Source organism: Sebastes umbrosus, chromosome 3, assembly GCF_015220745.1.
Source record: "Sebastes umbrosus isolate fSebUmb1 chromosome 3, fSebUmb1.pri, whole genome shotgun sequence".
NCBI classification, from domain to species: Eukaryota; Metazoa; Chordata; class Actinopteri; order Perciformes; family Sebastidae; genus Sebastes; species Sebastes umbrosus.
Genome location: NC_051271.1, coordinates 32,134,217 through 32,422,574, shown reverse-complemented (window position 1 = coordinate 32,422,574; position 288,358 = coordinate 32,134,217). Strand labels below are relative to the sequence as shown.

Here is a 288,358-nt window from a genome sequence, read left to right as displayed (position 1 = left end):
CTTCTTAAAACATTTTTTACATCTTAAAAAAATTCTTCAAAATTAACAGGAATTACAATTCAGGTACCTGTTTAAAGTAGCAACAAATTGTTCAAAACTTAAACAGGAATTAAAATGTCAGTATACGTATAATATGTATAGTATATAAACATAGAATTGAATTCAATAGATCGGTCCCATTGTCACCGATACCCGATCCAGCTATTTGAGTCAGTATCGCCAGGATGGACTTCCGAGCCGATCGGGGCACGTAAAAAACACTCTTAACATACCTCACGCTACAGGAATATCTGAAACGATAATCTGTAGAACTATCCAAAAATCAGGGCTTTGCTGACGATCGTCGGGAGGGGGGAATTGGGCCTAAAAGTGGATTGATCCTCTTGTAGTGTGTACCCGGCATTACAGAACTAAGGGAGGGGGCGGGGTTCAGAGAGAGGGCAACACAGATGAGAAAAATAGTGGTTAAAAGGAAGTGAGGGTAATAGCAAGTTGACAGGTCAGGAGAGAAAGTATAGAGGGGGGGGTGAAGGAGACCGGCAGTCATTGCAGTATACCACCACGACCTGTCTTGAAAAATGGGAGATGGACAAAAAAAGGTCTGTGTTCAAGAGCAGGGAAACATGTAATCTGATGCTACAGTATTCATTCAGCCTCTGTTGTTGGTTGATGCTTTCACAGACATAGAGAAACGCAGTTGTATTGGAGGAATGGTTCGGGGACAGAATACAACAGGCAAAATGTGAAGGATACAGTATACAGAAAACGACTTGACTCCAGTTGGAGGAACTCATTGCATTCAAGGAGAATGGAAATAGGGAGTCGGTATACCTGTAAATGCAACAACTGAAAATCAAGGTGACAGTGTGTATGCGTGTGTGTATGTGTGTGTGTGTGTGTGTGTGTGTGTGTGTGTGTGTGTGTGCGTGTGCGTGTGTGTGCGTGTGTGTGCGTGTGTGTGTGCGCGTGCGTGTGCGCGTGCGTGTGGGTGTGTGTGCGTGTGGGTGTGTGTGTGTGCATGCAGGAACACATGAGTGAAAAGACAGACATAGGTGAGAGGAAGAGCTGTGAAATTGTGAAATATGATTTTCACACATCGCACATTTATTCAGCGTCTTTTTGTCATTTTTATTGCCACTGACGCTTCGCGTGCACTCTTGCTCTGCTATGTATAGATTCAGTGATTGTGACAAGGGAGACAAAAGCTCCATCTCGATTCAGGGGGCCGCATCCGCCGAAGGATACAGTGTTACCCTTCGGAGGACCTGAAGGCCAGGCCGTGCTTCCTCCTCTTCCTCCCTGTGCTTGTTTACTAATTAACTAACTAAGCCCACACATGGGGAGAGATGCAAATTATAACAGGGAGTAGTCCCTATTAAACACCCAGTTATACACAGGGTGAGAAAATAATGGAAGCACCATGGGAAAGGATTTTAAAAGATAGACAGATCCATGAGGTTTGGATTATGTCGAGTCTGTCTTAATACAATATTCAGAAATGCACATTGAGTGTGTTATCGGTCGCCAAAATCATCCCTCCTGTCTTTACTGACCAGGATGTGACTCCTTAGTACAGAATCCACAGTCCTTGTTCTGTGCCAAAAAAAATCATCAGTAGCTTAATTAGTTAGTTTCTGGCCATCTGACAAGTCCAATATTCACACTTTTTTTTAGCTCTCTTCTGCTGTACACCTACTCTTCGGGGAAATATCTGGCTGCTAAATGCTGAACTGTGATCACGAGACAGTCGCTATCTTCATCTGTTTGCCGTTTGCTACTGGACAGGTAGAATATGGTGATTTTTTTAGGGCTGTCAATCAATTAAAATATTTAATTGCAATTAATCAGGATTGTTCATAGTTAATCAAGATTAATTGCAAATTAATCACACATTTTTTCTCCGTTCAAAATGTACCTTAAAGGGAGATTTGTCAAGTATTTAATACTCTTATCAACATGGGAGTGAGCAAATATGCTGCTTTATGCCAATGTATGTATATATTTATTATTGGAAATCAATTAACAACACAAAACAATCACAAATATTGTCCAGAAACCCTCACAGGTACTGCACTTAGCATAAAAAATATGCTCAAATCATAACATGGCAAACTGCAGCCCAACAGCCAACAACAGCTGTCAGTGTGTCAGTGTGCTGACTTGACTATGACTTCCCAAACTGCATGTGATTATCATAAAGTGGGCATGTCTGTAAAGGGGAGACTCGTGGGTACCCGTAGAACCCATTTTCATTCACATATCTTGAGGTCAGAGGTCAAGGGACCCCTTTGAAAATGGCCATGACAGTTTTTCCTCACCAAAATTAGCGCAAGTTTTGGAGCATTATTTATCTTCCTTCACGACAGCTGGTTCGGACCAATGGATTCTTTAGGTTTTCTTGTTTTATATGATGCCAGTATCTTCTCTCTAGCTTTACAACTGAGCCCGCTACAACTTAGAAATCACAAGTTGCACTCGTGCTTTAAAGATGTTAGTGGCGTTAAAACAAATTTGCGTTAACACACTATTATCGCGTTAACTTTGACAGCCCTAGTTCTTGGCCATCTAACAAGTCCAATTTTCACTCTTCTTTTAGCTCTCTTCTGCTCTACACCTACTCTTTCAGTAAATATCTGTCTCTTTAGCTGCTGAATGCTGAACAGTGTTCACAAGACAGTCACTATTTCTATTACTAGAGAGAGCTGTGAGAATGAACCAAAACAGTTAAATTGTGGCCCGTAAAACCAAAACATGAGAAGACGCCAAAAAGCTCAATCAAGCTGAGAGGAACTGTGAAGTCCTGTGTAAATTGTTTGTCTGTCATTACGAGCGACACCATTCATATTACATGAAAAAATATAAGAGCAGCTTTAATTTGAGTGAAAGCTAATATGAGGCCAAAGAGTACAGAAGCAAAGGTACAAATCTATGGTGCTTTTTTTGGCTAGATGGTGCATTTTGGACTGAAAACACCAATGATTCTGTGGCCATGGATGTATAAAGAGACGTCTGTAAATCACAGGATGTTTTTTTTTCAGGTAAATTATCTTCCCAGTATGACTACTTAAAAAGCCCTCATTTAAATCATTATGTCCTAAAAGTTGTAAAATGAAGTAATAGCTGAATCCGGTTATTTTCCTTGATATATTGGCTATATTTCATCACTTTTATTATCTTATAATACACCCATGGGCTGTATGCTGTAACCTGTACCGTGGTGGATGTATGAACGTCTCTGTTCCCAAACAACCGGCTATCGGCCAGTAGCTAGTAGTGCTAGTAGCATGACATGAACAGAATTTAATGTAGTTGTAGGCTATTTACTAACACGCAGGGCAAAAGCACAGGACACATCCTCTTATACATCCATGGTCTGTGGTCTAATGAACATCTATTTTGGAGTTCCTTGAGTCCTCAGTAGCTCTGCTGCTGGGCGCTGCAATGGAACGACCAATTGGCTTTCACTTCTTGTCAATATACATTCTTTGATGAGGCTTTAGCAGTCAGAGTTAGCCAAATCAAGCCGGTGTATTCGTCCTCGTAGTCGCTAGTGTTTTGTCCTGGTAACGTGACTACCAGGAGGTATCCGTCCGCAGTGGCAGAGCAAGGAAACACTGTAACTTCACTGTAAGATTCTGAAGCCTATATTAGTAGTCAATAACTCTCTCAACAGACATTTTGCATGTTAGTATTGTATTATGACAGACTTAAATTAGTAAAGGAATCTTTGAAGTTCCTCAATCACAAACACTAATAATAATAATAATAATAATAAACACAAATAAATGGAGATGGCAGGGTAATAATTGGAAAAAGGGATCTACTGTACATATTTATGTGCACATGTACATGCATGACCGGTTTGATCCTGATCTATCACTGTGGTTGTGTAGCATGGTTTCAGGCTGTCGATGACCCGTGTTGTGGCCCTGAGTCCATCTCCCGTTTCACGTTTGCTCCTTTGTGAATTTTTAATGAGAAATCAAGGTTTTGAAAGATGAGCCCTGTGATGGCACTTTGACCCACACTGCTGCCTCTGCATCTTGAAGGAAACTTGCAGTAAATACAGCTGCCCGTAATTGCATGGCAAATACTCACTTTGGTTGAATGCCAATTAGTAGCATCTGTCAGCTTTAAAAAGAGGTCTGGCAATCAGCGCTTTCATCACAACACAAGAGACACAACTGGGCAAATTTTCTTAAAGCTGCCACTTAAAGCTACAGGAAAGTCAAAATTGTGACTTTTTAACAAAATAGTTTTTTTTTTGTTGTGCCTAACGTTTGTAATCTTTAGCTATTGTATTCTATTCGTCACCATGAACTATATTTTTCATTATAATTTTCTTTGTTAAAATGTACACACAGGACTCAGCCTCAAAGCCACGGAGCACTTGTGGGATGCAGCCAGGGGAGATGTGGCTGTGGCAGTGGGGTGTGGTGCATCTGTCTGGGCTGGCATGCAGCTGGAGCTGGCATGCTGCTGCAGTCGCAGCTGCAGGTAATTGGGTCGTCAGTACTAATGTCTATTTATCTCACCCGCAGTGAAGCTGGTGCGGCTCCCTGCTGGTGTCTTCACGCACTGGCAGAACATTCTCTGGACTAGACAGCGTCATGGCCCACCATTCGCTGTTAGCCTCGGTATATATTATATACAGGACAGCAACACACTCCAGGTTGATATTCTGGACTGCACACATGTGCCTTCTGATGACCATCTGTCTGTCTTTTGACTAGCCTGCCTACTTGCCGTACCCCGCAGATTTGCTTGCCTTGTCTGCCAGCCATTGCTGACCATGTAAAGAGTCAGCTTTTAGGTGCCAAATCTGTGTGATCGAGTGTTACGGAAGAGAGAGTGTGATTTAAGATTATATAGAGAGAGAGCGTAGTTATATTTTGTTCAAAAGGTTTAGTCCAACTGAAATTAAACTACATGTTTTTCTGCTACAGCATGCAGATCTGCTTTATAATTCATCCTTTGCTAAGCCCCTCCACCCCCTTGGTTACTGTTGCTAGGCCTGTCAAGCTTTCACACCCGGCATGTCAATATCGCATTTTTAAAGTTATCTGTGAGAGAGAGATATTCCTAAGGAAATAATTGCAGATTTCTAGAATAATTGGGGGGTGTCATGATTCTCCAAATCCACGATTCAATTTGACTTTTTGATTTTAAGGTCATGATTCGATTTGATTATCGATTTAAAGTTCGATGAACGCTGTTTTCTTTGGTTGCTGCAGTCTCTAAATCTTCTGCAGCCTACAAAGCTGTAGTTTTTCTGTCAACGACACGTTCGTTGTTTACATAACTCACGAGGAAGGCAAAATGTCTCCACACCTGACTTAAGGGAAGCGGGAGGATTTTCCAGTTATGTTGTTTCTCCGTCATCTCTGACTCCAGCAGTTGCCATGGCGTCTCAAAGTGCAGCAGCAGGCTATCGGTAAGATACGCTGTGTCGTCTTTGAAGTGTTGTTGTTTTTTCCTTCGGATGCACACAAGTAAGCAGGGGCGAAGAGAAAAACATTTTTCTGGGAGAATCGCCGATCCTGCTTTTGATTTCAATGGTCGAAATTGGAATCTAATTTTGATAGTTTTTTGATCAAGAATGGAAATCGTGACACCCCTCGGAATAATCCTTCTAAAATATCAGAGACTAGTAAACAGAAAGGACTATATTATGCATTTGAGAGCTACGTACATTCACAGTATAGGCTAATTTGTTGGCAGAGTATTGTGAATGAAGAGGTTAATAAAGTTAAGGGAATAGCTCAACGGTGGTCCCAATGCAAGCATCAGACAACAGGAACAACAATGTTGCTGCACAGGATATGCAGTTAAGTTAATGTTAAGTTATGACTCCCAATGGGCTTGATCCATACCCTGGATCCCACAATTTAATAATAATTTAATTTTTCAACCATCTTTGTTTGTTGTCTATGGATTCAGCCGTCAGTGAGGTCTTCGACACTGTTTAATCCATATCCAACATCTCTACTCTTGTATTTTTGGCTTTGGAAAAGCGAAAAACATATGACGTCCCCTCTAAACTTAGAGGATATCTGCAGGTTCCATACACTCCCCTGAAAGCTTGACAGGCTTCCTGCGCCTAATTACGGCTGCTAACGTAGGATTGGACAGTGGCCGTTTTAGGGAGGGGCTTAGCGAAGGGTCAATTAACCTGCCCTGTCCTTTTGTTTGTTTTGTTTTTTTTTCGTGGTGGTGCTCCTTATGTGCATTTAGCAGTCAGCTGCAGTTGCATAAAGCATTGTATCATCTTTTTTATTACAGTATTGGTTGCCAGTGTCACTGACAACATAACATATAAAGAGCAGAGTTTAAACCACAATGCTCTCTAGCTAATGTCTCCCTTCGCATCTACAAGCATGGACTTGTCTTGTAGCACCTCAAGTTGCTTGATTAGCTGCTAACCGAGGATCCACCAGGGATGACATCAGTTTGCAGGCTCGTTAAATGAGCCAGCTAATTGAGACCAGTCTTGGTCTTGAGTCCGGTCTATTGAGAACTGGTCAAGTTGTTCGTGGCAGCTCAGCAGGCAGAGAGAGAGACAGCGGGGGAAAACAATATGTAGAACAAGCACACACACACACACTCACCTGTGCAAATATATACCGGCAATCACCGGTTGTTGGGCTGACGGTGGCCGGTCAGACATTTTTTTACACATCGCCCAACCCTCTGGCTTTTTCTTGATTTTGCCTCAACCCCTGGATCCAAGCTCCTACTCAGTTCACTATACTTTTTTTCACATCTTGCTGATGGCTGGTTAATACCAGAGGTGGGTCGTAATGCGTAACGCAAATGAGTATGTTTTATGTTACGGTTCATAATCTACCTTTATCTTTCTTATTTTTATTTTTGTATTTGCTATTTGTACCTTTGATACAACTAGTATGTTATCTACAACAAGAGAGGGAACACGGGAGTGAGCAAATATGCTTGCTTTATGCAAATTTATGTATATATTTATTATTGGAAATCACAAAACAATCACAAATATGTCCAGAAACCCTCACGAGTACTGCGTTTAGCATAACAAATATGCTCAAATCATAACATGGCAAACTGCAGCTCAACAGGCAACAACAGCTGTCAGTGTGTCAGTGTGCTGACTTGACTATGACTTGCCCCAAACTGCATGGGATTATCATAAAATGGTCATGTCTGTAAAGGGGAGACTCGTGGGTACCCATAGAACACATATCGTTCACATATCTTGAGGTCAGAGGTCAAGGAACCCCTTTGAAAATAGCGATGTCAGTTTCTCCTTGACAAAATGTAACATAAATTTGGAGCGTTATTTACCCTCCTTCGCGACAAGCTAGTATGACATGGTTAGTACCGCATGGTTATGGACTCCTTCGGTTTTCTAGTTTCTAGATACCTCTTCACTCTAGATTTAAAACTGAGCCTGCTACAATTTAAAAATCACAATTTGCGATAATGCTAAATAAATTAATGGCGTTAAAATTTATTTGCATTAACGTGATATTATTGTGTTACCTTTGACAGCCCTACTTTGCATGCATTTACCAAAATGAGCTGTTATGCAAGCTGTGTGTGCACTGTTACCCAGGAGAGCAGAGCATTAGCATTTGAAAGACACTATTAACTATTATGGTCTTGAACAGGACTCAATTTACTCTAGACTCGGCTCTGACTTGATCTCAACTGCCTTTGGACTTGGTCTTGACTTAGACTCGACTGGACCTGGTCTTGGTCTTGACTCGGACTCCACTGGACCTGGTCTTGGACTTGACTTGGACTCGATTAAATTGGTGTTGACGACAGCCCTGATTTAGAAGCTTAATGGTGTAGCCATTACTCCTCAGTGCCACTAATGGATGTATTATAAGAACTGGATACTGGACTCAAAGACTGTGCACGTCCACTTGAATGAAAATGGATTGCTGAGAGCATAAGCCCAAAATGTTTTATAAATTCTGGGATTACCTCTTCGTTGTGTGCCCCACTGCTCATGCGCATTAGTCTTTCTCACATAGGCCCTGCCTGCAAATTCCCACTCGGCCCATACACTTAGATTAGGATTACGTTAGGCACTTTAAAATCACCACTCTAGATTAAAAAGAAGAAACAATAATACAAAGAGTGAAAGGGGCCACTGGGACATATTGGCAAAAGTGGCAGCTCTCTTAATACACACATGGTGCCACTACTAACAAAATACTGTCTTTGATTGGCTTAAAGGATACAGCTACCAGCGCAACTTGTCGTGTCAACTGTCAGTCACACACGTACAATGGCCTGCCCACTATATATAAATATACAGTATACATACTCATTGATCACAGAGATATTGTGCGAGTTTGCTTGCAAACATAGTTCCTAGTTGATTAATCGGATGTGTATATTAAAGATTTTATTGGTTGAACCTTTCCTTTCACATAGACAAAGAATTGGTAGATCACTGTGTCCACATGTCCCTGAAGTGGACAGCTCGAAACATGTCCCTGAAGTGGACAGCTAGAAACATGTCTTATAGCTTTTCTCATTAGCTCCAACATTTCCTCCTCACTGAAAAGTGTATGTGTGTGTGTGTGTGAGAGGGAGAGAGAGAGAGAGAGAGAGCTTCCTTCTCCCTCACTGGCAGCTATTGATTGAGTCTGTGGGGCTGAGAAACAAGATATCACACAGCAACCAATCTCAGTTTGGATTATGTCATATCTCTCTCTCTCTAGCTTTTCCCTCCACTACTCTGGATTCCCTTCACTCAAGTGGACAGATCCTCAAGGTGGAAAGAAGCTCACCACACATCCCTAGATATCGAACTCCCCAGTGAATCTGTACAAATCATTTTTAGAGTCTGCCAATTATACAGGGGGGCTCTAAACTTTGAAGACTTCAAGGACTTTTTTAAAGTCTAAGGTAAATTTAACTTCAGGTCCAGCGAACATACCTCAGTAACATGTCATAAAATAACCGTCAGAACTGACCATTCGTTAAGTGCCTCCCTAGAACGGCCGCTGTCAAATCCTATGTTAACAACCGTAACCAGGCCATGGATGTATAAAGAGAACTGGATACAGCATTGTAGGCGGGATCCAGTTCATTCCTATGAAAGTTGCTCAGTGGTGCATGAAGCCAAAATGGCTCGATTGTCAAATGATAAAGTACCCGGATCTTCCTGCAATCTCACGCATCCATTGGGCTCATAGAGCAGGCGCAGTAGCGTTTTCTTTATTCCCACCTCCAAGCCTTAGGACCAGCTTACTGTATCTCTAAAATGAGTATTGTAGTCCTTTCTGTCTACTTCTCTCTGATATTTCAGAACGATTATTCCAGAAATCTGCCATTATTTCCTTTGGAATATCTCTCACTCATATCGTTGAAAATGCCATATTGACATGCCAGTTGCGAAAGCTTGGCTTGGCGAATGGGCTGATCTATGTACTCTATGCTTTTGTCAGCACAACTTGCTAGAAAATTGAAAGCAGGTAGTGTCTTTCACTCTGTGCACGTGCCCCGACAGTAAATAAACTATGTTTTCGTTGCTTTAGCGCAAATATAGGCCTGCAGTGATTATGGCTGTGCAGCTTTGGTTTTACCAGCCACCGTCACCCCGGCGACCAGAGCCACATCGCTTTGTTTATTTGTGACATCCTTTGCATTATATGTGTGGCCCCCTTTATTTCATTTGCATGTAAAGGAATGGCTACCATACTAGTCTGACTGAACTTCATTTGAACTTGCGGGCAACCTCATTATGGACGAGGCGCTCCCACCACTGAGCAATTTGTATGTACAGATGCGACTGGACAAGCACCAACTGTAATTTGGTATAAGCGTTCCTTTGGACAAGCACCAACCGTCCAGCAGGCTTTCATGAATGAGTGAGTAAAAGCAATTTACGACAACCTGACAGCCCACAATGCCAGTCTGCAGTGCCATGCACCGACTAAACAATATAAATCCTTTCCTATTTTCCTACATGCATTTTCCAGCATGTTTCCAGTACCACACAAATACATCTGCATGATAAACAAGACTAAAAGTATATATAGTAGTAAAGCTAGCAGCTCTGTGAGGCTGTACTTAGGCACAGTGGTGCTTTGAGTCAAATGCTAACGCAAGCATGGCAACATGCTCACAATGACAATGCTAAAGTGCTGACGTTTAGCAGGTACAATATGCCCGATGTTCACTATCTTAGTTTAGTGTGTTAGCATGCTAACAGTTGCTAATTAGTGCTAAACACAAAGTTCAGCTAAGGCTGATGTGAATGTCAATAGTTTTGCAGGTATTTAATCATAAAGCAAAGTATTACACAAATTGAAATTTTGACCAGACAATGGTGAAAAGTTAAAGAATCAGAAATTGTTAGAATCCATCCTGAGGGGGACATGAATATCTGTCACAGGTCTTACACATGACCTCTTATGACACTGCTTTAAAAATCGATTCCTCCTTCTCAGATTGTTTCATTAAAAAGATTTTTAGAGCCCCATAAGTTTTGAAAGTCAGCATTATTTTGTGTTTTTTCTTTCTTATCTCTTTAACTCTTTAAAAACTGAACTCCTGCGGGTGGCTGCGGGAAATCTTTGTTTGCATGATCCTGTTTTCACACTCATAGCGAGCGAGGTGGTGCTCCTCATCTCTGTCAAAATGTATTGAGAAAACATGTTTTTATCTCACGAAATATTCTGCTTCAACCCATATTTGTTGGCGTTTAGTCTTTCAAAAAAAACACTTTCACTGTGGTAGAAAAAAGTCATAAAATATGACAAAAACCTCAATAGAAGCTTTGATTATAGAAAAAAAGGACATTTGGTACCTAATGGCTTGGTCTGAGCCAGGACATATTAGCTGAATTTTAATTAAGTATTCGCAGCATTGGCATGTAAACTTTTTGTATAATATAAGTTTATATTTAAGTTGTCTTGCTATTAATTAATGAATTTATGTATTAGGCATATATCCCAACGGACATTTTGGCCGTTGATAATTTTATCTGCCGCGGGGTGATCTAGCTCGCTAATTCTTGTCTCATTTGTGGTCTAATAGACAGTAATTAATCAAATTCAATGCCTCATATCGCTATTTTCCAAGCTACTGTAGCTGTCATATTTCACGGAGACGGACCTTCTTTTCTGCCACTTTGGATTCAGGATTTAATCAATCAATCAACATTAATACACAAACTATCAAAACGTAGGCTTCGTGGACCGGAAGTTCTGTAAATCTCGATTGCTCTTCCTCGACAACCGGATGTGTGTCTCTATAAACTGAAATTGAACTGTGAGAACTGAATGTGTGAAGTATAGAGAGTTGAATTTTCAGTGAGGATCAAATACAGTTTCAGAGCAAATTAATTCAATTTCATAATATTACATTCAGTTTCAGGTTTGTTGGAATTCAGTTCCAGGCTAATAAATTCAATTCCAAATTATGCTATTTTTCAACTCAATAAATTCAGGATAAACAATACAAATTCAAATTGTGTGATTCAAATTCAGTTATTTAATGCAATATTAAACTTGAGCAATTCAAATGAAAATATAAATGATTCAAATAAATTTCCTATTGACACACATTTCTGCCTATATGTATGGTGGTATCTACTGCTGTAACTGTACATATTTAATCAACCTACAACTGCGATTGGGTGTGGTTTCAGCGCCTTCAGCGGACACGCCCCCAGCCTTTCAGAGCACAGAATACTGCTTATTTTTTCATGATTTTGATACCTAATTGCATATACTTTGTGATTTTTTTAATCATTAAAATTTGGCTGGGTGGTTAATAACAAATTTTTTTCTGTGGTGTGTTATTTTGGATTTATTTTGGCTTGTAAATGAGGTGCCTTGACAGCGGTGTGTGTCATCGGAATGTTTTCTAGATGCTTGTGGCTTTTTTACAGATTGATAGAGTTGACGGAGTGACTGAAGAGTCGATGAGCTGCATTGGCATTATTAGTTTTTATGTGGGTTATGTCACGCATCAGTGTACCACACATCACATGCTATTTGTAACTCTTTATACAGTAGAGATGTATTGACCTCCTGTATCTCCTGTAAAAAAACTTTGTCAGAGAAATCTCCTCAGGTACAACCTCAGTATGTGCACAATAGATACTATTCTACTGTATTTTTCATGTTGCACCAACATTAAAAAACATCTGTAAGAATTAGTGGTGAGACTACAAAGGCTCACTGTCATTTAGTATGCTATTTGATGTAAATAACGCGCCTTACATGACAAGAGATGTCATTTCATGAACAATTCACGCATAAGTAATGCATGACACACTGTTTCCTGCAGGGTTTTGTGCTCGAGACGGTGTTGCCGTTTCATGTTGCTTAGAAGTGAGATGTTGAATGAAATGCCGCGAATAAAAAACGTGCAGAATATGAAATCACAAGATTCAGATGTGTATCAAGATAGATGTGATTTCATTACGTATTCAGCTGTGTACATAAGAAAAAGCATCTTTTTGTTGTGAGGCCTGTCAATGTGGTTCAGTCGTGAGGCAGAGGAAGTTTTAAAGGACTTCTTCAGATCTCTGGCTGCATTCGTTGTGAGAACGCTTTATATCAATGTCCAGGACCCTGAATTAAAAGCAGGAATAAAAAAAAGGGTAAAAGTTGTGATCGAAGACTAGGAGGTCAAGGTGGAGGCGAGTCTTGTTAATATTGATAAATCTCTTTTCTTCAAAGGCTAAACCTGCCGGCCTCATCATTACAACGCGCCTGTCTCACTCTTTCACTCTGACAGGCAAGGAGCAGAGATATTTTTATTTAATCAAGATCTCCTCTCTGTTTTCAGCAAAGGAGTTTTTTTTTTTTTTCTTTAATAAGATTTTCTTGAATATTAAAAGGAAAATGAAACTATGTTAATAATATAAGGGAGCTTCCTTCTGCTTATATGTGGCAATAATTAAGTCCCTGGAGTGGTGCTGGGTGAATGTGTGTCTTCTGGTGTGCGCGTGTGTGCATACTGTAAGCACATGTTTAATAAAGTAATGTCAGTTGTTAACTATTTTTAATGAGTTTTGCACAGAGCTCTTCATCTTCTTACAATCCTAATTCAGCCTTCGCTGTCTATCACGCAGAGATATGTTTCCTGATGAGGACACTCTGTGTGCTTTTGTGCTAATTTTATGCACAACTCAGTTGCGGCAGCACCTGCAATTAATGGAAATCAATTATGTGCCCGCCCTGAGACTGCAATAGGTGGAAAGTTTTAAGTTAATTGCCGTCTCAGTAACAGAAAGTTTCCACTGGTCATATATTGAGCATCGGATTTTTAACCCTAATATGCAGAATGCACTAGCAAATGCCAGGTCCGATGGCAAAAGCAAATACAGGTGCATGTTAGATTCAAGCCCAAATTAACTGTGAGCTGCTTATGGATATGGACCCCACTTCCAAAATGAGGATAAAACTGGCCATGCATAGGTAATCCTACCTTAATTGGGGTTTGGCAGAAATGTAATATGGCACACATGGTAATGATCTGTGGGCTTGATTATGCAAACGGGGCCCAGTCACAGAGAGAACAGGATTTTACAAACAATGTGCTTTTGTGGTGTGACTGACCGATTGTTGTGGATGCCATAAGCTCTGAATTTGGCTAAACATGGGACATTCTGACAAAAAAGAGCAGAGGAAATATTACCATTTTGGATTCTTCCCAGTAGAGCCCTTGAATTTCAAATACCCTAACTGTGGTAATAGACTGATATACAACAAGATTCAGTGAATACCAAGTAAACTGGGAAAAAAAAGTTCGGAAACTTGTGTTTGGTCGGTTATTTCTCTATTTCTGTTTACCATTGGCAGAGCATTTTGGCAAATTTTTCTTGGGCGCTACCCACATAATCAGCTGTGCTGCTCATCCCACAAATGCATGATCCTTACAAGTTGGACATCATTGTGAAGGTAAATAAACAGGCTTTCCAACGATGTAAAATACAATACCAATTAGCATTGTAACAACAGAGAAATAATCCACCAAACACAAGTTTCCGAACTTTTCTTTATATGGTTAGACCGTGTACTGTCGGTGAATTTTGGCTAAATTGTTACACAAATAATGGTCGTCTATAATGTTAAATCCAGCGGTACATGTCCACCAGGTCCGGCGAGGACACTAGGGGATGCATTGCTCCCCTCAACTGGCCGTTCAAGCGGTGACGTAACCTATCGTGCAATGCCTGTTTCAAACAGGAAATAACATGGCAGCCTGCTCATAAACTTTCTGTTATTCCGTCTAAAGAGCAACGGCCAATGAGGAAACTCCAACACTCGACCAACCAATCGTGTAACTTCATCACTCAGTCACTCACTCAGTGACAGACTTTTGCGTTTGCAGGGTGTGGCCCTCTGCAGTCCAGCCACAGACATAATGTTGATTTTTGTTGGGGCAGGGTCATTTAAATTATAATCTTTAAGATTTTGATGAAATCAAACCCTGTTTTGACACTATTATGGTGAGTATTTTTTTTTTTCAGCTATAGCCATTCTAAGTATTTACAGTTCCTCTCTATATCATAGTTTTCATTGTTAGTGGCGGAGTCCGCCATTCCCATACTGGATTCAAATTGGGAGATTTCTGATTGTGTTTCACCCACTGTATATAAAACGTGGACATAGTCAACGTGACGTCATCCATTGGTTTGTGGACTGCCGTTTTCAAGCCTCGAGTTCGGCATTTTGGCTGCAGCCATCTTGGTTTTTGGCAGTCTGCATCTTGTTTTTTTGCCACCAGAAGTGACATGAGAGGGTGGAGCTATGTACAACCGAATGCTGAGTCAGACAGTTTTAGGCGACCAAATGTTACAATTAACTTTCATGAACTGAAAATAGACTTCTATACAATCAGACTTGCAACCAGAGGAGTCGCCCCCTGCTGGCTATTAGAAAGAATGCAAGTTTAAGGCACTTATGCATTGGCTTGACTTCTCAGACCCGGAGGTTACCCACTGGTTTGTCGTGGCGTTTCTCACTGGTTTGAAGTGCGCAGGTCTCAGCTGGAAAAAGTGATGTCACATACTTCCATGCACCAATCAACATGTGATGACAGTTGGTGGGTTGTTTGCACTGTCAATCAATAACTTATTTTTTTTCCTTATGAAAACAAGTTTTGCGTGGCTTTGAATCCTTAGAAGGTTCAGAAAGACATGATTTTTCTTTTGAGTTTGTCTTTTGAACACACAACATGACTGTATTATGCCAGTGTGTTAAATGTATGCGTAGAAGTGTGGTTTTCAGCTTTAAAGCAATATTCGTAAAAGTTAAAAATAGTAACTGTTAAAGAACTGTTTCTCCAAGACTATAATTAGATCTGAGTGAGGAAAAATGACAAATTGGGTCTTCTGTGTGCGTATGTGCTGATGGTATGTCAATGATCATTTCACGAGTGCAAAGGTAAAAGATCTTCCCAGCTTTTTTTTAACACAGAAATGTACTGTAATAACACTCGGTTCTAAGAGGATGTTGTGTGCAGAGAAGAACAATACTGGGATATTAATCAAGAAATAAAATGAGACAAGAAACAACAGCCAATGAGAAGTGTTTAAGAAGTAGTAATGAATGAGGTGATGTTAGTGAATGTGTTGTTGAAATAAATTGGCTTTGCATACCTGTTGAATGAGGACGTTTGGGCCTTTCCAAATGTGCTTAAACACCAGCCACAGCCAGAACATAAGAAAATGTTCAACACCTCTCCCACACAGTCCAATTAAACCATCACATTTTGCTACAATAGCATCATTAGGGTTTCATAATGATAGACCAAAGTCTACTTTGATGTGAGATGCAGCATTAAAGACCCAGGAAAGGCAGACTTGGGCTTTTTACTAGATCACAGACATAATCTTGAAGTAATAGAATATTGGTGGGATGCAGTGGTGCAGCTTCCTGGGCAGTATACATGAGTCTATAGTCATGGTTTGAATTTTTAAAATGACATGCACCAAAATTGTTTTACCTACACCATTCTTTTTTTTCTGCACCGTTTGTTGTATTTCTCCTTCTTTGCGGACGCAGTCGGAGTACCAACCTTTCAATTTAGTTTGGAGTGAGATGGTAAAATGACTTCAAATTTAACGTGGTCATAGTCGGGGTCATTCTGAAGAAGACTGACTCCTTTGAAAATTTCAGTAAACCTATTAAGGAATTTCAACAGTTCAAATATGAGGAAATTATTAATGTTATAATGTAAAAATGAACTAACTTCCTTTTAATTTTCCCCAAAACTGTACAGTAAAATAACTTCAAATTTTACATGGTCATAGTCCAACTCATTCTCACATCCAATTCGTCAAATACCGCCGCTTGGTCAGTGCCTTTCGGCATCGGAGACCGATGCACGGGGTAACCCTCTTGCATTACTTTTTGACGGAGCAGGGACGCCGTGTCAATATACGCTTCATTTAGGTTCAGGCAACACAACCACTTAGGTAGGGTTAGGAAACAGTCGTGGTTGATGTTAACTTCACTGAGTAGTGACTGACGATACTGACGAGTCACATGACTAAAGACTGATGTGACAAAATCGTTACTTTTAGTTTCACATGGGACACGAGCACCGGTCTCCTGGTTAAAAGTCTTGTGTTTGTTTGACCCATCCATCACCCCTACCGCCCTCCCTCAATGGACTCTCACGCTTTTAATTATCCATTCCATTCTATTCATGGTAACAAAAAAAAATAATCCAATGAATGGAAATGATCTAACTGGTCCAGTCTCCAAAACCCAATATTACTTAGTTTTTCCCCTGGTGATCATACTATTAATTAGTTAAATGCTAGGTGTATAGCCCGTATCTCTCGTAATATTGGAATTGTTTAGAGTGTTAAAGCTAAATTTACACTGCAGCGAGGAATAATAATGTAAAAAGGAAAATAAAACAAAATTATAAAATTTTCATTTCTCACAAAATCAGCATCAGAGCAACATAATTTACACACGTCTTAATCAGATGCCTTAGAATAGCAACGTGAGGGTTGGAGCATAAATCAACTGGTAAATCAAAGTGCTTCTCCTTCACTCTCAGCCTCCTCTTCACCACAAGTGCTCCTAGTTCTATTTAAAAATGAGTCTGAGTGAATGAATGAAATGATTTCTCTCACTCTCTTTCTCTCCCTTTTACTTTCTCCAACATGTCCTATGTTATTTGATATATTATCAATTACCTGATACAATAGAAACGCAACAGTAGTCAGTCTCCCTTGAGCCAGGGATTTAAATATATTTATGTAAGGTAAACAATATTTATTATATCTTAACATATACCGTAATATATTAAATCAATAGTGTTTTGACAGGCAGTGTCTAGGGCTGTGATTTTAAAATTTTAACAAAATAATTTATCCTTGTTAAAGCTGCACTAATCAATATTTTGATGTTGATATTGGACTATTTGAATGTGAAAGATGTTGCTTGTGACAAATCCAAAGATAATTCTCACCAGCTCTGCAGCAGTCAGCTGTTTTCAACAGAAAAACACTCTGGTAAACCCACTTTGCACCACCAGCTTAGCACCAGTTGACTGACAGATAAAGTTAGTAACTAGCTTATATATACTGTATACACACATATTTCTCTTAGGAGATGGTGGAGACCAAAACAGAGCTTTATAAGGTGATAATACGACAATAGAGTGCTACAGGAATGATTCCTAAAACCCGAAAATGAGTTAGCATTTTAGGAAGTCAATGGGTTTTTTGAATGGGTCTTTCGTTTAATGCCTGAAACAAGGTCTGTGGTTCTACGACATAAAATACATCCATAAATACCCCACTTGTGAATTTTTTAAGCCTTTATGTGTCTTAAAAAAGGCGGCTGCTAACAAGTCATCACAGTGACTCGTCTGCCTTACAGCCTCGTTGTGTATACTCACGCTCATGCGACTGTGGTGTAGTTTACAGCCTAATGTTAGCTTTTTACTGCATTTATGCTTCAAAAATCATAGAAGTGGTGTTCGTTTGTGAAGATTATATTGCTGAACCAAACATGTAAGTAAACATTTGTTTGCCACAAAGCTTATTTTCTGCCATAGTCCAAAACCCAAGGAAAAATTCCATTGGCTTTTTGTCGAGGGAACTCAGGTCGATGCTAACTTCCTGGTTGGCCTACAAAAATACGCATCTCATGCCCCCAATTGGCAAAAAATCCATTAATGCAGCTTTAAGCTAATGAGGTGTTCACATTTTAATGTCATTAGTTGTGCCTGTATGTGTCATGCAGTGTGGTTTTCCTTTCACAGATACTGGTCTGCAGTACACAGACAGTCTTGGATATGATCTGTTACAAATACTGGTATAACACAAGTACCCAGCCCTCCCCAAAAGAACAGTAAATATCACTGCCCAGTGCTGTGAATCAAAGCAGGCTGAATCTTGACCCCAAGTGGGACTGGAATGATTTACAGCCCTTTTGAAGGTGGCTCTACTCTTTTCACAGCCAAGTGCACAAAGATTCGCTTTGCAATACACACTGAAATCATAAATGTAACCAAGCTTTGTGTGGCTCAAAATGTAGAAAATTAGATTTTCCAAACATATGAATAGAGGCGAAGCCTTGGCAGTAAGACATCCAACAGTGTACTAACCTTCAACTCTGTTTTCTACAAGTTTTAACATATTCGGCCGGTTTGCTGGAAACTGAAATAGTTGTTTGTGTTTTAAACAGGGATTTCAATCGATTAAAATAGTTAATCACGATTAATTGCACATTTTTTATCTGTTCAAAATGTACCTTAAAGAGGGATTTGTCAAGTTTTTAATACTCTTATCAACATGGGAGTGGACAAATATGCTGCTTTATGAAAATGTATGTATATATTTATTATTGGAAATCAATTAACAACACAAAACAATGACAATTATTGTCCAGAAACCCTCACAGGCACTGCATTTAGCATAAAAAATATGCTCAAATCATAACATGGCAAACAGCAGCCCAACAGGCAACAACAGCTGTCAGTGTGTCAGTGTGCTGACTTGACTATGACTTGCCCCAAACTGCATGTGATTATCATAAAGTGGGCATGTCTGTAAAGGGGAGACTCGTGGGTACCCATAGGACCCATTTACATTCACATATCTTGAGGTCAGAAGTCAAGGGACCCTCTTGAAAATGGCCATGCCAGTTTTTCCTCACCAAAAATTAGCATATGTTTGGAGTGTTATTTAGCCTCCTTTGCGACAAGTTAGTATGACATGGTTGATACCAACAGATTCCAACCTATTTTCATATGATGCCTTTATCTTCACTCTAGCTTTAAAACTGAGCCCGCTACTAACTAAAAATTGCAAGTTGCTTAAATGTGTGAAATTAGTGAATGAATATGCGTTAACATGTTATTATCTTGTTCACTTTAACACTCTAATTTTAGAGTATTATGTCACATGTAGTGTTTCTAGGATACAATTATCCTCAAATTTACAGACTTCTCTTTATACATCCATGTCCACGGACTGATTGTCGTTGTCAATCCAAAATGGCAGTAGCAGAGTTTCGTCTCTTTGCTTCTCTAATCTTTGATGAGGGGTCTGGTCTCTCTCCTCATAACGTTACACACACACACACACCCCGCTCTCTCTCTTGCCGCTCTTACCACATCCATGTCATGCGCACACATAACAAAAGCAGCTCAAGTGGAGCTATTTGCATTGGTTTATGATGGTTGTATACATTTTTTGACCGATGTGACTCATAATCTGAGTTGGATTCATAGTTTTATATCGATGTAGCCGTATCCAAGACTCTTGTAATCGATTTTCCGACATGTATCGGGTTAATCGTTACACCCCTACTGTCATCATATACTGTTTATATTTTTGAGATACATTTCTGGAGCTCATATTTGCAGGCGTGATTAACTCTTTTTAGTCTCTCAAAGCTTACAGCTGCTCTTTATTTTGTACGTGAGTCTTATAAACCCAGAGGGAGAGGGGCTGTTTAATGCTAAGTGCCAATTACTAGCACTCCAAGGTTAGCAGGCCAAGCTACCCCACACTCCGTCTGCACTCTCTGTACAGCAGGACACAAGCCCCCAGCCCTCTGACCACACACACTCTCTCAGTATGTCACTCTGTCTTCCCTTTCTCACACTGCCGTCCTGTCTTTCTCCCTCGACCCTGCTCATGCTTTCAGCTGGTAGCTATCATATCGTTCTCTTCTTCCGGTTGATCTCTCTGTCTCTCTCTTTCTCTCTGCCTAAATGATGAGGATGGAGAGTGTTCATTTAAACGCACTGGAGCATTGCCGTAATAGAATAGATCCGGGAACTGTGCCGAGTTCCTGCACATGTGCGCATATGTGTCTGTGTCTTTGTGTCTGCCTTGGCTCTTTGTTGGTCTTTATGCATGCCGCCGTGCATTCAAGGGGATCTGACATATTGCAGGAATAGCAACTTTCTCTTCCCTCTGCGTGTGTGTGATACAGTGATACAGGCCGTATGCTCCCCCTCAGCGTTCAAATCAAATAGGCCCTCATCTCCCGGTGAAGCTCATTCAAAAACGACAGGGGTGATTGACAGGTGCCGTGGGCGACGCATGCACACACAGACGCACAAAACCACAACTCGGATTTATCTGTCACAGCGAGACAAAACAGCATGGCTGCGAGTTAGATCTCGACTTGGCTCGCATTATGCATTCAAGCGTGTGTACACTCATGAGCGCTAAAGAGAGGAAGGGGACCAGCTCTACTTAGAAGGCATGACATCCGTGATTTGCAGCAGTGGGATCCAGGTCTCCTCCTGACGAGCATAGCCTTTGTTTCCTGTTTCTCGCTAGACAGGATATGACCTTGTTCAAGGGAAATTAGGCACCTCGCCCTCCTGGTAATAAAACAATATTGTCACGATGTAGGCATGAATACACACAGGCACACACACACACACACGTCTACACATGGCATTACCAGAAAAAGAAAAAAATACAACTGAGCCAGTGTGAAAGTGTGTGGGTGTCAAGTAAAACTGAGATTGATAAATGCTCCGTGTTCTGCTGAAAGAACAGTGAGATAATACCTCAGGACCTGCATAACCATCTGTGTGTGTGTGCGTGTGTGGCTGTGTGTGTGGCTGTGTGTGTGTTGGAGGTTGGAGGTCTTTTACCTTTAACAGTGGACATTGATAACAATTTAGTTCCCCAGGATAAATGTGTGTACACCATGTAAACACGCAAGTACAAGGGAGAGGCGTACCAAAAAGGGGGCTTAAGCTTGGTTTATGGTCGCCGCACCTCGCGCCAGAAAACAACGTCAGCACGGCTTTCGCGTGGTTACGCGAAGGCTCCGTAAGTTGTCGCGGTGGTTTGTCGTGCACCTATGAATTTTTGTAACTACATGTGCCGACTGCACGCGATGCGCTTTTCGTTTCAACATGGTTCGCCTGTACAGACATCTCTACAACTGTTCATTAAGAGACCACCATGACAGTCCAATGTCATTAAATACTTGGAAAGAAATAGGCAACCCACTGGGGAAAGAAGAGGCTTTTTGCTGCAGGCTGTGAAAGAATATGTGTTTCTGAATATTTTCACTTTAACGTTGGCTTCAAACACTTGATTTTAATGTGTTTTTTTTATGATATTATGCTATGTGTTTATTTTGCATTTGTTTTATGTTGTGGCGTCTGGAACTTTAATATATGTTTAAATGCTTCTGTCTTGGCCAGGTCTCTCTTGCAAAAGAGATTTTTAATCTCAATGAGTACTATCTGGTTAAATAAAGGTTAAATAAAAAATAAAAATAAATAAAATAATATAAGAGATTGTTTTGTAAAAGCTAAAAAAAAAAAGGTCTCATGGAAAGAGTGGCGACCTTAAGGGAAGCACCGAGAGACAAGAAGTCATTTTCTACTTGGATGTAAGCGTCAGTAATAATTACAGTACACAAATGCAATGTTTGGCGGTACGTACATCGGTGTTTAGTGTTTACAACTGTTACCTACTTTCCTTTCCGGTACCACTCGTCGACTTCTTGCTTATCCATAGAATATTTAGTTTGTACGCCTCCTGGCGTTTCGGAGCATATTGCAATGAACAACTCGCTGAGCATAAACGCCTCTGTGCATGCTTGTAGTGCGCGCGCCATCTACAGAGGCCCGTGCCATGGTGTCTCACGCGAGTCTAAACAAAGCTTAAGAAAGCAGGGCTTATTGTGAAAAGCCTGGCTTTGGGTAATTCAAAACGACGATTTAGTTTTAACCATAGACTGTATATAAAGATGGACTGCATGACAGCTCCCCAAAAGTGAATCCAAAACACCTCGATAGCCCCCTGGTGGCTGGCTGCAGTATAGGTCATAAATCCCGCCTCCTCCATGTTAGCGGATGGGACATGGTCCAAACTAAAAAGTCAAAGTACACGTCAAATTTAATTTTCCTAAGGATGGTTTTCTGTCATTTTAGGTAGTTCTCATCACGCTGAAGTATGTTGAAGTGTTTCTTATTCTGATAAGTTTGGTTTTAATTAGTTATTTGATGCTATAAAAAGAGGGTGTGATGCCATGATTGACAGCTGTGATTGACAGCTGTTCTGAGTGAAGTAGTCACACAGCTGGAGGCTCGGGAATTGTACGAGAGAGGAGATGTACCTTTAACTTTCCCTAACTGCAACAAGTCTGTGAAATAGAATATGTGTCAATTTCATCATAGATATAGTTACAGAGACTTTTAGTTGTTGTGTCTTTCTAGCCAAACAGCTACCACTGTGCTAACGTAGCAGCTAGGTGTGTCATGCCAGCAAATTGCAGCCATGCCTGGCTCGTGATTGGCTCGGGCTGGCATGTGAGCAGGACTTAAATACTGTAGCTTTAGCCCCCCAATCACTACTGCACAGACTCTAGCTCCAAATGAGGTCAACATCTCAAGATGGCAGCTTCTGTAACCAGAATAATTTGGCTTCACTACTGTACAGTGTTTGTCGTTTTGGCCGATGCCATCTTGATTTTTTGCAACCAGAAGTGACACGAGTGTGGAGCTAAGAACAACCGAACGCTGAATAAGACATTTTTAGCTGACCAAAATTTCAGAATTAGCTTTCATGAACTGAAAACACACTGTGAAAGGGTTAAAGTTTTAAGGCGAAAACGCGGACAACACCCAGACCGGTTAACGCCATGGTAGCAACCTGTCAATCACAAGGTAGCCACGCCCGAAAGCATACCCTGCTTTATGGTCTATTTGACTCTAAATGGAACCATAATTTACTAAACAAGTTGTAAACACAAAATTAACATTATCACCTTTTAAGTTGATATGGCAAAAGTTACTAATTTACACATCCAGCAGACAAAAATCCAAATGTAAATCTATTCACCCTAATTTTTGCTCTGTTTTTGGTCTCTACCAACTCCTCAGGGCTCTGCTACATGCTGCATTGCGTTCGCCAGCTTGTCGCTAACTGGTCAGGTACTAGTGTGCAGTGGGATTTTAGAGCTTTGTCACTGCTTTCACTGCTTTAGCTGGAATTTGCATTGATGAGGGCAGTGAGAGTGAACCAAAACAGTAAAGTTGCGGGCAGTCATACTAAAACATTGAGCTGAAAGTTGCCAAACGCTCCATAGAGCTGATGGGGAACGGCAGAGTTGGGTCGTAATTCTCAATGTTCATCACTATAACCGAAGTTTGTGGGAAGGCTGAAACAGTCAACATAACTGCACATGTACAACTTCAAAACGTACCCAAGATATCAAAATAGATCACATTGATTCACAATGAAGGAGATGAGAGAGGCTGAAAACTAGCCTAATCACTTGCTAAGATCAAGTTAATGTGGCATTTCATGGTCTTTCTTGCAGTGGTAACAGTCACAGACTTGAGGTAATCTAAAGTTGTGAATCGGGAGCTCTTCTGAGAGCCCCATTTTTGGAACAGAAAATCCAGGATTTTCCTGAATTTTAGTTAAATACATCAGGTTAACTCGCTAATCCTTCTTTCTGGAGTATTGCCCTCACCCCAATCCCCTGATTTGTCTTGCTTATCTCCTTCCATTTCCTCTATCTATCTGCTAATAATGACACATTTGTGCAGTTATGCCCAAGCAAACAAGCACAAATGCAAACACTGGTGGTGGTTTGTTGTTATCCAGCTTCTAATGCTGTGCTATATCTCTAATGACATAGCTGTGCTCTACCATACAGTTAACTCAGCATGTGGTCAAGTAAAGGGTGGCATTTGGTGCACCATGGGATTTATTACACCAGCTGTGCCCAGTTTGTCAATGCAAAAAACATGTAAATCAGTAATAAATCAACAACCATGTACAGTTTTGAAGCCGATATTCAGTATTCATTGTCAGAAAATTTGCATTTAAGTCAGTCACAATGGCTAGTTCCAAGGCGAACTGATCATCATCATTTTACAGCCCCCTCTTCTCTAAATCTTTGTGCTATTTTCATTTCCAAAGCACTGCACTGAATCCTCAGATCTTTGCAGGATAAGAGATATCTTCTAGTCTGACTCCCATTTAGTGATTTTCAAATACAGAAAACATGCAAAGAGCATTGAGATACACATAGAATTTGACTCAGTATGCCACTGGTCTGCCTTTGAACTCTCCCACACTGTGTGGCAGAATAGCTGAGACTCGGCCTACCTGGGGGAGGCATTGATCTCACAACTAGAGGTTGAGAGAGAGAAAGAACAAATCGCTGTGTGTGTGTGTCTGTGTGCATGTGTGTGAAAAAGGTAGAAAGAGAGACTGAAAAAGGTGAGGAAGAAAGGTAATTCTCTTTGCTGTAGGAACAGAGAAAAGGGGAATATAAAAAAAGACACGAATGGACAGAGGCTGAATAAACCAGTGGACTACAGACAAGTGAGGAAGGAAAAGATGCAGACACAAAGGCAGTAAAGAAAACATTAAAACAGTATAGTAAACACATTCAGACCTCCATCCCACCATACATTTCAGATCAATGATAGAACAAGATATTTTGAGCCCTGTCAGCTCTGCAAATATTTGCATATTTAGTCGGGTTGGGTAAAAAATGGATTCACCTATGTATCGGGATCATTTTTTTTTACAATTTCGAAATGGCTTTTTAATGCCAGAATCAATATATTTGCTTCATTTGAGTCTCTGCGGAGGTAGAAGGAAGTTACCACTTTTATTGTTGTTGTCTGAGTAACGGGATGTCATATCCATTCCATATCCGTCAAAAACCAAAAGATAAACCGCAACGAGCCAAATCAAGAAGGTAGAAAACGGAGGTATACACGTGTGACTACGTCCGTTTTTCAAAATAAGGCGTTAACAAAGGGAACTGTATACAATACTGTATATGGAAATAAGATTGATTGGATTGTATTCACCAGAAGTATAAAACATTACATGTCCCTTATGAATTAAAAAGAAAATACCACTATTGTGAGGGAAATGTCTTTGATTTTTGGTTTGCTGGAAAAAATGTAATAAATAATACCTGACAAAGACTGATATATTTGACTTCAGGACATCTCTGACTACATACATGCTGAAAATCAAATATTTTTACTGTATCAATTTACATATTTTCCAAAGTAAAAGTAAGTAGAGGTTTACAATTCAACTTTTTCCCATGGTCTAGTGTTTAAAAAGTTAACAAAAATCTTAATATCAAATCGCAATACTTGTAGAATCACAATACATATCGAATCGGCACCCAAGTATAGTGATAGTATTGAATCGGGAGATAGATTTATCATCCCAGCCCTACAAGAGGGTACTAGTTCTTCCTGTGATCACGTCATGTAATATGTAACTATTGAAACTGAAAATTACTGAAAATTACTGGAAGGTGGTTACACATACTGTAGCACAATGTTTCGAATCTGCATGGCTACATACATGACATGGCCCAATAGTGGCGTTGATATCTTACAGGACAGTAACTCATTAGCTGACAAGAAGTCTGTATGTGTCTGTGCGGTTAATAGGGACACACCCAGCAAGGCCATGTTGTTGAGTGTCACTGTCAAATGGGCCACCAGCTAAATATGAATTTGGGGAATGCCCCCACTAGTGAGCACGAGCCTTGCCCCCTAATTTAGTGAAATCTGCAGTTTCAATAAACTGATTTAGAGTGAATAAACTACAGCGTAGTTTTGCCCAAAGTTGGCGCTATAGGCTACGCATGGCTGTAATCCGCCAGTAAACAGAGTAGACGAAGAAGTACGTGAACAAAACAAGTTGCCTTGGCTATCTAACCATCTACGAGAGAAAAATCGAGAGAGGTCTTCAGGAATTTGTTTCAATTATTCTTTCATGTCAGTTAGTATTGGTCATGTTTCATGCTGTCCGGAGAAGAAGACAAGCATTTGCAACTGCAGTACTTGCCATGCAGCCTGGCATCCTAAAAATTGACCAACAAATCTCCAACACCACAAAAACTATAGGCCGACGGACGCTCACTGACGGCCCGAAACGGTCCTTCGGTTTGTTGTGTCAGGGCTTTAACCTGAGCAAGTGTTTTTGTTCAATTCACTTTCACTTTTTGTTCAACTTTAAGCATGTGTTTACTGCGACTAAAAAGTGACGCCAAGGGGTCTGACAAAGCGTCAGTATGTGACAAGTTGGGATGAGAACATGTCGTGCCTTCATGCACTCAGAGTTAATCTCAACGGAAAGAAGACTTTGTAAGCAGCTGGTCCACAGGCGACCAAGGTCAGGAGGCAAAACCTCAAAACTGATGCACTCAACCTCAAACTTCCCTACACACGAAAAGTCCTTCTTCACCACCAAGGGGGGTGAGTGGGAGACTTTTTGCAAAGTTATACAATGATGCCGGAGACAGGAAAGCCAAGAAAACGTTCTTTTCCGTATTGCCAACCTGCTCGGAGCCCTCTTTATTCTCCAACAGAGTGTGAAGGGAAAGGTCTGGGACAGGTGGAGAGAGGCCAGGTATAAAGGCCTCGGTGTTCTACAAACAACAACAGTGTGTGAAACCCCTTCTCCGTTGGCGGAATTAGGGGAACTGTGTCCGACAATGTCTGTAACTTTCTGAAAAAATCCGACAATCATGCAGACTGACAGAGCGCAGCTTTTCCTCACAACGAGAAAATGTCTGATACAACAAATGTTCAGTAGTGGAAATCGCCTTATTTCGACATATAGAGAGAACTTTGTGTTAGTTTCAGGAGGGCTTTGGATAGAATTATTTGAAATACAAGGACGCATCACTCTGTGATCTCTCCTATCATTCATCCACTCCACTGAAGTCTTTGTCACGCACATACAGTACATACTTGTAAAAAGCTGGCAGAGAAATTGGTGTTCTCCAGGAGAACTGTACAGTACCTGGGGAAATCAGGTTTCTCTAATCCCTTACAGAAAACCAGGTTTCTCATTTACATGAAATTTGAGAAATCGGCTTACTGTAGAAAGCCGACTGTAACCTGGTTAAGTGCATGTAAACACACTGATGGACACTTCATGCAGCAACTGGCCAGGTGTGCGGAGGAGGGAAAGTCGACATGGTTTGAACTTCTCTCTCAAGTGCTTCTTTTTCATATTTCACACAACTACTTCCATCACTGTTTGTGTGTACTAAGCCAAATACCATCAATTCCTTCGAGAAGAGATTTTCGCAAGGCTTTTGCCGTTGTCCCCATTTGTACAGTATGTATCATTGCAAAGAAGACACCCATAAGACACAAGAATGAATGTAGAGAGAGGGTGCAATGCATCCTTAAGGAGGCTATGATGGCCTTTCACTAGGGATGCACCGATTTATCGGCCGAACATCGGTATCGGACAATATTCGCTTTGCTGACTGCCATTGGCTTATCGGCAAATAAGTTGACATTCGCTGATGGCAGTGGCCGATGTTTATCCGTTGTGTTGCATCAGTTTTGCGCCGGCTAAATGTTGTGTTGTTTATTTGCGGTCGGTCTCAGACAACAATAACCAGCTGCTGATTTGAAGAAGAAGCCTCTGGCTGGAAACGACTCTGGCATGACGGTGTGTGCCGTGTGGTTTGTTTACAAATAAAAGCGAAAGAAAAAGTTGGCCGTGTGGGAGATGGATGATAATGAACCTCATGTGTGCATAATGTGTCTCTAGAAGCCTGTCAGTCTAAAGAGGGGTGATGCAGCACCCTGTAGGTTACAGTGGGAACATCCTCTCCATGTCGTGCAGGTCGTACAGCACTCTGTCCCCCATGCCAGAGCAGTATAGTAGTGGTAGCATGTCATAGTCAATCAGCTTTAAGCAGCTGTAATCAACATTTTATCTAAAAGACTTAAATATTGGACATTTGCCAGGTGGATAGAAACATGACTCTAAATGAATGCTGCTCCATAACTGTGGCTGTAAAGCTTCATGCGGCTGTGATTATCCTAGAGGTCACAACAGGTCATTTTATACAGAGATGTAAAATTTCAAAAAATGGTACAATTGGTCTCAATGGATCCATACAGTTTCAGCTTTACAGTGATACCCAATTTATGCAATTCCAAGACTGTTTAGGGACCCCAGTAAGAAGAAATATTCAAAATACACCATTTTACAATAGGTGAAAATAACACATTTATACTGCATGCAAAAACTGCATGGTGTTTGCCCCAAACTTCATTGTTGGTACCCATAGAACCCATTTTCTTTCACATATCTTGAGGTCAAAGGTCAAGGTACCCCTTTACCTTAGGAGCTTTATGTAGCCTCCTTCCCGACAAGGTAGCATGACGTGGTTGGTACTAATGGGTTTCTTGGTTTTATAGTTTTATATATCTGTACCTTTACTCTACCTTTAACACTGAACATGCTACAGCCTCTGAAATATAGTAAAGTCGGTCGGGATCGCGAGGGTTAAGGTGTACACCATATCCAGTAATTAGTATTTAATCATTATAAGCCGCTCTACCAGATGTAATACTGGAAGAAAGCGACAGACTCTTAAAGGTCATTTGCTCACAAAAGTACATATACCACAGGTTAAAAATACAAATATATATATATTTGAAAGTTTTTTTTGTTCTTCCCACAGATTCTCCTAGATCACCTCATGAAGCCCTGAAGAAACCTGAGACTGCTCTACTAACCCTGGTAAGTAAACCCTTTACCCACTACTGAATAGTCTGTAGAGACAGTACAAGATAGACTTTTGACTTTGACAATCCCATTACTTGATCATTGTCAGAGTATGACAAAGCAAAGCAAATATACACAGAAGGGCCGGAGGAGAGGGTTGGTGAGCTGGAGATGGGATGGTGGTGGGGGGGGGCAGACGGAGAAAGAGAGTCATACAGGGGGAATGGAGGGAAGCAGAGGCTTCCCTTGTCACCATCTGTAGTCTTGTGGAGAGGATAAATCCTGCTATCTGTGTCATGCATACTGTACCGCTGCTGCCACTGCATCAGAGATCATCAGCTAACACACACAGAGAGATCATCAGCACACAGACACACTCACACAGACGGACACGACACACTTAATGTCTTCCACCCCTCTTAGCCCCATCTGTCTACGTTTGTTCCACTGCTCGTCCCTCTCATGCGCACATAAACACTGTTGTCGCCGTGACAGACACAGACAAACAGAAATACACACCAGCGACTGAGCATATCGATGCACGCACACACACACACAGACAGACACGTACTTTGCCAGCCTTTAGGGCATTCAGGGAGAATGTCTTTTTCATTTTGGTGTCAGATTTTTTGTTTTCCATTTTCCCCATCTTTCGTCGTTTTCTTTTCCATTGTTTGATATATTCTCACCCTGTCATCATCGGCATCGTAATTAACACTTTTAACTTGCTCTCTATGTTATTTCCATCCATTTGCTCCTTCAGCGTCCACCATTCTGCCACATTCAACTAATAGAAACCTTGCTCCATGCCCACAGGGTGAACTTGGTTCCTGCTTAACCTATCTCCTGCTTACTGAAGTGGAAAGCATGGCATAATCCCTCTCTTTTTTTCACTTTACATCTCTCCCTCCTATTCTCTTCTCTCCGTTGTCTGATTTATTGCTCTTTTTTCCATTCAGAGCTTGTCGTATACCTCTGCAATTTCTGTCCAATCCGGCGTTCATTTATGCATTTTCTCTTTCACTTTCTTTGCATCGTGATCACCCTTTTGATTTTTCGAACCCTTTCCCCCCTCTCTTTCTCTTCATGTTTTTCTTTCATCCTCACCATTAACTTCTCCCTCTCCGGCATCCCTTTCCCCTTCCTGTCCTGTCCTTAAATCCTACCCTCCTTTTTCATCTTTTCCTCTCATCCTTTTCTTCTTGTTTACATTCCCTCAATCCCATCAAATCTATCCTCTCGTCTCCCTTTGCAACAGCAGATCAGGCCGATTTACATTCAGCACCACGGACAGCTCCTCACACGGCGAAAACAAAGAGTTGCAGTGCCACCTGTTGGCCAGCTTCTGCACTACAAACACATGATGATGGGGGAGGCAAATGATTGTTTGAGTCATAACACTGGACAGATCACTTCCACATGCTAATACATTTGTGAATAAGGCTGGAATATAAGAGCAGGCGAGGCGGTCATACGCCTCGCACCAGCAAAAGTCAACTTGGAGAGAACAAGCTTTAACTCTGAAAACTACATAGAGGAGATTCCGCCGGGAGATCTATGAGAGAGGTTAAGCTGGCAGGCCTCGGTGTAATGGCAACCATATATTACCCCGTAGTTTCATTCCACTACATGTCGGGGCTCATAGATGCAGTGCAACTGCGAGGCGGTTGAGCCAGAATGGGGATCTCAAGTCTCATTCCGTTCATGGCAGCCAAAGGGAGGAAACAATAGCATCTGCTCTCCTCGGAGACAAGGAATTTAATCACAAGCACAGCCAAGGTAAGATTTGAATGTAAAGTAGCAGAGTGAATGTGTGTCTGTGCGTGTGTGTTCGAGAGAGTCTATAAAAAGGAATAAAGATGTTTATGTTGGCATTTAAACTAATAACAAATGTCAACAAGGGAAGGTGGATGATACTTAATGTAAGTGTGGGAGAAGTGGATGTGCTCACAGTTATTGAAACCTGAAAGTTCAGCCAACACACACACACAAAAACACACAGAGGGCCACTGATCCACTGTAGGGATTACCAGTGATCCATGACCGGGTTCACACTGGGCTGTACTGGTTTGTCTCAGGGTCCCATCCTACTGGGATGTCAGTCTGTGCTCTATGTGCTACCGTGAAGTTGTTTGTGTTTGTGTGTGTTATCTGTGGCGGTTTTGAGAGTAGGAAAAAGTGGAAGAATACAGGGGGAGAGGAAAGAGAGGGGGATATCAAAGCAGAGCGGTGGCAAAGAGGAAGCCGGGAACGACACAGACAAGAGAATGTGCTCCCTTTCTCTTTGTCTCCATCCCTCCCTCGCTCGCCCACACACAGTAGTAAGTACAATGATCACAGAAAGGTGATCTCAAAGCTTAGCCAGTCAGAAGACAGTGAGCCGACAGAGAGCCACGAGAAAAAAACACACAGAGAGAGCTTTGGGTAGCCATTCTCTAGTTTTGTATGTTTACAGAAATGACCGTTTTTTAATGAGAGCGTGGTAATGTATACATGAATACAACACGTCACCAATCACATAGACTTTCCAGTACTGCCATCCGTTTTCTAAACTTATTTGTTCACATTTTTGATTGTATTTCCCTTGTCCTCCAAGCAGCTATTGGTTTCTCATTGATTTCAGCAGCTGACTCTAGATATCTGAGCTTGACACCCCGACCCAGACAAAATAAATCAATCCATGCTTTTAACTGCATTCCTATTTAAGGAAAAATATAACTTTGACAACAAAGTGCAGGAAGTCTAAACCATTGTGGACTGACCATTTTGTTCAAGTTTTAAGCGTCTGTTGAATTTTGTGCATGTAAAAGGTCTGCAAAGTTACAAAAGCCCAAAGTAGGCAGTTCAGAAACACCGCTCCTGAACTGCCTGAAACGCCTCGCTTGAAGTCACGCCTTTTCTTCCGTAACGTGGTGATATCACCAAGTAACACATTTGCATAACGGCTAGTTTGGCACGCCCTCAAACAAAGCTAGTTAGAGCGGAGCTGAAACAGAGTCCAAAAAGTTAGGTTCGGCTGACCAATCACAAATGTAGGCCAGCAGACCAATCAGAGCAGATTGGGCTTTTCCAGAGGGCGAGGCAGGAGCTCAAACAGAGCGTTTCAGACAGAGGGTGAAAAGAAGTGCTGCAGCACAGCAGGTATGAGAAAAATAAAGCGTTGTTTGAACATTAAAGCTTGTAAACATGTTCTAGTAGAAGCCCAAAATACAAGTATGCACCTGAAAATATGCATCATAGGTCCTCTTTAAGAAAAATAAAAAGACATAACTCTCTGATTCCAGCTTCTCAAATGTAAATATTTTCTGGTTTCTTTACTCATCTAAAGTAAACTGAATATCTTTGAGTTGTGGACAAAAGAAGACATGACATTATATAGACCAAACAACGAATAGATTAATTGAGGAAATGATTAACAGATTATATAAATATATATGCATTAAAACATGGTCTAAAACATGCAAAATGGCTGATTTGAAGCTTTAAATTAAATGTATTGCTGATCACTGCAAAGCCTTCCTCAAGGGATTTGAACAAACACTTAAGTGAGAGCAGCTTCAGTAAATACATGCACACCCTCCCACACATACCCTAGTATGCATAGACAAACATGGATGAATTCAGAATCCAGGGACCCACACATTGTATCACCCAGAAATACTCCGTAAGCAGTTTAGCGAGCACGACAGATACACGGATCTGCTGAGCTACAAGAATCAAAAGAGAGGAAAGAAAAGAAAAGTTCCCTTGTTGAGACACCCTATGGGGAGATAAATTACATATTATTTAAAGGGTAATATGGCAAGAATATAACAAGGCAAAAAATTGCACCAAATGTCTTTAAAGGTGCTAAATTCAAAATATATATATATATATATAAAATCTTATGTGTGCAACAATACAAAAAACATATAATAATAAATAATAAGAATAATAAATGATAGCAATACTCATAACTAGTAAACTTTATTAATTACCATTTAATTGTTTGTTAACAGTAAAATAACTATTAACTCATTTTAATCATCTATCAATTTACCATTTGTAAATGAAGGTTATTATTTAGTGTTACGGATGTGTTTGAGGTTAGGTTTGAAGCAGACATCTGCACACTGGTAGGTACAGGAACTCCTTTGGTAGAGGCACCCAGCAAGAAGAAAAAGTGTTTGAAAATCCATTCAGCCACCTTAAAATACGACTTACACACACAGCTGTGCACAGTGAAACCGACACACTCTGAGGGCAGAGGAACTCGGTGTCGGCCTGTCACAGAGCTCTGACCACAGTGGGGCTCACACGCACTCACATATACGCACACCTTGACCACCCATCGCTGCCCTCTGATTACCAGCAGCTTCCACAGCCACCCTCACTCCTTCCCTCCATCCCTCCTGCACACTCCAATGATTCTCCCTTCTTCCTCTCTGCTCCCCCACGTTCATCCACTGCCCCCTCTCTCTCTCTCTCTACATCCCCCTACCCCTCACGCAAGCACCTTTTGTTACCGCTGCTCATTTCTTTTCACACCACATTCTTTCCTAACTTTCCTATCGCAGGCATTAACATATAAAATGCATCAACTGCTTTCTAGGCTTAAGTGCTTAGAAAGCAGGAGTGCTCGGTGACTTAATCAGTCAGATGCATAGTCACTTACCTGCTCATTCACTCACTTGATTAGTCCGCCGCTCGCTCACTCACTCATTTACCTGATTGCTTTCTCAGTCGCATTCGTTTATTGGCTCGCGCGCTCACTCTCTCACTTACTCACCTGCTGGTTCAGTTTTTTTTTATTCAAGATTTGTTTGCATCAGCAAAGACTGTTAGCTAAACCCCTCCCCCCCGAACTGTGATTGTCCCAATCATAGCTTAGCATCGTAACTATAGGCCCGACTGCCTTGTATATTTTGGAGGGTGTTATTATGTTTAGCCTTTGCAAAACCCAAAACACAAGAGCAGGAGTGTAAGGGATGGATTAAACCGTGTGTTTGTGTGCTCTAACATGAGCTGCAAATGTTAGTATGTCTGGCTAACTAGCTTACTACCTACAGTATAAGGAATGGGAATGGGACGTCGAAAGCAAGTGGGCCATTTTTCGAGGATAAAGGTTTAGAGTGCCATCCGCCGGCCGTTTACTGCAAGTGTCAAAAACTCAACACAAAACACTGCACATTGAATAAGATTCAAAAGCTGAGTTGTAGTATATATAGTATACAGTCAGACACAAAGGTAGGCTAACGTTATGGGTTTCATTTAGCAAGATACTGGTAGATTAATTATAAAGTATTAGCCGACATTTTGTTAGTATTCCGTTAGCATAGCATTAGCTATCTTATCTTTGTCCGGATGATTGTGTAGTTGGCATTTGGTGTGAGTCGAGTCATGAGTTTATGGTCTCAATCACCATAAACTTTCCTCACCAAAATTTAACCATAACGTTGGAGCGTTATTTAGCCTCCTTCGCGACGAGCTAGTATGACATGTTTGGTAGCAATGGATTCCGTAGTTTTTCTAACAGTGTGTTCCAATCCACATACTTCCAGAAGTACACTTCAGTGTAGTGCACTGTGTGCACTCTGTACTTACTTGAGTAGTGCATGAATTTCAACGGGGTAGGGTCGTTTCAAATGGAATACTCTGCGGCGCACTTACCGGAAATGACGATCGCAACATTTCACCGCGGCTCGCTACCCGCCAAAATATGTGCCTGCTTTGTTGATCAAGAATAGACAGAAAATGAAAGCAAAGTGGAAATTACGTTTCCTACGTCGTCGCCTACGCCTACGATGTGTCCACCTGTTGGCTGAAAATGCACCGGTATGTTTGCGTATTGTATTGAATTATTCTGTTATCTACGTAGCCCATAGACATCCATAAGGTACGTTGTTCAGCACCACAAAAGCTCCCGCATCATCTGCCACCATTTTCACATGTTTGAATAGTGGTCGTGGTCCCGCCCCTTCCACTACGTAGCCAAGGTGGCGACAATTGAGTGTGAAAAGTGTCCAGCGTTCCACACTCAACGATTTGACCGTTTTGAGTACAACATCCGGGTACTTCGAGTGCACTGCATTTTGACATACTTCACAGTGTGAACGCACTTATGCACTCAAAATAGAACGAGTAAGTACAGAAGTACGCGGATTGGAACACACTGTAAGTTTCCAGTACCTCCACTCCATCTTTAAAACTGAGCCCGCTACAACCCAAAAAATCGCAAGTTGTGTTAATGCGTTCAAGAAATTAGTGGCAATAAAACAAATTTGTGTTAAAGCACTGTTATCACTATAACTTTGACAGCCCTAATAGTTATAATTAAAATCTGTCAGCAACAGTTGTAATTGAAATGAGAAGCCTGCTTGGGTCGACCACAGTCTGAATTTTAAAACCTTATTGTTACTTATCCCAATTTCCACGATGCAAATCCACCACCATTATTATTGCAAACTGCATAAGTGTTGGAAAGACTGGACAAACATAGCAACAGTATAAGGGTTGTGTGGTTTAGCAAACAGTCAATTGTTGCCATAAGTTTACTTATGTGACACACACACGCACAGACACCTATTTCATGCAGTTATAATGGTGCGGTTAGAGTCAAGGTTTTGTGAGTACATGTGTGTGTTTCCATGTGGGTTGCGAGACAAGCACCGCGGCGTGCGCGTGGCCTGGTGTGTTCATCGATACATAAACAGAGACACACACACAGTCACGCTGAGGTGTGAAAGGTTTTGCATCCCTGGTGTTCTCCTCAGGGTGCGTCTATGTGTGTTTATACTGTGGATACTGTGTACACAAGCCTTAATTGCCTCGGAGGGTTCTCACCCAAATTAAAATTCACTTTTAAAATCTCCCAGTCACTCAGTACATGCACACGTACGCCCAATATTGAAGTAAGACACCCAGGTACACTTCCTCTCTCAGTAATACGAAAATGACTGAAGAAATATGGGCACGTATACACACATCTTGACCTTTAGAGCATTTATCTTTCTCAGTGTGTAATTAATCACCCAGCAGTTCTACCACCACCATCTCCACTCTTCTGCTGCACTGCTCTGCTTGTCAGCTTGTCCATCAGTGTAGCATAAACTCTCCGGTGTTCAGGCAGCTGTTCAACAATTTGGGATCTTGCATTTGTCCTCACTGTGGAGAGAGAGAGAGAGAGAGAAGCAAAAACAAGAGAAGCTGAGAGAGGGAGATGGAGAGTGAAGGAGAGGCAAGTTGGACGCTGAGTGACTGACTGACATACCGAGTGAATGAATGATCAATAAATGAATCAGTTTGGGGCCAAGAGTAAGCATGTGATTGACAGAGAAACCGGCTGAGAAAATAAAGTAGTAAGCGCACCACATCACAGTGAATGTGGGAGAGCGCAGGCATACCGTACGCGAGTGAATAAAAATGTGTATCAGTAAGTCAAGGCAAAACATTTATGGAGCTCATATGTGTGAGCTCGTATAAATATAGAAACAGTTAAATAGAACGTATAGGTGAAGATATAAGACCGTTCAGCTGTCCGTCCATTCTAATTCAATACTCACTTGTTCTTTCATGGGTTGTTACTCGCAGAGGAGCTGGAGCCTATCCCAGGATGCATTGTGTGAGTGCATAAAAACTATAAATATGAATGGAATTTGAAGTTAAATTGTGGTTTGAAAAACCTGAATTAAATTTGCATGCTATGATTTAAAAAAAAGTGCCATTATGTGCCATCTATGGTGACATTATAATTCTCAATACCAGTTTATTTCTGCTCAGTGGGGAGAGGTTGAGCTTAATCAAGCATCAATTTGTGCGTTTATTATACACATATTTATTTTGTTTGTTTTGCTTAAACACACTTGATAGATAAATAGAGTAGAAATAGGTGCTTGTTTTTAGACTGTGAGGAAACCCACACAAGAGCGGGTAAGCTTCAATGACTCCAAGGAGTTATTTACTGCAACACCAAACTAAAAAAACAGTGTTTCACTGCTCTCTCCAGCGGAAAGTGTCAAGTCTGTTTCACCTCCCTCACACCTTTCCAACATTGGAATTACTGGGTTAAACAATTATATTAATTAATAACAAGCAACACGATCAGAATACACAACACGTTCTCATCCCAACTCACCACATACTGCCGCTTTGTCACGCCCCTCGTCGTCACTTTATTGTTGGCATCAAAGCCACTATAGTTACCCTTGGCACCACTTTAGGATTAGGCAACAAAAGCACTTAGTTAGATTTAGGAAAGAACTACAGGTACATGGTTGGGCTTAAAACTACTACGTTTGAAAAGTGAAAATGACAGTGAACGTTGGGAATACGGGACACGAACAAACAGCTGATTGTAACGTGTAATGCTCAGTTCACACTAATTCACAGATTTTCCGCTCGCTGACAGTTTTTGGAGATCCCCGACAAAAGCCCCCGATCAAAGGCAAATCGGCGTCGGCTCGCCACTTAGCATTCGGGCATCATGTATGAACTGCTCAAAGACACGAGCCGAAAGACTCGTCGATGCTCCCCGATGCCTCGCAGACACATTCCAGATATCTAGCATGCTAAATATGTGGACCTGTCGGGGACTCTGGTCACAAGCTACAGACAATGAGAGCACAAGACACGGGTTGAGGGGAAACCTGAGTTAGGAGGGGTCGCTTGTAACAGTAGGAACTTACTGCCTGTGTTGCATTTGCAACACAGAGCAAAGTTTTTGTTGCACCTCGAGGAATAAATAGTAAACACAAGTGGAAACAGGGTATTTTGTGAACCCATGTGCCAACGACAACAACTGCAATATGTCTCACGCATGGTATCACGTCATTTACCTTGTAATTCTCACGTGTGTTTTCATGACAAAAGACCTCATCTGGGATTCCTCCTGGTGAAAAATCCCGGAGTGTGTGACCCCCTGTCGCCAGTCAGTCATGTAGTCTGAAAACACAATGACTTCAAGACTTCCGCTTACAAGACAGCAAGTTGTGTAGTGTGAACAGTACAGCGAACTGATGACTTTAAAAGTCCTGAAGTGTGAACTTAGCTTTAGTGAAACTTAGCGCACGGGACACAAACAGCGGCCTCCTGGATGAAAGCCTTGTCCAAACCAAGTCTCTTGCCGTTCCTCCTTCCGACAGACAGGTCTTTCCTGTTAAACATTTTCATTGGTGTCTTCATTTTAATAACCTCTCTTCTTCACCCTTGGATATTTGTATTATTCCGGTTTTGTGCCAGTTGCATGGAAATGTCATCAACACGCCCACTCACTAGCCGTGAATTCTTCGGACAATGGCCTGCTCTATTCACACATGGGTCAATCGGACATTACAGTGTACCAGGGAGCTGACAGGGTAAAGTCCTTAGAGTTGATTGGGATTTGGTTTTAATATGACGGTTATCCTTGACCTTGACATTGTGAGAAATGCAGCTGAATAAATTTTGAATTTTGGTTAGTTGCAAACAGAGCTGCTCTCCACAAGTACTCAAACACATACTTGTATCTCTCCATCAGCCTAAGCATTAAAGCACTGCTCTCCAACAATATCTATGTAGGTGGAAAAGCAGAATGAAGCAGACCTTTTGAAATGAAGTGCCGAATTGAAGTCGAGGTTTAGAATGACCTTGATTTCTTTTTACTTTGTGGTTAAATATGGACAAGGAGGCTTTGTGATTTTTACCTGTGTGGTTTCAGTTCAGGGATCATCAATTCTGCTTAGCATCTATTGAGCTGTAAACTTTTTTTGCTATCCACAAATTAATGTCTCCAGTGCAGTTAATGAAGATGTTCATTGGATCCAACTTTTGAGGTGAAAAAGGCAAAATAAACGATTACACCTCATTGCTTTTGTGCAGTGAAGCAGTGGGATGGTATGGATGATATGGTATCTGCTTGTCCAGGCTTCTATGAAAAATAAGGGTGAGTTTTATCTGCTGAACAGGGCCAAGGACTTACTGTTTTTCTGTTTTCTGTCTTCCTATTTATAGTTTATTGCAAGTATGTTCTGTATATGCGTCATGCTCTAAATGCTAAGTGTTGAGCATTTGTGACAATACAACCCAGTTGGCCTTATTCTGGGCCCATGATAAATTAGTTTTAACGTCACTAATTTCTTTAACGCATTGACGCAATTGATCTTTCGGAGGTTGTAGTGGGTTCAGTTTTAAAATTAGAAGAAGATGCTGAAGATCCTGGTGTCATGTGAAACTGGAACCAAATTAATCCATCGGTACCAACCATGTCATAGCTTGTAGCAACGGAGGCTAAATAACGCTCCAAACTTGACCTCTGACCTCCAGATATGTGAATGAAAATGGGTTCTATGGGTACCCACGAGTCTCCCCTTTACAGACATGCCCACTTTATGATAATCAAGTGCAGTTTGGGGCAAGTCATAGTCAAGTCAGCACACTGACACACTGACAGCTGTTGTTGCCTGTTGGGCTGCAGTTTGCCATGTTATGATTTGAGCATATTTTTTTATGCTAAATGCAGTACCTGTGAGGGTTTCTGGACAATATCTGTCATTATTTTGTATTGTTAATTGATTTCCAAGAATACATACATTCATACATTTGCATAAAGCAAGCATCTTTGCCCACTCCCATGTTGATAAGAGTATTGAATACTTGACAAATCTCCCTTTAAGGTATATTTTGTACAGATGAAAAAATGCGATTGATTTGCGATTAATCACGATTAACTATGGACAATCATGCAATTAATCGGGATTAGATTTTATAATCGAATAAGCCATAGGTCATAGTAATAATAGTAATAATAATAAGTCATAGTCAAGTCAGCACACTGACACACTGACAGCTGTTGGGCTTGAGTTTGCCATGTTAAGATTTGAGCATATTTTTTATTCTAAGACAATATGTGTCCTTGTTTTGTGTTGGTCATTGATTTCCAGTGATAGATACGTATATATACATACATTTGCATAAAGCAAACATATTTGCCCACTCCACTGCCCCTTTAAGGGACATTTTGAACAGATACAAAATGTGTGATTAATTTGCGATTAATCGCAATTACTCATGGATAATCGTGCGATTAATCGTGATTAAATACTTTAATCGATTGACAGCCCTTTAATTAGTACAATGGCAAGTTATTACAGTTTATTGAATCCTCAGTTGGCGCTCTGGCAGTTGAAAATCAGTATGTAGAAACTTTTTTTAGCTGACAGGGCAGACCTCGTTGATGGAGCTGTGTGGGTGTGACATTTACACAACTAGGATGTTGGCGATGTCAACAAACAGCACACTAAAAGAATGTCGGATCCTGCCTCACACTCCGAGAGGTGAGAGAAAGCGGCAGATACAAGGAGTATGGGTGGGGGTGTATGAAAGGAACACAAAGACTGACAGGGTGTGGGGGACAGCGTAAAAGAGACTGGGACAGCGAGACAAGAAAAGTGATGACAGCTGGTATTCAGACTGGTGTGTCAAACCTGACAGTCTCAAGTCTGCGTGTGTCAGTGTGTGTGTGTGTGTGTGTGTGTGTGTGTGTTTCTGCGTGAGTGCATGTGTGTGTGTGCGCGCAACTGGGCGTACATGCATGTCGGGAGTGGACGTCAAATCAGAAACTACTGTAGTATATCATTCCATACAATAAATATGACTGCTGAAGCTCATAATGTTCCGTTTCTTGAGATACTCAACTCATTTTAGAGATGTTATTGCTGTTTACGTAGTGTGTAGGGCAATGGTTCCCAACATGGAGGGTCCTGAAAAAATCTAGATAAGATAACACCAAAGAAAACAGCAATAAGAAAATAAAACGGTATAGTAAAAAATACGGCTACAAATGTCTGATCAAAAAATGACATTTTCAAAAGAGAGTATAAACACAATAACTGTGTCTAGCAGCCTTATCTCGTTGGGCAGGGCAATCCAGGCTCAACTGGCCCTACCAGCAAAAATCTGGTCACACTATGTCCTCAATGTGGATTGTGGAAAAGCCAAGAGGGCTCTGCACAGGGTTCTCAGGCTGTGCACCGGCTCATAGAGGGTCAAGAGCACAGACACATTGCTACTGTTTTTGCCAGCAGTATTTGTGAAGTCATAAAATATTAAGCTGGACAGGTAGGAACAAAAACAGACAAGCAGCTGTTGTAGAGTTTGTGGTGGCTCTATATAGTTGCATATCCTCACCGAGTAGCAAAGCTACTTTACAGATTAAGGAATAAATAAATAAATGCATAAATTATCCTTATCATTTCTTTTTTTCTATAATTTAGCAACAATTGTTTTCAGTTTTTTGTTAATTAAAATCAAAAATCACACTAATGTTATTACTTTTTTTAACCGCGATTATTCGGATGATTGTCCATAGTTAATCGCGCTTAATCACAAATCAAATGCATGTTTTGTATTCGTTAAATGTACCTTAAAGGGAGATTTGTTTCGTAGTTAATACTCTTATAAACATGGGAGTGGGCAAATATGCTTGCTATATGCAAATATATGTATACATTTATTATTAGAAATCATTTAACAACAAAAAACAATGACAAATATTGTCAAGAAACCCTCAGAGGTACTGCATTTAGCATAAAAAATATGCTCAAATCATAGCATGGCAAACTGAAGCCCAACGGGCAACAACAGCGGTCAGTGTGTCAGTGTGCTGACTTGACTATGACTTGCCCCACACTGCATGTGATTATCATAAAGTGGGCATGTATGTAAAGGGGAGACTCGTGGGTACCCATAGAACCCAATTTCATTCACATATCTTGAGGTCAGAGGTCAAGGGAGCCCTTTGAAAATGGCCATGCCAGCTTTCCCTCGCAAAAATGTAGTGTAAGTTTGGACCATTACTTAGCCTCCTTTGCAACAAGCTAATGTGACATGGTTGGTACCAATTAATTTCTCTAATTTCTATGATGCCAGTATCTTCACTCTAGCTTTAAAACTGAGCCAGCTACAACCTAAAAATCAAACATTGTGTTAATGCGTTAATTAGTGGCGTTAAAACAAATTTGTGTTAACGCATTATTATCACGCTAACTTTGACAGCCCTGTATGTGTCACAGAACAGGCTCGAACTCAGAAGCACGACACACTACCGTCAGAAGTGAGAAAAAGTTCTTGTCAGCTTTAATCCAGAAACAGGCAAGCTTAACCAGGCAGGGAGCAGGAGAAGAATCATCAAACCGGGAAACCAGCATGGACTCATGGGAAGGCGTATAACTAGCGCGTCACTTCTAAGGATATTATGTGAAAGCGCAAAAAATGCACATGAAAAAAGGAGTCATTTAACACCCCGTTCTCATTGCCAGCTCGTCATATAACATTGTGAATTCAAACAAAACTACTTGGTTATGTTTAGGAAAAGATCATGGTTTGGGTTAAAATAAGTATGTTTAATTTACGTACATAAGTTAAAGCTTCAGTAGGCAGAACGTTTTTTTGCATCGTTGGGAAGAAATTCCATATAACCTAATAAATGTTCTGAGAGAAAACTAGACTTCTGCACCTCCTCTTGGCTCTGTTTTCAGGCTTTAAAAAATCTAGCCTGTGACGGAAGACTTTGGCCAATCACAGGTCATTTCAGAGAGAGAAAGCGCTCCTATTGGCTGTGCTCTGGCTGGTGGGCGGTGCTTGGTATTTCCTCAACTGATGTCAACATGGCTGTCATAAACTATATTCATTTTACAGCTAAACAGTACACTACAAGATGATTCTGAAAACATTTGAGGGGATAAATAGTCATTACAGTAACAGAATATTAATTCATATTCGATCAGCGCTGCCTAGTTTGACCGTTTGATCTGAGTTTGCGAGTGATTGACAGCCGGCTCATAGACGGCAGACCCCAGGTCAGCTCTGATTGTTTGTTTTCCTACAGTCTGATCGGTTGATTTCCTCTGGACACCGAAAGGCCACAGAGGCACATCATTCCTTTCAGATTACCTGTCTCGTGTACTACTGTCAAGATATAGTGACCTTTTTATGAAAAATAACTTTTTTTAATCATATTTGCTCCAATTCTACCCACTGCTGCTTTAAGTAGTGAACTTAAACCGTGACATGCGGACGCACGGTCGTAGTTTTAAAAATGTGGTTAACGTTGTGAATTCAAACAAAACTACTTCATTAGGTTTAGGAAAAGTACGGTTAAAATAAGTACATTTGTTACGTAAATTAAGTCATGTATGTAAGTTAAGTAGTCAACAGGTGAAAGTTGTGTTTTTTTTACCTATCCATCCACCCCGTCCTACTCCCTGTGCAGACTTTCTCGCTCGTTATACACGTCACCTGATCTGGCTGGAGTTTTGACAACGATTCTTGGCAGCAGAATTTCCAGCCTTTCACTCCAGCTACACAGTCAAGTATGGTGGCCAACTTGATAAGGTCATTGAGCTTTACTGACACTGAAAAAATATCTCCACTAAATACCAATCTAAAGCCGTACCACAAACGCCGACCCGATGGATTAGAATGTCAACAAGGAAGCCATGGTCAGTAGCTTGAATGCAGCTTTTCATTCAAGTAGCACCAATGCAGTGCACTCACCAGCACTGAGGTCATCAGTGACCCTGAGAAGCATACGTATGTGCTGCTAACAAAAGAAAACTGATTTTAAGCTGTCGATTGTCCACATTAGTGACTGGGGAACTAAAAAGAAAGCTATTTATTCAGGGACCCTCACAGAACATTAGCAAGATGGTCTGCGATGTCCTGACACAGACTGTGCTCTTTCAGAAGTGTTATTATAAGCAATTATCTTACATTAGGGAAACAAGAAAATGACAAGAAATACCATTACGTTTGGCAGAGGGGTTCGGGAGAAAAATGGGCCGGTAGAGAGATATGTAAGCTGATAAACTGAATCCTTTTAGAAACATACATTTAAGATACACTATACTCTCATGAATGCAAGATAATTTACACAACATTGCTATCAGAGCAGAGATACTGTATACCGGGGTGGCACACACAAAGATACACTCAAACTACTGTCACCTGAGTTTTTTACTACAGACGGTTGCGTTGTTAATGCAAAAATGATTGATGCACGTAATGCAGAACCAAAATTAAAAATCACCATTGCAAGTTCCACTCGGAAACTTTTAGTCGTACACCACTAGCAACAGGTGCTGGGTTTAGAATAACAAGAGGATTGGCGTGTGAGTCAGTCACACTATAGCGAGTGCGAAATGAAAAGCTGGAGCTTCCGGTTCAGCTACAACATTAAATTAAGAGTTGTGTATAAGACAAGGATAATGTGACGGTGTCACCGTTGTAGGGGGTGTGAATGGGAAATTAACACATCAAACATGCTTACGCACATTCAACGGCATCACACAGATTATATGTGCCAATCACCGGGACGAGGAAAAAACAAACCGGAGCCCAACTCCTTATCCCTGCTGCTTTCAAGCAGCCTTTGGACTGAAAACAAGAACGGGATAAAACGGTTAGCATTAGAGATGCTTTTCATTTTTATAACCTATTGTGAGTGACTTGTTGCCCTTTTGGGAAAGTGTTTGTTCAGTGTTCCTACAGTGAAATAAAGAAGTGTTGGAAATGCTCCTTATTTTTATAATGAAAATAGTTTACCAAAGTTACCAGAGGGCAAAATGTTACCTCAGTCCCCAGCTGGTGGATTGGGACTGTCTTTGACACTTGCACTACCGGGGTTATTAGTAAAGGTTGTCAGTGTGCAGTCGAAATAAAGAGACAGTGTACCAATGAAAGTGGCAAGAATCTAAACTGTTTTCTCTTGACTGATGTAAATTCTGGTTGCCTTTAGGGTTGATAAAGATAATAATTACATATAATTGTGTTATTTTGATTTGAAAAGTTAGTTTGATGCTTTAATTGCAAATTTCCCCACTGCAGGACTAATAAAGGAATATCTTATCTTATCTTATCTTAAATATATACAAGTTTTTGTTCAGTAAGGAGAGAAATAGGATTCCTTCATCTCTAGTAGCATACTTTTTGAAAGTAAAAAAAGTTGTATTATATACTTCTAATGCACAAAGTGATGCCTTTGCCAGGTATAAAAATCATGGCCAGAATGCCCCTAATTGCCTTTTGTAAGCCTTCCGATTAGTTCAAGGATCAAGCGTAACAATTAGTTCCTACTGTTAGCAATGGTAACATTTAATAGCTATGGTGTAGTGCTACGCTACCTAAAAATAAGTAAATAGCCACCAACATGACGTATATACTGGAGTGGCTGCTTTTTGGGTGGATAAGAGCAGAGCAGGAGAAAGCAATGTTAAAAGTGAAAAACATAAAGGTAATTGCAGTAAAAAGAAGTCAAAGTGACAATTTCAGGGTTGGAGCCCTTTCAAAATTTCTACCACTTTTACTTTTCATCCATGTAGTTCAATCACACCTTTTTTAATTGACGAAACTAGTGGCTATTTCAGCCTTTTTTCTAAACCTTTCATTTGATTCCAGGGCCGAGCTCGTTAATTAGGTTGCTGCTGGTAGCCTTGGTAACATTGTTCCAGCTATATGTATAGTGCTACAGTACCTGAATGCAAGTCAACGTTTGTTTTAAATAATAAAGTAGGGGAGCTATCAAATATTTACATGACCAGAAATGTACAAGCTAGATGAGAGCAACATTGCTGTCAGAGCAGAGATATGCTGCTTCTAGGGTGCACGAGATGGGAGGAAATAGCTGTTCAAAAGTGAATTCCATAAAAGGTGAGGGGAGGTAAGATGAACTCAAAGCAAAGTGAAGTTAAAAGAAAACTCAAATAGATGAGAAAAAGCTCAAAAGGTAGTGTAGTTTGTTCAAGAACTATTCTTACGATAGGGAATAAGAGAGAAAAAGAAACATAAGCTATTCCACTAGCTACTTAGCGCTGTGTGATAGACACAAGATTAGAGAGGAGCAAGGAGTTGAAATGTCAGGTTTGCTAAGAACGTGCTCAGATTGAGATTCGCCGCCATCCCGTTAATCACTGAGTCATGCAATGCCGCGTGGAACACTGCCAAGGTGTGCACGTACCAGTGCGAGTGTGTATATATCATGAAAAGAGAGAGGTACCTTTTAATGGAACCCCACATCCATCGCATCGCCGCTCCACATTTAAATGAGACATTTTCCCTTCTTGCCTTTTAGCGATGAGGCATATTAATAAGCTGAGAAAAGATGCTGAAAGGTTAGACAAGTTTTTTTTTCCGTACCGGGGGAAAAAAATTGCGTGTCTAAAGCGCCTGGAGGCTTTAGATGTGGTGTGTGTGTGTGTGCGTGCGGAGGTGAAGCGGGAGGGCATCAGAGATTATACCAAGTTGTGTGGATCAAGGAGAGAAAAGGTTAATCAAACACTAGTTAGAAGTCCATTCCAGTGGTGACAGTTTCCGCAGACGGCTTCTCTTCGGAGTATTTTTACGTGCTTGAAAACAGCTTGGAGTCCAATCCAGCTCTCTTTGCTTCCTCCCTCCCTCACATTCTTTCCTCACATCTACCTCCTCTCTTTTCATTACATTCCTTCTCTCCCTTCCCTCCTCTCTTTGTCTCTGTCCCTCTGCTTCGCTCAGTCCTTATCAGAAGGTGACAGAACGGTTTCGCTGCACAGCTCAGGATCACTCCGCAAAAGGCCACGAGCGACTCATTCCCTTTTCAGAGAGCGCTTGTCATTCCTTAATCTCTTTTAATTCTCTTATTCCCTCATTTGCAGGTGGAAGCAGTGGTTGTTGGAAGGCGGCAGTGTTCTCTGATGTTGTTGTCACTTTTACAGCGGATCTCGTTATCACCTTGGCTCAGTGTAAGGGCGCCTTACTTGGCAACTTCTAACAGACATGATTAAAGCCCCTGTGTGAAGTGTGCCGCTCTTTGGGGAGTTTTACAGTGACAATGAGATGGACTCATGTATGTGAGCAGGTGTGTGTTTGCATGTCCATGTATGTGTGGGCATAATAGTCTAAAAAGGGGTTTTTAGGGGTGCTCAAACAACCCTCTGAGACCTGCGGGATTTTCTGACAATCCCGGTCAACCTTAGTGTCTTTAAGAGGCTGTAGCAGACTTAAAGCTAGAGTGAAGATATTAGTAGCCTATGAAACTAAAAAAAAACAAGGATCCATTGGTATATACTAGCTTGTCACGAAGGAGGCTAAATGTCGCTCCAAAAAATTACGCAAAACTTTGGCAAGGGAAAGCTGGCATAGCCATTTTCATAGGGGTCCCTTGACCTCTGACCTCAAGATATATGAATAAAAATGGGTTCTATGGGTACTCATGAGTCTCCACTTTACAGACATGCCCACTTTATGATAATCACATGCAGTTTGGGGCAAAAGCCATGCAGTTTTATTCAAAAAATGGTGTATTTGAATATTTCTGCATACTGTGGTCCCTAAACAGTCTTAGAATTACATAAATTGGGTATGAATTGAATTGTCACCTGGTGCCTGAATTTACATTTCCACCATAACTTGGAAACAGAAATTGGTGTATAAACCGCAGGAAATTAAGTAGGGACGCACCGATACCGGATCGGATATCGGGCCAATACTGACTCAAATGGCTGGACCGGGTATCGGTGATAATGGGGGCCGATCTATTCAATTCAATTCTATGTTTACATACTATATACATTATATACTGTAATTTTAATTCCTGTTTAAGTTCTAGATTTGGTGCTGCTTTAAAAAGGTTTACACTTGAGTTGTAATCCCTATCAATGAAGATTTTTTACCAAGTTGCTGGTGTACAACCACACAGTGAGGCATACAGCTTATTAATTAAACACTGGTATCAGATCGGTACTCGGTATCGGCTGATACCTAAAGCCGGGTATCGGGAATGAAAAAGTCTAAAATTAAGTGTTTGACACTCAAAATTAGTAGGACCCACAGACCCCCCATTAATATGTGGTCTGAGCCCCCCAAAAGGTCTGATCCTAGAATCACCCCTGGTCATTTATATACACGTATACTGTGTATGTATATGTGTGTCTGTTTATTTATACCCATCAAAGGCTAGATGGTCAATCAAGAGATCATGTCAAGCAGCTCTACTCCAATCAGGCTATTCAGGGCCAAAAGCCACAGTTTCCCTCATGTCTAAATGTTACCTGTTATTTTCAAAGTGTGAATCAGTACTGCCAAATATATATTTCTCTATACAGCTTACTTGATTTGATCTTCTTCCATTGCATTCATCAACTGTGTCTTCACCTTCAAAATGCTGGAGAGGTCTCCTCCCCTTCATGATTGTGAATGATCACAGACCAGGCGAATAGATCCTTTTTCAGAGACTTTGTGCAACTGCCAGTCAGGAGATCAAATCACAGGTGCTGTTGTCATGAATCCACCTGGCATTCATTCCAACAGTAAGAGCCCAGAATTTGTTCCATCACCGGTCTCACTGCGGTCTGGTGGTTTGTCATAAAATTGAATAAAAATGTGTGGTAAAACGAAGTGGCTCGAATCGGATTCTGACACTCATAAGAAAAACTATGATACCGTAAAAAAAAATTTAAAAAAATTTACATACATTTAAAACAAACATTTAGAAGCACTTGCTTGCTAGGATCTAGCATAGACTGCACATAAAGGTGGACGACATGACAGCTCCCCAAACGTGAAGCCAAAACATTTCGCAGGTACTGCATTTATGAAAAACAAATATGTTCAAATCATAACATGGCAAACTCAAGGCCAACAGGCAACAACAGCTGTCAGTGTGTCAGTGTGCTGACTTGACTATGACTTGCCCCAAACTGCATGTGATTATCATAAAGTGGGCATGTCCGTAAAGGGGAGACTCGTGGGTACCCATAGAACCCATTTACATTCACATATCTTGAGGTCAGAGGTCAAGGGACCCCTTTGAAAATGGCCATGACAGTTTTCCCTCGCCAAAATTTAGTGTAAGTTTGGAGCGTTATTCAGCCACCTTGGCGACAAGCTATATGACATGGTTGGTACCAATGGATTCCTTAGGTTTTCTAGTTTCATATGATACCAGTATCTTCACTCTAGCTTTAAAGCTGAGCCCGCTACAACCTGAAAATTGCAAGTTGCGTTAATCTGGTTTATTTAATCTCTTTGTGAAGCACTTTGGTCAACATTTGTTTTAAAATGTGCTCTATAAATAAACTAGACATGACTAAATATCTTCAGTTTAGATAATCCTCATGTGTTTTCCTTTTCTTCCATTTTTCAGACAGTAACGTAAGACATAATTAGTCCACACACTAAGCTGACTGATGTTCCCATAGTTCAAACAAATAAACGCTCCTCCAATTAGCATCGTATTTTTAGCCATTACTCGCAAGCCGGTAGAGCGCGAACTCTCAACATGTCAGCACATTGCCAAGCAACATGGTGTGTGTTTGCATGTGGCTAACATGCACACGTATATGTATCTTACACATGCGTATCATCCGCTGAAAGGGTGTGAAAGCAAAAGCAATGGGAAGATAATTATGCGTCTTCTCCTTTGGAGAGCAAGGTAGTATTAGGGAACAAATGACAAGCTGTGAAGAAATAGGGAAGTAGAGGGAAGAGGAGAAAGGCAACCGAGAGAGAAAAAGGAGCCGGTATAGACACAAGTGAAACTCCCATGCAAGAGACTTCTGTGAAGTCTGTGAAGGATGCGCCTCCGCTTCCTTCGCTTTTCCATTTATTTAAAAAACTGACACATTTGAGAGAGATTTTTAAATCATTTATTCCGCATGGCATTATGAATAATTTTCTCTTTCTACACGATTTGACAGAATATTGAATCTAAACACAGCTCTGTGCTTTGCCGTTGAAGAGACTCTAACGATGATCATCACTAATATTGATTTTCTCGGCTTGAGAAGTCTTTTTTTTTTTTTAAATCACAGACAGTCTTTATATAGGGCCTTAGCGCATCGTTTTTATTCAGTAAAGACATAACTGTCTAATCTGTACTGCGGTATTTAGATCTATATTCTCTGACATGTATGCACACACAGTAGGTAGCTGTAGTTGACAGACTTGGCAGTGGCATGGGGTGTGGAAGGGGCTCTGCGAGAAAGCTTTATTGTGATCCTCGGGAGATGATGTGACTGAGATTCAGCTGTAAAGCCGATGAAAACAAAGACAGAGAGAGTGAAGAAGCGAAGGCAGAGAGAGAGGTTAAATGTATGTTGGGACTGATGAGTGAACTTGAGATAGACGGAGAAGGATATGTGTTTATGTGCAGAGACTGACCCACAGTAACTGTCAGAGTGTTGACAACGAAAGGGAAACTGACAAAGAGAGCCCTATCTCAATGAGGACGATTTAATCACGTTCCCAGCAGTTAACCAATAGCATCATCATCCTTTTTCTCACCCTCTGTCTCGTACTCTCCATCCAGCTCTGCGGTTTCCCCCCTGTGACACAGACCGTTGATTCCAGGCAGCATCCCCCTCCCTCACAGCTTCCCCCCTTAATGGAAAACTAAAGGTGTTCCGGCTCATTCCACGTTCATCTGAGTCTAACGCAATAACTCTCCAAACGGAGCTTGTTATTCCATTATCACCGGCGTGTGTGTGTGTGTCTCTGTCTGTGTCTGTCTGCGTAAGCGTACGTGATTCCCTAAGAAGTCCCAGTTTGAAGTGTTGTTTTTAACCGTCTGAGTCACAAAGGATGAGTCAATCACGGCAGGAGAGCTGATTGGAAAGACACATGTCAGACATCAGCTCTCCTGACTGAGTCAGCCTTACATACACAGACCCTGAGGCAACCCCCTAAGTGAACTGAAATAAACTTGAAAGATCACCATCCACTTTAAAGGAATTTCTCATTCCTGCAGTGGAGGAATTGGTTAAAAACACAGTGTTTTCACATAATAGTCGTTTTTGTTAAACGAACCAAATTCAGTCCTCTTACAGTGGACCAAGAAGTGGATCAACAGAAAAAGGACTCAGCTTTGTCGATTTTGAATATTGGCATTTTACGATATTAGATGGCGAATCGAACATTTTCTCCAACGTTTTCGGATTTTATAAGCTCCACAAACTGTCGCCACAGATAGCTAGCGCCTGCCGGGGTCACTACCAGCCAGCTGGGCGGTCACGCTCACAGACCCCGCTATGAGCTGGCTGGAGCTCTCTCTAGAGACGCGCCTCGTAGACAAGAGGCTTTTATTACCCTGTTTAGATATCACAACACAAATTATCACAATTATTTGCCTTTTTGGAGTTGAAAAGCTCCACAGTCGCCTGCGGGCGTAGCTCGCTCTAGAGCCAGCCAGTCACGCTCTCTGACCGGCTACTGAGCAGCAGAGTGGCGAGAGAAGAGGCGGTGGAAAGAGCAGCCTCTGACGGGGCAGAGAGATACCTGCTGAGACAACTTGACCCGTTTTAACATTATTCTAATACTTTTAGGGAAATCAGTCCACTGTTTTGTTGCTGTAACTGAAAAAGCAGTTTGAGTAAATTTTGTTGAGCAATGTTTTATATTTACCGTCTCCCCTCGTTGATGATCCAGCTCGTCTTACTTCACCATGAGCTGTTAGAGTAAATTGTTTCAGAGGTAGTGAAGCTAAACCATGCAGTATCTTAGAAAGTCAACAAACATTGGTCGCTAAGAAAAAAAAAATCAAAGTTGTATTTTTCGATAATATTGCAATAGTGGTACAAGTTGTTTTTTTTACAAGTGCTTTAAGAGCTTGTTTAAAGGCTAAAGCCTGGCCTACTGTAGCATACTGGAAAATTAGTCGCTTTAACTGTTTCATACTGTATACTACTGAGGAACGCAATATGCAGTATGTACTGTGTACTGCATACCTGGCAGCCATGTTGAGAAAAGTTGAGGAAATACCACGCTCTCTCTCTGTCGAGAATGCTCTCTCTCTGAAATGACCTGTGATTGGCCAAAATCTTCCGTCGATTTTTTAAAGCCTGAAAACGTAGTCATGAGGAGGTGCAGAAGTTTTCTCTCAGAACACTTGAATTACAATATGCTGAAAGGTTATCATGGAATCTTTGCCCAATGATGGCAAAAATATACTGCTTACCCCCCCTTTACCTTGCAGGCTGGCAGCTGTATCAGGAAAATAGCAGGCGATTCTTGCAAATTCTTCCTCATTTGCATTTTAAAAAATGGGAAATAATCCCACCTCATTGTAAGATTAATTTGTCTAACTTGTTAACATTTTAAGACTGAGTAATAAGCTAGGTGGTTTGTCCCAGTGGAGATGCTTTGCAGTGTATCGGCGAAGAGTAAACAACCATAATTGGAAGGAGTTAAGGAGGGTGAAGGCATCTCATTTGCGATTGAAGTTCACAAACATTTACGGGGCTGATTATTAAAAAATAAATAAATAATTATGTAAACAAAAGCCCCCCATATATATATATATGTATATATATATATACAGTATATGAGGGGCTTTTGTTTCCTATTAGTTGATTTGTTCAAACAAATAAATCCCTGACACTCCAGGAGAAATATTTCCAATGTTAATGTGTTTCTGTCAATAGGACTGTCTCACTTCCTGTCTAATGTTCTCAATTACTTACCTGTTAACGTTACATATGCAATGCTAGATATGTCACCAGTAATCAGTAACATTCAGCATGCATGACATTTTATGGCTTCCTGTGGTACCTACACAGACAAGGATAGTATCATGGGGATAGTATCATGTAAAATCCATGCTGTTACATTGTACATTGGATTTTAACAATTCATTATAGGGGAAATTAACATACTGAAGTGGGACAATGCAAATATTACCCAGCAAAAAGTGTGTAATTAGCCAATATTGCAAAGGGCCGTTTACATATTAAGTTGGCCACCATTATGCATTATGTGCCATGAATTAGTCACAGTATAGTTAAAATTCGCTAAACCCTCTTACACAAAGTAATTATGGGCTTAATACACAATTTACTGTTTGTGGGCTGTCAACGAAATGATGCCTGTTTCCTTCTTGCTCCCTGTAGTTCTGGAGTAAGCAAAAGCTATCCAAACAGTGCCACGTTCCTCTTGCTCACAGCAAGAACTTACAGTGTGAGAATCAGGTTTACCCATCTGACAGTTCAAACATATGTTAAAGGAGATACATCATAACATTACTTCTATTTAATGTATGTGATATAATCCAGACGGCATTGTTTTCCATAAACCCGTATGCTTATTGCTTTTACACTAGACTTAGCCTGCACATTGTGCAATTCAGTCTCACATTAAATAATACTCCTGGAAGCACACACCAGCAACACAGCTGGAAACTGTTGTGTCAGCATCTTCTCCAGTTAGTTATTGGTAAGAGACAGGCCTTAGTGTATCAGTTTGGGGTATAAAGGGTTTGGATTTAGCTGGGCGTCAGCACTCTGCTATTTTATGTGTTGCCTTCTTCAGGTCTGAGCCTGTCCATTTACCAGCTCATTTCCCACATTTCAGGAGTTGACAATTTTCACTTGTAACAATCCATTTCATTTCCTTCTGTTGTAATGATGCTAGAAACAAAGAGTCCATAAATAATGAATATATTGGGTGCCCCCAGGGCGTCAGACAGATTCCTGAAGCTTTTTCACCAACCAACATGACTGCCTCCCACCCAGAACCCAACATTCTGAGAGAGAAGCAAAACCAAGTCATCATCAGTTGTACTCGACTTCACCAAGAACCAGCCAATAGGAGAAGGACAGCTGAAGTTAGGCTTCACATATATTTAAGTTTGGAGTTGTGTTATTAGTAAGTTATTAGTAACATGCACAATCTCTACTTACTTTACTGAAGTTATTATCACTAAATTGTTTAGAATGTCTTACACGCTGTGCCAAGTGTTAATTTACATGCTCTTTCTATATCACTTTTTAAAAAATTTAATTGGCTTTATTATGACTTGGCTTATTGATTTTTCAACATATGCCCTACATAAGACTTACCTTGCAGTCACCTGCCTGTTAGGTACTGATTAGCTTATTCGATTATAAAATCTAATCCCGATTAATCGCATGATTGTCCATAGTTAATCGTGATTAATCGCAAATCAATCGCATTTTTTCATCTGTACAAAATATACCTTAAAGGGAGATTTGTCAAGTATTCAATACTCTTATCAACATGGGAGTGGGCAAATATGGTTGCTTTATGCAAATGTATGAATGTATTTATTCTTGGAAATCAATTAACATCACAAAACAATGACAGATATTGTCCAGAAACCCTCACAGGTACTGCATTTAGCATAAAAAAATATGCTCAAATCATAACATGGCAAACTGCAGCCCAACAGGCAACAACAGCTGTCAGTGTGTCAGTGTGCTGACTTGACTGAGTTGCCCCAATGGGTAACCATAGAACCCATTTTCATTCACATATCTTGAGGTCAGAGGTCAAGGGACCCCTTTGAAAATGTCGCAAGTTTGGAGTGTTAATGCGTTATTATCACGTTAACTTTGACAGCCTTAGGCCATTTACATATTAAGTTGGACACCATTATGCATTACGTGCTTTGAATTGGTCACAGTATAGTTAAAGTTGCTAAGCCCTCCTAGACATAGTAATTGTGATCTTAATACACAGTTCACTGTTTGTGGGCTGTCAACAAAATGATGCCTGTTTCCCTCTTGTCAGAATGTATTTCAATAAGTCCTTTAGGCTACCCTTCACATATAAGGTTTATGTGCAGTTGTGCAATTTCGTATTAAAAAAAGTGGGTCAGCACTTGATGTTGATATTGATTCACAGCTCTGTATGCAGTAGGAATGACAACAGGGAATAAGAGGGTTACGCACCCGGCCGTTACTATGAGCTTTTCTGCTCGGTTCAGTTCAGTTCACATATTTATGAGGCATTTTGCATTCATTGTGGCATAGCAAAAACAGACACATAAGACAATGGACAGAGTTAAAAACACTCCTTTACACTATGTGTTATCCAATCTAATGAGACTGTAGCATTACATATTTGTTTTTTTCTCACAGTAAATAAGTTACTGTAACTCAAAAGTGAGATATAGCAACCTTACTGTCAAAAGGTTATTCCCTAAAACTACATTTTTGTGCATCCATAGGTATCCCCTAATGAAAAAAATAGTCCCACCATTTGTTACCTTTTTATTCCCAAACTTCCTGTTTTTCTTGCTCGGTTAATACGTCCCATAATTACTTTATAAGTGCCTCATAATTGCAGAATAATCACACTGTAATTTGCAGACTGTGATCCTAAAACATTCAAAGGCACAAACGTGAAACAATCCTAATAACCAGTGTTTTCAAAACATCATATTGCTTTTAGTGTTTCTTGTTGTTTCACTTCGTAAAGACAGATTTTGCACACAAAATATGTTTGTATGTTTTGTGAATTTAAGGCCAAAGTATGAGCCTGAGGTGAGTTTAACGCTGTAAAAGGTTTTTTTTTTTATATATTCCATTGTGTAAATGCTGGAATAAAGTCTTGATTTCTCCAATTCAGTATTAATATGCGTTTGGAGTGTTTGGGGTGAAACAATCCATTTACCAGCCAGCCAAAACACATTGAATTATCTCCTCTTACAAGGGAGAGTTTATATAATATTCCCACTGCTTGGTACAGTACGGTTGAATTTATGGACTAAGAGAAACTGTGTTCCTCTGTGTTCCGCTTCTCTTTTCTTCTGTCCTCTTCCACAAGCCGAGTCTGTTCATCTGGAGGAAGATGAAAGGATGACTTTTGCTCATTGATATAAATAAATGGAGAGAGAGAGAGGGATGAGGCGAGGCCGTGTAGGAGGGAAGATATCCTTGGGGCAAAAGAAGGAGTAGGAGAGAGGGATGAGCCGACCACAGGGAGGAGAGGAGGTGGAGGGTGAGGGTGAGATAGGAGGTGGAGAATGAAGAGTGGAGATATGCATAGAGAGAGGAGAGAAGAAAGAGAGGAGCGGAGGGAGACAACAGGGAGGAGGGTAAAAAAGAAAAAAGAGGAGCGAGTAGAGACGGAAGAGAAAAGAGTGATGGTGAGAATGCACGATGAGAAAAAAAATCATGAAAATGAGATTTTCCACCACGTATGATTACAACTATCATCAAAGGGTGCAAGTATTTGAGTGTGCATATGTGCAGACGCATGCATGTGTGTTCAAAGATGTGCACTTTTTAGTTACTGCCTACGCGCTTGCACATACATTTGCATGCATAGCTGTGAGTGTGCTTGAATTGTCCGTTAGCGTTTCTTGCTTTTTACGAGCTCATCTGTCTACTTTACCTACAAGCCTGCATGCGTTTATGCGTGTGTTATATTATACGTATGTGTGTGCGTGTGTGCAGTCTTTATCTCCTCCACCTGTGCTTGCTGAAGTACATTTATATGAAGCGCCAGTTAACCTTTCTTTCCTGTCTAAAGCCACGGAATGGTGACATTTTATTAACTGTGGCAGGTGATATATTACCACACTTCCCACAGTAAGATTACATTACCTCTCTGCTTTCTCCCTTTTATTCCTCTTTCCCACCACATTTCTCCTCCGTTCTACCGCCTCGTCCCTCCTTCTCCTGCCCCCTTTTGTTCCTTTCCTCCTCTTCAATATATCCCTCGTCCTTCCTATACCTGACTGTATCTACCACAGTAATTACACTAAAGAGGACAGAGGACAGCGAGGGAGAAAGAAAGGAACAAAAGGGCAGCGAAAGAGAGAGATCTCAATGTTCTTGAGAGAGACACAAGGAGAAAGAGAAGAGACGTCCAAAGAGAAATCGAGAATTGAGAGTGACAGAGGAAAAGAGCAGGGTTGAGAGGTAGGGAGACAGCGAATGGGTGTGGTAGGGTTGGGGGAGGATTTTTTTAATGCTCTTTAGTTTGCCCATGGACTGGAGCGCTCCTCGTCCAAGTAGGCAATCCCATCCGGCTGCGTCGCCGTGGTCTCCGAGATACATGGAGGACTTTAATGATAGCAGCTTCCAACACAGGAGGGGGAGCACTTATAGGGGAGGGGCTGGTGAGAGAGATGTGAGGGGGACGTAATAATAGAGGAAAGGGAAAGAGTGAAATGGAACGATGCACAAGAACAGAGAGATGCATACCGTTGCTATTATACAGATTAGATATAGTGCTCACTGCTCAGTGTAAAGCACCTCAACAAGGGTAGTGTGAGTGATGGAAATCGAGGTGATGATGTCTAATGCTGGGTACACACTATACAAGAGTGAAGCCGATTTTGGGCCTGATTTCTCCATCTCGACGATTGTCAGCAAAGCCCCCATTTTTTGATGGTTCTGAAGATTATCTTTCCAGATATTCCTGTGGTGTGAAGTATGTTAAGAGTGTTTTTTACATTCTCCAATTGGCTAGGAAGTCCATCCTGACCGCACCGATTTCAAATCGCAAATATTAGGGCAGTCAAAGTTAACGCGATAATAAAGCATTAACGCAAATTCATTTTGACACCACTAATTTCTTTAATGCATTAACACAATTGATCTTTCAGAGGTTGTAGCAGGCTCAGTTTTAAAGCTAGAGTGAAGATACTGGTACTTTAGTGTCATACTATCATATGAAACTAGAAAACCTACAAAATCCATTAGTACCGACCATGTCATACTAGCTTGTTGCGAAGAAGGCTAAATAACGCTCCAAACTTGCACTAGATTTTGGCGAGAAAAAACTGGCATGGCCATTTTCAAAGGGGTCCCTTGACCTCTGACCTCAAGATATGTGAATGAAAATGTGTTCTATGGGTACCCACAAGTCTTTACAGACATGCCCACTTTATGATAATCACATGCAGTTTGGGGCAAGTCATAGTCACGTCAGAACACTGACACACTGACAGCTGTTGTTGCCTGTTGGGCTGCAGTTTGACATGTTGAACATATTATTTATGCTAAAGGTTTCTGAACAATATTTGTCATTGCTTTATGTTGTTAATTGATATTTGCATGAAGCAAGCATGTTGATAAGAGTATTAAATACTTGACAAATCTGCCTTTAAAGTAGTTTTTGTACAGATAAAAAATGTGTGATTAATTTGCGATTAATCGCGATTAAATATTTCAATCGAATGACAGCCCTAGTAAATATTAAACATGTTCAATATTTACGATCGGATATCCTGTTGTGTGTGGGGAACACCGAGGACAGCCGATGACGCAGTTATGTGTGAAAGAACGATAGCCAACTGGGAGCTAAGCTGACTGAAGCGGAAGGACAACCACCGCCGTCACGGCAGCCGCGGCTAATGCACAAGTTAATGCAAAACGTGAAGCATGTTGTTCATGAGTGGAATCTGTTAGTGTGTGTTGTGCTGTTTTGGCCAAATCGTTGCTTTCCACACACTATAGGAACAAAACTATTTAACATAACATGTTGTTATGTGTGGGGTCTCTCACATTTAAAAAATCTGATAAGAATGGAATAATGTTTAGTGTGAGCCAGCCTCTAGACGCCTACTGATGTATGAAGATGTATGAAGGGATAGATGATGGCTTAGTGGAAAGGACGGACAGATGGATGAAAAAAGAAATGATGATGATTGAGACATTTTTTGTGTCGTAATTAATTTTTTGTTGTACCTGAAGAAAAAAGTGTGTTCTTATCAGAATGTCTCTTTGGTGGGTGGTATTGGTATAAAACATAATAACATATAGCACGACTAATCTATCGACTGTTTAAGTAGCTCATGAACATTAGGGCATGTGTGCGATGGCGGTTATGACACCCACTCAAATCACAAAGAGAGCTGCGGCCCAAAAACGTGGCTTATAGGCCTATAAGGAAAGGTACTCTCTCAAGGACAGAAAGGGAATATTTACTCAAAAAACAAACGCATTAATCACCTCAGTCGTCCGGTAAATAATGAAGGCCGCAAGATCGAACGTCATGCCTTAGTTTCTTAGGATTTCTTTTTTTAATGGCCTTGAGAAAGTGTTTTAAAAGTCTTTTTTTTATCGCAGCTTTCTCAAAAAACAATATATCATGAGGCAGCATTGCATTATAGACTTCTGGCTATACTGTCAGTTGAGAAATTGGTTCTTTTTCTAGAAAAAAGCCTTCCTTTTGATTAAAGGTACTGGCAACAAAATATGTATAGGTCATATAGGCATCTTCACAAATTGTCATGTCATTTATAGACTGGTCAGATTGCCATTTCAAGAGGTGGATTGTGTTATTTCTTATTTCAGAAGTCACATAGTCTCACTTTAAAGGGGACATATTATGAAAAACTCACTTTTCAGTGCTTGTGCACATACATTTGTGTATCTGGAGTTCCTACCAATCCACAAACTGTAAAATAAGACAACCCAGTCAATTTTTTGTCAATCTCGGAACCAAGCCCCTAAGTAAAGCGTCGGGCTGTGAAGCAAATTTTCGTAGTACTACAACTATACTACAACTTCCGTGTCTGTGACGTGATGCCATTGGGTCCAAAAATACTTTTTCCGATAGACTTACTTTGGGAAAGAGATGTCCGCAAATCAGCGGATAATTTTTTGGGGTAAATCAACTTCCCAGTACAAACACTTGAATAGCCTAAACATTTTAAAATGCACTAATAGCCGAATCCAGAGTTATTTTCCTTCCTCCATTCATGTGAATGAACCCAAGACCGACGGCTGGGAGGCGGCGTTAAAGGAAACACTACTGCGCCTGCTCTATGGGCTCAATGGATGCGGAAGATCGCCGGATGATCCGGATACTCGGCAGTCGAGCCATTTTGGCTTCATGTGCTACCGAGCAACTCTCATAGGAATGAACGGGAGCCCACCTCCGACGCTGTATCCAATTCTCTTTATACACCCATGCTCGGAACCCATCGACCCATCGTTTCGGTTGACAGATGACGTGTACAATGGGATTGCTTCACAATGACCCAGTCTACAAGCAAATTTTAAACCAATAAAAAGCTAAATCATCATCAGACGATAGCCGGTGGGTTCTGAGATTGCATTTCAGCCAATTCCTTCCGCCTCTTTTGCTCTCCACAAAAGGGGGCACGGCCTTGATTTTTTGTGAAGTACCCGTATGTGCCAGTCTGATGTACAGTATAGCATCATATTGCAAACTTCCTGAAGCATTAACGCTTGTGAGATTTTGTCAAACTTGTCTGTAATTGTTCAGACACAAGAATCATGAATCCTTGAACCTAAATGTGCTTACCACTTGTCATATGGGCCTCTCCTCTTCATAGGGTCAGTAAAATGGATGACTCTTCAAAAATGTGTGGTCATATGACCGATTTTGTCTATGGTTGCCTAGGAACAAGGGGTGGCTCTACCTCCCCACAGGCTCAAGTCACCCCACTCTCCCCCTATGCACCGGAAAATTAGCATAATATGTCCCCTTTAAAACTAGAGTGGATGTTAACTTTTAGGACAAATGTAAAGTCATGCAGATGAACAGATGATTTGCAACCATATTAAGTGAAGAAAGGGGCATGTAAGGCCATTCAAACTATAGTATAATTAATAGCTGGCACGTCGCTTGCCCAGCCTAACTGTTGGGAGGGGCCTACCTATCACACTAATTTGACAGGCAGGTTTTGGATGGGATTTGGTCCACTGAGAGTCGGCCGCTCACCAGTCCAGTCAGTCACCTTCATAGAGTCTGACACCAGACTGCTTTCCTCTAATTCAAACTTCACATCCAATCACTTTTCATTTTCTCATAAATGCTGTTAGATCCCGCCTCTCTCCCTGTACTCCTATTAGGTGATTGTGTTTTAATTTGGAGCAGCGAATGAGCTATTAGCAGTCGCTGACACGTTACCCATGTAATACTGGAAAGGAGCAGAGCAGCTGTGACAGTTTATCCTCATTCACTCACTCACTCAGCGAACCACGTGCGCGCACACTCGCTAACGAAATTAAACGCACTTACTTTTGGAATTGATATTAGCCATGCTGCCCGAGTCTGACTCGTCACAGAAACACTGAGAGACACGACGCAGAGCGGATGAGTGAAGCTATCTGCTCCTGTTTCTGTGACGGCGAGGTTTAAAAGTTCGACGTGCTCCAACACTCTGATCACATATTCACAAGGTGGCTCAGAGAAGAAAAAGGACAGGAGGGAAGATGCAGACAAAAATTATTTTTTTTTTTTTTTCCCTTCTGAGGGGAGACACAGAGCTTTAGTTAATTGCGGTTCCAGGAGAAATCAGAGCATTATCAGTGTCTGCTTGGCATCGGAGTTGACTGGCAGCTAGATAGAAACCTTATCAGCGAGATAAGAAGAGGATGCAGTAATGGGAAGAACAGAGAGCTGAAGAGATGAAAGAGAAGAAAAAGAGGGGGAAGGAAAGAGGGAGAGGAGATGGGAAACAAGAGTTGGAGAAGGAGAGAAGGACCATGAAGAGGGTAAAATAAAAGATATTCTAATTTCGTCTTATCTGTGAAAGAGGAGATGTTTTATCTCCTTCACTCATCACCGAGCTGCTTCTGATCACCAGAGCGGTTTGACTGGTTGCCAGCCGGCAAGCATCAGCAGTGATGAAAAATAAAAATAAAACCTCTCTATTGGCCTCTTTTCTGTCCGTTTATTTCCCTTTTGCAAGCCTCCCCTCTTCTGCACAGTCCCAGTAGAATCCCAGTTTTGACTCTTAGCATTTATATTCTCCGTCTTCCACTCTTTCTCTTTAATCTCGCCCTCTATTTCTCTCTCCCGCACAATTTCTTTGTCTTAGACGAGTTTTGTGTTGCTTTCATCTGTTTCCCATTTTTTCCTCTTCCTGTGCTATTTGTGCCTTTTCCTCTTTCCCATTTCAACTCTCTTACTTTATATTATTCTCTACCACCTCTTTGTATATCCCCTCTCCCTTTGCTGCACTTTGCTTGCACTACTCCAATCAAATTCTGATCACATCTTTATATCAAAGATGCCAACCCTCCAGGAGGCACTACTTTCATGTGATGAAACTTGCTTATAATCCTTTCAAAGCTGTAAAGCCAAGGCTGAATATTAACACTCCACACCATGACCTTCTACTTACACAACACTTCTTTGTCAGTTTTCTTACTCGGAAAGTACTTACTGTTCTTGGTTTACCAACTACAACCCGCAGAGCGAAAAGCACAAAAATTAACGTTTCCACATGAGGTCAACAGTGGAAGTTGTTAGAGAGGAAATGATACAATGTCGACGTGATGAAAGGGCTGCGTGTTCAGAGTTCAGTATATTTAATACTATGCAGTGTATGCTATCTAGTGCAGTCGTTCCCAACCTTTTACCTTAAGGGACCCCTTTTCTATCAATGAGTAAACTGACGACCCCTCACCAATTTTATGGATTTATTTCATTTTATATCATATTACTATCCAAAGTTTAAAAATAATTTAATTTAATTTTCTTCACAGAAATCTATGAAATGCTGAGATATAGGCTAATTGTTTTTTTGTTTTTTTTTAAGTTGTCTTACACCCCTTAAAAAGGCCTCCGTGAAGCTTAGATCAGGTCGGGAACCACTGATCTAATACTAATATCTAGCTCAATGACCCAGTTTAAAATATACGGATGCACCGATACCGGATCGGATAACAGGGTGATACTGACTCAAATAGCTGGATCTGGTATCTGTTATAATGGGGCCATTCTGTTAAATTAAATTATATGTTTATATACTATATAATATATAATATATATATATATATATTATATATTATATATTATATACTGAAATTTGAATTCCTGTTTATGTTATGACCAATTTGTTTTTTAATTAAAGCAGTTTACAGTTTCACACCTGAATTGTTATACCTCTTGCCAAGTTGTTGATGTACAATTTATTATTTTGATATTAAATAACAATTCACTAAATTTATATCTACGTATTTATCGGCCACATTTTGTTTTACAAAATTAGGAAAGCAATGTTAAGTCAAACTTGATGTTGCCTTACACATAAACAAATGATCCCAGTCACTTCCACACAGTGAGGCACACAGCTTATTAATTAAACACTGCTATCGGATCGGTATGCGGTATCGGCCTATACCCAAAGCCCAGGTATCAGTGACAGTATCGGGACTGAAAAAGTTGGATTGGTGCTTCCCTAGTTTAAACTCAAGTTTAAATTATTTCTAAAGAAATGACCAGGTTATATAGAGGTGAGCAAGCCTCTCTGAGTTGTTTTCATTCATCAGCTTTCAATTCATAATTTTTTTTTTGATACTGCATTCAATAGCTGTTCTTGTTGTCAAGGTTGCAGTCTCAGGTGCTGTCCGGTCCTTGAGCTGTCAGCGAGGTGGGAACTGTCCGTGTTTCTTGCTGTCATTTACAGTGACTCCGCTTCCCATGATGCTGGAGAGCCTCCATTGTGAAGACATCTTCTTTGACAGTTCCCTTTTTCTCTTTTTTTCCCCCTAGAAAATTCCATTTTGGTCCTTTGTCCTGATTGCGGATGTGGGCTTGATGGAAGAGAAAGGTCTGTTACGTTAGCTGTGCTTCTTTAAGTCCGCCGGAGACTGCAAGCCTGTCAACACGTCCAACAAGCCACCACCATGCAAAGATCTGTGTATATATATATAATAAGAAGTAGGCGATCCCTTTCCTTCCACATCACCCATATGCATAACAGAACTCCTTGCTGGTGTAGGCTACATCATTTCTGGGGCCATCCCTATACTGTCACTTTGTGCCCCAGATACAGTAAAGAGAGATACAGAGGCTCTTGCCATGAGGTTCATCATCTCTCTCTTGCATTCATACAATTCTGTGTCCTTTACCTTGCACAGCAGCTGGGATATCACAAGATCGCACGAGAATCGCACAAGAATCGTACGAGAATCGCACAAGAATCGTACGAGAATCGCACGAGAATCGCAGGATCACATATCACATGAATATTGTCAGACTTCAAGTAAAACGTTGGTGTCTGGCTCGCCAGTGCACGGACCAATCAGCGTCCTGTGAGCATGGATGAACAGCATGTGACGAGCTACTGGCCGCTACGAGCGTGGCTTAGGTGTGTGTGTGACAACACGGAGAGACGACTGTTGGTTCTTGATACGACTCCACTTAAGGCTAGGGGATGGGGGAGTAACAATGAAAAGTAAAACCAGGTGGAAAAGAGGAAACGAGGAAACGGAGGTTGATGCAACAGCAAAGAATGTTTATTTATCTAAATAGAACCAAAACCGACAGCTACAAACTCATATCCACAACTTAAAGTACTTAACTAAAGACAAGCTTACTGACAAAGTAAGACAGCTAGATGACTAAGAAAAAACACCTCCTCTTGCGAGGAGCGAGGAACGGCTCCAGTCGGTTCACAAACACAATCCTGGACTGCCGAACTGGCACACTGGTTCCGCTGGCTCCTCCTCCGCAGCCTTTTAAGCTTCAGCCTAATTGCCAAGTTGAAACATCGGTGCAGGAGAGGGGGTAAGGGCATCTGCAGGGGAAGAGAGGCAGAGGGCAGGATCGCCTCGAATACACACAAACGGCTCCACGGCGTAGATGCTGCAATAGCAGAATTGCACTTAAGGCTTTTCTCAATGGAAAAAAAAAGTTTTCGCTCTTCTCCCGACTGGCTGCGGCAAAAGTTTGATTGACAGATGGTTCATCCAATCCAAATCCAGTACACTAAAATATGTTTTTGAAAACATTTGAGGTGAGAAATAGGCATTACGGTAATAGATTCTTGATTCATATTCGATCAGCGCTGCCTGGTTTGACAGTTTCATTGGAGTTTGAACTTTGCAAGCAGTGATTGAAGGCTGTATTCGAGACTCTCTCGGCTCTGATTGGTTGTTTTCCTTCTGGCACTGTGAAATCTTGCAAATACCATTAGGAACACTGGAGGACACAGAGGAACATGTTTCTTTCCCCCAGTATATCTGTCCCATGCACTACTGTCAGAATATAGTGGCAGTTCTATAAAAAAATAACATCATATTCGCTCAAAGTTACTTACTAGGTAATATGCATACATTTGGCGCAAAATCGTCCCTTTCTATGCAAATGAGCCTCATTGTAAAAACAGTCCATTTCTCAAAGAATAGAGCTAATAGTCAAACGCAGTTGCAGTGAAATTATCAGCGTCCTCAGAGAGTTGGTGGTAACTAAAGGGCATTTACTGTATAAGGGGTGTCCGCTCAAACGCATTTATTTTTGGCATGTCACTGCATTACAGTGACATGATGCAAGTTGTGTCATGTAAATTAATGAATAAAGCTCCCCAAAATGAGATTCAACAGCAAAAATGAGATTTAAATAATCAATGGAGTAACGCTGCTGTGCCTTGTGCGTAAATGCGCACGGCGTCTCTCTAAATGGGGAGACTCACTTATCGTTTCTGCTGCGGTGGGATCGCTGCTGGTGTTTAATAAACTCAAAAAATGTCTTATATGTCTCAAAAACACTTAAAATAAAATAATGTAATTAATATTTCCTCATTATTGATGGATTATTTCACCCACATATGTGTGGGTGTATATGGGCACAATGAAAGGAGAGAAGTTAAACGATCCCGTGTCCAACCCGAGCCCTGTGTATAAAAAAAAAAAAAAAAATGGCCCAAGGCCGGTCCAAATCGATCATCGGGTCCAAACGGACTTTTGGCTCAGGCTGACTCTCACTCCTAACCACTGACGCATTGGCCTCGAGCCCATTTATACTTTGCCACATGGATAATTGCAATCAGATGAACAAAGAGGGCCAAACGTTATGGCCATGTTTGTGCTGTAATATCATTCACTCAATATCTTTTGTGGATTGGACATTGAGACGGGGCAGATAGCGGTTACAAGTGATGCGCAATTCATGGTGCTATCAGCAGCCGCAATCCATTTTTTTGTGAATTTGCCTCTCTGTCTTCTAGGGCCCTTTCACACATACCACGTTTGGTCTGGACTTTTGGATTTTTCAGTTTGCGCCAACCAAAATTACAGGTGTGTAACTGTCCTCGGACCACGGTCTGGACAACACAGCTGAATCTTGGTCTGATGAAAAGAAGTGATATAGGTCTGGATCAAATTGAACCATGGTTCGGTTCATTTCTGATTTGAAAACTTTTGGGGATGGTTTGGACTTTTGGACCAATAACAGGAACTAGAGCTAGTCAGGCAGCACTGATCAAATATGAATCAATATTCTGTTACAGTAATGCCTATTTCTCCCTTAAAATGTTTTCAGAAACATCTTGTAGTGTACTGGTTAGCTTTAAAATGAGAAAGTTTGTGACCCGGCCGCCATGTTGTAATCAGTTGAGGAAATATCAAGCACCGCCCACCAGACGGAGCAAACTTTCTCATTTTACAGCTAAACAGAACACTACAAGATGTTTCTGAAAACATATTACGTGAGAAATAGGCATCAGAGTAACAGAATATGGATTCATATTTGATCAGCGCTGCCTAGTCTGACTGTTGGATGGGAGTTTGCAAGTGATTGACAGCTGCCTCCATTGAATGAACAGCCAAAAGTCTCCCGTCACGAGGCTAGATTTTCTAAAGCCTGAAAACAGAGCCATGAGGAGGTGCAGAAATCTAGTTATCTCTCAGAACACTTGAATTACCATATGCTGAAAGGTTATTATGGAATTTTTGCCCAATGATGCCAAAAACATTCTGCCTACCCTCGCTGTAAGCCCTGTAATGTGAACGATTAGTGTCTTACTACCCTGGTAGGTTGCTGTGGAAGAGAGTTTTTTCTATTCACAACTAACTGTTTATGGGCATCAGAGTAACATATGGTCATTCTTAAAATGAATGGTATTTTCCAGTAATAAGGGGCAATTAGGGCATCTTAGTAAAGTTGTCACTTCGAAATGCACTTTGTTGCGCTGATTGATCTGCTTAGTGATAGCGGTAGAATTAATTGAGTCAGTGGAGACAAATGGCTGTGCACTGATCATCCAGTGACTTTCAAACCATTGATTTGTCCCTTATCTTGGCTAATAAGATGCTGTTAGTAGAGGACAGGGTGGCAGTGGTTATTCAGCCCAAAGCCACTTAGTGTTGCCTGTTTCTTTGGCTGCAGCTGATTAAACCAATGACAGTTTAATTATCAAACATAATTAACATTGGGGTAGTTTGTTGGTAGTAGCATTAGCAGCAGCAATAGCACTGATAGTAGTAGCAGTATGCTTGTTTGTTTTTTTACTTGATGATTTCACCAGAGGTTATGAATAATTCTGCTTAGTGGCAATGTGAGTGATTAAGAAATAAATCTTAAGAATATGCCTTTTACTAATTTGAGGAAAGTTATGATCCTGGAACTGCAATACTAGTGACAAATAAAGACTGGATATTGAATATTACTCTACAACTTTTGACAATATAAATAAACAGTTGTTCCCTCAACTTAATGTTTTAAGCTTGTCTACTTTAAAATGTTTAAGTTATCTAAACAAAAAAGAGTGGGTCGACAAAACTAGTAAGTTTAATAAACCTAGAGGTTTGATTAAACTAACCGTATAACCTCTTAAATTGAGTTTAAGTCTACAGCCCTAATGTTGAGTAAACTCAAAAGAAGCTAGTTGCCTTATTTCTTTGAGTTTTATCAACTTCTATTCATGATAAATCCATTTTATATGAACTGAATGGCTTCAACTCTTTCTTGTTTTGTTGGTATCAGGACAGACCTGGTATCTTTTATCAACTGATCATGATGCGTCTTCTGTGTTAGAAAGTGTGTGTCCTCTGTGCTAATTAACTGCTGGTGCCTCTGGAGCCCTCCTACATAATTTGGGAGCTGAGAACAACTATTAAAGGTGCTCTATTTGATATCCAGAGCATTAATATAGCAGCAAAACAACTATTTGCTATGTAAAGATATAGAGGAGTAATGTCTACCTGAGCAGAGAAGGAAGTCACTCTCCCTCTGTGTGTTGTAATCAGTTTTTCCATGCTTTGTTGACATTGTCAGGCCAGCCGCATGTGCCTTTTAGTGCATGTGAGTGTGCCCCACTGGCTAGCTCACAGACGCCGCTCTGCACTGTTCTCATATGGTGGTTACAGCTGATAATGCCGTCCCGACCGATGGCGCCTTTGCGGAAGCAGTTCACCTGTCTGGGAGAATTAGCATATTTTTTTTATATTGAAACAGTTAATTATTAACATCCCTACTGCAAACTATGCTCTGTTTGCATCATGAAAAAACAAAGTTGAATGTTAAAATGTCAGCGGCGGCATCATGTTATATATTTAATTTGTTACAGTCAGAAAGTGAGGAACATCTGATGAAAATGAAACATGTTTTCAAAGTCATTGTCAGAACTGTAATGGCATTATTAAGTACTCATATCGGTAAATGTAGGTACTTGTACCCGTACTTGGTCTGAAAAAACGGGGTATCGGTGCATCCCTAGCTGAAACATTTGAAATAGTTGACATATTGAAAGACGTTGAAGTGGAACTCTGAATACAATGAGTGAAAAAAGTTGAAAAAGAAGTTTATATTATTTTTGCTTTATACTTAACAGCTCTGCTCTTTTTTTCAAGGCAGAATAAATTAGTTTTTCATCTGGGTTGATTGCCTGTTAATTTACACTATTCTCCACATAGATCTATATTCTAGTGAAATGGAATCCTATAATCACCATTAGGCCGCAACAGTTTACCTTCTGCATTCCAAGATACTCACTTAAATTATATACTTCATCTCTTTCCTGCATACTCTGCTCATTTCTAAAAGTGAGTTGCAGGTGTTGAATTGATGGAATGCATTGAAAGTCATTTCAGCCTTTTATCTGTTCATAATGCAACACAGGCAGCCATGACACCTAACCTAACCCAGATAAATACTATAATTATCACTCCTGCCTCTCACAGCTCACCCGTCTGCCGATCGTCTGTCGTATCCATCATGCCTATACTCAAACACAGGAATGCACACATACCAACACACACACACGTTTTTGATGTGTCAAATCTGTATCCATCATAGCAAGTCAAAGTGAGATTTAGTGCAGCGCCCTGGCGGGGTAACCGCACTGTGGGCGAGTCCATATTAAATTGTCTACTGAAGTGGGCCAGATTGTGTTTTGGCAGTCTACCCATTCATCTACGCTAATGCCCTTTCTGCCTCCATCCATTTCATGAGCTGAAGGGTACTGGAGAGAAGAGGACAGGGGCCAGGAGAAGAACATAGGGGAAGAGGAGATGTGAATGGAAGTGGAAAAGATTTTAAAAGTAGAAAGAGAAAGAGGGTATATAACATGGACTGTATAAGAAGTGGACGTAGTCACTGTGACGTTACCCATTGGTTTGTGCATTTTGGCCGTCGCCATGTTGGTTTTTTGCAACCAGAAGTGACAGAAGAGGGTGGAGCTAAGTACAACCAAATGCTGAATAAGATATGTTTAAGCTATAAAAGTGTTACAATTATAATCCATGAACTGAAAACACACTGCGAAAGATTAAGGCTCTAAAGCCCCTGACACACCGAGCCGACAGCCGGCCGTCGGCCAGTTTGGGGCCGTCAGTGAGCGTCTGACGGCCTAGTTTTTGCAGTATGTCCCGCAACGTTGGCTCTAGTCTGCCTGTGTCGAAGGTTTCTGTGCCGAATCAGCATGTTGAATTGGTGGCAGAGCTCGTCAGTGGGAGGAATCACTCGGATTGGCTGTTCAGCTTAAGCAAATCACTGCACAAGAAGAAAAACGGAAGTGAGGAAAGCAAGCTAACGAGTTAAGTCAAGAGGTCACACAGAGAAGACTCTTCTTATTTTCCATCTTCATCTCATCTGATCATTCCAATACCCAGATATTCTCACAACCACATGGCCATCTGTAATGAGGTGAATGATAGTGGTTTGAAAATGGTCGGCAAACGCCGCTTTGTTTCATGTATGTTTCATAACAACGGCTTGTATATCCGCCATCCTCGGTCTTCCGGTTTCCCGTTTTGAATGATGAATACAGACTACCGCCACCTGCTGATATGTAGAGTTATTTCATCTCATGCAGGGCACAGTATGTAAGTGCTAACTGGCCGTCAGCTGTAGTCTTTGCGGTGTGTTCAAGCGCAACTTTTTGGACAAGACAAAGGAGACGTGAGGCGTTGCAACCTTCGGCCTCCATCGCCGTTAGTTCTCTGATTTAGAGTTGGTGTGTCTGGGCCTTAAAACGGAAACACGGACAGCTCCCAGACCGGACAACGTCTGTTAGCGACCTGTCAATCACAAGGTAGCCACACCCTAAAGCATACCCTGCTTTATGGTCTATTTGACTCTAAACGGGAACATTATTTACTAAATGAACATCATGTTGTATTGAAGAAGACTTGAAACTAGCGATCAAGACCATAAACTCATGTTTACAATGTCTACTGAGGTAATTAATCAAGTGAGATGCAGGGTCATTTTCTCATAGACTTAGATATACTGGCTATTAGAAAGAATGCAATCAATTAATTTAAGGCACTTCTGCTTTGGCTTCACTTTTTAGAACCGGAGGTTGCCCACTGTTAAATGATAATAATAGATTAAGTAGAAGAAATGATTTGTAGACTGTGACACCTAATGATGTGATTATTGTTTTGGTCCACTATATGTGATTAAGTACATAGGTATTTCAACATTTGTCAGTGTTTTAAATGAGCGAGCCTGCAGCTCCTTCTGCAACATGGACAAAACAAGACCTAATGGAATGAAACGGCATGCCATGTACAGTACATAGCAGCAGCTATACTAACAAGGTTCTGTGGTAATGAGCTAGAGGGGGTGAAAAACACATGCATGAGTGGACACACTCGCACACACACACACCACCTCAACGTGCTGAGACGCTATCAGCATGCTCTCATTTTGCCATTACCACTTTTAAGTGTTTGTTACCATGGCAACAGTGTGATTTATTTCCCAATTAAGAGTTAGTGAACTTGCTCACTTACGGCCAGTAATATCAAGCTGCACATAAATTACCTTCAAGCGTAATGCGGTCTATTTGCCATTAAAAACAAAGCAATGGCACCATCTCGTATCTCCCAAACAAGCAAACTTCTGCATCAAGAGTTTGCTTTTCTGTTAGTTTATTGTACAAGAACAAATATTCCCTCTTAATAATTGTGTGTCACATCTAATTGGCAATTAATGTGCTCGCAAAAAAAAGGTGAAATTCAGCGGGCTTCACATCCAATAACAACCTCTTTCATCCATCTCGCTTAAAATGAAGATAAACAATGCACGGATGGATGAGAGAGTCGGCAGGCAGGTGGGAATGTAATGGAATCAATTAGGCAAACACTCATGATTTATACTCTGCATTGATAACAAAGAAAGCTTAATTTACTTTCTTTTCCCCTCTTACTGATATCATTTGTTTGTAATGTTCCTGCGATGATAACATATGAGTCCCATTCCAAAGTTGTGACAAATAAATTGAGCAGCAGTGCCCGTCTTTATACATCTCTTTGTGTGTACGCACATGGGAGCGTGTATGTGCGTATATAAAGCAGAAGTAATGGTTAATTATTAACTCTGACTATAAAATGTTAATGCATATATTAGCAATGATTCATAAACATGAAGGCAATTTCTGTATCTGGTTGGAGTAGATTATACGTTCTGTCTGTATGTGTGCTTCTGTGTGTAATTTGTCTTCACATTGACCTGGAAAATGTTTGCATATCTACGATGTGTGTGGATGTGGGGGGGAAAAAAAAACAGCCCCTCGCTCGCCTAAGTTTGCAAACGGTTGTCCAACATTCTTTTGTAATGAAACCCCTCTGTTCTTCTTTCTTTTTGTTCTATTCCCCTCATTCTCTCCCTCTCTCTTCTCTTACTCACTGTAGTGTTTTTGAGAAGTAGAACTCGTCTGGCCCTCATTAATGTCCCTGGCATTCGCTTGGCTCTGCGTCTCTCTTTTCAACTCCCCAGCCTCTTACAGCTTCATCCCACATTCTACCCATGCCATCATCGTGCGTGCAACACTAGCAGGCTTCAACTGCAATTAGTACCTTTGTCATCACGCATTCACACACACACACACACACACACTGCAGACGCATTTGGGCCCAGATCTTTTTTGTGCCCAGCACCACTCGTCCCATCCTTCACCTCTGCAGCCCTCTCAATAATGATGGACTTGTTGGACAATAATTAGACAGACTTAATAAGCATTCAGCGGGTCCAGGGAAACACTGAAATACCCATAGAAATAAGAGTAGAATAGACATTATCATTCAAATTAACCTAGCAGGATGGTCAGAGCGGCGGTCATTTTTATGTGCACTGTTGCTATTGCGACCGTTGTAGCAGACTAACTTCCGCATAAACTAAACCGACTTACGGCAAGTGGCGGACTCACTGAGGTGAGGTTTGGCACCGACTGAAAACGAGCACTGAAGTAGTAATTCAGACTGAACGGTGTTCTGTACACTTTTCGCTCTTCAGCGCACACCCGGGAGCACTCCTCTTGTTGTTAAGAGCCAGACAAGCATGTTTGTGTGCTCATTCTTCGGAGGGAATATCCATTAGACAGTCTACAATTTGACTGATGTCTTTTGGACCAATAGTTTTTGAGAAAAGTTCGGAAAAGTAACGCCTCCGCCTGTGTACGGACCATACTGGTGACCAATGGTGTAACGTACAGAGCGCATAACATGATTTCAATGGTGATTAATGAAAATTTAAAATGTCAAAATATTCAATTGATGTAATAACCGTTAACTTTATTGACCTTTTTTTTTTTAAATAGCACTACTGTAACATCAATATTGGGCGCAGGATTACGTGCAAAGAGCGTTTGTGTTTATCATAGTTGCTGCTGCAGTGCCAAGCAGTCAGTGAGCGCAACTGACGTTAAAAATGCCCAATTCAAAGCATTCAGTCAACAAAGGGCTATTTAACTACTTGTGATAGCCTTATAATCATTTCATACAGACTACAGGACTGTGAGAAGCATTAATGAAGTTGAAATGCACATTTTCGCTGCTCTAGTCATCTCCCCTCTCAAGCTCCAGTTGGGACTGGAGCTTCCCAACCGGGCGCTGTGGGTGCACAGGTCTCACAAACTGACTGAAATCTCACAGGAACAAATGGCGTGGAGGTCTCTTGCCTGGTTGGGAATGAAAGAGTTCTGTTGCAATTCTGTCAAAATGCGCTAAAACGGAGTGTTTCAGACAGAGGATAAATACAGGCATATTCAGGCTGACAGTATGAGGAAAATAACGTTTTTTTTTAACATACAGCATGTAAACATGTTCTAGTAGAAACACAAAATACAAGTATGAACCTGGAATTGAGCATAATATGGGACCTTTAATGCTTCATTCACACTCTTGTCACAGCGCAGGAAAGCACATTGCTATCGCCAGATGAGTGACAACTTTGTTCGTCTCATTTTCCGTTACCAGTGTGGCATTAAAGCATAGTGGATAGCAGACACCTGGCTAGTTAACTGGCTTGCAAATTCCACCATGCTTTAATGCTACACTGGTTACAGAAAATGAGCCAAACAGCGGGCTGGTGGCCAGCGGCAGCTCTGGGTCCTCACTCCCCACCGCTCCAGAGAAGGACAAGCTTACCATCCATTTCCAGAGCTAGGTCTGTTATCTTCCCAGCGAGCTACGACCACATTTTACGGTCCCACTGACGTGTGTTCTGTTGTCACCATAACGACTAACAACAATCACCATTTTCTTTTGTACTAGTCAAATGACCATGAAACACAGGTCATTGTCCGTTCTAGGCTACTCCCATTCTATTTCTATGTGAATACCATGTTCCCTTCCATTAGGGCTTTCTTATATGGCGATTAATTTTAACCCTAATGGAAGACTGACACACACACACAGCTCTGTTGGTGTATTATCATATTTAATGACTGGTTTAGCCTTGGTCGTTGTGGAAAACAGATTGGGGAATGGCACTTTGGTGCGATAAAGTCCCACATGATCACTGATCAAAGTTTGCTTCTATTTGTGTGATGTGGTATATTTGGAAGCCAGCCATACCAGAATTGTGTACTGCACAGTGTTGATAAGTTCTATCTCTTTGCACAATCGGATAAGGTTTTTGGCCTGCAAAGGCTACGAATTGTCCCAGTATCTTATTGGCTCCAATATGAATCTTTCATTTGGGTCTCTATCCCAGAATCCCTAAGACAAAGTCATTACCGTTTTCACTTTTTCAATCTCTCGCTCTTTTCATGTTCCGAGATCACTCCTTTATCCCTCGCGTTCTATTTTTCATCACAACTTTATCCTCAGTCATACCCTCAAACACTCTTCAAACTTGAAGAAATGAGACCCACGTCTCTTGGAGGGGAAAATAAATAAATAAAGTAACTAGGTCTGGGGTGATCACCAGAAAGTTTCTGACACGCAGAATCACCCTTAAGCTGGTGTTGAATGTTTTAGAGCAGGCTGGTCTCTTTTTCTGAGGGGGGATAAGACGGCTCTTGTGTCTGCCTGTCTGCTGGGGCTTTGGCGGCAGAGGAGAGGCAGCTACCTGTTCTGCTCTCCCCTCTCATCTCTTCACACTAATTAGAGGGAGCTGGGTTTAAACCTTAGTGGGGACACACATCCTCTGACTGTGCAGCGTGCACAGGTGGGTGTGTGTAGTCATGTATATTCATCAAAGAGTTTTCCCAAGATCCTGTTTTCCTCTTACTGTGTCCAGAAACATATTTTTAGGTCAAGTAAAAAAGACTTGCTGGCTGGAAGACAATGTGCCAACGCCATGTGCGTGTGTGTGCATGTGAATGGTGTGCATTGCGGTGGCAAGGCACCGCAGGCGATGATAAGGAGGGGGCTTAAGCAATGGGCTCTCTAGGCCTAATCACTGCACGCATTTCAAAGGCGAGAACGCCAATTAAAACTGATAGGGCTCAATACGGGCTTTTGGGCTGCCACTGCGAGGAGCAACACATCCAACATGAAAATCAATCAGTCCCCGTCTCCTGGTCAGGAGAAGAGCTTTGCCAGCCAGTGATCCAAGGGGAGCTTCTGATAAATACACAGGCTCTACAAGGGGCTGTAGCAGGGGCAAGGGGGGAAAGACTCGCAGGGTCATGGAGAGAAGACAGAGATTTGTGAGTCCCCAATCATCATGTGTGTGTGTGTGTGTGTGTGTCGGTGTGCGTTGAGGATCAGAGGGCCTGTGATCTCAACTCTACTCTAAAAGTAGGTGGAAAAAGTAAGTGAGGGGGACTTTGATATATACTATATGAGGGGGGATGAACTGCAGAGGTTCGAGGTGAGTCAATTTAATATCCCAAGCAGCTTTCAACCTACTTTATTTAATTTGATTTTTTATTAAGAATCCATATCATACCATCTTTTCATATAATGAGAGGACATATATTCCCCTTTAGTCAAGTTAAAGGAATAGTTTGATAGTTTAGGAAATAAGTTTGTTCGCTTTCTTGCCAGGAGTTAGACAAGATTGATACCACCAATTCTGATGTCTGTACGCTACCTATGGAGCTAGAGCCAGAAGTCAGTACTTCACATTGCTTACATATTGTTGCATCAGTGCTAACCATCTGACAATGTCTTATTATTATAATATATCAGTCACAGGGGCAATTTTTCATATACTACTTGCGTACTTTGACTTGAAAATGACCTATGATGCTCATTTTAAATTTCAAAAATGCTTTAATTTTCTCACTCCGGCTGTGCTACAGCACCTCTTTTCCCCCTCTGTCACAAACAGACCCTCCCCTCCCATAAAGCCCAGTCTTCTCCGATTGGTCAGCTGACACTCTGTTTTGATTGGTTCAACTGAACCAAACTCTTCGGACTGCGCTCAAGCTCTGCTCTAACTAGCTTTGTTTGAGGGCGTGCCAAACCAGCCGCTAGGCAGGTATAATGCAAATGTGTTACTTGGTGACATCATCGCATTACGGAAGAAAAGGCGAGACTTTAAGCAAGGCGTTTCAGGCAGTTCAGGAGCAGTTTTTCTGAGAATAACTCCCTTTGCTGTGGACTTTGGGCTTTGTAACTTTGCAGACCTTTTACGTACACAAAAAACTATATAACACACTAAAGGAAAGGGGAAAAGCACAATGGGTCCTCTATTAGTAGGACTTTGAATGAAGGACTTTTACATGTAATGGAGTATTTTTACATTGTTATAGTGGTACTTTTACTTAAAGGGGAGCACCACCTAAATTAAGAATTCCAATATATAATTTCCGTGGCCTAAGTTCAATAAATATGTGTGAACATGAGCTACTCTATCTCAAAGCCAGTAACCAGAGAAATAAGTCTCAAACATGTGATGTCATAGGGTATAAAGTCTGGAGCTGCTCTATAGACAATGAATGGGAGACTGATTTTGTGGACCCACAGAATGTTTCTTTTTTATACCCAAATGAGGTTTATTCTATTGTAGTGTTGTCAGTTGTGAAACAGAAAATGTCCCCATATACTCAGAACATTGCCCTTGGTGCTCTCAACATCTTTCCCTATTCATTGTCTATGGAGCAGCTCCAGACTTTATACCTAATGACATCACAAGTTTGAGTATTAGCACTCTCAGTTTTGGATTTTGGAGAGTTGTTCATGTTTACTAGTATTTTGGTCTTAGACCATAGGAATAACATTTTGAAAATGGACGTAGTTCCCCTTTAAATAATTTCATCTAACTTTCAGCAAGAAAGCCAAAAATTATATTTCTCAAAATGAAGAACCATTACTTTAATAGATAGACATTGCACTGAATCATGATCATACATCCAAAATACAATTAAAGTGACACTATGTCACACAAAATCACAGAAAAAAAAGAACTGACAATACACTTCAGCAATATGTGATGAAAACATATTTAATTGTAAAAGGAAATCAATACAGGTTGTGGAATGGTTAAAAAATTATTTATAGAAAGACACTAATTGAAAAGCTTTAACATGTATCTCTGAAGAACAGATGTTTCACCTCAGTGGTGTGTGTTTATGTTTATGTCTCATAAAAAGGTAAAGAATCACAAAAAACTGCAGTGGTTTATCTCACTGAAACGCGAAGCAGGAGCTCAATGTCAAAGCAAGGCGAGCATTCCTCGCCACCATCCACAGTATAACCGCTGTAGGTCACACACTGCCGAAACAAATTAACGTGACGTCCAATACCTTGTGATGTGTGTGTGTGTGTGTGTGCGTGTGTGTGTGTGTGTGTGTGTGTGTGACACTGTGTGCTTGTACAGATGTGTGTGAAGGCTAATACGCTCCGACAAGCTGATAACATATTTCTTGTCATATCGTTTGGCATCATTAACTAATAAAGATTGATTGCCCTTTGTTCCCTGTCAATGAGTGTTTGTACAATTGCCCTGCCGCCGTGGTGTGTGCGTGCGTCTGGGTGTGCAAGAGAAAGGAAAGAGAGGGGGAAAAGGGAGTGAAATGCTCAGGGCTTTCCAAACCACAGACCAGACTCTGGCTGGACCCAATCTTCTCCCATGATGCTCTGCAGGCGGAAGTCTTTGAAATACTCCAGGCGGTGGCTAAGAGACAGAGAGAGAATTTAATATAGGACAATAAAGATTTATTGTATCTTATGCATCAAACTCTTACATACACATTTGCACATTCAGTGTAATTACCCAGCCAGGTGTTGGCTAATAGTTGGCGAATCTAAAAAGTGCAAGTCGGCCTCTTAATACTTTGTCATCAAAACTCGTTTTTCAAAATCTAAGTCTGGCTGCAATATATATATATATATATATATATATATATACATATACATACATACTGTATATAAAAAAAATTGAACAGTTGAAAAATGTCCTTTCTGGTTTTGCATGAAGGGCATTAAAATCTGCCTGGAACTGATCCATCAGAACTCCATTCCATTTTTGTTTCTAAGTTGTTTGCTTGTCGTCTTGCGGACAGACCTGACAAAGCGTGAATTCAGACTTTTTACGAATCGGCATCATTATGTTGTTATTTCAGCATCTTTTTGATCTGTTTATTGTAAATAAATCACAGCACAATCTGTTTATTTTGGGTTCATACCACAGTAGCGACGTGTGGCTTGCTAGATACAGTCAGTGCAATGGCTCTGTATGTGAATACAGCTCGCCGCCGGGTGATGTTATGAACCCAGACACGGCAGCGTTTGGTTTTCCGACATATCTGGGACTTCCACAACATAGACAAAGCAGCAACAGTGATTATTTCTTCCAAGGTTGATGGCAGAAATGGCAGAAAGAAAAGTTGTTGGTATCTATGTAGACAAACCCCTTCTTTTCTCTGGCGTGTCTAGTGTGAATGAACACAAATGATGCCGGTGGTCCAACTTGCACGAGTGAAGTTGAGTTGTGAATGCGACATTAAAAAGACGTGAGCATGTACCAGAAAGGAGTAGTTTAACGAAAGACATTTTAGAGTTGCATTATGGGAAATGTAGGTCGTCCCGCTTAACCTATACTAGGGACTGATATTCAGGAGGCTGCTCTGATTTTGACCACTCTTTTGTAAATCTTTTTTTCGTAATTTCCCCAACTTCATTAAAGTGCAATACTAAACTGTTGGAGTATCCCTTAAAAAAACAACAACAATGTTTTACTATAAGTAATGTCTGTGTACATGACCTCAAACAACTGTACTCATGAATTATTATACTCACAAGTTGGGTTTTTGGCCTTCCACTAGATCCGCCTTGGGGATGGGGTAGAGAGCCTCATACGTACGCTTCTCTCCTGAGCCGTGGATGGCGTAGGAGTTCATCTTGTTGACATTGGGAGGGAAGTACGACCAGGGGAGGAGAGCCTCACCCATCCACCTGTCCCCTTTGATCGTGGCATTAAACACCATGGGCAGTTGTTGCTGGAGTAAGAATTACAAGACAAAAATAAGAAATACTTAAACACCTTACTCAAAGTACCACTGCCCCCTTCAGTAACTCCCTCGATGTCTGCCCACCTGGAATGCGTGGCCAACTCCTGACAGCAATAATATCAGGTGCTGTCCATGTCTGAAATGAAAACACAGTGTGTTTTAAGACTGTCTATAAACATATGGTCACATGGATGTTACAACAGTTAAGCTCTGTACTTACGGACAAAACTCCACTTCTAGGTAATTTACTGTAGTGCTGTCGAGGAAGAAGCACTCCACAACTGAGGAGATGAAGAAGAAGAAAGATCAGTGGATCAAGAATAATAAGAATAATTCAATGATTTGAGTCATTTATTTTGAGTGACAGCTTAACAATCTCACGTAAAAATAACAGATACATAAACTTTCAAATAAGATCTGAAGACCAGCACGCCCGCTCACCTAGCAGCAGTCTCATTATCTCCCGAGATTATAATGGGGTTGGTTTCCAATCTAATAAGTAACATTAATGAGGTCAAATATGTGGCGCTCATTAACCGGAAATCGAACTTACTTCAGGTCAATTAGATAGGATTGTTATTACTCAACCTCATTACAGGGTTTAATTGCTGTGTCACCATAATAATGATAATGCAATTACTATTATGGCCTCATAAACAGAGCTAGTCCCAATCTCTCTGTTCTCATTGGACTATATTCATAATTTTATCTCAGCTTTTAGAGTGGCCTAAAATTGCATTATACTGACTAAATCCCACCATGACTGCAATAACAATGTTATGATATAACTATTGGGGGGTGGGAACCATAAAGCAATCTTATGCAATCTATTACAATATGCCATAAATGCAACCTTTGTGAAGTTTATAAAATTCAGTTTACCAACACTATAGTCTGGAGAGTGACACTTTAATTGTTTAATGAAATCAGTGTAAGGACATGTTGTGGAATATGCTCACTCGCTTTTTTGACGAGACGGGCTGTCAATCAATTAAATATTTAATCACGATTAATCACATGATTGTCTACAGTTAATCACAAATTAATTTTTTATCCGTTCAAAATGTACCTTAAAGGGAGTATTTAACACTCTGATCAACATTGGAGTGGGCAATTATGCTTGCTTTACGCAAATGTATGTATATATTTATTATTGGAAATCAATTAACAACACAAAACAATGACAAATATTGCCCAGAAACCCTCACAGGTACTCAATTTGGAATAAAAAATATGCTCAAATCATAACATGGCAAACTCAAGCCCAACAGGCAACGACAGCTGTCAGTGTGTCAGTGTGCTGACTTGACTATGACTTGCCCCAAACTGCATGTGATTATCATAAAGTAGGCATGTCTGTAAAGGGGAGACTTATGGGTACCCATAGAACCCATTTTCATTCACATATCTTGAGGTCAGAGGTCAAGGGATCCCTTTGAAAATGGCGATGCGAACTTTCCCTTGCCAAAATTTAGCATAAGTTTGGAGCAGTTTTTTCTAGTTTCATATGATGCTAGTATCTTCATTCCAGCTTTAAAACTGAGCCCGCCACAACCTAAAAACTGCAAGTTGCGTTAATGTGTTAAAGAAATTAGTGGCGTTAAAACGAATTTGTATTAATGCATTAATATCGCGTTAACTTTGACAGCCCCAATAAATTGTGAACAAAAAAATAAAAAGCAATATTAAACATGAGTAAACTAGTGAGATTTTGAGGTGCTGGTTGGTGGAGTTTCTTCTATGTTAAGCTAAACTAAGCTAACCATCTACTGACCGTAGCTTCATGTTGCCAGATATGAGAGTACTATAGATCTTCTCATCTAACTCTCGACAAGAAAGCAAATAAATAGTTACCAAAATGTTGAACAATCCCTTTAATAAGAAATGCATTCAAAGAACAAGTTATAAAATGATTAATTACATTTTCATAGTAATACTATTACAAACTTTTGGTAAAGAACTTATAAAATGAACTCTATTTGTGCCAATTGGTCTTCAAATATAAGTAAATCACTGAATTTGGTATGGAGATTCGTAGAATACTTTTTAAAAGATTTTGCAGTCACTTTATTTATAGACATTCATCGTGGATTTGTCAATAAATCCCCCTGTAGCCTCTTGCTACAGATATATTTGCCTGTCTATGAAGCTGTGTAATGCAGTACCATACATACAGCATCACCTTCTTACCCACCTTCATAATTCCAGAGTCCAGGGAAGGCCTCACTGGGGGGCCCATCAGGACCTGGTGGGTCATTGAAGAAGGGACCAAACATCTCTATCTTCAGCCCTCCTAGCCCATCAGAGAAAACGATCCTTATCGGGTCATGATTCACAGGATTGCTATCCCAGGTGTGCGTGATCGAGAACTCCATTCGCTTAAAAGGACTGAAAGGAAGATTCAGACAGAATGAGAACCTGTTAAGTGACATGGTGACACAGTGCAGAAAACAAACTGCAAACTTACAGAGATTGACAGCATAGCAGAATGTGGATGAGTGTCACAAACTGGAGTCCCCGAGCTAACCCCATGTTGTCAACGAGACTCACTGGTTACAGTAACTCTCGACTGTGCTCCAGCTGGGCTTCTCGTGTCTTTATATACAGGTACACCCTGGTACAGGTACACCCTCTGCAAATAGGAGTTGGTTATCACATTAGGGTATTGAGAAATTCAGTTTTGTTACTCAATAATTTATCAAGATAGTAAAACTGACTCCCTGATATGGAAAACTTGGAACCATCAAGTACTGTTGTTCTGCTTTCATTTCATTGGCAAGGTGCTTGTGTGTGCCTGGACCATTTGGCCACAACAATTACGCAATACAGGACCAATTGTTGATACTGCTGTGCTTATTTGATGTTGTCCAAGATAACAGTTACAAATCCAAGGAGTCTCTCATGAATTATGACATTTATCTGATTAAATGCTTTTACGCCATAGCCTAAAAGTAGGACTAAGTGTTCAATTTTGGGTATGTTAGGACTGATTCCCTACTCTGAAAGGCTGAGTGAATAAATGCCTAGGTCTCTATCCATCTATCATCTTTGCAGCCTTCTCACATAGCCTACATGTTATTGTCACTCATTCATGTCTTCTATCTAATTCCCTCTCTTTTTTTTAAGTTTTGAATTACTCTAGCGATGCACCAATCCAACTTTTCATTCCTGAATACTGATAGTGATACCTGGGCTTTGGGTATCAGCCAATACTGAGTACTGATCCAACACCAGTGTTTAATTAATAAGCTGTTTGCTTCACTGTGTGGAAGTGACTGGGATCATTCTTTTTTTTGTCTAAAGCAACATCAGGCATGACTTAAACATTGCTTTCATAACTTCAAAATTAACAGGAATTGCAATTCAAGTGAACTTACTTGATGTCCTTGTCGTTTCAGATTAGACCTGTTCTTAACCTATCAAGAGGACGTTGTTTACTCACAGAAACTCAGTAAGGTTGCATAATAACCAAACTCTTTTATTGTGTCAGCAAATCACATGACCAGCTGACCAAGAGCTGTCCAGCTGTATTTATATCAATACGTGTGTTAACTACTTCCTGACGAAGCGTCGGGGTTGAAGACAGACGTAATCTCTTTCCACTTGAAAAACGACAAAACATTATTCAATCTGAAACCAAACATCGAATTGTTTATAGTATTGACATATGGACTGTAGCTTCCTGCTTGACACATAGCGGAACCTTCTCCACTTCCTTGTTGTACAGACGGAACAAGTTCCGCGGTGCACACCTTCATTGCCATTGGTTGTTATTTGTTTGCTTCAAACCTGACGGCGGAATAGTCATGTAAAAACATGTAGGTTTTGTACTACTACCGTGTCAAATAAGACATTCACATTACCCGTAAGTGTCACATTTATCTATAAATGTTCTGTGTTGTAAGTCAGACGTTTTGTTTACCAGACTAAAATGTTTAGTTAGCTCGCTAAGCTTAGCTGAGATTGATTAGCTAGCTGTCCCAGCTAAGGCTAGCTGCATCGGGTAACCACGGTAACCACAGGTAACGTCACCGCAAGCTGCCGTATTGTTTAACAGCGTTGTAAAGACGTTAGTAGCGGAGGACATGTGTTTCTGAGAGACTGTTAAACTCCCACACTGAAATAGCGCTTGAAAACAACAGTTTAACACGATTAATGGACAGACTGTACGTGCTACTATTTCTGCTCCACTGTTCAGGAAACTGAACTTTCTTTCAGTTTATGACGTAAATATTCATCAGATATGTGTGTTTATATGTTATTGCCTTCTTCTTTACCATCATCGTTTAGCAACTTCTTTCAATCTAATTCTCAAATTCATTCACATAATACCAGACAGGTTAATCATCTTCACCTGGACATGGCCAGTACTCCCTCAGATATCGTGGTGTTCAAATATGGAACACCAAAACACACTTTATCAAGAGCTCGTTATCCTTAGAACAATTATCATCACATTTAATTCATGATGTCTAATTATCTTTTGATATGTTTAGATATATATTTGTGTTCTTCTGTACTGTTTTTTGTATGTATTTTATTGTTTTTGTTGGATTGTTTTCCACTGTTTGGTTAGGTTTTTCTGCACATTTTGTGTACTTCTTGTTGTTGTATAACTTTTGTTGTATTTTTAAAATTATGTTAGTTTAGATCTTTCTTCCTTTTTTGTTATTGTTTTTTTCTCTCCTGGGGTTGGGGGGAGGTCCTTTGTATAAGCCTGTGGCTTCTTGACCTCTCCTGACACATTTCTTGTTTTTTTTTCATATACTGGATTTTGTGCAGTTTTATATATGTGCAAATAAATAAATAAATAAAAATAAATAAATAACGTTAATGTTACAAGGTAAAGCGGTGCTCATTTTTAAACTTGCTAACGCAAACTGTTTTGTTTGCATCTATAGACTGCGCCTTCGTCATGGCAACAGAAGTTGAGTTTCTACGGGATCAAGGTAAGGACAAACCAGGGAGGACACACACACTAGCAGCAGGTAGTCATGTCCATCAGAATTGTCCAGCCCAGAGCTGTCTTTAAAATCCGTTCATGGGAAGTTTAGGCCAAGATTGAGAATAATAACAGGGCTGTAAATTCATCATCATTACTATTTGATGTCTACTTTCACGCACACTAAATTGTAAATCATGTTTTAAGTGAATGACAATATAATATATAAATAAATAGACCCACATCAGTGTCAGTATGGCTGTTCATCAAGAATCTGGGACAGTCTTTTTAATTATGCTGAGACTAGTATGAGACTGTCCTACAGTCCTAAATGAATACTGAAAATGTCATGATTTTGGGGTGCATGACAAACTGATGAAGGGTAATAGTATATCTTATCTTAAACTGATACAAGTTTGGCACAGTGGATGCCACGAACCAGCACACTCAGACAGCACAATATGTGCTTTATCAGGACTGTTGTTCTGCTTTCATTTCATTGTCAAGGTGCTTGTGTGTGCCTGGACCATTTGGCCACGACAATTACGCAATCCAGGACCAATTGTTGATACTGCGGTGCTTATTTGATGTTTTCCAAGATAACAGTTACAAATTCAAGGAATCTCTCATGAATTATGACATTTTTCTGATTAAATGCTTTTACTCCATTGCCTAAAAGTCACTCATTCATGTCTTCTATCTAATTCCCTCTTTTTTTTTAAGTTTTGAATTACTCTAGCAATGCACCAATCCAACTTTTCAGTCCCTATAGTGATAATGATACCTGGGCTTTTGGGTATGAGCTGATACTGAGTACTGATCCAATACCAGTGTTTAATTAATAAGCTGTTTGCCTCACTGTGTGGAAGTGACTGGGATCATTCTTTTTTTGTCTAAAGCAACATCAGGCATGACTTAAACATTGCTTTCATAACTTTGTGAAACAAAAATAAATAAATATATATATAAATGATGTTATTTATTATTAAAATAATAAATCGAACACCAGCAACTTGGTAAAAAAATCTTCAAAATTAACAGGAATTGCAATTCAAGTGTAAGCCTTCTTATTGCAGCAACAAATTGGTCAAAACTTAAACAGGAATTAAAATTTCAGTTTATTTTGTATATAGTATATATGTATAAAACTGAATTGAATAGATCGGCCCCATTGTTTACCGATAGCCGATCCAGCTATTTCAGTCAGTATGGGCCCGATATCCGATCCGGTATCGCTGCATCCCCTAAATTACTCTGAACTGTAACTAACCTCGAACCTAAACTGTGACTGCTCTCAGTAAAACTGCTGTAATGTGACTTATGGCTGAACTGGCAGTGTACTTGCCAGCAAACACAGACAACCATTGCTGGATCTGCCCTTGAATTGCTTTGATACTCAACTCCAGATTCAACATGCATTTCTAAGATGTTTGTAATGCTCTTTTTCTGCGTTTTGCTATTGTGCTATGAATAATTGGTGATTGATACTGTTTAAAACTAGGACCCAATTTGTGAAAATTTGCATTTTCAAAATAGCCCAGTTTTGTGGGGAAACTTGCAACGCTGAATAGTAGAGCAACATGAGTGTGTGTGCTTGACTGTGTGTGTTTGTTTTCAGTCCAGAGACTAAATTCTGCCCTCAGCCAGTATCAGTATGGGCACCGCACTCAATCCACATCATCTCAGGTACAAAGACATCTGTAAATCCGTCTATAAACTGACAAAGATTTGACTCATTATTTGGTATCTTCAGTAAACAACTTGTATTTATGTATTTGTCTTTATTAGGAAATTATTCAACAAGATATACCATATATATATATATATATATTGGGATTTTGATTAATGAAAAGTATTTAGTAGAATTAACTACAATGGAACACCTCATGATGCTAACCTTCAACTCCTGCATCTCTGCTCATCAGGTTGATGAGGCAAGACGGTCCGAGTCTCCTGCACCCTGGATCTCAGACAGAAGGTCAGGCACAGTAAAAGTCTTTCTTGTATGACGCATTCTTGTTCCAAGTCTGAGTTATGAGGACAGCAACTTTCTGTTGATATGAGTGCAATGGAGCAAATACCTTTTGTTTTTTACACAGGTGACATGATTATTCATCTGTGTTACAGTATAATGGCCCCTCTGGTAGCGGAGTACGATCGGCACATGAATGAAATGACTGAACAGCTGCAAAGATACGAGGTGAAAAAAACCCTGAAACGATGAGAAACAAATGTATAAATAAAAGCTCTTGAAATATGCTTAATTGAGTAGCAGAAAGCCCAAAACTTGAGCTGAGTGATCTCTTGATCCGACCCTTCCAAGCATGCTCCTAGATCTGACTTTGTTTTAATGAGTAACATATTTTTGTTGGCTTTGTGTTACTTTTGAAATGTGCAAATGCAGAATTAAATTTGATTACAGGTGTTCTAAAACAGTGATTCTCAAAGTGAGGTCCGTGGCACTCTGTCAGGGGGTCCGCAAAATAATTTGCTATAAATTATAAAATTGTAGTGTATCACTGTAAAGTACAAATCTACAGATGGGGACCATTTGCACCAGTAAAACAAGCATATTGTGTCCATTAGTTGCACCCACGTTAGCTGTGGGTAATGGTGGCATAAAGGTTAGAGAAGCGAGCTTAAGACCAGAAGCGAGCTTAAGACCAGAAGGTCGCCGGTTCATTCCCCCTGTATGATGAATCTACCACCACTGAGGGGCTCTTGAGCAAGGCACTTAACCCCAACCGCTCCAGTGGAGTTGGTCAGTGACCAGCAGATCAGACTGTGATCTGATTGTACTGGGCAGCTTCCAGGTGTGATTGTGTAACTGTGAATGTAATCAGGGTGCTCCTGAAAAAGAGAGCAGTGCTCTCAGTGAACCTCCCCCTGAATAAATAAAGGTAAAACAAAAAATAGAAACTCTGATATGATTGTGACATATATCATATCTGTCACTTCACTCTGGGAGCAACGAACTGTTCCTGCTGCTGATTAGCTTGGCTTATTATTGGTGAGCTAACAGTCCACATCGTCAAGATACCAAAATGCGTCATTTGCCTTCATGTGCTCGTGAAAGTCATGAAGCCGGCCAAGCTAAAGCGACATCTGATTACAAAGCATCCGGAATATCAGGGCAAAACAAAGTGGTGTTAACATGATTCAAATTGAAATGTGTTTCTGTTTATCAGGTCTGAAGTATTTAGGTTGAAAAGTTTTAGAATACAAATAGTTCCAATGGCATCTAAGAGTACAAATGGTAGTAAGCATTATGCTTAATCAGTGTTACGATTATGAGGGGGTCCTTGGAAAATGTTCTCCCCTACACAGGGTCCCTGGCCCCAAAAGGTTTGAGAACCCATGCTCTAAAATGTATATGGATGTCTTAACTAATTGATAACACTCAGTGTTGATCTACTTGTTTACATCAACAGGGGCAGATGACAGATGTCAAAGTGAAGTTGGAGAGGGTTGTCAAGGAGAACGAAAGGTAGAAAAATTCCACTGGTGTCAACATATTGAGAGTAGATACACATGAGATCATTAATCACATCAGTCAACATCCACCAAGCTTTTATGTCATGGGACATGTTCTTAGAGAATATCAGATATTAATTGTTTTTCTAACTTTAATTATTATGCATTGAGTTACTATGATTGTATTTGTGTGTCCTACTAAAACTAAGGTAACAGTGAGATAGTAGACGTAGTGGAGTAGTGAGTTACAGTAGATCTTTGTTGATCATCAAGCCATTGTGACCATCTACATTACAGCCATATAAAGTGTGTTTGGTTGACTGTAATTAAAGTTGTGTTCTTTTTTTTTAATTCAAGAACTATCTGCAAAATCATTATTTTTATAAATCACGTTTTTAATATCTACCCCCACCTTTGCCAGGCTGCATGCAGACCTGAGGGAGTCTGTTGAGAAGCAACTTCATGCCCTGCCGGTGGCTTCAGGATTGGAGGGCAGCACGCTGGAGGAGGAAGCAGTCATCAGAAACCTCCAAGAGCAGGTCCAGCTGTGTGAACAGGTCTGCATATGTCCATATGTGATGTCTAAACGTATGTAGATTAAGGCCAATTTTTTGTTGCCATTCTACTGGGAGTGAGATGAAAAAAATATGTCTTTAATGTTTTTTATCTCTGTGCATTCACTTGGCGAGATTTGTTCTTTCAAGGTGTGTTAAAAGCGTGGTTATGTAACTAAATTAATATAAATAACTGTCATATTTGCTCAAACTTTCATTATACCTTGAAAGTAGTGCATGAGACAGATAATCTGTAAAAAAAAAAAAGGTTATTCTGCCTCGTTTTAGTGCTCATCATGACATTTGTAAGATTCCACCATGCCCAAAGAAAAACAACCAATCAGAGCCGAGGAGTCTCTAATGCAGCTGTCAGTCACTGCTCGTGAACTCCGATCAAACGGTCAAACTAGGCAGCGCTGATCAAATATGAATCAATATTCTGTTACTGTAATGCCTATTTCTCACCTCAAATGTTTTCGGAAACATCTTGTAGTGTACTGTTTAGCTGTAAAATTAGAAAGTTTGTGACCCGGCCGCCATGTTGCAAACAGTCAAGCCAAAACCAAGCCCCGCCCGTCGGCCAGAGCAAACTTTACTCTTAGTTTTGACCACAAACAACACATTTTGTAGAAAATCAAAATTGTTTGTGTAGTTGTAATATCTAACGCTACATTATAGGCTTTTAATCTCAATATGTGCGATGAAAGGTTAATATGTCTGCGATCAGGAGCACATACTGTACGCAATTTCTTCAGCCATAGCCATCCAAACATGGTGTGCAAACTACAGGTAGCCTACAGATGGGTCTAACAGGATGTAAACATTTCTGTGACCTCTTTCAAATTCTTTGAAGGCTGATGGAAACTGCCCAAGTCGACCGCAGCTTATTGTCACCGCCCCCCTGCTGCTGCTGCCGCCTGATCTCGTCTACTTTCTAGGCGAGGCGTAGTTCATCTCAAAGGAGCCTAGTATCTCCAGCTCAGACAAGTATGCTGGGGGTTTAGTCCAATCAGATCGCGGCTCATTTGTAAACAACCACCCAGAGCCTGGGTGGGCCCCACCTACATTAGTTAACCCTTTACTGGTTGTATTTGAGACCTTTTTGATGAGGATTGGTCATTGTTATTGGGTGAAAACAAATATATACCTCCTGCGATTAATGGACTACTCCACTACTTTTTGGGAGTAGTCGATGACTACTAAAATGCAGCAGTCGTGAATGCCCTCTTGGAACTAACTTTTGATTCTGTGTAGTATTAATATAGTTCTATCACATCTAGAAGTTCTTTGAAGTGCCACAGATCTTGCTAAATATAGCTTCAGAGCTAAAAAGCCCACTGTCTAAGATATTATTACTGTATATTTTTCCCAAGAAGGATTATTTAAATTTCTTTGAAACTTTTTTTTAGGAGAAAGTGTTAATATTCATTACATATATGTATAACATTTTTAAAAAGGTGTTCTACATTACTTCCTTCATCATTTAATCATTTTTTGAAAAAGCTATTTTTCATACTTTTCACTGGTTGTAATATTACATTCTCTGGTTTTATTTCATTGGTAGATATTTGTAATATGTTGACTCAGGTAAATCCATGACATGTATTGGGAGGTCTTGGTGAGTTGGTATGGAATTACCCTTAGTACAAAGGTCAAACCTGCTTTACGGTAACTGTCATATTTACATGTTGTGTCTTGTGTATTTTACATGCGTAGCACCAGAAAACAAGACATAGTGGTTTATTGAGTAGTGGAGTCACACATCGGAGCTATTAACTGACAACAGCAAGCAACAGCAACAGCTGGTCCCAGTGGCCCTAGACAGCACGGCCCTTTAATTTAGTGGTGACTCAGTTGTTTGCTGGCAAGATACAACATGAAAATAAGACAATTTTGAAACAGTTCTCTTTTAGTCTGGCTGTTTTCCACGCTGCTAGTGCCTGTTCTGCACTAGTGATATGTCCTGATTCAGTCACTGAATGCACGGAGATGGATGCATCTCGTAGTAAGTGATTTCTTTCTAACATGCATAAATGCGTGCATATTTTTGTGTGTATTTGTTTAGGAGCGGGCGCAGTCCATGGAGCTGTGGCAGACAGCAGCCCAGGAGCTGGACCGCCTCCAGCAGACCTACCAGAAGACCATCTCTGACGGACAGATCCACGACACTCAGAGGCAGCAGCTCAAGGTTCAGTATTTTCCACATTGAACATGCAGAGCCAGGACATTATTAGCACAGCAGCCTTTCACCACTAGATGGAGCCATCATTATAGAAATGAGGTTAATTAGAGCAGTTTGGCCTCAGTTAATGCTTCATATAAGCATGAGGTAATTACAACTTTTATTGAGTGCCTCTTTTTTTCTGTCACAGGATCAGCTTGTTCAGTTCCAGCAGCACACACACAAACTTCAAGTGGCCAATCAGAAACTGGAATCGGTAAGTGATGGTTAATTAAAAGCGTGTTAAGTTATTTGCCTCCTAATTAGCCAGGGGATCGAAATGCTGCGCACTTCTTCGAAATTAACCCTGCTCAAATAATCAATCTTGTAACTAAGTGAATTAGTTTCTAAATCATGCTGATAGTTAGCCGGAACTGTCTTGGTTGTATAATGGACTGTCAGCTCGCTTGGTAATCCTCTAACTTCCAGCACATACTGTTAGGCACTAGTCTCTCTCTCTCACACACCTAAAGTCACACATAAATACACTTAAGGTCAAACTGTTTAGGCTCCATTTAGACACTTATCTGACAGGCTCGATGTTGCGTGAGATTAAAGAGTACAGCATATTGTGCATATATTTATTTTGCAATTAATTGCATGATTGTCCATAGTTAATCACACATTTTTTTTATCTGTTCAAAATGTGCCTCAAAGGGAGATTTGTCAAGTATTTAATAATCTTATCAACATGGGAGTCAAATGTATGTGTATATTTATTATTGGAAATCAATTAACAACACAAAACAATGACAAATATTGTTCAGAAACCCTCACAGGTACTGCATTTAGCATAAAAGATATGCTGAAATCATAACATGGCAAACTGCAGCCCAACAGGCAACAATAGCTGTCAGTGTGTCAGTGTGTTGACTTGACTATAACTTGCCCCAAACTGCATGTGATTATCATAAAGAGGGCATGTCTGTAAAGATAAGATAAGATATGATATTCCTTTAGTAGTCCTGCAGTGGAGAAATTTGCAGTGTACAGCAGCAAAGGGGATAGTGCAAAAAACAAGAAGCATCAGCCAACAGAGTAAAAAAAAAAGAGCTAAACAAAGTGTAACAAAATATGAACCATTTAAATAGAAGGAAGTATAAAAAAGGAAGAGTATATACAGTATTGACAATAAGCAGTCTATTAAAAAATTGCACAAGTGGAAAATGATATTGCACAGTGAGAATGAAATGAAATTCTACCTGAAAATATTGCACATTATGAATTACACCTGAGTAGTAATAATGATATTGTACAGTCAGTATAAGGTATAGTGCAGTTATTGTCAGTATTTTGTGTTTAAGTGTATGTGGTCTACTGGGAGCAGTGCTGGTTGTGGAGTCTGACAGCTGCAGGAAGGAAGGACTTACGATAGCAAAAGGGAGACTCTTGGGTACCTACAGAACCCATTTTCATTCACATATCATGAGGTCAGAGGTCAAGGGACCCCTTGAAAATGGCCATGCCACTTTTTTCTCGCCAGAATTTAGTATAAGTCTGGAGCGTTATTTAACCTCCTTCGCGACAAGCTAGTATTACATGGTTGGTACCAATGGATTCCTTAGGTTTATTCTAGTTTTATATGATAACAGTATCTTCGCTCTAGCTTTAAAAGCTTGCTACAAACTAATAATCGCAGGTTGCGTTAATGCGTTATTATAGCTTTAATTTTGACAGCCCTAATTTATTTACATACAAAGCCATGCTCACACACATGGACATGCGTGCCTGGTGCTTATAGGACACAATGCAGTGTGTGAGGAGAGGGTAATACTATATCCCTCTGATGCATTTTTAATGAGAGGGCAAGCCTTGGGCTTTCCCTTCTCCGACTTCTCACACAAGCAGCCTTTTTTAGTCGCTGTATGTGAGAGAGCGATTGACTTTGTAGCCATGAATGACAGACAGAGTCTCCTCAGGGTTTGGTTGAAAAGGACATAGAAAGTTTTGAGAGATAAGTTTGAGGGGAAAGTTGGTTTTGGGATAAAGGTCAAGGTGTGTACTTGGAGTCATGCCACAGAAATGGCAGTCTTGTCTCTCTTGCCACACACAGACTAACCAGCAGTTCCTGAAGACAGTGACGGAGCAGAGCACGGAGATGGAGGAGCTACACTCCCAGCTCAGGTAACGAAATACATCAGATATTCAAAGTGGCTGCTGCCAGAGGTCTTGCTCTGTGAATGTGCTCTGTGGGGTTACTTTTACCGCTTTGACAACAATTTCCCACATCAGTTGTGGATTTATAAATACCACCAGTAAAAATAATTACTGTAGGAAAACGGGTAGATACAGGATACCCAATTGGTTTGGTGTGAAAGTGTCTCAAGTGTTTCGCTTGGAACTATTGTTCTCTCTCTCTGTCGACCTGGTGTAGGCAAGCAAAGGCTGAGCTGAGGACGGCCACAGCCAAAGTGAATGAGATGACCAAATTGCTGCAGAGTATCCAAGACCAGATGCAGAGACGGGTGAGAGAAGATTAAAAATCCACAGAATAAAAATATATTCCATCCATCCATTATCTGTAACCGTTTAGCCTATTCAGGGTTGGGGGGTACGACACCCCGGATAAGTCGTCAGACTATCGCAGCGCTGACACATAGAGACAGACAACCATTCACGCTAATCTTCAAAAACATTTTTTTGTTGTATTTGTTGAAATTCTCATTACATCCCGACAGCAATCAGTAAATAAAATAAAACTATTTTTACGATTTTGAAAGTTATTTTTTAATGCCAGAATCAATATATTTACTTAATTCAAGTCTATGCGGACGTATGAGGAAGTTGCCGCTTTTATTGTTGTAATCAGAGTAATGTGACGTCATATCCGTTCAGTGTCCGCCACCTAAAACAAACCACAGGCGGCCGCAGCGAGCTGAAAATGGCAGAGGGACTGCATGGATACGACCTGCGCCCTCACATTTAAAATCCAAAGTGGTAAACACAACACATACAGTAAAGTATGGAAACACTTTGGATTTCACACATTGCCTGGAAAAGCACAGCTAGACATGATGGCTAAAGCTGCATGCTAACTCTGACTTTCACTGGAAAAGAGTAAGTGTCACTGGGCTGGGTTTTTCAGTTGGATAATTTTTTTAATCTAGCGGTACTCTTGCTAGTTTCCCAACATTACCAACCCTAGCTTTAAAGGGGAACACCACTTGAATCAAGAATTCCAATATGTTATTTCCATGGCCTAGTAAAGTTCAATCAATATTTGTGAACATGAGCTACTCTCTCAAAACCAGAAACCAGAGAAGTGAGTCTCAAACTTGTGATGTCATAGGCTATAAAGTCTGGAGCTGCTCCATAGACAATGAATGGGAGAGTGATTTTGTGGACCCACAGAATGTAATTTGTTGTTTTTATACCCAAATGAGCTTTATTCTATTGTAGTTCTCAGTTGTGCAACAGAAAATGTCCCCATATACTCAGAACGTTCCCCTGGATGCTCAGTGTCATCTATAACATCTCTCCCTATATATTGTCTATGGAGCAGCTCCACACTTTATACCCTATGACATCACAAACTTGAGTTTTAGCCCTCTAGTTTTTGAATTTGGGAGAGAGTTGTTCATGTTTACTAATATTTTTGGACTGTCTTAGACCATAGGAATAACATTTATGATTTTTGAAAATGGGCTAGTTCCCCTTTAAGACTGAATATACATTGAAGTCGTTCGGAAACAAGTGAAACAGCAGTTGATTTTGTTTCTTAATCAGTATAACAGTTTGTGATATTTTTCACTTGGCTGTAGTGACCACCGCTTGTCATTATTTTGGATATTTTATAAACAAAATGATTCATCTAGTTAAGAAAAAAACAGTAGATGTGTGTGTATTTAGGAGGAAGATGTGGCAGAGGCTCAGGGTCGAGAGGACGCAGCAGACAGACGGCTCCAACAGCTTCAGGCGGCCTTGAGCCAGCTAGAGGCCAGGTGAGCACAAGTAAAACTGATCCTTCATCTGCAATCCCATTTTCAGTTTCTGCACAAGAGTTCCAATCATTTGTGTAATGTATGCACCATTGTGAAACACTGAGATGTAAATTCCGATGAGGTGAGGGAAATTGTATAAAATCATACTAAAATGGTAAGAATTTCAGCATGTTTTACAAATGGGTCACTCGACCCATCACACCACATTCTGTTATTCAAATTGACTTTAATGATATAACAGTAGCCCAACAACTATAACCGATTTCAGAGATAAGAGTTTCTGAGACCCTGGAAGCGGTGCAATGTTTGAATCTTTTGGGAAGCCATGGAGTTTTACATCAAAATGACAGTACCGCAGAGCCAAGCAGCAGTTTCGTGTCTTTTCCCCTGTTGCTGGCACTCACTTCTTTTTCTCCAATGCCAGACTAAAAGCTGCATCTCAGGAGGCTGAGGCAGTTCGCAGAGATCAACCTGTGTGGGAGAGAAAGGTGGGGGAACTCCAGGCACGTTGTACCACCCTAGAAGAGGAGAAGTATGAGGCCCTGGCTAAAGTCCGAGAGAGTGTTCAGGTGGCCGAGGAGGCTGCATTGCAGAAGGACCAGGTGACTGCAGTCTTTTTCTCTTTTCCTTTTTGTCCAGTGTCCGAAATTAACTTTTTGACTCACCAGCCAAGGGCACTGTTTGATGAAAAAATCCATCAGCCAAGCATGCTTTTTACCAGCCAAAATAATGAATTGCCTTTTTGTGTCGCATATACATTTGTTTTAGTACATTTCATTGAGATAATGTAAGGGATAATGTACAGCAAGCCGGTCATTGTTGTAAAAGAAACCCCGACAGGGCGATGCCGCACCCCGACACGCAGCGAAGGAGTCCCTCATTACCCTGAAGGGGTTTCTTTCACAACAATGATCCCGCTATCTGTACATTATCCAGCTTACACGGCTACTTACTAAAGAAATCAATAATTTGACACAAAAATGGTCTGCCAGAATCTAAGATCAGAACTGCGCCCATAGCAACGGTCTGTTATACATAGCAACGATCTGCTATAAAGAAATAACAGACCTTAGAACGAGTATTCAACAAAGCCGTGTAATAAATACTTAGAGAAGAGGCCAGAGCAAAATAATCTAGATATATTAATGGTTAATCTATTCAAACCTGAATACTAGGCTTGGGCAGTATCTATTTGGTCATACCTTCCTGACATTTCACCAGGTATAGGCTATTAAAACAATAAATCCCATGTACTTCAACATCCACTCCTTTATTACTGTTTGCATACTGCTTTTTGTTAGGAAGTTAAACAGATCATAATTCCCTCTCTATCATCTATTACATATTGCTGTGAAAACGTCTCCTTCAAACAACTTTATTCATTAAAGTTTCTCGCCAAAATTACATTTTACAAGATAACATTTGAACACATGATAACATCAGAATTTACCTTCGCCCAATCAATTTTTTTTTGAACACGCCATAATGTAAATCAGTGGTACCTCCTGTGTTGAAATCGGTAGAAACGAGATTAACGGTTAACGGTAGCTGTTAAACCTGCCGATTTCAACACAGATTTGTTGTTCGCAATGTAACGTTAGCGTTATCAGGGAAAGTCTCGGGCCTCTCTGCCTCAGTTGTCCTGGCTGGACCCACGGCGTTGGGATGACGGGATGACAGACCGCTGTTAGTCTCGAGCCCTGACGGGAGAAAAATGAGTACCGTCAGGTTTTCAGAATTTTGGCATTGACTTGGTAACGAAGTAACGTTATCAGTTCTTGTAACATCCTTAGTGTGTGTGTGTCGGACAGAGAGCAAAGGAGTGCTTCCATGAATGACAGCAAAAGTGGTAGAGACTCTCAGTGCAACCAAGTATAGTTTTTTATTACATGACTGTGTGGCGGATAGCCATCCGAGATTTACTCGCCAAACGGAAAATCTACCCCCATTTGGCGCTTGGCGGGTGTTAATTTCGGACCATTCTTCTGCCTCTATTTTTTGTCTTTTTCACTGGCCGAGCCTTTCCCTCAATCTTTTGAGCTGCAAGATCCTCTGACAATCGATCCTTTGTGTCCACATCCCTTCAGCACTTTCAGAACTTTGCCCACTGAGATGTGCAGCTGTGTCTGTCTTCACCCTCTCCCTTCAGGCCCTGTTAAGAGAGAAACAGAAGACAGAGGAGCTGGAGAAGACAAAGGAGGCCATCAAACAGTTAATCCAGGATGCTGCAGTCCGCACAAGAAAAGAGGTTTGGAGTAACTGAATGGCTCTCTGAACAAGAACTGCCGGTTTCTTCTAGACGTTGATATAGTACTGAAACTCCATGAAATAATGTTAGCTGTCTGGAATTGGCTTATTCTACTAAATACATTCCATGTAATTTGCTCTGTGTGTGACTAGAATCTTCTTTTAACATACCGAATGTATCCCATCATTGCTTAAAAGCACCGGATGATGTCAAGATAGTTGGTGCCAACTCTATACTTAAGTTCTCAAAGAAATTAATATCTGTAAAAACTACAGAAACCACAGAATTTTAGATTTATAATTAGCCTTACATGGAGGCACAACCTCTAACTGCACTGATGTGCTAAGCCAAAAGCAAAGCACTGCTCTTTTCCCCTGCCTAACCTCAGTTGGGGACATGGTGATTAAAGCTCAATTAATTGGTCTTCTTCATCAAGCCCTTAAACTGTTTAATCCTGTTAATGCCGTCTAGTAAGACTGAGGCAATGGCTGTCATCTTAGTCTCTGGCTGGCCTTCAACGAATGATGTTATTTTATTTTGGAGAGTAACTGTTGATGTGTTTGACTTTCTGTAAATTAGAGAACTTCCCTCGCAATTGCCTTTTTACCTTCCAGGACTTTTGTGGAGGTTAAACATTGCAGCCAACGTGAGGCAGTTTTTTCACCTTTACCTTCTTTCCCCCTCATCTTCACTTGAAGGGTTTAGATAAGCATGTGTAATGAAGAATTAATCCCAAAACTGCTTACATTGGTGGTCAGACCTCAGACTTACCTGAGGATGTAAAGCAGCAGTGGATAGAACTGGAGCAAATATGATTTAAAAAAAAGTTATTTTTATAAAACGGTCACTATATCCTGACAGTTGTGAATGAGACAGGTAATTTGAAAAAAATGTGTGTCTGTGTCCTCCGGTGCTCCGAATGGCAATTGCAAGATTTCACAGACCGGAGGAAAACAACCAATCAGAGCCGAACTGGAGCCTTGCCGTCTCTGAGCAGCTGTCAATCACTCGCAAACTCCGATCAAACAGTCAAACTAGGCAGCGCTGATTCAAATTTGAATCAATATTCTGTTACTGTAACACCTCATCCACACTGGGAACGTCAGGAGCGTGTGGCGCTCAGAACACTGGATTTACAATATTCTGAAAGGATATTATGGATTTTTTGCCCAATGATGCCAAAAATATTCTGCCTCCTGCCACTTCAAACCTGCATTAGGCAGAATGTTTTTGGCATCATCAGCATATTGTAAGTCAAGTGTTCTGAGAGTAAACTAGACTTCTGCACCTCCTCATGGTTCTGTTTTCAGGCTTTAAAAAATCTAGCTTGTGACGGGACACTTTGGCCAATCACAGGTCATTCCAGAGAGAGAGCGTTCCTATTGGCTGTTCATTCAACAGAGACGGCTGTCAATCACTCGTGAACTCCGATGAAAAGGTCAAACTAAGGAGCGCTGATCAAATATGAATCAATATTCTCTAACTGTAATGCCTATTTCTCACCTAAAGAATTTTCAGAAACATCTTGTAGTGTACTGTTTAGCTGTAAAATGCTGGTGCTTGGTATTTCCTCAACTTTTTTTTTTTTTCTTTTTTTCTTTCCTTTGTTTTTTATTTATCAGTATTATTTTGTGTGCCCTCTTTGTAAAGCATTTAGGGGTTTCTTGAAAGGCGCTATATATGTCCAATTTATTATTATTATTATTATTATTATTATTATTAACTGATCTCAACATGGCGGCCGGGTCACAAACTTGTTGGATTCCTTAGGTTGTCTAGTTTCATATGATATCTACAACTTCACTCTACCTCTTAAACTGACAGCCTCTGATAGACAGTAAAGTTGGTCGGGATCGCCCGCGGTTCTCAGAGGGTTATGGTACATTTTGAACAAAAAAATGTGATTAATTTGCGACTAATCGCGATTAGCTAAGGACAATCATGCAATTAATCACAATTAAATATTTTAATGGAGTGACAGCCATAAATACATTACAAACTTATTTGCATCTTGACCTTTCTTTTTTTAATTTTTTTAATTTGTATTATTTACTTTTATATCACAGACTATTTCAAAATCCATTTATCACACATTATTGTCACTTCCTTCATCAGTCTGCTGCTTCTATTGCCCAAAATCTTTGGTATTAAAGGCACGTGCTTGCTTGACACATTGGAAAACCTTATTCCTAAAAAGAACGTCCACACAAGAAAATCCTCACAGCGTCAGTGGTGTTAATTTTCAGATGATTATTATAATTTGGATGTGCTGCCCAAAAGTCAAAATATGCACAGTCAAAGCAAGAGTCCTAATATGGTACTCACATACTGTATGTTTCGACTTAATCTTTGAACTTATGCTGCTGAGTTAAGTTGCCAACTCAAGTACCTTCTTTTTTGTCCAATAAAAGTTAGTGTATCTAACAGACTGCAAAGTGATTGCATTACCCAGATCCCAGTAGTCATTGCGCATTTTGGAACTGTGACTTTATTTTTAACAGGTGGATAATGTGCGCAAGCAGTGCAACGTTCAAATCCACCGTATGGCCGAGGAGCTGTCTGCACTGCAGCTGGTAAGACCTTGGCCCGTTCAACATTACATTAAATCCTTTTTTTCAGTCTTCACCTGTCTGCTCATGTGTCTTTTTTTCATTCTGACTCTCCTTGTTCTCTCTTTCCACCTCTCTCTAGGAGTGTGCCGATAAAGAGTCTCAGATTGAAAGGTCCCAGCGAGAGAGAAGAGCTGTAGAGGAGGAGCTGGAGAAGGTATCTATGACAGTATCAGTGAAACACATGAAAAAAGCTGCTGAAGCTAGCTCCAGAGTTCTGATAGTGTTTGATTATAATTGTTATTATAATTGTTTTTGTTTTAGGTGTATAAGGAGGGCAGGGCAGAGCCCGAGTTCAGGAAGATTGATGCCCTTCACCAGAGGTGTCTAGACGCAGAGAGGATGAAGGAAGACATGAGCCTCACTCTGCAAAGCACACAGAACAAACTGAAAAAGATGGAGATGGAGTAAGTGTAACTTAGCCTTGTAGGATTAATCTTCACTAGTTTTGAACTCAACACATTCTTGGCAGGATCGCATCCTGGAGCACTCACAACAGCAGTGGGTGGTACCCATGTGGCTCTATTTGCTGCCAATAATGATAGTTGTATAAAAATAACATTTTGTCCTTTTCTTCGTCTATCTCGCCCCTTCCTTTCTTGATCCATCCGTCCGCGTATAGCTACAGCGAGGAGCTGTCCCGGTGCCAGGAGGAAGTGCGGCGGCTGCAGGGCTCTCTGGCCGCAGCCCGGGACGACTGTGTCGGCATCAGCGAGGAGCGGCTCCAGCTGCAACAGGAGAACTTGCAGCTCCGCAGGGAGATGGATGAGCTGCGCAAGGCTACCCTGTTGGTCCAAAAGAAGACCAAACAACAGGTAACCTAATGATGGATAGAAAAGGAAGGAAATTAAGGAATAGGGACTCTCTACAAGAAGCTCGAGGAAAGACAAGTTTAAACATGAGTCAAGTTGGATGTTGGTGGTAAATGAAGAAAGGGAAGGAAGTGGCTCTGCAGGGCAATAGTATAAAAGAGTGCTGGCCCATTAGAACGATGAACAGGAAGGAAGGAAGACGAAAGGATGGCTTCCCTAGGTAGATTGAAAATAAGGGGGTTTTTGAGCAGTTTCTGGAACAAGTGCTCGACATCCAATCACCGACGAATGCAATTCTTGCAGAACTCTCAAAATGTCAAAAAGTTTTGTTACCATATCACAGCATGGCTTTTTCTATTGTGTTCATCAAGGTGGTATTTTGTAGGCATTTTTGATCATCAATATCAATTCTCGAGTGGTAAAAAATTGTTAAATTTAGCACCAAATCTTTGTAACAAAACATATCAACCCAAAAATTGCTGCAGCAACTTATGAGACACAAGTGAGCATGGGAATGGCCATCATATACTTCTATCATAAGGTTCTTGGCCTTTATACACTTTCAACATTTATTTTAATTAATTAATTAATCAATTATTTTTTTATTTCTGATTTATGACTAGAACTTGTCACGCAGTTCTGAGCTACATCTCAAATAGTCTTCAGCTTCCCAGCTTTCAGATTATGTTCACTACTTCTATGTGACATCTACTGCTGAACTGCTATCTCTCCCTAAAGACCCCCTGCACCCCCCTAAAAAAGACAAAGATAGGTCTATGAAAAACTGAGGGGAGTGGAAAAGGTTAATGCAACTTGATAACTTTTTTTTATAACTTCCATTAGACCATCCCTGCCAAGCAAATGCCCACATCTTTCAAAACTCCACACCTTCAGTTTGTTACTCAGCCTTTCTGGTATAAATGTGCTGTCTCCCAAGCTAAGATAACCCTGATGACTTTGTTGGGATTATGTTCTCAGACTCTAGAAAGCTCCCTCTACGGCCAAAAGATGACATTATACAACTATTTTTTCACGCTCAGTAGCAGTACTCACGACAAGGGAACTAATCATTATGTTTAATGTCAGCGTAGTGCCCCTTTAAGAAGAGTGAGAGAATAGATGTATTTTTGTTCAGCCTGCTGATCTGAAGTGTTTGCCAAACAACCATTTGAACAGTTGGCACTGCTCCTGGAAAAGGGGGTGATGGGTTAAGTTAAGAACAGACAAAGACAGATAATATAATGCATGATTCACACACAAGTCATGCTACATAGTGATAAGTGATAATATTATCGAATAATAACATAAATATCATTCATTATCAGCCGCGACAGTGACGCTGGTATTGTTGTCACCGTGTGAGTCATCATGGCAAAATGATTGTGCCCTCCTCCCCCCCAACTTTGTGCCCCCACTTCACGCCCCTGGCCCAATTTGGCATCACAAAACTGGTGTCTTGGGTGTGTTGTTCAGATCAAAACAAAGGCAGAGTTTGAAGATGGGTGTGGTACAAGCAAGGGCGCTGGAAAAAGGGGGTAAGGAAGTTGGGAAGGGGTCATTGGGCCCCCCTACTTTATGCCCCTGGTTCGATTTGGTGTCGCAGCTGGGGTGATCCCATCGCAAGATAGTCTGGTTTTGATTAGTTTTGACAAGATGGGGCTTGTGAATCTTCTTCATCTATATGCAGTAAATGATTTTTGGACCGGCTAGGTGACCTTATATCACCCCACCTCACTCTGCCGCCCTCCCCCCAGCTGTCACAGATGGAGCAGGAGTACAGCATGAAGGAGCAGGGACTCGGGGCACGCGTGGAGGAGCTGGAGGAAAGCAGCCGAAGCTCCAGTGTTGATCTGACGCGCCTCCTTACAGCACAGCAGAAAAGTACCCAGCGCTGGAAAGATGAGGCCAAGAACCTTGTTCAGGCTTTTGAGACTAAAATCACAGGCCTCAAGTAAGAACTTGTGAAGGTAGATTTAACATTTCTAAAGAAAGGAAAGAGGATACAAAACACGCACTGAGAAATGTGATTCGGGACTAAAAGGTTGCTGGTTTAAATCCTTAGAGGACCTATTATGCTTTTGTGCTTTTTCCCTTTCCTTTGGTGTGTTATATCGTTTTTTTGTGCATATAAAAGGTCTGCAAAGTTACAAAGCCCAAAGTTATTATCCCCCACAGAAGCACTGCTCTTGAACTGCCTGAAACGCCTTGCTTAAAGTCCCGCATTTTCTTCCCTAACATGATGATATCACCAAGTAACACATTTGCATGATACCTGACTAGCAGCTAATTTGGCTAATTACATCCTCATGTCTTTTCCTAAAAACTTTTCCGTGACCTCGATGGAAGACGTCATGAGGTCAAGGAAAGAATTTGTAAGGAGACGGCTCAGAGACGGCAAGGCTCCAGCTCGGCTCTGATTGGTTGTTTTCCTTCGGACACGTTGAAATCTCGCAAATGCCGCTAGGAGCACCGGAGGACACAGACGCACATGATTACCTGTCTCATGCACCACTGTCAGTATATAGTGACCGTTTTATAAAAATAACTGCTCCAATTCTACCCACTGCTGCCTTAGTGTTCAAAAATCGCTTTGCTTTTCTCATACCGGCTGTGCTGCAGCACCTCTTTTCACCCTCTGTCTGAAACACTCTGTTTGAGCACCAGCAGTGTTTCTGTGGGGGAGAGTAACTTCTTTTGGTGTGGACTTTGTAACTTTCCAGACCTTTTACATGAACAAAAAACTATATAACACACTAAAGGAAAGGGGGAAAAAGCACAAACGCATAATAGCTCTCCTTCAAATGTTGCAGCCACAAGGAATTGTGGGAAGGCATTATCTCCTTTCCTTTCATAAAGGATGGTTCACTGTATCCTATGCTAAAGGAGATGAGAAAGGAAGCATTGAAGCATTTTCCCTTATCATTTAGAAACTTTTCAAACAGCTCTTATCAACGGCTGCTACTTAGATACTTCCGGGTCATTTCACTCAGTTAGGAGCCTTACCAAGCAAAACATACTTTTCGACCGCAGCCCTAGTTAGAGCGAGGCTGGAGTAGAGTCTGAAGAGTTTGGTTCAGTTGATCAATCACTACAGAGTGGGCCAGCTGACCAATCAGAGCAGACTGGGCTTTTCACCAGGGGGCAGGAATTCAGATAGAGGGTGAAAAGAGGTGCTGCAGCACAGCCGGTATGAGAAAAGCAAAGTCTTTTTTAATCATTAAAGCATGTAAACATGTTCTAGTAGAAACCCAAAATACAAGTATGCACCTGAAAATGAGCATAATAGGTCCTCTCTAAAATAGAAAGGGATAATAAATGGGAAAAAAAACCTTTGCGGGGTGTTTACCTTGAAACAATGTTGTGCTCAAAAAGAGCAGGCAGGCTGAGCAAACGTTTTCTGGTCAAATAATCCCTGCAAAGTGAAGCGTACAATGAACCAGTCTAATGGAAACTAGTGGGTAACTGAAAGACTGCGACAACAACACTGTTCTGATCCCCAATATGTTTAAAATAACATTTAATACAGAAAGTGCAATGCAATACTTTCTTCTGATACTGCCAAAGGACTGATGTTTTTATTGTATCAGTTTTATCACAAATACTGGATCAAAGAATAAACAACAGCTGAAGTGGAGCAACAAAGATTTTGATCACAGTTGAAACAAAAATTGAGTTACCACTTGAAGTTGTTTTGCCCTCAGCGACAGCTGTACTACACTGAGATGTATTGGATATATTGAACACGTTGAAACACTCGAAAATAAAGCTTTATAGATGTTTTGTCTCAGTGAGAAGTGGCTTATCTCTCTTTTCTTTTTCTTTCTATTTTAGGGCAGAGCTGAATCGGCAGAAGCAGCGTTCACACGAGCTGGAGATGCAGCTTGAAACTGACCATAATGCTGTTGCTGAGGTTTGTGTAACACACACACATGGGCACACAACCCTGCAGCTTGATTTCCAGTACAATAGAGTGCTGCAGAGATGACGTATTTTTGTAGGCCAAACAGGAAGTTAGCATCGCCATGGCTTCCCTCGACAACAAGCCAATGCGGTTTTTCCGTTGGGTGTTGGATTATTGCAGAAATTAAGCTAATCGGCAGAAGTAAAAAGCTAACGTTAGGCTATAAACAAACTACACCCCGGTCGCATGAACGCGAGTAAACAACGAGGCTGTAAAGGCGAACATGTCGTTTGTAGTGACGTTTTGTAGTCTCATTTAGCCACTTGTTAGCAGCTGCCTTTTTAATACACGTAAAAGCCTCAAAATTCAGGAGTGGGATATTTAAGATTGGAACCAATATGATTTTAAAAAGTAATTTTTATAAAACAGTCACTATATCCTGACGGAAGTGCATGAGACAGATAATCGGAAAAAAAATCATGTGCCTCTGTTTCCTCCGGTGCTCCTAATGGCATCTGCAAGATTTCACAGACTGTAGGAAAACAACCAGTCAGAGCCGAGCTGGAGTCTGCTGTCCAGCTGCCATCTATGAGAGCCGGCTGTCAAACGGTCAAGCTAGGCAGCGCTGATCAAATATGAACCAATATTCTGTTGCTGTAATGCCGATTTCTCACCTCAGATTTTTTCAGAAATATCTTGTAGTGTACGGTTTAGCTGTAAAATGAGGCACAGCAAATAGGAACGCCCTCTCTGATATGACCTGTGATTGGCCAAAGTCTTCCGTCACGGGCTAGATATATTAAAGCCTGAAAAACAGAGCCATGAGGAGGTGCAGAAGTCTAGTTTTCTCTCAGAACACTTGAATTACAATATGCTGAAAGGTAATTATGGAATTTATGCCCAATGATGCCAAACAATATCTGCCTACTGAAGCTTTAAGCTTATTTACCACAGACCTTATTTCAGGCATCTAACTAAAAACCCATTCCCAAAAAACATTGACTTTGTGACGAGGGAACCAGAAGTGCTAATATGCTACGCATTTACAGGTTTTAGGACTCATTCCTGCACGACTCAATAGAGTTTAGGGTTAAAGGGAGATGAAGCGGTGGAAAAATTCTGTTGTTATAAGAGGAAATGTAAGATGTTCTCCCTGCACTGTTGGACACCATCTTCTACCTGAGGGGAGGAGCTGCCCTTTGCTGTTCAGGCCTGTTCAGCTGCTGTTAGCCTCTGCAAATGTCAGGCCTCCTCTGTTGCAGTGCGCTCAGAAAAACAGATACAAAAAGGCAAGAAGCAGGAGGCATTTCACTAGAAACCTGCAACATTAGCATCAGAAGTGCCAAGCAGCATCAAGCAGCGTTACAAAGGCAAGGCAAGGCAAGGCAGCTTTATTTGTATAGCACATTTCAACAACAGGGCAATTCAAAGTGCTTTACAGAAACATTCAAGAACATTGCGACAAAATGCAAAAGAACATTAAGAAATAATTAAATTACAAAGAAAGTTGGGGAAAGTTTAAATTCATGCAGTCCATCCTATGGACTTCAACAGAATAATAAACTGTCATACATTTACCGCATAAGTGTAAAATAATACATATATATGGGTGAAATAATGCTGATGAGAATGATGGGAGCTGGCACACACGGACTGTGGATCTAGTGCTCGGTCTTAGGTTCAGAGAATGTATATGAATATATTTATATGAGGATTCACTCGGCAATTCCTGCATATTCTTAAATGCAGAGCATACATCCACTAACAACAGCCTGAAAAAGGTATGTCTATGGTAATGATTAGTGATATTCACACCATACTGTATGCTCTTTGGTACTCTGGTGTGCTGTGAAAACAAGAGTTTTGACATAGTGACTTTTATGTGTTTGACTCCATGTAACTAATTGGTATGTGTGTGTTTGTGCAGTATGAGAGGCAGCTAGCAGAGTATCAGGAGAAGGCGAGTCGTCTCCAGAGACGACTGACACAAGCTGAACAAAAGGCAACTACTGCTACACAACAGGTATGGGTACTCTTACATGGAGAGATATGTATATTTCCAGTTTCCTTGTTATCTCATTGAATACTGTCATTATTATTTATCTGTTATGCTATATGTTTTGGATTTTTTTTAACAGCTGAGTATGTTGGCATCACAGCGAAGGAAAACAGCCATGGCTGATCCAGAGACTCTATAACAGCGACTGTCATCGTGCCACTGGATGAATAATGTAGCCATGTTGCTCTTTTTTGTTTACATCAACATTTTGGCCAAAGGAATAAGACAACAATGGTGTTGTCAGTGCTCCGGTGATTAAATGGCAACAATGTTCTAATGTTATGCACTAATGTACTAAATTTGGTCGAATTGTATTTATAAGGATGGGATGTGTCTGATGTTTAGTATGTAAAATAAACTTTTTTTGTTACAACTGCAAAATAAACACTTTCAAAATACACCCTGGTCTTTGTTGTTGTGTTTGTATAGGAATATGGTTTAATGGTAATTCAATGCTTTGAGTTCTAAATATCTGCTTCTTTGTATTTCAAACTGCCTTCTGTTGTAAGTGCGCAAAAAAACCCTAGTGGGTTACCTGGGCTCGATTCTAGAAGGGAGCCCCCAAACTGAGAATCAAATGAGACCAATCAATGCCTAACTGTTTGCTGGCTCCCTTCTAGCCACTAGAATAGAATAGAAAGCTTTATTGTCATTTTATTAAATACAATGAGATTCACAGTTGCCACTTCTGGTCAGTGCTTTAAAACAAATACTTACAAGACTAAACGAGGCAGATAAAACAACAGGTAAAACAGTTATAAAGCAAATAAAACAGGTAAAGTACATGTAATAAATAAATATAAACAGAAGTGTTACACTAGAAGTATAAAATATAAAAATAGATGTGATGTAAACAGGTAATTACACTTGTAAAATAGGTAGGGTAGATGTAATAAATAAAATGTAAACAAAGGTAATTGCACTTGAGGTGTATATTGCTCAAGGATATATTGCGCAGACAAATGTATTTCACATTCAGTGTATTAATATTGCACAGATGTACTGTTTGTTCAGTGTCCGTATGGCCCAGGGAAAGAAACTACCACAAGACACGACCGCTTTGGTCTGGTTGCGTTGCATGCCGGGAGAGAATTACGTTGCTAGGAAACCGTACACCTCAGCTCTTGTTGCTCAGCAACCCTTTTAGAACATAAAACTAACGTTAGCTAGCGTTAAGAAGACATAGAAGACACAACACGGTCCTACGGTAGGCATGTTTGAATGTACTGTGTATGTAATATAGGCATGTTTGAATATCTCTCGAAGACAGCTGTTAACTTTACGCAATAAGTTCAACTTCACAGGTAATAAGCAAAAGTGTTCATTAAGTAACGTAAGTTAGGTTAGCATTAATTGTTAGCCAGCTAACTAACTTAATTGTTACCTTTAACAGTTAAAGTCATAAACATTTAATTTGAATACGCCGTTATGTTCATTTTTTCAAGTTATTGGTTCTGGTATTGTTGATTTCTTGAAATGTTTCGATACTAACGTTACTAGTAGAGGCAGATATGCCTTTTGTGGCTGCAGTAACCACCGTGCACAACAGACATGAACACATGTAACGGGACATTTTGCTTTCTAAAATGATCTGTCAAGCACACAGGCTACTGAAGTAGGATTTGCAAAATTAAGCTAACTTTCTTTTAAAATTAGTTTTGTAAATAATCCAATTTGCCTTTATTTTGCGAATTTGTCTGATTAAATAACCTCTATCTGACGTTTCTGCTTTACAACTACTAACTCATCTGTCCCTCCACTGTCCCAGAGCCTGTGTGGATACAGCACATGCCATGGCCTCAGGCTCTACATCTAGGAGGACCTCTCTGCCTGGTCCAAGCAAGGGAAATGAGTCCAGAGGTAGGCCCAGCTAATAGGGTCTTTTATGTTTTATGAAAATGTGTTAGTTATGTTTTACATGTTATACTGTATAGTCCACTTTTTAATTCAATGTCAGTAGTTAACCTAAATTCCACTTGGTATACTGTCCCAGAGCGGCTGCAGTTCCCTAAACTACAGAGCTCCACCACCATCCTACCAAGGCCTCCAGTTGTTCCAGACACACAGGTGAGACTTGGCAAACTAAGATCAAACAGACAATATGAAATACCATCTACTGTACACCCAATTTATAATTTATAAAATATATATATAATTTATATATATATATATACACATATACATATATATACATATATGTATATGTGTATATATATATGTATGTGTATATATATACATACATATATATAGGGTATTATATTATCCATAGCTCAGTCAAAAAGTAATTACAGTATGTAGATATGGGTCTTTTGTAGATGTCACTTTCTTCCCCTTTATCTAGGCTGTGCTGAACAGACGTGTAAAACGGAAACAACCCAGCCTCCACCACTTAAAAGAGCGCGAGCGGATGTATTTTCCAAGCTGGTACACTCAGCCGCCTTCATCTCCTCAACAAACAGAGCAGCCACAAAGGCCGCGTGAAAAATTGCCTGTCCAGCTGCCTCCTCTGAAATCCAGGACCAAGGTCAGTGACGGACATGTTTGAGAAGAGAATAAGCGTTGCTTGAAAGATGTCCATACAGTGCATGATGGACAGGTTCCTCAAAAGTATCTCTACAATTAAATGATTTCATGTCTAAGTGTCTATTCAAGTCTAATGGCTAAAACCCAAGGGAAGAAAAAGGTTAGAAGAAATGTTTAATACATGTACAATCATTTGATTTAAAACACCCTTCTAAATCAGTTAGATATCAAATAACAATATGGAAAAAAGACACCAACATTTCTTTAATTTTTACAAATATGTGTGTCAAAATATATAAATGTAACTATATATATATATATATATATATACAGTATATATATATACTACTGGAGAGTGAAAATATAGTAGCTTTCTTTCTGGAGTAAGAGGGTATTTAAATCACCTCCTCTTCTAACGTTTTTGAAGAAATTTTTCTTCTTTCCTTTTTCCTCTACCTTAATGTAATGTAATAATTTTGAACATAGGTCATGGATTTTCTGATATATGTGATGATAAATATGACAATGATTATAAATAACATGTTTCATATTTAGGAGTATGGCTTAATTACTGTTTTTACGTACTTTATGAAATTGTGAATTGTTGTTGTGGATGTTTCTATCCCACTGGTGTTTTTGGATGAATTACACTTGCCATCATAGAGCTTGTTTACCTATTGGTGTGCTTTATGTACAGTATAATTATGGGTGTTGTCTCCACTGTTTCAAACACTTTGACCAGATGAAGATCCAAAGTGGATCAAAACGTAGTCAATAAAAATATGGTGGCATGGAGTAGTGTGCAGGCGTTACCTTTTTCTTTACTGACGCTGTTCTGATAGCCTCGCACCTACGTGATGTGCGTATAATTAATCTTCTTCAACTTCTAAAACCCAAGATTACCATTAAAACTGTTCTTGGGGAAAATTAGGCTCCTCAGGCAGAAGCTTGACAAAGTCTTTGTTAAAGCCCCAATTCATTGTTTATTGCCTTTTAAATGAGCTACATGCTGGAGGAAATTCATCTTTGATTGTGTCTCTCCACCACTCCTCAGGTGTCCCAGAATGTGGTGTCAACCCCTGTTCTCCCCATGAGGCCCTTTTCCTTAAAGAGTGGTGGACTGCTGGACACTCCCTCTGATGTAAAAATGATCGAGTACAATAAGGATGACTACATGATGATCAGCGATGGAGGTGTGATATCAGTGCGTGGGGAGCATGTTGAGTACACAACCCTTGATCGCTGGGAAGAGGAGTGTGACTGCCACTCCAAGCTGATCCGCATCCCCTTCATTGCCAACTTCAAAAAGTGGAAACCCTTCTATGTCTGGCGCACCAAAATTCGAGCCAGGAAGATTCATATGGCCAGGGAGTCCCTCGAAGACCGCTTGTTTATTCTCAATGAGGTATGTGACGGTGTGTATAAATTGAGGTCTGGATTTTCTCTGTCTTAATGATCTTGAATATACAATATCATACGCTGTAAATATGCTCACTGAGCAAAAAAACTTTGGGTTTTACAACTTTTAATTAATGTGAGTAGTGTTGATATTAAGTTATTAACATTTCGGTAACACTTTATAATGACCATCATTTATAAATGGTAAATTGATATTTAATTCAACTTAGTTAGTAGTTATTTTACTGTTAACAAACAATTAAATGATAATCATGGTTACTAATTATTAGTAATGCTTTAATTTTTGTTATTTTATTATTAGTTTGTGCAATATGAAATAATTAGTTTAAAAATTATATATTGTATCGTAGCTGATAAGAGGCAATAACAATTACATTCTGATTACATAAGTAAAGTATTTATTAACAGTTTATTGTTGCACACGTTATAATTGTTTGTAAAACATCTATAAACATTACATAGATAGATGGACCATAAAACAGTTATTAACCATTGACAAAATAATAACTCTATCTAAATAATGTTTATAGACAGTTTACAAACCAGTTATTAACCATTAACAAAGTGTTACAAATATCTGGTCCATGTAATTTTTATGTGTTTTACGAACAATTTCTTAAAGGTTTACAAATAATTTCATAATTATTAACAAGTAAAATAACCATTAACTAAGTTTAATTAACTATCAATTTACCATTTATAAATGATGGTTATTATAAAGTGTTACCAACATTTGTATATTCCCTCCAGTCTTTAAGTCCCGCACTGATGGACATCAAGAAGATGTGTTCTCAAATCAGTGACGCAGGCATGTGTCACATTGAGACAAAACGCAGTTACACACTGCAGGAGTTCCTGGACATTCAGTTCAAACAACTGCAAGAGGTGCAATTGTACATCAATACAAAAATTGGTCCGGATGTTTGAAGTGTACCTCCTCAGCAGCTCACTGCCTTCATGTGTTCGTTATTGTCAGATGTTGAACGACTTGGAGAAGTTTCAAGACCTGGTGAAGGAGGTGACAATTTGTGCGTGTCGCAACTGGACGGAATTGCGATCCAAAGCTGCTAACATAGGTGTGTGCACACTGACCATATGGAGACACTGGGATATACTGTACATACATAGACCACAATGTAAAAAGGTTGACAGTATTCTTTGTTTGTCACAGACAGGAAAGTTCTTGCACAGCTCAAAAAGACATCTCAATCCAGCCGCCTCATCTGGTAAGTCATTATCTTTCATTTGTTTCCCTTTAATTTTCTTTTCTTTCTGTCTCTATTTGTGTAACAAACATACCTGCTTTTTATTTTTGAATCACATCAGACATTTTTACATCTCACAGTCAGAAAACACAGGTGTAAATAATGAAATGAATGATGGCTGAATTCCATCATTTTAGGAAATCTGTCATAGTATAGGTTAGCCCTGTGGCCTCACAACAAGAGGGTTGCAGGTTCAAACCCGGCTTGGGGCCCTTTTGTGTGGAGTTTGCATGTTCTCCTCGTGTTGGCGTGGGTTTTCTCTGGGTTCTCCGGCTTCCTCCCACAGTCCAAAGACATGCAGGTTAGGTTAACTGTTGACTCTAAATTGCCCGTACAGTAGGTGTGAATGTGAGTGTGAATGGTTGTCTGTCTCTATGTGTCAGCCCTGTGATAGTCTGGCGACCTGTCCAGGGTGTACCCCACCTTCACCCAATGTCAGCTGGGATCGGCTCGAGATCCCCCACAACCCTGAATATGATAAGCAGTTACAGATAATGGATGGATGGATGGATGGATGTCATAGTATAAAGAACACACCAGAAAAAAATCCATTTTAGAATAGGAAAAGATAACACATTTATACAGCATGCAAAGAACTGCATTTGATTATCATAAAGTGGGCATGTCTGTAAAGGGGAGACTCGTGGGTACCCATAGAACACATTTTCATTCACATATCTTGAGGTCAAAGGACCTCGTTGAAAATCACCATGCCAGTTTTTCCTCGCCAACATTTAATTTGGAGCATTATTTAGCTTCCTTCTCGACAAGCTAGTGGGTACCACTGAACTCCTTAGGTTTGCTACTGTCGTTTCATATGATGCCAGTAACTTCACTCTAGCCTGCTAGAACCTCCAAAAGATTGAATAGCGTCCGGGCGGTTAATTAAAAATCGATACAGGGTTTTGGAGAATCTATACAGTATCGCACAACATAATATCGCGATACTTGTGTATCTATCTAAACGTCATCAAGCCGACTGGTCCGCCTTTAATGCCTCGTTGTGTGTACTCGCGTCTATGCGATCGTGGTGTAGTTCGTTTATAGCCTAACATTATCTTTTTACTTCTGCCGATTACAGTCACACTTCAAAAATCATAAAAGTGATGTTTATTTGTGAAGATTATGTCGCTGAACAAAACGTGTAGGTATCATAAACATGTGTTTGCCACAGAGATTATTTTCTGCAATAATCCAAAACCCAATGGAATCCCATTGGCTTTTTGTTGAGTGAACCCAGGCCGATGCTAACTTCCTGGTTGGCCTACAAAAATACCTCATCCCTGGAGCACTCTATTACTTTGAGCCTGACTAGATGGATTTCTGTGTGATATGTGATCCTGTGATTCTCGCGTGAGCTCATGACATTGCAAAAATACAGCTGCCGTGCAAGGTAACTATGACATCATTAATGAGGCACATCTAACACATTAACTCAGTCCAATCCCTCTCTGTCCCTCACCTGCCCAGCTTCATCCGTCTGGTTGACTATTTGGTTGTCAGTACCTTGCACAGCCTACTGGTGAATGCAGTGGCCCAACTACTGGCTGTGCTTCAGGAGCAGGTACGTGGGACGCCCAGCAACGCCATTATTCAGAGCTGGAGCCAGCGCTCTGAGGCTGACTCTACTGAACAAGAGATGAATAAGAAGGTAGGGCATTGTTACACTATTATTATTATTTTGTATTATTTACAGTAAAACCACAGTAATACTATTAGAAGACACAGACCAGTGTTCAGTTTTGGTTTTGGTTGGTGTGTGTGTGTCTTTATTAGTCAGAAGCATGCCGTGTCCAACCAATGTTCATCTCTGAGCTGATGCTGGACACAAATGCTTTGACCTTCAAACCCTCTGAGGAGAACTTTCAGGTTAGTTTTCCAAATTGTTACGAACTGTTACGCTATTTATAACCCATTTCATACCCATCTACAATATACTCTTTATTAATTCCTACAGGAGACTGTTGCAGAGATCATTGGGCAGTTTGAGAAAACAGTGATGTCTGTCAACACGCTTACGGCAGATCCTCATTTTGATTCGATGACAGAGCCCGGAAGCTACGGGGTAGCTAAAAAACATCACCACTTCAACCTGACACCCCTGATGTTTATATTCAGGGTTGTTCTAAATGTTGTTAATATGCCAAAAAATATTATTGCACTGTGATATTGTTTCTTCATGTGCGTTTGTTGACTTTTAGGAATTGAAAAATAAGTATGAAGATGGCCCCTGTTTGGAATCCATCGTAAAGAATGATGGATTCCTTCTAAGTAGCATCCAGAACATCAAGGTCAGTTTTTACTTTGCATTGGTTTCTATCTCTGGAGGTTGTACTTTGTCTAAACAGTACTGTGTATGTATGGACCTAACTTGTTTTCCCCCTTAGGAAGCATTCCAGGTAGCCTTTGCAGCAGCAAAAGTGTACGCACAGACATTTGAGCGTTTTTGGCTGTTCTATAAAGAGAACGAGAGTCTGGATCTGGATGCAATGCAGCAACAGGATCACGGTGATGTATTATACATTAACATAAACATTATGTCCAATCTCCCACAAAGAGAAGTTCAGTTGAGAATAGTGCTCATGTAAGTCTTTGTCCTTTGTTACCAGCTGTACTGGTATTGGATATATTATTGCATTTTTTCCACACTTAAAAACTAGGGCTGTCAGTCGATTAAAAATATTTAATTGCGATGAGTCACATTATTGTGCATAATTAATCATGATTAATTGCAAATTAATCACACATTTTTTTATCTGTTCAAAATGTACTTTAAAGGGAGATTTGTCAAGTATTTAATACTCTTATCAACATGGGAGTGGGCAAATATGCTTTCTTTATGCAAATGTATGCATATATTTATTACTCAAAATCAATTACCAACACAAAACAATGATAAATATTATCCAGAAACCCTCACAGGTACTGCATTTAGCATACAAAATATGCTCAAATCATAGCATTTTAAACTCAAGCCCAACAGGCAACACCAGCTGTCAGTGTGCTACCCATAGAACCTATTTTCATTCACATATCTGGAGGTCAGAGGTCAAGGGACCCCTTTTAAAAATTGCCATGCCAGTTTTTTCTTGTCAAAATTGACCGTACGTTTGGAGCGTTATTTAGCCTCCTTTGCGATAAGCTAGTATGACATGGTTGGTACCAATGGATTCCTTCCTTTCTAGTTTCATATGATGCCAGTATATTCACTCTTACTTTAAAACCTTGCTCGCTACAACCTCCGAAAGATTGAATAGTGGCCGGGCTAAATCGCAAGTTGTGTTAATGCGTTAAAGAAATTGCTGGCGTTAAAACAAATTTGCGTTAACACGTTATTATCGCGTTAACTTTGACAGCCCTAATTAGATCTTTTTTTCTCAGTCACCACCCATCTTAATCAGTACTACTAATCGTTGTGTTGCCTGAAATGCTTATTATATAATAACTGTTTTTGACTGGGAACACTTCTGAGGAGACTATTCAAAGAAGCGAGAGGGATAATGGCAGATGAGTTTTGGATGGAGGCAGGAAGTAGTTCCCAAAGATTTGCTGTATTATAATTTCTTGTCACAATCTGTTATGGAAAGGAAGATACAGCATGTTATACATTTGCTATAGGATGCAAATGTGTACACATACATAGTGAATATGTTTGCATCTTCTAAAACAAACTTGACTTGGTCACACACAAAAACTGTAACTGAAAGACATTCAATAGGCAAACATACTTAGATTGTAATAAGGGAGTAAAGCATGCAAAATAACAGTTCTTTTTGACTGATGGATGTTGACTGCTTTGTCTCACAGATTTGTCCTTTTTTGGAGAAACACTGGAGTTATACCACAGTGAGCATAAGGAGGCCGTAGCCATCCAACAGAAGAGAAATCTAGGCTTGCTGCTTGTGGACAAAACACAGCTCAAAGAGAAGCTTATGTCTTCCCCATTCCGCTGTCTGGAGGTGAGGACGACCAGCAATGTGCAAACACATACTACCAGTATTACACAACTGTTTTTTGGTTTAAGAGTCATGAAGAGCTTTTGACCATGACAACAAAATGATTTAAACCAAAGGGCAGTGAGTGGAAAAAACTTGGGAGAAAATATTTTCTAATACAACCAAATATTCAATTAACGCGACAGCAGAAATAATAAAGGCAGGGTTGGTCAAGATTTTAGAAACATTTTGTGTTATATTAGTTGAAATTCTCATTACATCCCGACAACAATCAATAAATCAAATGCTCTGACAAAAAAAGGAAAAAATCTGGTCTCTGTGGCTGTTGCAGGACTGTAATAAACCCGTCCAGTCTTTTCAATCGGCCTGAATGTAATGATTGGACAGGCTACCTTCCTGCTTGCCTGCACTCTGCTCATGCACTCATTGCGCATCACCAGAAGGACTCTTCCTGCCTTTTCATTTTGAAAGAGCAGAGGCAAATGAGGAAACGCCAGCACTCGGCCGACCAATCATGTAACTTCATGACTCAGTCAGTCAGTCACTCAGTGACAGACTTTTGCGTTCGTAGGGCTGGCCATCTGCGGTCCAGCCAAAAATCCTGTGTACTCTTGCTAGTTTCTCAAGATCGTCCACCCTGCCTTTAAAGGCATGTAAGAATCATTGTTCTGCTTTGAATCTCTGCTCCAGGTCATCAACAAAATGCTTACCCGGCTGGCTAAGACGAAGCTGGATGCCCTCATTGCCGAGGCTTGTGAAGCTCAGTATAAACTAGAGTCCAGTCCCTCCACCACAGCTGAGTTAGCCACCTCCCTCTCATTCCTGGATGAGATACAGGAGAGGGTAAGGCACCCATTTCACATTAAAAGCATTTTTTTTTAGCAATCAGCAGTGTTTGTTACAAAGCCAACAAAGTTATTTTTATAGTGTGGAGTCATCAACCCAGTCTCCTCTCTTCTCCTCTGTTCCCTCTTCTCACCTCCTCTCCTATCTGACTCTATTCTTCTACACTGCGTTGTCCCTCTTTCTTTTTCTCTAACTCACCAGATTACAGAGCTAGGAGCGGAGGAGGAGACAGTATGTCAGATGTACAGTCTGATCAGCAAGTACTATATTTCCACGCCACCTGAGGATCTGGCTGTTTTCGCCACCTTGGAACCCTCCACGCACTCATTGCGTAACATCATTGATGAGACAGCGACAGAGAGGGACTCCAGCATGGACAAGTTGTGCAGCTCCCTGCAGGACGACATAAAGGAGCTGAACCGTGAGGTCATGAAAGTCAAGCTTAAATCACAGGTACGCGGAGAAGTGTTATACATTTTTCTATTAACCATAGTTTGGTTGTTTTTTTTTTCATGCTGAGCCTTATTACTTGAGGTGTATCAATATGTCTTTGTCTTTTTTTTTTACTTGTTTGCCTTGTTTTTCATGCGTAGGATCCACAAATCCTTGACATCAATGCAGATTCCTCCCAAGTGCGTCTGCTGCTGGGGGGGATCCAGATTTCCATAGATGAGCTGCAGGCCCAGGCCTCCGCCTACACCTCATACCAGAAGAAATTCAAGGTGCTGTCATTTCAGATATTGTTTGAGTAATTCCAAAATGATTCTTGCAAAAAAGAAAGTCATAACCATTTTATTTTGCGTTGGAAAACTGATATCCAAAGCAGAGACGGTCTTTTTATTTGAACTAGGGCTGTCAAAGTTAATGCAATAATAACACATTAACGCAAATTTGTTTTAGAGTGAAGATACTGGCATCATATGAAACTAGAAAACCTAAGCATCCATTGGTACTAACCATGTTATACTAGCTTGTCAAGAAGGAGACTAAATAACACTCCAAACTTACGCTAAATTTGGTCGAGGAAACTCAAACTCTGAAATTTTCAAAGGGGTGCCTTGACCTCTGACCTGAAGATATGTGAATGAAAATGGGTTCTATGGGTACCCACAAGTCTCCCCTTTACAGACATGCCCACTTTATGATAATCACATGCAGTTTTATTGGACAAGTCATAGTCAAGTCAACACACTGTTGTTGCCTGTTGGGCTTGAGTTTGCCATGTTATGATTTGAGCATATTTTTTATGTTAAATGCAGTACCTGGGACAATGTGGACTGGACAATATTTGTCATGGTTTTATGTCGTTGATTGATTTCCAATAATAAATATATACATACAGTTACATAAAGCAAGCATATTTGTCCACTCCAATGTTGATAAGAGTATTAAATACTTGACAAATATCCCTTTATGGTACATTTTGAACAGATAAAAATGCATGTTTAATTTACAATTAATCGCAATTAACTATGGACAATCATGCGTTTAAATATTTTAATTGATTGACAGCCCTTCACCAACCCAACCCAAATTAATTTCCCCCCCTCTACCTTCTGATGAATAAAGGTGGAGGTCACCAAATTTGACACCCTGGAGGAGTTAACTACAGAGTTCAAGCTGAAGCAGCTGCTGTGGGACTCCCAAGAGGAATGGGACTCTTTATCAGATGGATGGAGGAAGGTGAGGTGTACTTAACATATTGTGTGTGTGAACGCCTGGACACGTGAATGTACAGACGAGTGTAAAACAGCTCCTCCCCTCTTCTTCATGTTCACCAATCCCCAGAGCACACTTGAGCAACTGGACCTGGAGCAGTTCAGCTCACAGGTCGTCAAATACAACAAATACGTCAACCAGCTGGAGAAGGGTCTGCCACGTAACAATGTAGTGCCGAGTCTTAAGGAGAAGGTGGACGTCATCAAGCAGTGGGTGGGTAGGACAAATGGTTGTGTGGTGACTGATGTGTGTTTAATGTGTGTAGTAAATAACAAAATCAATGTCATCACAAATATCTTTTTGAAATGATGCCACATTAAAAATACGGACTGCAAGAAAGTGCTGAGTAATTTAGCCAGTTGGTTCTTGACTTCTTTGTGAATCTATCAAAGTAATATTCATGTGCTTTCCTTCAGATGCCTGTGATCACTGATCTACGTAACCCATGTATGAAACCAGAGCACTGGGAGACCCTGGAGTCTGTTGTGGGGACCGCCCTGAATGGGGAGGAGCTCACTGTGGCTGTTTTGGAGCAGCTCAACGTCTTCTCCTATGGCACGGAGATACAGGAGGTAACACATTAATATTGGCTACATTATATTACAGCTTCTCTTGCAATACTTGTGGGACCTTGGTTAGTGCTGACTATTAACCCTTGTGCATCCCTTTAAAAAAGGTTGCTCTGATGTCCTTAGAGGACAAAAATGTCCTTGTCAAAAAAACTGCCATAAAAATTATACATAAATATTATTTTCCACGCTCACGGAGTTAAATCTTTAAAGCTAAATTTTGACCCTTTAAATGCCAGTTTGTTTACATAATGTCACTGTTGTACTGTATTTTATGTATACTTTTTTTTCACAGTCTGCAATATGTCAATGATTAGCAACAACATTGTTTGCTTACATGCATTTTTATTTTTTGTGCAGCATCAGACAAAAAAACAACAACTCCCATTTATTACCTTAAAGGACATAAATGTCCCATTCCTAAAGCTGCTATAAAAAGACTGTATATTATTATAATTTTCCACTTTTACTGAGTTAAATGTTTTTAATCAATAGTCCTGATCATAACTACCAAATATTCATTCATTTCCAGAAGTGTAACCCTTTAAAGCAGCAGTGGGTAAAATTGGAGCAAATATGATTAAAGAAGTTATTTTTATAAAACGGTCGCTATATCCTGATAGTAGTGCATCAGACAGGTAATCTGATAAAAACTCCCATGCCTCTGTGTCCTCCGATGCTCCTAATGGCATCTGCAAGATTTCACAACGGTCAAACTAGTAATCGCTGATCAAATATGAATCAGTATTCTGTTATGCCTGTTTCTCTCCTTAAATGTTTTCAGAAACATCTTTTAGTGTACTGTTTAGCTGTAAAATGAGAAAGTTTGTGACCCGGCAGCCATGTTGAGATCAGCTGAGGAAATACCAAGCACCAACCACTAGCTGGAGCAAACTTTCTCATTACTCCTAAAGTAGTGTTATTATGGTAAGGATGGCCTCTGAGCGAGGCGAACAACGTTACCATGATTTTGCACTTAGCGGCTCACGTTACCTCTGACTCAGTTGGTTGCAATCTTCAACCACACCACTAGATGCTGCCAAACCCTACACACTGCGTGTGTCTGTATTTTGGCTACACAGTTTATTATAGACTAATTATAAGAGCTGATGTCGAACTTCCAAAATTCGAAAAATGAAACAAACCCTTGCCAAAATGTATGGCATATGCATCAACACAGCCAAAATGATCGAAAAATTAAAAAGCCAAAAATGTCCCGAGTGAGGTACAAGGGTTAAGTTGATAAAAGGGTAAATAGGAACTACACTTGCCCTTACCTAATCTAACCTACTACCTTGTGCTAAATTGATCTTTTTTCTTGTGTTTTGACCTCAAAGTGAGGTCAAGGTTAGAAGTACACAAGCTGGTTATGTTTAATATCTTTAAGTCTGAACTGCATATAATAGACTAACTTAAACCTTTGACTTTTAGGTGTCCGGACAGGCTTCAGGAGAGGCATCAGTGGAGACCATTATTACAAAGGTGCGTGGAAAGAGAACTACGTATCTATGAATATATATGCAGATATTATACGTGTGTCCATATATACCTACTGGAGACACTGCAATAGAAGTGTACTCTACCTTCCTGTCTGTTGAATATGAGTTGCTTTTATTATTGTCATTTTGATGCCCACATATGCCAATTTGATGACTCATATTGCATGACTGAACAATTTCATCATCGCATACAGAGATTTCTGCAATTTTATAACACTTGCAAAGATGCTCCGTGCTATCATATGAAGCTGAATCCATATTTTTGTGAATTGACACACATGGCACAAAGTTCGGTGGGTGTGTGGTCGTAACTTTTGCTTCTGTTATGGCTAGTGCCTGGTGGCATGTGATGCTCTGATGGTTGCAACATGGTTGGATTTAGAGTAAGTGGATATGGCATTGATTATAGCCAATTAAAATCAGTTCTTCTGATCCACTGTAAAAGCTTGGCCCTCTCTGCCATAACGGACTGACAGTTTTGTAATGAGGAGGAGAGCCCAGACAGGCTTCTCTCAAGAGGAAACTAATGTTCCAGGAGGTGCAGAGTCACACAGAGTGAACGGATATGTGGCACCACAAATGTGTTGCCAAAGACTGATGCATTAATGTTTTGTTTTTTAAAGAATAGTTAGACACTTTGAGAAATATGCTTCTTGTCAGATTAGAAGATTGATACCGTTCTCATATGACAGTGGTATCAATCCTCTCATCTAACTAACAAGAAAACAAATGTGCATATTTAAGAATATGTCAAAGTATCCCTTTAAGTTGAATTTATGTTTCTGGGAGCAATGAAAGGCTGGTCACCATGTTTGCCATACATGTATGGTTTTATTTTTCAATTTTAGTAATGAGCACAATAGCCACATGTGCAGCTATAAGTAACTTTGTACTACAGTATATACGCATGCATACACTCGAATGATTAGTTTAAATGTAGTTGAGTTAAATATGCATAATGGGGAGTTAATGCAAAAACTGACAGTTATACGTGCAGGGTAGTTTTGTCTGGAGTAGGGCTGCAATGAATGATTTCATCATCGATTAATCTGCCAATTATTTTCTCAATTAAGCGATAATCGTTTAGTCTATGATAGGGCTGGGCGATATGATCAAAATCTTCTATCCCGATACAGATCATTTCATATCCCAATAACGAGATATATCACAAAATAGCATGTTTTCTGATAATAAATAAATAATAAATAGAAAGATGAATAGTCGATATGAATTTACCACATGGTAAAGCCTATTTTTGTTTTCTCCTGTATGAAATTTAATACTTGACAATACTGACTATTTTCTCATTTTATTAAAAACTTTAGTGCAAAACGAACATTACAGTTTCAAGTGAAATTACAGAGAAAAATAGATATCTGGGGATGTGCACGGCTTCTCCATAGATTACTTTTTTCTCCGTTGAATGTCGTACATCAGAGATACTGTTTCTACATTAACTGCCACAAACAAAACACAGTTAACACATTTTTGCCAGCCTGCGCTCCAAATCTGCCTGTAGTGGGGACCGACGTGTTGCAAACTCTGCAGAAGATGGTTTCTGGTCCGTGTCTGACTTTCTTACAAGCTCTTTTTGTTTTGTTTGGGCTGAGTCTGAGAAAGTTTCTATATGTTGTGTCCTCTCAAAGTAAAACAGCTGATCGCTCCAGCTCCTGCTCCCACATGCACACACTTCCAAATGATGGAAATGTTAATGTAACACAGTTCGGCCGCTGGTTTTTCGACACCGCAATAGAAACGATATAGAAAAAATATAAACGACAGACATTATTATATCGTTTGATAGGATATATCGCCCAGCTCTAGTTTATAAAATGTTGATTAATAGTGAAAAAATGCCATTTACAATTTCTCCAAGGCCACAGTTAGTTTTGCAATCCAATTTCAATCTGTCATATATGACAAAGAAAAGCAGCAAATCCTTACATTTAAGGATGAGAAACAAGATAATGCTTTTCATTTTTGCTTAAAAAAAAGACTGAAATGATTAATTGATTCTCAAAAGAGTTCTCCTCTGCCCTCTCAATGAGCCATGCAGGTGGAGGACGTGTGGAAGGCCACAGAGTTCATGGTGCTGCCTCACGGTGACTCCAAAGACGTCTTCATCTTGGGAGGCACAGATGATATCCAGGTGGTTACATGCAGCGCACACACACTCTCTCACACACAGTCTATTGTAGCACACTAGTGGTGTTTCAGTGCATCTAATTGCTTGTGTTGCCGCGTTTGTTTTACTGCAAAGATGCTCCTGGATGACGGCATTATCAATGTGAGCACGGCGGCGTCTTCTCGCTACATAGGTCCCATCAAGCCCAGGGTGGACAAATTGCTGAGACAGCTGATCCTCTTCAACCAAACACTGGTAAAGGCTTAAAAAAAGAATAGCATAGAGTGATCTTTCCGTCTTCCAAGTGATATTAAAGGCTTCTCTACATGGTAAATGCAGATTTTGACTTTGGATTTGGCCTCAAATGTAACACAGTAGCTCTCCCTAGTGGCTGCAAACAAGAAGCCAAACTACTTGCAGAAGAAATTCTGCTTTGTTAATGTGTTTTTGCTGCATTCTATATTATATGCTATAATTCTCTTTTCTGTTCACATTGTTCCCAACGCCTTCCCTCCCCCTCAATTTCTTTCTTCTCCCTCTCCTTTCTCTATCCTCCTTGCAAGGATGAGTGGCTTACGTGCCAAAGGAACTGGATATACCTAGAGAGTATCTTCTTGGCCCCAGACATCAAGAGGAAGCTGCCTGCTGAGTCCAAAATGTTTCTTAAGGTGGACAAGTCCTGGAAGGAGATCATGGCAAGGGTCAACAAGATGCCCAATGCCCTGAAAGCAGCCACACAGTCTGGTAGGTAGCCATACAGCATTGATGGAAAAACAAGACAAGAACACATTGATACACACGATCACACTTGCACTAATTTCATCCAACACAGATCTGTTGGAGACTTTTCAGCACAACAACACTCTTTTGGATGAGATACAGAAGTGTCTGGAAGAGTACCTGGAGTCCAAGAGAGTCATCTTCCCTAGGTATACACATGCTCGGTTTGTTACTAGGGCTGTCAATCGATTCACATATTTAATCGCAAATTGATCACAATTTTTTTATCTGTTCAAAATGTACCTTAAAGGGACATTTGTCAATTATTTAATACTCTTATCAACATGGGAGTTGACAAATATGCTTGCTTTATGCAAATGTATGTATATATTTATTATTGGAAATCAATTAACAACACTAAACAATGACAGATATTGTCCAGAAACCCTCACAGGTACTGCATTTAGCATAAAAAATATGCTCAAATCATAACATGGCAAACTGCAGCCCAACAGGCAACAACAGCTGTCAGTGTGTCAGTGTGCTGACTTGACTATGACTTGCCCCAAACTGCATGTGATTATCATAAAGTGGGCATGTCTATAAAGGGGAAACTCGTGGGTACCCATAGAACCCATTTTCATGCACATATCTTGAGGTCAGTTGTCAAGGGAACCCTTTGAAAACAGCCATGCCAGTTTTCGTCGCCAAACCTGTTCCGAAAACATACCTGACGCACAAAAGTTCCAGAGTCGGTGTGCAATTGTGATTGACGCAACGTGAGGTTGTATTTATTTTGAAACGTAAAACAATTCGGACGAAAATACGGACTTGGTTTGCAAAGGCCTTAAGACTATAATATACCAGTGGTGTAATGTAAATAAGTAATAATGCTTCGTTACAGTACTCAAGTATTTTTTGGGCTTATCAGTACTTAACTTGACTTTTTATATTTCTGTCAACTTTCACTTTTACTCCACTACATTTCCTAAATATAATGTATACTTTTACTCCGATACATTTCCCCTGAAGCATCTTTGTTACCCGTTACTATTGCAAGCAAGCCGGTTTGGTGAATCAGTGGTCCTAACTTGAAAGTTAGATCATTCACGTGATGAAGTAGTTAAGGGAAGGAAAAACTGGATTTTGTTCGTTAAATCCTTCAAGTTGTGGGGACCTCATTTTTCTTCAAGTGTAATGTAGCCTCCATTTTTAAGGTGGCGTACACATTAAGTGGAATAAACTTCATAAATCTCATAAATCAGCTTTTTTTATTAACAGCATTTACTTGTACTTTTACTATCAAGTACTTTTAATATCAGAACATTTCTTTTGATACATAAGAAAGTAAATATCACACACTTTTACTCAAGTAATATTCTGATAGGTGACTTCTAGCAAAGTCATTTTCTGGTTAGATTTACATACTTTTACTCAAGTGTGGCTTTCAGGTACTTCATCCACCACTGTAATATGCATAGTATGATGCTCTAAATTGCATTTTCTCCCTTGCCGGTTACCAGTTGTTACTCTAAACATCTCTTCCCAGTGAGCACTGAGTGATAAGCACTATGATGAGTTGTGTTATGTACTCTGATAAGTCCTTTATCTGTCCCTCGCAGGTTCTACTTCTTATCTAATGATGAGCTGCTAAAGATCTTGGCCCAGACAAGAAACCCCCAGGCGGTGCAGCCCCACCTCAGGAAGTGTTTTGATTCCATTACACGGCTAGAGTTTGCTTTGCTGTCTGACCAGTCTTCTGAGGCCAATACAGGAACCACACTGGATGCCGGAAAACAGGAGAAGGTCTACAGCAAAGACATCCTGAGCATGGTTTCTCCTGAGGGAGAGAAGGTCAGGTTTGAGTAACCTTAACACCCTTGGCACCACACTCTCTGTTTTTTTCTACCTATTATTTTCTTGTTTCAGTTCTTGCTGAGAATGAGAGTGCAAAAAATATGCTACCTTCCTTACTGTATAAACTATAACAATAGTTAACCCTGCCAGCCACCTTGAATGACACCACTCTTCTCTTACTTAGCAAAATCCTAAGATCTAAATTAGTGCAAGAATAATGCAGGTTCTCAAATTACACCAGGACTGTTCCAAGCCGTAATAACCCCCCCGCCCCCCCTCTCTTTTTCATGGACTCATTTTTTAGGGGGGTACAGGGGGCCTTTAGGGGGAGATAGCAGGTCAACAGTAGATGTCACATAGAAGTGAGTTGCTGCAGCGATTTTTGGGTTTATACCATTTGTTACACAGATTTAGTGCTAAATGTAACCATTTTTTACCACTTGAGAATTGATATTGATGATCAATAATCCCTCCAAAATACCACATTAAAACACCAAGACCTTGAGGAGCACCATAGAAAAAGCCATGCTGTGATTTGGTATCAAAAACTTTTGACATTTGGAGATTTCTGCAAGAATTGCATTTTTTACTGATTGAATGGCAAGCACTTCTGTTTTGGAAACTGCTCAGAGACCCCCTTACTGTCAATCTACCTAGGATAGCTATACATCCTCTGAATGCTCTAGGTCTCTAGTTTGTAGCTGTAAAGTTTCATGAGGCTGTGATTATCCTAGAGGTCACAACAGGTCATTTTATGCAGTGAGATCAAGTTTTAAAAATTGTCTCACTACAATTAAATGTCTACTATGGGGACTAACATCATCACGCGTGAATACAATTGGGCTCATTGGATCCACAAGAGTCTCAGCTTTCCAGTCATACCCAATCTGCAATTCCAAGACTGTTTAGGGACCCCAGTATGCAGAAATATTCAAATACACCATTTTACAGTCGAAAATAACACGTTTATACTGCATTAAAAAAACTGCATGGTTTTTGCCACAAACTGCAAGTTATCATAAAGCAGGCATGTCTATAAAGGGGAGACTCGTGGGTACCCATATGTTGTGGGACACAAGTAATCATTTCCTTAACTGTAACTGCTCTTGTCCTTCTGTGTGTAAGTGTAGGTGGGTTTGACTAAAGGTCTGAAGGCACAAGGCAATGTGGAAGATTGGCTTTGCAAGGTGGAGGAGGCCATGTTCTCCTCACTGCGACGCCTCAGCAAGGCTGCCATTGCTGACTACCAGGTGAAGTCTAGAGAAGAATGGGTGGTGGCTGGACATCCATCGCAGGTATACACCCGCACACACACACACAGATACAGACGCAGATACAGACATAGACACAGTGCATGGCAAAATGTCAAGACGTTGATTATTACCAGTAAATTTCCTTTTTACAGATGTGGTATTTTCCTAACCATGAGAACAGTTGTAATTCTTTGATTGCTCACTTTCAGGAGCTAACCAAGTCTTTAAGAATTATTACTATTGTCTTTAGCTTTAATAGATTTTGCAATTGATTTCTATCATTTCAGTTGATGCTTTGTGCCAAGTCTTTTCTGTTTCTGTGCAGTGATTTAAGTGCAGTTTGTGTGTGTGTCCACCAGGTGGTGCTGACCATCTCCCAGTTGATGTGGTGCAGGGACATGGATGCCTGCTTGGAGGGAGACCACGACCACTTTGCTGCCCTTGAGGAATTCAAACTAACTAACTTTGAGGTACGCCACACCAATTAACCCCACTACTTGCTTTTTCCTCAATCATCTGGTTAAAAATTTGATTTTGACAAAACAAATCACGTGTGTTTGCCCAAGTATTTTGCTTTCTAACTTCAACTTTCTAACCCAGTAATGTGTGTGTGGTTGTGTGTGTGTTTGTGTGTATTCCAGAGGCTGAATGCGCTGGCGGCATTGGTACGAGGACAGCTGCCTACTTTACACCGCAATATCATCACTGCCCTCATCACCATCGACGTCCATGCCAGGGACATTGTCATAGATCTAGTCCGCCAGAAGGTACAACAGTGCAAACACACACAGACACCGTCAAGCAGCTTATATCGATGTCTGTCCTTGGCTTGGTGTGATAGGTGCAGGTATTGACTGGGGGTATTTCAGGTGATCAGAAAATGTAACAACTCATTGCCTCAAAGTAACTTCAGCCCTCTTTTTCAGGTGGACGACAGGTCTAACTTTGAATGGCAGAGACAGCTACGCTACTACTGGGACCTGGACATGGACAACTGTGTAGCCAAAATGGCCCTGTCCACTTACATTTATGGCTACGAATACCTGGGAGCCTGTCCTAGACTGGTTATAACACCACTCACGGTAACACATTAAAGAGATAGTTGGGGTGTTTAGAAGTGGGGTTGTATGAGGTACTTATCCATAGTCTAAACGAGCCCCGGGGCAAATTTTTTCAAGACCGTAGTATCGATAAGCTCCAACGTTAATGGTTCTGCTATTGGTATTGGAGAAATTAAGAGAATTGATTTCCTATTTATTTAGGCTTCATAAATGTTATCTTGTACCTTTGATCTCACAAACTCTGTTTCTAATTTGTAATAAGATTAAAACATTCGTCAATGATGCATTTTCCAATCCAGAGGAAAGATCTCTCTCTCAGCCTGTCGTATGTGTGTGTCTCTCTCCCACACACACACACACTGACACAAAGAGAGTGGAGACCCTGCTCTTAGCCACTATGGCGGTGAGAAAAAGACTGTCCACAGTGTTGTTATACTTCAGTCGAGTGGATGCAGTCAGTGCTCCTTGCCAAAAGTGCAGCAATACTTTTACTTGTAAGGGCGGAAACACGAACAATCTGTCAAAACATCTAGCCAAAGTGCATCAGATACAGGTGGAGAATTGCTGCTCGATTGTTAATTTATACACAGTATAAATGACAAAAAAAAGCAATGTTAATTCTGTTATTCATTTGTTTCCTTTTTTCTCTTAAAAAACAACAAGAAGAACCGTTAGGAGTACCGCTAAAGTACCAGCTCAATAAGCAGTAACGATAAGAGTAGTAGTGCCGGTAAAATCTAAAGGATACCCATCCATATTACCAACAGTAGATGGCGGTCGGCACGCCCCGAGCTTGGAGAAGCAGACAGGAGTTACTGCACGGAACCAAAGCATTGTACTGCTGTGGACGGGGCCGGCAGCAAAACGTATTTTAGCCAACTAAAAGAAAGGCCCACCTAAAAAAATCAATATCAGTTTAAGTGTGCGCTATATTTAGAATATTTACCCCCGCTTTACCTTGCCGTCAGAAGGCCCTTTCCGACGGAGAACTGAAGCAGCTAATAGTGTACCTGATAGAATGTACTGTATGTCCTGTAGTAGCTAGACCTGGAAATGTGACATAGAAACACAACATATTGTGTGTCACTGTTATACAAACTGTTCTTTATCTCTCACCATTCCCAGGACCGTTGCTATTTATGTCTGATGGGGGCTCTCCAATTAGACCTGGGAGGAGCTCCAGCCGGGCCAGCAGGGACCGGTAAAACAGAGACCACCAAGGACTTGGCTAAGGCCCTGGCCATACAGTGTGTCGTCTTCAACTGCTCTGACGGACTTGACTACAAGGTCAGTCATGACAAACTGTATTTTATATATAACCCACATCAACACTTACCTCCTTTTGTTCACAGTAACTCCAAACAACTATTTGAATTAGCTGTAGAAGGCTCTGCTACACCCTGACTGTACCAACAAAGTGACACCATTAGATGGCGGTATTGCAAAAGCAGTCGAGTGCCAGTTAAATCACAACTACACTTTACAGAGCCTTGTGTGCCTCTAAAACATATATTGAACCAGATTTTATCCTTTCCTCTATGTTTTTTAAGCAATTAGTCTGTAATTTGTGCTTGCCCCATCAATAGCTGTTTGAGAAACACAAGAATCGCATGTGATAGTATGATAATAGGTATCATACTGTATTTGGCTGAACACAACCTAAAATGTGTTAGTTGCATGTTTGTTTATTGCATTAACAATCTTGTAAAATGCACATTCTGCGATCCAAATGTAGAACAAAGCGACGCCTTGTCAAAACACAGGATTGGAACCTGCTGTCACGTCCACATTGAGAGACAGGTCATTTAATCGAAGTTATTCATTGTTTCTGTTTGTTTAAAGTTTGTTTACATCAGTCAGTTTTCATTAATTATGATCAGCTGACAATCAGACAATGCTGATATTTCATCCATAACTAATCACAATTAATCGCACATTTGTTCAAAATGTACCTTAAAGGGAGATTTGTCAAGTTGTTAATACTCTTATCAACATGGGAGTGGACAAATATGCTGCTTTATACAAATATGTATATATGTATTATTTTAAATCAATTAACAACATAAAACAATGACAAATATTGTCCAGAAACCCTCACAGGTACTGCGTTTAGTAAAAAAATATTCAAACATGGCAAACTCAATCCGAACAGGCAACAACAGCTGTCAGTGTGGGCATGTCTGTAAAGGGGAGACTCGTGGGTACCCAGAGATTATTACTCAGAGATTAAGGAACCCCTTTGAAAATGACCATGCCAGTTTTTCCTCGCCAAAATTAGCGTAAGTTTGGAGCGTTATTTAGCCTCTTTCTTGTATCTTTACTCTAGCTTTAAAACTGAGCCCACTACAACCTAAAAATCGCATGTTGCGTTAATGCGTTAAAGAAATTAGTGGCGTTAAATTGAATTGCGTTAACGAGTTATTATCGCGTTAACTTCGACAGCCCTAGCAATGACCTTGAATTATATATAAGAATGTATCTGTATGTGGTAAACCCCAAAACTTCAGATCGGGCCTTTAACCTTGAGACACTCTGTACATTTCAATTTAATGTTAAACAGTACTTTGTGTTGCAGTGCAGCGAGGTTGGAGTCAGAACAGCTGAAAGCACACAGTGTCGAGACATCTGGAAAGCCATTCCCTCTGTGTCTGCTGTAGTTAGTTATTTGCCAGCAGACACCTGTGTATTAGATTTGGACAGGGCTTTGATTTAGCCAAGCTAGAATCACAGCACACTGTGATTTTATGTGTTAGTGCTTTGTTCAGCTCTGCTCCAATGTGGCTGAGCAACATTTAATTCCGCTGTCCATGAGATATTGATAACTTGTGTTTTTTGTATCACCCATGGAAGTGGTGCAAGTAACACAACTAGGGCTGTCAAAGTGAATGCGATAATATCACGTTAACGCCAATTTGTTTTAACACCACTAATTTCTTTAACACATTAACGCTATTTGATAAGATACTGGTATCATATGGAACTAGAAAACCTTAGAAATCCATTGGTACCAACCATGTCATACTAGTTTGTCACAAGGAGGCTAAATAACGCTCCAAATTTACGCAACATTTTGACAAGGGAAAAACTGGCCATTTTCAAAGGGGTCCCTTGACCTCTGACCTCAAATATGTTAATGAAAATGGGTTCTATGGGTACCCACGAGTCTCCCCTTTACAGACATGCCCACTTTATGATAATCACATGCAGTTTTGGGCAAGTTATGAAACAATACTTAAAAATAGAAGTGACAACCCAAACCTGCATTATATTATTTTAACTGTAATATTTCTTTCTCTTGCTTTGTCACACTTTCTCTCTTCCAGATGATGGGGCGCTTCTTTAGCGGGCTCGCTCAGTCGGGTGCTTGGTGTTGTTTTGACGAATTTAACCGAATCGACATCGAAGTGTTGTCTGTCATCGCTCAGCAGCTCATCACCATACGAAACGCCAAAGCTGAAAAGGTATACACACACACACACACACACACACACACACAACTTTTGCGTTGTTCTCAAGAGACTTCACACTTTATATGGAGAATCATTATTTTTGTCCACTAAGGACATCAGAGCGACTTTTTAAAAGTGATGCACAAGGGTTAAGACATCATCCTTACACATAAACAAGAGCATCTCACTCGACTCTGTGTTACGCAGCTACCAAGGTTTCGATTTGAGGGCCGAGAGATCAAGCTGGTGAGGACGTGTGCTGCGTTCATCACCATGAACCCAGGCTACGCTGGAAGAACGGAGCTACCCGACAACCTCAAAGCTCTCTTTAGACCCATAGCCATGATGGTGCCAAACTACGCACTCATTGCAGAGGTAACAGGCTCTCCTGCATTTGCGTCGTTGTATGTGCTTGCTTATTTTTCTCTTCCTATCTTTTTTTTTTCTTTTTTTTATATCATTACCTCGCTTGTCTCACTCCCTCCAGGTGATTCTGTACTCAGAGGGATTCGAGTCCAGTTTGATCCTAGCGAGGAAGATGACCCAGATGTACAAGCTGTGCTCTGAGCAGCTGTCCCAGCAGGACCACTACGACTTTGGCATGAGAGCCGTCAAGTCTGTTCTGGTCATGGCTGGGTCAGAAAGCATCACACTCACACATACACTGACACACATGGGCATTCATATCGAGACAAACAAAGCATTCACCTTTTCACGAATGTCCCAGAAGGACCATTGTGACTTTGTGCAGACACACATGTTTAAGTATTTAGCATCCGTATTTAAGTCCATAGTAGAGACAGCCATCATCAGTGAGTTAAGTGGTCATGCTTTGTGCTGGACTTTTATACATTCAGCAAATATTTTAATTAGGGCTGTCAAAGTTAACGCGACAATAACACATTAACGCAAATTCATTTTAACGGCACTAATTTCTTCAACGGGCTCAGTTTAAATCGAAAGTGACAATACTGGTATCATATAAAACCTAAGAAATCCATTGGTACCAACCATGTCATACTAGCTTGTTGCGAAGGAGGTTAAATAACGCTCCAAACCTCTGCTAAATTTTGGCGAGGAAAAACTGGCATGGCCATTTTTAAAGGGGTCCCTTGACCTCTGACCTCAAGATATGTGAATGAAAATGGGTTCTATGGGTACCCACGAGTCTCCCCTTTACAGACATGCCCACTTTATGATAATCACATAGAGTGAGACAGCTGTTGTTGCCTGTTGGGCTTCTTGAGTTTGCCATGTTATGATTTGAGCATATTGTTTTACGCTAAATGCAGTACCTGTGAGGGTTTCTGGACAATATTTGTCATTGTTTTGTGTTGTTAATTGATTTCCAATAATGAATATATACATACATTTGCATAAAGCAAGCATATTTGCCCAGTCCCATTTTGATAAGAGTATTAAATACTTGACAAATTAAGGTACATTTTGTACAGATAAAAAATGTGCAATTAATCACGATTAACTGTAGACAATCATGCGATTAATCGGGATTAAATATTTGAACCGATTGACAGCCCAAATTTTAATCAAATGCAAAACCCTCAAAAGATCAAATACTGTACCAGTGATTACTCAGATTAGAGGGTAAGAGCCTCTGACTGTTGAAATGACCCCATTATTTCTTGCTGTGACTGCAGTTGATGAAATACAAGCACTTCTTCACTTACACACTTCGTTTCACTGAGTGTCATGTGTGTGAAATTCCTTCACTTAGTCAAATGCATATCGTACCTCAAATGACTGAGGGTTGAGACACATGAAGAGATGAAGAACAAGATTAGGTAGACAAAAGAAAGATTTGGAAACAGCAAAAACATAGATGTTGCTGGTCTGCGTGGGTGCATAAATGGATTTGAATGGATCTCCAATGGAAGAAAAGGAACTCGAATGCACTGATTGATTTGCATCTTGCAATCAGAGTGAAAACGGCTCATTTGGACTCTGACGAAGACACAGCGGTGTCAAAATGTTCGTCTGTTTGCACAATTAAAGGCTGCAAATCATTCAGTGCGCTCCAGTTCCCTTGGAGGTTTTCTGTCCTAGAACAGAGGAGCACCTGATTCAGCTGTGTGCTGGAAGATGCGTGAAGAACCTCGTTTCAACTAGATTTGAATGGATACTTTCAACGATTTGTAGTGAAAGTCGTGCTTAACTCGCCGGTTGGTTATTAGCTGAAGCTCAGGGAACTGTAATTGTCCTGTGATTCATTGTCCGCCATTGCATACATATAACTCCTCTGAGTCTGCTTGTTCCACACTAAGCACACATTCATTATCTCCCACTCTAATGTCTCTAATGTTTTTTACTTTGTTTTTTATAATCGAGTCGAGCCACTATAGGTCGTGCAATATTAAATTATCAACTCACGTCGGCTGCTTTTTGTCTTTATTACATCTCTATTTGTAAGAAGTCTATTTATTTTTTTTTACGCTGATGCCGGCTAATAGCTGAAAGGCATTCGTTTGCGTTTGATTGACCAGAATAAACCAAAAGAAGACTCTTTATCTGTGAGTGCCGGTGATTTTGTTTCTTCTGTTCTTACCACTACCTGGCCCCCGATGCTGTTCAAGAGTTGGAGACGTGCTCGCTGCTTTTTTCTATTTAGTCTATTTTCCACTAATGATAATAAAATAATGTTTCCCATATTATTGATATTTATTTAAATGGATGTGAGTGTTGTCACTTTTGTAGTAATGTTGAATGAAAAGTGTTATTTTCTCTGATAAGTTAAAGCATTTTTTTTTATGAAACTGACTAGTTAATCGATGTAGTTTGTAGTGAACATGTTAACTGAGAATTGTTCTGCAGTCTGACCAAGATGTAGGGACTAGGGCTGTCAATCGAATAAAATAGTTTAAAATAGATTAATCGCAAATTCATCACAAATTAATCACGCATTTTTTTATCTGTTCAAATTGTACCTTAAAGGGAGATTTGCCAAGTATTTAATACCCTTGTATTCATGGGAGTGGGCAAATATGCTTGCGTTATGCAAACGTATGTACTGTATATATTTATTATTGGAAATCAATTAACAACACAGAACAATGACAAATATTGTCCAGAAACCCTCACAGGTACTGCATTTAGCATTAAACATATGCTAAAAATCATAACAAGGCAAACTGCAGCCGAACAGGCAACAACATCTGTCAGTTGATGTATACAGTAAAAAATGGTTACATGAAATGCATATAATTGAATGTAATGATGTGTGTGTGTGTGTGTGTGTGTGTGTGTGTGTGTGTGTGTTTCTAGGTCTCTAAAGAGAGAAAACCCCAACCTCAGTGAGGATGTGGTTCTTATCAGAGCCCTGAGGGATTCCAACCTGCCAAAGTTTCTCACTGACGACGCTGTGCTGTTTGGGTAAGCCTATCAGACATTTTTGTAAGGAAGCACATCTTACTTCTGGGGCTCCAAATGCACACATACTGAAAAATAACGACAGGACATTATCATATTAAACTGCCTACTAGGGCTGCCAACGAATATTATAAATCTGTATATACACCGGCTGTCGGCCTCACGCACACCGAATGCTCCACATGACGGGAGTCGCACAAAATCACTTTAATTGATTGAAAATGAAATGTAATGTGAGGTCAAGCTGAACGAGGAATAATTCAACAACCGTAATGATGACAGAGAACGCTGCCGCAGACATTTCATTTCAAGAAATATTATTATTTAATTCTTATTTATACCATTCTTGCATTTATATTTGACACACTTAATAGATCCCACTTCTCAGCATTTTGTATTTACTTATTTGCACTGTGGTTATACAGTATGTCATATTTGTGCATATTTTTTATATTCTCATTTCTTATTTTTATTATTTACTCATATTTCTCTACATATATTTTGTAATATATTGTAGCATTATGTACATAATTTACATATTAAATACTCCTTTATTTCTATTTTCTTACATGTCTTTATGTTTATATAAGAGCAACTGTAACGTCCCAATCTCCCCCCCCAGGGATCAATAAGATATTTCTGATTCTGATAACAGCAAGCGTCACATACATCATCTAAACAAACTATGTACTTATCAGCTGTGTGCTGAGATCACAGGAGACATAACCACTTAAAGCTGCAGTCAGTAACTTTGTGCATATATAATAAAAAGTTATTATTATCCGGCCGGTGGGCGGTGCTTGGTTTTGGCTCGACTGTTTTCAACATGGATAAACAGTACACAAAAATATGTTTCTGAAAACATTTGAGGCGAGAAATAGGCATTACAGAGACAGAATATTGTTTGATCGGAGTGCGCGACTTTCACAAGCAGTGATTGACAGCTGCCCAGAGACTTCTCAGCTCTGATTGGTTGTTTTTGTTGGGGTGCTGTGAAATCTTGCAAATGCCGTTAGAAGGAGGCAGAGGAACATTATTTTTTCACACATTATCTGTCTCATGCTCTACTGTCAGGTTAAAGTGACAGTTTTATAAAAATAACTTTTTATCATATTTGCTTCAAGTTAAAGACTGCAACTTTAAAAGATGGGTGAGTAATACTTGCTGTCTTCTGACATTTGTTCTTTTTAAACAGAAAACATATTTTGTATTGCAATATTTACTGGAAATGACGATGAAAACATTATAGCCTAGAGCAAGTAGGAAACTTTCTCCCTCCAGCCAGCTGCCACCTTATTAAGGTTTTTATAGTGAAATGTGGAGGTATCGTATAGACAACTCCTCATTTCAATTTCACGAATCAGCCGTTCGTCGTCCGTTGCAGCAATTTCAAAGCGAACGACAGGAATAAATAGAAACAGGGCATCTGACAAAAGTTCAGCCGTGCTGTTGTGAGGGTGCTGCATCGCTCACGGAGAGTCAGGGTACGGTGCGCAAATATAATCCACAAAAATAGATATTCAAATAGTTGGATCCTGCCTGTTTTTTTTCTAACAAATTCTCAAACGACAGTTTTGCCCAATTTTTGACAGCCCTACCGCCTAAACAAATAACATAAGTTTCAATAAGAAAAAGGTGTGTTGTTTTTCATGTTGTTACATGTGAAACCAATTATTTTCTATTACATGTATGTATGTTTACTATATGTGTGTATTATGCCAACCCCCCTCCAGTGGTATCCTCTCTGACCTCTTCCCTGGTGTGAGTATTCCCGATCATGACTACGGTGTGCTACACACCACCATCCTGGAGTCTCTGGTGAAGCGAAACCTACAGCCACTGGCTAGCATGACCAAGAAGGTACAAGGGGGGAAAAGTGATGTTCCTTATTTATTCATTTTTATTTCCTTATGAATATCTTTAGCTCTGTAGAACACTTTGCATATAATATATACATTTTCAAAGATGGAGCTGGTATTGTTCTTTATCTTTCTTACCATCAACAAATCCCATGAAAAGACAAAAACAACAGTGTTAGTTCCTCCCTCAGTACTGTCTGTGGCACTCATACCTAAGCCCATTCGCTCCAACTGATAATGTAAATCTTTTAAACAAGTCACAAATATATAAAAATAAAGAAAAACTAAAACATCCGGACACTGTAGACTAGAGTTAATATAGTTAGTTGTGCACTGGTGGATGACTATTTTCAGCTATGGATAAATAACACGTGGTGTGCTAGTGAGTATTTAGAGCACCAGGGCAGTGTATGTGAGATTAACTCAAAATATCTATGGTGCCTAATGTCATCATAATGACAAGAAAAGCGGTTCGATTGTCAGCTCCTCCTGTGTACATGTCAAAGTACACAGGAGGAGAGCAAGACAATGAGCCCCAATTGCTCGTAATGATTAGGACAGTGCATGGTAACCTGCGCCATTGGTGTGAGCATGTGTGTAAATGGATCGATAGGTAAATTGTAAAGAGCTGCCACTTACCATGTATATTTGCCATGTAATTTATGTTTTATTGTAGTTATTGGACAGTGGAGGTCTATGGCAATAAGATATATCAAGCTTTGGCCACACAGGCAAAAGCTGTTAATAGGATCAATTAATTATCTTTGCATATTCATTAGATTTGTTAAAGGTGCTAAATACGGGATTGGGAGCATTTCTGCTGCCTCTCAACTGCTCTCAACATGGTGACAGCAAACTGGTGGCTCACAGCTAACAGCGCTAATAGTGCTAACAATGCAAAACAACAGTGAAAGTGCTGACAGAGCTAACAGTGTTAACCTGGGGGGGAACCGGAGGGTGGGTGCTACTCTTCTGTGACAATGCTGTCAGTTGGGACAGCGTTATCAGCTGTAACCACTGTATGAGAGCAGTTAAGAGCGGCGGCCGTGAGCTAGCCAGTGGGGCACGCTCACATGCACGGACATGCCCTAAAAGCACGGCCGGCCGGCCGGCCCGGCAATGTCAACAAAGCACAGAGAAGCTCTGATTACAACACACACAGAGGGAGAATGACTTAATTCTCTGTTTAGGTAGACATTACTCTATATCTTTACATAGCAAATAGTTGTTTGCTGCTATATTAATGCTCTGGATATCAAATTTAGCACCTTTAACAATAATAAAAACGATAGAGTATTTCCAACCTTATCTTTTAAAAGGTTGATTTACCCAAAATGCCTATTTGTTTTATGTGTTTTTGGTATGTAGCCATGCAGACATGTTATGCTTGCTGCATCCGCGAGGGTTGCAAGTGTCCGCACGGCCAAATTGCCATCACACCATCAGATACGGCCCTTCGCGGCAGTTCCGTGCGGCAGGTTTTCGCCTGTCGGCACACATCCAAATTTTTCTAACTACGCGGACGTGGATGGGCGGAGAAAATTGAGAACTTTGAGGAGCTTTGAAAATGTCTGTTTGCCGCAACGAGAAATCCACACACAGTATACAAGATTAAAACGCTTTCTTGTCACAATTCCACGTCAGCACATGTCGGTGCGGCCGTCCTTTCGGAAAGTATAACTGAAGCTTTAGATTTACGTGCTTAGGTTTTGAGATATCTATGTCTGAGATTATTGCAGGCACGACAATATAATGCAGGTGAATAGAATTCCCATGCTTTGTGTCTGTTTCACTTTGATATAGTATTAGTTTGTTCCATCCTCAAAACGTGCCCTCATTCCTCTCCTTTGCACTTCTTTTTATACGACCAGGTGATCCAGCTGTATGAGACCATGTTAGTGCGTCATGGTGTCATGCTGGTAGGGCCTACTGGTGGAGGTAAGACCACTGTCTACACCATCCTGGCAGACACACTGGAGACCCTCCATCTCACAGGCCACGCGGCTAACAACCCCTTCTATCAACATGTCAAGATCTATGTTCTCAACCCAAAATCAGTCACAATGGGCGAGCTCTATGGAGAGGTACAGTAGGCAGGAGAAGAAATTGCACAGCAGCTTCTTCATCTCTCTCCCTATATTCATTCATTACTTTCCTCTACCCCTCAGGTTAACACATTAACACTAGAGTGGCGTGACGGACTGATGGCGCTGAGCGTCCGTGATGCGGTCAGCGACACCACTGACGACCACAAGTGGGTGGTCTGCGACGGGCCAGTTGACGCCCTGTGGATTGAGAACATGAACACGGTGTTGGATGACAACAAGATGCTCTGTCTGGCTAACAGCGAGCGAATCAAACTTACTAATTCCATACATATGGTGTTTGAGGTTAGAGCTGAGCATTGTGAAAGTACAGTTTCATGTTTTGTCTAGTCAATAAGCAGTTTTAACCCCCTGAGACTCACAATTCCGAACCAAAATTGCTGTCTTTCAGAAGCAGTAGCAGGCTCAGTTTTAGAGTAAAGGTACAGAAATCATATAAGACTAGAAAACCAAATCCAATCAATTGATAACAACCATGTCATGCTAGCTTGTCAGGAAGGAGGCTAAATAACGCTCCAAATTTAGGCTACATTTTGCAAGGAAAAACTAGCATAGTGATTTTCAAAGGGGTCCCTTGACCTCTGACCTCAAGATATGTGAATGAAAATGGGTTCTATGGATACTCACGAGTCTCCCCTTTTTTGGGGTCAAAAACCATGCAGTATTATGAATGCAGTAAATGTGTTATTCTAAAAATGGTGTGATAGATTGGATATGACTGTAAAGCTAAAACTCTTGTGGATCCAATGAGCCCAGTTGTGTTCATGTGTGATGATGTTAGTCCCCATAGTAAACATTTCATTGTAGTGAGACCAATTTTAGAAATTTGAGGTCACTGTGTAAAATGACCTATGGTGACCTCTAGGATAATCACAACCTCATGAAACTTTACAAACTAGAGACCTTCAGAGGCATTCAGAGGATGGATGTCTTGCCTAGGTATATTGACAATAAGAAAACTCCAAATGTCAAAAGTTTTATATCAAATACCAAACCACAGCATGGCTTTTTAATTATTTTAATTAAATCTTTAAATTTTTTATAAATTCTTGAATGTCAACATTTTTTCACATTTAGCACCAAATCTGGGTAACAAATGGTTTCAACCCCAAAACTGCTTCAACAATTTATGAGACATAATAGAGCATTAGCTGAGCTGCATCTGAAATTAATCTTCAGGTTCCCAGCTTTCAGATGATGTACACCACTTCTATGTGACATCTTCTGCTGACCTGCTATCTCCCCCTAAAAACCCTCTGCCCCACCCTAACAAAGACAAAAATGGGTGTATTGTGGGTCTCAGAGAGTTAAACTCATAGTGTTGAAGACGGGTCCAAGGGTAAATGGCTAAAGCTTGTGCTTACATTGTTCCACAGTAGTTTGTACTCCTAGCTTTTTGATCTCCTGTTTTTCAGGTCCAGGACTTGGCTGTAGCATCTCCAGCCACTGTCAGTCGATGTGGGATGGTGTATATTGACCCAAATGAGCTCAAGTGGATGCCCTATGTCCAGACATGGATCAGTGGTCTAGGAGACAAGGTTATACATATTCTATCACTCTTCTAATTCTGCTCATAAGTCATTTAAAATTGCAAAATCCCTTTTGAAAGTGTCTAAAAGCATGCTCATTGTAATCTAATCTAATTATGTATTCTCTGTTTTGTGCACTGGTACATGAATGGTAATGTGTCTTTTCAGGCATCACAGGCAGACAACCTTTAAGCTTCAGCATAAACGTTAATGACAGCACATCACATCAAAGTTTATAGCTTGCAACATTTAGCCCTGAGCCTTTTAGGGTGACTCAACACCGCAGTGACAGTGGGTCATCTCTCCCGTCAACTTTTAACACTCTCTCCCCCACTTTCTAATTGACTGAGACTCTTTTGTTTGTTGACAGGGTCTTTATCTGTCATTTGTTTGTTGCTTGTGTTGTCTTTCTTGTCCATGCCTTGTCCTGTTTTCTCTCCACATTTATCTGAAAAACTTCTCCATTAAAGCGGTAGTAGGCAGAATATTTTTGGCATTATTGGGCAAAAATTCCATAATGACCCTTCAGCATATTCTAATTCAAGTGTTCTGAGAGAAAACTAGACTTCTGCATCTCCTCATGGCTCTGTTTTCAGGCTTTAAAAAAATCTAGCCTGTGACGGGAGACTTTGGCCAATCACAGGTCATTTCAGAGAGAGGGAGCTTTTTTGGCTGTTTTGGCAACTTATTGGCTGTTCATTCAACGGAGGCAGCCGTTAATCAGTCGCAAACTCCGATCAAACGGTAAAATTAGGCAGCGCTGTTCAAATATGAATCAATATTCTGTTACTGTGATGCCTATTTCTCGTGTAAAATGTTTTCAGTAACATCTTGTAGTGTACTGTTTAGCTGTAAAATGAGAAAGTTTGTGACCTGGCCGCCATGTTGAGATCAGTTGAGGAAATACCAAGCACCGCCCACCAGTCGGAGCAAACTTTCTATTTCATGAATCTCATCTCATTTCAACTTTCATGGTGGGCGGTAAACAGTACACTTAAACATGTTTCTGAAAACATTTGATGGGAGAAATAGGCATTTAAGTAACAGAATATTGATTCATATTTGATCAGCGCTGCCTAGTTGGACCGTTTGATCAGAGTTTGCGAGGAATTTTTCAGCTGCTCAGAGACGGAAAGGCTCCAGCTCGGCTTTGATTGGTTGTTTTCCTCCAGTCTATGAAATTTTGCAGATGTCATTAGGAGCACTGGAGGACACAGAGGCACATGATTTTTTTTCAGATTACCTGTCTCTACTGACAGGATATAGTGATCGTTTTATAAAAATAACTTTTTTGAATCATATTTGCTCAAATCTGCTTACCTCAGCTTTAAGAAACTTCAACCAGTTCTTTAACAAGCAACATTTTTGGGGGAACGGACTTTCTTAGATGTATTTCACAGTGAAACGGAATATTTGAGCAGTATACAGTTAGAAGAGGGATTTAAATCAAATCCATAGCATTTGATTGGACTGCTAAAAAGTGGGCGGGCTTAGAGTTTAGCTTGATATGGAGCTACAGAGCAGAGGGCTGTTGGCTCCACACACACGTCTCTCACATGTTCTTAGATCAGGAGGAGGAGGACGAGGAAGAGATGAATGGGAAATTTTCAACTGGCTCCGTATCACCACGGCGCGGGCAGTACAAGCAGATGAACAGCGCCCGGCCTTCCTGCATGCGGCTATCGCCTGAGCTCCCCGCTCACCTGCTGGCAAAACTCCGCCAGTCGTTTCTTGTCATCCGCCGGACGTTCATCTGCATGTACTGCCCGTGCTGCAGTGATACAGAGTCGGTTGCAAATCGGCAAAGTTTCCCTTGAATGAATTCGGCCACGTTGTTTTGGAAATGAAAACACTGTTTTTGCCCACTGATATCCAAACACACATCTCTTCCTATCTACATATTGTTCTGTTAGCTACTAAGATTTTTTGTAAACACCCCTCAGTGCAGGATGAGCCATCAAACATTTGAAACAGTTTTACAGTAGAGAAAAGACAGGGATTTGATGTAAAAATTGACATATATTTGGCATACAGGAGATAAATGAACAATTAACACAGGAACACAGGATTAAAACTGGTGTGTTTTTCATTTCACAGGGACTTTAAGTGTTTTTACATTGTGCTTTGTATGGGATAACTTTGATTACACCTTCAACAAATTCGTGGATTTGTCAGAGTTAGAGTTTATTAGAGTTTTTAATTCGCTTTGTATTGATTTCCACTTAGCTATTCCAACTGAGGGAGTCTGTTTCTCTGTGTCTCTTGGGGACAGGGAGAGCATTGCCCATACTTATTCCAATTATCTGTTTTCTTTGTCGAACACTCTCCTTCAAATTAGCAGCTTGTATACAGTACCTGTGCAAGGAATAGTTTAACATTTTGGGAAATAAGCGTATCCCCTTTCTTGCTCAGAGTTAGATGAGAAGATCAATACCACTCTCAAGTCTGGCCCTTAAAAATGAAGCTACAGCCAAACATTTTGCTTAACTTAGCATAAAGACTGAAAAAAGCTAGCCTTGCTCTGTTCGAAGGTAAGGGAGTAAGTTCCTCTAAGAGATGCTGGAAGTTGGATTTTTTTTTTACCTTTGCACAGAGCCAGGCTAGATATGCCTCCCTCCCCCTGCTTCCAGTCTTTTATGCTAAGATCATATAACTGTCTCCTGGCTGCAGCTTTGTATTTAACAGACAGATATGAGCGTGGTATCGACCTTCTCATCTAAATCTTGGCAAGAATAAACATTTTCCCAAAATCGCGAACTATACAACTATATAGTTAAACTAACCAAGTTGCCTCAGTGATCATGTAGATAAACATATCTTAAAGGAACAATGTGTAACATGTAGGGGGATCTATTGGCAGAAATGGAATATAATATTATTTTTTTAGTGTATCATCTGAAAATATGAAATGTGTTTTTATTACCTTAGAATGAGCCGTTTATACCAGAGACTGTATATAAAGATGGATGACATGATAGCTCCCCAAAAGTGAAGCCAAAGCATCTTGATTGCCCCCCTGGTGGCTGGTTACAGTATAGGTCATAAATCCCGCCCCTTCCATGTCAGCGGATGGGCCAAACTAAAAAGTCAAAATACATGTCAAATATTAGATAGTTCTCATCACGCCAAGCATTCACTTTGTTTTAATTCGTTATTTGATACCATAAAAAGGGGGTGAGACGTCATGATTGAGAGCTGTGCGTCTCTCTCGTTGACAAGCTCCGGCCGTGCTCACTTTGCGATTGGTTCAGGCCGGTGACCTCAAGACTGTGGCTCCACTTCCTGATCACAAATGCGCAGACTCTGACTCCAAATGCCGTCAAGATCTCAAGATGACAGCTCCCATATCCACGATATTTTGGCTTCACTTCTGTTCATTGGAAAGAATTGCAGACACGTTGTCCATCTTTATAAACAGTCTATGGTTTATGTCTACATCGGCCAATGTAATTCTCCTCCACGCTTGGCACACGGGAGGAGTTTAAGTTGATTGCAATCTGCAACCTCACTGCTAGATGTTGCCAGATCCCACACACTGCACCTTTAAAGATCACTGCATAATCTTACCTTCCTCTTCCTGTATCAATCTCTTCACTCCATGCTGTCTCTGTAGCTCCCAGACCCAGTGCGAACATACCTGCTGGAACTGTTTGAGCAGTATGTGGAGAAGGGTCTTCAGTTCGTGTTGAAGCATTGTACCCAGGCGATTCAACAGGTGGACATCAGTAAAGTCAACACTCTGTGCTCCCTGCTGGAGGCACTGCTGCTGTGCAAAGGAGGGCCAGACCTTGAAATGGTACATTAAACACAAGGCTTAACTGCCACTTTAGTCTATTTCAGTTCTGTCTATGGTGCCACACAGTGGCCAGTCTGTTGGTGTGGCTGCTAATGAGGATTTTTGCACAATAACTCGGCACTATAGACCTTTTCATTGCCATTCTGTTGCTAGAGCAATAGCTTTGGGCCCAAGTTTACTTCCTGTCAGCTGCTGCATTAACAAACATTGCAACAGGAAATACGAAGGGGCCTATTAAGAATGTTTATGTTGTCAAGTTTGAAAAGGTCGTAATTAAAAAGATTGTTATTGTGGGTAAGGTCAGATGACAAAGGCAGCACCTCTTCTTAAACCACACCTAAAGGACCAATGTGTAGCATTTAGGGGGATCTATTGGCAAAAATGCAATATAATATTAATAAGTATGTTGTTCATTAGTGTATAATCACCTGAAAATATGAATTGCTGTGTTTTCGTTACCTTAGAATGAGCCATTTATATCTACATTAGGAGCAGGTCCCCTCTCCACGGAGTCTGCCATTTTGCACCGCCATGTTTCTACAGTAGCCCAGAACGGCAAACCAAACACTGTTTACTTTTCCTGCTTGGGTCGGAGTTGACAACATTATTCGCTCCTGTTGCCACCGCTCTCTCTCTCTCTTGCTTCACTACTTACTTCCCATGTACACACACACTCTACGCACTGGCTCTGCTCCAAATGGATCTAGAGAGGCATTTTCCCGTCGGCCGTCGTAGCTCTCCAACACGCTTGGCACACAGGAGAGGCTTCAGTTGGTTGCATTCTCTTCACCTCACCGCTAGATGCTGCCAGATCCTACACAGTGGACCTTTAACGCCACTAACCTTATAGATCAGGGATCCCCAACCTTGTTTCTTCCTTTAATACCATTTCAGCCACCACAGTCATATTCTTCTATTATAATCCTGCCATAGGTGAAGGGCTTTTTGTGTTTCGTTAGGATGTACGCCACTAAACGAAGGTTCAGTTGCTGCGTTGGTCTTCTTCGTCAGTTTGTTAAACAGAGACTGTTGTCTTTTAAGCATTGTTTTCAGCTCTTTTACCTTCTCTGTTTGCAGACTGCTACCAGCTGGAAAAATTGGATAGTAATGAAAACAGGTTTACGAAGTGACTCTGTGTTATCAAATGTATGTACATAGTCTTTGAATCTTTAGTAAGACACTCAGAAAGGGGAGGCAAGCTACTGGTAGCTACTTGTAGAAGACCCCTGTTATACAAATACACACAGTAAATGTAGCTTCATGCCATTACTTACTGACTGAGCTTCTTTCTCTTTGTTTATGTCTGTCTGTGTGTGTTGGTGTCAGGATTCCATGCATCTCAACAGTATATTATGTCAGACCTTCATATTCTGCTACGTGTGGGCAGTAGGCGGAAACCTGACCAGTGCTCACTGGGACGCTCTTGACACCTTCATCAGGGAGCAGTTTGAAGGCAACAACGATGCTAAGGTATGCACAGACCCACAGATACACACAGAGATAGGTGGACAGGATGGAGGGTCTTTTTGGCACTGTATTGTACAGTATTGTAATATTTGCAGACACCACATTGTGTTCATATCACACTGACATGCATAGAGACAAAACTGTGTGTCTCACATGTCCAGTGTTGCTGTTAAAACTCTTTTCTGCCACTCAAGGATTTTTTTTATTCATCTCTCAACTGTTACTGAGAGTCAAATCCATTTATCAACGCCTTTGCTGGTATTAGCATGAAATATGTGAAAAGGCCTGAAGGTTAGCTCGTATTATATTACATCAAAGTACTCTTGGCACAGGATGTATATATCTAGCTGGAGCACATCTCGTTTGAAAGAGGATTATGATGTCAGTCACTCGTGTGAAATGAAGACATTAAGAAAGAGCATCCACATTGTACATTTTAGTCAGGTAACATATTGGAGAGGTAAATCAGATAAAATGATGTGCTTTGTGACAAGATTATAAGAGGCCTTTGCATATCATTATCCAACAATACTTTCCCAACTTTGCAGAGTTATGAATCGGTTGTTGTAGAATGGAGGAGAACATTTTTATTTGTAAAGAAGGTGCACATATTTTTGTGCCATGAATCACATATATGATGGTTGTCAATTTAAAAGATAATTTTGCTTGTCGAGAAAGTCGCAGTTTGTTGTAAAACTGTTGAAGTATCAGACTGTGAAAATACGTAATTAGAAAGACTACACACCCAAAACTTGCGAAGTGGCGTCTCTTGTGAAAATGTGATGCGCAATTAATGTTTTGACATGGGAATCTTTTTCACGGCGGAACAGTAAACAAATCAGCTCTTTATACATCCATGGTAGCAGTGGTGTTCATTCAGACAGGTAGTCTTTAGGTTGACAGAATGGACACATATTTGACAGGGAAAAAATGAAAAACAGAGGATGCTGCGGAGACAAACAAGACAATATGCTCATCTGACAATAATCAAAATATGACGAAGTAGGGCTGCACCGAGTAGTTCGAAGCTTCATTCATAATGTTGACATTCTAATTATTATTAAACTTACAGAAACATTAGCCTGCCTTCCACCTTCTCTTCCCTCCTCTCTCTCAAACACTCACAGAGCGAGCGACGTGGTGCTCCGTGCGTCTCTGTAATTGCCTCAGTCCTCAGTCCAAAATTCAAAATTCATTAAAAAAGAGAGATCGTATTATTTCCAAAATTCACTACATGTTTTTATCTAAAGAAATATTCTGCTTCAGTCCATACTTTTTGTCGTTCAGCCTTTCAGAAACTGTTTTCTCTCCTGCATACACCTGTAACGGGGCAGCAATACAAGAAAAACTATGGCAGCTGACAATATGAGACCCAACAAATTAAGAAGACATTTAGAAACATTTCATCCCAGTCACGTCAATAAAAAAAAGTGGTTTGATAAAGTTTAACCCTCATCCTACCAACCTATTTAACATACTAGGACTACCGATTGAATAAACTATAAAAAACCATCAGAGGTAAATGTTAACTTATTTCTTCTCAAAACATTATTAGTTATATAATTAATGTCATCTGAAGAAAAACAACAGTTAATTATTATTTTAGGAAAGTTACAGTTAAAATGCATATTGTTTAAAATGAAAATGGACCCAAGCATATGAGTAAGTCTGTGTCTGCTGCATCCGTATCTGTCTCCTTCACAATGACTGACCGTGTCCCTACCTCCTTGAGAACCACTGCTAGAGATGAAGGAAGGCGGGGGCTGTTATGAGTCCTTCAGCCTAACAGGAAATGGAAAGTTAATTGTTAGAGAGGTTTGACCTGGCTGGCAGTAGTAGCAGATGATTGAGCGAATGCCTTACTGACGGAGGCAGAACACACTAGGGTAGGGACATGACTCACTTACCTGAAGGTGGAGTGAACATGTAAGTGAACATGTAAGTAAAAGGTTCATGAAGGCTGCAGAGTATCATCTGGAACATCCCACATGCTCCCACATCTGTGCATCGGTCAGTGCATAAGGAGCTGATGATGTTGTTGTTTCTGTGGTGTTGTGTGCATTTGGGAATCATAATATTATTTAGATCACAGGACTGTTTTTGTGTTGTTTACCATGAGATGAAGCCAGTGTAGCCCAGCTCCCAGCTGTGAAGCTTAAGGGAAAACATACTGCACACACACACGCACACACATCAGTAACAGCTTCAAGATTCAGGGAAACAAACATGGCAGACAAATACTAATTCACATGCCGCAGGGAAACTTCCAAAGTGCCACATAAGAGACATTTCAATCAACAACAGAGTAAAATGAGTTTCTTTAATGCCCACTTTCTGAGGAGGTTTTATAGCTAACAACATTCAGTCTACTGAAGGCACTTGTATACTTTTTTTTTAGAATTCATTACACTATATTTGCCTTGTTTTTTTGTGCATTTTCATGTAAATTAATGTGCGTTCATGTGTGCCATGCAGCTCCCGAATTATGGCACCCTGTGGTCTTTATACGTGAACTTTAACCACAAGCGTCTGGAGCCATGGGAGAAGATAATCCCTTCATTTAAATACAACAGGGAGCAGCCCTTTTTTGAGATGCTGGTCCCCACCACAGACACCGTCCGCTACGGCTACCTGATGGAGAAACTGCTATCTGTGCGACGTTCTGTTCTCTTCACTGGCAACACTGGAGTGGGGAAGGTAAGGATTCATGGATGCAGTAGCAACACCGTGACATACTGCACTTTAAATAGTAGTACACTGACCTAATAGACAGAAGTTAATTAACCTTTGTGCCTCACTTTATAAAAAGGTCTTTTGCTGTTCATTTGCATGCACTGCTATGCCACAGTGACAAAGAGCAGGCCGAAAATTGGAAAAGCTTCCCCTGAATGAATTAGGCCCTGTTCAGACCTGGCATTAACATGTGTCCTGAGTGATCCGATCACAAGTGGACAGCTCTAACCTCTAAGTATGTCTGTTCACACTTGACATTAGAATCTCCACATGCGTCTTGAGTGGCCACTGGTGATCGGATCTCCCTTCCTTGCTCCTTATGCAAATAAACACGTAATAAACAAATGGCTAATACAGCAGACATTGTGACGTAATAATACATGAATGTTACTCGCAAATTAATCACACATTTTTTATCTGCTCAAAATGTACCTTAAAGGAGATTTGTCAAGTATTTAATACTCTTATCAACATGGGAGGTGGCAAATGTGCTTGCTTTATGCAAATGTATGTATATATTTATTACTGGAAACCAATTAACAACACAAAACAAATGACATTATTGTCCAGAAACCCTCACAGGTACTGCATTTAGCATGAAAAATATGATCAAATCATAACATCAAGGGACCCCTTTGAAAATGCCCATGCCAGTTTTTCATTGCAAAAATATAGCGTAACTTTGGAATGTTATTTAGCCTCCTTCGCGACAAGCTAGCAAGACATGGTTGGTACCAATGGCTTTAAAACTGAGCCCGATACAACCTAAAAATCACAAGTTGCGTTATTATAGCGTTAACTTTGACGGCCCTAATTTATATGTGTCTGTCCCTTACAGTCAGTGGTGGCCCGGGGCCTTCTGAACAGCATCCAGGAAAAGGAAGGATACCTCCCAGTCTACATCAACTTCTCAGCTCAGACCTCCTCCGCCAGCACGCAGGAGATCATTGAGTCCAAACTGGAGAAAAAGAGGAAAAACATTATGGGTATACAGTATTGGCTCGCAGTTACATTATCACACAACCATTCATTCGCAATGTAGAAAATCTGTCCAGAAGCATTTCTTGTTATTGTCCTTAAATGAGACAGTTTGTCTGTTCTTCTAGCCATCCATTCACATATCTGGACATACAGCTGTCCTTCACGATTCTGCTTTTTCAATCCATCAACATACAGTATCATCCTTTCTTGTCAATCTGTACATCTCTTAAACCTGTCCTCCTTCTCTCTTTATCCTTCTCCCTTTCCCTCCCTATAGGTGCTCCTGGTAACAAGAAGTTGGTGGTCTTTGTGGATGACCTGAATATGCCTAAACTGGACACTTATGGCTCTCAGCCCCCGATAGAACTCCTGCGTCAGTTCCAGGACTTTTCTGGCTTCTACGACAGAAACAAATTCTTCTGGAAGGAGATCCAGGTATACATGTATACAAATAAGATGAGCTGCATCGTAGCGGCGCATTTGACAGTAATGATTTATGTATGAACATGGAGCTGCATGGAGTTCAGCAGATGGCTGTTATACTGTCCAATAGCATGTGGCTGTCCCTTTTAATGCATATGAATCTGGCCTTCAGTATTCAGTTCGAACAGTTGTTTTAGATATAGCTTTTTAAACATTCATACATTTTGGCAACTAGGTTTGTTTGTTGTCTTTTGCCTTGTTCACACTACACGACTTTAGCCCTGATTTACCACTCCCCGACAGTTTTTGGAGGTCCTCGACAAAAGCCCCAGATTAGAGGCAAATCGGTGTTCGAGCGCTATATGTGAACTGTTCAAATACGCTCGTCGAGAGGCTTGCCAACGCTCACCGATGCATCGCAAACACATTCCAGATATCTAGTATGCTAAATATCTGGACCTGTCGGGGAGTCAGGCCACGAGCTACAGCCAATGAGAGCGCGAGACACGGGTTGAGGGGAGACGTGGAGGAGGAGGGGTTGCCTGTAACAATAGGAACTTACTGTATGTGTTGTATTTGCAACACGAAGCAAAGTTGTTGTTGCACCTAGAGGAATAAATAGTAAAAAGAAGTGTGGAAACCTGTGGAAACTATTAAGGCTATTTTGTAAATATGTGTCAACAACAACATCAGCAATGTGTCTCGTGCATGGTATCACGTCATTTACCGTGTATTTCTCTTGTGTTTTCGTGACAAAACGTAGTTTGGAGACCTCATTGAGGATCTTGTAGTGTGTGACCCCCTGTTGCCAGTCAGTCATGTAGTGTGAAAATCACAACGACTTCAAGACCGATTACAAGACAGCAAGTTGTGTTGTGTGAACAGTACAGCGAACTGATTACTTTGAAAGTCTTGTAGTGTGAAATTAGCATTACAGTCAATCAGTCGTCAGTTATCCTAACCTCTAGTCAACTCAACCAATATTTCTGCAAACTGGAGTCTTTAGGGAACATATCACAATATATTGAATCGTTACCCCTGTATCGTGATACATATCGTATCGCCAGATTCTTGCCAATACACAGCCCTAATGTTCAACACAGAAGATACATCCTCCAAACCAAGACCGTTTTGGAGTTGTTGTAGGGCACCTAAGGCAGAATCTGTCTAGCTGTTTCCTCCAGTTTCCAGTCTTCATGCTAAGCTAGGCTAAACCACCAAGGAGCTGTGCTTAACACAAAGAGAAGAAAATGATATTGACGTTCTCATCTAACTCTGGGATGGCAAACAAGGCTATTTCCCCAAAGTGCCTTTTTAATATCGATTGGTTAAAAAAGTGCAGCTGTAGCTCTTTAGTTTTTGATTTTACACAGTCGGCATCAACTTCATTTGTTTTTCTAGTTTGACTTTTAATGGAGTCAGTCCTATTTATATAAGAAACCCATTCATCTTGTGCGCCTGTGTGTGTTTGCATCTGTGTTTGTGTTAATGTAGTGGACCCATATTTGTATTCCGCAATGTTTCCTGCATTTAACTTGTGCTATACAACCACAGGGACACACACACACACACACTCACAAGACTGATTGTACTTTAGGCTGCATGTGATGTCTTGCAGTATAATGTAGTTGACTGTGTGTATGTGTGATGTTGGAGTTGCACATAAGCAATACATTCAGAATATTGTGTGTTAATACACTGCACCACAGACCGACAAGGTCATACACATGCAAACAGCATATACTTATACACTATATATATATATATATATAAGTATATTCATTCAGAGTTATCAGAAAAGGGTTATATTCAGGCAGGAAGTGTGTGTTATTTTTATCTGGAAACAATGAAAGCAACCAACTTATTTAATTCATTAATATTGTTTTCTATTTACCCGTTCCATTCAACTAATATATCCTCTCTGTAAAGTACTTTTTTAAATGAATTCTTTTTTAGTTTTAGCCTGACATATCAAGTTCAGGTTAAAAAAATGGATGTTTAACACAGAAAAAAGCCAGAATCAGAGCAACACAAGACAGCTAGAGAAGGAGGAACTGTATTTTCAATCTTGCACATGCCACCATTCCGACCATTTCTGTATCTCCCTCTGATGTTCCATACCACTGCTGCCTGCTCAAATAGAGTATTTTTTTACTTTAATAAGTATGTATTCTTTAGTGTATAATACCCTGAAAAGAATCATGTTTTGTTAACTTTGAATAAGCCGTTTATATCCACATAGGGATTGATCCATACGTGGGTGCTTTTACCCAGTATGCCTTGTGGGAAGACCCGCCCCTACTCTGCTTCTGATTGGCTCCTGGCTTCTAAACCTAAACGCTAACGGTAGCAAGCCTAGCTATGAGGCCAACCGGAGCTTCGGAGCTGCAGATGAGAGCGACTAAAACAACGGCAGCTCTGAAGGCTACCCGGTCCGAACACCGGTATATTTTTTCGGCATTAAATCAAATTCTGAGAATTTTTGAGGCGAGAAATTGAAAATTGAGTGCCATACTCAGAGCTGAGATTCTTCGCAAACTGGCACAATGGCGAGCTTGCGCCTACAGGTCATTGTCAGCCAGCCACCCGCTGTGAGCTGTGCTGGCTGGAGCTCTCTAGAGACCGATCTCGTAGACGCGCCTGCAGGGATCGCTGGCTAGCGAGCCGGCCAGTCATGCTGTTTCAAGAGACCGTCTCATAGACAAGAGGGTTTTATTTCCATGTTGACAGATGGCTCTACTGCCAATATTCAAAATCTACACGGTTGATTTCTCGTCTTAAACATTCTCAGAAGTGGATTTAATGATGAAAAAACATACCAGTGTTCGGACCGGGTAGCCAGCCTTCAGAGCTGCCATGGTTGAGTTGCTCTCCTCTACCGCGGCAGCTCCGAAGCTCCGGTTAGCATCATAGCTAGGCTACCTACCGTTAGTGTTTAGGTTTAGAAGCCAGTAGCCAATCAGAGGCAGAGCAGGGGCGCGTTTTCCCGCCATGTTTCTACAGTAGCCTAGAGTGGACAAACGAAACACTGGCTCTAGATAGGCTCCATTCGTTTTTGTCACGTTTTTGCGTCGGCCACCGTAGTTCTCCTACGCACTTGGCAAATGGGAGAAGTTTCAGTTGTTTGTCATTATGAATTGACTAGCTTTTGGACTGTTGGACAAAACAAGCAACATGAAGATGTCACCTTGGGCTCTTATATTATATTGAATGAGAAATCAATCTACAGATTAATGAATTTTAAAAATAACTTTTGTGATGAGTCCTGCAGGTCCCATTTCAGTTCTCTAGTCGGAGACATTTGATGAAGCTTCTAATTGGAGACGTGTTGTTCATCTTTTCTTTCCCTTTCTCTCTTTTGCATTTTGGCAAACCTTCATTCCTTTCTACTCTTCCTCCTCACCTCCAGGATATGACCATCGCAGCGGCTTGTGCTCCTCCAGGAGGGGGGCGCAATCCGGTCACCCCGCGATTCATCCGCCACTTCAGCATGCTGTGTCTTCCCACACCCTCAGAACACAGCCTCAAGCAGATTTTCAAAGTGAGGAGAAACACATAGACATACACAGACACACACATCAATACGCAAAGAAGGATTTGAGAGAATGAGCTTTAAATCCATACCTAGATCAATGATCTTCCACACACTTGTACATAAGCGTACAGTTACTTTTCCTTAGACCTCATGTCTGTTATTATTATATTACTGCTTTAACTTATCATAACTCATTTTGTTCTTAACTGGTTCAGGAACAATATTATGTGGCCAGAATGTATAATGTACATGTACTTCTCTCTATGATAACTGACTCTTGTTCTCTCGCTTTCTCTCTCTCTCTCTCTCATTTCTCCATCTCACCCCACTCCACTATTAATCACACCTAATTCCGTCTTTCATGCTCGTTATGATCCATTTTCCCTCCCAACCTTCCTCCAGGCCATCCTGAGCGGTTTCTTCAGTGAATTTTCCCAGGCAGTGAGGGACTGCGCCGGTCAGATTGTGGATGCAGCTGTGGAGATTTACAACCGTTTGAGTGTAGATCTGCTGCCCACTCCAGCCAAGTCCCACTATGTCTTCAATCTCCGGGACCTCTCCAAGTGCGTCCAAGGTAAGGCATGAGCACACGCACACTCGGGGTGGGAATCACCAGAGGCCGTACGATACGATACTATTGTAATTTTAAACATTTTGCGATATGCTGAGTATTGCGATAAGATATATTGCAATATTTTGCGATTTATTACCTTTTTCAACTGCAAATTATGCAGTCTGTCAACATCTGTTTTATCTAATACGTTTTCACTCTGTTCATTTTCATTCACATAACTTGAGGCGAGAGTTCAAGGGACTCCTTTGAAAAATGGCCATGCCAGTTCTTCCACGCCAAAATTTAGCGTAACTTTGGAGTGTTATTTAGCGTTCTTGCCGACAAGCTGACGTGACATGGTATAGTACCAATCGATATGATACCAATATCTTCACTCTAGCTTTAAGACTGATCCCGCTACAACTGCTTTAGAGTGCTCCAGGGATGACATCATTTGGTAGGACGTCTAGCCAGATTTGTACTTTATTGAGTTTCAGAAACAAATATGAGAGAGAAAAGGATAACATGGATACAACTGAAACACAGGAGGCGGAATAAGGCGTTCAGCGAAAAGAAATCACTGAAGATGCGTTTTAATGTTAAGTACTATATGGACACGTGTTGCACAGGCATACAGCATGTACGTCATCTTTAATCCTCAACAGCGCAAACTAAACTTTAGCTTTGCTGAAAGAGACTGACAGATACAGAGGGTGTCTAAATCTTTGAGGCTTGAGGGCACGGCTGTGATTTATCTCTTCAAGCCACATTACCAACATTTATAAGCTCTGTCTCAGCCTCGTGCTCCCAAATCGTCTGCACCATCACGCCCTCTGCCTCCTTCCTTTTCTCCCTCCCTCTCTTCCTTTACCCAGCAGGCATCATTACAGCGCGAAGATGAGCTGAAGTGACTTCTACGACTGCTTTCTGTACACCACTTGTTCAACATTGCTACGAGAGAGCATTACTCAAACACACAGTTCCCCTTAGCGATACATGCTGCTGGTGGGAGGGTAATAAACTGACACACGCTCCTCCGATTTTTTTTGTATCGCTGACTTCACATGGTCTCTCTCTCCACAAAGTCTTTTACTGTTTCCTTCATATCATCCTCAGCAGTTATCTTCATATGGATCTATAGAAAAAATGTTAGGTTTGTTTAACAGCATGTTACACATTCTCTAGAAACCACAAGTAAAGCAGTTGCACAAGATGAGCAGCAGAAATATACTGTAGATTTTTCAGAGACATTTTACAGAGACACAGGCTGTGGCTCAGTGGGTAGAGCGGGTCGTCCGTTAATCACAAGGTAGGCGGTTTGGTCCCCCGGTTCCTGCTGTCTGCATGTGGAAGTGTCCTTGAGCGAGACACTGAACCCCAAGTTGCTCCTCGGATGCTATACAGCAGCCCACTGCTCCTAAATGTTTGGGATGGGTTAAATGCAGAGGTCAAGTTGCATGTATGTGACGATTAAAATACAGTTGAAGTTTAACTTTTAAGTATATGACAATACTGTATCAATCAATCATTTATTAAAGGTAATAATAACCGATGTCGGTGTCAACTAGTGGCTTTTACGTTGTAGAACACAAATAAACACACAACTAACTACGCATAACCCTGCGAGAAGGTTCAGAGTTGTGGATTTTGAATGAATGCAGGCTTCCTGTCTGCTGGCTGTGGTTCAGCGCTGCTCTCGTTAAACTACAGACACACATCGATCATAGCTGCACTCAGAGCACAGAGAGGAGCAGGGGGATCACTGGAACACATGCACATAACACAACCCGTTCTCATCCGTGAAATACGGCCGCTTTGTATCTGACAGAGCTAAAGGGAGACTTGTGAGTCGGTATCAGAAGCCGGGGGCGTGACAAAGCGGCGGTATTTGACCACCTGAATGGGATGCACACCCTGCGCGCCGTTATTGGCTGGGGGTTACACCCCCACGTGGGGCACAAAGCCACTTTGCAGACACCAAGAAGCGTCCTGAGTAAAGCACAATAAGAAGAAACACAGCTGAGGTCGTTGGACTTTGCTCTTACATATTAATCATATGCATTTACAATGAAAAAACTGAAGAATTCTCCCTTCCATTTATCTTTCCCTCACTTCATGTGCAGGTATACTGCAGTGTGAGCCGAGTCAAGTGAGAGACAAGAACCAGATCTTCCGTCTCTTCTGCCACGAGTGTCAGCGAGTGTTCCACGACCGACTCATCAACAGCCAGGATAAGACTTATTTCAACACCATCGTCTCAGAAATGGCCAGTAAGAACTCGGTCGCAAAGACCGTCCCGATAATAACTCGCTCTGCACAAACTGCTTGAATCTTGCACATGTTGGACTACTAAGTGTCACTCTACCCATTTACATCATTTGCACTACCTCTCTGTTTCTTTTCTGCCAGGCAAATATTTTAGCATTAACTTGGAGCCCTCATACTTTGTGACCAAGCCCATCATATTCGGGGACTTTATCAAGGTCAGTTTCTATCCTCTTATCGAAAATGCTTTATAAATTACAAAAACATTTATTTATTCACTTTGCTCTTCATCTAATGATCCCTGTAGGTGGGTGCAGAGAAAGAAAACCGTCTGTACGAGGATCTGACAGACATGGATAAGATCCGGGCCGTTCTCCAGGACTACCTCGATGATTACAACATGATCTTCTCCAAGGAGATCAAGCTGGTTTTCTTCCAGGACGCCGTCGAGCATGTCTCCAGGTGTGTACATGAAAACTCGCACCACTGAATTGCCAGATTTTTTTTTGCTAGGTGACTTCTTAGCTGGTGGTTAATGGATTTTAGCTGTAGGTGGTGCAAACTGTGAGGCGAAAGTTACACCGAAGAAGAAGTTACACTAGAGAACGGAACATCGAGAAAGACACTGTGACATGCTCAAGTACTGTTTGCGTGTTGAAAAACGATGTGGTGCAATTCCAATTTAGTGTTTGAAATAGGCATAGATGTATCGCATAAAATGGCACATACGGTATGTTGCTGCCGATGGTGAACAGACTCTAAAATGTTTAGATGAGTGTTTAGTCTTGCTTAAAGACCCTCTGAAAGGATACATGGCTCACATGTCATTGAACCTGTGACCTGTATTTTATCTTTATAACTACAACATGTTTTTTTCTTATCTTCTAGGATTTCCCGTATGATTCGCCAGGAGAGAGGCAATGCCCTGCTAGTGGGGGTGGGAGGTACAGGCAAGCAGTCACTCACTCGGTTGGCATCCCACATGTGCGGGTACCGCTGCTTCGAGATCGAATTGAGCCGAGGCTACAACTATGACACCTTCCATGAAGACTTGAGGAGGCTCTACAAGATGGCGGGTGTGGAGGGCAAGGATATGGTGTTCCTCTTTACGGATACTCAGGTATGATGAAAGGACTTGGTTGATACAAAAATAATAAATATTTGGATGCCTGCAGATTTTCTTTTTGCACATCCAAGTATACTTAGACGTGTCCACTCTGTATTTCCTGTTGTAGATTGTGGTGGAGGAGTTTTTGGAGGATATTAACAACATGCTGAACTCTGGCGAGGTGCCCAACCTTTTTGAGAAAGATGAGCTGGAACACGTACTAGCGGCCACCCGTCCTAAAGCCAAAGAGGCAGGAATCAGTGAGGAGAGCAGGGATGAGGTACACACAGACACAAACACTTGCTGTAGAAAACATACTTCATTCAGGCAGTACAAATGTAGCACAGTATATGATGATGATGATGATGATGATGATGATATTACTTTGCCAGATCAAGTTTAAATTGTTCTTGCATCTCAGCAGCATCGACACAGATAAAAAAAATGAAGACAGGAAATATTAATATATTAATGATACATACATTTAGCATACCATTACGATCAATGCAGACAATATATTCAAGACCCTTCAACATACATTTGATTTGCAGTATATCTAACAACAGCAACAACCAACAGCAATAGGTTATGTGCCAGACTATCTGTTGGCCTCCCTGGCACAGTAACACATAGGCTCCTTTCATAGAGATGTGGATTAACCAACCTAAAACAACACCAGATATGCCCACCCAATGTTTAAGATGTTCAGATAAAATCATGACGCTGTCAGTAGCCAAAAGAAGATAACCCCTTATGCATCACTCTTACATCCATCTCACTTTAATTTTTCGATCATTTTGGCTGTGTTTATATGGCATACATTTTGGCAAGGGTGTCAGTTTTTTTTTTCAATTTTGGACGTTTTGGAAACTCCTATAATATGTCTATAATAAACTGTGTAGCCAAAATACAGACGCTTAGAATGTCCCCATTGAAACCCATTAAATCCACAATTTTTGATCTCACGGCTATTACAGCATAAAATCATGCATTCTATTATATCATGCTTTCAATCTAGAGCCCTGGCATCAAAATTGTAGTTTTTACTATTTTCCACCAGATTGAGCCATTTTCTCACTGTTTATGGGGCAAACACGTTCTATTTTTCTGGTTTCCACCAGGGTTATTGCTGCTGTATTGTGTTTGATGCAATTTTTTCATTAAAAAAACAACAACCGTGGCATTATGTTAACACACTGGCATTAAAGGGTTAAAATTCTGAAAAATAATTAATATTTGGTAGTTATGATCAGGACTGAAGTTGGTTAAAAAATAACCATAGGGACCATAACCCTTTATTTTAACAAGTGGAAGGTTTTTTTCTTTTTAGATCTGACATTGCACAAAAAATAGAAATGCACCAAATTGATGTTGCTGTTAATCATTAACATATCTCAGACTGTGAAAAAAATTTCCCCTTAGCATTTAGTATACAGAAAATAATTACATTTGTGTGTGTGTTTTTTCCCCTAACAACAGTGGCATTATGAAAACAAACTGTCATTTAAAGGATTACAATTCTGAAAATGAAGGAGTATTTGATAGCTATGATCAGGACTGGGTTGTTAAAAGATTTAACTGAAAGTGGAAAATAATATTAATATATAATTTTATGGACATTTTTTGATGCAGACATTTTTGTCCTCTAAGGACATCAGAGCAACTTTTTTAAAGGAATGCACAAGGGTTAGGAAAGTGCATACAATTTCAGAAACAACACACATACACAATGTTTCAGTTAAAGTCAGTGTCCCCAAGCAAGCTATAAGAAAATATCAGCCTTTAATGTTATCTCCCTGTTGAGACCAAACCTCCCGAAATTATGGAATCTCTGCATGTGTGGCCCTCAGGTGTTCCAGTTTTTCATCTCTCGTGTACGGGAGAAGCTGCACATCGTGCTGTGTATGAGTCCGGTGGGCGATGCCTTCAGGTCCCGCTGTCGTATGTTTCCTTCACTGGTAAACTGCTGCACCATCGACTGGTTTGTGCAGGTATGCTGACACATTTTTTTTGCCATACCTAGTCATATATAATTACTCTGTTTGGTTTAGCGCTGTGACATTGATCGATCCTAAGTCCGCCCCCCTTAGTTACTGTTGCTAGGTTGGGCAAGCTTGACAAAAAGAAACATTCTTCAACAAACTTCTGGGCAGCACGAAACATAGATAATATAAACAAAGGAACGAATTCAGACGAAATCATGCAGGTTCAACAGAAACTCAGAACTCGGGACTATTGCTGCGCCCGCTGGAGGGAAGGGAGGCACGGGGGAACCAGAACCAGGACGGCGCGGGGCAGACTGTCAGACCCTGCTGCTGCAGTAAAATGAGAGGTTTTCTAAAGGGAATCTGGTGCTCGGAAACACTACCACTTTTGTCCACAGGGACCGCCAAAATCAACACCAAATGAAAGTTCCTCATAGTAACTGTGACTACACACAATGTAATGTATCCGTGAATATTGTTACACCAATGTAATGTGACTTACATAGTAATGTTACCTTTATAAGCCCAGTATAACCCAACAGGAAAGGGAAAATTTGACCGAGGCTCTGCCGGGTTCCGAGCTTGCTCAACTGTTATTGGAGCACAGAGTGAAAAGAGGCAGCACTCAGGCTACATCCACAGTAATACATCGTCGTTTTAAAATGGCATTTTAAAAGCGTACGAGCGTTTTAGGGCCATTTCAGAATTAATCTCCGTCCATACTACCACACCTGAAAACGCATATCACATGACCATTCTCGTACACTGGGCATGCGCGTGCTGGTGTAAACAGGAAGCAGCGCTAGACACAGGAATTGATGCAAAGCGTTGGAATAATAGCTTGCCTCCTGTGCATGTAGGCAGTAGTAGCATTACAAAATACAGAATTTAACTGCGCAACAGCTGCTAGCATACACAACAAGGTCAGCAACACTCGTAACTCATTATCCATGTTGAAATTAACCACAGGTGGTCGATGACTGATAAGACCCAATCAAAAAGCGAACGTAGGTGTCTGCGTCATCGTTTCAAAGGTCTCCGTTTCTGTCCTTCCAGACTACAACACAACCCTGGAGTTTTAAAACTAAAACGGGGTCAGCAGCATTTTCAAACGTCTCCGTTTTAGGGGCTCGAAAATGCCAGAATAGTGTGGACGCTAGGCATAAACGTAGCAAAAGTAATGCATTTAAAAACGAAAACGTATGAGTGTAGATGTAGTCTTAGGAAGGGTCAATTAAAGATTATGTAATTATTATACATAGAAAGCCATAGAAGTATGGTATAGTATAAATAGAATTATTCTAGCTGGTACACACGGACTATAAGGATCGTCTACATGTTTGTTCGGATGTATCAATCTCCTCGTCTTGAACCAGTCTACAGAATCATTCTTCTTTCAATCTATCTAACATGTTCCCGGCAGCTATACCCAAAATGTAATTTCTCCACTCTGACATCATTTCCCAGGCCTTTCTTTCTTCTTATTACATTTTTTACAACCATCCTCGCTCTCATCCACCATTCTCTTCACCTGCTCTTCAGGATTGCAGTTTATGGCTCTCAATCCATCCATTAATGTCCTTTTTTAGCATATTGATTTTTTGTTTTAAAACTCAGTTGTTTAAAACTCAGTCGCTGCAATCCTTATCTCACCCTTTCCTCCTTTCCCCGTTACCCCCCCTCCCCGGTGCCAAGTGGCCTCGTGAGGCGCTGCTCTCCGTCTCTCAGGCCTTCTTCCAGCATGTGGACTTTGGCAGTGAGGAGCTGAAGCAAAGCTTCTCAGCCCTGTGCGTGGAGATACACATTAGCGTCACTGACATGGCTGAGCGCTTCTACTCCGAGCTGAGACGCCGATACTACACCACACCTACCTCCTACCTGGAGCTCATCAACCTCTACCTGTCCATGCTGGAGGAGAAGAGACAGCAGCTGGTTCTTGTAAGTTCGACCATTACGAGCAATTATCAGTACAAGTGATGAGTTGTCGTGATGAATCTTTACCTGACTTTGAAGAGGAAATCACAGTTAGTTGCTTGCTCTAGCTGGTGTTTAGTAGTAACTGTGAATATTTTTCACTGTGATCAGCTTCTTTGGCCCTGTTCACACCTGGCATTAGAATGCATCTCCACATGCATCTTGAGTTACCACTTGTGATTAGATCTCTAATCCCCGCTCTATATTCAAATAAACATGTAGTAAACACATGGCTAATACAGCACACATTGCAACGTAAAATTGCAGGAAAATCAGTCGTAATATTCTACATATTCATGAATTTGGGTACATTTTTATTCACATTGATATATGAGGTTATTGTCTACTGCCAACACAGAGCTACAGAGCCGGCAATGAGAGCGAGCGGGTGGGCGGGCGAGCGACTGTCAGCTCTGTGCAGAGCACAGGAACAAAAACACCGACACATCACCGTATGATTATGATACACTTCTGTACCTAGTCTGATTTAATATGCTGCTATAGCCTATAAAGAAAATACATTTGTACCGACAGGATACAGTAGAGCACAGAAGCCATTTCCTACCGTGATGCAGACAAGTGCTTGTGTCTGTTCACATGAGGAGCGGAGTGAGATGTCGCGGATCCAAGCGGGACGTCAGTTGAGTAGGCGGTCCTTAATGTAGCCCAGGACACATTCACGTACACACTGCTAAAAGAATGTGGCCATATGTGGCCCAGACCTCCTCAGAATGTGGTCTGAGCGATCAGATCTCAATGCGTCCTCAATGCGTCTTGAGTGCGTTCACACCTGTACTTTGAGCTGTCCACTTGTGATCGGATCACCCAGGACGCATGTCAATGCCAGGTCTGAACAGGGCCTTTGTGGTTGTGGCACTGAAATATATATATTTTTTTGCATTTTTATTTTGTAGATTATGTCTGCATGTAGCATATGGATAATAAATCTTTGTTTGGGGGTGTTTATGTACAGGCCAGGGATCGTGTGAAGAACGGTCTGACCAAACTGCTGGAGACCAATGAGCTTGTGGACAAAATGAAAGTGGACCTGTCTGCTCTGGAGCCAGTCCTGAAACAAAAATCCATTGATGTTGACGCCCTCATGGAGAAACTGGCTATAGACCAGGAGAGCGCCGACGAGGTCTGTATGTGCGCGTGCGTACGTTTGTGTGAGAAATAGATAAGGTTATATTAACACAGAACTTTCAAAAGTGTGTCCATTGTTTACTATAAGGTGCTGAAAAATCATGAGACCTTTTTGCTGTAGTGTACTGTATATGTATGTATCATCCAAACAATATCCATTCCACAGGTGCGTAAAGTAGTGACAGAGGATGAGGCTTTGTGCAAGGTCAAAGCCGAAGACACACAGGCCATAGCTGATGATGCCCAGAGGGACCTGGATGAGGCACTGCCGGCCCTGGAGGGTGCCATTCAAGCCCTTAATTCTCTCAAAAAGGCTGACATCTCTGAGATCAAGGTGTTCACCAAACCCCCAGACCTGGTCATGACCGTCATGGAGGCCATCTGCATCCTGCTCAACTGCAAGTCAGTATGCTTCTCTCTCTCTCTAAAGAACTTTTTCTTCCTCATACAGTATATGTGTTACTAGAGAGGTTTCTCTGCCTCTCCTATCACATAAAAATGCCCATCTCTCCCTAGCTGATATTCCATTGTTACAAACACACTTCTCACTAATTATCACATCCTAACACTCTATTTAAGAAGCAATCCCATTAGGGATGGCAGATGATTTCATAGGGCGTTTTCATAATAAAGTCATAATAGCATGTAGGACAGACCAGGCATTAAAGGGATAGTTAGGTTGCGTTGAAGTGGGGTTGTATGAGGTACTTATCCATCAGTTTATTACCTACAGTAGATGACGGTCGGCACGCCTCCAGTTTGGAGAAACAGACAAGAGTACCAACACAGTAGCAAAGCAATGTACCGCTGAGGACGGGAGCCGCTGCAAAATATATTTTAGTCACCTAACAAAAAGGCTCACCTCAAAAAAATCAATATTAGTTTAAGTGTACGATATATTTAGAATATTTTCACCGTTGTACTTTGCTATTAGACAGCTGTTATCAATGCTCTCTTCAAAGCACCCAGACTCCTTTGACAAAAACAATAATTTGACCTCGCAGAACACGGGAGTTGTTGGTCTATTGTTGCCTCGATCAGTTTTTTTGTATGAGTTATTGGGAGACTTGTGAATCCCAACTAACCCTTCAAAACAGAAAAGACACACAATAAACACAAACAAACTGACAGATCGAGGCAGCGGTAGACCAGCAACTTCTGTGTTCTGCAAGGCAAAATTACTGTTTTTGTCAATGGAGTCTGGTGGCTTTGAAGAGGGCATAAATGGATGTAACAGCTTCAGTTCCCCATCGGAAAGTGCTGTGTGACGGCAAGGTAAAGCGCTGAAAATATTTGAAATATAGTTTACACTTGATAAACTGATATGGAACTATCCCTTTAAGGGCTTGGTTAAATCAAATAGCTAAATCTACAGTATATGATGTGTGTTTCATTTTGTTCAGCACAGTTGATTTAATTTGACTCCAGTGGCAAAAGGTCATCTGAAAACAGTGTCTAATTCTGTTGGATCTAAAGAGAATACTGGTATGCATACCCAATCCAATGCCAATCTAGATGAGAAAGAAACGATACCAAACAGGAAAATGCATTCACCCCGGTCTGTGTCCCAAAAAAGGTTGATCAGGCATCCTGATCTCTTCCCATTAATCATGATGATCCATCATTATAATCAAAATCACCACTGTAGCCACCATCATCAACTTGCCGTGAATGGTATATTCAGCGTAGTTATTATCCCCATCATTTTAGTAATTCCAAAAACAATCATCATCATCATCATAATCACAATCTTCTCAGCTGTTTTGCAGTCACTTTGCCAAAAGTATGAAATTCTGTCTTATTTCTTTAATCCTACATATTTTGTAGTCAGCATCCAGAGGGATAAGCCTACCATCTCATGACTCAGCACGCATCCCTCTGTCAAGCCTTAAATTTCATCAGTTATTAATCTACAGCATTGCTGCACTAAATCCAATCCTTCCCAATAGCCTATCTACTTTAACGTTTTAACACCTACTGTTTGGCCCACAGCACACTAGCACTATGTAGAGCTTTCACTGACTTAGCATTATGACTATGAAGTTACATGAATATGAATGTGCAATATGTCTGTTAATAGTTTAGACTATGTTATTATATTGTACATTCTAGTTACAATATCATAACCTAAAGTAGTTTACATTATCATGTGCTTTGCTGCCGGACTCAAATTGAAAAAAAGTTTACATAACATATATTTTTCCCATATAAATTAAGCCACGCATTCACACACATTTATTATTATTATTATTATTATTATTATTATTAACTTTTAAAAAGTTGCTTGTAAATCCTTTGGTTTTTGGTTTTATTTGTCTTTTAATTTGTTTTTATATTATATTGCTTTTATTGTTGGTTATCTGCTTCCATTTTATAAATTGTGTTTCATGCTGTGTACTATTATGTATTTTATTTTTAGCTGTGAAGCACTTTGTAACTGCTGTTTTGAAAAGTGCAATATAATGTATACTGTATTTATATAATGTTTATTATTATTAGACTATTAGAATTTTCTTAGGCCCCCTTTTTTCCACAACTCCTCATTAACATGTCTGTCTCTTTACAGACCGGACTGGCCCGGTGCCAAGCAATTACTGGGAGATGCCAATTTCCTCAGGCGTCTGACAGACTTTGACAAGGATAATATCAAGCCCCAGGTCCTGCTGAAACTGCAAAAATACATCAACAACCCTGATTTCATACCTGAGAAGGTCTGTTTGTATTTCATGTCAAATACTCTGATATATCAGTCAGATTTTTTTTGGAGTAGGGCTAAACAGATTGTTGTGAATATTGGAGTTAAAACACGTTGGCAGTTTTGAAAATGCCAGAGTTCGAATGGTAAATAAATGCTTATGTTTTGATTATGGCATTATGGTATGTAGATTTTGTGATGGTTTAAACTGTCAATAATTTATGGAACATAAAACCGTATGCTTCAATAGCTGCTACTAATAATTCCTTATTTTGTTGCTGCTGTTAGGTGGAGAAGGTATCCAGAGCCTGCAGATCAATGTGCATGTGGGTCAGAGCAATGGATCTTTACTCCAGAGTCCTCAAAGAAGTTGGCCCTAAGAGAGAAAAACTGGCCAAAGCGCAGGTCAGTAACATGGGCTCTTCTCAATGTGCTTATACTGCAATTATGCAAATGCATCATTCGGCTGTCGGAGGAGAGTACCGACGGTATTTGGCAATACTCCTGGTGACTAAAGGGGCTTTTGTCATGAAAAAAACTCCAAAACTCATCTATTTGGTTTCTAAATGTTATTTTGCCATTATGGACAATACAGACGTGTAGAATAGGTATTTAGGAAAAGTCAGGGTAGGAAGGAAACATATAAAAAATGACGGAATAATTCAAATTTTGGCACAACGTTAAATGGCGTGGGCTATGGCGGTCCTAGTGTTCAATTTCAAGTCTATTACAATCGAAGCTTCCTTCCACTGAACACCAGCCTATTCTCAATTCTCTCTCAGTCTCGCTCAGGATTGCCCTGCATGCATTGGACTAAATTCTGAGAATTAAAAAATGGACTCTCTAAACATGAATGGTATTTTCTTCTGTCCCTTTATCCCTCTTTTCCAACAGGGCGAGCTTGATGTGACAATGGCAACCCTTAGGGAGAAGCAACAAAAGCTTCAAGATGTGGAGAACCAGATCAAAGTCCTACAGGAGCAGTTTGACAGCAGCATAAATGAGAAGGAGGATTTGGGTATGGGGTGTGCCCTTTATATGTTACCTCTTTAAACTCTTCCTGAGTTTTTAACTGCCCAGCTACTGTATATTTTATATGAGGTGGAAAAAATTCTACCAAGAAGTTGTTACTTAAGCTGGGTTTCCACCAAAAGTTCCCCGGGACTTTTAGCCTGTGGAACAACTTTTCAAGGAGCTAAAAGGTTCCTTCAGCCCACCGTTGTCTATGTTTCCACTGCGGTCTAAAGACCTGTGAAGATTAAGCAAATTAGTCAGCTGACTTGTGAAAAAGCAACATGACATGAGACGAGGGCTGATGGTGGTCACAGCAGTAAACACACTCTGCAATCTGCAGTTCAGTGTGTCCGCCCGTTTCATCTAAAAACACGTTAGAAAAAAATAAACGTCAGGTTTTGTCTCACTGCGACGACATTTACTGCTGCATAGTATTTACTGATGCACGTTGGATGTATTGAATGAAATACAGCAGAGGAAAATGAAACTAAGAGCGTCTGTGTCTCCATGATTATTTATTTGTGCTTTAGAGCATAACTGCCATGAAACAATCAGAAAATAACTTTTCTTTCTCTCATTCACAGCACCGTTGCGCTGTCTCCCTCTTCTAATGTTACCATTCACCCTCACGATCTCTCTCTCTCTCTTATTTTTAATACGTTGGGAAGCCGACAACAGAGCCTAACTTTACTTTCAATGTTGTCAAACAAAGATAAATATTCTCCCCTTGTCTTAAAATGGTCCTAAATTGATACTAGAGTACTTCCTTGTTCATGAAAGAAGCGGTACACGAGTTGAAGCAGCGGCACTGTGTGTGTGTTTGACCAATCAGCGACGGTCATCTACGCAAACTCCACCCCGAAAGTTCTGGTACTTTCAGAAAGTACTACCCCACGACCAAGGCCTTTTGGGGGGGTAAAAAGGCCTCGGAAAATGGCCCCGGAACTTAATTTAGACCCTGGTCCCTGCAGTTGAAACGCAATGAGTTCCTCAAAAGGTTCTTAGTTTCAAGGGAAAGGTCCTGTGGTGGAAACGGGGCTTTTTATTTCTGCTATCTCTTTTGGTATTTAAGGAGGTGTTATTACCCATTGGAACTGAAGAAAACAAAAGTCTGCCAGCATTTACCTTGCTAATATTCTTTTTCTCTCTCTCTCTCTCTCTCTTTCTCTCTCTCTCTGTGACCCCTGTCTTTACGCAAAGTTGGAACCATGGCTCTGACGCAGGCTCGGTTGACCAGGGCAGGAAAGCTGACTTCCGCTCTAGGTGATGAGCAAGTACGCTGGGAACAAAGCGTCACCTTGTTTGAGCAAGAGATCATCAACGTTGTGGGGAATGTCTTCATTGCAGCTGCCTGTGTGGCCTATTATGGAGCGTTCACTTCCCACTATAGGCAGCTGGTAGGTAAAGTGTGATGAGGTGCAATTTCAGAGCTTTTTTAATCTGGTATTCAGAATGGACAACTTGTTCAGTATGAGCATACTCTAGAGTTTACACCTTGTTACAATACAGTGCACTACGCCCCTTTAAGTTGCAGTGTCCATAGGAAAGAAAATTAAGCACAATTATGTCTCATTATTGTGCTTCTGCTTTGAGATGCAATTCCCAGAGCAGAATAGATATACTGTAATGGCACTGAACTGAATCTTTTTGTACATTATTAAAACACAGAAATACACTGATAAAATCAGTGATTAAAAAAGGAGAAACATTGTAAAATATGTAGCAAGTGGTTTAAAAAAAAAAAAAACACAAACCAACCATCTTTCAAACAAAACAACCAAAGAAAAAATGAATGCATTCATGCAAGTGTGTGTGCCCCCTTTCCCCAGCTGATTGACCGGTGGATAGTACAGTGCCAGGAACTGGACATCCCCATCAGCTCCAGCTTCAGCCTGACCAACATTCTGGGTGACCCATTTGTCATCCGCCAGTGGAACACAGAGGGTCTGCCTCGTGACACCGTCTCTACGGAGAATGGAATCCTGGTGACCGAGGGCCGCCGCTGGCCTCTTATGATCGACCCACAGGATCAGGTAAACTAGAGACTGGGATCAAGGCAGAATGTGTTTCAGATGTGGATCAATTTGCTGTTAATTGTGATTGATCAGTTATTCAGTTTTATTATTTGAGGACATCCATTTTCCATTCATCACACATTGTTTCATGTTACTGTCATGTAAATGTGTACACACTGGGTTAATGTCACCAGAACCGATACTTCGGACCACGGGTGTCGCTGTTAACAAGCATTTCTAATTCTTACAAACAGTCCCTTTAACTAGTAACAATAAAGGTAAAAAAAAACTTGAAATGCTCTTGAGGGATGACCCCCAAACCCAATATCTCCTAGTATTGTTTTATCTTTTTATTTATCTTAAGTACATGGGATTTATTGTTTTACTTTAGTTTTTTACCGTGGTATCGAATTGGGTATCGATAATCGTGGAATTTCACTTGTAATGGTATTGACTACTAAATTTCTGGTATTGTGACACTGGGTTACAACACAAGTGAATAATGTTTTATTCAACAAACTCCTTGTCTTTTTGGATTTCATTTGATTTAACACACTGACTGCATGGCTGCGGTACCAGCGTTAAGAAAAGAAAAATCTCTCTCAAAATAGAGCTTCTTGTCAGAAACGGTCAGGGACAAAGTCACAGGCCCCAGGACACGCTCACAGTTCCCAGCTTCCCCCACACCGAAAGGACACAAACCAGCTCAGTCAGACAGAATATTGTCACAGCTTCAGTGTTATGGCCTCCATTTAGCTTACTGTTCTGCACTTTTTGACCGCTGACAAGTCCAGTTGTCTCTCCTGTCCATCCCTGTAAATCTGGCTGTTGTTCTTTTTCAGTACTGCCGCTCTCTCTTGCTTTACATAGACCGAATGATGCAGACATGGGTCTGCAAGTTGTTTGTGAAGCCTTCCATGTCTGATTGTGTCAACAGCTACATGAGTCACAGTAGATGTTGTATTGTACACAAACTGATTAAGCTCGATCACATACTGTACAGTATTGTTTTTTTCCCGCTGCGCTGCCATTGCTACAGTCACCCTTTATTATAGTGTTACAAGTGCAAACATCCATACTTATTGTGTATAAAATATGTAAACAGGCCATCTTTTTGTCACATTAGATAAAGGTAATTGCTTTCACCCCCAGGCCAACCGATGGATCCGCACCAAGGAGGCCAAGCACGGTCTAAAGGTGATCAAGCTGACAGACCCGAGCTTTCTCCGTACGCTAGAGAACGCAATACGCATGGGCATGCCTGTACTGCTAGAGGAGGTAGGAACACACTAAAAACACATAATTTACAATTTTGGCATTTAAGTGAACTGCTCATGTACTTCCTTTGATTAAACATACTGTAGATTGAATTATGAGGCCTTTATTAGACAGTCTTGTTTATTAACGTTTGTTTGTGAGTGTGTACATTCCTGCATTCTTATATTGTGTGTGTACAGTTAAAGGAGACCCTCGATCCAGCTCTGGAGCCCATCCTGCTGAAGCAGACATTTGTGTCCGGTGGACGGATGTTGATCCGACTCGGAGACTCAGATATTGACTATGACAAAAACTTCAGGTTCTATATGACCACCAAGATGGCCAACCCACATTACCTACCAGAGGTACGGACAGCACACACACTAAAGCTTGATTTTGTTTATACAATTAAAATGCCAGCATTAATACCAGTACCCTAAAAGTGATACCAATACCAATAGAGTACTTTATTCGATACACATCATGTGAATAGAAGCTGTGTTTGTGTCCCACTGGCTAGCTCACGGAGCTGTTCGTTCCCTCCGCTCCCCATCTCAAAGCCGCTCCAGGCCATTTCACTCAAATTGCTTACTGCTCGCTCCAAAAAAAAGAAACATGCTGCATTGTATTTTAATTAGGGCTGTACCGAACGGCCTTGACTGTACACATGTCACAGTCTCATTGGGGGCTGAGCCACCCTAAAGGTCTGATCCTAGAATTGCCCCTGGTCGGGCTTGCTCGGGCATGCTTCGAACTCATGGTGTGAGCGATACCGGAGCAAAATTGGAGCAGTAGATAAGGCGACGCTCCAACATTTAAAAAAAAAAAAAACACTCTGTGCTCCATTCAAGATCCTTCCACTCAAACTCCCCGCTCGCTCACGCTTCACTCCGCTCACATGCTCTGGCAAATAGTGTTTTATAGGGATCTAGTACCGATACCAAGCCCAACACACACTCATGTAAATCTCCACATTAGGTTCATCTGGCATCAGCAGTTGTGCATCAGAGACACAACGCCAGTTCACTATGGAGTCTTGGATCAGACACTTCTGCTGATTGCCTCATGGGTTATTGAGAAGAAATCCCAAACAGTTTACAGCTATGGCAACCAGATATTTATAGGCTTGCATAAAAAACATGTTTTGTGGACTAAGAGAAACAGTAACACAAAAGAACCTTTGTGCCTTGGTACAAATAGTGCTTGGCTTCCTGTAATGGCATCGACCATGGCCAGTTTGCAGGCATTGTTGAGATACAGTCGCCTGCCAGCTCGCCAACTGCGCTATGGCCTTTTATTTAACACCAGCCCAGGAGAGCAGCAACACCATGGCAAGCTTTTATTCCAGTGTTAATTCAAACCAGCAGTGCACGAAGGCAGTAACTTAGACAACATGAACCCATTTGACAGTCGTCTGTAGTTGTTTTGTTGTCAAACACATGAAAGGTTTCAAGAGACATGGCAGTTGAAGAACATGTGTAGAATTGTGGCTGTTTGAATTGACAGTTTCACTTTGTGTGTGTGTGTGTCTGTGTGTGTGTGTGTGTGTGTGTGTGTGTCTGCGTGTGTGTGTTCCTGTTGCCTTTCAGGTGTGCATCAAAGTTACAATTATCAACTTCACTGTGACCAAGTCTGGCTTGGAGGACCAACTGCTTAGGTACATACTGTACATGCATTGACACACATCGAAAAAAAAGATATTGCATCCTTCCCAAACCACATGGTCCACATTTACAAACTTCTATAGAGAGGCGAAGTATTTCGGGAAAAATATGAACGGCAGTCAACGGCGAGAGACAAATAATTTTTTGATCCCATTTGAATTATGCCATGAATCACACATATGATGTTTGTCAATTTAAATCATAATTTTGCAAGTAAAGAAAGTCGCAATTTGTTGTAAAACTGTTGAAGTATAAGATAAAGCATATATATGGATAAAGCATATCAGGTAAGATAACGTTACATATGTGTGTGGAATGTAGATAAATTAGCTAGCTAGCTAGTGTTGGTGACGTATATATATGTGCGACATGAGAGATGTAGTTCACTGAGCAGTTTCAGACAAAACTAAATGATACTACGACAAACTGAGACTTTCTTGACTTGCAAAATGATGTTTTAAATTGACAAACATCATATGTGTGATTCACGGAGCAATTCAAACAGGATCAAAAAAATATTTGTCTCTCACCGTTGACTACCGTTCATATTTTTTCCGAAATAAGGTCCCATGAAGTCCGTCGGAAGGGGCGGGACTTCGCCTCTCTATACAACTCTATGTACCTCAATAATGATAAGAATTTGTACTTGCCATTATCTCAGTCTTTTTTAGTATTTGATTTATTTTTCTTTCCCCTACATTCTTTTCTCTACCCCGATCTTCCACTAACCCCTTTTTCTTTCCTCCTCAGTGACGTTGTGCGTCTGGAGAGTCCACATCTTGAGGAACAGAGGAATGAGCTGATCGTGCGCATCAACGCTGACCGCAACCAGCTAAAAGCTATCGAAGACCGCATCCTTAAGCTTCTCTTCACCTCTGAGGGTAATATACTTGACAATGAGGAGCTAGTTCAGACTCTCCAGGAGTCAAAGGTAAATGTCTTATGGATACTTTCATCATCTACGAAGATCATTTCCACTAAAGTTTGGAATTTTAGTTGTTATTCTCATATTGCCCTATTCTGTTTCCCTCCATTCCTTTACCACGTCTCTTCTGCTCTTGTTTTGTTGCTATTCCTCTTTTTCTTTCTTTTCTTTCTCTTTTTCTCTGTTTCCACCATTCCTCAGGTGACATCAGAGACCATAAAGCATCGTCTGGAGGAAGCAGAGGCCACTGAGCTGAAGATCAACGCCGCAAGGGAGCGTTACCGACCGGTGGCCACCCGGGGCTCAGTCTTGTACTTTGTCATTGCCAGTCTCTCTGAGATCGATCCAATGTACCAGTTCTCCCTCAAGTACTTCAAACAGGTAAGAGAGAGTAACAAGGCTTCGTTCTATTTACTTATTTTCTTCCTGTTCACTATCTTTCTGTCCCCTTATTTCTGTTCTTTCCTTTCTCCCCCCTCAGCTCTTTGACTCCACCATCGAGACGTCAGAGAAGAGCAGCGTGCTAGAAGAGCGTCTCCAGATCCTGCTGGACCAGATCCTGCTCAACTCGTACACCAATGTGTCCCGTGGCCTCTTCGAGCAGCACAAGCTTATCTACAGCTTCATGTTGTGCGTTGAGACAATGAGGCAGCGCGGCGAGATTTCCGATGCCGAGTGGCAGCACTTCCTAAAAGGAGCTGCCTCTTTGAAAAAGGTGAGGTTGGAAATCAAGTCAAAAATCAAAATTCTTAGCCAGTTAGGCACAAGCTGTCTGTTTTTTGGGAGTTTTTTTTTAACCTTTATTTAACTAGATAAGTCAATTGAAAACCAGTTCTCATTTACAATGACGACCTGGCCAAGAGGCAACGACTGAAGGCAAGTTGATACAAGACATTAGAACATAGAACATAAATACAACTAGTGCAATAAAACAATTTATGAGGCATAATAGAGCATGGAAATGACCATCATATACTTATATCATAATGTTCTACGCTCTTATACACAACTAATTCAAATTATTCTTCAGGTTCCCAGCTTTCAGATAATGTACTACACCATTTCTATGTGACCTTAGTAGGGATGAAAGGGTTACCGGTTTAATAGAATTTGCTGCAATTAGTATTACCGTTTCAAATTTGATCATGTAAACCATGTTTGATAACCGCCAGTGTTTCGCAACCCTGGCGTAACGTGAGTGAGTGTGCGGTCAAGATAGAGAGCAACCGTGTGTGTAACCGCATGGCACACGTTTTGTCTGTTTACTTGAAAGTTAATGTGTTTTTGGGGTGACGAGACGAGACAAGACGGATTTCCGCCAGCCAGTGTATTGCAAGCCTGTAACATTAGGGAGTGTGTTTTTGAGAGAGAGAGAGAGCGAGCGTGTGTGTCACGGTATGAGTATGAAGTTAATGAAATAATAATAATATAACTGTGTATATCAGTACTTTATGAAACTTTTCAGCACATTTTAACAATACTTGCATATACTGCCGATCTGCTATCCCCCCCTAAAGACCCCCTGTCCCCCCCTAAAAAAAGACAAAAATTAGTCCATTGTGGATCTCAGAGGGTTAAACCTGCTTGGGGAAGGTGTCAATTTTAATTTAATCTAAACTCTACGCTGCATGCTAACTTGTATTGTGTAATCCATTTTAACTTATTATAGTGTAATTTCCCCACTACGTTCAAACTAAGCTACTTTTGAACTTACACATGCAGTAGTTGGTGCAACAGGCTGCAAAGTTATTGAGATTAAGAACAGCTGAATAGCTGAACTACATCAGTTCAGAGTTTGAATATACCAGAATGGCCAGTAAGGAGATTTGACCACTGAAGCCAGAACGAATGGTAAGGTATGAGGCTTAATTGCCTGCAGGAATAGAGAGATAGCATCCTATTTTTAGTCATGAGCTCTAAATGAAAAAAAAAACAAATAATATTTCCCATATCTTTTGGCTTCCGGGTGTTCTTATAATTAGACGAAAATTGGGGAAATTTGTTACAGTTTGTTGGCTGGATCCTCTTAACTGCAGATAAACAAGGTGCTGTTTTATTTTCCCCTTCTAAAAATCCCCCCAGGTAGGCCTGTAGGCAGTATCTTCACTCTCTTCGCCTCTTATGTTGGGATTGAGTTAATAGAAAAAGAAAAGTCCTTTGTCACAAAGTGGCAGTCAGTCTCTCTCTCTCTCTCTCTCTCTCTCTCTCTCTCTCTCTCTCTCTCTTTCTCTCTCTCTCTCTCTCTCTCTCTCTCTATTTTGGCTGAGGAACTGCTGAGACTGATGGAAACACACACAGTAAGCGAGAGACAAAAAGAACATAAGAGAAAATATGTCTGTGGAGACGTTGTCAAAATAAATATTTCTGTGGAAGAGAGATAAGGAAAGTCGAGTATCTCTGTTTCTCAGCTGTCCATCCAACCTGTATGTAGCATGCTAATAGGCCTTGAGCAATCAGTGCAAAAGCCTCAGTACCTTAAGACAGACATGACACCTTTAGGCCCTGTTCAGACCGGGCATTCACATGTGGACAGCTCTAAGTACGTCTGTTCACACCTGCTATTGGAATGTGTCTTGAGTGACCACTTGTAATCAGATCTCACTTCCCTGCTCTATATGCAAATAAACACATAGAAAACAAATGGCTAATACAGCAGACACTGCAAGTTAATATTACATGAATGTCAGTAGTAATATCCTACATATTTATGAATTTGGCTACATTTTATTAACATCGAAATATAAGGTTATTGTACTGGTGGTCAGCTTTGAGCAGAGCACGGGAACAAAAACACCAACACATCACTGACAATATGATAATAATGCCCTTTGCGTGCCTATTCTGATAGTCTGTAGATACACAGTATAGCCTATAGATAAGATATGTAAGGGATAATGTACAGCAAGCCGGTCATTGTTGTGAAAGAATCCACGACAGGACAATGCTGCACCCCGACGCGAAGCGTCCAGGACACATTTGCATACACACTGCTAAAAGAATGTGGCCATATGCGACCCAGACCACCTCTGAATGTGGTCTGATCTCAATGCTTCCTCAATGCGCCTTGAGTGCATTCACACCTGTATTTAGAGCCGTCCACTTGTGATCAGATCACCCAGGACGCATGTCAATGACAGGTCTGAAAAGGGCCTCAGAGGGGGTAAATGACGTCACCTGAACTGAAAGTCCAATAGACCTCAGAATAGTCCAACTTGTTTACATTTCAATTTTTTTTTTTTTTTTTGAATAATCACCTTTTTTTCTCTCTTTTCAATCTCTTTCTCTCGATATATTATCTTCTCTCTCAAACCCCAGTGAGTCAAAAGGGTGTGCAGCTGAGGCACCATTGGTTTGGCCAATAAAGGAGGTGAAAGGTAGAACAGAGCAATGAATAAAAAGGACCTTTGAGGTTTAACTAGCCGCTTTTGTGACCACAATACAGATCAGTCAGTTCCACCCAGGGGTATATTCCTATGTTCGCCCACAATTTGGCTCTCATTTATATGGCATTATTCAGGCTGGAGGTGCTGCCTCTCAGCCGTCGTGATCCTGATGCTAATGCTTCCCTTCCTTTCCTCTCCTTCACCCCTATGCTTTTCTGTCTCCCGTCTTTTGCAACGCGGCTTCAATACATCCATCATCCACGGTTCTCTTGCTAATTTTGACTGCTTTTCAATTTTTTCAAATCACCGTGTCTTATCCACAACGTCTACCTGCCTTGGATGTTCTGACTCATCCTCTCTGTACACTTTAATTGGCATCCTTTAATTCTTCTTTACTGCCTCTCTACTCAAGGCCTGTCCTCCATATCCTTCCTTTATGGTTTTAATCGTCTCCTTTTCAATTTCTCCTTCTCCCAGGACTATGCAAAGCGGCCAGATGTGCCGTGGCTGAGTGATTTTTACTGGCAGACATGTTGCGAGCTGGAGGACACTCTGCCCTGCTTCAAGGGCATCTCCAAGGAAATCATCGGAACCCATATCCACATCGAGCTAGGTAAACCCAACCCAATCGTTATCCCTCTCGAATCTGGCAAGAATCAGCATATTTAGTGCATCTTGTTTCTGCACAACATCATTTTTCAGTGTCAGGCCTAGATATTCTAAATCATTCTTAGGTATTCTATCATCCTTCTACCACATAGTGATTTGTATAGAAGATTTAGCATTGGCATTAAATTACATCTGCCTCTCCTATAGGACGTTTTCAAGCATCTATTAATCCAGAGAACTGGGGAGGCTTCGTGTCAGAGTTGCCTCCTCTCACGGAGTCCAAAGAGGTGAAGCAGGAGAGAAGGATCAGAGGCCACTGGAATGAGAGGTTGGGGGCCTTCCAGAAGCTAGTCCTTATCAAGAGCTTTGTTGAAGAACAGGTGAGCTTAGATGATGTCTGTAGAAAGATATTTATTAAACCTGCAATAACTTCTTCTGGTCCCTCTCTCCTTACGGTACATTCACACCAAGCGCAAAGTGAATTTTTCGCACGGCGCCATTATATGCAAAGTCGATGCAAAGAGGCGAATAGATGCGATTTCCCGCCAGGCAACGCGAATGATGCGACACGAACATGCGAAATATGCGCCATTTGCGTATTCGAAGGAGTTTGAATATTATAAGTCGAGCAAGAAATTCTTGTGAAGCTGTGTCGTGAAAGTCCATCAGTGTTGAGATTCTCCTCCTGTTGTCACTGACGTCCTGACGTTGTCGAATCAGAAATGGAGGAAACAAATATTGTAGCCGTCTGTCAGCACCCAGAGTTACGATAGTACCTCGTATTTTTACAGAGACCGGAAACTCTGTGTTTGTGTATAAACCATAAAATGTCTATGGTTTAAACAACAACGTTGCTGTCGTATGTATACCTAGATCATGTTATGTTAAGTTTTGATGGAGCAGCTGCATAGCCTGGCACTGATCGAACCAAACTCCATGCAAAAAACAAGCATTTTAAAAAGTTGTTTGCTGGTCGTCTTGCAGACAGACTTGACAAAGCATGATTTATGTTGTTATTTCTACATACTTTTGATCCATTTACAACAACGTTGCCGCCGTATTTATGCCTCGATGACGTTATGCTGAATGTTGATGGAGCAGCTACAATGTTAGAATAGCCTGGCACTGATCAATCCGAGCTCCATTCAGAAAACAAGCATTTTTAAAAGTTGTTTGCTTGTTGTCTTACGGGACAGACCTGACAGAGCATGAATTCAGACTTTTTACAAATCAGCATCATTATGTAGTTATTTCGGCATCCTTTTGGCACTGTATGTTAATGCAGCTTGCCGCCGGGTGATGTTATGAACAAAGACATGACAGCATTTGGTTTTCCGACATATCTGGGACTTCCACACATTGGACAACGCAGCAACAGTGGTTATTTCTTCTATGGTTGATGGTGGAAAGAAAAGTTGTTGGTATCTATGGAGACAAGCCCCTTCTCCTCTTCAGTGTGTCTGGCACGAATGAACACAAATGACACCAGCAGTCCAACTCGCACGAATAAAGCGAGGCGAAAATTTACTTCGCTCTTGGTGTGAATACAACATTACTCCTGTTTTACTGCTCCTCTTTGTCCCGTTGTTCTTTGATTGACTTCCTCCCCCACTCTTGTCCAGGTGGTGTTTGCAGCAACAGAGTTTGTGATTGTCAGCCTAGGGAAGCAGTTTGTGGAGAACCCTCCAGTAGATCTGGCAAACCTCTACAGTGACATGTCCCCTTCCACACCACTGATCTTCATTCTCAGCACAGGGTCCGACCCCATGGGTGCCTTCCAGCGCTTTGCAAAAGAAAGAGGTTGCATTGACAGGTAAAAAAAAAAAAAAAAGATTAGACAGATGTTATAAGGTTTGGGGGTGAGAGGTGAATATATACAGGCAACGGCCAGCACCCTGGAAGGTTTTTACACATGATCACAGGGGTATTTCCACATCTCTCTGTCTTTCAGGGTTGAGTCCATCTCATTGGGTCAAGGCCAAGGGCCAATAGCAGAGAAGATGATCCATGAAGCAATGAAGAGCGGCAAATGGGTGTTTCTGCAGAACTGTCATCTTGCTGTCTCCTGGATGTTAGCCATGGAGGAGCTCATCAAGACCTTCACCGAGCCTGGTATTACCACATTGAGACAACGTTGAAACATTTCCACACTAGGGCTGTCAATCAATTCAAATATTTAATCAGGATTAATTGCAAATTAATCGCACATTTTTGATCTGTTTAAAATGTACCTTAAAGGGAGATTTGCCAAGTATGTAATACTCTTATCAACATGGGAGTGGGCAAATATGCTTGCTTTATGCAAATGCATGTATATATTTTAGGGTTGTCAATCGATTAAAATATTTAATTGTGATTAATCGCATGATTGTCCATAGTTAATCACAATTAATCGCACATTTTTTATCTGTTCAAAATGTACCTTAAAGGGAGATTAGTCATGTATTTAATACTCTTTTCAACATGGTAGTTAGGCAAATATGCTTGCTTTATGCAAATGTGTGTATATATTTATTATTGTAAATCAATTAACACAAAACAGTGACAAATATTATCCAAAAGCCCTCACAGGTACTGCATTTAGCATAAAAAATATGCTCAAATCATAACATGGCAACTGAAGCCCAACAGGCAACAAAAGCTGTCAGTGTGCTGACTTGACTATAACTTTCCCAAAACTGCATGTGACTATCATAAAGTGGGCATGTCTGTAAAGGGGAGACTCGTGGGTACTCATAAAAATAATTTTCATTCACATATCTTAAGGTCAGAGGTCAAGGGACCCCTTTGAAAATGGCCATGCCAGTTTTTCCTCGCCAAATTTTAGCTTAAGTTTGGAGCATTATTTAGGTAGGTTGGTACCAATGGTTTTCTAGATTCATATGATGCCAGCATCTTCACTGTAGCTTTAAAACTGAGCCCGCTACAACCTCTGAAAGATCAAATTGCGGCTGTCAGATTTTTAATTAATTAAAAATCGCATGTTGCGTTAATGTTTCAAAGAAATTAGTGGCATTAAAACAAATTTGCGTTAACGAAGGCATTATTTTCGCGTTAACTTTGACAGCTCTTAACTACATGCATGATCACACAAGGAGAGCAGCATGACACCTGTTTCAGGTGTGACCCATTTGTGATTACATTTTGCACTGTTGCTTCTGTCTAATGCATGGTGGCTGAGAGCACTGCTCACGGCAACATGGATTAAAGAAAAAAACACACACCAGTACGGAAAACATGAGCAACACAACATAGCCGAGCTTCCGCGGACTAAATGGCTGTTGTTTTTGTGGATGTTTCCTTTGGTTTGTATCAGTGAAAAGATACTTCAATGCAAGTTTCTTTTTTTTCTGTGTACTCAGAGGCACATTCATTTAGGTTTTTTTTTCTTTTATCTATGGCTGTGAATAACGTCCCTTTCTGTTCCCGTGCAGAGACATCAATCCACGAGGACTTCCGTTTGTTTCTGAGTTCCATGCCTACCAAAGTATTTCCTGTTACAGTGCTACAGAACTCTGTCAAGGTAAACACACACACACACAGACACTGTGCCACTCTATAATCTCACTTTAGTTCACTTCATTTCATTTGAAGATTGTATGTCAAAGATTGTTCTGCAGGACTAATGTTCCCAGGATTAAGAAAGTTGTCAGAATTCACTTCCAATATAAAATAGTTCAGCTTTGAACAAATGAACAATCTCTCCATTAAGCATTCTACAGTAACACATGAGAATAAATATGAAAGTCAATTTTCTGAATACACATACTGAGTGTAACTTCTTAGACTTTTGTGGGAAACTCACAGTTGACACTGCATATATTGCATCTGTATAAAAGACTATTAATGATTATTCATTTCTATACTGCTGTGTATTCTAGATATAGTAGGTTGAAGAAACCTGATTAATTATGAAGAGGAACCTTATGGTAGTATTCTAAGGCATTAGATAATGGCATTGTAGTTGTGTCCGCTGGGATAAGGGCAAGGCTGTGATAAGTACAGTAAAAGGGCTAAATGGCTGTGATTTGCATTCCTTTTATTGGAAGGTTATGTGACATTTTGCATGCTTTGTAATTTGTTGAACAAAAGGCAGAAACTGATACTGTCTCCGAAAAAGGAAATGTCACAACATCAGTATAAACCGTGTCAGTAATGCCAGGCTGTGTGGTGGTAAAATGAGCCTAAAAGGAAAGGATTTTTTTTGAGGATTGCATGCTTTTAATTCCACAGGCTTTGTAAGTAAAACTGAATGAACCCAAAATATAATCGATTCGCAGATCCCTTAAATTCATTGGTGAGACGCTCTTCTCATAACTTGCTTATTCAGCTGTTACTGAGCCTATTCAGCACTGTGCATTAGGATTCAAGCAGTTGAACAACTTTGAAACTGCTCAAAAGTCTATAAGCTCACTTAAATTTTTAATAGTGGATTTTGGCAAAAATCATGTAGCTGTACATCATCTAGGACAAGCCACAGCGCCACAAGAACTTGAAATAACAGCAACGAACAAGAATAATCGGAGGCATATTCACGTCAGTCCTAATTTCAACACTGCTAAGTTTTTGGTCCAAGACCATCTTGAGTTAATGCAATGCCACATAATTGCTGTACTAACATTAAACTATTCTAGCAAATGAAGTGCTAAAATGTTCAAAGCTCTATGTCATTAAATCTTTCACAAATGTTTCTCCAATTAAGCAGCTTAAAGGAATACTTCCCTCACAAAATAATCATTTTTATATCAATTACTCACCCCGTGTTACCATGAATTCTTGAAGAAAACTTTGTTTTTCTCTCATACCTCCACGGGGAACGAATAATCAAAAAACAGAGAAAAGTCTTGATGAATTGAAGTAAGCGGAGGCCGTGTTTAACAACAGCAAAACTATCAAAATGCCTGTTAACAAACTCTCACACAAATCGTGCAGTATGATCCAACCCTCATTTATCCAGTCGTATTGTCAGTACTTCCCAAACACATGTATCTTCACTAAAACCTTACTATTTAAAACACTTTGGACTCGCATGAACCAGTAGCGAGCCTGTGCAAGCCTGAGACTGTTTACGCGGTCTCCATTTACTTCAATTCACAAGACGTTTCTCCATTTTTTTGCTATCCGCTCACTTTGGAGGCATGCGAGATACATGGTAATACAGGGGGAGTGATTGATATACAAAGGATTATTTTGTGGGGGAAGTATTCCTTTAAGCAGCTTAGAGAAACATTTGTGAAAGATTTAATGACATAGAGCTTTGAACGTTTTAGTACATAATATGCAAGAATATTTTAATTAGGGCTGTCGAGTTAACGTGATAATAATGCGTTAAGGCTTATCCGTTTTAACGGGACAAGTTTCTTGAATGCATTAATGCAACTTGCTTGATTTTTAGGTTGTAGCGGGCTCAGTTTTAAAGCTTAAGTGAAGATGCTGGCATCATATGAAACTACATTGGTACCACCCATGTCATACTAGCAAATAACGCTCCGAACTTAAGCTACATTTTGGCAAGGAAAAACTGGCATGGCCATTTTCAAAGGGGTCCCTTGACCTCTGTCCCTTGACCTCTGACCTCAAGATATGTGAATGAAAATGGGTTCTATGGGTACCCACAAGTCTCCCCTTTACAGACATGCCCACTTTATGATAATCACATGCTGTTTGGGGCAAGTCATAGTCAAGTCAGCAAGCTCATTTCCAATAATAGATATATACATAAATTTGCATAAAGCAAGCATTTGAAATACTTGACAAATCTCCCTTTTAAGGTACATTTTGAACAGATAAAAATGTGTGATTAATTTGCAACTAATTGCGATTAAATATTTCAATCAATTGACAGCCCTAGTGCACACATTTCCCTGTCAAGGTTGTTTTTTCTTTTTCTTATAAATCACTGTTTATGCTTAGAAAGAAGCGTATGCATATTTCAGGCTCTTTTTTGTGCGAAAGCAACAGCTATAAATGAGGCCCCTGATGAGAGGGATTTATACACAAGTTTCCATGAGGGAGAACTGCATGAGAGCTACAGGTATCATAACGAGGCTTACTGAGGATTAGATTGACCCCAGCAAAGCCCCAGAATTTTTGGCAGTCAGAGCAGAACTCACTGTGGTCTTCTCAATAGCAACCATCGAGCCCTGTGTGCCTCTGTGTTGTTGTTGCCAGGTGACTAATGAGCCTCCTAAAGGCCTGAGAGCCAACATGCGACGGGCCTTCACAGAGATCCCCAGCAATTTCTTTGAAGACCACATTCTGGGACGCCAGTGGAGGAAGATCATCTTCGGAATCTGCTTTTTCCATGCAATCATCCAGGTTACACACTGTCTCACAGACCTTACACATCCTTGCTGCTTTGTATGCCTGTACATGTTTTACGCCTCGTTTCCATAGGGTTTTGTTTTGTGTCCGTAAATCTGTATAGAATACGGATTACGCCCCCTCTGCATGCCTCCTGCCCCCTCTGCATGCAATGCATCTCTTTACGGATAGATAGAAACACCACCGCAAATGTGGGAAGTTACTTGCTACATGGATATAAAACAGTGTTTTTATATCTATGAGTTACTGTCTGTTTTTCGTCATCAAGACTAACGTTTGACGAGTCACATTTATAATTTTTTTTAAGTGAAAAAAGTTCGACGCCATATTTACCTAACATTGGTAACATGCCAGCTGTTTAACATAGAGTGCATGCATAGTGGATAGTGCAACCTTTCGCTTAGAAAACAATGTATAAATAGAGCTGTATTACATTCATCAGTTAGTCTATTAATTTGCTAATTCCACATAAAGTTAGAATGTACGCTAATTTCCTGTGGCACACATATAGTCTGTCCGTTATCTGCGGCAAAAATTCAATTTTGTCATCTTAGCCTATTGAGGCAAATTACGTACCGAAAAATACAGAAGGAGGCGTTTCGCAAACACATTGGAGATCACCGACGTTGCCACAGAGAGGCGAAGTCCTGCCCTTTGTGGTGGACCCCATGGGACCTAATTTCGGAAAAAATATGTACGGTAGTCAACGGCGAGAGACAAATATTTTTCTGTTCCTGTTTGATTAGGCAATGAATCATAGATATGATGTTTGTAAATTTAAAATATAATTTTACGATCTTACCTGATGTTTTTTTTATCCAGCGACTCCTGGTATTTTTATCAGCCGGGAAGCGAAATAACGAGTGACTGAGTACATCCCAGCACGAAACACACAGGCATTGTAGCTTCAGCGAAAAGACTACACACCCAAAAGTTCCTTACATGACTTTTGGGGGTTTTCACACTCTGATACTTCAACAGTTTTACAACAAACTGCGATTTTCTTGACTTACAAATTTATGTTTTAAATGTACAATCATGATGCAATTCAAACGGAATAAAAAAAAAATATCTCTCCGTTGACTACCCTTCATATTTTTTTCCAAAATAAGGTCCCATGGTGGTCCACAGGAAGGGGCGGGACTTCAGGTGTGTGCCTGTGCTTCTTCGTATGTCCTTATTTGTGTGTTGTCTTGCATGTGTCTTAGGAGCGGAAGAAGTTTGGTCCTCTGGGCTGGAACATCCGCTATGAGTTTAACGACAGTGACAGGGAGTGCGCTCTGCTCAACCTCAACCTCTACTGCAAAGAGGGCACCATCCCTTGGGACGCTCTCATCTACATCACTGGTAGGGAAGCCCTCACACAGGGAGAAGTGTGTGTGTTTGCATGCAGGTCTGTCTAAATGTCTACAAACATACATGTACAGCACAAGTTGTTGTATTAGGGGGTTGGCTCTGAAAATACAACATTGTAAAGTACAATGTGGAAAAGGGTTACATGAAACCTGAGATTGTTTGGCTATAAACAAGACAGGATGTGTGGATGGAAACAGTCTCTTTTTGTCGCTAAGGCAGTTCTGTTGTGTTGCCAGTGTGTGGCACAGACCGCACACTGTTGTTTGGCCAGCAACACACACATTTTCAGCATTGTGTGAAATGGGGGAGGCAAAGTGTTTGCCGATTTCACAAAGCAGGCCAGTTCTGTAACACGATTTCACTCCGTTTTGCAGCTGCGATCTTGTGTTTGTTCAACTCTTATTCATTGAATATTTGCTGCTCTCTTCCTCTTGGATTTGTGCTTGTAGAAGTAAAATGAAAAGAACACTTCTATGCACAGCAAAGCTCTTTTTCTATGTCAAACAGCAGATAAAGAAATCCAAATGTTATGGCTGTTAAGAACTGTAATATGAAATAGTTTGACAATCAAAGCATTCATAACGGTACAGGGTCCACACCATTTACATTAATGAGGGTAGACTAAATACTGTATTAGAAACACCTCACAGTATAACACAATACAATCAACAGCATCGCAAACTGCATCATCCAAAATGACCTAAAAGTTTAATCAACACATCGCTCTAAAACAGTTTTAACAAAAACTGAACATTAGAACTTTGATGAAAGCAGAATTTATTGCAGAACTGTTGTATTAAACTGTATTAGTTTCAGATAACTGAACCTACGAAACTGGCAACTGAGGTGTGAATTCACAAAACGGCCACTAAATGCGGCCACTAAACTTGAACAAATCAGACAAAAAGCAACGGTGTAATTCTCAAAGCACCCACAAATGATGAAATGCACTTCTAACTGCGCCGCCAATCAAATAGCGAATCGGTGCTCCTTTGCTATTTGCACATATTTAAAATAAGTAATATTTGGCACAAAATTGGCCACTTTTTATGTAAATGAGCCTCATTGCAAAAACAGTCCAATTCACAAAGATCAGCGCTAATAGCCACACGCAGTTACAGTGAAATTATCAGCATCTTCAGAGATTTTTTGGTAACTGAAGCACATTTATGAGAGGTGTACGCCCAAAATGTCCAATGATCATGGCATATTAAATCCAAAATACAGTTTCTCTCTGTCACGTTTAAGTTCCCTGCCTGATGTTTTTAGAAATGCCTCAAAAGTCCGTAGCGCGGTTTTAGCAGTTGCAACTGATGCGCAATTCATGGTGCTATCAGCGGCAGCAATCCATTCTTTGTGAAATCTATGTCACATTTCTGTAAAAAATATCTTTATATCTTTTATATATATCTTTAAGAAATCTTGCAGAAATCCTGACATTTTTTAAATAAATGGTAATTCAAATGTCCTTTTCCATTATTAAAAAAAATTACTTATAGCACGTTGTTTGCCAATTTGAAAATGAAAGTGCCACCTTTCACATAATAGTTTTGTTATAATATATAAATACTGTAGCAACTCATAATGTAATAATTACACATAATGTAACTATTTAAATGTAATAAAAGTTCATAATGTAATGATGAGCACATAAAGTAAGAAAACCATAAGTGCATATCTAATAACTGTTTTATTTTGTAACATTATAACACTATAAACTAAGCAATAGGCAGTGGTTCTCAACCTGGGGTCCCGAGATAATTTCTAGGAGTTGCCAGATGATTGTGGAGAAAAAAATAAAATAACATATTAACAATAAAATAACATTTTAGTCTGGGGAACGTTTTTTTTACATCACGTTGCATGTACCAGTGATGTAATTTGCCTCAGAACAGATTTTCTTGAGTGTCTGTGAGAGTCAAACTGTGCCTCCACATGACTTTCTGACGGGGGATTTTTTCTATTAACTGGAAATGCAATATTCTGGTTCTTCAAGATTACTCCTAACTGGATAGTTTGGAAATATAATTAATATTTGGAGCTCTGCCTTTCATGCAAGGATTTCCATGAGTTTTGAATTATATCACAAGCATTAAACAGGTGCTCTGCTGTTTCTACATTTGTGTAGCAGTGACAATTATTAGCCTCAACTTTAAACCTTGTTTTGATTCATTCATGATGAATTCTAATAGCCAATATTTCAGTTTTTTCCGTACTTTTTGAGATTAAGTGTCCTCCTGGTTAAACTAGGGTACATTGTATTTATTAAGTAGCCTATAGCCTCAAAAGTTTCTTTCTAAATGCATGATGTTTCCAAAGTCAGTGATCTCAATATTGACCAAACTAATCGTGATTTTGAATTTTGCCATAATCAAGCAGCCCTACACCATACTGTGGCAGGCTTTAGAGTTTAAACCTATTTGTCAAAGGAGTTTTCATTTTTATATTTTGATTTTCCTTGATCATACACATTTCACACGTGAAACTGAAAGCTTTGTTTTAATGTAGTTGTATTATTGTCATATATTCTGGGCACACATATGGACACAAATTCAATTTCAATTGAATTGAATTATGTTGATTTAATATTCTTTGTCTTGGACTTTCATAACAGACGTCTTCAGAGTCATTATAAAGAAGACGGAAGGATCCCTTTCATTAACAATAACTCATCATATCTCTAAAGTTCATTTGTTTTCCTAATCTGGTTTTCAATTACACCTTCAAATGATTATGTGCTGCGTTCAGTCTCAGCGGAGCGCGCCACTCCGCCATCAAATTGATGTCTCCCGTTGTTGTTATCACACCACCGTGTTATTAGTTTAATCCTTAATTCTAACAGTTCTTGTGTGCCAGAGCTACACACCCTTTGAGTGAAAGAATTTGTGCTCAAACCAAGCATGATATTGCCTTTCCTCTTTTAGAAAGAACAGTTCCTCTCTCTGCCAGCTTCACCACGCCTGCAGCTTACTAAAGGCTTCAGCAGAGATTTGTCTGATTACTCACTTCCGTCCTTACTGTCTTACATAACTGTGTCTTTACAAAAAACTTGGATTTTAAGTGTTGAATTGTTAGTGTTAAGTATAATTTCATCTTACTCTTTGGTAATATTTACCCTTCAGCTATGCACAATTTCTTTCCTCTTGTCTATCATGTCCTACTAGCCCCACACACGTGTTTGCCTCTCTGTGCTGCGCATTATTACATGAAGAGCCGGAGACACTGCTCACACTCGTCAATGATTCGTCTATTATCTTTTTTACATCGCTGTGTGAGTGAAATGATTTTTATTGTATTAGCGTGTTTAAACTCTTAGCCATTCATTGTAGTCTGTAGTGCTCTTTGTATTTCTCTCCCCCACCTTTCTCGCCCATATTTGACAGTAAGGGGCTGATCACACCGAGATGCGTCGCTACAGGCGCAGCCGCTTCAAAAACGCCTTGGCAAAGCTGAGAGGCAAAACAGCATTGTGTCTGTGGAGCTGGGCTGTGTGCTTGCAACCGGGTGATCAAATGTGATTAACGTAAAAAATGTGGTCTTTCTCTTTTTGAAATACAGTATCCTACATGAAACTATCACAACATGAGATATGGATTCCCCTTTCCCTATCACATACTCCGTAGCTTTCTCATAGTCTAGCTACCACATCTACCGGCATCAAAACAGGAGGGAAGTGGTAAAGTTGTACCACTTGCTTGATTTGATTAGCTGCCTGGTTCAAGTTTGACATTGACCGACTGTGCCCCTGGCGCTGAAAGGTTGAGAATATTTTAACTTTTGTGCGTTTCTAAAGAAAATAGCGAAAAGAAATGCAAGAGAGGAGTCTTTTTAGATTGATCCGAACAGACTCCCAGGTTTCTATCTTGTATCAGTTTTTTCCGCATTAGAAGCAGATTAAAGCCTCTTACAATAACTGTAATCAACCCATTCAAATGTCATAACCGTTACCTTAATCAGTCAGAATTCAGATTGTGTTTGGTCTCTCAGCAAAGGATGGAATACATCGCTGTCTTATTTACACAATTTATTCAATATCTGTCTCTGTTTGGTAAACCATTGAGTAGGTCACCATGCTTGTTTATAGAACTTTAAGGTACTGGGGAGTTTAAAGCTGCAATATGCATGTTTTGAAGTTTTGATGCCTTCGCGCCGGCGACAGCCGTGGCCAGAGGCATTAAGTTTTCCAAATGTCCGTCTGTTTGTACGTCCGTCTGGTCCATTCTTGTGAACCCATATCTCTAGAACACCTGTAGGGAATTTCAGAAAATTTGGCCCAAACATCCACTTGGACTCAACGGTGAGCTGGTTAGATTTTGGTGGTCAACGGTCAAGGTCACTGTGACCTCATGTCCGTCCCATTCTCGTGAATGTGATATCTCAGGAACACCTGGAGGGAATTTCTTCAAATTTGGAATCAGGAATCATTTTGGTGGTCAAAGGTCAAGGTCACTGTGACCTCACAAAACACATTTTTGGCCATAACTCAAGAATTCTTATGCTAATTATGAAAATTTTACACAAACATAACAGGATAAAATGATGTAGTGATGACATTTTGGACAGACATGGATGTAAACTTTAACTACCCTGGTTAGCAGAGGCATTCAAACGCAAGGCGGTAAATCTAGTTATTTAAGGTACAATGCGTAGGATTTGTCGGTTGAGGTTTGTAAGCACAGCATTCAAAGTTGGCCCATCTTCCCCGGCTCAATGAGGGTTAGGGTGCTCGCCAGCGGGTGAAAGCCAACCCCAGATTCACTCTTATTTTGGAACGAACTTTGACTGCTTGCCGTTTGGCCTTACTATATTTGTGTTTTTTTTGGTGCTGTGTCTGACATTTTTTACCTGTTTGCTACTGCTTGTTTTTATACAGGTTGACGATGGAGTGAAATTAGTCTCAAAATGGTCACCAATTTGTATTACTGTGCGTGACTTACAAATCTGTACAACGATTTGTGCGTCATTTTGAGTACTCACAAATGCGTGTTCTAACCTACACACAAATACCAATCAATTTGAACTCATTTAAAACAGTTTTACAAATGCACACATCACAACCTGAATGAATATTAATATTTTACTTACCGATTTTTAACTTCATCTTCACAGATCTGATTATTTTCACTTTCTAAAAGCTTCCTGTGTGCACACGGATCGCCTGATATGCACAGATCAGGTTACATTTGTGTGTGGAGTTTTGAGACTATTTTTACGGTCTCCAGCTCAAACAGATCCACAAATGTATGCTGCGTTTAAGTACTAGTGGAAAATTGAGACATCTGGGCTTTTGGGGAAATTGTGTGTAATTTGAAAGTGGGAAAAACGTTTTTCTAAATAGACGGAATGGCTCGTCACCCCTCGAACACCAACTATACACTAAGTAACTAAGACTAAAGCAGGGATGGTCATTAAATCAGCACCTCCTTTTATAGAAACACTGATGCAGACTAATAACATTATGTGGTCTTTGTGTGTGTGTCTCCCCAGGTGAGATCACATATGGAGGCAGAGTGACGGACGCCTGGGACCAACGCTGCCTCAGGACAATCCTTAAAGGCTTCTTCTCACCTCAAACCCTGGAGCCTGGCTATGCCTATTCCTCCTCAGGTATTTTTCAGTCTCAGGCTCTCTCCTCTCTCTCCTTGTATATATAGAGGGCATGGACAAAATAACAGGATCACTTAATATAATAGAATTCAGTATAGCAGGTGTGTGTGCTTGCAAAAGTCGATTTGTCTTGGTGCATGCTTATATACTGTATATTTTCTTTGGATTAATGGTTTTATCCCTTGTGTGTTTAAGGTATCTACTATGCCCCAGAGACAGATGAACTAGAGCAATATAAGAGATACATTGAGAGTCTTCCAATCATAAATGATCCTGAAGTCTTTGGCATGCATGAAAATGCCAACCTGGCCTTCCAGGTGAGGAACAATAGCAGTATCTTACAGAAGAAAAATATACAGATCTGCATTTTTCTCATATGAGCTGATGTTGTAAACGAACTGACATATTATTTGTTTTGATTTAGTTTGTTTTGCTGGGCTAATGTGTTAAGTAGCTCATTTTACCTAGTAAATGCTATTATTTATGGGCTTATTCATGATTTTATCTGGAGCTGCTCATACAGTTTATGGCCAGTTATAAAAGCATTTTTATTCAGAGAGCATGAGAGTGCAACTGTGAAATATCAATAATGTTTCCTTGTGTGTGTGTGTGTGTGTGTGTGTGTGTGTTTATTATATGTTTGCCTCCACAGCGCCAAGAAACCATGACTCTTATCAGCACCATACTGGATGTAAATCCTCGCTCATCCGCCGGCCATGGAGCTAAAAGTAACGATGACATAGTCTGCGAGCTCGCTGAATCCGTCTTAGCCAAGCTACCTGGTACATGCACACACACACACAGATACACATGCAAACACCCACATTCATTTGTGTCAGTATTTTTCATGTGTATGTTGTCTGTCTGTCTGCTTACCTGTCCTTGTCTGTGTTATCGGTTTGTCTCCCTAATTGTCTACCTGTCTGTGCAGAGCGTCTGGACATGGATGACGCGGTGGAATCTATGTTTGTCCGGGATGAACATGGCCGCCTTAACTCCCTGACAACCATGTTGGGCCAAGAGGCAGACCGATTCAACAACCTGCTGAAAGTGCTCAGGGTGACACACATAGCTAGCTCCCACAAACGCACACTTTGGAACATTTTACATATACGTATATTTCATTTGAGTTTTGTCGCTCGGAATCCGCTTCGGTCAAAGTTTATTTCCTGTCAGCTGTTGATATGAGCAAACACTGCTAGAGGAATTATACTTAGACCTAGAAGCAAAAATATGGAAGTGACAAAAACAAATTATGGTGATCCATTTTCCATCTAATTTGTTTTCTCTCCTGTGTTTATGACCTAAGCACAGGGGGAAAAAAGCTTTTTCCAGGCTAATCTTTCTAAGTTCCTTAAAAAAATGTTCACCTGTGAAACAGGTGGGAAAAAAATGTTTTGGCTGCTGATTTTTTCAGGATCCTTTTTTAAGGGTTTGTTATTTTAATACTCATTTAATTCATCATGTTTTCTTTTGACTTTTAATTTATCCGTGCCCTCTGAACACAACTTTTATTGTGTGTTAGCAAGTTATGAAAATAAAACTCACCTGAAAGGAAACATGATTGCTTTTAGTCCTGTTTACAAAAAAAGTAACAAAAAAAGTAGCAAACCTTTTTTTTCACCTGTTTCACAGATGAAAACAAAAAGAAAATAAGTGAGAAAGATTATCATGGCAAAACCTTTTTTTCCACATGTTTTTTAGTCATAAACACAGGAGAGAAAACAATTTAGATCAGAAAATGGATCACTAGAATTATTTTTTCTCACTTGCCTCTCAGGGCTTCTGTAGAGAAATGACCTGAGGAAAACAAATGAAAAAAGTTGATGAATTATGTTGAGCAAGAATGTGTATATATATATATATATATATATATATATATATATATACATATATATGTAACATTAGATATATCAGAAATTAACAACTTTTTTTAGAGCTCTTTATTGTCCTTTCCACCACCTCATTATGATGTATGATTTTTTTTTTTATGTTTCCCAGATGTCTCTTATCACTCTGCAAAAGGCCATAGCAGGTCTTGTGGTGATGTCGGAAGAGATGGACAGAATATACACAAGCTTCCTGAACAACCAGGTTCCCACCCACTGGGCAAACTCCGCCTACCCTTCTCTCAAACCCCTGGCCTCCTGGGTCAGAGACCTGACCCTCAGGACCTCCTTTATCCAGGTTTGGAAGAGAAATGGGAAAAAATACTGACACACAAACACACACATATTGGAGTTATTTTCTCTTGCTAACGTTGAGTTGTATTGATAAGTTGTTTAAAATAACTTGTCTTAATAAAGACAATGGAAAAGCATATAAATTAAAGGTGCTATTGATAACATTGATAACATTGAGCCACTAGATGTCACACTCTCCTTAGTTCATTCTACTGTATTCACTTTACAACAAGTGGTTACCAGTTCGTTGCACAACCTGCAAATGTTATGGTTGAGTGGAGTTGAGTCATGTCAAGTGATGAAACTTTCGTGGTAGAGTAATGAAGTCATTTTGCAACATGTAGCTATAGGCCTGCATTAGCTATAGATTTAGGTTACTGTGTGCGGTGGCGTTTCAAGATTAATGTAATATAATCTGAGGATATGGCTAGCTAGTTTTAGGAAACATTTATCTGTAATCTAAGCAGTGGGAAAGTGCAGGGTATACGGCCTACGCCTACTTATTTTTCAGGATTGGTACGAGAGTGAAGCGGGGAGCTTACCATCAATCTCAGACATTTATCCGTCTTTTCCACACTAACTGGCAACTTGGTCGCTGGCGACACAGAGACGTCACGTGATACCAGTGTTAATTTTGACAGATATTTTAGATTTAGTCTTAGTCTAAATATGAAAATGTTCATTAGTTTTAGTCACATTTTAGTCATTTTTATCCTTTATAGTGTTTTAGTCACCGAAAAATCATTCGATTTTAGTAAAAATGTTTCCTCTCTTAATTTTGTCAGCAATATTTTTTATTTAATCTTATTTAAGATTATATTGAACATTTCTATCACTTTGGTCAAACTTATTTCAGATAAAATTGATGAATTCTGATGAAAAACACAGGTTGAATAATTGAGAATGCAGCTTTGCGGTTCGTTTGAGTCCTCCTGACTGCGCTCATTAATGATGCACGAAAAAGTCATACTTTTATTCGGCACCTTTCTAAACCTTTGTGGATGTATTATTTTTTTTTTAGAAATTATTCATCTCCATAAAAATGTTATCAATATAACCTCTAGTCAGAGATTAGTGAAAACGTGGGAAGAAATCTGATAATAGGATTCACTTCCTTCTTCTGGCTCAAGTTTCTGTATCACTGACTCACACACACTGACATGACAGAGAAATTTCACCATGCATACTGGTTTCTTTGTGCGCGCGCGTGTGTGCGTGCATGTGTGTTGCACAATCACTGAAGTACAAGTGTATTTTTGTGTGTGTTTGACCGTGTGTGTGTGTTTTCTCATCAAGTTGAAAACACTAATAACACATGAACAGTCTGCGTTCCTCCCTGAGGCACAGACCATCTTTCCCTCTTTCTCTCTCTCTCTGTCTCTCTGTACCCCTCTTTCAGCGTTTGGTTCATCTCCCCTGACTTAAGCCGTTCTTCCGTGAGACTGGTCTGAACATGTGTGTTGCACAATCACTGAAATTCACTCTCACACACAGAAAGGGGGACAAACGGGGGACAGTTGCATTAGTTTATGAGGTGATGAGTAGCCGCTGAGTCAGACTGCACACGTTCACTACCTCAGTGGAGAATCCACCTCACTGCCAGTCCAAATTGAGTCACTGTCAGACCCCATACGTAACAGGATTCCTGTAATGCACCATGGCTTGTTAAACACTGAACGAAAATGTTATTTAAAGATACATGCATTTTAATTACGTTTTCTCTCTCTCTCTCTTGCTAGACTTGGATCACAGATGGTCCGCCCAAATCTTTCTGGATCTCAGGATTCTTCTTCCCTCAAGGCTTCCTTACTGGTAAAACACTGCAGCACCAAAATATCCTCCATGCTTTTAATGAACCACTGCAGTAAGCTGCTGAAATATAGTGATCGCTCCCACTATTCTTTTACATAAAAATAATGTGATTGGCTTTTAACTGCTCAACAATATCCTGAGTTGCCACTATTTACATTATGTTAGATTTTGCAAAAGAACAGGATCAAATGTATCTGTAATGCTCCCCTCTGCCTGCTGGTCTGTAGGAGTGCTTCAGAATCACGCCAGGCACTACAATTTGCCCATCGATGAGCTCAACTTCCGCTTCAACATGGTGCCGGTGTACCGAGACCAGGTAGCGGTCTGTGAGGCTGTACGCACTCTGCCTCACAACACTAAACTGGACATGGATGATGAGGTACTGGAAAGGGTGGGGTCGTTGTTGGTAAGTGATGTTTAAGGATTCTGGTAAATCTAGTCGGTTCCAGTTGTCCCCATGAGTTTTTTTCAAACATAGGGTATCCTGGGGTTTAAGGCACCGACCGGTAACCGCAGCATTCCTGGTTCGCGTCCAGCTGGGGACCTCGGTTGCTTGCCATTCCCCGCGTTGCTCTCTCCTCGTTTCCTGTCATCTCTTTTATGAGGCGGCTCTCTAATTTAAGCACCATGTGCCCCCAAAAAAACCTAATAATAATTGAAAAAAAGATGATTTCAAACTAGAGCTGTCAAAGTTAACGAGATAACAACGCTTTAACGCAAATTTATTTTAACAACATTCATTTCTTTAAAGCATTATTGCAACTTGTGATTTAGCGGGTTCAGTTTTAAAGCTAGAGTGAAGATACTGGTGTCATATTAAACTAGAAAACCTAAGGAAAATAACAACCATGTCACACTAGATTGTTAGGAAGGAGGTTAAATAACGCTATGAAGTTACACTAAATTTTGGCGAGGAAAAACAGGCATGGCCATTGTCAAAGGGGTCCCTTAACCTCTAATCTCAAGATATGTGTATGAAAATGGGTTCTATGGGTACCCACGAGTCTCCCACTTTATGATAATCACATACAGTTTGTACTGACAGCTGTTGTTGCCTTTTGGGCTTGAATTTGCCATGTTATGATTTGAGCATATTTGTTTATGCTAAATGCAGTACCTGTGAGGGTTACTGGACAATACTTGTCATTGTTTTGTCTTGTTAATTGATTTCAAATCATAAATATATAAATACATTTGCATAAAGCAAGCATATTTGCCCTCTTCCATGTTGATAAGAGTATTAAATACTTGACGAACTGGTTGACAGCAGCAAGCAAACACTAGAATAGTGTCTTCTGGCAATAGTAAGTATTTTTTTTTATTCATTGAGGTTTCACTGCAGACACACAACTCAGCTAATATTTGCACATTTCCTTGAGTTTTCTCACCTCGAATTCTCTGCAGACTTTACAGTTCCTGTTACATTACACCCACATTTTCTGTTTTTGTTGTGGATAGAGCCAGGCTAGCTGTTTCCCCATGTTTGCAGTCTTTGTGCTAAGCCAAGCTCACCGGCTGCTGGTTCCAGCTATATTTTTTCTGCACAGATCTGAGAGTAGTATCAATCTTCTTGTCTAACCATCAACTTTTGCACTGGACAGCAAACCCAGTCTTCACTAACCCCACAAATCACTAAACCATCCTGCCAACTCATCTGCAACTCTCTGCTAATGAAAATGAAATCCTTAAAGCTTCGGTAAAATAGAAAATGTTGTGTTTTTGTTCAGCTTCTAAAATGAGCAGTGACGGTCAGAGCAATGGTGAATGTGAAAGCATACTATGCTTCATTGCGACATACATTGCTGTGAAAACTCAAGAGGCGACGATGCATTACAAAGGATGGATTACTGTGAATATGTATCTTTTTACCTCACCACTGCTATCTGATCTCACAACAGTTACCAGAGCCGGAAAATGGCGTGCTCGTGCATGGCATATTCATGGATTCCAGTCGCTGGGACAATGACAACATGGTGATTGAGGATGCGTTACCTCGAGTGATGAACGCCATGCTGCCGGTGGTGCATTTTGAGCCGCAGCAGAACTACGTGCCTGAGCCTGACCTGTACCATGCTCCTCTGTACAAGACCTCAGCCAGAGCTGGGACTTTGTCCACAACAGGTACATACTGGCTCCACACAGGGGCCCACATTTACATACTGGTTAAGATTGCACCTAGAGACGTTCCGATACCACTTTTTTCCTTCCCGATACTAAAAATTCTAATAATTTTTATTATTATATAAAAATAATTGATTTCCGGTTAAAGCAGCAGTAGACGAGATTAAAGCAAATATGATTTAAAAAAAGTTATTTTTACAAAACGGTCGCTATATCTTGACAGTAGTGCATGAGACAGGTAATCTGAAAAACATCATGTGCCTCTGTGTCCTCCGGTGCTCCTAATGGCATCTGCAGGATTTCACAGCCTGGAGGAAAACAACCAATCAGAGCCGAGCTGGAGCCTCGTCTGAGCAGCTGTCAATCATACATCATCATACATCATCATACATCATACGAAACATTTTTTAGTGTACTGTGTAGCTGGAAAATGAGAAAGTTTGTGACCCGGACGCCATGTTGAGATCATTTGAGGAATTACCAAGCACCGCCCACCAGCCAGAGCAATCTTTCTCATTTTACAGCTAAACAGTACACTACAAGATGTTTCTGAAAACATTTAACGCGAAAAATAGTCAGTAGAGTAACAGAATATTAACTTATATTTGATCAGCACTGCATAGTTCGACAGAACAGCCAATAGGAATGCTCTCTCTCTGAAATGACTTGTGATTGGTCAAAGTCTCCCTTCGCAGGCTATTTTGTAAAGCCTGAAAACAGAGCCATGAGGAGGTGCAAAAGTCTAGTTTTCGCTCAGAACACAATTATAATATGCTGAAAGGTTATTATGGAAATTTTGCCCAATGATGCCAAAAACATTCTGCCTACCCCCGCTTTAAACAAGCTGATTTTTTTCTCGGTTAATAAATTACGGTATCGTATCGGTACATAGACTGGCGTACTCGCCAATATCCAATACCACATTTTGGGCAGTATCAGACGCATTTCCGATACGTATCGGGACAACTCTAATTGCACTTACATTTGAAGGCATTTAGCTGACATGTTTATATTGAATGAGCAGGCAGGGGTTTATTGTTTTGCTCAAGGGCATTTTACCATCTCTTGGTATCCAGAAGAATTTCTTTCAACATTGAAGCAACGTAATGGATAGCTAATTTGATTTGACTTTTCCCCTCACCCTTTATTTCTGTCTCCATCCAGGTCACTCAACTAATTTTGTTGTGACAGTAATGCTTCCCTCCAATCGACCCAGCGACTATTGGATATCAAAAGCCTCGGCTCTGCTGTGCCAGTTGGATGATTAAGTTTTTTATCCAAGGACAAAAAGGAATATTAAATGTGACTGAAACATTTACCTCTATGCACAACCTTGGATTAACTTTGAAGCTTTTGTGGAATTATTTATAAAGATTTTTACAGATAGGATTCATGCTGAAAGTGCACTTACTTCAAATACAGTGTAATAAACACTTCTGAGCTAGCCTTGACTGATCTATCTGCTTCCTTCGTGTAACCGTGGAGATTCATATCAGTTATATGCAGGAACCATGTGTTATCCTGCTGACAATTGATGAAAGCGTTGCAGTACATCCAGATCTTTGCAGATGAGACACCATATACTAGACTCCCATACCGAAGAGCTCCACTCACGCTGAGCGGTAAGTCACTGGATGAATGTGCTTACTGGAACTTACAGTACACATGTAGCCTCAGGGAGAGAAAAGATGGAGGGATGGACGGCGGAATAGATACAGTAGACGAATGAACAGAGATGTTTTTGCCAGACACATGGATGTTAATGGTTCTCAAACAAAACAAAAAAAAAAACGGAATAGCTTAGAGGGGTGAGTTGAGACAGGAGAAGGAGTGATGATCATCAAATGATAAAATGTTTCCGCCACAACCCCCACACACATCAGCAGCCTATTTGTGTCACTTAGGGCATGCAGTGCAGCACACATAAAATATGGCTCTTCAAACACATTAAGTACACCCACTGCAGTACTGGGGCAGGGTGCAGACACACTCCATCTCTGTCTCTGTCACACACACTGCCTCCATCACGCCTTACTGCTCCGGTAACGTCAAGCAGGAATGGGCATACATAAACAGTATATTTAACATCAACCTGGGGAAGAGCAGCACATAACAATAAAAATAAATGAAAGTACAATGCTGGAGAGAGAAAGACAACTTTAAAAGCATGAGCACAGATGTTAGATATTTTATATTACAATATATCTCACTGCTTATTACAGTATTTGCTTCTTGCACAACAGAGTTTCAATTTGAAAAAAAATGCTTTACACAAAATGCTGTATTACTAATTTTGCCCTCAAAACCTCACATAGCACATCAAATTAAGTATTAGAGCTCCCATATCATGCTAATTTCCTGGTTCGTACTTGTATTTTATGTGTCTACTAGAACGTTTACATGCTGTCATGTTCAAAAAGCACTTTTTTTTCTCATTCTGCCTTTATGTTTCTGTCTGAAACGCTGCGTTATTGCACATATCAATGGAATTGCGATGCCAGGAAACAACTTAGTCCACGTTTACTTCCTGTTAGCTGATGTCATTCACATACACTGCAACAGGAGATAAACCGTGTAATGGTTTATATATTGTATATTTGTGACAGCACAAATAGACCAAAATCTTGACGGCTTGTTTTAAAGGCAGTTTCTGAATAAAGGCTGTCTGTATTTCACCGTGGATTGAGCGTTTCGATATTTTCACAGTATTTATATAGCACTTGAACTTGCTTTATAATAAAAAAGACATAAAGAGCCTAAAAATGTATTATTGACCGTGCGGTTGTACTTAGCTCCACCCTCTCGTGTCACTTCTGTTTGCAAATAACGAAGATAGCGACGGCCAAAATGACTCGAGGCTTCAAAACGGCAGTCCACAAACCAATAGCTGACGTCATGGTGACTACATCCACTTCTTATAGTAGCATTATGTTTCGGGGTGTCTGTCCATACGTACGTACGCCATCCGACCCATTCTCGTGAACGTGATATCTTATGAATGCCTTGAAAGAATTTCTTCAAATTTGGCACAAAATGTCCATTTGGACTCAAGGATGAACTGATTAGAATTTGATGGTCAAAGGCCAAAACTCAAGAATTCATATGCTAATTATGACAATTTCACAAAAAATGTTTAATAGGATGAAATGATGAAGTGGTGACATTTTGGACAGACAGTAATTATAGTTTGGTCCTTTTTTCTTTCCTTTAGGCAGTTGGGTTGAAGTAATTAGCAATTATGCTGTAATGCTGCTCACCAGGGCAATAATGACATAATAATAATATAAGAACATATAATAAAAGAATAAAATTAGGAGAACACGTAAAAACATGTTGCATTGATTCATTGATCTGTGCGCTAAGTAATTTATCATTTAAATTTATAATTTAAGCTTGAGCTATGGGTTGGCTGTAGCATGAGCATGCGATTTAGTGTTTAGCTCTTTGTATGTAAGGAAGGCTTTATGGGTTTATTGTTGAGAATTTAGCAATTTATTTTGTCTCTTTGCATTATGAGTTGTGCAAACTGAAACTTGTAAAAACAGAGCCAAAGCAAAAAAAATAGTGTATCATGTATGCACACTATCAAAATACTAATACAGTGATAATAGCTAAATAATATAGTTAAATATGATGTAGACGTCATAAAGCTAAAAGAGTTTGACCAATGTTTGACCACCTTTGTTCTGAGGTTCTACCTGATTTCCCATTTTAATCATTCACTCTCACTTTCCCCGCTACCTGTTCGTCTGTCCTTCACTGTCCCACATGTACAGACTACTGTGCACTTTGGTTATTACACTAACTTAATCTTTCTGTTTTTTGTGCAGGGTTTGGATGTGTAGCAAAGGCTCCTTTAAAGCTGTAAATGGTGATGAGTTGTCTGACTTTGTGGGGGCATCATCAGGACATGTCAGTTCAGAGGTGAAACCTTTCTATTTATTAATCTCACCTTCATACACGGATAGTGAAAACAGACAGATTTTACTTGCTGCAAGTAAATTACTGCACTAAAAATATGTTGTTTTTGTTGAATTGGGAAAGCACAGTGATCCAGTTTAATTCATTTCAGTTTTAATTTTGTGCAAGTCAACTAGTGCATACACAGTGACTGCACAAATGACTTCACACATGCATGACTTTCTGCAGCTCTTGTTTCATCAACAGCATCATCCACTGACCTCCTAACCTCCTTTATTAACCTCCTTTTTTCCTAATCAATCCTTTTATGAGCCAAGATTATGAACTATGAATAACTGTGAATGTGCTGTAGGCCTACTGCTATTAGGTTATAGAACTGAAGGATTGAAGGAGTAAATGAGATTATATGCCTCAGTCACTCTGAAACCAGATTAACAATGTTTTATCATCACACACACACACACACACACACACACACACACACACTTCCCTGTGGATTAAGTCAGAGGGAAGAGGACATGGCTGATGTTTGAAACAGATGGGTCCAAAGGAAAATGGATGTGTTATTTTTAAAGGGGAAGAAAAGGCGGAGAAGAGATTAGAAATGATAGAGAGTGAGATTCAGACATAAAGAAAACCTAGTTGATAAAAACATCTCTCAGGACAGCTATTAACATTAATATCTGACAACTAATCGACATGTTTGTAATAAAGAAAAGCACAGATTGACAGTGGGTAAACCGTGCTCTCACTTGAGTGATTAGTAATTTGGTTTAATGATGTTGACAACCGTCATTTAGGTTATTCAACGCCGATCGATTTCATTAAAAGTTCCACCACAACAGTGACTTTCAGGTTTTTGGCCGATGAGGAAATCGATACCATTCTCGTGTCTGTACACTAAATATGAAGCTACAGCCAGCAGCTGGTTAGACTAGCTTAGCATAAAGATAATGAGCAGAGACTCCAGTGCCTGACCAAGAAATAGTCCAACACGATGGATGATGTCATCACCCTAAAAAAATTTGGAAAATATAATTTTGTATTATTGTGGTGGTTATATAAATGTAATTTATGGTGCTGTTGGATTGCTACTAGACTGCCCCGTTAATACGTGCCTCCCTTTGTGTGTGGCATGCAGGAGAGCAAACGGTCCCCCTGTTTCTATTATCTATGCTAGCTAAGCTAAACAGCTGCTGGTTATACCTTTATATATAAGCATAATATCGATCTTCTCGTCAATGTCTTGGCAGGAACACGAATAAATGTATTTCACAAAATGTCAAACTTTTTTTTCCCTTTAAATAACGGCTTCTGGATTATGTATGCATGGATTGATAATAATAATAATCCCAAAACATTCTAGTGTTCCAAGACTTGACATAAAGGCATTTGGGTCCTGTTTTATTTAGACGTAATGATTCTGAGTCATATTCATGTTCTGTATGCTGAACAAAGATCTAAAGTCTTTTATGTACAGTTTAAATATACAGGTCAGAGTGAACAGTATCCGAGGCTGTGACCGCGGCAGAAACCCTCCACCTCAGTCATGCAACGGTACAAGGTCACACCTGTTCGGGCTCTGTCTGAACTAGAGTCCCCACCTGAAGACCAGAAGGGTATTTGCGTGCAGGCAATTATTCTACAAAGCGAACGGCAATATAGATCTCACAGGAGGGGCAGGTGTGTGTCTTTACATTACACGAAGTGCACAAAGTCCGCGGAGATCTGTTCCAGCTGACCTGGCACCAACAGTGCCACCAAACAGAGCAAACATTATTCACCAGGATTGCATAACTCCCCCTCCTCCCCCCCTTCACACACACACACGCACACACACGCACACACACACATACACAAATTTATAACCCAGGTGGTCTGTTACATCTTGGGACCAGAAAAAGGGAAACAGCACTGGGACAGTCTGCAGGGAGGGGTGGACTAGGGACAAATTAAAGTCTGTGTGTGTCTGTGTGTCTGTGTTTTTGCATGGTGTGATACAGTGTGGTACATTTCCAGCCACCAACAGCTGTCTGTCTGCACGTAGTGAAGCCTGAGATTAGATTTGACCAATTTGGACATGTCATCACTCTACAGAGCAGCATTTGGTGATAGTGCGTGTGCGTGTGTGTGTGTGTGTGTGTGTGTGTGTGTGTGTGTGTGTGTGTGTGTGTGTGTGTGTGTGTGTGTGTGTGTGTGTGTGTGTGCGTGCGTGCGCGTGTGTGTGTGAGAGAGCTGCCAAATGTCTTAACTAATATCAGTAAGGAGATTGGATCCCTCCTGACTTAGCCTACAGTATCTCAGTCATTCATTCCTGCCTGGAAATGAGCAAGGTTTCTCATCCATCCTGGCTCGCTCTTACATTTTCACATCTGAGCTCATATTAACTTGTAAATCAGCTCTGGGTGCAGAAAAGCAAAAAAAAAAACATTGAGCAGTAGTCTGAAAGGTGTCCTTAAAGGTACAGTTTGTAAGATATGGCCAGATGCGTGCATGTGAAGAGGTTGCAGTGTTGATGTTATGTCAAAGACATCAGTGTGTAGTGTTGCCGAGATATCTACTGAAATGAGTATGCTAACCGACCAATCCCAGCCTTGTATTACTTATATCTCGAGAGGTGATAGTGAGTCACTGTAATGGCAGTCTGCCCTCACGAAGTAGTAGAGCTGCACCAGTGGGCAACTCCAGGGTCTGAGAAGTGAAGACAGTGCAGAAGTGTCTTACACTTGCATTCTTTTTAATAGCCTGCAGGATTGGTTGAAAAAAGAAGTCTGATTGTATAGAAGTCTATGAGAAAATTACCCTACTTTCTCACTTGATTTATTAAAGTAAACATTGTAAACATGAGTTTATGGTCTCAATCGCTAGTTTCAAGTCTTCTTCAATACAGAATGATGTTCATTTAGTAAAGCATGGTCCCATTTAGAGTCAAATAGACCATAAAGCAGGGTATGCTTTAGGGCGTGGCTACTTTGTGATTGACAGGTCGCCACCACAGCGTTGTCCGGTCTGGGAGTTGTCTGTGTTTTCATCTTACAACTTTAACCCTTTCACAGTGTGTTTTCAGTTTATCACAGTTAATTATGACCTTTTTGGTCGCCAAAAAAATGTCTTATTCAGCATTCGGTTGTACTTCGCTCCACCCTCTCGTGTCACTTCTGGTTGTAAAAGTGCAAGATGGCAACGGCCAAAAACCAAGATGGTGACAGCCAAAAGGCCGAAATCGAGGCTTTAAATTGACTGTCTACAAACCAATGGGTGACATCATGGTGACCACATCCACTTCTTATATACAGTCTATGGTTACACTAAGGGCTTTTCAATTATACATCCATGGTCCGTGTATGTTTTGATAGTTTTTTAATTGGATTAAATCCAAAGTGGCAGATATGAGAAAACGACTCGCACACAGGGACGCTGGAAGTCAGTGAGAGTTGGGGGTGGTGAGAGAATACTAAATGCTGCACGACATTCCTGTTTTATGCTTTAATTTTAATGGCCAAGATTACACAGTGCACCTTTAAACTTTAATACCACTATATCAGGCCACGTGCACGTACAACTACACCTGAAAAGCAAATTAATTCTGGAACACACATACTATTTATAAATACTGTTCCCAAGACAGGGAGCCCTGAATGTTTCGATTTAGTGTAAATGAGATATAAATATTTAGCTAGAATAAAATGAATAGTTCCCTCATCAATATGTATGTTTTGGGGAATGGGGAAAATGTGTCAGTTCTTGTTTGTCAATCAAAGAAAAAATAGAGTACAAAATATAGAGCTGCCTGGTTTCATAAATCAACAGATGCCGGGCTCAGTGGCTCTCTGTCTCACTCACTGTGTCATTTCATGGTGGTCATTTTGAAGATTTCAGATTTAAAGGAGCAGTTCAACATTTGGGAAATATGCTTATTTTCTTTCTTGCCGACTGTTAGATTCCTTTAAATGAAAAGTGAGCATTTCCTGTTATGTGTTGGTTGTATTTTTTTAAGCTGAAAACCGTCACATTTTGTTGTATGTGAAAAATACTATGGTAATCACATGCTGTTATTAACCAGGCGCATCAGATGATAAGCTGCCGTCACACTGTCTGTCCAGCTAGATCGACGACAGCAACCCTGTCATAACCCAGTCACTTCAGGAAAGAAATGAGGATGGTCTGACACCTTTGGTGAGTGAAAGCATTTTTAAATGTATTATTTAGTAAATTGTTGCATGGCTGCCACTCAAATGCCAGTAATTATCACATTTCTTCTTTATTTTTTCTCAAAATAGTCATGTACAGTGAGCATTTATGTGCATCCTTCAAAGGAGAGTGAATCATAATGAGCAGAGAGGCACAGAACACAAAGAAAAAGACACTCAAGTTGACCAAAATACAACACTGGTGATTCAAAACAAAAAAAAAAGCCTGTGATAGCATGGCAAAAGCAAACAGTCACACCCTCATTTTAAGTGTACTTTTCCATATCAGTCAGCAGTTTTACATTTGCAACACTGCTATTTGAGCCAGTTGTGTGGTTGCAGCTTCAACTCTTTTACACAGAATACCTAATTCTCTTTTCATATTTTCAGTACAGTCCCATTTGTGTTTCCATCATTCTTGATTTAACACACTTTGAACACACTTGGTGCCATTAAAGGTTATCACATGAAAAACATATGCTGAAGAGACATCAACATGAGTAACAATAGACATGGGTCGGGTTATCTCACAAAGTATCTACATAAGTTAGTCCATGTCACATGTATGTAGAAGACACTTCTCATTCCACGTCTCATATGAGTTACTACATCTCCACTGTTCATATTCTCCAAGATGAGTCAGTGATCGAGGTTTTGTATTATTCCTCGATCTATTACGTAACATACTGACAGTGACCAAGACCCCTCTTCCCACTCCTGTCCACTTGAACTTGCAAAATAACAAACCCAGCATGGGTTCCTTCCCAAAAAAAACAAAAACAGTTCTCTTAGATCCTAAGTGCTCAGCTTTCAGTCTTCACCTGCAGTAACCCCTGCAACTTACAATCTACACAATGTGCAAATGACAAATGGACCAGTATTAGAGGAGTAGTCCAACATTCTGAATTCACTTTCTTGTCAAGAGTTAGACAAGAAGATTGATACCAATCTCGACTGTGAGAACGGATCGATCTTCTCATTTAACTCCCCGTTTCCAGTCTTTGTGCTAAGCTAAGCTAACCAGCTACTTGCTGCAGCTTCATATCTGTCATTCAGACATGAGAGTCAATCAATGGCCTCTTCATCTAAAGGCCCAGACACACCAAGCCGACATCAAATAACTAGCGGCTGTTGTGTCGCCTTTGTCTTGGCCGACAAGTTGCATTTGAACACACTGCAAAGACGACAGCTGACGACCAGTTAGCACGTACGTTCTGCACCTGCGTGAGAGGAAATAACTCTCCAAACCAGCAGGTGGCGGTAGTCTGTATTCATCATTCAAAAAGGGAAACCAGAAGACCGAGGACTGCGGATATACAAGCCGTTGTTATGATACGTAGGCCTACATGAAACAAAGCGGCGTTTGCCGACCATTTTCACACCACTCTCAATCACCACTTAGCTTCATTCCAGATGGCCATGTGGTTGTGAAAATATCCGTGTATTGGAATGATCAGATGAGATGAAGGTAAAAAATGAGAAGAGCCTTCTGTGTTTTACTCTTGACTTTGTTGGCTTGCTTTCCTCACTTACGTTTCTCTTCTCGTGCACTGATTCGCTAAAGCTGAACAGCCAATCAGAGTGATTTCTCTCAACAGCGAACTCCGCTGCCAATTCAACATGCTGAATCAGCCAAAAAGCCTCCGACACCGGCAGACTAGAGCCGACGGTGCGGGACACAACCGCAAAAATTAGGCTGACAAACTGTCCGACTGCCGACCGTCAACTTGTTGTGTCAAGGCATTAACTCTCAATAAGAAACCCAAAACATTGAGTCATTCCTTTAACATTACAACAACGGCATCTATAATACCATTACAATACTTTTTTTTTTTTAAAACGGACATATTTTAAATGTTTAAACCAAATAGATATCACATTCCTGGCTTGACATAAAAAGCGGTGTAAAGATTATTGAATCCTGATTAAATCTGCAAAACTGGATCAAAATGAAGGAACACAAAGCGTAGGCCTACTGCATGTACATTTCAGCCTTCACCTTTTCCTGTCTGTCCATTATAAGTGGATATGGCATTTAGATGCTTTACAGTCATAGAGTACCATGAAAGGTAGACAATAGGTGGCAGCTATTTGTCTGCACTGTGCTCATTGATTAACTGTAACAGCATGAATTCCATTTCAGTGAGTATTTCTGCAGCAGTCACAGTGTATTGTATTTTGTTGTTTTCATTATCCCTCGGTTCTCCTTAAAACTCAACTTAAAATGGCCAAGTTTGAGAAGTCTGAGTTCAGTTCAAGTGGGAATCCACGAGTGTCTTGTACCACTGAGGATCAGAGGGGATGCTCGGTGGTGAGAAGGTTTAACACAAATCTGTTACGTAAAGTCACCCCGTAATCCTTGTCGCATGTTGTTGCTAGAGATTAGAGAAGCAAGTGTTTGCCTTTCGCTGAGTATTAGAGAGTAAAAACACAAAGCACTCAGCACTACAAAAGATTAGTACCAAATGCATCTCTGCCGGGGTGATGTCCCTTCAGAATCCATTTAAAAATCCATCAGAAGAACAAATATTGTCTTTCAATCACTGCTGTTGATCTTCTTTTTGCATTGTGAGTTTTTCTCCAAATACACCAACACATTGCGCAACTAGCAGACAATCCAGATAAACATTGAATTACACTCAAAATAATAATACATTGTGAATTAATGTGAGTGATTTACAAATAGCCAGAGTGTATCATATGCTAACTAAATATATATTTCTAGCACAAGGGATGGAGGCCACGAGAAATATTGGGGGATCCCTTCTGAAATTACTTCACGCTTTAATAAAAGAGCAAAACTGTAAATGTCTCAGATGTAACAGTTAAGTATGACATTTACTGGCAATGGTAACACTTTATCTGTTCACATTTATGGATATAGTACCTGGGTATAAGCTATACAAGAAGGAAATGAGAAGATTGGTGGTAAAATAGGAAGTGCAAGGAAATAATGAGGATGACCTGAAAGGAAAGAAAGAGGTGAGTAAGGATCAATCCAATACTTACATGTGTGAAAAAGAGAGTGACAAGATGGAGATGTTTAAGCTGAAACGACTTGTCAATAATTGGATTAATCGTTCAGGACAAAGTTAATCTGCAGCTATTTTGATTATTAAAGAACCGTTTTAGTCATTTTTTCAAGCAAAAATGCCAAACATTTGCTGTTTCCAGCTCCTCCAATGTGACAAAATTATATTTTCTTTGTCATATTGGTAGTAAACTGAATATCTTTGAGTTTTGAACTGTTGGTTGGATAAAACAAGCAACCTGAATATGCAATCTTAGGCTCTGGGAAAGTTTAAAGGGAATTTTTCACTTTTTTCTGACATTTTATATGAAAAAGGAGTAAGAAAGTCATCGGCAGTTAAAGGTCCAGTGTGTAGGATCTGGAGGTATCTAGCGGTGAGTTGAGGAGATTGCAACCAACTGAAGCCTCTCCCGTGTGCCAAGCGTGTTGGAGAGCTACAGTGGCCGACGCAAAAACGTGAATGGCCCTCTCTAGAGCCATTTAAAGCAAAGCCAGTGTGTACAGTGTGTGTACGTGGAAAGTGAGTGGTGAAGCAAGAGAGAGAGAGTGGCGTCGGCGGGAGCAAGTAACGTTATCCACTCCGGCCCAAGCAGGAAAAGTCAACAATGTTTGGTTTGTTCGTTCTGGGCTACTATAGAAACATGGCGGACTCCTTGAAGAGGAGCCGCTCCCTATGTAGATATAAACGGCTCATTCTAAAGTAACGAAAACAGAACGATTCTTATTATCAGGTGATTATACACTAAAGAAATCATACTTATTAATATGATATTACATCTCTGCCAATAGATCCCCCTAATTGTTACATACTGGTCCTTTAATCTACAATTAAAATCATTAGTTGCAGCCTTAGTTTAAAAAAGAAGTGAGATGTACAGTGCTGTGAATTAACACGTCAGTAGATCTCAGTAAATTAACCAACTTACAGTAATAAAAAAGATTTCATCTCAGCTTCACCACATACTGTAAAGTAGGATGAAGATTTATTTACAAAATACAAACAAAAATAGCATTACTAGAATACAGGCCTGAAAAAGCTACTATATGCCTAAAACTGTTTATTGAACTCTATTGACTGAACTGTTGAAGACATTAAGCAATTTGTAGAAGATGAGAAGAGCAACAGTTGGGAAGGGAAGTGGAAAAAAGTAGCAGAAAAGAAAGAGCTGGAAGGGAAGGAGTGTTAACAATATATTATCATGAGACGTGGAGCCCATGTGGTGGCAGGTAAATGATGTGGTACAGCAGGGATACAGACGAAAAGTGCATTAGTGTGAGTTTCTACATCATTAACTACTGCATGTAGCCTCAACCTCCTACGTGGCATACTGTGAGTACGGTGCTATAGCGAGGAGAGCCACCTTGAACGGAAAACATCACATCATCTCCAAACAACCATATACTACTGACAAATGTGTGAAGATAGAGGGAAAGGTTTGCTTCCTGTGACTCGTAACATATAGTTGTAGCAGGGAGGCTTGAGCGGCACAGTTCTAATCGTGTCAGGATTTTTAATGTTATCTTTGCCTCTCTTTTTCCTCTCAGAGGGAGGAGATCAGCCTTATGTGAAGTCTTTGGACACAGCCTCAATGAAATTGGGAGCTGACATGAGGATGGTGAAAGTGCAGATGATGGAGAAGAGTGAGAAAGCCACCAGGCATAACCGATCCACCACCGCCGCTGCAAACTTCCACTCGCTGCAGATCGCCTCTCCCTCGTCCAGCGCCCGGAAGCGCTTGGCTATGTAATGCACTTCCTCCAGGATCTGGGAAATTTCTGGAACATGCTCCAGTAGCAAAGTCCGCGACTGTTCTGAGTGGATGTCATGTGGGGAGGAGCCGTTAGGGTGGCCGACTCCTCCGCCGCCGCACACCACCACACCCGAATCAGTGCTCGGTGGGAAAGCAGGGTTGTCTGTGCCCATTGAGTGGTAGCCAAAGTACAGGTTCATGTTCCCGTTGGTGGTGTTTGACTGGTTGGACGCCTGCCCTGGTATGGTGCTCATCTGAATGCTGCTGGTGCTGGTATGGTGAGGAGGAGGGTGGGAGAACTTGTAGTTTGGGAGGCTACTGGAGCTCACAGCTGTTTTGTTTTCCTCTCCAGGTTTCTTCATGCGGAGAAACCAGGCGCACCAGTTGAGTAGGATGACTCGGACCTGGATGAAGAGATGAGATTGGTGAGTCATAGACCAAAATATGAATGGTAACTTCATATGAAAAATAGAAAGAAAGGCAAGGAGATAGAAATACAGAGAAAAATAGAACTTTTACTCCCCAATCGTACTTCTGCCAGTGTGACATTTGCTATAGTTTTTGTAGGGGATCAGGCACCTACAATGTGCCATTGGTTTATAGAATAATAATGTATGAGGGGGGTAATATCTGAGAAAAAAACTTGTAAATTTATGAGAAATAAACTCGGATATTTTCTGAGATTAAAGTGGAAAATTTATGAGAAAAACTCACATATTTGCGCATTTTAAAGTCATAAATGTATGAGAAAATAACTTAGATATTCTCTAAGATTAAAGTGGCAAAATTATAGAAGAAAAACAAAAATTTGCGGATTATAAAATCGTAAAACAAAGTCTATTTACCTGTGCTGAAATAAAAGACACACGCCTCTGTATAGTCAAAGATAGAAGTTGTTCTAAACTTTCCTGTAACTTCAACAATATTAGTATTTACTTATGTTCATAAAAGAACACAGAAAGAACATAACAGAAAACGTGTATATGTATCTTTCAGGACCTTCACCTGAAAGTTTTTTTCTCCTAAATTTGGCACTTTAATCTCTGAGACTATCCAAATTTGCTTGGAAAATTATGACTTTAATATCTGAAATTCTGAGTTTTTTTCTCAGAATATTACCCCCCTCCCCTGGCTTGTAATTATTTAATTTTTTAAACCTACAATAGCCTTAATATGCCATCATAGGTTTCCCTTCCACAGAACGCAGTATTATTTAATAACTATATGGTTCAAAGTGGATAATCTTGCTAATGGTGAATTGCTTTTGTGTTTTCGATCCATATTTTGGTGGAAACCCACATTTAATCAGAGCTTTCTCAACCTTTAAGGGACTGTTTGTAACTTCTTACACTTACACTCTTATAAATCATTGCAATTCGGTGTTTCCTACAGTATGCATGCTCGCGTGTGGCTATGCTGTTCCAACACAAACTACACAGAAGCACCAAAACCGCAAAGTTATATCTAGTAAAGCCCATCTTGCAAAACAGTGTCAACTATTCCTGCTCCAGCCCCCCGACCACGGCCTGAAGACACAGGGGAGACCGTAACCTTAGTCTCCATGGCCAGAGTCGACGCTGCACTCTGCTCCTCTGTCTGCCTGCCTTCACTCACACACCGCGCTCGTTCTCACTCGCTCCACCTCCCACGTGCATGCGCGCACACTACACACTGCAGAAGAGTTACGTTATCGTCTCCGACCAAAACTCCGGTGTCTCTCCTGTTCCTTCTGACCACGGTCAGAAACTCACACTTTTTTTAACTCATACTAAAAACAATTATCTTGTTGCTTCAACGTTTGAATAAATGTCACTGTATTACTCCGACAAATGGGAGCCATAGCCTAGCAACAGTCTAGATGAGTAGCTGAATGTACCAGTATGAATAAGTTGCATGGTGATTTGAAAATAATGCACTGCCTAGCAGAAAGCAAAATTAGCTCATGACTAATTGTTGGGTTTGAAACTTAATGTTAACCTACCCATTTAGGCATCTTCCCTCCATGGGGGTCATGGTGGTGGAACTGTAGTACCAGGACTGTTACCATCACAGACAAGCCCACAATCATCATGGTGCTAGCAAAGTACTGAGCTGCGAGAGGAGAAGAGCACATAAGTATAGCACAGCAATTTCCATTTGGAATAGAGAACAATGAATAACTGTGAATGAAAAGCTCATGCATACAGCACAAGAAGAAACACGAGAGGTGAGCGTAGTACTTTGGCAGGACAGGACTGTTGCCATGTCAGTTTGTCAGTTGGTTAGTCAGTGGGGAGTTTACCCCTGTCAACAAATCTGAGGTCATACCACCGCGGGGGACAGTGGGAGGATGACTAACATTTTACTTCCAAATGTACAAACCAACCAAAACACATACACACGCTTGTGGGCATTTGAAGTCACAGAAACATGAACATGCATAACATATGCATGTAGACAAGCACATGACCCCGTCCACATACACCTTAATACACAAACATAAGATATACTCCCCCATAAAGTAATTTAATTTTGATCCGGCTGTGATTTTAGCGACCAATCAAATTTTTTTCAGCATACATTTCCATGTCAAAATATAATTGGAGCTGTGTGAAAACGTGTCAAAATGATCCTTGAGGAGTATTTTATTTATTTATGTCTTCAATCCATCAGTTCTGCTCCGCCTGCAATGTGTTAATACGTCTAATCCAATAAAGGGGAGTTTACTAATGGCTTCGTTTTACATCACTGAGCTGCCAAATGACACCGAGCAGCATCTCTGTCTGCAGGACTCCCCTCTCATCCTCTGGTCTGTATCAGTATGGTCAATGCAACTCTGTTGGTCTTCTACTGTGAGAATAATCTTTACTTCCTGTATCAGCATCCTCCCACATCCAGCCGCTACAGGCTGCCCTGCGGTGAATATGAGGTGGGAATATCTCGTCAGTAAGTCATTCCGCGTTTTTTTGACACCTAATCTATAGTTGATGAGGAAAAGTCTCCACACTGACCCAGCAACAATGCTGCATGCTGTAGCGATGTGTAGCCTGTCCAGCATGTGCCTATGGCTCCCTGATTATGGTCAGAATCAGGTGCAAGGTGGGAAAAAATAAATTTAAAAAATATAACTTTTTTATTTTGCAAAAGGACTGAGCCCATCACTTTTAAAATTAAAAAAATCATGAGTTTTAATGTAGAATACTTCCCCGGATTCTGCATTGTCTCATTACAGTTTTCCAAACTGGTTAAATGTACAGCCTTAAAGGCAGGGTGGGCAATCTTGAAAAACTAGCAAGAGTACACTATATTTTTTAAAATGATCCAGCCAAAAAAACAAGCCCAGTGTTGCCAACTCTATTTCAATGAAAGTAGTTAGCAGCTCCAAAAGTCCCTAAATCTAGTGAGAACGTTGCCAAGTCAGTAATACTGACAGTCCGTCACTTCAGGCCTCCCTCCAAAGCTACTCCACCAAAATTACCATTATCAGTTCAGTTCAGTTCATCTTCATTGGCAGACTCGAAGTCCATTAAAAAAAAGCATACAACACAAATAACAACACAAAAATTAAATAGAAACTGACACTTTTTTATAAAAGGCAGTTACAACAATGTTTCCACAGGTGTGACTGGTATCGTAAAACACTAAAACTAGGATTCGACAGTAGCATGATAATGGCGTTCTGAGAATAATTTAGCCGACATATATATTTCTACATCCGATTTCTCAATAGAGGCTGGAACGTGTTGACTACTGCGTTACAGAACAGGTCACTTGCACTACACCAGCTGGGTTTTTTAAGTAATATCCACATGCAGTCATTGTAGGCAACCTGAAGCTCATGCATGCTCGCCTTTTTAAACTTGGCCCACGGGGGGCAGTATAGAGAGGAGTGCAATAGGCTCTACAGAGACTTATCTTGACATGATCTGAACACATGTAGAATGTTCTTGCCAGCCTGTTCATTATGAACATAAACATATTATAATGAATGTAAACAACTAATATGGCTATTGTTAGTACTAACAGCTGCCAAGCTAGCAGGCTGTGGAAGACTCCGTGACGCACAATGAGTGTACGGGTAGCTCATCCAATCATTACATTCTGACAGAATGAAATGATTGGATTACAGTCCTGCGACAGCCACAGATACCATAATTTGTTCTCTTTTTTTTTGTCAGAGCATTTGATTTATTGATTGCTGTCGGGATGTAATGAGAATTTCAACTAACAAAATATGTTTCTATAATCTTTACCAACCCTGCCTTTAAAGGAACCTTTCAGCATTTTGAGGGCTTAACATTTCATAGACTTACAAAGACGAGAGGGAAAAGGAAAGAGGCTGGAGGGAATTAACAGAAAGATCGGGAGTCTCTGGTGAGTTGAACACAAACACACACAGATACACTCCCACGCATACTGTTGGCGTGTCTGTTTCTGTTTCTACAGCTTATGTCTGTACGATACATAAGCTGTTTTGGGGCAAATGAACACACACTGCACAAACCCGGACAGCGGTCAAATTCGCAAGAATGACCCGAGGCGAAAATGTGCTTCTCTTTCTGTCTCCAGCCGTGCTTTCGATATGAAGTTAGAGCCAGGAGATTAGCTTGAAAAAAACAACTAGCTTGGCTCTGTTTGAAGGTAAAAAAAAACGTTGACAAGTTAAAGGAGCTATGTGTTTGATTTAGGGGGATTAATTGGCATAAATTGAATAAAATTTATTCATAACTATCTTGTATAATCAACTGAAACTAAGAATCGTGTTTTTGTTAGCTTAGTATAAGCCCTTTTTATCTACATAGGTAGCAGGTCCTCTTCACAGAGTCTGCCATTTTTCTACAGTAGCCCAGAACGGACAAACAAAACACTGGCTCTAGAGAGGGCCATTCGCATTTTTACAAGGTCTGTCAGTTGATTAAAAGATTTAATCGTGATTAATTGCATGATTGTCTATAGTTGATCGTGATTTATTGCAAATTAATCACACATTTTTGCATCTGTTGTACCTTAAAGGGAGATTTGTCAAGTATTTAATACTCTTATTAACATGGGAGTGGGAAAATATGCTTGCTTTATGCAAATGCATGTATATATTTATTATTGGAAATCAATTCGCAACACAAAACAATGACAAACTTGCATGGCCATTTTCAAAGGGGTCCCTTGACCTCTGACCTCAAGATATGTGAATGAAAATGGGTTCTATGGGTACCCACGAGTCTCCCCTTTACAGACATGCCCACTTTATGATAATCACATGCAGTTTGGGGCAAGTCATAGTCAAGTCAGCACACTGACACACTGACAGCTGTTGTTGCCTGTTGGGCTTGAGTTTGCCATGTTATGATTTGAGCATATTGTTTTATGCTAAATGCAGTACTTGTGAGGGTTTCTGGACAATATTTGTCATTGTTTTATCTTGTTAATTGATTCCCAATAATATATACATACATTTGTATAAAGCAAGCATATTTGAGTATTAAATTATTGACAAAATCTCCCTTTAAGATACATTTTGAACAGATAAAAAATATGTGATTAGTTTGTGATTAATCACGATTAACTATTGACAATCATGTGATTAATCGCGATTAAATATTTTAATCGATTGACAGCCCTAATTATTATTCTTTTTCATCAGTTTCAAAGTCCAAGAAATCATTAAAATGAGCAATAATTAGAGCAGAAAAGTGTCTTACCAATCAGAGGAACAGAGTCTGAAGTGGCAGGCATGATCTCTGCTACCAGTAACATGAACACTGTTAGAGACAGCAGCACTGTGATGCCTGGAGGAAGACAGTAGAGCAGAAGCACAGAGGATACATCGTTTCATCACAGTCTCGACTTCTCTTAAATGCTGACTTGAGAGTACTCAAAATAAATGGAGCTTAGTCGCTTCAAAATAGGTAAAAAACAGCTGTGGATTTATTTTGGAATATTCACTCTCTTTTCTGCCCTCGAGGGATTACTTACAGTATATTTACTCTGACCCTGTCTCACTGAATGGCATTTTGAAACAAGCTGACATTTTCAGGTCCAGGTGATTATCTTTGCTGTGTTTATAATGCAGCTTTTATTCATCTGCTAATGAATTAAATCCAACATAAGTGCTATTTCACAGCCAGAATGTCAGCATTAGCATAGAACAATGACAAATAAATGGGTAAGCAATAGCGTCAGGACCTGGTGGGCTGAGATCTCCAAGGCGGGGGAGCGATATACATTTTTTGTCTGCATGTATGATTATGATCATGAATCATTGTCCCTCTGTTTCAATGTGAGAGAATGTGTATGTGTGCAGTTTGTGTGTGTCCTGCCCTGTACCAAGAGAGATCTTCTCTCCGGAGTCAGCAGGGAGCAGGAAGACCAGCAGGGCCAGACCAGAGATGAGCACGCAGGGAATGAGCAGGTTGAGGCCGTAGTAAAGTGTCCTGCGTCGCATGGTGACCGTGAATGTCACATCGGGGTAGGGCTCCTTACAGCAGTCGTAATACAGCTCATTACGCTTCGCCGGCACACCTGGGGGAGACATGAAGAGGTGGGTCAAGCACACAGAACTATAAAATAAAGGTTCAGCTCTCAGCACTGCTTGGCTGAATGAGAGCTTGTAAAATAAGCTGTTACTGTGCAGCCGTGGCTCCTGATTGAGCACTTGGCAGAGAGAAACAGTTAATCATTATTAATACATTTTTTTATTGGTACCTTTTAGATATGATTGAAAGGGTAAATTTATGGTCAGAAGGTCAGTGGTTTGAATGTGAGTCAGAGAGAAAATCAAATGATAAATGCTCCCCAGTCCTTTTTTATTTCAGGATATAGCTACAGGATAGTATGTTATGGATTTTTCTCCCAAATCACTCAAAGATGCCACTAAATCTACAGTTTCTCTATCTAACAGCCCAGACTTTAAGCAAGCACAGATATAGCAGATGTTGTGATTATAGAAAGATAAGGATTTTATCATTAAAGTATTTTTTTGGTAACCATGTGGAAAGCAGCTTGTCGCTGAAAAACTGGTCTAAAATTACTATAAGGCAAAGCTTATTGTGGTTTGTTGTCCAAACAGACAGACAGAGGTCCCAAGTGTTTTGAGTCATAATGTGTTCTATATATAAGATGGACCTCAGAAATGGAAGAAAAACTTGTTGATTTGTGGCAAAAACAAGTAAAGTGTTTATTTAACATGTTTCCCTGACTTCATCCATTATTTTTCTTTTTTCTTCGTGAATTTTCATTACAAAGTACAGTAGTGCAAAAACATCGCTAATTCTACCTGCCCGTCGGCCGCCATGTTTGTTCACGTTTAATTACGAGAGATTTTCTTTCTTTTTTTTAGTCAGGACTCTTGTTGTTCATCAATGGAATCTGTTAGTGTGTGGTGGTGCTGTTTTGGCCAAATCGTTGTTCACCACTGCACTTAAGGAACAAAACTGTTACATTTAAAATAACATGTCGTTATGTGTGTCTCTCACTTTTCTGGAAAATCTTTTAGTCTGGGCTAGCCATAACCCTCTAAAAATAATCCTAAATCATTTGTTAATCCTTAATACTCTTCGCCGTGGCCTCATTCATCTTGTTGGCATATTCACATTTACGCCACTAATCTGCCTTCTCCATCAGATCAACAGAAAACAATGTCACCTTGTTCTGGTCAGTCAAATTAGTCCAAAAACATTTGTGTGCGTGTGTGTGTATGAGAGCTGCTGTGTTGGAAGATGATTAGTAAGCGAGACCGATGGATTTTTATACGCACAATTATTTCAAAGTGGATTCTACAGGTAGTGTGATCTTTTCTCCTTGATTAAACATGAACAATCTGGGAACTGTGTGTGTCTGTGTGAGAGAGGGGGGGAGAGTCACTTGTAGCTCACAGTCCAAAATCTATGTTGAGTACTCGAGCATCATTGTACAGCTGTATCAACCATTCATACCTTTAAGTGTTTAGAGATTCTGAATGGAGCCCTGGTACAATGCTATCAGCAACATATTCAAAATACACAACACATGGCGTGCGTGCGTGTGTGTGTTTGTGTGTGTGTAAACTGTTCATTCCTACAGAAACTCAATTCAATTTGAATTAATCACACGGATTCAATTTCATTTCATTTAAACGGCGTCACTTGAACGCTGAAGAGAAATGGCCTTTCTTAGCCATCTATTAATTTGATGGATTGCCGACCTGCAGATGCATCCACCACATCCTGTGTGTGTGTGTGTGTGTGTGTGTGTGTGTGTGTGTGTGTGTGTGTGTGAGTGTGTGTGTGTGCTTGGGTGGGTGTGTGTATACGCCGGCATGGGCATGGGAATGTTCTGAGGCACCAGGACAGTGTGTGTTCTTGGCCAGCTTGCCGCCTGGCTGTGCCTGAATTAAGTGAACCATCCCTGGGCCAGCTGTCACCACACACACCCATGCCGCCGCCTCCCCCCCACCCCCCACCTCCCCTCCATTCCCCCAGCCAGCTGGGTACACTTTGTGTTTAAGTATGTTTGTGTGAGTGTGAATTTGGATTATTCTGTTGGCCTCTGATTAACACCCAAACTTGAGTTAGAGATAATGTGTTTTTTTCATTTCCTCAAGGGAGGGGAAGAAAGAGACGGAATCGGTACGCTTTATTATCACACAGAGACAAACAAACTGAGAGGTAATGTGGAGAGAGTTAGAGAAACTCAGACAAAGAAAGAAACAAGGTAACGGACACAAATGAGGATACATTGAGCTGCCGAAAATAGAGGAAAATCCAGGCTTCGTAAAGCCTGTATTCGCTCCCTTGCAGAAATAGATAAGAAGATCAATACCACTCTGTCTGCGCGGTAAATATGAAACTGGAATCAGGAGACAGTCGGCTAAGATTAGCATAAAAACTGGAAACGGGGGGAAACAGCTAGCCTGTCTCTGTCCAAAGGTAACCAAATCCACCTACCAGCACTTCTAAAACAGTACACTAGAAGATGTTTCTGAAAACATTTGCAAATGCCATTAGGAGCACAGGAGGACACGGAGGAACATGAATTTTCTTCAGATTATCTGTCTCATGCACTACTCAAAGTTTGCTTAAAGTTACCTACTTCAGCTTTAATTAATAGTTTATAGTAAAGCTGAAGTAGGCGAGATCGGAGCAAATATGATTAAAAAAGTTATTTCTATAAAATGGTCGCTATATCGTGAGAGTAGTACATGAAACAGGTAACCTGAAAAAAATCATGTGCCTCTGTGTCCTCCTAGTGCTCCTAATGGCATCTGCAAGATTTCACCGACCGGAGGAAAACAACCAATCAGAGCCGAGCTGGGAACTAAACTAGGCAGCGCTGATCAAATATGAATACATTTTCTGTTACTGTAATGCCTATTTCTCGCCTCAAATGTTTTCAGAAGCATCTTGTAGTGTACTGTTTAGCTGTAAAATGAGAAAGTTTGTGACCCGGCAGCCATGTTGAGATCTGGTGAGGAAATACCAAGCACCGCCCACCAGCCGGAGCAAACTTTCTCATTTTACAGCTAAACACTCGGAAGTTACGTGACAAATAAGTCAACGTTGACTTCTGGTTTCACACGGGACACGAATACTGGCCTCCTGGGCGAAAGTCCTGTTTTTTGACCCACCCATCCATCCCGATCTCCTCCTGATGCGGTGTTCGCCGCTCTTTCTACTTCCCAGTACACAATTATGTGGATTACATACGAATTGATTTCGTGCTGACCATCATGAAAAAAAGGGAAATTCGTGTCTATGTACACGAATCAATCCATTAAATTTCATGACTATTTCATGAGCTGCTGTGCGACTGGGCTGAAATATGTTTTGTTATAACCAGACAGAAACTGTTGTAGAGTCATGTCTCTGATTTCCTCTTCTTTTCTTTTTTTTTTCTTTTGGTATGCATCAGAATGTGTCTTAGTGTGCCTGCCTGTTTTTCTTCTTACCTACAAGATCCCATTCCCCGTTGGGTATGTAGGTGGAGATGTCCACGTCCATCATCTGGAGGTCCAGCAGCCAGCCGTTGTGGGTCCAGGAGCCAAACTTGAGGTCACACTTCTGCACATCGAATGGGAACCACCGCACATCGATGTAGCAGGTACTCTTTAGGATGCCTGGAGAGAAGTGTTGGGGAAAGTTACTTTTGGCGCTTAACACTTACTTTAGTTCGGTGTGTGCTTTGCTTAATATGTTTAAAATCTAAAGTATCTACTGCTTTTCAATATTTCCCTGAGTCATTTCACTCTTTTTTGTTTCAGATTCTGGAGGAAAGCTAGCTCGAGGAAAACGTGCAAACAACCCTTAAAGTGTTTCTGATGCATCACAGAGGGATACATCAAATTACTGTAAAAGTCCAGAGGTAAGTGTAAGTTCTGTAGATCAAGACACACTTAATTGTGACATATTTGCCCACTCCCATGTTGATAACAGTATTAAATACTTGACAAATCTCCCTTTAAGGTACATTTTGAACAGATAAAAAATGTGTGATTTATTTGCGATTAATCGCAATTAACTGTGGACAATCATGCGATTAATTGCGATTAAATGTTTAGTAATCCGCTTTTGAAACAGTGGTTATGTCACTTTGGTGTCTATGAAACACTTTTCCTCAATATTTTTCCCGGTTTTAACTTTGAAACCTAGACATCTTTACACCAGCAAATCACCAAAACCATAGGAGAGGTGGACGTTTCAGCCAGATGCTAATGATGGTGAGGATACTGTAAGAGCAACTGTAAATAATGGTAATACAGTGATAAGATTTAGTTGACAAATTGAAATTGAAAGTGGGTTATTAGTGAAATGTGACAGAGAGAGAGAGAGAGAACATCTTGAATGTCTCACCTGGTGGGATGTACTGACAGGCTCCTGAAGAATTTACGAGCACATTAGTATGGAACGTAGCATCAAACCTCTCATCAGCACTACAGGGAGAGAAGAGTGGATAATGTAAAAACAGTTTTGGAACGTTAAAAGAAAAAGCCCCCAAACAAGTAAAATAGGAAGACTTTAAGAGAAAAAGCCAGAAAGGAGAGAACAAGGGCAGAGGTTAGGAAGTTGATTGAGGCTTAAGTACAAAGGTAAAGACAGATGCGAAGAAAAAACAGCCAAGTGAGAATGAAGGTGACAGAGAAAGGTAAAGACAAGGGGGATTAGTGTAGATCCAGACAGACAGTGTTTAATTTTACTGATCATCTTAAACAAACATGATTGCCCGCCATCGAGACGTCCTTCAAATAGACAGGGATTATGTACACCAAAAAAAAACACAAAGTACAGACATCATAATCACAAAACTACACATTACACACAAGATCAAAAATCTTCCCTGGAACATTACAACATAAGTTTTTTTCTTTAAGAAAGTGAAACCAAAGGACTCTACATACCTGAGATCAGACATTCCTAGACTTTAATTTAAAATTTTGTGGACTCTTTTTTGCTAGATAAAAGTGTCTTTCTGTATTTATTGCAGTAAAAAGAAGCATGTCAGAAATACAAAACAAATCTGTCCTGGTTGACTGAATACCTCTAACAAGAGATTTCTCAGGGACAGATTTCTAAAGACAACCAAGGAATGCATTCACTTGCGTACTATTCAATGGAGAGCACATCTCTCAATCAAGGCTACATATTCCTCGATATGTGCATCTGTCATCTAAATTTGCCACACCTCCAAGAATTTGGCGACCAAACGGTTACAAAAACAAAATAACTATACATATTTCAAATATTTAATGCAAGAAACAAATGTCACAAAATTTGTTTAGGTAAAAAACCTTGGCCTATGGATCAAGGAATCCACGAAAAAAAATAATTTGTGCATAAACTCAACCCAGTCACCAGAAAAAATGTTGGCATTGTATTTTCTGCAAACCACGGGATATGTTGAATGCCGATGTTTCTGAACCAATATTCATAAATATGTTTAATTTCAGTCGCGTATCACACTTGCAGAAATGCATGCATGTGATTAACATTGAGAAACGATTGGTTAGGTTTAGGCAACAAAATTACTTGGTCAAGGTTAGAAAAAAGGTCATGGCTTTTGTTCAAATAATGTGTAACAACGTCACTACCGTAACAACATAACTACCGTAACAACATAACTACCGTAAATAAACAAAAAACACCCTTAGCGTACTTTCTTACGTAACGTTACATAAAGTCAACGTCTACTTTTGGTGTCACGCGGGACATGAACAGTGGTCTCCTGGAAGAAAGTCATGTGTTTGTTTGACCAACCTTATACTTATTATACCACGTAACTTTCATACCATGTAACTTCCAATAATGGTCTCTACTACGTCACTTGCTCTGACCGAATGCAAAAACATCCACATTCAACGTATCAAATGGTTTGCAAAAACGTATAATGCCAACATTTTTTCCTGGCGACTGGGCTGATAAATTACCCTCCGGCAAGTTTCATTAAAATATGTGCAGTACTTTTTAGCCTTGCTAGTGGCATGGCTCTAGGGATGGCAATGTTGGTCTTTCAATACACAACTTTTGTCCAGACTGAAATATCTCAACAACTATTGAATGGATTACAATGACAATTTGTACAGACATTCTTGGTCCCCAGAGGATGAATCCCATTTTCACTTTTTGGACTTTTCCTTTTGCGCCACCAGCAGGTTGACATTTGTGGTTTAAATATATTGATAACTATTGGATGGATTCCTACAGACATTTGTGTTCCCCTCAGGATGAATTGTAATAACTTCCTAACCTTTCCTCTTGCGTCATCAACAGGTCAAAATGTAATTTGTACATTTAGCTAAAAAGCACAGCTGTGTTTAAGTTCAGCTTTATAGAGCTGCTGGCAGGGAAGACAAAAGCAAACAGACAAATGAACAAAAAATCATACAGGACTAAAAACATTACTTCCTTTACAGATGTAATGAAGCAGTAAAATGCTTCCTATGATGGCAACATAGCATTTATCCATTTATTCACAACTAGTATAACATTTATTTGGTATGCTGTGACCCCCATAGACACTCTGAATGAGATATACTGAATGGAACTCATTCTGAACAATAAATGAGTGCTCATCCAAGGCCAGACAAAACAGCCTGACTCATACCATCATCTATTATTGTCCATTAGTACATTTCCACCACTAACAGTATGAGATTGGGAGCAGTGGGAGAGGGGCATGCCTAAACTCTTCCTGAGGGCTTTCTGTTGGACAGGTAGAACATAAATTTTAGCAAAGTGCGCTGGGAACACACCCAGGAGGCATATAACAGGACAAAGCTTTACTCAATGCAGATTTATAGCCGCTACATGAATAATCTAAATCTAATCGTTTCACTTAGCAGAGGGTGGAAAAACAAAGTGGCTGTGAGAATACTTTGGAACAGCCATAATGGCTCTTATTCATTGTCGAGAACAAATGAGCTAAATTAGCATTTAGCCTTGTAATGGTATTTGAAAGACATCTACTTAACATATACATTGATTGGGTAGCATTAGCATTTTTAAACTGTTTGGGGAATCTTAGAAATGTGGAGACTCATGCTGTACCTAAACATGTTAGCATCACAGGAGATTCCTTGATTGATAATAGAGTGCTCCAGGGATGACGTATTTTTGGAGGCCAACCAGGAAGTTAGCATCGCTGTGGTTCCCTCAACAAAAACCCAATGCGATTTTTCCATTGGGTTTTAGATTATTGCAGAAAATAAGCTCTGTGGCAAACACACATTTATAATACTTACACGTATTGTTCAGCAAGATAATCTTCACAAATGAACACCACTTTTTTGATTTTTGAAGTAAATGCAATCGCCAGAAGTACAAAGCTAATGTTAGGCTATAAACGAACTACACCACTGTCGCATGAGCTCGAGTATACACAACAAGGCTGTAAAGGCGGACGAGTCGGCGTGATGACGTTTACTAGTCTCATTTAGCCACTTGATACCAACCGTCCTTTTTAAGACACATAAAGGCTTCAGAGTTCACGAGTGGAGTATTTATTGATGTGTTTTATGTCGTAGAACAAAACGTTAAAATCTCTTGAGCTTGTGTTAACCACAGACCTTATTTCAGGCATCTAACTAAAAAAACATTCAGACAAGGGAACCGGAAGTGCTAAAATGCAAACTAATTTCCGGGTTTTGGGACTCATTCTTGTAGCACAACTGATTTTCACACATTTCCGACTTCTCATTAATCACATCCTAATCACACCCATAAGTACGTGGAACGCGTTTCAAAAATGTCATATGACGTGGAAAAGATAGGGGCATGTTCAACATGTTGAATCCCAATGGAGCCCTTTTGCCTCCATTGGGATTCTTCAGCAATTTAACCTTTTTTTCTTAGACATTTTAAAAAAAAATGGCTTGCCATTTACTTCCAAAGCAATAAAAGGTCTTCAAAAAAATATACATTTCTGTAAGTGTGCTGCTACAGAAATCCACAGAGCCTTGAATAATAACATTTTAGGCAAATAACCTTTCCTCTCATGCAGAACAGAATATACTTCTTCGATATCCGCTGGCTCAATGAAATGGCATCACCCACATTGACATTTCATGCCTGTGTAAACATTGTTACAGTATGTTAAAAGATTATCATCAAGATATGTGGGTAAGGTCAGGAAAGACAGTATCGTGCTGTCTAGATTCATTCATTCAAACCATCTCTACATGTAAAGATAGCAGCTCAACAGCCACATGGCTTACATTATTTACATAAAAAACACAATGAAAGCAGAAAAACTCAGTCCCTTTGTGTCCCATCTTCCCCAGTGTCTGTAGATGGTGAAATATTCAAAATCATGTCTGGGACGGGACAAATGGTTCCTTTATTATTCATCTGAAATGGGTTTCAGTTTGCTGCATTGCTGACATGGGCACATAAAAAACATACAGCTGTCTACCTTTTACATCCTCCAACAGTCTGGCTTTACAGCGCCTCATGTCCAACAGTATTGGCTAACTTGGAGAGACTATCCTGCTGTCGACTGAGGAAAAAGACTATCCTGCATCTTGTGTAGCGGATGCGGGAAAATCCATTACTTTGCAAATTCTCTGCAAATGGAATAACATCAAAGTCAATCATTGATCTTTGGCCGAAGGTGATGTTGTATGAATTACTTTATGATCAAACAACATGTTTGGTATGAAGTCCCCCTGTGGCGCCATCTTTTGAATCCCACTCAGAGACTCCAAGAGTATCAGATACTTTGAACTGCTGTTTGCTGCATAGGCATAAACAGGCATTTCCTCTCCAAAACGTCTAATAATCCAACATAAAGTGGACCCTGCTGTTCTTTCTTAGAAAACTCCAGCACTCAGTCAGAGGTTTGTGACTTTTGGTATCTTTCCACCTCCTGGACTACCAGAGAGCTGACATTCCACATCCCCAGGGCCAGTTTTTGTAGACAAAGCTCAGCACACCAGGGATCCCACCTTCACCTGCCAGATGATTGACATCGCACCAGACCTCTACACCTAATTTTACAGGAGGTGGGCTAACATGGCACACCTGCAAGCTCAACTTCCAGGCTTGGCTCAAGGGGTGGACCAAAGGCAAGGCTGCTTGATCCAAAGGTTGCTCTTAAGACCGGGGTATGCATGAAACAAACAAATTCATAGGGAGTGTCAACCACGTAAAGGCAAAACTGTTTATAGGTGTTCCAAATAGCCACATTTGAAAGTAAGAAAAAACTGGCGGGCGAGACAAAGAATCGTACAAACGGAAATAAAGGAATACGCTTTTGTACAGTACCTCCTCATGATCATTCATGGTATTGAACTTGGTTGTAGACATAAAAAGTGTTGGACCACCTTTCCAGTTGCTTAATGAAGTGGGCACGCAGCCTAACTTGCTTTACAGTAAAGTCTGCCCTCAGTGTTTTTCCCGTGAACCTAGCTCTACTTTATAACCACAGTGGTTATGTCAACACAGGTGACAAATGTGCCTTTTTGTAGATGTGTGACGCAACTATGTCGTGGCAGGTGTATTGCTCAGGACCCAAGGAGCCACAGCGTCTTGTGTGAAGTTGTTTGTATGTACGAGAATGGGCACTGTACTAGTTATGACAATTTCACAAAAATGTCTAATAGGATGAAATGATGAAGTGATGACATTTTGGACGGACATGGATGTAAACTGGCTCAACTTGACTAATTGGCAGAGGCATAAAACTGCAAGGCGGTAATTCTAGTTTATCTATGTATACAATTTTTTTGTCTTAGTCCCTGCTGAAGTCTTGCTACCACAATGACCTAATTTCCAGATGGGGATTAGTAAAAATTCATCTTATCTCGTAGTTTTAATCTTTTTTCTTGCTTGCTTCATAACAATAGAAATGAATGATTGTACTCGTGATTTATACTGCATGCATAAGGAATGTCAGTTTCAATCTGGGTCTGTACAGGACTATATTGTCGTTATCGTTAGCGATCGCTGATCCCCACCGTAAGCTGCTTAATGTTCTGTATCATCCCTGTTAGATAGCCAAACCGCTCCCTTCTCCCTCTCTGTCTCTCATGCACACACTAAGTGGGAAATCTGTCACTACCCGCCCACCCCCCTTCCCCCTTAAAAGAATCCTCAATCACCTAGAAGGTACAGCTGAAAAGCCAGTGCCATCGATCAACTCTGCCATCCATCGTCTTGTCTTTCCCTCATTACAAGTGTGATTCTTTGAGTGTGTATGTGTGTGATTCTGAGAAGGCATGAAAAGGATTGATGCATTAAAAAACATCTTACTCCCCTGTTAAATACCCCCTCTTGGAGCTTGACAGTTTAATAATGATCAACAATCACACAACCTCTCTCCCCTGGTGCCTTTAACAGTACGCAACACTATAAAAAAAAAGTCACATAAGCAAGAGCACCAAACAAACACCACTTTGGTATTTCCTCAACTGCTATTCCCTTGCACATTAATATGATTTATGTTTAGTAAGGGAGGTCCTCATTCAAGTCAGAATCGTCTTCCATCAGTATATTTACCGTGGGAAACTGTATAGAATGCTTGCCATTTCAATAACCTGTTAAGAGACTGCATCTGATTTTCTTCACCATTACTGCATTTGATCTAATGTCTTATTCTGTCTTGTTGCAGGCACAAAAATAAAAAATGGAAAAAAGAAGTTCAAGATAAAAACAAGGAACTTCTGTACAAGGTAAACATATTTCATTTGATTATTTATTTTAGGTCTGTCAAAGTTAATGCGATAATAACGTGTTAAGGCAAATTAATTTTAACGGCACTAATTTCTTAAATGCATTAACGCAACTTGAGATTCTTAGACTGCAGCAGGCTCAGTCTTAAAGCTAGAGTGAAGATAGTGGGATCATATGAAACTAGGAAACCTAAGGAATCCATTGGTACCAGCCATGTCATACAAGCAGAGGAGGCTAAATAATGACACACACTTACACTAAATTTTGGTGAGGAAAAATTGGCATGGCCATTTTTAAAGGGGTCCCTTGACCTCTGACCTCAGGATATGTGAATGAAAATGGGTCCTATGGGTACCCACGAGTCTCCCCTTTACAGACATGCACACTTTATGATAATCACATGCAGTTTGGGGCAAGTCATAGTCAAGTCAGCACACTGACACACTGACAGCTGTTGTTGCCTGTTGGGCTGCAGTTTGTCATGTTATGATTTGAGCATAGTTGTTATGCTAAATGCAGTACCTCAGAGGTTTTCTGGACAATATTTGTCATTGTTTTGCGTTGTTAATTGATTTACAATAATAAATATATACATAAATTTGCATAAAGCAAGCATACTTGCCCACTCCCATATTGGTAAGAGTATTAAATAATTGACAAGGTACATTTTGAACAGATAAAAAATGTGCAATTAATTTGCGATTAACTATGGACAAACATGCGATTAATCACGATTAAATACTTTAATCTATTGACAGCCCAAATTCATTTATTTATTTATTTTTGCCAGGCCTTAGGCATATTGTCTTTTTGGACACAGTGTTCCATAATAAAAGTCTTTATAGTTTTTTCAGCAAAGGACTAAGATCTGTATCCCTCATATGTATGTGCCAGACAAAGTTGTGTGATTCCACTGGGTATCACATATGGGCACATTGGGCATTTGTTGTTGTTTTTTCAGTATGTCACAGCTGTTTAGCAAGAGGGTAAATGTTCTGGATGTTATTTGTTTACCATGTAGGCAGCTGTCTGGAATAAATGTCTAAAGGTGGCTTGTTTTTTAGGACGAAAATGGGACATATTCTTTTAATGTGCACAACAGCCTGAAACACAAAAAGACACTGGAAAATTATCAAGCTGCTCATTGGCAAACTTGAGAGATCCTTGAATTGTTCTCAGAAACCGAGCAGGTCTCGGCCACATTGTGTGGATCAACCTCAGAAACACCTAGCAATGTAATTTATTTGACCAGGCACAGGAGCCTCATTTCCATCCAAACAGTAGAAAGCCAAAATGGCTGAGCAGGTAGAATAGGAAAGGGAGAGAGACTTTATTTCTCTTTGAAATTAATGTCCCATTCTTTGACAAAGGTATGAAAAGAAATGAGCTCAGCCAGATGAATGTTTCCAATAAGACCTGTAGAGTTTGATATAAGGGTGAACCATCCCTACCAACATGCTGAAATTATATGATAAAGTCTAAAATAAAGGACCAAAAGACGTGACTAAAATATTGAAAACTGTTGACATTTCCAGCCACTTGGCTCAATGTTTTCCTACTGCCCATTACAAGCGACAGATGCAAAGCCCCATGGGAGTTACGGTTTATGTCCTCCCAGAGGGAATCGGCTCAATCATCTCATTAAACGAGGCTGTAACCAAGAGTGAAATTTCATTTTGGGGTATTTCTTCCACTGTGTTATTGGGTAAACAGAGTCCAGGCAATCTAGAGTATCCGTCCGTAAATTATAGAAAACAAATTCATATAAATAGAGGAAGGAAAAAGAGAGAGGAGAACAGAAAAAATAGATACAAATGTATGTATAATAGTGTGCAAAATAGAATGAGACAGCTATAGGCAGTGACAGATTAATGACTGTGCTTATCATGCCAGTGGCCAGTAGCCACTGATAGAATTACCAGCAAAAATGAGGTTTCATCATTTTAGCTGCCTTTCTTTATCCCTTACTTGATATCAATATACTTTATCAAATTACCATTCTAATTTGTAAGAGTAAAACTATGCTATGTGGATGATTTTAAATGCAGTATGGTGCGATGATGAATCACTCAATCAATACAAAAGTAGAGAGATTCTGAGGGCCTGTGGAGTAGAGATTAAATATGAAATTATCATACCAGTACTGATGTGACATTGTAAAATATTTCAGATCATTTTCTGTAGCTTCAGATATACAAAAGTAGATTTGTACATCTCTACTGTTTTTATGCCTCCGCACCCTTGACAGCTGTGGCAGGAGGCATTATGTTTTCAGGTTGTCTGTCCATCAGGTCCATTTTCGTGAACATGATATCTCAGGAACGCCTGGAGGGAATTTCTTCAAATTTGGCAAAACATCCACTTGGACTCAAGGATGAACCGATTAGATTTTGGTGGTCAAAGGTTAAGGTCACTGAATTCATGTCTGTCCCATTCTCGTGAACACATTATCTCAGGAACGCCTTGAGCAAATTTCTTTGAATTTGGCGCAAATGTCTACTTGGCATCAAGGATGAACTGATTAGATTTTGGTGGTCAAAAGTCAAGGTCACTGTGACCTTACGTCCGTCCCATTCTTGTGAAAGCGGTATCTAAGGAACACCTTAAGCATATTTCTTCAAATTTGGCACAAATGTCCACTTCGACTCAAAGGTCACTGTGACCTCACAAAACACATATTTTGCCCATAACTTAAGAATTCATATGCTAATGACAATTTTACACAAAAGTCTAACAGGATAAAATGATGTAGTGATGTCATTTTTTTGACAGACATGGATGTAAACTGGAACTTGACTGGTTGGTGAAGCCACACAACCGTGAGGTGGTAGTTCTATTTAATCAATAAAACATTCAAATCGACTCACAAGTAGCTGGTGAAATAATGCAGCGATTGGGATATAACATTAAGTGGGAGAGAAGATAAGAGGATACAAAACAAGACAAGACAGAAAAAAGTGAGTATACCCTACCTGTTGTAGAGGAGGATATCTGGGACCCATACCAGATTGGATGGGAAGCGCAGATTCTGAACCCCGGGGTAGCTCTCCGGGTTCCATGAAAGGTAAACGTCTGTCCAATACTGAAACAAACAATAGAGGAAGTAAATGAGAGAGAGACGATGAGGTGAGGACATGAAAACAAAAAGTAAGCAAATGACAGAACAGGTGAGAAATAAACAGAGGTTGAACAAAAGGGAGATGAATGCCAAATTGAAAGCTCTTAACTGTCTGTTATTGGTGTGAACCCCAGCCAGCCGAGCCAATTTGTTGTTTTTGTTGATGTTATTTTTAGCAATGACACAGCTGTGACAGCAACACGTGTCCCAAAGCTTAAATACCATTGGTACAATGCCACGCAAATGCATATATCATCCCTGTGTCACAGCATCTTTTCCTAAAATATAAAGCATCCTGGCACACAACAGCGATGCAGAACGTTCTTTACAATTATAATCAACGTAAAACCATCAGAAGTCAAGCATTGTTCCTTTAGCCAGGTTAATATTCCAACTGTTGGCTCTTACACCTTTTTTCTCCAGCTCTGCTAATGAAGCCTGGCAGTGAAACCTTGCCAAGCCAACAGTTGTTGGCACACTGAGCCCTGCACTCCCTTTTGAGCCTGGGTGCGCATTCAGCAAGGGGCTAACTGAGCCCAGCATCAAGATGATGAGTGATCTGTGGAATGGTATACCTATTAGTGTGTGTTTTGGCATGTAAGCACATTCATTTGTGTTCGTTACCGCTGTGTCTTTCTATGGGTATGCGTGTATACTATATGTATAGAAGACACATATAAATAGAGGCACTCAGATGTTGAAGCCAAAGGGCACAATCTCTATGGAGCAAGTCCCATTGCTAATGTGGCCCCAGTACACTGGGCACATCTGTCTGTGCCTGTATGTCCATGTGTATGCATGGACATGTGGATAGAGTCCAATGGGTATTTTTGTGCTTGCATGAATGTGCTCTTGGGACTGTTAAATGTGTCCATGTCGCCATGCGTATGCAAATCCGTCTGTACATATGCGCCTCTGTCCATATACGTGACTTTACGGTCAACACAAATCCCTATACAGAGGGTATCTGAGTTGAGCCATTTCAAAGAGATGCCATCCATCTCAAGTGGGCCTGCTGACATATGTCTCCACTCACGCAGCTAATGACTTAATCACTACACTTGTCATCTGTGGGCCTTGGCAGTTTGGTGCTACAGAGCCTTCTTTTCATGTTGTTCACGTTGGCTGGGAAAGCACAACTAACAGCCAGCAGAACAAATTACAGCTCAGTAACTTTGTAGTCTGTCAGGCATAGATGAGGAGGACACTAGGCTACGTAAGGTAACTGCTGTCTAAGAATAGGTTTGGTGTTACATAACGGAAATTTAGGAAAGCATCACTAATTTGAAACAACTATCTTATTAAGAGAGTGTGAAATTCATTCTCTGAATGCAAGACTCGGGATGATACGTTTTAGAGTGTAGGATGCAAATATGTAGTACACTGTATATACTGTAGCATGTATTCCAGAAAAGTAACGGACAATATAGTTATAATATATATAGTATATACTGTATATATATATATACTGTATATATTTACAACACTTTTTTAAGTAATCTTTAAATTTAATTTAAACCATGCCGATAGTTTGGGGTTTATTGCCTTGATTTTTAGATATCTGTCTCTGAGATTTCTGCCTTCACCCCAAAATGGAGGTGAATAGAACTGCATTTGTGGTGCTCACAGCAACAGATAAATGTATTGGAAATTTTCAATAACATATCTTTCCATAAATAGTGTTCTGATCACTCTGAACAATCCACAAACCTCACTGTGAAAAGGTGTTAAAGGGACTATTTCTTTGGTACAGTAGAAAGTAGTTCCAGTGAAAACTGTTGACCTGTGGATTATAATGATTCACAGCAACATTGTCCTGGAAAAACCAACCCGGTCTCACTCCCAACTCGTCAAATACCGCCGTTTGGGCAGTGCCCTTCGGCATCAGAAACCGATGCACGGAGGCACCCTTTCGCAACAGTATGTGATGAACCGGGCATTCAAATAATTCCAATGTGAACCCACCCGCGACGTTATTCGATGGTCGGAGCAAGTGACGTAGTATTAATAGCGTGAGAGTCCGTTCAGTGTGGGCAGGAGGGCTGGTGGATGGGTCAAACAAACACAAGACTTTCAACCAGGAGACCGGCGTTCATATCCCGTGTGAAACTAAAAGTAACGTTGACTTATCTTGTCATGTCAGTCTTTAGTCAAATGACTCGTCAGTCCTGTTAGTCACGTGAGTCTCTAGTCAGTGAAGTTAACGTCAACCACGACCGTTCCTAACTCGGACTAAGTGGTTGTGTTGCTCAAACCTAACTTCCTGTAAAAACGGAAGTTTATTTTAAAAAGGACACGCCGTCCCTGGTCTGTCCATAACCCTGCACATTGGTCTCCGATGACGAGGGGCACTGTCCAAGTAGCAATATTTGACGAGTTGGGAGTGAGAATGTGTTGGAAAGACACATTAGTGATACATTTTTTAGCACCACAAATACAATTCCATTCACCTACACTCCATTCAGATGGAGGTAAAATCCGAGACAAATAAAATCTAGGTGAAACAGTTTTTTTGGTAATTTGAGTGAACTGACGCTTTAAAGAACACACTAATCCAGCATCCATAAGAGCTGGCTGTAGAGTAGGAGACAAAAGTAAAACCCATTTCTTGGAAAACTTAAGCTCATTACAATTCTTACAGTTAAAAACCACGTAAAATCCTATCCATTCGGATGTGGGACATTCATTGCCTGGTAAACCTGTAATCCTAAAATCCTCCACGATGCAGCGAAATAAATTTCCAAGGTGAACCTGCCCCTTCTCTCTCTGTCTGACTGTCTGTGAGCTACTTACATGTAATGTTCTTCTAAAGTCTCCTACAAAATCTGCTGCATCTGCAAAGTCCCCCTAAGCCATTACACCAAAGTGGATGCCCGTATTAAAGAGGTGGCTTTCTGAATAATTGATTCAATCATAACTTGTAAGCCAGTCAGCAGCCAACTCAACCTGAATGAGGCTGTGACATCCTTTAATGGGCTATTCTGACTGGGGCCGTTGTGATAATGAGGCTGTTGTACCTACCTGGCTGTAATATTTTCCTGAGCATCGTTAATGCATATTTCTTGTACCATTACCTTCTTTTCCCATTTTCAATAATGGGATAGATATGCTGTGGCTAAGTAGCTTTGTTCCCACATGTTTAGAAGGCAGTACAGTTGCTGTTAAGAATCTGATAATTGAGGTCAAATTCAACAGGATTGTGCAGGTTTTGCGGCCGCTAAACCTGCACAGATAAGACAAAAACAAACAAAGCACCCACAAAGGGTGAAATGCACCCCTAACTGCACTGCTGAGCAAATAGCATTTAGGTGCTTCTGTGCTATTTACTCAAATTTAAATTGGGTAATATGCAGACATTTGATGCAAAATTGTCCCCTTTCTATGCAAATGAGGCTCATTACAAAAGCAGTTAAATTCACAAAGACTGGCGCTAATGGCCGCCTCGCAGTTACAGTGAAATTATTAGCATCTTCAGGGAGTTGGTGGTAACTAAAGCACATTTATAAGAAGTGTCACACCCAGACTTTCCAGTGATCATGGCATATTAAATTCTAAATACGGTTTCTCTCTGTCACATTTAAATTCCTTGCCTGAAGTTTTGAGGAATGCCTCCGCAACTTGTCTGTCAGGACCTGTAGCTCGCGGTCTGAACTTTTAATTTTTCTTTTTTTTCTCTGCCATCGTTCTGCCTACAGTTTTCTTGGCGCAAAGGCAAAATGTATACTTTGCCACATGGATAACTGCAATCGAACACAAGAAAAGGGCAAATTGCACTCAGCTGCAAAACTCTCTGGGCGTATTTGCGCTGTAATATCAATAGCGCAATATCTTTTGTGAATTGGACCTTGAGACTGGGCAGATAGGCTAGCGGTTGCAAGTGGTGCGCAATTCATGGTGCTATCGGTGGCTGCAATCAATTCTTTGTGAATCCACCCATGAGTGTTCACTAAGGCCCTCCGACTGTGAGTTTTACAGCAGCCCTCGCTTGGACCTCGCCACTTCCCGGGGCTGTGGAGTGCTCGCTGCGCAGTTTACCCTGCGGGGAGGGTCAGGGCTCCCAGTGTGTCTGTCAACTGGGGTGGACTGTCCTCAGTGAGTCAGAGATCTGCGGCAGTGTTGGCAACCCACGCGGGGTTCTGATTAAATCGTTTACTAGAGCACAAAGTTCTTCATAGATCTATGTAATTTTGTTCTCAAAGTGCACCAGATAGATGCATTTAACTTTTAAAGGCACTTCAAAGGTCATTCCAGTGACGCTGCCATCAACATACTCATGGAACTAATGTTAGCTTAATTAGCTAGCTACTGTTGATCAAATCTGCAAGCATTAGGCCCTACTTGTCATGAGCTGGAGTCTGCCGTCTCTGAGCAGCTGTCAATCACTCGCGAACTCCGATCAAACGGTCAAACTAGGCAGCGCTGATCAAATATCATGAGAAATTTTGCTCCGGCTGGTGGGCGGTGCTTGTTATTTCCTCAACTGATCTCAACATGGCCGGCCGGGTCACAAACTTTTTCATTTTAAAGCTAAACAGTAGACTACTAGATGTTTCTGAAAACATTTTACACGAGAAATAGGCATTACAGTTACAGAATATTGATCAGCGCTGCCTAGTTTGAACATTTGATCGGAGTTCGCGAGTGACTGACAGCTGCTCAGAGACGGCAAAGCTCCAGCTCGGCTCTGATTGGTTGTTTTCCTTCAGTCTGGGAAATCTTGCAGATGCCATTAGGAGCACCGGAGGACACAGAGGCACATGATTTGTTTCAGATTACCTATCTCATGCACGACTGTCAGGATATTTTATTAAAATAACTTTTTTTTTTTATCATATTTGCTTCAATTCTACCCACTGCTGCTTTAGGCCAGAACATTATCATTGTGCTAGAACGGAACACTTACAGGCGTAACAACAGCTACTAATTTAAAATATAAAGGCTTAAAAAGGCAAAAGAAAGTAGCCCAGAGTTAGGCTGAGAAATGTCATGAGAGAATATCTTTGAAAACGTGACTTGCTGGCTTAATAAGATATTTTTATCTTCATATTCTCCTGTGACATAACCTAATGCTGACAATAAACATATGCTATTATTAAGTAGGCTATCATAAGACAATAAACAACCCACAAGATATAATTTTTGTCACTAATGATACTGCCTTTTTATTTTGTAGGAAAAGAACACTATGCCACCATTTGACACTTCTGTCAAACAAACTTTATATTCTCACACAAGGCCCTGGGGAGTTACTGATATGTATACACTTTTTTTTCATGGTCACGGTAACAGCTTCTGTTCAAAACAAAAGGTTACTGTTGCAGCTCAAGTCTGGCTCTATGCCTTCAACAGCAGTTGAACACTTTTTGAAAATGAATGAATGAATGAATGGCAGAGCCCACAGGACAGAGACATCACACATACACACAAACACTTTCCAAAAATATAACAAATGACAATTATAACACAGTGATCACACAAAATGTGCAATGAGAGGAGACATACCAGCTGCAGCCAAGCATTTGTCATCAACACCTGGTTCTTTTCATCCTGGAGGAGAGAGAGAGAATAATCAACAGAGAGTAAACGTAGCTGTGGAAATTATTCTGCAGGGTGGGAGAAAATAAAAAAATAAATAAAGACTGCATGTCTGGTAAACATGAGGTGAGATTACGAGACAGATCGGCAATAAAGTCAAACTGCGGCCCTGATGACTCAGCGCCGGCGTGTTCTGTGAATGACAATGATGCACTCAGCTTTTTTCTCTTTTACGACACACTCTTGTGATGTAAGGAAACAGATGTCGTGTTTTACCATTTTAAACAAATCATAAGGAAATGAAAACAGACAAATAAAACAGGCCAAACAGCAATTTGCACAGGGAAATGGACAGTGACACTGAGCAGAAAGGATGCGGCTCTTCGACAAAGAGATGAGTTTACAGCAATTTCTATCTAGGTCATGAAAACGGAAATAAACAGACTCAGGGGCTCCAGCTGCATTTTATATTTCACAAGGGTCAGTTCATGGCCAAATGGGCAGAGAGGGAAAGAAGGTGGAAGCGTGGAGGTATAAGCATGGAAAAAATTAAAGAGAGGAGCGTGAGAGGAATCAAGAGTGACAGAGAATCAGAACAGACAAGAGGATGAGATCATGAGTCAGAGGAGAGGAAAAAAATAAAGATAAAAGAGGTCAGAAGTAGAGCCGCAAGGAAGAAGAGCTGAGTTGGGAATGGACTTCTTTAGAGTCTGTTTTGCACAATCCTACATGACAGCGACAAGTTTTGCTCCTTGTTACACACTGGTACGCTGTGTGTCTGACGTATTATCTCCCTCTCAGCCCTGAAAAAAATGGTGCAAACTGCTCGACAGCTTCTTCTATCCTCTGTTTCTTCACGGATTAGTCCTTTTTATTTTCATAGAATCACTCGACTTATCACGTTATCTTCTACCCTTGACTCGAGCTGGAATAACACGGCACAAGTTCAACCCTTTGAAAACTTTTCCTTTAATGTGACTGTGGTGAAATCAAATCATGAAATCAATTTGCTCACTTTATTTCTTTCTATTTGTCATCCCACCACCAGACCTAATCTACTGTGTAGTTTTCTTTCTTATCACACCGTTTCATACAGTTCTCGCTCGTTTTCATCCGGCTTTTCTTCCCTCTCGGGACGCAATTTCAGGGGTGGAACCTGAAAAATGAAACTTGTTCTTATGTCGAGAGACAGTCACAGAGGAATGTGCTTTGATTGGATTGAATAAGTTTCATAGTCCTTTACTTATAGGAGCGAGGGGCCATATCAGTGCTTTTCGAAGTGCTTGGCAGTAATGTAAAGTATGCACAATTTTTAATTAATTCATCAGTTAATGGGATAAAACTTGCAAAACCATGAGTATGGTCGTTTTAAAGGTCTTTAAGTAGTTTCAGCTGATTAGCTCATTAAATTAGATTATAGATTATAAGCCTTTTTTGAGCCACTGCACACTTTTTTTAGACTCCACAGAGTGAGTGTTCAGTCTGATAATAGACACCTCAGTTTTAAAGCCACATATGGTTTGTGATGCTGTTGAACTGTATTGCACTACACTGAGATGTGTAATATTTTTAGTCCACCTTCATTGATGTAAAGGTAGTGAACAAATGCATGCATATTAAGGCAGTCAAATGATTAAAATATTTAATCGCAATTAATCGCATGATTGTCCATAGTTAATCATGATTAATCGCTAATTAAATGCACATTTTTCCATCTGTCCAAAATGAGCCTTAAAGGGAGATTCATTATGATATATTTATTTTCATAATGATAATTTTGGGGGAGTGGCTTTGGAGGGAGGCCTGAAGGGATGAGCTGTCAGTGTAGCAGACTTGGTGACTTTCTGTCTAGATTTGGGGACTTTTGGAGCTAGTGCTGCTAACTCTTTTCATCGGTAAAGAGTTAGCAACACTGGGCTGGGTTTTTCGGTTGGATTCTTTCAAAATCTTGCAGTCTCTTGCTAGTTTCTTAAGATTACCAACCCTAGCTTTAATGACTTGTTGCTCCAGATAAATTTAAAGCAGGATTTAAGGTACCGACAAATCCAGGTTGATTAGGTTAAATCATCATCACTCTAATCAACTCAACTCAACAACTTTTCCACTTGTGTAGTTTTTATGACATGTAAAATTTTGTATCTCTCTCTCCCTCAGGTTTCCCTTCTTCCTCCTCAGAGAAAAGGACTTTTTGACATAGACAGTGAAGCAGCAGAAATTCTGAACATGGATGAACTATACACTCAGGTATGGAACATCCCATACATTGAATATGAATATTGTTTTTTGCAGTAATATATTTGTCAAGATATTAAGCACCTGACAATCCTTATAGTCAAGCCGTCCTCACCGAAAAAACGTCCGTATAGGTCATCTGTGCAAGCAGCTTATTACGACCCATATCTACGTCTGTTGTTGCGCGCCGAACTCTAGTGGCCATTGTAGTTATGACGGGATCAAAGGAGTAAGTCAGGTGACGTAGTATAAAGGGCGACAAAGTCTGCATAGGGATAAGGTCCGAGTGGACGGACGGGTCAAACAAGCACATGACTCTCACCCAGGAGACAGCTGTTTGTTTCCCGCGTGAAACCAAAAGTTTCACAGAGTTATTTTAAGTTACGTACGTAACTACGTCACCACGTGTAGGCTACTGATTTTAACCCAAATCACGATCTCTTCCTAAACCTAGCCATGTAATGTTATTGCCTAAACCTAACAAAATAGTTCTGTTTCACCACATCAACCACATGTTTAAAACTCTGACCGTTTCAAAGCGTTAAATAGAACGGTCATATATGTCATTTTGCGACCCGATACCACGCCAAAGCATGTAATAGACCCACCTGTCCACCAGAGGACAGCGTGTTAGTGTCACATTTTGCTTCGCAGAGACGTGAATATTATATGTCTGTATTAACATGCAGTACCAGCAGGGGGCAACAAAGCCACTAATTTAGGATTAGACAACAAAACCACTTAGTTAGGGTATGGGAAAACGCCATGGTTGGGCTTAAAATGAGTATGTAAACTAAGTAAAACGTGTATGGAAACAACGTAACACGAAAACATGTGACAAACGTCATGTGACAACTGACACATGTGACAATAAAACACCAGTCTCGAACACGAGTTTCCCGGTAGAAAGTCCTGTGTTTGTTGGATATAAGTGGTCTTTCTCACTTTATATACTGTGCAACTAGCTCTGAAGTTACGTAACATGTGACAAACGTCACGTAACAACCGTCAATATAAAACTCTGCACCTTCATGCAGGCGTGTATGATGGTGCCTTCAAATGAAACTAATGAGCTTGTGTTTACAACATGGGAAGTCGTGTACACATTATGCCTGGTGTTCAAGTGGTTAAGTCCTGAGAAAACCGCTGCTAAGCAACGGCAATATTAACGTTACTGTCGGCATCTAGAAGCCACAGAGGCTAACAATTTAACAAGCTAGCAAGCAGGTAACATAATGCAGGAAATGCAAAGGCATAATGACAGAGAAAGAAGATGAGGTCGTTGGGAATATCAACATTTTCCTCAGACATATTTTAATATTACGAAGAAAAACAATATACGACTAAAATTACAATATATTCACTTATTATGTACCGAAAAAATTCATTTCCAAAGCCTCCGCCATTTCTGACAACGTCAAGAAACACGTCACAACTCGTGAACTCGGAAACTTTCAACTTACGATGTCGTGAATACCACAAGAGGGGGGGGCGTTGATGTGACTCTTCTTGCGAACATGTTAAACACGACCCCATTTGAAGGCACCAGTATTCATGTCTCGGCTACACAAAACATGACACTGACACGCTTTCTCCCAGTGGACAGGCGGGTCTATTACACGGTTTACTTTGAGACTGGGCTGCTCTTTGGGAGCCATTGGCAAACGACCTATTCTGTCGTTTAGGTATGAGGACGTGTTGCTCCTAGTGCATAGAATTCCATTTTCTTTTGTCATTATTATTAAGATGTATGGATGAACTTCAAAAGGTGCTTAAACTCTGTGTCATCAATGACTAGCAAAGCAAACACTCTGCTCTTACTTCATGTTTAGCGAAAATCGATTGTCACACAATCGCCGCTCCTCTCTTTCATCCCCGCCTCCTCACCTCCTCCCTAACTCCCTCTGCGCTCCAATCTTATCTGCCCCTGTCCTTTCTGATCCGTCCCTCTTTTAAACAGCCTGCTGAAATAGAACAGCGTCCCATTGTGTGCTTCACAAAGCAACATTTTTTCTGTTCTGTTGGCGTGTGTGTGCGATCAAGCCTGCAATCGTGGAGATTTAGCTTTAGTTTCAAGGTTGCTGTGTTTTTGTTCTTTTTTTATGCCCGACCTCTCTTTTGTGGTGTTTTGTGGGATTTCGCTCAGCTGCAATAGGCTGTATCAGCCCTGTCACACCCACTATGAACACTCTAATCTCCTCATAAATCTGCTCTGATTGGTTTTAGACAGACTGGCAACGGATTGATGGAGTTGCATTCAATGAAAGCTCCTTAGTTGTATTTTATTGTAAGTCATCTGACATCATATTGTTGAGCACAAAAACATGCTGTCATAGATACATGAATTGGAGCTTTATTGTAAATCCCCATGTATATTGTTCCAGAAATGGCTTTTCATCTGTGCTTTATCCCCAGTAGGGAACAATAGGATAACTTCCTACATATTTTCTTTCAAGAGGATCAGTGTTTCAAAAATACTCAATAGACAAACAGTGAAAAAAAGGAATCATGAATCATCTCAAAATCTTCTGTTATGCTTCCAGGCTTCACTTTCGATTTTCATCAATTTCCTTAAAAAGCAGATCTTTAACAGAGCATGGTGGATGAACAGGATGCCCTCCTCGTGTTTTAACGGTTCAACGGTTACGGTTGAATTGCTGCTGCACCACAATAGAGAGTGGATGCAACCCAGCTTGGTTTAGCAAACGCACAATGAGACACAACGCACTCTCTACATTTACTTTCTGAGCTACATAAGGCACATGGTGGCCCTTCCGATACTGGACGGTGACCAGTCCTGTGCTCGTCTGTCAGTCTGTCTGTGTATTTGGCATTATTTATGGTGATGAACCAGTCTGTGGGCATTGACCTGCCCCAGTTCCCTCGATAGAGAGTTATACCCAGAACAGATGGAGGAATCAAAGGCCACATTAAGCACACACACATATACACCCACAACCAGCTTTACATTATTTACAACTGCCCAGTAAGCATTAATTCATATGTTCTGTCCAGCTTATCCATTATGTATCGAGTTAGCCAACAATGTTAACAACAACACATAAATAGCAAAAACACACATTATGTCAAATATTCAATAAATGTATGTTTCTTTGGAGATGTATGGCTAATGCATGAAGTTGCTTTCCAAACAATACATTTAAGATCACCTTTATGGACAGCTTTATTTTCAGCACAACATATTTATTTGTATCTTTTCAATCTACAACAACCGAATAACATTTTAATTAAACGGTGCTTCAAAAAAAGCACTAAAGGTTCTCATCGTGTTTGAAAAGCGCCATATGTTCTCTTTGGAGATTGCCTCGCCTCTTGACTGTGTCTCCAGAATACATTAAAATGTTGTTTCATATGTGAAAGTTGGAGACTTGTCCATGTTAATAATAGAATGGGAAGCCTATATAACAGCCCAGCGTATGGCTATTACCACCATGCAGTTCATGATCATGAGAAGACATACACATCTTGTGACAGGGCTGGCTCAGGGATGTGACGGGGTGTCGGCTTGGGTTTTTTGGATGAGCGCTCCGCTTGTGTGGTGGGGCTAACAGGCAAGAGGTTATGTGTGGGTTTGGAGAGAGGTGCATGAGATGGGGAACAGGGGGAAACACATAACGAAGCACAGGGCGAACACAGAAGGAACAAAACTACATGAAATGAAATGTGACAGAAAGGGAGGACTGTGGCTACAATTCTGTGTGTTTCTGGGTATTTATATGTGTGTGGTTGTGGGTGTGAAATGTAGGACAGAACTGATATTTTGAACAAAGCTTTTCTAAATGTTATACATGAAAATGAAGAAGAGAAAACATTGGTATGGTGTTTGGGTTTGGAAAGAGTACAGAAAGAGTTTGAGGGAATAGTTGGACATTTTGAGAACTACACATATTCGCATTCCTCGCAGAGGGTTAAGGCCTTTTCACACCGGGGACGAAGTGAAAAAACAAAACAAAAATACAGAATATTCTTTGATAATTTTCCGCATTCAAACCTTTCACGCCAAGGCTGACATGGATATATGCGTTCTGTGCATTCCACTGAAAATTTAAGTTTTGCACCATCACACAATCATCGATTAATTTTTTCGTTATTTTTTGAGATGGGACGATCTGATTAAATATTAGTATTGGGTTCTGAAATGACGTATTTCACGTATCGGATATCGGACTGAGGATACCAAAGCACCTATATACCTGTATGTAATAATGATGGAGAATGTCCCTCCTGCCGTGTTTCGGCTGCAAAGAGGCTACTTAGCTACGCTAGCGTCTTTAGCACGAATGTCGAGTGGCTGCTCCAAGCCCAGAACAGGAGATAAACATGATAAACGGGAGCAAAGTCACTATTTTATTGGTTGGCTTGTTTTTATCAGCATCCGAAATCAAAACAGCTGCGAAAAAAAAAAAACCTGTACTGCAAAATACGAAAGTCTCAGATTCAGTGTGGACAGGTTAATAGAGTTAGATGGGTTTCGAATTTTGAAATTGACTCATGTATTATTCACGTTTGGTCTGAAAAGACCTTTAGAGGAGAACATTGATGCCACCCTCATATCTGTATGGTAATTATAACACTACAGCAGCAGCCAGTTAGCTAAGTTTAACTGAAAGACTGGAAACAGCTAATCTGGTTCTGTCCAGAGGTAAAACAAAAAAAACTCCTACCAGCTCTTCTCACTAAATAACATATCTAATTTGAATCTGTAAAAAAACCAAAGAGTTATGCCCTCAATTATTTCTGGGTGGGTGCAATGACAATACATTCTCACTCCCAACTTGTCAAATACCGCCGCTTGGTCAGTTCTTGGCATCGGAAACTGATGCACAGGGTACATCTATTGCGTTACTTTTGGACGGACCAGGGACAGCGTGATAATATACGCTCGTTACATGAATAGTGTCCTTTCAAAATAAACTTCTGTTCAATAGCAGTTAGGTTTAGGCAACGCAACCACTTAGGTAGGGTTAGGAGACGGTCGTGGTTGACGTTAATTTCACTGACTAGCAACTCAAGTGACTCACGGAGGTGACGATACTAACAACTCACATGACTAACCCAACCAACACCCCTCCTGCCCGCCCTGAACAGACTCGCATGCTAATAATCCGACTAGCAAATAACGCTGCAGTTGGGTTTACATTGGAGTTAGTTGAAAGCCCGGTTCATCACATACTGTTGCTAAAGGGTGTCTCCGTGGGTCGGTAGCTGATGCCAAGGGGCGCTTACCCAAAGGCGGTATTTGACGAGTTGGGAGTGAGAACTGGTTAGCAATGACTTCTGTCTAAAGCTGTGTTCAGACATAAAGTGAAGCAAATTTTCATCTTGTGTCATTTGCCCGAATTTGACTGCTGAACCGTTTGCACAGTTCATGTTGATTCAACTGATGTATCTTCTGTGGTGATGCAGTTGAAGATGTTTGAAGAGAAACTCCGCCGACACTGTCTTAGTTGTATAACAAATTTATTACAATAAGTTCAGTATTGTAAACAAGTAACACGTTACTTGGAGAGCCTCCAGCCGAATAATGAGAGAACTCTCCCGAACGTATACAGACAGCTCCTTAAATACCGAGCTTGTTCTGGTCAAACACTTAGTTTCCTCATATGGTTTTAGGAGAGGGACAAATAAAAATAGAAACACCTCTTTTTTGCCACCATATGTCTCTTCAACTCTGACCCAGGCCTCCCAGGACCCTGCTGACTTAGCATTTGGTATATCTTTACCTTGACCATATGTCTCTTCAACTCTGACCCAGGCCTCCCAGGACCCTGCTGACTTAGCATTTGGTATATCTTTACCTTGACCAGATGTCTCTTCAACTCTGACCCAGCTCTAAATCAGGAAGGCCCAAACAACAACTAACATTCCAATATACTCTCCTATTACAAACCATCTATATAAATATGCTGCATCTAACAGCAGACACCTCACAACCCAAACAACCAATGTAACAGTAATGGTCACAGGGAGGTTGCCAGGCAACCAGCAGAGGCTTCAGGGAGTCATTGTACCAAGATATATTCGAGTACTTACTCTTCAGTCTTTCTACAAAGCTAAGCTAACTGGCTGCTGCTGTAGGCTTATGTTTAATGAACAGATATGGAAGTGGTGTTGATATCCTCATCTAACTCTCAGCAGGAAGGAAATTATGCCCATTTCCCAAAATGTTGAACTATTCCCTCAGGAGACTCATGAAAATAGTTGTGATCAGAATGGGGGAAAAAAGCTCGAAGAGGGAGGAAGATTGAGGAGCAGCTTGGAAGAGAAAGGGGCAAAAATGTGCAAGGGCATATCTCAACACTGAGATTGAATTTTCTTTTCGAATGAATGAAAGGACTGAGGGCCTGTGGTGCCACGAAATGAAAAGGACCGAGGGGTGAAACAAAGAAGTTGCTCTTTCAAAGACGAACAGTCTCACTTGGTTGGTTGCTACCACTGGTGGAATAACAGTTTTTTAAGTTCAGAGGAAGATGTGTGTGCAGTGAGCACAAGGTGTATGCATTTTGCATGCACCGCAGTCCCTGTGGATAAATCAGGTGGAATACCTTTAACACAAACAAAACAAAAAATCCTGAAAAACATCCAATATGCAAAAGGTTTGAGAAAGTGTTGAACTTAACTTTCTCTTACTCACTTTCTATGTTGATTTCAAATTGAATTCCACACACATCCTCATTTTTTTCCCATCTGTCTTCAGACATACTCGCTACCTTAGTCTTGCCAAAACACACACAGGAAAACACACTCACCACGTCGATGATTTGTAGCAGTGTGAGGCCCAGTTCCACAACGATGGGCGCAGAGTCGTTTTGGACGGGTCTTTCCAGGCGATTGTAGTTTACCATCAGGTCGCGGTACAGCTTCCTCTGGTACACACCGCCATGACAACCTGGAGTGAAAACAGGATGGACAATGAAAATGGCAGAAGAATAAAGGATAGAGGGAGAGGAAAAGCATCAGTGAGACAGACGATAGAGAGGAAGGAGTAAAAGGGAAGAGAAACAGGTGAGGGACGAGAAAATGGAAGAATGACACGGTAAGTATAAAAAGAGAAATAGGAGCTATGGTGGAAGGAACTGGCACATTTAAACTCCACTGTTTACATCTTTAACAGAGACTCAATCAACCCAGTAGTTTAATCAAACACACCCACACTTATTAACGCCTGTAATCTAATCAACTCTATTATTGCAATTATTTCCAACATTGTTCATGCGGTGCCAAATCCCCGAAGAAACCCTGATTAAGTCACGATATGCTCAAAGTAATGAGTCAACCCAGTGAATTTAAAGTGTGTTGACTGCATGTGCTTTCTTTTTGTCTCCATTAGGCCTCATCAAGAGATTCACACTGAACGACGCAGCGTCCATCTTTTAACAGGAGGGAATATTACAGCACAATCCCCGATGCAAGAGAAAAACCCAGTCAGTCGTGAAGGTAGCATGTCTTCTCTTTGGCACCACACTGCTAGCATTGTTTCCCTTTCACCAATGTTTATGTAAACAAACGTACCATTTTGAGTCCACATCATCAATCTCCCGACCCACGATCCTGAAACATGTTGGTATTGTATTTTTATGATTTCAAAGCCCAAATATATATATCCCTAAATCCTAGTCATTTCATTGAATTTAAGGGTCCTATATTAGCTTCATTAAAACTAGGCTATTCTTCCTGGGGTCCACATATGCACACCATTAATAGACAACATCAAATCACATTGCAAGTCACCATATCATCAAACCTGCCTTTAACTGGTGTGTTGACCCAAATGCCATAATTTCAGTATTTATCATTCATAAGCAGTATATAAACTACGGCTGTCAATCGATTACAATATTTAATGCGATTAATTGCGTGATTGTCCATAGTTAATTGTGATTAATCTCAAATTAATCACACATTTTTAATCTGTTTGTTAATCTGGGAGATGTGTTAACTAATCTTATCAACATGGGAGTGGTCAAATATGCTTGCTTCATGCAAATGTATGTATATATTTATTATTGGAAATCAATTACAAAACAATAATAAATATTGTCCAGAAACCCTCACAGGTACTGCATTTAGCATAAAAAATATGCTCAAATTATAACATGGCAAACTGCAGCCCAACAGGCAACAACAGCTGTCAGTGTGTCAGTGTGCTGACTTGACTACGACTTGCCCCAAACTGCATGTGATTATCATAAAGTGTGCATGTCTGTAAAGGGGAGACTCGTGGGTACCCATAGAACCCATTTTCATTCACATATCTTGAGGTCAGAGGTCAAGGGACCCCTTTGAAAATGACTGTGACAGTTTTTCCTTGCCAAAATTGAGTGCAACTTTGGAGTGTTTTTTAGCCTCTTTTGAAACAAGCTAGTGTAATAGATACCTTAGGTTTTCTAGTTTAATGATGCCAGTATCTTCACTTTAACTTTAAAACTGAGCCCGCTACAACCTAAAAATCGCATTAATGTGTTAAAGAAATTAGTGGCGTTGAAACTAATTTGCGTTAACGTGTTATTATCGCATTAACTTTGACAGCCTTAATATAAACATTTAATAAATGGTTTATAACACACTATAATGTAGTTGTTAGCACTCCCCCTGTGGGCTCCCATAAGTGGAGGCTGGTAAAGTTTTAATAATGTAAAATATAGATAAGTTATGATTGTTGAAAAAAACTGTACATTCATAAACACTTAAAATGCCCTTGTGTCTGCTTACAGCTACAGTGTGTTATAAATAGTTTATGCAATGTTTCAATATTGCTTATACTTGCTAAATGGGGGGTTCAAGGTTGCCACCAGCACAGCATTTAAAATACTTCCAGACTCCCTCATCCTTCACTGTCTCATCTCAGCCTGAACTGAAAAGGTCTCGGCCTGCATCTCCCCAGTGACCCTTGTCCAAATTAGATGTTGTCTCAACATATTGCAGCAATTACTGAGTGACAGACAAAGTGCGAGTGCACCCACAGTGACTGAGTGGATGACTATTTAGCTAATGAGGCAAAAATAAACAAAGACAGCTCTCTGTGTGTGAGGGTGTTGGCGAGTGTCAGATGGGGCACCCCTAAATCTTGGCGTGACGGGGAATCTGCATAATGGGTGAGAGCGGCAGCCAGCAAAAGTGTCGAGAGTCGATGGAGTGAAGCGTGCAGAGCCAAAACAAGCTGAACAGAGTTGGGCTTAACAGTGAAGAGCCCTGTCAAGGAGCCACTGTAAGAAAAAAAACACATCACCACATGGGAGGCAACTTGGGATACACTGTAGATAATCTATTATAGAACATTTAATTAAGTCAATCCCCCAATTCCTACCTGAGAGTTTCCTAATACTGGATGTATCGCTTTTCTACAATGATTTTTCTTATCCTCTAGGTAGCAGCACTCCATGGAAAACACTCTGTACCTCCTTCCCATGAGACAGGAGATGGCACAGTCTAGTACAGTATGTTCTGAACAATTTGTTTGCTATGGTCCATCAGAGAGACACACAGTGCTACTTTCTGAAGAAGGTGATTCTCATCAGTTATTGTCTTGTCGGTCAGAAATCAGTGACATCTTTTAAATCATTTCTGAAAACTTATCTTTTTAAAAAAGTTTTTTTTATTATTGCTAGCACATTTTATTTCCAACATGTCTCATCAGTTGTATTATTGTTTTTTTTAATCTATTAATGTTGGGTATTTTTTAAATTTTATTTTTGTATAATTATAATTGTCTAATTTGATTTGCCTTGTTGCAGTCCTGAAATGTTTCAGTCTCAACGTTGTAAAGCACTTTAAAAACTGCTACTTTATAAATAAAGTGTATTATTATTATTACAGGAAGACATCTTTTAAACCTCCGTAGGCAGATGGAGCTACTAACAGGTACAGTAGACTGCACTAGATACATACAGCATGTTGTTACTTACTTGTGATGACTTATTCTAGTGTATCCTCAGGCAGTGTGTCTGGGCTGTGGTTTGCATCTGGGCTGCTTGTTTATCCCTATGTCCCATATGCAATGCTTCATGTCAGTAGTTCAGTAGTTATGTAACATCGCTCTTACTTACTCGCTCTCTCTGTTTGCCTCCTTTTTTTTAATAAGTGCTGTGATTAATTGCGAATGATTCGCACATTGTTTATCTCTTTGAAATGTATCTTAAAGGGAGGTTTGTCAAATATTTATTACTCTTATTAACATGGGAGTGGGCTAATATGCTTGCTTTATGCAAATGTATGTACATGTATATATTTATTATTGGAAATCAATAAACAAAACAATGACAACTATTGTCCAGAAACCCCCACAGGTACTGCATTTAGCATAAACAAATATGCTCAATTCATAACATGCAAAAATTCAAGCCCAACAGGCAAGTCAGTGTGCTGATTTGACTACGACTTGCCTCAAACAGCATGTGATTATCATAAAGTGGGCATGTCTGTAAAGGGGAGACTTGTAGGTACCCATAAAACCCATTTTCATTCATATGTCTTGAGGTCAGAGGTCAAGGGACCCCTTTTAAAATGGCCATGGCAGTTTTTCATTGCCAAAATTTAGCGCAAGTTTTGAGCATTATTTAGCCTCCTTCACGACAGTAGTCACTAGTATGATATGGTTGGTACGAATGGATTCATTAGGTGTTTTAGTTTCATATGATACCGATATCTTCACTCTAACTAAAAACTGAGCCCGCTACAATCATAAAATCACAAGTTGCGTTAATGCGTTAAAGAAACATGATGTGGAGTTAAAACCCATTTGCGTTAATGTGTTATTATCGCTTTAACTTTGACAGCCATAATTTACTGGGTCAATCACTATCATGTAAAACATTTTGTATTATCTTGTTGTTGAAAGGCGCTAAACAAATAAACTCACCTCGCCTCACTGGTTTGGATGGATGGATGTGCGGACGGACGATTAAATCAGTGGTTCCCAACCTGGGGTCCGGGCCCCCTTTAGGGGGGCGCCAAAGATCACAGCTAGTGCGCCAGGATTTATCTGCTCTGAGGTTGTCAAAATTAGATTTGCACATGTATAACTAAAATCATAATAACACACTTACTGGATAATTTATACAAAAGTCTGTATCTAAAACTACTTAGTGCTAGTTAGTAGGCCACATTCTGTTTCAACCCAGTATTTCTGCAGTTGCAGATAATAATAATAAGCTTTTCTTAGATAGGGGGTCGAGGAAAATAGGTTGGGAACCACTGGATTAAATGATTCATTGAAATGAATGAAGGAAAAGTTCAGCCTCAAAGCTTCTGTTCTCATGAAAGAAAAAGCGCTGTTACAAGATTGTTGTGAGGGATAAGAACAGATTGCTAAACATTTACTAGCCCAGTGTACTGTACTTGCCCTACACTGCGACCCGTCACGTTAAAGGAGGTCACAAGGGTTTTAAGGAAGACCGGATTACTGTCTCATTATGTTGTGTAGCCCTGAGGGCAACTACCACAGTGTAGAGAATGTAAACAGGAAAAAAAGTCACTCTGTCTGCCTTCTTCGTCTCCTACTTCCACACCTCCTCTCCCTTGAGTCTTTTGACATGTGTGCAGCAGAACCTAATTGATCAATCAATAAACAAAATTCTCCACTCCTACTTACTCACAATTTATGGATTCTCACATTTCACTGATGTACTCACTTTTCCATGTTTGTTAAGCTCTGATTCATCTTTATCTGTTTCCTACCTCTTTAGACTGTTTCTTGTGCTGCTGTAATGTGAAATTCTCCCCCTCGGGATCCATAAACTCTTATTTCATCTTATCTAAATTGTTCTAAAGGAGGATGCTTAAAAGGCAGTGGTTGTCAAGAGAATCTGTGTAACCGGGACTGTGCTGAAAATTAACATAATGCTCACAGCACCATTATAAAAAATTGGAAAATGAATACAACATGCTGTTTTGGTCCAGTGTGGGCAGTAATTGGTAAGTCCCATTACTGCAATGTGGGGCTGTAACTAACAATTATCTTTATTATCTATTAATCTGACCATTATTTTCTCAATTAATAATTTTTTCTATAAAACATCAGACAGTGAAAAATGGCCAAGTGCTCAATGTGTTTTCATCAAATGTGTAGTTTTATCCATCTAACAGTCAAAAATCCAACAATAACCAATTTTCTAAAAGATCTTCCCATACAACTAAACTGCATTCTCAATTAAGTTTCAAAGGAAACGTAATTTCTCCTTGATTACGGTTGCGGTTTTAAACAGTTTTAAGCACGTGGTTAACGATGTAAATTGAAACAAAACAAAAAACACATCAACACACTTTGCTAGGTTTAGGCAACAAAACTACATACAGTTAAACCGCCAGCAGGCAGAATATTTTTGGCATCAATGGGCAAAAAATTGTATAATAACCTTTCAGCATATTGTAATTCAAGTGTTCTGAGAGATAACTAGACTTCTGCACCTCCTCATGGCTCTGTTTTCAGGCTTTAAAATATCTAGCCCGTGACGGGAGACTTTGGCCAATCACAGGTCATTTCAGAGAGAGAGCATTCCTATTGACTGTTCATTCAATGGAGGAAGCTGTCAATCACTCGCGAACTCCGATCGAACGGTCAAATTAGGCAGCGCTGGAGCTGCTCAGAGACGGCAAGGCTCCAGCTCGCCTCAGATTGGTTGTTTTCATCCGGTCTGTGAAATCTTGCAGTTACCATTAGGTGCACCGGAGGATATAGAGGCACATGATTTTTTCAGATTATCTGTCTCATGCACTACTGTCAAGATACAGTGTCCGTTTTTTAAAAATAACTTTTTTTAATCATATTTGCTCCATTTCTACCCACTGCAGCTTTAAGTTTAGAAAAAAAAACCATCATGGTTTGGCTTAAAAGGACAATAAGTGAACGTTGAGTTCTAGTTTCACACGGGACACAAACAATGTTCTCCTGGGGCAAAAGTCCTGTGTTTGTTTGACCCATCCACCAGCCCTACAACCTTCCCGCCCGTAGTGGACTTTCTCGCTACTCATCATTATTCCACTTAAGTTTCATTAACTCTTAATCCATGACAACATATTAAGAATGCAGATTAGTTGTATGGGAACATAATTTTTAGGAGACAGGGCTACAGCAGAAATATCATAAACAAGAATAGAACCATCACACAATTTTGCTTGAAAAATACTGAAATGGTTAATGGAATATACATAATGGTTGGCATAAAATGTTCTGTCGATCATTAATCAGTTAATCAACTAATTGTTGTAGCTCTACTGCAATAGAGAAAAAAAGAACACAGTTGTATTTTTCAGTCACATTCAGCAACACATTTCAAAGCTCCCAAGTTTCGCAAGGCAAAGATGCGCACCAAGTGCATTATTTTTTAATTTTGAATGAAGCTGGTGCTTGTGGGCTGAAGTGCATTTCAATTGCAAATGTCTGTAAATGTCTCTAGCTTACACAAGAGAATGTGATGTAATGTAGCACAAGAGATAAGGTACGGTCCCATTACACTTCTGTCCTGCACATTTTTACTCTCCCGTTCTCCCATTCTTCCCAGTCTTCCATTCACTTCAACTGAAACACGTACCATGAATGAATTCAAGTGTGCATTTCCTGTTTATATGCAATCCTCAGGCCACCTCTGACATACTTGCAGGTAAGAGTTCACCTTTTTCTTCAACTTTGCCTTGAAACACTGATGCACTGTGGAAATGAAGAAGTTATCAGTAGTTTTGTACAATAGTGCACCAACAGGCTACCGGCTGTAGCATCACTGATCACAGAGAGTAGTTGCTCTGCTCAGTATGTATACAATGTTGAATCGTGACATCATATCCTTTTTCGGGCAGAAGGTTAATGTGACCAGTGGCGTGAAAATTGAAGGTGCAACTGGTGCAGCGCACCAAACCAAAGTTCAGGTCAAAGTGGCGCACCATGCTCACTGCGTCGCTCTCGGCCAGGAAATTACAAAAAAAAAAGACATGGTTCTTAAGCAGTGTTGTTAATGACTTTGTGGAGCACAAGACCTGTAGGATAAACTTCTAATTTGTGAGTACTGGTTTCTTTTTGTTATTATGGAGTGGAATCAGGGGTTTTAATCTATAGCACTGTAATTGTTACGTCTCATATCTTGGGAAATGTGCACCTACTGTAATCTGTGTCTGTGATAACATTTGGCTGCTGAGTCCAGGGCAGGCCGTTAAATTAGCGTTTATAAATTTGGCACTTTGGCTGCTGTCCGTGGTGCTGATCTAAGACTGGTTTGCAGTATGGGAGTTGCATGTTGAGCCTCTCCCAATCACAATTATGTTATGCTGCTGAATATGACCCTACCTATAGACACTACCTGGACATCCATCCATTTTCAATGGGAGGTGGTATCATCTCTGTTTTTCCTGCAATAAAGCCTCATTGTCCTAATATTCAATTTGCCCTGAGAGCTTCCCTCTGACGTACAGAACTCCTGTCCAAGTCTCCCACGGCCAAACCGTACTTCCACTTCTATCCTCTCTTGCATCTACCAGATTGCAACTGTTGTTCTTTCAATTTTCAGCAATAAACCCAGCCATCACAGATTTGCTCCATGATCCAGAACCTCAATAGATACACAGAACATACGGATACAGACAGAGCCCTAACGTAGCCTGAAGGCATCTATCAATTTCAAATGGCTACCATATCTCTCTCTCATTAGACACCTCTCATAGTTCCATTTCAGAGCCCATCGGGGCTCTCAATCGATCCTCAATCATTAAAGCTCAGTTGTATTGTACATAAATAAAAAGAAAGTCTTTTATTGCTTGGATGCTGCAGCAGTAGACACACAGGCAATTCATTTTATGAGTCGCTCACCCTTGAAAGGACTCGCTGCTTTCAAAATCATTTTCACAGACTTGGTGTCCATGGTGTGCTCATTGTTGCTGTCACAAACGATGGCACTCACGGGTGCAACAAATCATTGACACAAAACCTGCCACAGATTTAACATGAAGTATTCTCAGGTATAAATCCAAATCTCACATTGAACAGTTCAGTGAAATTCAAAAATGCCGTTTTTGCTTTGTGGATCTATTTGGCTGAATACAATTTGGGAATCTTCATACAATTTTATCACAACAATCTCAATGCATGCTCTTGAAGGGGTTGCAATTGACTATGCCACTTCCATAAAGGTGGTGGACTTGTGAGGGACATAAACAAAAAGAAAGGACAAAATCGATAGGTAGATGAGTCAAGGGCGGGATATCTTGACTTTTAGTCCCATGGGTCAGGCTCCAAAAACAGAGGATCTACTATGGCTGTCAACCGATTCAAATATTTATTTGCTATTAATAGCATGACTGTCCATAGTTAATCGTGATTAATCACAAATTAATCACACATTTTTTATCTGTTCAATATGTACCTTAAAGGGAGATTTGTTAAGCATTTAATACTCGTATCAAACATGTCTCTAAAAGGGAGACTCATGGGTACTCATAGAACCCATTTTCATTCAGTTATCTTGAGGTCAGAGGTCAAGGAACCCCTTTGAAAATTGAGTGTACGTTTGGAGCGTTATGTAGCCTCCTTCCAGACAAGCTAATATGACATGATATGGTTGGTACCAATAGATTCCTTGGGTGTTCTAGTTTCATATGATGTCAGTATCTTCACTCTAGCTTTAAAACTGAGCCCGCTACATCCTAAAAATTGCAAGTTGTGTTAATGCATTAAAGAAATTAGTGGCGTTAAAACAGATTTGCGTCAACGCGTTATCGCGTTAAATTTGACAGCCATAGATCCTACATTTCAAACAATGCAACTGGATACCGTCTTTTTATTAGGCCCAAATACATGTCTTTCAAAGTCCTCCAGCTTGCAACACAGACTTTCTAGATGTTTCATGACATCATCAGGGTTATGTCCTCCAGAGCCTCATGAGATATTAATCAACGCTGCTCCTTTTAATGAAAGTTTCATTTTCAAAGTAAACTAAAAACGACAGCTCAACAAAAAACATCTGTGTATCTCTAAGTACCTCTGCTCTTCCTCCTTCTACTCAGCTATGCAATGTGATATTTATATCTGGATATATATTTAACTTATACATACATTTTTTGATACACAGAGACACATAAAGTGTGTTTATTAGTTAATTTCATGGTGTCTCAATTTCTGAAGGAATGACTTATTTAATCAATGATGTGCTCATATGGAGTGTGCATTCCCTATAGGCGAAAGGCAATTTGTGTGTTTTTCAAAGTGTAAACATCAACACATCGACAAGTTAATGATGTCACCTGCCATTAGTAGAACCATGGAACCAGTAAATGCTACAGCACTAAGACACTGAGAAAAACACTGACATGCAACCAATATTAAATAAGTGTATGAACTATTTTTGTTTGGCTGACAACAGCATACACATACAATGCATGATCCCAAGTCATAAAATGCAGCCGATTAGACTGTTGTCAGGCTATTAAATAGGCGTTATCAGTTGCTATTAGCCCCATAGATGTGGGTCAATAGGGGCCTACTACACCACACTAGTAAGTTTTATCATCTATTCACATGGTAGATCACCGAAAGAAGGTATAAAAGAACACGCCAGCGACCTCTAGCGACCGTAGTAATTCTGACAGGAGCAGAAGTGGAAGTCAGACGTTGTAGTTTACATTATACAAAACAAAGGCTTTTCATCCAGGAGACCGGAGTTCAAATCCTGATTGAAAGCAACAATGTGTAGCTGTCTTTGTGTTCTTAGTTATTTTAACCCAAAACACAATGTTTTGCCCTTAGGTTGACAAAGTTTTTTTTTGCCTAAACCTAAAGAAGTTGTAGTTTTGTTGCATAAACCTAAAGAAGCCTTTGTGTTTGTGTTCAAAACGTGATGTTTCATTCCGTTTTACATGTTAGAATGTGTTGCTTTTAAGTTTCACTTTCACTTTGACATCGTAGTAGGCGTAGTAGGCCCCTAATGACCCACATCTATGGTTATCATGACTGATAACGCCTATTTAATGGCCTGCTAACAGTCAAATCAGGTGCAACTCGTAACATGGAATACCTATAGCTTCTCTGCAGGAAAACTATACAAAAGTTTACAACCCTAAGCAAAAGCTGAATCTGGGCTTTTCCCATTTAAGTGTGCACTATAGGCTATTGGAGCTTTCAAGGGACAGAGTGCAACCCCTAACAGCTTGATGCTTGCAGCAATATTAACTTCACACTAAGAGGGACATTAGTAGGACAATGCCAAAGAAGAATCAATGTTTAATGTCCCCAAGAGGCAGTTTGGTTTCCAGATAATAGTCAAAATGAATAGCACATGAAGAACAATACTGCAAATACACAATGAATGAAAAACATATAATACACAATGGTCATTCTCACCATGACCATTGCAGTGAACGCTATGGAAACGAGAGACAACCCTCTGTCAATATTTACAGGTAACTAGATGACAACTTGTTTAAAAGACCAGTAGCTGTTGGGATGAAGCACCAAACCCCTGAGGCAGTTTTCCTTTTATGCTGGCTGTAATGTGCAGTTGCATTATGCAGTGCATTTCACAGTACCTTTAACATGATGTCATAGCTTCTGCATATCTACATGTTGGCTTATGCATAATTAAATTTTCCTTGACAGATGTTCCTATTGTTTTTCACATTAATGTTTCTGGTGCAAACAATGTGTTCTTCATAATATCACATTAGATGTGTTATTATAGTGTTTATTTCGAATGTTTCTGCTTTCAACATAGTACCAGTAAGCTACTGTTAGGGTCTTTGCTGCAATCTGATGAAGGAATTTACCGGAAACTAGATACCATTCAACTCAAGAACATGACAACACTTACAAGGACTATGCCACCACACAGACAGATTAAATATTGATAAACCTCAGGCAGTCTGAACATTGAGGAGACTCTGCCAAGTTTAAAATCGAATCACATTAAAGCAGCTGGTTCACAGATATCTGTATAAAGTCAATACAGAATCTGAAAACAAGAATATTAAACAAGGTCACTTTGTTAGCTTGTGGAAATATGTTTCAAGGTGTATTTCCTCTGACCTAAGAGTACACACAAACGAGGGCAGTTCCTAACGACTAATTCCCTTGACATTTAACCCAAAGTTTAAACTTAGACTAGTCAAGTCGTCTAAACGTAAGAAAACTGAGCACAATTTAATCTATAACGTTAAACATTGTCTGAAAAAATACGAGTATATAGTAAAAGCCAATTGAAATTGTTAATCACATGTCTCAATAACCAAATCATGTTTTAAATGCCGCTGAAATCAATATGTCCCCAGTGTCCGCTCAAGTCGCCCTGTTAGGAATGTGCCTCATGAACCCAGTGTGCGGTGTAATATTTGATGAGACGGCAGCGGGGACTATGGTCCAAGAAGAGTCATGGTTCGGCATCGCTTATACCATTAGTGTCTTAGCGTGCAAGTTTGATTCATTGAGCTAGCTGGTGTTGGCCCACTTCGTTAGTTCATAGAACGCTAGGTCGCTAACTTTAGTCTGTACCATACTGTACATTCCAGCCAGCTAGCTAGCTGGAAAGCTAGTTTCAGTGTGCTGCTGGCCAATCCAGGAGGTAACCAGACTGACTGCTGAAACCATAGACTGTATATAAAGAGCGACTGCATAACAGCTCCCCAAAAGTGAAGCCAAAACATCTTGATTGCCCCCTGGTGGCTGGCTGCAGTATAGGTCATAAAGCCCGCCTCCTCCATGTTAGCGGATGAGACATGAGCCGAACTAAAAAGTCAAAGTACACGTCAAATAAATTTTTCCCAAAGATAGTTTCTGTCATTCTAGCAATTTGTATCACGCTGATGAACGTTCAAGTGTTTGTCTTTCTGATAGTTTGTTTTTAATTAGTTATTTGATGCCATAAAAAGGTGGTGAGACGTCATGGTTGACAGCTGTGATTCTCTCTCGCTAACAAGCTGGGGCCATGCTGACATCAATGATGTTGAGAGTACAAGAATAATATAAATACACACAAGAACATAATTAACTAGTTAACAAGAAGCAGTCAGCCAGGCAACAATAGAACACTGTTAAAAACAGTTACAGCCAAGAGCGGAATAGTTTGTAATCGTGGATGTAAAATCACCTATACGTACAATTGTGTTAAGTTTTAATGTGTTTTGTAAACTGTTCAAAGATTACAAGAAGCAGTTTCCCAAAATTCAGTGTTTGCACATGGGACTTCAAGCTTTAGCCAATCACTTGAAAACCAATGCCTATCACGTCTTACTGTTAGAGAGGCCCACCCAACCTTTTCATACAAGATGCAATAATGAGTAGAATAATTGTCACCGGTAATAAATCTTAGGACGGAGTGATAAACTGAATCTAACGGTTCGAGAGTGGAGACAGAGGCGTGTCTATATATAACGTCACCATAATCCATGACAGACAAGAAAACAGTCTTAATTATTTGCTTCCTACTGAACATAGGAAAATAAGCCCTGTTTCTGTACAAATATCTATTTTTTCTTGTAGCTTTCTGACAAGTGTGGCAATGTGAAATTGCAATGCAAGTTTTGGGTCCAGCCAGATACCAAGGTATTTCTACTCCGGGGCCCTGTCAATATTAAGTCCATTCAGAGTGGTAATATGCAAACCATTGTCCTCCATATCTCTGGCTCGAGAGAATAACATGTATTTAGTCTTCTTTGCACTCCAAACTCATTTCTCTCTCTCTCTCTCTCTGTACAGTGGGAGGAAGTGGAGACACGTCGTCCATCTTTATATACAGTCTATGGCTGAAACCCAGACGCTATTTCGGAAAGAGGAGGTGGTGGCAGGCGGGGGCCAGGAAAAAGCAACGGATTAGAAGTGGGTACGTGACATTTTTGCTTCACATTTATCAAAAAGTTCCATGTATGCTGTGGTACAGCATTATTTGTTTTAAAAGAAGTTTTCTTGAACCTCTTAGCACACATCCAGCAGACACAGAAAAACATTATCATTCATTTGAAGTCATGTTTCTGGCCACCTGAAAAATGAAACTCCAATTCACTCCCCTTTTAACTCTCTTTTGGTCTCCACCAACTCCTGAGGGAAATATCTGACTTTAGCAGCAAAATGTTCCTCTATGTTCACCAGCCAGACGCTAACTTTGTCTGCCCATTTGGTGCTGAGGAGATAGTTTGTGATGGGGTTATCAGAGCTTTTTTGCTGATTGGTATGCCTGGAATTGAGGTTGATGAGAGCTGTGAGACTGAACCAAAACAGTAAAGATGCAGGCCCAAAACAAAAAAAATAGCTGAAAGGCACTAAAATGCTCCGTAGAGCAAAGGGGAACTGAAAAGTGGAGCGTTAATAATTTGTAATTTCACACTCAATAGTTGTTTTTTCCATTATTAATATAAAAATACTGATTAGTGCACATTGAGTCCAATAATTTCATGCAAAAACTCAACCAACTCTTTTAATCTCCACCCTCTGACACTTTCTATAGGAGCTTGATTAAGGACAACACAAAAGGCCAAAAAGCATATTAAAATCAATAAGCCAAATTGTCATAGGGGTAATTGAGGCTTTTGAATAGTCAAATACAACTAATCATCAACCACAGAGAAGTCTTTTGTCTGAGTCACCCTGAATGCAGACCCATGAGTCATTCAATTCCAGTTTCATTTACATGCATTTACATTCGGTGATATATTTACCGTCTTCTGAGCGGATGTTTTCAACGAGGGTCATTCCTAATTAACTGCATAACCAAAAAATGCTTTTCCTCGTTTGAAACTGGGACACACATTTCACAGAATTTCTGGAGAGCAATTACACCCACGTTGGAGCAGTGACAACAACAAGAAATAGATCAAGTTTTAAGATTATCTTCCTCCCACTTTAATGGTGTACAGTGAAGTCCAGTGTTTCTTAGTTTAATCCAGAGTAAGGACTCTCATTAGCAACCACTTTTAAAAACATCTGTGACAAGCCAACTACAGATTTGGATAATCACATGTTCAGTGAGCAGCGGCGAGGCTTTATCCAGACTACATTTGAAACACTGAGAAGCTAATTGGAGAGACAGAGGGTGGACATAATAATATAAACAGATAATTATGTGAGCATCAGGGAATACGTCACCTTGCACTTAGGGAAGGGATCAAGTCCTCCTTGTATTGTTGTCCTAGAAAATGTCTAGTGGGACACCATATCACTCCTCAAGAAAGAAAGCCTTCACTTGAGGGATAAAAGAATTAGAAATATACTTGGTACTTTTATTTGCACTCCAGACTAGGGCTGTCAATGGATTGAAATATTTATTAATCGCATGATTGTCCATAATTAATCGTGATTAATCACAAATTAATTGCACATTTTTATCTGTTCAAAATGTACCTTAAAGGGAGATTTGTCAAGTATTCAATACTCTTATCAACATGGGAGTGAGCAAATATGCTTGCTTTATGCAAACATATGTATATATCTATCATTGGAAATCAATTAACAACACAAAACAATGACAAATATTGTCCAGAAATCCTCACAGGTACTGCATTTAGCATAAAAATATGCTCAAATCCTAACATGGCAAACTGCAGCCCAACAGGCAACAACAGCTGTCAGTGTGTCAGTGTGCTGACTTGACTATGACTTGACCCAAATTGCATGTGATTATCATAAAGTGGGCATGTCCGTAAAGGGGAGACTCGTGGGTACCCATAGAACCCATTTTCATTCACATATCTTGAGGTCAGAGGTCAAGGGACCCCTTTGAAAATTGCCAGTTTTTCCTCGCCAAAATCTAGCTTAAGTTTGGAGCGTTATTTAGCCTCCTTTGCGACGAGCTAGTATGGCATGGTTGGTAACAATGGATTCCTTACGTTTTCATATGATAGTAGTATCTTCACTCTAGCTTTAAAACTGAGCCCGCTACAACCAAAAAAATCGCAAGTTGCATTAATGCGTTAAAGAAATTAGTGGCGTTAAAATTAATTTGCGTTAATGCGTTATTATCACGTTAACTTTGACAGCCCTACTCCAGACATTTTCATAGTTTCAAAAGATGTTTACTCATGGTGATTGGGGATCTTATGAGGAACATCTGATCAAACTGCTCTTGAATGTATTTAGCAATGAGACACCACCATGTTGTAATAGGAACAACTATACACCTGCTCAATTACATGACCATGCAGAGCACCTGTTTCCTGAGTTACTTCAAGGTAAAGTCACCTTTAACTTAATGTTAGTGTCCAGCCTGTATGCTATTGTATTTTATAACACCATGCAACCTGTTGGGAGAATTTTGAGGGCACAAGAGGATGCAGAGCCTCCTTACACCCTCACCTGTGTGCAGGGTGGAGCTTTTAGGTGTTTAGGTGTATAAGGAAACAGGCCGTATCTCTGTTTCAAGATCTTCTCTGTTCCTCTTCTTAAGTCAGACAGAGCAAAGGCACCAAAAAGTATTATTACCATCAGTAAAACATGATTGCTTTTTTTTAGACCTACAGAATAGGTCTAGAATGTAAAGCAGGGATTCAAACATATTACAGAGAATTAACCTCAACAGAGGGTCCTCTAGCACTGCTCCAAATGTAGTCACGCACCTAACAATCCTTTATAGCTGCAGATTACACTGAAGGGATGAGCCGCCCCATTGGGCTCCAGTGCATCATCGCCTGGGACGCCCTCCTCCTTATTCTGGGCCAGATGTTGACCAGGCCATTAAAGAAGACTCACTAGCTTGCAAATTTAGTAATACAGCAGTTTATTAAAGATTTTCAGCAGCATTTATCACAAACTGTTGTTGTAATGTATTGGAGGTGAGATTCTTTGAGCTCTCCTTTAAATTGCCTTTCTGACTGAATATTATCATCTATATATTTCTTAAGAAAGCATGTCTATCAGAAAGGATCTATTGTACTCTCCAGAGCATGCCTAGTTGACAGTTGTGGATACAGATGCCATGCCTTTAACGCCAGATGTGCAGTGAAAAGAGCCGAACTAAGCCGAAGTGTGTCTCAACTGCAGCTCTCATCTTTCTGACAAATGTTTTTTTGGAAATGATGCTCAAATGACAAAAATATAAAAGAAAAAAAGGTGCCTGGCTAAATCTTTTTTTTTTTTTTTTTTGGTCTCTGCGTCCTTTGGCAGACAGAAAAGAAAACACAGACTGAAGGTTCCCATCAGTGACCCACCTTGACAGCAGAATGTCGCCCACAGGTAAACTCCAATCAATACAGATCCAGTACACTTCCGAGGCTCCATGGCAGCGGCGGAGCACAACTCCTCTGTGTAGCCCGCTGGGGATGTCAAAGTTGGAGGGAGCGCACAGCTTTGTCAGACTGCTGGTGGTACTGCTCTCTGTCTCTCTGTCTCTCTGTCTCTCTCTCTCTCTCTCTCTCTCTCTCTCTCTCTCTCTCTCTCTATTACACCCGATGTCTGTCTCCTAGTGCTCGAGTCGACTGTCACCCTCAAAAGTCACTTTGCATTCCGCTCCTTCCTCATCCTCTCTGCGCTCAGCTGTGTTTTTAAATCAAACATCTCCAGCTTGTCCTCTGCGTGTTTCTCGTCGTATCCGTGCGTGATGATGATGACAGCCACCTGTCCGCTGGCTGGCTGGCTGCTCCTGCGCAATGCCTTCAGCTTCGTCAAGGTTTGTCCCCTCCAGGCATTTGGGGACTCGTCCTCATCTGCTTTATGGGTGATGATGATGACACGCACGAAGGACTCCCCAACACAAAGGGCGACATGATCCCGCCCCCCTTTGACTTTGGAAAACTTTTTTTTTTTTTATTCCTGCAAATGTTTAATAGAGAAAAACATGTTTATTGGATGTTATTATCTCTGTTGTTTTTGCTCAATAGTGCACTTAATCACCTGGATTTTGGTGGCATCTAGTTTTTTTTTTTTTTTTTGGGAGCAGGGAACTGAAAACTCTACAGTATGCCATATCACATGAACATATACTCACCATCACCTTTCAGCATATTATAATTCAAGTGTTCTGAGTGATAACTAGACCTCTGCACCTCCTCATGGCTCTGTTTTCAGGCTTTAAAAAATCTACTCGACTTTGGCCAATCACAGATCAGATCAGAGAGAGAGAGCGTTCCTATTGGTTGTTCATTCAATGGAGGCAGTTGTCAATCACTTGTGAACTCCGATCAAACGGTCAAACTAGGCAGCGCTGATCAAATATGAATCAATATTCTGTAACTGTAATGCCTATTTCTCACCTCAAATGTTTTCAGAAACATAAGATAAGATAAGATATTCCTTTATTAGTCCCGCAGTGGGGAAATTTGCATCTTGTAGTGTACTGTTTAGCTGTGAAATGAGAAAGTTTGTTCCGGCTGGTGGTGCTTGGTATTTCCTCAACAGATCTCAACATGGTTCCCAGGTCACAAACTTTCTCATTTTACAGCTAAACAGTACTGTACAAGATGTTTCTGAAAACATTTGAAATGAGAAATGGGCATTACAGTAACAGAAAATTGATTCATATTTGATCAGCGCTGCCTAGTTTGACCGTTTCATTGGAGTTTGCGAGTGATTGACAGCTGCTCAGAGACAGCAAGGCTCCAGCTCGGCTCTGACTGGTTGTTTTCCTCCGGTCTGGGAAATCTTGCAGATGCCGTTAGGAGCACTGGAGGACACCGGAGGACACCGGAGGATACTGGAGAACACAGAGGATTTTTTTCAGATTACCTGTCTCATGCACTGCTGTCAGGATACAGTGACCGTTTTATAAAAATAACTTTTTTTAATCATATTTGCTCCATTCTACCCACTGCTGCTTTAAGTTAGTTTTGACAGTGAATTATGAATGAGTCTTCTTGATATTTGCATGACCAATGGGTGTTAATGCATTGTTGTCGAGTACTTTGCTAAACTATGCCTCTGTTTTTCAGTATGTTTTACTATGTCTAAAATTATTGAAATTGTGTATATAACATTACTGTAGCTAATTATTTCATGTAATATGCTGCCTGGAGAATGCCACTTTTCAAGCCCCTGGAGGGTTTTTACGCAACTCTCCTTCACATACCCTTGCAAATTATATATTGTATCTTTTTAATTTTTTATATGTGTAAATAGAGAAACAAACAAACAAACAAACATGATCTCCTTTCCAACCTAAAATATGAATAGCCTACAGTGATCATCTGTCATTGCCTCATCAGTGTCCTCTTTTCCTCCCACAGGTGGGAAAGATGAGTCTGATGCAACTGAGCAACAATAAAGAACGTCAGGTATGAGCCTGAAAAGGGAGTAAATTCCCTTCTCTTTATTTTTCACTGTGGGATCTTCCTACTTCAAACTGTTCTCAGTCTCCTTTAGCAGCCTTGTCCTCTTTTGCAAGTAGTGTCAGCCACTTTTACACAGCACACTCCTTTCTCACTGTCCGCTTTTTCCTTGTAATGGCATTCCTCCTCCTCCTCCTCCCTCTTTTTATTGTGCTCTCCTCCCACCAGTCTCCATAATCTATACCTTTTCGCTCATTCATTTCAATGAAAACTGCTCACTCAGCATGGACAAATGCCTCTCTAGACTGCTAATAAGGTTCCCATGACTCATGTGCATTCATGTCTTTCTCTGGCCTGTTGCATGATGTACATGACACGAGAACAGATACTATCATTTGGATTTTTGAAAGCCATAAATCTCAGCATGTGGCAAAGAAACAAAGTTGATCCCAGTCCATCTGCATATCATCATTTTGTTCAGCCTGGTTTCCCTCTTGAATTGGGGGCTTAGTCTAAAAACTCTTTGCTTTTTTTGCACCCCGATTTCTTTCTAATTTGTTACATATGCTGCTTTTTCCTAGTTAAATTAAACACCTTGGGATTCTGCAAGGACATCATGCCATTTTGAGTTACAAGCATTCCCGCGAAGCAGCAGTGCAGACGATGAATTAAGTCAGATAAATAAATTCATGTTAGCATGCCCCACTGAACTCATCTTTAATCAGCGTGGCAGCTGTCCCGTATGGTGGATTTTGTTACATGTGGCCAGTTGTTAAAGCATATTGCATCACGTAATTACCACCAACGAGACAGCCTGAGCTTCAGCGTGGTGCTGTCCGTATACGCAGGGAAATGTCTTCAGGGCAGCACGCTTTACACCGCCATGATGTGAGATGGGAGTGTTTGTGTGTGTGTGCAGGTGTGTGTGTGGGAGTCAGTGTGCGGCCTCATTAGCTTGTATGGAGATGCGTCAAGTTGTTGGTTGGTGTGATGCACCGATGATCTGTTAGCTTGCTCATAATGCCACCCCTGTCATCTTTGCATCATCGTCTTATAATGTTCTTCTCTCGCCTTCTGGCTTCCTCGTAGTTGCCCATTCACTGACTCCCACTTCCTCTTGTTTTCTCATACCCTCCACCCATCTGCCATACCCACTCATTCATTGTTGATCTTCCTGTCCGTCCTCCTCCTCCTCCTCCTCCTCCTTCTCCTCAACCTTCCATCCCTCTGTTTCCTCTCTTCCACTTCTCTGTTCTGTACTAACTTGCAGTTCTGCCAGCGAGCATCACATGCAGTGATGTCCTCAGACCATTACGAGAGCGCCCGCAGCGCTTCTTTAGCACTCACTATCTATCATTCTCCCTCTCCCACTCCCGTCAGCCTCAGTGTGTACCCCTCGCCCCCCCTCCTCCCCTTGTCTTTCTGTCTCCCTCTGGCTCCAGCCTGGACACAGTGTTGTACATGTATGTGGACTGCCATCAGCTCACATTAAATAAATGTCCTCTTGGCTGAGCCTACAGGGATTGGAGTTGGTACTGTGTGTGTGTGTGTTGTGAATGCTTGGGTGTATGTTCGTTTTTATGTGCCTTTTTCTGTGTGCACCTGTTTATTTACAGTGCAGTCATGTATACTGTATGGGTTTTGTCTCTTGTAGTCCAACTGAAAGAGCCCCCCCCCCTTATATATTAACATATACAGTACATAGGACATAGTAGCCGCGAGCCCATTCCATAAATATAATAAGTATGATCATCAAGCATGGATGAACATGTAGTTTCTGCTGAGGCTGATGCCATCGCATACTGTATGTCTCAGCATACTTCACCATATTAAATTAAAATGTGCTGTACGTGTATAGGAAGAGACATTACTTGAATGCAGCTTCTGCCTAAGAGCATTTGAGAGGAAAAGATAGTTATCACCTGAATCTGCAGCTCCCCTAGGCTTTACAGAGGTTTATAGCGAGTTACAGCTCATTGTTTAGCTGTCCGGCACTCGCCCACACCACTCTAGGTTTTCGGCCGAAAGCAGGCAGCTGTTCTCGGTGAAAAAGTTCTAAAAACCCACTACTGGTGAAGCATTTAGAGGCCGAAGAGCCAGAGATTTCCCTTCGGAGCTGGTGGAGACCAAAACAGAGCCAAAAGAGAGTCAATATCTTTGTAACGTATAACTCATAGTCATAATTACATTAATTCTGTGCGCCTTACTGCAGTTTGCACACTAGTATGCATGTATTCACTTAAAAGGGCATACTTTTTTACTCATATGTAAGCGCTTGTGTTTGGCATTTGTTTTTGCACTATTCTTTGTATTGTTTGGTTTGTTTGTGTTCTATCATATCTAAGTATCTACAGTAAATTGGACTTTGCTAACAAGTTTGCCATATCCCCCCAAAAAAGATTGCAGATTTAAGAAAAACTTTGAAGTGAGAAACAATACTCTCAGTAACAGTCCTCAGCCATCAGGATTACAGGAGAGGTCGCTGTTGTCTTCCTTTATTCCTTCTTTCGGTGATCGACTATGTGAATCGCTGATAAAACCTAGTAGTGGGTGTAGCAGGGCCCTACTGATCCACATCTATGAGGCTTATAATGAATGATAACACCCATTTAATGGCCTGATAACAGTCTAACCGGCTCACCATTATGCACCTGGTAAATTAACGAGATAAATATTGTACCAGCATTTATTGATATTTTGGCTTCTTGAAGGCGACAATCTCTAAACACAACATAGCCAGATTATCACCTTAAAAATTTGATACAGCAAATGTGTCAGCAAATTCAGCAGACACGGAGCAACATTAGCATTCATTTGGAGTTGTGTCTCTGGCCAAACAACTAATGTAAGTCCAACTCCTGAGGGAAATATCCTTGCTCCTTAGCAGCTAAATGCTTCATCATCTAGTTGCTACCTTCGTCTGTCTGCTACTTGGTGTTGGGCAGGTAGCATACATTGTGTTTATCAGTTTTTCCTCTGAGAACAGCTGCCTGCTGCAGCTGGAAATGTGGTTGATAAGAGCGGTGAAAGTGAACTGGAACAATAAAGTTAGCTTACTGTAAAGCTAAATTTACATGAGCTAACTTTACTTTTTCTAAAAGCCAAAGAACGAGCTGAAAGATGCTGAAATGCTCTGTAGAGCTGAGAGGAACTACAGAGCTGGGTGATGATTTCTTTACGACACTTTTTTCTTCTTTTTTTTTAATATAAATTGATTACTGTGCCTTTAAATCCAGAAATGGAGCTTTAAAATTCACCCTGCTCAATTCATGAATGAAAACCTTTATGATATCTTCAATGATATATTTATTAACACAGGAGTACAAGCAGTGTAGCCATGTCTTACAATCCATAACCATTAAATGGGCTCTATGTAAGAATCAGAAATTGCTTGTTGACAGTGACACCTGTGGCCGTTCAGTCAACAACAGTCAGCGTCCTGTTGCTCGCACTTGTGCTCGCACTACGTAGACGCGAGCGAGCATTGGTCAAAACCGTGAGGCGACACATACAAGACTGAACATGATTGACAGCTAAAACCACAATATCCATATTTACAGTATATGCTTGGCAGTAATGTCAGCTTACCTGTCCAATAGGAATTTTGCCAGCTGGGGGTCCGTTTTGATACCCGAAACCAAACGAAGGTCTCTCCATGAATCAAAGGCCCGGCTGATGTTGATCCTAGTTTTCCCCCCATGTCGGTCACATTCCTGTTTTGCAAGACAGGCTTCACTAGATATAACTTTGTTTTTTTTGCTTCCGTAGAATTTGTGTTGGAGTCTGAGTTGTGGTGGGGGCTGGTCGTTTGTTGGTGTTAGCAGACTCCATTTCTAAAGGAACGTTAACTATTGTTGCACACTGTTAGCCCTGTAGCGGAGTTGAAGAGAATAAAGGCACTCGCGAGCACACATGACGTCACATCCGTTGGATTTTCCCAGAAAAAACATCCCGCATTCTTCACATTTGAAGCAGTCTACAGGCTGATAGAGGAAACCCAGAAAGTCGCGGAAGGTCTCATTTTTTAGGTTAGGTTTCTACCTGTTCACACATTGGCAATAAAAAACGTTTATACGTGTAAAAACTTGCATACAGTCCCTTTAACACAGTCAGTGTGCTTCTCACAGTAGTGCGAGAGCTACTCCTTCTCTTTGCCTCTTTGGCCTCTCTATCCATTTCTTCACTTTTATTTCTCCTGTGTCTAAGTGAGCGAAAAACATTAACTGAAACTTTTCACTCAGACTGTCTACCCTCATGACAGAAGACATAAAAGGTAAAGGTCATGATCAAATCGAGCTGTGTTTTCTTTGAAAGGCAATATCACACCTTAAGACGGGAAAGGTAAGGTGAGCAACTGAGCATGTTTTGCAGCACCTACAACGACCTTTTCACAGTGCTTTAGTGCTACTGGCAGTCTGAATCCTGTAGTCAGACAGTGACAAGGCTCTCACACACACACACACACACACACACACACACACACAGTTGTATGCAACGTTATAAGGGATAGCACAGGTGAGATACAGATACTTATTGCTTTGGTCCTTGGCAGTTCAATCAGTAAGTGGACGCATGATCAGCTCTCTCCCAGAGCTGAGAGCCCAGGAGCCTACCCTGCAATTTCCCCAAGATGTACAACCTGGGGTTGCTTCATTAAGAATGTATGTGAGACTGATCTTGTGGAGAATGTATGTTTCAGCCTTTCCATTCAGATGAGCTTCAATTTTTCATCAGTTTTTCAGCAACAGATGTGAAGCAGAAAATTCTTTCTACACACTGTAGAAATTCCCCCAGAGGGCTCCCATAATCACCTTTTCAATATGTTCTTGTTCACTGCTACTGGAGCTGTACACAAGTGTCACAGAAAATAAAGTATGCACTTCCCCAGTCAATATTAAACAAAGCCAGGAGCTTGTGTTTTGTATTTCAACAGAGTTTCTGTCAAGCAATGCCATGACTTTAGATTGCAATAGCTGACATACAAATGCAGGTCAGGTTGGATTCAGACTGTATAAGTGCGAGCTTAGTAAATAATGTTCACTCCAATGGATCCGATTGCCCTATGGCATAAGGAAAATACTACAAGTGAGTTGAAATCTCTACGAATATAAAAATAGTGTATGTAGACTCCATTCATATTACCAATGTGTTTTCATCCCAACTCGTCATACTGACGCATTGTCAGACCCCTCAGTGTCACTTTTCGGTCACAGTAAACACGTGCTTAATGTTGTGAATTAAACAAAAACACTGTTAAGTTCAGGCAATAAAACCACTATAGTTAGGTTTGGGAAAGAACTACATGGTTGGGCTTAAAACAACTACATTTGTACAATAAAAATGACACTGAACGTTGTGAACAGGGGACATGAATGAACAGCTGATTGTAACGAGATGCACAGTCCGCGAACAGCGTTCTCCTGGATGAAAGCCTTGTGTTCGTTGGATGTTCCTGTCAGGGTGAATTGTAGTAACTTTGGTAATCCCTTAACATTTCATCCAGTGCCATCATCAAGTCAAAATTGTCATTTTTTTTACTACTTTGGTTTATGACGAAATACCTGCAATACTTTCTATTTCTTTTATTCATAGAGCAATTTCTCTCTGGAATAATTTGACTCAAAGTCTCTGCAGCATTGTTAGTAAATTAAAGTTTAAAAAGAAACTCAAATTTTATTTAAGACTGTAATTAGTTTGCTGTGTTTGTATGTTTGCTTTGTTTAGTACGCAGGTGTTCTATTTGTAAGGTGTTGTATCTGTAATTAGTTATTTGTAAGGTTTTTATTCTCGTATTTGTATTTGTATGGTATGTTAATGTGGACCCTAGGAAGATTAGCTGGTTGCTATGACACCATCTAATGGGGATCCTTATTAATATCAAATCAAATTGTCACTTACAGGTACATACATGAAATTTGACCTCTGCATTTAACCTTTCCTATAAGCATTAGGATCAGTGGGCTGCTGTCAAGCGCTCGGGGAGCAATTTGGGATTCAGTGTCTCGCTCAAGGACACTTCAACCTGCAGACAGGAGGAGCCGGGGATCGAACCGCCGACCTTGTGATTAAAGGACGACCGGCTGAACCGCCTGAGCCAAAGCCACCAAGAATGTAAGTAAGAGGACTTCACTTCAAAAATATTTTGGGTGTCTCACATACGGTCACCAATATTTTTTTATTTTTTTTTATCCAAAGACCTGAAAGCTTGTTTATTTGTATCGAATCCTGAGGGGTTCACACCCTGCTGTGTCACAGTCTGTCTGTGTTACACACACACACACACCCTGTGCCCTTCCCGTGCACTCTCATTCTGTCTCACCCAAACACAAACACAAACACAAACACACACACACACACACACACACACACACACACACGCACGCACACACCTGTCTGCCTGAGTCAGATCTGTAGCTGTGAATAATAGAAGAGTGGGCTGAGGTCAGACTTTTCAAGTGCAGGGGAAACAGGGGAGAAGCTTTCACTTAAGCATGCCAGCCATTTTTAATAAGTCAGAGAACAAACTCATGTCTCCCATAAACTAGGCCAAAGCACACCATGCTGTGATATCACCGGGGACTGCCACTTGTAACAATATTTGGTGGGTGACAAAAGCCTGAAGGCTAGACAAGAAAGCTACAGCAGCTAACAACCGGAAGGTTGGCGGTTCGGATAGACAAACTCAGCCAGCTGGGAAAATAAGTGCGGGGGAAATGAACGAGCTACTGTCTCCTCCTGTAATTACTACTGATGATGTGCCCTTTAGCAAAGCAGATAAGTCAGGGAAGCTTGTTGTGCCCCCCCCCCTCCCTGTATGTCTGCACTGCTCTGTTAGATACTAATGACTGCAGCCTTCTCCCATGCAGCTGCTCATCCGGGTTGAATGAAGACACATCATTTCAACATGGTCACACAAATCTCTATCATGGCATCCTGCTAGGTAATGTGTTACTTATCTTCTTATTTGTGTGTGCTCATATACCACATTTGAAATAGTTTTTTTCTCACATCATTATTTCAAAAACAGCTGTTTCGTGACAATCAGAACAAAAAGGTGTTTGCTGCCATTTAGTGGTGATACTGTGTCATTACAGCCAAACACACAACATAATTGGTCGACTCCATTTGGTCTATAGTCCATAGTGCTCGCATGCAGTAACAGGGCCAGATTGACTTTCTAGGCCCTAGAGGGGTGCAAAAATAAGACCTGGGCCCCTATTGACCCCTGTTTCTTCCACTCTTTTTTTCATTGTGTATTACTTAGTAGTCTTATTAGCAAGTAGTTGATGGACAATTTATTTAGAAATATGCACCATGTAAGCACAACCCTCAACAAAATGGGACCAAATGATAGTGTAATAATGCAAATGTCATCTTAAAGTGGCAATCCTTAAGATTTCAGTCATGGTTGATTTGGGATTTCTATCTGAGAGAAAACAATGGCATTGTGCTTTGAGTTTAGCAGTCTGGAGTCTTTATGTTGATACATGAGCATAAAAATAGAATAGAGAAATTATATTTCTACGAGCTTCATGTTTTCAGGATTGTGTGCAAAATTCCCTTTTTTGTGTGTGTACAACGGAGAAAAACTGTAAAGGCATTTTCACACTGAAAACGAAAAAACTAAACAAAAATGGAAACTATTTGTTGCGATTTTTCACGTTCAAACCTTTCAACCCAAGGCCGACAAGATTTTTTTGTGTTTGTTACCATCACACAATCATTGATGCATAAGAAAAATACAATAATACCACACTCAACTCTAAACACTGGAGTCGGGTGTTCAAGTGTGCAGGTCTGTGTAGAAAAATTACAATGTGGTCACATTTCCTATGAAGCCATGAAGTTATTGTGACGAGTATAAATGCTGAGCTAATTGCACTGGATTTCATCATTAATGACTGGACTACAGGATCATATGGAGCCTATGTGTTTATTATTATGTGATACATGGCCTTTAATACAAGACTTAATGGTCAGGTTATAATGGTCAGCCTATCTGCAGGGCTCCATGGATTTCTCAAGGAAAGACAGTGAGTTCATATACTTCTATTGCTGGTAATAACAATAATAGGCTAATAATAATAATAATAAGGGCTGTACCGGATAGTTTGAATCATCATCATTCATAACGTTGATATTGTAATTATTATTACTAATAACTTACAGAAGCATTTGGCTATAGATAGTGACTTAACAGACATTTATTTAGATAAAAATCTTGGAGATTGCCACTTTAAGGACCCAAACATTTAATTTTGTGATGATTTTGTGTTGCAAACAGTGTTACCAAACAAATTTGCAGTTAATCAAATTAACACAAACAAATTGCCATGCCATTAAGCTGCAGTTCTGCCCGGGTTAGTTGCCCACTTTGTTTGGTTGTAAGCATTACAAGGCAAGTTAGCCTCAAAAACAGGACTGGAAAATTGAATTTGTACATTAGATTTCTTTTAATTATCATCATCATTACAGCGCTTACAGCTGGCTGGACAACATGGTGCATGTGACACAAAAAAACAACTCATTATTCATGGAGTGATATTCTGCTTGTTGTTACATGTATAATTACACTGTTACAGTTATACAAACATGGATATTTAAATCATACACGCTACTATAACCTGCTTATTGCTTTCATTCCCTTTGCACTCTTGTGCATGCACCTTACAATGACTGACAAGTTGCATCTAGAACACTACAGTTTGCAGTGGTCATTACAGGCTGCGAACCAGACTGTAGGGAGGTAAAAGTTTGCAGCTCGAGCTCGTTTCTACAAAAGAAATATACAGTGTGAAAGTTTTATTGAGCTTCATCAATAAGTCACAGTCAGACAAGACAAACTGGAAAACAAGAACGAGCTGTTGGAGAGTATTCGTGAGTTTGTGTGTGTTCATCAGGGTGTGCTGAAGTACATCTGCAGAGCAGGGGTGAAGATTAGGACAGTTCCCAGTATTGACACTGTGAGGAAGGCCCACAGGAAAATCCTGTCCAACACCTGAGCCACGAACTTCCAGTCTTGAACAACCTGAATGAGACACAGAGAGAGAGAGCGATAAGAGAAGACGACAAAGAAAGGTCCACAGGTGTGAATCTGTGTCAGCCTCAAGCACTTTTTTCACACTGAAAACATCCCTCATTCAGGACACAATAACTACTTAGTGTCATTTTGATAGCAGTTATAAAGCAAATTAGATCAACTTAAAAGGACTGTATGTAAGTTTTTACAAATATAAACATGTTTTAATCTTTTTTTTATCGCCAATGTGTAAACAGGTTGTAACCTAACCTAAAAAATGAGACATTACGCGATTTTCTGGGTTTCCTCTATCAGCCTGTAGACTGCTTTTAATGTGAAGAATTCAGGCCGTTTTTTCCGGGAAAATCCAACAGATGTGATGTCATGCGCGCTCGTGAGTGACTTTATTTTGAGCTCCGCTTACAGTGCTAACAGTTGCAAAACAGGAATGTGACCGACATTAGGAGAAAAACTGTGCTGTGGGAGTGCGTGTGCACATGGAAAGTGAGTGGTGAAGCAAGAGAGAGAGAGAGAGCAGCAGCGAGTGTGTGAGAAAAATAGCGAGCAGAAGTGAGTTTAGCTTTGAGAATATCGAGTGAATGTACAGTGGAAGTTGCAATTTCTGCAGAAATAAATGCTGCAGCTCCTCAAGACCAACAGAGGTTTCCCGTGTCTTGTTTCCCTGTTGCTAAGTGAAGTGACGGGGGTTAACTCCAGAGCAAGTAACGTTATCGACTCCGGCCTGGGAGACCAAAACTATCATTCATTTGGTAAGCTAACATTACTGCCAAGCATGTGAAATATATAGTGATATTGTGGTTTTAGCTGGCTAATGTTGCTAACATTAATCAACATGATGCCTGTCAATCACATTCAGTCTCGTGTGTGTCGCCTCACTGTTTTGACCGATACTCGCTCACGTCTACATACAGTAGTGTGAGCACGAGCGCGAGCAACAGGACGCTGACTGTTGTTGACTTAACGGCCACAGGTGGCACTGTTAACAAGCAATTTCTTATTCTTACATTGAGTCCCTTTAACAAACAAAGCTGTAACAGTAGAAAAAAATCAAAAGAGAATGTCACAGAACGTGTGAGCAAACACACTTTCATCCCGCTTCTGCCCACACACCTCCCGTATGAAGTGCTCCTTCTTGATGTGACGGCTGATGTAGCGAACTGAATTGGTGGCTTTCTCCAGCATGGCCAGCCAGGCTGTGTTCTCATCCTCCTTCCCTGCGAGGGGGCCTCTCTGCTGACTAGCACTGTGAGCAGGAGCCCCCCTCCTCCCCACACCTTTGCGGGTCTTCAGCTCCGGACTGCGCATCTCCATATCTGGAAAGTGGAATCTGAGGAAAAAGGACACTAACTGTCAAGTCAATTGTACTTATATAGCCCAATAGGCCTATCACAAATCACACATTTGCCTCTCTCTGTACAGCATACAACACCCTCTGTCCTTTACAACCCTAACAACCTCAGGAAGAGAAACTGAGTAACAACATAATGAAATAGCAACAAAGACAATCCATAGGAAAAAATTGATACATATAATGTGAACTATGGCTGTTAACAGTTAACACGATAATAACGCAAATTAATTTTAACGGCAATAATTTCTTTAATGCATTAACGCAACTTGCGATTTTTAGGTTGTAGTGGGCTCAGTTTTAAAGCTAAAGTGAATATACTGGTATATGAAACAAAAAATTTGACTAATTTGCGATTAATCACAATTAACTATGGACAATCCAATTTAATCAAAATTAAATATTTGAATCGATTGACAGCCTTAATGTGAACAGATATGAAAAGGTGGATCCACTGTTTTATTCATTTTACATATTTATCTACTAATGTGTGCTGGCAGATGTTAAAGGATGAGTTAGACATTTTGGGAAATATGTTTATTTGCTTTCTTGTCGGGAGTTAGATTGATACCACTCTCATGTCTGCATGATAAATATGAAGTTACCACCAGGAGACTGATAGCTTAGCCCAGAATAAAGACTGGAAACAGAGGGAAACAGCTAGCCTGGCTCGGTCCAGAGGTAACAAAATCAGACTATGAGCACCTCAAAAGCTGTCTAATTAACACGTTCATCTTTTTTGTTTAATCTATATGAAAACAGAAGTGTAAAAATGACAATTCGCTATTTCACGAGAGTTGTGTGTCACACTAGCGAATACGCATTTTTTGAAAAATGTTGAACTATTCCTTTAACCACAGCTGATCTTGTATTACCTGTCAGTGTGCCCCCTCATACAAAGCAGTCTGGGCAGTCTCTGAAGGAAGAGGCTCTTTACCCAGGGGGCCATGGGGTGATAAGTAGCAGAGGAACGGTGGTGGACGTTGATGACAAAGACTGTGACGATGATGGAGAAAGTGACGAAGATCATGATGAAGAGCAGGTATTCTCCGATCAGTGGGATCACCTGGGGAAAGAAAATTGTGATGGTTAAAGCTAGTTCACACTACACAACTTTAGACCTGAATTCCCGACAAAAGCTCCAGGTCAGAGGCAAATCGGTGTTGGCTCGTCGCTCGCACAACGGCGTTCGAGCGCTGAACTGTCCAAAGACGGGAGCCGAGAGGCTTGCCAATGCATCGCAGACACATTCCAGTTATCTAGCATTCTAAATATCTGGACCTGTTGGGGACTCCGGCCACGAGCTAGACATGATTGAGGGGAAACCCGGGGGAGGGGCCTGTAATAATAGGAACTTAATGTATGTGTTGCATTTGCAACACAGAGCAAAGTTGTTGTTGCACCTAGAGGAGTAAATAGTAAAAAAGACGTGTGGAAATACTATTACTACTTAATTATTAACTATTACTACTTAATACTATTTTGTGAACACGTGCCAATGACAAATTCAGAAATGTCTCACACATGGTATCATGTCATTTATCGTATATTTCTAACGTGTATTGTAGTGACAAAATGTTGTTGGGAGACCTCATTGGGGATCTTGTCAATAGAATTTGTCCTACCCAAAATGCATGACGGCAGTTGAAGCTTTGTTAGTGTCTATTGTATGTTCAGTATGTTTTACGTTGCATTGTGGAATGATTTGATGTAAAATAATCCTCAATAAAGAATATAGAACAGTGGAGTATAGTGAAGAAACAGTAGCTTTGTTCCGATCCACAGTGTACATAAACTGTACTCCCTGCTCCCTGTTCAGGGAATGTCAGTTATGGAAACTTCCCTTGAAAATCAATTCCTCCGTTGGAAACACCCTGCAACGTCACCAACGCAGACATCACTTCCTCTGTGCGTTGGTAACGTCAACACCTCAGATACCTCTTGCTGCTACTGAGGAAATTTTACACTACTGAAATAAAATATTGATTATATCTCCTGCCGGATTAATAGTTAGATATCAATAACCTTATCGTTAAACTCAGCAATACTCCGCGAACTGCGATGTCTCCACACCACAACGCCGGCTGTGGCATGAGTGCTTACAGCAGCTAACATTAGCAGCTAACATTAACTGTATTGAACTAAGATGTATCTGAAGTCAGTAACTTCTTACAGTAATTGAGTTGACATAGAGTTTAAGCTGCAGGTAATTGAGAGGGCCGTGGTTGTGATCTGGGCACGCTGCAATTAAGATTATAATTAGGATAACTGAACACAGGAAAACGTTGAATAGATTTATAAATTACAGCCCGGTAGAAACTTTAAAATGAACATAGACTTCAACGTAAACCCCCTTAAGGAAACCCACCTTTGAGGATGAAGGGATGATTTCTTCTATTACCAGGAGGAACACAGTGAGCGACACCAGCACAGAGGTGGAAAGTGACAGTTTCTCTCCTTCGTCCGATGGCAAATAAAACACCAGCACGGTCAGAAAGGAGAGGCCGAGGCATGGAATGATGAGGAAGAGGGTGTAGAACAAAGGCAATCTCTTGAGGATGAAGGAGTAGGTGACAAACGGGTACCAGTACACCTCATCCCTCCTGCTACCCCTTTGTCCCGTGGCGTTGAGGATCTGCCACTCGCCGTTATCGAAGAAGTCTTTACGGTCCACGTAGTGATCCACCAGGACCAGGTCCACCATGTTTCCATCGTACGTCCAGGAGCCGAACTTCATGGAGCAGTTCTGTCGGTCGAAGGGGAAGAAGGTGACGTCCATGGTGCAGGAGGACTTGTAGCTGGCAGGTGGAGTCCATGTTATGGTGCCATCCCAACGCACAATGGCTTTGGTCATTAGGGAACCCTCGAAGCGACCGTCCGCACTGGGAGAAGATGGGAAAGAATGAAGTGGTGAGGAAAAATCATTAAGACCAGGCAAGGTAAGACATCAATAAGGAAAGGAAAATTGATGTATTTGCATTTGAGTCATCAGGCACTGCCTCAGAATGTGCTACTGATGTGTGCAGAGTGCTGCATAACTCACTTTTCATACAGGACGATGTCAGGCAGCCATATAGTCTCTGAAGGCACTCTGATGGAGACAATACCTCCATAGTCATCTGGGTTCCACTTCAGCTTCACATCAACCCACTCCTTTAGATAAATAAATAGCAATGTATGATAAGTAACATGAGAAGACACTGGACTCAGGAAAGCTTAAGAAATCTTTAAGTGCATCTTTTTCCATTTCAGCACCATGGATAGCACCAGACTGCTGCTAACTGCACAAAGCAAATGGGAACTATGTTTTTCGTTGTTGTCCATTTGTGTCTTGATTCAACATCTTAATGAGTAAACATTTTTACGTTTTTATTTTAGCAAAGTCTACTGATAATTTAAAAGAAGCAGTCCCAAATTGATGTCATCTCCTTTATATTCCGTAAATTGGTTTAATTAAGATTTATTGATTATTATGAAAAACTTTGTATTTTCAAAAACTACGGTGTATTTATTTTGATGTTATATTATTTTATTTTGTCGATGCCCGTTAATGTTATATTCAGATTATATACCAGGGCCTACTAAGAATTACACTTAAAAATTCTCTAAAGAATCAACAAAGGAGTAAAAAAAAAAAACAGTTCTTTGATGAAACTGAAGAATAAGACTCATTTACCAAACGACTTACTCCTACATACAGATGAACATTTTACCCATATAAGAGCAGCTCCCAAGTGATCATATGACTAATCACATGTGTGCTCTAGTAGTCTAAGCAGGAGTAGGATTTACCCAATATCTGACACATTTTTGTTTAAAAATCCTTACATTTTACTCAGTGAATGAACAAAATATCTGTAAAAGGAAGTGTTTGTATTTTACTTTTCTAAATGTAAGGGTGCTAAATTCATTAACAGCAGCAATTATTATAGCAGCAAACAACTGTTTGCTATGTAAAGATATAGAGGCGTAATGTCTACCTGAGCAGAGTATGAAGTCACTCTCCCTCTGTGTGTGTTGTAATCGGAGCTACTCTGTGCGGCTGCGCATGCATGTTAATGCATGTGAGTTAATGAGTGTGCCCCACTGGCAGCTACCGCTGATAACACCGTCGCCGCGGAAGCACAACTCCAGTTCCCCCCAGACCAACACTGGCAACTTTGAGCGGTTCGCCATGCCAACGGTAGTGCTTCTAGTTAGTCAGGCAGAACCGCTCTCCCCATTGGAAAAAAATGGCACAGCCAGCGCAGAGCGATTTTACTGCTGATCATGTGTAGACAGCTTTATATTCGACATTTTACATTTTAGGCTACCATAGCACATTGCAGCTACTGATTCTCACTACAGTATATTAAACTGTGTTAAAATGAACCGATCATAACCTAACCACTCTTGGCCACTTTAAGAATTCACAGATTTGAAAACGGCACCCCACAATTTAAATATCCAGCGTCTGTAAATGGTAGCGTTCATTTTTACCTGATAGAGCCAGACATTTGTAGTCATCAGTTGGTTCTTTTCATCCTGCAAGAAGACAGGGAAGACATTTTGTTCACTATTTATACATCTTAGTGGTGCTTACTGTGAACGATAAGAGAGGCTAATGAGGAGGTGAGGAGCAGACCAGAATCTGGAGACAAAATGGGATGAAAGAAAGTACTTAAAAATAGTTAGAAAGGAAGATTTTTTTTCCCCAAAGAGGGTTAATTGCAACTCTTGCTTGCTACTAAGAAAGCACACTAGAACAGCTCGGGGGTTAAGAGCTTTGCTTCAGGGTACATCTACAGCATTTAATGAGCGAGAGTCAGTGACCAATATCACTGACGATACTAATATAGGTACCGCTGCCTCATCAAAGTATTGGCATGTACAGTACAAAATCAAAAGAGAGAGGCCTTGAGAGAGGGTGATGGAGAGGAGGAGGAGGAGGAGGACAAAGACTAATGAATTTCTGGAAGTCAGAAAGGGTTTTCGATGTAAGTTGTTTCTGTGCAGTAAAGCCTTGCAGAAACACACAAAGTTAAACTAAAGAAGAGAGGAAATCTATGGAATGGATTGGAATAGTTTTTCTGCTCTCGAGAGCCGCTGAGGCAAACCTGATTGCATACCCATCCTCTGCACAAAATTGATCTGAAGTGTTTTTCTGTTGTTGTTTTTTTTTAAATCACAGTAATTTCGCTAGAATACCACAAGATGGCACTATTTTAAATGTTCATTCTGCGTGGCAGAAGTACGGACATCAAAGGCTGATGTAGTCAAAATGTGGCCCTCTGAGGAGTTGTGGGAGCAGCTTTGTGTGTGTGTGTGTGTAGGTAGGTGTGTGTGTGTGTGTCCTTGTGTAAATAATGAATGCGATCTGGTTCCTCTCAGCCTGATGGCCTCATTACTTCCTCTGCTGCTATGGAAGACCACTTTGGACTTTTAACCTTTCTTCCTCTCTCTTCTTTTTACCCTCTCTTCCTGTCATTGCCCCTTTAAATCCCCCCATCTTCTTACCCTCCTCCTCGTTTATGCTCACACTTCTGTCCTTGGTGGAGCTTCTGTACTATAGTTCCTCTGTTGACCTCCAGTAACAGCCAGCCCTTTCCATCTCTCACTCTCCCAACCTGCCTTTCTCTCTCATCTTTGTATTTGCCTTCCTCTGCTTTGGTTACCTTTTATCATTTCTTCTTAACATTCAATATTAACCTTCTGTCCCATACTAAACAGATGATGAGCCACCTCGGAACAATCTCTACTAAATTCTTGTCATGGACTTCTTTCAGCCCAGTCGCACGGCAGTTTGTGAAATATTCGTGAAATTTAATGTACTGATTTGTGTACACAGACACCGACTTTTGACGTGATTTGACAAAATCAATTTGTGGATGTAATCCATGTAATTGTGAACCGGGAAGTATAAAGAGCGGGGAATGCCGCGTAGGGAGGAGGTCAGGGTGGATGGGTGGGTCAAAAAACACCAGACTTTCGCCCAGGAGACCGGTGTTCATGTCCCGTGTGAAACCAGAAGTTGATGTCTTTGTTACATAACTTCCGTTATTGAGTTACGGCACTTCTGGAGATATTTTAACCCAAACCACGATCTTTTCCTAAAGCTAACTAAGTAGTTTTTGTCACGTAACTTCTGTACTTAAGTTACAGCACTGCCGGTGTTATTCAAACACAAACCGTGATCTTTTCCTAAACCTAACTAAGTAGTTTGTTTGCTAAACCTAACCAAGTTGATCTATTCCTAAACCTAGAGTGGAAATTGACACGTGCGTCACGTGTTGCTGGACATTCGTAGTAAAAAACACAAAAAATATGGTTTTGAAAGCTGTGCTGAGTGTCACGAAAAATAAAACGGAAATTCATGTCTATGTACACGAATCAAATAGATTAAATTTTGTGACTATTTCACGAACTGCCGTGAGACTGTGTTGCTTCTTTCTATTCCCTCTCTTACCTCTTTCCTTTTCAGAAGTAATCACCTCAGTCTCAGTGATGATGAGTTTCACTTCCTCCCTTCCTTCTTTCCTTACTTTCCTCTCTCGATCCAAAAAGATAACCCTCCGATGCTCAAAGACTGTAACAGGATTTTATTAACCATATTACATAAGGCAATTTGAATTCCTGCAGAGGGCTTCTTTAACAGGTACACAGCTTAAGACTGTGTGCTGCGTTGGTCTCCTGGTACCATTAGAGCATCCAAGTCTAGTTCTACTTTGCTCAAGGGCGCTCAGGATGTGATCACTGAGACGGTTTAAAATTCCCCCATCTATCTAATATTAATATAATAAATAATGTATGGCACGGACAGAGCCAGAGCTGCCATTTAGGACACGGAGGTCATGTCCTCAGCATTCTATTTTATTTGTGGGCTTTAGCAGCATCTTTCTGATTGGCTTTTCAAAGGTCAGCCTGATTTTATTGATTTTTCTTCTCCTGTTCTGCCTCTGTCAATTGTACTAAAATGCAAAGTGATTTCACAAGCTGCATACAAATAAGATGCAGATGTTCAAATCAAAATCTGTCCAATACTCCACATAAATACAAACAACTTATTTATTTATTTTTGCTGAGAATTCATGAGAAATGGCCTAATCATTTTTCATTCAGTTCCGCTTTGTTATCCATTTCATATAAACCTACTCCCTTTTCCCATTCAACACAATTACAGGAACCACAACATAACAAACTGGCCAGGATACATTTAACAAAAGTAGTATTCATGCAGGTGAACAGCACATTAGGATGGATGGAGCATGTATGAGCCTTGTTTTAAATGTGCTTCTAGACACAGCCCAGTAGACCCATTCTCTATCAATAAAACTTGAAGTAACTTAACATTTCTATAGGCTATATTAAGGCTGTCAATCTAATAACATATTTAATCGTGTTTAATTGCATGATTGTTCATTGTTAGCAAATTAATGTTCAAAATGTACTCTAAAGGGAGATTTGTCAAGTATTTAATGCGTTATTTAACCTCCCTCGCTGAAAAACTGAACCGGCTACAACTAAAAAATCACAAGTTGCGTTAATGCGTTATTATCATAGTGTTAACTTTGACAGCCTTTTGTGTGTTTGCATGTCCAGGTGTTGTTTCCTTACCACATCAACCAGCTGTGAAATCTTGAGTCCAAAACATACAGTGATGGTGTCGTTGGCGTGCAGGACAGGCCGCACCCACTTCTGGTAACCCCTGAAAAGGTTCCTCAACAAGGAATCCTCCATCTCGGCCAGCGACACAAAGTCTTCCTGATCTGGAAGGAGCCAAAGGAGAAGGAAGTGATGAGGAAAAAATAGAGAGGAAGCAAGTTTGGGAGAGAAAATGGTATAGTGTTCATGAGGATATACAGTAGCGATGGATATGATTATAAGTAGCCTGAAGCTGGTGCTCTGCTAATATGCTGCTTTTGCTATATGCGAGTTGCGTAGACATTGTGTGTTACACTCAATACTGTGCCTGAATGCATGCTGTGCTGGCACTGATGGAGGACTAATATTGCTTGCTTTGGCTTCCATACTGCTCTGCTAACATGCCGCTCTCGCTACTATAGGCGGGCTGTATAGACATTGGGTCTTTCTCAAACCACCCACCTACATCCTCTCCCTACCCACTCCCACTCTGTTTGTGCGTTCGCGTGGCGAGTCCGCCATATTAAGTGCCATCCCAAACCAATTAGCGGGGAGTGGAAGTAGGTTATAAAACCCTCCAACAGCGAGCCTGCATCGATGCCGACTTACTGGCCACGTGCAAGACCGTTTATTGTTCATCATGGAACAAATGTAAGTTCCATGCAACTACCCGTACAAATGAAAACTGCTCAAACTACGAAACATTTAATATTGTCATACAGACGTTAACAACTTATGGTTACGTTGTATTTAGGATCAAATTTCTAGTCTATAAAACGGTAGACGTGTTCATTTGATTATAAAAAAATTAAGCAGCTCATGAACATCAGAGCTAAAAACAAGAAGATATTTACAAAAAAAAGAAAGAAATGCCACTAAAGAAACATGGTAGTAATTTTTATATTTAGTTTCTCTGTCTATTGCATATTATTTTTATTCTTAATACTATGAACCTTTGCACATGCCCTTGAATATATCTAGCACATTCCTGCCAAGCTCTTTCATTTTAAACGGATACATTGTACTTTTTTTAGGCCTATTTTTAAAAATATTTTTAATGTATTTTTTGCTATTCTATATTTATGTTTCTTGTTTATTCAGTAAAACACCAAAGCAAACTCCTTGTATGTGAAAACCTACTTGGCAATACATTTTATGCGGAGTGAATGTAATGAGTCTGACACCTCACTGCCTACACTGTTACTTATGTAGCTCATTATTAATGCTGTGTAGAACAGTTGCCGCTTGATACGAAACCATGGTTACGAAACATTAGGACAGTTTCTGTTTCTGTTGGAGAGAGTGAAGTTCGTTCCAAAGCTTGCCGCTGTATTTGTACCCTACACCTTAAAGAAGGGTGCTTCATTCAGCTGCGAGTGTGACTACAAATGGAGTTCACTCCGTCACGATTGGGATTGGGAAGGGTCCAGTTTGGTAAAGGCCCATTGTGTAATATACAGCCACGCTAGCAGCTCTGTGAGGCTGTAAGGCTCACAATGACAGTGCTAACATGCCGATGCTGATTGCTAATTAGCAATACGCTGATGAGAATGTTATTAGTTTTGCAGGTATTTGGTCATAAACCAAAGAATTGGATAAACAGGAGGTCTGACCGGATGTCAGAGAATCACCCCAGCTGTTACAATTCATCCTGAAGGGGGCATGGACGTGTGCACCAAATCCCATGGCATTCCATCCAATAGTTGTTGAGACATTTCACTTAAAACCACAAATGTCACCCTCATGGTGGCGCTACAGGAGAAGCCAGAGGATCACCAAAGTTGTTAGGATTCATCCTCTGGGTACCATGAATATCTGTACAAAATATTGACAATCGATTCGATGGTTGTTGAGTTATTTCAGTCTGGACCAAAGTGGTGGACTGACTGACCAACAGACTGACATTGCCATCCGTACAGTCATACCACTAAATATGGACGGAGCAAGAAATTTGACAAAACTACTTTTTTCTCTTTTCAGACACTCTATAAAGTAAATTGCGTATTTGATTACACACAATTGATTCAGCCACTAGATGTCGCATTCTCGATGCCAGGCACTTACCGACCATCTCAACTGATGACCCAGAGATTCCACGTGATACCAATGTTGTTTTACTATTGGCTCACAAGCCTTGTTACAAGTGGGAAAGTCCGATTATCTTCCACAGAGATAAACAAACATTCATTTTGGACCGGCCGAAATGTTTAAGATTATTAATTCACAATCATAATAATTTTTTCATGAAGTCATACTTTTATTGGGCACCTTTCTAAAAGCTCTGTGGATGTATTATTTAAAGATATCTATATTTGTTTACATCAAAAATGTTATTAATAAGTAAACATACACACATTAATCAATTATGAAAACAATTTTTTTGCACCCCTTATTATATGGCTAGTTTGCTCGCATGCATGTAATATGCATGTGCACAGACAGACTTGCACAGAAATGTCACCCTCTTCCAACTCTTCCATGTTTAAGAACATACAAAGACACAGTCGTGCATGAACAAAGTGAACCACCTCCCCTGAGTCTCAAAAGCAAGTGGAGGGAAAAATTAAGTCAGGGCCTTAGAGTCAGACACACACACACAAACACACACTTTCAACCCCGGACTGACAGCTGGTCATGGCCGAGCGAATGCATCTAAGCTCCCAAGGCTGACAAAATGATCACGCTGACATGATCACCTCAGACAGAACAATTGCCAGGGGAGACGAGCTGAGCTCCGAGCGCTTTGTGCAGCCAGGCACAAGACATAATAGTCAGTTAAAGAGTGATGCTCACGCTGAGCAGGAGACGATGAAGGAATGCTGCTTTCACTTCATCAGCAACCGAGTGCACCACCAAGTTCGAGTGCAGACAGCTGGGAGATGTCAGGTCTCTTAGGTAGACAATTACGGAAAACACGGTGTAATTCAGTTTGGTTAATACACAGTCAGTCTGTTCAGAGACTCCTCAGTGGCTTAAAGTTACTTGATTCTACTGACAGCCAGCGTGCTCATCAAGAGCTTTAACGTCCTGTCGAATTGTCCTCGAGCAAGACACTGAACCTCTTCCCCATTCCTCGTCGTAACTCACTCTGAAAGATGCAGATGACGGCGGCATTTGCTGGCCGCTCAGAGCATAATGTGGTATTTATACTCGAGCCGCACAGCAGAGCCTCCCCTCATTAACTCTATCAACTCTGAGCTCCGAGCGTTCGGCTGCATTAAGAGGACGATATTTGGCACGGCCAGTGGTAGCGTTGCAACAGAGGCGGAGGCTGATAGACAGAAAAGACGAGTTTGAATCAACAGCCTCTCAAACAAAGGGAATGGAGCAGAGGAATGGAGAGAGCTGATAAGGGAAGGAGTGAGACAGAGTGACCCAGAGCAATTCCCTTCAGTGTCTGAGGGAGACAGAACGAGGGGGCAGAGTAGAGGTTGGTGCAGAAGGAGAAGTTAACTGGGGCAAGGGGAATGAGAACCGACAGCAAAACAGATAGCAGGGAGAAAGCAAATTCCCATTTTTGCTTTTTTCTTAACACAATCTTGTGTACCTCGCAAGCAAATCCTTCGCTACATATATTACTTGATACACTAGGTTCCGCTACTGTAGTTCAGTATTTTTTTTATTCATTTCTCTGTCCCTGAATTTGCACATAAGTTATCCAGAACAATTTTTCAATAGCTGTATCATTATCTATTTGTATTTCTTGTTTAAAGGGCCAGTGTGTAACATTTAGGGGGACCTATTGGCAGAAATGGAACATAATAATAATAAGTATGTTTTCTTCAGTGTATAATCACCTGATAATAAGAATCATTGTGTTTTCGTTACCTTAGAATGATCCGGTTATATCTACATTAGGAGTGGGTCCCCTCTCCACGTAGTCCGCCATGTTGCACCGCCATGTTTCTACAGTAGCCCAGAACAGACAAACCAAACTCTTGTTAACTTTTCCTGCTTGGGCTGGAGTTGATAACGTTACTCGTTCCTGTCGCTGCCGCTCTCTCTCACTTGCTTCACCACTCACTTCCCACGTACACACACTACACACTGGCTCTGCTCCAAATGGCTTTAGAGAGGGACGTTCGCATTTTCACGTCGGCCACCGTAGCTCTCCAACACGCTTGGCACACGAGATAGGCTTCAGTTGGTTGCAATCTCCTCACCTCACCGCTAGATAGCGCCAGATCCTACACACTGGACCCTTAAGTTCTCACATGAAAGGGGCTATTTCAAGGACAAAACTCAGGTTCAGGCTTGCAGTTAAGTAACACTTGGCATCGCCCTGTCGGGATTTATTTCATGACAATGACCCGCTAGCTGTACATTATCCCGCTTATTACACAGCTGCTTACTTGAGAAATCAATCATTTGACATAAAAACAGTCTGCCAGAGTCCGACATCAGAACTGCGACCATAGCAACGGTCTGTTATACATAGCAACAGTCTGCAATAAAGAAATGACAGACTAAATCATTATAAATTTGTTTCTACCAAGAACTGGTACTGTAGCTCTATAGCTTTGGATACACAAACATAACGTGATAGTAATATAAATTCATTGTTGATTTAGGTTTTTTTATAGTTTCTACTATGTAGTACGGTAAGACAAACATGTATCTGTGCTTGTCAATACCTGTGAGCTATAGTATGTAGACGGAGCGGTCACAGCCGGTGTGAACGGTGCAGCGGCTCAAGGTGGAAAACCTGCAGACTCGCAGCGAAAGCTGGACCAGAGAGGTCAGACACACAGCCACCCAACGTTAAAGATCAAAGTAAGCGCTCTACATATATTGAGCACCTTCTTTTCTTGCAAAATGTCCCGTGTAATCGGTCACGCCAAAGTTGTCACAAGTTTATTAACCGGTGGGAAAATTTCTTCATCGTCACATCCCTACTTGTCAATAGCGCGGTATTGCAATATTGCGACAGCCCTTCTTCCGCAGGACTTTGATCAGAAACGTAGCCTATTTGTGATACGCCAAAAACAAACATAATCCGGGAGGAAATACATCTCCCTTGAAACATAATTGATAATGCAGTTTCATTGTATGGGAATGTAATTTTTTAGGAGACCCGGCTGGCATGTGAGGAAACGAGAAAACTCAGAGAGTGCTTTTGGGTATGTGTGTGTGTGTGTGTGTGTGTGTGTGTGTGTGTGTGTGTGCATGGACACAAATGTATCCTTATATTCCCTGTCTTCAGTCTACTCCTGTTTCCTGTTGGGTGTGTTTGAATCTGAAGTTAAAGTACACACAGCCTGTTCAGACTCAGACAGATTACCTCCCATTGCATCAGATCCCCTGTAAAGCACTCAGTTTGTAAAGGCTTGAAACAGGCCGTCAGTACACTCAGTCAGCTGAATCCTATCTAGCATCTCTACAGGAAGCAACTCTGTCTCAAGATCCTCATCAACAAAAACACACAAGCCAAACTAGTCAAACGCCACAGGGATGGATCCCTCCCTCAGATAGAGACTGATTGACTCTGGGTATGTGTGTGTGTGTGTGTGTGTGTGTGTGTGTGTGTGTGTGTGTGTGTGGTTGATTGAGCAGAAGTGAAGGGGATACTATTGATTAGAACGTACGGCCTGATGGCCGGGGGGATGGGGCTGATTCTCTGTGAGGAAATGATGATGCATTATTGTGTCTGTGTGTGTATCTATTTGCTATACAGACGACATAACAAGACATTGTACACACATGTACACTGTGTGTGTGTGTGTGTAAGAGAGGAAACTACAGTGTGCTGATGATTGATACAGACACAGGGGTGACCCAGTGTTCAAACAAACACCCTGTCTCCTCGTCAATCTAAAACACCCTATGGGTGACACAGTGGTATGATCACCTTGTCCCTTCCACCATCTGTTCACTGTGGAGCCACAGCAGGACGTACCATTGAGAGGGGTAAAGGATGAGAGGGATAAACAGAGGGGAACACATTTTTTTCTTCACACACTAGTGCAAATGAAAGACTTTTTGCCTTTTCTCAATGCGGTTGCCACTGATTTCTAATGAGACCTTTGGAAAAGGGGGAAAGGCAAGAATGAAGAGAGAATCCTAGAGAAAGAGAAAAGAGAGAGGGAAGCCAGCTTTGCAATCTGAGCTGCAGCCCTGCTCATGTTTACCCACAATGCAACAGGGCAGGTATCTCTGGGGGGAGCCAAGACTTTTCACAATGGTTAACCCCATCAGTCATAATGCCCTTAAGGCATGTACTGTATCGTATGTGAGCGTACACGCCAACACATGTCGGTTCACACATAGTCATTGGGTGTCAAAGACACTGAGCATCGCATGACCAGAGGTGACCGCATGTGTGCAATATTACTGTTAGAAAGGAGGCTCGTTCAAGATGAACTGCGCCTCGCCTGGAAAGTAGACGAGATCAGGCGCCAGCAGCAGGTGGCGGAGACAAAAAGCTGCGGTCAAGTCGGACAGTTTCCAGACGTTTCCAGCAGCCTTCAAAGAATTTACAGGAAGTCACAGGAAAAGTGACATCCTGTTAGATCCTATCTTAAGGCTACTTGTAGTTTGCAGACCATGCTGGGAATTATTTATATTTGTTTGTAAATATATTTGGAACTGTGCATGTATCTGGCATTGGATTCGATCCTTTATTATTTTTATGTCCACCTAATAAAGCACTTTGTGATGAGCACTCATTTTGATAAGTGCTATATAAATAACCTTCATTATTATAATTATTATTAATATTGTTATCAACCAAAATATTTTTGAACAGATGAAACCTTCATTGCGCAGACTTATAGCCTACATTCTAGTGTTAAATATTACAATTACACAGAAAGTTTGGACTTTTTACAACACGTGGTGTTTGTTGTCAAAACTAAGAGTCCATCAGCTCTTTGATCAGGCGACAGCCAGGCGTTTTCCCATAATGCCCTGGGTCTTGCAGTCGGTGGAGAGCAACTGTGGTGCCTGGCTCTAAAAACTGCAGCCGCCTCGATCTCGTGAGGTTATCGTTGCCCACGTGTGCATGACGTCAGAGCGGGTCGGGATCAAGTCGGACACAAATCTAACCGGCATGCATTGCGCAGCGATCACCGGTGATCGATTCTGCGCAGGCCTGGCTCATCTCGAAGGAGCCTCTTGTTTCATGTCCGCCTGATGAGCTCTGAGAGGAGCCACAGGCTCACCTGTGCTGTTCAGAGTCAAGTAGGCACAGGTGAGCCCAATCAGAAGACAATCAGGAGAAGAACATTTCTCTGTTTGCCCTGCTACCAGCCATACCTGATCCCCTGCCTTAATCAAGTGTGTCTTCTAAAGTGAGTTGTTCTTCATGTCTCTGTTCACTTTAGGACTTGATTCATGGGTTAAACTGGAATATGGTTGTGATTAGACATTATCTGGATTTCAGTTAATTATGATTGCATTGAGTAAATGCATGTGCAATGCTGCTGTGTTGATGTCATGCATCTTCCTTGTTTGTGTATGAATGCAGACACCACTTGATGAGGTTAAAGGGGAAACCCATCTGAAATAAAGTCTTCTTTGATGGAATTTCCTGTCTCTCTCTCCCTGATTCCAGTTGCCTCACATCCATTGTCTAAACGTCCAGAGTCTCCAGCCCTCACCACTTTGGTCACTTGAACAATTACTGTACACAGCCGTTGTCATTGTAATTCAAAGAAATACTATGGAAACTGTTGTCAGCAGTATCTGGAATATTCAGAGTAACTGGGACATCATTTATGGGAAGTAATGGGCTGCGTCCAAAATCGCATACTAGGCACTACATACTCAAAGTGCGTACTATTGTTCAACATACTTTTGTGTGAATTAACAGTAGGAGGCCTTTGTGTCTTTTTGGACACACTGAACTGTAATTATCGCATCCCGAGAGCCTCCTTGCCAGTTGGAGACCTGTAACCATGGTAACCCGTGCCAACCTTATGTGACCAAAACGACGGTTTGTGAGAATCTATGTCTTAATTTAAAATATATATTATGCCTAGCAAAGTGGAATCTTATACTTACACTTAAATTAAAGCTTTATTGACGTCGCAGAGTTGTCCAATGTCTGTTGTGAATGTTGTCGTCACTACCATAATGCATTGTGGGATATTTATGTCGCGGTAGTGTCCAGCGTTGCATACTGTAATATTTCACTGGAAATAGTATGCAATTCGCGTACTATTGGTTTCAAACTAAGGTTTCGGACATACTAAAAAATCTCACATACTGTTTAGCGTACTAAACGGCATGTTGGTGTGGAATTTCGGACGCATCCTGGGACATCATTTGGGGAAAAACATGCTGTGGTTGAACTTTAAGGGAGTTGGCAGCATATACAGTACGTCGGAGACATATGTTGTGTTCCAATCTGCATACTTCTGTACTTACACTTTTATGAGTGCATACATGTAAGTGTGTTCACACTGTGAAGTATGGCAAAATGCAGTGCACACGAAGTACCCGGATGTTGTACTCAAAACGGTCAAATCGTTGAGTGTGGAACACCGTCTTGGCTACATAGCGGAAAGGGCGGGACCACGACCACTATTCAAACGTGTGAAAATGGCGGCAGATGATGCTGGAGCTTTTGCAGTGCTGAACAACGTACCTTATAGATGTCTATGGGCTACGTAGATAACAGAATAAAACAATACATTAACATACCGGTGCGTTTTCAGCCAACAGGAGGACACATCGTAGGCGTTGGAAACGTAATTTCCTCTTTGCTTTCGTTTTCTGTGTATTCTTGATCAACAAAGCAGGCAGATATTTTGGCGGGTAGTTGACTGGTAAATCCTGAAGGAGGCAGCAGGACACAAAGGATGCCAGCTGCCGTAAAACCCCGAAGATGAAGAATTTAGAAGATATTTTGGCGGGTAGCGAGCCGCATTGAAATGTTGCGATCGTCATTTCCTGTAAGTGCGCCGCAGAGTATTCAATTTGAGACGACCCTACCCCGTTGAAATTCACGCACAACTCAAGTAAGTACAAAGTGCACACAGTGCACTACATTGAAGTGTACTTATGGAAGTACGTGGATTGGAACACACTGAAATATTTGAAAAGCTGGACAGATCAAATCTGCATGATGCTACAGGGTAGTGATATTTTTTTATTTATTTATTTTTTTTTTGTAATTTGGGTGAACTGAACCTTTAAAATCCAAGCATGACATGGCATGCTAACCTGCTAGGTGACATAATTCCTTTGCAGGAAGCTCAGTGTCACTTTAAAATGTGATTCTTCATTAACTTAACTGTGGACCCAGACAGCTAATTGGTCGCTGAAGGTGATGGATTCATCATTTTCACCAATTTGGCACCACTTCTCTCCCCTGTCACTATAACACGTACACACACACACACACATATATGCTGCATAATTATACAGCAAGAGTAATGTACAGCATGTGCTGCCAAGAGCAAACCCCATCTCAAGATTAGAGTGATGTAAATGTACTTTACAGTAATAACTGCACACTGCTTTTCTGTAAGCTCAGCACCACATTGTTTATTTTTCATAACACCATATCTGAGTCACAGCTTTATTATGTAAGGGAATTCTTTTCTCATTAATTTCAGTGGGTTTTTTTTATTGTCCCACATTTGTTGTTGTCTTGCAGCTTGATATATGTGATATATAGAGCCATGAATCAGTCCCACATCCCCAGGAGGGCGCTGCTCTCCCATCCTTTAATAAATCATGAATGTGCTCCTCTCACCTGACCCCATCATTCTGTCCTGCTGTCACCATTAAAAGTGCAATCACATCTGAATTATACAATATGCCAGCTCCCATAGAAAACTCTTTCCGCATTAAGAAGCACTGTGCAGGATGGAGCAACATCACTCTGTTTGATTACTGAGTCTGTAATGTGGTGGGATGCTGTGTTTTGATCGCGCAATAACCAAATCCTCACCAGAATGAACATGTTTCTGCATCCTAAATCAATTTGTTTGGACAGATGAGATGCTAACAGGCAGTAGTAGCGCACCTTCAACAGTTTAAAGAGCCCAATGTGTTTCCTGATTCTTACCTTCCGTAGTAGCCTTCCCGAGAGCAAGGGAGAACCACAACACCGCGACCACAAACTTCATGCTCCCTCTGATCATCATCTACCACAGTGATGATTGGATGTATCCAAAGCGCAGATCAGATCATTGTAGTGTTCACACACACAGTCCTGCAGTGGGCATCACTTCGAGCAGCCGAGTGTGGGACCTCCGGAGTATCACCGTGCTGCTGGCCGCTTTAAATAATGAAGGACAGCCGGTTGTTGGTGGCTTTGTAGAACAGGACCGCCTTCACACGATGTGGAGCAGCAGCAGCAGCAGCAGTAGCGCGTGTGATGCTTTTTTTTTCTTCCTCGTGCTGTGTCGCCTGTTCTGTTTCCCTGCAGCTTCTTATCATGTGTGTGTGTGTGTGTGTGTGTGTGTGTGTGTGTGTCCCGGTGCAGAGATGGTGATGCTGCCGGAGCTGAGCTGGGCTGAGGGCGGGACGGAGGAGGGCTGGCCCGTCAGAGGATGAGGAGAGGACAGAGATCTGGTACCCATCCAGAGGTAGGTGGGTAGGTAAATACATTCAATAAATAAATAAATGAAAAAATATATATTTAATTGCGATTAACCGCATGATTGCCCATAATTAATCGCAATTAATCGCACATATCTTTTATCTGTTCAAAGTGTACCTTAAAGGGACATTTTTCAAGTATTTAAAACTCTTGTCAACACAGGAGTGGGAAAATACGCTTGCTTTATGCAAATGTATGATTTATTAGTGGAAATCAGTAAAGAACACAAAACAATGACACGTATTGTCCAGAAACCCTCACAGGATCTGCATTCAGCATTCAAAACATATGCTCAAATCATAACATGGCAAACTCAAGCACAACAGGCAACAACAGCTGTCAG

At 40.5% G+C, this 288,358-nt stretch overlaps 5 protein-coding genes and 4 long non-coding RNA genes across 16 annotated transcripts; 5 read left to right on the top strand and 4 right to left on the bottom strand.

Moving 5' to 3' along the window:
• Positions 1 to 76,528: 76,528 nt before the first annotated feature.
• Positions 76,529 to 82,217, bottom strand: c3h4orf33 (chromosome 3 C4orf33 homolog). Of its 3 annotated transcripts, none has more exons than XM_037765037.1 (7): positions 81,932 to 82,217; positions 81,022 to 81,186; positions 80,749 to 80,942; positions 78,775 to 78,835; positions 78,639 to 78,690; positions 78,343 to 78,542; positions 76,529 to 77,218 (listed from the first exon to the last, which is right to left on the bottom strand). In XM_037765037.1, exons 2-7 carry the CDS (start codon positions 81,084 to 81,086, stop codon positions 77,122 to 77,124), a joined length of 669 nt encoding a protein of 222 aa, XP_037620965.1. In that variant the 5' UTR covers positions 81,087 to 81,186; positions 81,932 to 82,217; the 3' UTR covers positions 76,529 to 77,121. The 3 variants fall into 3 exon arrangements, with proteins under 3 accessions (XP_037620965.1, XP_037620966.1, XP_037620967.1); XM_037765038.1 differs by having other exon boundaries at positions 81,105 to 81,186; XM_037765039.1 differs by lacking the exon at positions 81,022 to 81,186.
• A 61-nt stretch (positions 82,218 to 82,278) lies between these two features.
• Positions 82,279 to 105,715, top strand: sclt1 (sodium channel and clathrin linker 1). Of its 4 annotated transcripts, none has more exons than XM_037765033.1 (22): positions 82,279 to 82,419; positions 83,456 to 83,503; positions 85,115 to 85,182; positions 85,422 to 85,474; positions 85,624 to 85,696; positions 86,928 to 86,983; positions 87,392 to 87,527; positions 89,590 to 89,712; positions 89,897 to 89,962; positions 91,799 to 91,869; positions 92,120 to 92,210; positions 93,595 to 93,686; positions 94,111 to 94,288; positions 95,836 to 95,934; positions 98,436 to 98,507; positions 98,626 to 98,700; positions 98,808 to 98,950; positions 99,166 to 99,358; positions 101,110 to 101,306; positions 103,187 to 103,265; positions 105,184 to 105,279; positions 105,395 to 105,715. In XM_037765033.1, exons 2-22 carry the CDS (start codon positions 83,470 to 83,472, stop codon positions 105,452 to 105,454), a joined length of 2,055 nt encoding a protein of 684 aa, XP_037620961.1. In that variant the 5' UTR covers positions 82,279 to 82,419; positions 83,456 to 83,469; the 3' UTR covers positions 105,455 to 105,715. The 4 variants fall into 4 exon arrangements, with proteins under 4 accessions (XP_037620961.1, XP_037620960.1, XP_037620964.1 ...); XM_037765032.1 differs by having other exon boundaries at positions 82,282 to 82,419; positions 83,456 to 83,542; XM_037765035.1 differs by having other exon boundaries at positions 82,354 to 82,372.
• A 745-nt stretch (positions 105,716 to 106,460) lies between these two features.
• On the top strand, positions 106,461 to 194,835 carry dnah6 (dynein, axonemal, heavy chain 6). 2 transcript variants are annotated; one of them, XM_037765283.1, is made up of 82 exons: positions 106,461 to 106,522; positions 107,084 to 107,175; positions 107,309 to 107,382; positions 107,657 to 107,839; positions 108,893 to 109,243; positions 110,008 to 110,142; positions 110,234 to 110,333; positions 110,429 to 110,483; positions 111,993 to 112,173; positions 112,299 to 112,391; positions 112,480 to 112,587; positions 112,724 to 112,813; positions 112,910 to 113,030; positions 114,330 to 114,481; positions 115,169 to 115,321; positions 115,526 to 115,777; positions 115,918 to 116,046; positions 116,894 to 117,007; positions 117,113 to 117,256; positions 117,460 to 117,615; positions 119,044 to 119,094; positions 121,168 to 121,260; positions 121,372 to 121,491; positions 121,800 to 121,980; positions 122,069 to 122,165; positions 123,579 to 123,810; positions 124,944 to 125,108; positions 125,426 to 125,536; positions 125,708 to 125,833; positions 125,993 to 126,148; positions 127,253 to 127,414; positions 129,451 to 129,588; positions 129,784 to 129,951; positions 130,064 to 130,212; positions 132,856 to 132,963; positions 134,694 to 134,820; positions 136,691 to 136,903; positions 136,988 to 137,209; positions 138,340 to 138,462; positions 142,067 to 142,249; positions 143,576 to 143,719; positions 146,192 to 146,413; positions 147,288 to 147,435; positions 147,708 to 147,865; positions 151,263 to 151,394; positions 151,791 to 151,962; positions 154,065 to 154,211; positions 154,351 to 154,424; positions 154,514 to 154,668; positions 155,095 to 155,326; positions 155,442 to 155,594; positions 157,165 to 157,305; positions 158,995 to 159,237; positions 160,247 to 160,414; positions 160,586 to 160,821; positions 162,986 to 163,130; positions 163,403 to 163,519; positions 164,009 to 164,132; positions 165,329 to 165,525; positions 165,958 to 166,161; positions 167,296 to 167,421; positions 167,601 to 167,765; positions 168,990 to 169,057; positions 169,815 to 169,995; positions 170,191 to 170,370; positions 170,471 to 170,704; positions 173,850 to 173,985; positions 174,189 to 174,361; positions 175,604 to 175,794; positions 175,933 to 176,093; positions 177,416 to 177,504; positions 180,153 to 180,299; positions 181,514 to 181,652; positions 187,149 to 187,268; positions 187,464 to 187,585; positions 187,921 to 188,050; positions 188,200 to 188,327; positions 189,270 to 189,455; positions 191,191 to 191,263; positions 191,491 to 191,642; positions 193,162 to 193,384; positions 194,549 to 194,835. In XM_037765283.1, the coding sequence occupies exons 2-82, from the start codon at positions 107,109 to 107,111 to the stop codon at positions 194,650 to 194,652; spliced, it is 12,123 nt and encodes a 4,040-aa protein (XP_037621211.1). In that variant the 5' UTR covers positions 106,461 to 106,522; positions 107,084 to 107,108; the 3' UTR covers positions 194,653 to 194,835. The 2 variants fall into 2 exon arrangements, with proteins under 2 accessions (XP_037621211.1, XP_037621212.1); XM_037765284.1 differs by lacking the exon at positions 106,461 to 106,522 and adding an exon at positions 106,542 to 106,619.
• LOC119485594 lies at positions 153,748 to 174,926 on the bottom strand. Its single transcript, XR_005206310.1, has 3 exons — positions 174,915 to 174,926; positions 170,995 to 170,998; positions 153,748 to 153,960 (listed from the first exon to the last, which is right to left on the bottom strand). It is a non-coding gene; the product is annotated as an uncharacterized LOC119485594 (long non-coding RNA).
• Positions 194,836 to 205,264: 10,429 nt separating the features above from the next.
• LOC119485503 (neuronal acetylcholine receptor subunit alpha-7-like) lies at positions 205,265 to 258,163 on the bottom strand. The gene is made up of 10 exons (XM_037765147.1): positions 257,404 to 258,163; positions 241,047 to 241,186; positions 232,012 to 232,056; positions 226,364 to 226,473; positions 217,080 to 217,159; positions 216,179 to 216,346; positions 212,581 to 212,775; positions 211,956 to 212,042; positions 208,259 to 208,368; positions 205,265 to 206,681 (listed from the first exon to the last, which is right to left on the bottom strand). The coding sequence occupies exons 1-10, from the start codon at positions 257,471 to 257,473 to the stop codon at positions 206,088 to 206,090; spliced, it is 1,599 nt and encodes a 532-aa protein (XP_037621075.1). The 5' UTR covers positions 257,474 to 258,163; the 3' UTR covers positions 205,265 to 206,087.
• LOC119485506 lies at positions 208,284 to 223,350 on the top strand. 2 transcript variants are annotated; one of them, XR_005206287.1, is made up of 5 exons: positions 208,284 to 210,630; positions 212,608 to 212,794; positions 216,211 to 216,330; positions 216,491 to 216,591; positions 223,330 to 223,350. It is a non-coding gene; the product is annotated as an uncharacterized LOC119485506 (long non-coding RNA). The 2 variants fall into 2 exon arrangements; XR_005206286.1 differs by having other exon boundaries at positions 216,186 to 216,330.
• LOC119485507 lies at positions 223,351 to 243,942 on the top strand. The gene is made up of 5 exons (XR_005206288.1): positions 223,351 to 223,390; positions 234,199 to 234,288; positions 240,995 to 241,302; positions 241,628 to 241,734; positions 243,665 to 243,942. It is a non-coding gene; the product is annotated as an uncharacterized LOC119485507 (long non-coding RNA).
• On the top strand, positions 247,588 to 261,015 carry LOC119485505. Its single transcript, XR_005206285.1, has 5 exons — positions 247,588 to 247,895; positions 253,748 to 253,810; positions 253,964 to 254,087; positions 259,414 to 259,461; positions 260,726 to 261,015. It is a non-coding gene; the product is annotated as an uncharacterized LOC119485505 (long non-coding RNA).
• Positions 261,016 to 267,889: 6,874 nt separating this feature from the next.
• chrnb3a (cholinergic receptor nicotinic beta 3 subunit a) lies at positions 267,890 to 287,952 on the bottom strand. The gene is made up of 8 exons (XM_037765149.1): positions 287,479 to 287,952; positions 277,437 to 277,588; positions 274,323 to 274,367; positions 272,887 to 272,996; positions 272,212 to 272,725; positions 270,719 to 270,909; positions 269,606 to 269,822; positions 267,890 to 268,483 (listed from the first exon to the last, which is right to left on the bottom strand). The coding sequence occupies exons 1-8, from the start codon at positions 287,555 to 287,557 to the stop codon at positions 268,352 to 268,354; spliced, it is 1,440 nt and encodes a 479-aa protein (XP_037621077.1). The 5' UTR covers positions 287,558 to 287,952; the 3' UTR covers positions 267,890 to 268,351.
• Between the last annotated feature and the right edge of the window lie 406 nt (positions 287,953 to 288,358).

What these genes read in the sequence shown, in the direction of transcription:
- chrnb3a (XM_037765149.1), bottom strand. Translation starts at nt 287,557, where the DNA reads ATGATGATCAGAGGGAGCATGAAGTTTGTGGTCGCGGTGTTGTGGTTC. An exon ending in CAAATGTCTGGCTCTATCAG is followed by an intron (nt 272,997 to 274,322) that starts GTAAAAATGAAC and finishes ATTTATCTAAAG; the next exon opens with GAGTGGGTTGATGTGAAGCT. An exon ending in GACATCGTCCTGTATGAAAA is followed by an intron (nt 272,726 to 272,886) that starts GTGAGTTATGCA and finishes ATCTTCTCCCAG; the next exon opens with TGCGGACGGTCGCTTCGAGG.
- LOC119485503 (XM_037765147.1), bottom strand. Translation starts at nt 257,473, where the DNA reads ATGGAGCCTCGGAAGTGTACTGGATCTGTATTGATTGGAGTTTACCTG. An exon ending in TGCTACAAATCATCGACGTG is followed by an intron (nt 232,057 to 241,046) that starts GTGAGTGTGTTT and finishes TCTCTCCTCCAG; the next exon opens with GATGAAAAGAACCAGGTGTT. An exon ending in CGGGGAATGGGATCTTGTAG is followed by an intron (nt 212,776 to 216,178) that starts GTAAGAAGAAAA and finishes TGTCTCCCCCAG; the next exon opens with GTGTGCCGGCGAAGCGTAAT.
- dnah6 (XM_037765283.1), top strand. Translation starts at nt 107,109, where the DNA reads ATGGCCTCAGGCTCTACATCTAGGAGGACCTCTCTGCCTGGTCCAAGC. An exon ending in TCCTCTTCAACCAAACACTG is followed by an intron (nt 121,492 to 121,799) that starts GTAAAGGCTTAA and finishes CCTCCTTGCAAG; the next exon opens with GATGAGTGGCTTACGTGCCA. An exon ending in AGACTCTCCAGGAGTCAAAG is followed by an intron (nt 169,996 to 170,190) that starts GTAAATGTCTTA and finishes ACCATTCCTCAG; the next exon opens with GTGACATCAGAGACCATAAA.
- c3h4orf33 (XM_037765037.1), bottom strand. Translation starts at nt 81,086, where the DNA reads ATGGGGTTAGCTCGGGGACTCCAGTTTGTGACACTCATCCACATTCTG. An exon ending in CTAGAAGTGGAGTTTTGTCC is followed by an intron (nt 78,691 to 78,774) that starts GTAAGTACAGAG and finishes TTTTCATTTCAG; the next exon opens with ACATGGACAGCACCTGATAT. An exon ending in GAAGGCCAAAAACCCAACTT is followed by an intron (nt 77,219 to 78,342) that starts GTGAGTATAATA and finishes TCTGTCTCTTAG; the next exon opens with CCACCGCCTGGAGTATTTCA.
- sclt1 (XM_037765032.1), top strand. Translation starts at nt 83,470, where the DNA reads ATGGCAACAGAAGTTGAGTTTCTACGGGATCAAGGTAAGGACAAACCA. An exon ending in AAGACCAGATGCAGAGACGG is followed by an intron (nt 92,211 to 93,594) that starts GTGAGAGAAGAT and finishes GTGTGTATTTAG; the next exon opens with GAGGAAGATGTGGCAGAGGC. An exon ending in CAACTACTGCTACACAACAG is followed by an intron (nt 105,280 to 105,394) that starts GTATGGGTACTC and finishes TTTTTTTAACAG; the next exon opens with CTGAGTATGTTGGCATCACA.